Here is a 288358-nt window from a genome sequence, read left to right on the forward strand (position 1 = left end):
ATGCGCGAGGGGCCCCGGTAAGGGTTGCTAGTACTCACTGACCCCCGGCGCACTCCGGACCAAACTTCGGCAGTCAAGTCCACTTCGGTTGTAGGTTTCAATGCGGCAATTGTGCGGCTCTGCGTCTTTCAGCTGCAAAGCTACAGTGTTGATTCCCTGATGGGACAGTGGCGATTTCTCTGCTCCTGGTGGATGTATCAAGCTAGACTCACTGTAGCAGGCTTCAGGGCACAGAGGGGCACCGCAGCAAGGTACCTTCAAAGTTTGTCACCACGGCTGGGCGACACAGTAACCGCGTGTACTCCGGTTCGGATGCTCTCTTTACTTCACACCTGGGAATGCCAAGTGTACGAAATTCAGTGTGAGAGTGCCGTGAACACAGAGCTTGCGATGTACCAGGTTTCAAGGGTCTCCTCGAAATGACAGCGGTGACAGAGCAAAGGTCCTGCGCAAGCTGGTCAGCCCACTGGTTGGCCCAGGGACACTCCCGAAGAGGCTTACTTGAGGGTTTGATGAAGGTGCCGAGAATAACTATCTCTTTGGGGAGGGAGACATCATGATACAAAAAACATGATGATTAATCAAACTTCAGTAGAGGGATATCAGATAATGTCACAAGCGGCTACACAGAAAGCCATGGGCAGACCCAGTGGAGGAGACAAAAAAATGGGGTCTTGGACGTGCTTTTTTTTACAACATTTGGAATCCCGTGTGTTCGGAGCTTAGGCTTTTTTTGGATGCTGTAGCACTATCATTGGGGCAAAATTAGAAATTTGTATACAGGAGCAGAAATATTGGGAGGGGATCTGAATTCCCAATGTATACATTTGGCAAAAGACCAAACAAAACGTTCTGAGCGCAGAGTTACAGAAAGTTGACGTTTATGGGTGGAGTTCCTACATGATTGGGGATTAAAAATGGCTAACGGAACACTTCCGGGGGATATCCCATCAAGACCAACCAGAATTCAGGGTAATTCACTCTGAACCCTGGATTATCTGTTCCTATCTAATATTCTATTTGAACAAAAGGCGACGTTAAACGTTCGTGAGGAGGAGGTAGTGACCATCTATGAATTGAGCTCCTTTTCCCTGATATATTACTGGACCGACAGGAAAGAGACAATGAAGTAATTGGTTGTAGGAAAGGTAGAGCTTGTCTACTGAAATACAAATTTGAAGGGAAAAAAGTGCTTGATAGGTTAGTGGCTCTACCAGAACATGTACAATGTAACAACTGTTCCCCAGGAGGGTTTATAAGTTTGTCTGGTCCATCTACCCTCCGAGTGGGAATGGAGGGGGCCCCAGACAAAGTCATCGACATGCTTTCGATGAAGAAACCATGATCAGGAAAAGAGAATTAAACAAGAACTTAAGAGCCATTAAAAAAATTAATGGAAATAGAGAGCTAAGGAAGGAGGAGGAAAGGTCCTTGATTAGGAGCTACAAAACATGGTTGGTTTCTAGGAAAATAGAAAGGCTTCATCAGGATGGGGAACGAATGCTGGAGTTAATTGAGAAAAAGGACTCAAGAGTTCTGGTCAGTTCTCCACCAACTAGAAGGAAAAATGGGAAATCATCTTCGTAACCTAGTGTTGGAAAGGGACTGGATTAGTCATCTCCAATCGGTTTCCGGGAAACCACCCAAATCCACATTTCATCACAATAAACATGTTGCCTGGAGTTTAGTGTTTGATGAGGATTATATTGAAGACCTAATTATGAAGAGCTTAGTCTCAAAAGCGGCAGGACCAAACGGGCTCACCTACCAGGTATTGAAGAGCAATTCTGCCCTATGGGCAAAATTGCTAAACTGGCGGTTCAAAGAGATTTTGATAAAAAGACAACTACCTCCCTCCTGGAGATCGGCCACTTTTATTCCCCTGTTCAAGGGGGGAGATAGGATGTTGGCAGTGAACTACCGTCCTATCGCCCTCTTGGACATAGACAGTAACATTGTTATGAAGATATTGTTGGGGGAATTGGAAAACTGGGTAAGAGAGGTGAAGTTCCTATCTAAATGCCAAACTGGCTTCAGGAGGGGTTTGTCCACTGATGTAAAGGGCATGGTGTTAAACTTGCTAAGTGAGAATACAAACAAAAGCGGGGCCAGCAACTGTATGGGGCTTGGGTCGACTTCTCCAAGGCCTTCGATATGGTGGACAGGGAAAGGCTTTGGCCGAAGTTGAGGGTAAAAGGAATCCCGGAGGGAATCCTAGGGATGCTTATGGAATTTCACAAAGAGAACTCCATTAGAGAGCGCTTGGATGGGGAAGGTCATCTGTCTGAACCAGTCAGAGTGAATTGGGGAGTTCGACAAGGGTGCCTAGGGGCGCCAATGTTCTTTAATCTTTACACAGCAGATATGGGCAAATACCTAGCTCCACTTGCGTTGGCGAGCCCAGTGTTGAATGGAGCAAAACTCCATTGGCTTGCATTCGCAGATGACGTTGTAGTCTTGGATAAAACAGCTATGGGACTGCAAGGTCTCTTGAATGGCCTACACTGCTATGCAACTGAAAATGGTATTGCCATTAACCCAACTAAATCAAAAATTCTGGTTTTCAGACAGAAAAACAAAAAAGTGGCATTCCAACAATGGGTAATGGGAGCTGAAGAAATGCCAAAGGTGGAAGAGCTAGTTTATCTTGGATATAAAATCAATGCCCTCCCAGCAGCATGTAAAGTTGAGCAAGATATGGCAATGAAAATTAACTCCTTATCTGCCCAGATGAAGAAAATTTTGATGAGATATGGTAGATTCTCTATAATTGCGGTTCTAAAATGTTACCAGGCGAAAGTAATCCTAGTGTTACTCTATGGCCTCGAAGCCAAACCACAACTATGGAAAACCACATGGCAAAAGTGGGAGGGTCTCTTGTGGAAACACGTTTTAGGGTTACCAATGAGTCTCTCAATGGTTAACATCAGGTATGAATTGGGTCTAAGATTCCTGAAAGCCCATGTAGGTTGGAAATTGATATCATTGTTTCAACAGAGAAGTACAACACAGGATGACTCTCTATATGCCGACATAAAAGTACACTTGGAGACAAATAAATCGAAAATGCTTTCAACTCTAAGCGTGCAGGTGGAAAAACTATTATGTGATGCTGACATAGAGAGAAAAATGGTAAAAGAGAACCCTGTGAAGGCGAAAAAGAAATGGGATGAAAGGGATTGGATCCGTACAATTGCGAGTGTTCGCTCAGGGGCTCATCCTAACCCACTGCAAACAGCAGATAGGAAATTGGGTTTCCTGAGTAAATACCTGATAAAGTTCCCCGATTGGAGAATTAGAAACAAATTTCTAAGATTAAGGCTAAATGTCATCCATACGGGCGAAGTACTGGCAAAAAGAGGGCAGGGGCAAACGGCCCTAAAATTATGTCAAATTTGTAAACATCCGGAAGCCCAGTCTACTAAACATCTGCTAATGTTCTGTGATGGTACAAGGAATGCCAGGCTGTTTTTTTTAACATGTTTTCCCCGAATCAACTATTGTTTGCAAGAATCATTCTGGGAAAGCATGATTGAAGGTTACTAGCAGCATAAAACAATAGCAGTGATCCAAATGCTAGAGTAATGTGAGATTGTGCTGTAATTGTTGAGGCGGGGAGTCACAGCTAATATTGGAAGCTCTCATCCCTGGCCTGTCCCCTCTATATTTTGATTAGAACTATATGAGGGAGGGAAGTCGGAAGAATTAGGACAAGGCAGGCCTGTGTTTCGGGTATTTGAAGGTAATGAGGAAGTGTTGCTGGGCAGGTTGTTTAAATATTTTAGGAAAGGGGTCACGGAATTGTGTTTAATAATTCATGATTAATTGTTAGTAATAATGATATTTATGTTTTGGTAAGTGTATTGATCTAATGAATTGTGTCGTGATTTTTGATGATGTGTTATATTTAATTGGAATAATCTGTAATATTGTAAAAGGTTAAGTTAACCAAATAAAATCAAAGAAAAAAAGAAGGTGCCGAGAATAGTTGGTCCCACTATTCTAATGGATCAAAGCATCTTTGCAGACTTTCTAGTTCGATCAGATACAGAGGGGTCCAGTGGGACGACAGTGGACTCAGGGTGCCCAACCTTCCGCCGGATCACCAGCGGTTCCTGGACTCGGCTTCTTAGTTTCACGATACTTGGATCCTATCTTTCGTTCAGTGAGAACTTAAGAGATCGACCTGGTATGGGTGTTGGGAGCCTTCTCTTATCTAGAATCTCCTTCGTGCCAAAACAAAGAGGACCCAATGGGAGATCTGCTCACATACATGCACACCAGACATGGACCAATCACAGACCACGGTGGCCCCAGTCATTCACAGTACACCAGACTCTCTGGCACCCAGGATGTGTATTGGAACTAGACAGTCCAGCCCACATCCTGGGGGAACACACACAAGGCATGCAGAAGCCCGCAAAAGCTTGGCATTTCACAGGAGAATGCATGCTCAAATAAGGACTGACCCGGGTTGGCTCGACCTGGGGAAGGTGAAGGGGCAAGGAGGCCAAAGAACAGGACAAAAACTCGTGGCATGGCCATTTTGGAGCCAGGCCAGCTGTCTGTGTCAACAGCGGTAAACGCGGTTTGCATGGCAAGAAAGGGTTAAAAATCCATGAAAAGATAAGCTGCCACCAGCCCTGTCTGAGGCACATCTGCACTTCTCCTAAAAAATCCTTCAAGGGTGTCTAAGGCTTTTGGAAATGACAGGAAGACCCAAGCGCACTGTACGGTAAGGTACATTGTGCACTTGTAACATGTTGCAGAAAAGTTGCAACGTTGCAAAGGACTAAGGGAAACAAAGTGCGCCAGTACTGACTGTCTTTAAGGGCATGTCAGTTTCCCCATAATAAAGTGAGTGAAAAAGCCCATTGGGGTGCAGCTGAAGGCTGTGCTCCACTGATAAAGTCAGACTATGGTGTTCAAACAGCAGAAGAAAGATGGGGGCACACAACTGGAGGGAAAATTACACATAAATGGGAAACTTTCCTAACAGATGTATAGATCCTGAAGAGACTAATGACAAAGTAAAGAATCAAGTGAACTTTTAAATACGAAACAAAGAAGATTACAGGTGCACGAAGTGCTGCAGAAAATCAACTGTTTAATAATTGTACAGATGCTGAAATGCAAGGTAGACTAAGTCATCATAGACGCTGGCTATACGTAGTGAATAAGACGCAGGCTAAGCCGCCATTGTATAGAAGCTGGACATCGGTATCATGAATTTAGCAAGCCAAGACCCATGAAGTGGTAAGGGAAAAACAGTGTTGCAGCAAGAATAAGCAGAATCGGGGAGCTGCATGGCAAGGTTGTTCGGCTTGGAGTCAAGACTGAAGCAGCCAAGGTCAGCTATCTATTCTGGAAAGGAGCGAACATGCGAAGGATGAATCATCCCTTGTTAAGGTGCAAAGAAAGAACACAAAGAGTGCCAAGTTTAATTCATTTAAAACCTGCAAAATGGACCAAATTGTGGTCTCCTGTCACGTGGGCCGAAGGATGAAAATAGAGTTCGAACTTGGAGGCCCAGAACACTATAGTGAGTGCCCAAGGAAACTTTGCAAGGCCAAGTTCAAAGGCAATCTTCATGGCAGAAGGCATGGGTGATGAGAGATGCTCGGCTAATTGGGTGGGGAGGTAGTTTCATGCCCCAACTCCTTGCACCTGGGTCGGGGCTTACGTTCTGCTAAGTGAACAGAATGTTCCAGTCCTGGCACTAGCATGCCAACCAATTGTATTGGTACGTATAAAGAAGGACCTTATAGTTTTAAAACCAATAAGAAACTGTATCTAATGTTTCTGAAGATTACATGTTTTAGAGGTAGGCATATGTTGTACACCTGACAGTAGGCAGCCAATCACAATCCTAGTTCCTATAGAAAATACATCTAGATGTTCTCCTTAAGCCACTCCCGAGGTTTTTCATTATTAACACGTAGTATGAGGTCACCTCTGACATATTTTTGATATAAAAGCAATGATTTATGTGAAGATCGCTGAGAGAACCTGAGCGTACGACGGTTGATGTTTGTAGTAAACTCCCTGTTTTAGATAATTGTTAATAAAACAGTACTTTTCTATCTTCCTGAGTTGGTTCGGTTATTTGGACTTGACCTCTGTGACTCAGACTTTCCTTAGTTTCTTTAGGTAGGGAAATCCCACCTTAGCATAGGGCAAGTTAGGCCTTTTTCCATCCTGACATTTAAGTTAATAAAAGTGTGTATTTTGATTTCTGAATCTGTTGTCTGCGTCTTGCTTCATGATGCCTTCACATAGGGCCCTTCAATAGATGTGTACTGGGTGCCCGGAGCCCCCCCCACCCCCAACCCCTAAGACCTGGCTCCTGATGGGGGCCTTTGATAGATATGTACTAGGTGTTCAGATCCCCTCCTCCCCAGCTCCTGATAGAACCCTGTAATATGGATGTGTACAGGGTGCTCAGATTCCCCTCAATCTCAGCCCCTGATAGGGCCCTTTAATAGAGGTGTACGGGGTGCACAGATCCTCCTCAGTCCCAGCTCCTGATGGGGGCCTTTAATAGATGTGTACAGGGTGCTCAGATCCCCCTCAGTCCCAGCTCCTGATAGGGCCCTTTAATAGATGTGTACAGGGTACTCAGATCCCCCTCAGTCCCAGCCCCTGATAGGGCCCTTTAATAGATAATTACAGGGTACACAGATCCCCCTCAGTCCCAGCTCCTGATAGGGCCCTTCAATAGATGTGTACAGGGTACTCAGACCGCCCTCAGTCCCAGCTCCTGGTAGGGCCCTTTAATAGATGTGTACAGGGTACTCAGATCCCCCTCAGTCCCAGCCCCTGATAGGGCCCTTTAATAGATAATTACAGGGTACACAGATCCCCCTCAGTCCCAGCCCCTGATAGGGCCCTTTAACAGATATGTACAGGGTACTCAGATCCCCCTCAGTCCCAGCCCCTGATAGGGCCCTTTAATACAGGTGTACAGGGTACTCAGACCCCCCACAGTCCCAGCCCCTAAAAGGGCCCTTTAATGGATGTGTACAGGGTGCTCAGATCCCCCTCAGTCCCAGCTCCTGATGGGGCCCTGTAATATGGATGTGTACAGGGTGCTCAGGTCCCCCTCAGTCCCAGCCCCTTATAATGCTCTTTAATAGATGTGTACAGGGTACTCAGATCCCCCTCAGTCCCAGCTCCTGATGGGGCCCTGTAATATGGATGTGTACAGGGTGATCAGATCTCCCTCAGTCCCAGACCCTGATAGGGCCCTTTAATAGATGTGTACAGGGTACTCAGACCCCCCTCAATACCAGCCCCTGATAGGGCCCTTTAATAGAGGTGTACAGGGTGATCAGACCCCCCTCCACCCCAGCCCCTGATAGAGCCCTTGGACAGAGGTTTATAGGATGCTTAGACCCACCACGGCCCCAGCCTCTCAGTGGGCCCTTTAATAGATGTGTACAGGGTGCTCAGATCCCCCTCAGTCCCAGCTCCTGATAGGGCCCTTTAATAGATGTATACAGGGTGTTCAGATCCCCCTCAGTCCCAGCCCCTGATAGGGTCCTTTAATAGAGGTATACACGTCGCTCAGATACCCCTTAGTCCCAGCTCCTGATAGGGTCCCTTAATAGAGGTGTACAGGGTGCTCAGATCCTCCTTAGTCCCAGCTCCCGATAGGGCCCTTTAATAGAGCTGTACAGGGCGCTCAGATCACCCTCAGTCCCAGCTCTTGATAAGGCCCTTTAATAGAGCTGTACAGGGTGCTCAGATCCCTCTCAGTCCCAGCACCCGATAGGGCCCTTTAATAGAGGTGTACAGGGTACTCAGATCCCCCTCACTCCCAGCTCCTGATAAGACCCTTTAATGGATGTGTACAGGGCACTCAGATCCCCCTCACTCCCAGCTCCTGATAAGACCCTTTAATGAATGTGTACAGGGTGCTCAGATCCCCTCCCTCCCAGCTCCTGATAGGGCACTTTTATAGATGTGTACAAGGTGCTTAGGTCCCCCTCAGTTCCAGCCCGATAGGGCCCTTTAACCGAGGTTTACAGGGTGCTCAGATCCCCCTCAGTCCCAGCTCTTGATAGTGCCCTTTAATAGAGGTGTACAGGGTGCTCAGATCCCCCTCAGTCCCAGCTCCTGATAGGGCCCTTTAATAGATGTGTACAGAGTGCTCAGATCCCCCTCAGTCCCAGCTCCTGGTACGGCCCTTTAATAGAGGTGTACAGGGTGCTCGTGTCCCCCTCAGTCCTAGTTCCTGATAGGGCCCTTTAATAGATGTGTACAGGGTGCTCAGACCCCCCTCAGTCCCAGCTCCTGATAGGGCCCTTTAATAGATGTGTACAGGGTGCTCAGACCCCCCTCAGTCCCAGCTCCTGATAGGGCCCTTTAATAGAGGTGTACAGGGTGCTCAGACCCCCCCTCAGTCCCAGCTCCTGATAGGTCACTTTAATAGAGGTGTACAGGGTGCTCAGATCCCCCTCAGTCCCAGCTCTTGATAGGGCCCTTTAATAGAGGTTTACAGTGTGCTCAGATCACCCTCAGTCCCAGCTCCTGATAGGGCCCTTTAATAGTGGTTTACAGGGTACTCAGATCCCCCTCACTCCCAGCCCCTGATAGGGCCCTTTAATAGATATGTACAGGGTATTCAGATCCCCCTCAGTCCCAGCCCCTCATAGGGCCCTTTAATAGATATGTAGAGGGTACTCAGATCCCCCTCAGTCCCAGCCTCTGATAGGGCCCTTTAATAGATATGTACAGGGTACTCAGATCCCCCTCAGTCCCAGCTCCTGATAGGGCCCTTTAATAGAGGTTTACAGTGTGCTCAGATCCCCCTCAGTCCCAGCTCCTGATAGGGCCCTTTAATAGTGGTTTACAGGGTACTCAGATCCCCCTCAGTCCCAGCCCCTGATAGGGCCCTTTAATAGATATGTACAGGGTATTCAGATCCCCCTCAGTCCCAGCCCCTGATAGGGCCCTTTAATAGATATGTACAGGGTGCTCAGATCCCCCTCAGTCCCAGCTCCTGATAGGGCCCTTTTATAGAGGTGTATAAGGTGCTCAGGTCCCCCTCAGTTCCAGTCCCTGATAGGGCCCTTTAACAGAGGTTTACAGGGTGCTCGGATCGCCCTCAGCCCCAGCTCCTGATAGGGCCCTTAATAGGTGTACAGGATGCTCAGATCTCCCTCAGTCGCAGCCCCTGATAGGGCCCTTTAATAGAGGTGTACACGGTGCTCATATCCCCCTCAGTCCCAGCTCCTGATAGGTCCCTTTAATAGAGGTGTACAGGGTGCTCAGATCCCCCTCAGTCCCAGCTCCTGATAGGAACCTTTAATAGAGGTGTACAGGGTGCTCCGATCCCCCTCAGTCCCAGTTCCTGATAGGGCCCTTTAATAGATGTGTACAGGGTGCTCAGACCCCCCTCAGTCCCAGCCCCTGATAGGGTCCTTTAATAGAGGTGTACAGGGTGCTCATATCCCCCTCAGTCCCAGCTCCTGATAGGTCCCATTAATAGAGGTGTACAGGGTGGTCAGACCACCCTCAGTCCCAGCCCCTGATAGGGTCCTTTAATAGAGGTGTACAGGGTGCTCAGACCCCCCTCAGTCCCAGCCCCTGATAGGGCCCTTTAATAGAGGTGTAAAGGGTGCTCCGATCCCCCTCAGTCCCAGCTCCTGATAGGGCCCTTTAATAGATGTGTACAGGATGCTCAGACCCCCCTCAGTCCCAGCCCCTGATAGGGTCGTTTAATAGAGGTGTACAGGGTGCTCATATCCCCCTCAGTCCCAGCTCCTGATAGGTCCCTTTAATAGAGGTGTACAGGGTGCTCAGACCCCCCTCAGTCCCAGCCCCTGATAGGGTCCTTTAATAGAGGTGTACAGGGTGCTCAGACCCCCCTCAGTCCCAGCTCCTGATAGGGCCCTTTAATAGAGGTGTACAGGGTGCTCAGACCTCCCTCAGTCCCAGCTCCTGATAGGGCCCTTTAATAGAGGTGTACAGGGTGCTCAGACCCCCCTCAGTCCCAGCTCCTGATAGGTCCCTTTAATAGAGGTGTACAGGGTGCTCAGATCCCCCTCAGTCCCAGCTCTTGATAGGGCCCTTTAATAGAGGTGTACAGGGTGCTCGTGTCCCCCTCAGTCCCAGCTCCTGATAGGGCCCTTTAACATACTTGCCAACATTCTGCAACCAAAAGGATGTAGGATTTTTCAAGTTTCAAAAATAATAATTCCCATAACAATGACGGTGTTCAGTCATAATGTCGACTGCAAAAAAGTCGAAAACAAAAATGTCAGAAAAAAAAATGTCGAAAAAAAAAATGTAAAAAAAAAAATAGAATGTGTTTTTTTTTATTTGGATATTTTTTGGGTTTGGGTAGTAAAAATTAACAGGGGGCTAGGGGGGAAACCCCCCATTAAAAAAACAAAGAAAACTCATTCGAATTTTTTTTTTTCGACCTTTTTGTATTCTACTTTTTTGAATTAGACATTATCACTATGAACCAACAATGACATCACAGGAAAATACAAAACATACATTGTTGGCACAATTGAAGCATTCTAAAATACACAACCCATCAAACAGCACAACATGGAAAGATGCTCAAATGTTAAAAATGTATAATTCTGAATGGTAACTTAACACCAAATTCAATTACCGAACTTCACAGAAGATAATCACACAGAGCTGGTGGGCAACGTTTGCCACTGCTCTGTACCAGCAGCCTGGGCAGTAGATATGTATTGCAAGTTGAACACTGAATGCCATTGCGACTGATACCCCTGCAGTCTGATGGGCAGATGCTGTGTGATGGTCTTACTCTCTGCTACTTGCCTTCACTGGTGGTTCACCTAAGGGTTGTCCCGGCAAGAGTGCAGGACAGAGTCAAGTAGCTGTCAGGTCAGTGGTTGGTCTGAGTCCAATCAGAGTAATCCCCTACCAGCCCACTGCACAGACAGGCTAATTAATGTGTTGAATGCTTTGTCCTGCAGCCTGCCTTAGAGTCACATAAATTACCTGCCACTGTAAAAAGCAGTAGGATCTGTCACCCAAATCTGTAGGCGGTGGGACTGCTTAAAAAGCAGTAGCCTACTGCCTAAATCTGTAGAGTTGGCAAGTATGCTTTAATAGAGGTGTACAGGGTGCTCAGATCCCCCTCAGTCCCAGCCCCTGATAGGGCCCCTCAGTCCCAGCCCCTGATAGGGCCCTTTAATGGATGTGTACAGGGTGCTCAGATCCCCCTCAGTCCCAGCTCTTGATAGGGCCCTTTAATGGATGTGTACAGGGTGCTCAGATCCCCCTCAGTCCCAGACCCTGATAGGGCCCTTTAATGGATGTGTACAGGGTGCTCAGATCCCCCTCAGTCCCAGCTCCTGATAGGGCCCTTTAATGGATGTGTACAGGGTATTCAGATCCCCCTCAGTCCCAGCCCCTGATAGGGCCCTTTAATGGATGTGTACAGGGTGCTCAGATCCCCCTCAGTCCCAGCCCCTGATAGGGCCCTTTAATGGATGTGTACAGGGTGCTCAGACCCCCCTCAGTCCCAGCCCATGATAGGGCCCTTTAATGGATGTGTACAGGGTGCTCAGACCCCCCTCAGTCCCAGCTCCTGATAGGGCCCTTTAATGGATGTGTACAGGGTGCTCAGATCCCCCTCACTCCCAGCTCCTGATAGGGCCCTTTAATGGATGTATACAGGGTACTCAGATCCCCCTCACTCCCAGCTCCTCATGGGGCCCTTGAGTGCAAAGGCTGAATAATGTCATTAAGAGGAGCAAGGACCGCTCGTACCTTAACAGACAAGAGCGAGGGGACCACTCCGGTTATTTATACCGTGCACTAACTTAAGATTGACGTGGCTGTCTTAGAAGAGACCCACCTGGATAGGCACGGCTTACTGGGGGTGGGAGGAGGTGGTGGTTGCCACTGCGTTCTCCACTTATGCAAGGGGGGGTGCTTAAGGTTTTGCAAACTGTGGTTGATGAGGAAGGCAGACATGTGGGCATTGTGGGGGAGCTCCTGGGTATGCCAGTGTTTTTGATGGGTACGCACGCCCCTAATGCAGCTCAAGCTGAGTCTTTTCATGAAATGCAGGACATATTGGCACATCCTAGGGATCGGTGGACCCTCTGGGTTGGGGATTGCAATTGTGTGCTGGATGGCATGTTGGAGGTGACTAGTGCCACATGTAGGCCCCGGTGGGTGCTGCAACAAGAGCCTTGGCACGCGTGGTGGGGGCCTCTGTCTCAAAGATGCTTGGAGGGTGATGCATGGCAACGAGTGCAGCTACTCTTTTTTTCTGTGGTAATGGCTCCTTTTCACGGATTGATTACGCATTTTTAGAAGAGGAGACATTTGATTGGGTGTCAAGCGTGGAATATCTCGATAGGCCATTATTGGACCACTCACCTATTCTGATGGATTTGCTTCGCAGAGACATGCGTCCACTTGTACCCAAGTGGAAATTTGACAATCGGATGTTAGCAGATGTTGGGTTTAGGGCAATATTAGGAGACAACATTTGCCAATTTCTTGAGGATAATTGGGGCACCACAATGCATAGATCGACTGAGTGGGAGGCATTGAAGGTGTTTATAAGAGGGCTATGCATATGTGCGAGTGTGGGGGTCTCTAGGGTCCTCAATCGGGAGGTTAGGAATCTCGAACTGAAGGTGGCACAACTGAACCTGGAACTGGTAGGGGCGGTGCACGGTGATGCATTAAGCACAGCAGGGGGAGCTGAATGACGCAAGGGAACACTTGGATAACCACAATTATGCTGGCTATGTGTCACGTCAATCCTCGCAGGGAGATAAGGCAGGTAAAATGCTGGCTTGATTGGTTAGAAGGGAAGGGGGTTTGTGTCGCTGTGAGGGAATTTGTGTCCCAGAGGAATCAATTACTACAGGTGGGGAGGGGATCTGTGCTGCGTTTCAAGAATTTTATGCCACATTATACTGGGAAATGGAAGGAACTGACGCGCACCAGGCACGTCAGTGGATAGAGGAGGTCGATTTAGCTATTCTAGTTGAGTATCAGGGTGAGCAGTTGGGGAAGGAGCTTGACGAGCAAGAGGTGGTGGGGGCTATAACACAGCCTTTCCTGGGGTATACCACCGGGGGAAGATGGGATCCTGGTGGAAGTGTATAGGGAGTATGTGGATATCCTTTCTCCTAAATTGGTGGAGGTTTTCCTGGAAGCTAAGGTGTGTGGAGGTTTCCCAGAACCCATGTTGGAAGGTCTGGTAATACCCCTGCCCAAGAAGGGGAGGGATCCTGCCGAATGTGTGCCATACTGCCCCTTATCTATGGTAAATGTGGACGCTAAAATGATGTGCAAAGTGCTGGCGAGCCGGATAACCCCGTTTATGCAGTCCCTGGTCCACCCAGATCAGACTGGATTTATCCCAGAGAGATCCACAATGGATAACCTGCAGTGATTAATCTTCTGGATAAGTATAGACAAACGGAGGAGGGGCTGGCGGCGATTAGCTTAGACTCATACAAGGCCTTTGACTCGGTCTCGTGGGAATTTCGAGCTATAGATACGATTGAAAAGTTTGCTGAGCTGTCTGATTTGGTCGTTAATAGGTCTAACTCTGCCATCTATACATTGCTGTCCAGTATTAATGGGAACCTAGCACATTTTGGGATGGAGTTTTCGACCGCAGGATGCAAATGCCTGCGAATAAGGGTTAGTGCAGATTGGGAGTGAATGTATCATCAGAACGTAGGGAGGTTGACTAAGGAGTTTGTGAACCGTAATGATTTTGGATTAAATTCCCTGTCGCTCTAATGGAATGAATGGTCTTGGTTAAGGTGATCTTGTTAGCCAGGTTGTTGCATGTTTTTGAGGTTATGCCATGGTTCTGAAGGCTGCCTGTTTTTGGTCTTTGCATGGCACCTTAACTTGGTTGCTAGTGGGACACCAAGGATTGCTTTGAGTACCTTGCAGTTGCCAGCAGGTAAAGGAGGGATTGGGCGGCTGATTCTAAGGCATAATATTGGCAGCAACCCTACAGCGTATGGTGGACTGGTTGCCTACAGCATATGGTGGACCGGTTCGTCCAGCCACACAAGGATCGCAATGCGGTCTGAAGGAATCTGAGCCACACAACAGAGTACTGGAAATGCTTGGGGATGGGAGAGGGAACTTGGGTATCTCCTTATGTCTGTGAGTACCATCATTCGGGTGTGGTGGAAGGCCATGGTGCTGTCAGGACCAAGGTTTCCCTTCCTGCAGATTGTGCCTCTGGCGTGTCGCAGATTGAGATGAGTGACAGCTGGGGAGAAGGGGCATGCGATTGGCCGACTGGGGCGAGGCGGGGTCGTTGAAGACTTGTATGTTGGGGGCAGGGCCATTACGTACACAGAATTTAAGGACGCCCATCTGGCAGTTCGGTTGAACCTTTTGGAGTTTGCCACGCTAATGGCTGGAGTACAGGAGGCCTGGGAGGGATTCCCTGAGAAAACACGTACTCATGGGATGAATATGACTCTCTTGCCATTGGTTGAGATGGGGGGGGTTCAGAACTGTACGTGGCGCACAGCAGCGAACGTGATCATACAGCGGTAGAGATTCTGCTTAAATGGGAAACGGATATGGGTGACCCATTTATGGATGGGGAGTGGGCTAGAGTGCCTGAACACGCGAAGTGGGTTTCTAGAAATGCTACATTCCAATGGATACAATATAAAATAGTGAGACAGGCATATATTACACTGGTGATGGTAGCGAAAATGGCGATTGGTGCGGATCGTCTTGTTCGAGATGTCGGAGTGAGACTGGAACCTTCTTACACATGTGGTGGGGATGTGATCGAGTGGTGGGGCTTTGGGAGCAGAGGCGTAGCCAGGATTGTCTAACAAATGAGGCCTGAGCTCATGTAGTTGGGCCCACCACAGTGGCATTAACCCCTGTAAATGCCCACACAGCCATAGTGAGTGGGGATTTACAGATTTTGGGTGGGCCTTGCCCGCTCAGGCCCTACCCTGCCTACGCCTCTGTTTGGGAGGCTGTCTGCTCTGAAGTGTATGAATTATTCGCAGTGAGGGTTCAACCCCCAATCGAGCATTGCTTGTTAGGCTTCCTGCCTCGGGGGAAGGGCAGACGAGGGAGGGATGTGGCAACTGCCCTGGCGCTGTGATTACTACTGGCTAGACGGGCAATAGCTGTGGCGTGGAAGGCACAAGGGGGACCTAAGATGAGGGATTGGCACAGGGCATTGCGCAAATGATGAGGGCCGAAAGGGATTTGAAAGATCAGAAGTGCCTAAGTGAAGGGACTGAGTTGCGATATCCGTGTGGCATGAGGTCTGGGATAAGATGGAGAGAACCTGGATTCACGACTGCCCTAAGGGGAGGGCTGGAAGGAATGTCCTTATCGATCATGAAGCTAAGGGGGTGGGGAGAGGACTGGCTGGGGAGATGGCTAACTGCTCACAGTTGCGGCAGTTATGGACCCATTGATACGACATGCTATGTGTATGCACCCAGCTGTTGTTTTTGTGTAATGTGTTTAGTATGAAAACCTAAACAAAATGTTTTTTTTTAAATTAAGCATTATTTTAAATACATGTTTGCACGCCTCACTTATTTCTCTTTATTTCATTCAACATCTCATCCTTATTTCATGCACACAATCCAGAAAATAACAGATCGACAAAAAAGCATAAACTCCACGTACGGAAGAATGTCGCATCTGCAAAACCAGCGCTGCGGAAAGTGCCAGGCTTCACAAATGCAAAGTGCTAGATTGCAACCAGCAAAGTGGATACTGCAATGTAGAGCTGCCTTTGCGAATCTCGCACATTACAGTCGCTTGATAGGTGCAAGGGAGCTCACGTGGAAAGTGGATTTCACACATTCCTTCCAGCTCACACAATAAGATATAAATGCAGGGCACAAGGCAAGGGTTCCCGTGAGTTAAGTGGGCTCCATCTCCCCACTATTGTTAACTTGGGGATACCCTCTGCATGTGACAAACATGGGAGAGGACTCTGGCAGAGAGGCTGACAGGGTGCGACAGGGGTAATCCCATGTAGGAACGCCTCACCTGTGGCTAAATCTGGCCAATGCCTCCATCCCACAACACCAGCAGATGCAGGGATAGCAGTCGCTTTCTCTCCTGTCAACTTGCTCCTGTTTCAGTTAGGGACTAAGAATGGCTCCTCCCGCTCCCTCCTGGTGCCCCACCCTGGTGCCCCAGGTGTCTGGGCTTACTGGTGCGGTTCTCCCTCCTCTCCCAGGTTCCTCTCTCCAGCTCGGGCCACACGTTCGGACGACCAGAGGTCATCTGTGTGTTGATCCTTCGCCTCAAGTCTGATCCCGGCGTCTCTCGCGCCGTCTCCACTCCTTTTCCCCAGCTCAGGGGCATGACTCTGTAGCTGGAGGCGTGTGGTGTGCTTCTATGGCTTTTCTTGCCGGTCTGAAGCGTCTCTGCTTTCCCATCCCGCTTCAGCTTCTCTCTCACCAATGTGAAAGGGCCTCCACTCCACGCTGCTGCCTCCTCCTCTCTCTGTGCTTTGGGCTTACTGCACATAGCGGGGAGATCCCCATTGGACACCCCCACCTCCTTAGGTCAGAATAATAGTACATTGAAATGAATACACAGACAACTTTTTTAAAGTTCTTTGGAAAACACAAGGTCACAGTTTATTTGGAGCAAGACAACTTGGGACGGTCCCAGCCACATCACAAAAAACAGTCAGATACGGGTGAACCATGTCACCTCTTTAGCCACTGGCCAAACAGTCAGATACGGGTGAACCATGTCACCTCTTTAGCCACTGGCCAAACTGACAAAAACTGCTGGTTATTCCAGCTACACTGGTACTACCAGCAGGACACTCAGGGGCACTGACCAGGAGATTGTTGGCCTAAAGGCCTAAGTAAGGGAGTCAGTGCCCGTCGAGGGATCGGCTCGAGCCCGGCCAATCCCGAGCCGCTGCAGCTGCAGCGTGAAGTCCCTCATTGGCTAGGACCGCCCCGATACTCCGCCTGTAACAAGAGAAGAGAATTAGGAACAACTCATACAACACACTAAACTTATCTTATCACTAATTAACTCTGTTCACCTTATTACTCCTATTGATGATGCGAAAGCCTCACCCTGATCCTACTCTACTACCGGTCTGCACGTATTAACTCCCAGTTACTACCAGTAGGACACTGTCCCATATATGCCACTGGCACAAGCTGACAATGCTTCTGGTTACTACCAGGAGAACACTGATTACTACCAGTAGGACACTGTCCCATATATGCCACTGGCACAAGCTGACAGCGCTTTTGGTTACACTCCAAATCTTACCGACCTTCAACTTGTTTGCCCCAACACTTTAATATCAGGTGTGGGTGGGTGGGGATTAACACCAGACGGGAGCTGCAGGGCAAAAGACTGATGGCCTGCCGCTCCCGCCCTCATAAGGGTCCCCGGGGAGATCTGACCGGAAGCCAGGTCCCCGGGGACACCTCTTCCGCCTCGCTGAGGTGGGAGGAAGAGGAGAGGCATGCCCAGCAACCGGAAGGGGGTGGCCAGAGGGGACAGCCCGCTATGTAGGCTGTCCCTCTAGCGCCCCCTGCGGGGGCCGGTCAGCCTCTAAACACCCAGACTCGCTTGTAGCAGAAAAGGTCGCTTTAATGTAACAGGCCAAAGCTCACAAATAAACGCTAACCTGGCCCCTGGCCTTACAGACTAACAAATCTGCTGTTTTTTAACAACTTGCCAAACAAATTAATAATTAAACATTTCAATTCCCCAAACAATTAAATAAATAAATCAGTTTAAATTCCTCCCTACCTATCCCTTGCTCCCTACCGTCTCCTTACCATCTTCTCCACCCTTCCTTCCCACTTTCTCCCATCTTCTCCCCGGGGCCATGCCCCTCCATCTTCAATACCTGTTCCCCCTCTTTGCACCCCCGGGGTAGCCTGTTCTTGCAAACAGCACCACCCCCATCCTTTCCCGCGCTATTCCCCCATTGTGCTTCCCTCCCCCACCATCAAACTCTCTCCTGAGGTGTTCTTTCTGCCCCACCTATCCTAACTTACCTCTACTTCCAATTTGTGTTATGACTACCCGTTAAACTCCCTCCTAGACCTACCCGCTGGCCCTTCAAATACCATCCCCCTGCAACCCTCCTCGGTGACAACTTTGCCCAACCACCTTAGCTTGAGCCCCACTCCAGAAAACCAGCTGGGTCCCCTGTTGTTTCTATAGCAAACCTACTAATCATTAATTTACTAAGCCATACCTCCTGCGTGTACTATAAATGCCTCCGAAACCCCATGACATTCCTTTCCTACCGCCAACATGGGCAGCAAATAGACCCCTCTAAGCCCCTTATCTAATAAAACACAGTTAGGACTGAGTCCTCAGTTGTGTCCAAACAATCCGATCTCTCTCTCCCCATATTCCCCGCCCCAATAACCCTTCGCTGGCCGCAATTCCACGTCTACGGCAACTCACCTCTCCTTCAAGCCCCCATCTGCAAAACAAAATAGTTATGAGTCTCTCTTCGCCATTGCCAAACCCCCCCCCCTATTCCTGCCCTCGTTCCCAATCTGCCCCCAATTCCAGGAAATCTCAACTTATATCCCCTGAACTTCCCCCCTTGTTCCCCCTTCTCCGCTAGTCCCTCTCCAACTACCTTGCCAATGCCTTGCACCAACCTCCTTCAGGCAACATTCCCCACCTCTGCTCACTCCCCCACTTCCTCCAAGCCCTCCTCCTGACCCCTAATACATGTGCTGCCAGCACTGCCGACCCTAACTTAACTCCTAAAAAACACCCTTATTTTACCCCCTTCTATCTCCCCCAAGACAACCCATCCTCACCTGACCAACTCCTTACTCCCACTCTGGAAACACCCCCGGCCCTTCCCTTCCTGGCCCGCCTTAATTCGTACCTTCAACCCCCTTCTTCTAACCAATGCACCTACCCCCACTTAGATCTCCTGCCTCCGCTATCCTATTACCCTCCTGTTCACACTTGCCCCCACCCTCCATCACCTTACTACTATTGCACCATGTTACCCACCCTGCCCAGGGGCCCACGTGCACCCCCGTCCGTGCAGGCCCATCTCCTCATTGCTCCTCTGCACCACTGCACCAGGGGCCAAACCTGCGCCCCAGTCCATGCAGTCCAATCCATATAACTTTCTCTTCCAGCACCTTGCGTCCATTACACCATGTTTCCCAACTGCACCAGGGGCCCTTGTGCACCCGCGTCCATGCACTCACCTCTCATCACTTCCCCCCACTGCACCTGGGGCGCTCCCGCACCCCCGTCCATGCAGTCACTCTCCTCATTCCCCCCACTGCACTAAGGGCCTAACCAACACCCCCATCCATGCAGTCCAACCTGCCCCTTCATGTAGCTTCTCGGCGCCCTTACACCTCTTGAGTTCCTCTGTCCTACTGCTCCTCCTTGAACACCAACTCTGATATAATCCCTTTTTTTCTTTTTATTTATTTTCCTTCCCAGCCAATACTGCCACTAAACCAAGCCGAACTTGCAACTCCCTTGACCTCACCTGCCAAGTTCCTCCAGTGATGAGCGTATTGAATTCCTGCCCTAGCGCGTGCCCTGTCTCCTGCCTCTCATGCGAGCAGAGGCTACTACCATACGCTCGAAATTGCGATATCTGCTTAACCTCTGTGAGTCTCTCCGAATAGATTCTGTGCCACTATAACCCTCTCAATTCCCCCCAAAGCTTGCTCACCTTGTCGTGCAGCAAGCGTGAGGGCTTCACCACCATCTTCCACGCCCTCCCAATGACCCAATGACGGCCACCACCTCCTATCATTTTTTTAGTTACTTCCCCCCGCAGCCCTCCCCCGCCCTACCTAAACATCTGCTTCCTCACCCACCTCCTAGTCCCTTGGGATCGCCCCCAAACCTCACCCCAACCTTCACGCCCCTGCACCCTTTCCGATAAACTGAGGCCCCCCTACAGAAACCCCAACTTTAACTGGCATACAGTCCTTCAACCCCCACCTCCTTGCCCCGCTGCTCGCCCTTTCCCACTGTCCCCTGCCTGAAAACAATGCGTGATCGGATGCCGACCCGTGCATCTGCTGCACTCATGTTTAAATTTGCACATTGTCTTCGTGCAGCCTTCTTTATTGAAGGCCCAACATGCTGCTGAGGGCTGACCTCTGCCTCCTCCCCCCGGTCCCTCATGGGCGGGGTGACCAAGAAAGGGCCGGTAAGGCACTGGTAAGCCGCTCGCTGTGTGTAACATTGGAACTGGCCTCATTGGCGCCATCCACTGCAGCCAGAGATCCATGTCGATCTCACCCCAAACCACCTGGCTGTCCTCTGCCATCCTCGCCCTGAATTCCTCATCATAACGCACCCACGCGAAGCTCCCAAAACTCGTGAATGCCTTTCTAATCACATCCATGTACTTCAACAGTGCTACACATCTCTCTGGGAATTTCTCACAATAGACATTCGCACAGATAATAAAATCCGACGTCCAATTCTCAATCGTCACCAGCACCTTTGGACGCAATGCCAACTCCCTCTCCTTCTCCTTAGCTCTCACCTCCCTCTGTAGAAGCTTGAAAACGTCCACAAATTCCCCTGCCCATATTTTATCCTTTGTTGATGTCATCAAATGTGCTCCCAACGTTTTCGTAATGCCCATGTATGGCAACTTCTTCTCCTTTCCCTTTCCCTCTGCATCCTTCTCTTTTGGAACCTGTATCTCGGGTGCCAAGGACTCAATCGCCCTGTCCGTCTGCACCTCCACCGAAGAAACCTTCTTTTCCACAACCAAGGCCCCCATAGCATGCAAACCAAACTCTCTCCTTGCCCCTTTCACCCCTGCCCCTTCCCTTCTTGCCCCCAACCTCGTGTCCCCCCTATGCCATGCTGCTGACCATTCCTCTTCCTGCTCACCTCTTTCTGCCCTGCCGTCGCCCGTCTGCAGCCTGGCCTCCACTCCAACGCTCATCTCCTTCCTCACTGGGCTCCTGCTGTGGGGACAAAACATGTCAACAGTCTCACCCAGCCAGTTTCCCCCCGACCTCTTGCCCCCCAGCCCCCTTGCTCCTGGCTTTCCCCTTCCCTTCTTAAACCCCTTCTCGTGCTATCCCTGCTCCTTACAACACTGTACCCTTCATCCTCCCACCACCCCACGTATTCCTCCACCCCTTCATCATCCCCCATATAATACCATGGCTGTTGCGAGCACATGCTCGGGCCGGGCAGATCCTCCTCTTGTGAGCCCGGGGCGTCCGCCCCACCACTCCTTTGGCGTCTTCTAGGCTGGGCCGTGGAAACCCCTTCCTGGTCCTCTTCTCTCGGGCGAGGGGTCTTCTCCTCCACCCTTCAGTCCTCAGTGCTAGGGGCCATGCTACACCCTCTAGTCTGTCCTCGTGACTCCTGCGGAGGGGCCGTTTTTAAACCCTCTCCCGACTCCACCTCTGGAACAGCAGAGGCCGTATTAAGCCCTCCACCCGAAATCCTCCCAGCCGGGGAGGCCGTTCCGCTCCTCTCCCTTTCCTCACCACTCAAAGGGGATCGCTCTCTCCTCCTCCCTCCTGCACTCTTCTGCAGGTACGTTCCTCCTTTTCCCCTATGCACCCCTAACCCCTCCCAGTCTGACCTGCCCCCTTACGCAATCTCCTATCAAACGCATCCTCCGCCGGGTCTTTGTCCCCCAAACCCTTCCCTGACCCCTCTCCCATCCCTCCTGCCCCCTTTTCCGATCTGCTGGGGATCTCCCTCCTACTTCTCCTCGCCCCATTATCCCAAACCTCCCCTCTTCCAGCAGCAGGGCTGCAAGCTAGTACTGCAGCAAGAGCCCCATCCACTGCAGCTCTCCGCTGTGGCCTCCCCCCACCGTCCTCCTTCTCCCCCGTAACTTCCCCCACCGCCCCGTCAAGCTGGGCTTTGATTGCCCTGCTAATAATTTGCAAGGCTACTCTCAGCGCCTTGGCATCCACCAGTGCCTTCTTTTTAGACCCCTGCCCCACCATGGTGCACAAGTCATACTCTGGCTGGGTGCAAAAAATGCCCCCCGGTACTAAACCCTCAATGCCTAGCCCTGAGCCAAATCCCACCCCGTGGGAACTGCTCTGCTGTGAGGGGGGTACTAGGGTCCTGGTGACCCCCAAACACTTTCCCCCCAATCGCCTCCACTAAAACCTGAAATTATATGTATATTCCTCCTGTAGACAAATAATTAAATTTATCCCGTTTTATTTTATTATTATTTTTTTTATTTGAACCCTAATGTGCCCAAGACAATGCACGCGATTGCGCTACCCCGTCGCCACAGGCCCACCCCTTGTGACCGTGAGTCCCCTAAGGGATCTGCTGGTGACTGACAGGGGAGAAGGGAAAAAAAAAGCGCTGCCCCTTTAAGGGCTCTGCCCTGCCCTCTGGTGGCCCGCTCAGGACACTGCACCGCTTAGCGTTCTTGGAAGCGGGCACTAAAACCAGGGCTTCTCGGCACAAACGCCCGACCTCCCTCTTACTGAAAAATCCCCCCACCCCAACTGCTGGAAGGAGCGTGTTAGGCACTCTGATGTCCTCCCCACACCTTGATGAGTGCGCAGCTCCAGTAATGACTGCACTGCTAGATAAACCCTGTACTGCTGGATGGCCACCCACGCGCAGAGCAAGTGCAGCTCCCCGGGCCCAAAATGGATCCCCAAGGTACATGGGGGTACTTTATCTACAGTACCCCCTACAATAAAATGATATATATATATATATATATGAACCACACACATGCGCTCCCTACCTGCCCACCTACAGAAAACTCAAACCTATTCTCGCTAAGCCCTACTTCCAGCTATCGTTCTAAGAACAGGCCCAAGCAGGCGACCTGGACAAACGCTCGTCCTAAACCGTTGCCTGCTCTCGAACCTTCCCTGCCCCCTTAAATAGCCCCCGAGTCGTTCTATGCGCAGGCCAGCTCGCTGCCCTGTGCAGTGCCCAAAACAACCCCAGGGGGAAACGCTTTGCGTTCACCCCGGGGCCCCCTTCTCCTTTGCCATGCACGCCAGCTTCTGGATTCTCTCACGTCTCCTTGGCTTCTCCGGCAGCACTTAGCCGGTTGAATCTCTCTGTATTTCTCGCTGGTTCCATTTTTAAACCCCCGCACTACTGAAGGGAGTTATTTGGAACCAATCGGACTTCCCCAGCAGCTAGGCTGCTCACTTTGGTTCAACTGAGCAATCTTCACCCTCGCTGCTCTCTTCCTCGTGTCAGTGTTTGGAACAGCTGTGACTACATGATGTTTAGAAATGTTATGACTAAGTGTTGGAGAATATTGTGGGTCACTGTCACAATATGCCACGAGGGCCTGAGGTATTGAGGGTGCATGCTTAAAAGGGAAGAGGGGAAACCATGTATCACCCAATGATGTTTGCCCCTTCCCCTGAGGGTTGCCTCCCCCCATGTGGTCCTCCCTCAAATAGCCGCCCCCAGGGTCAGGATCGGGTAGCGCTGTCGTCCCCTGGCCACATGAGGAGAGGTTACCCCTGGGAGAGATGTGATGACATCATCAGATTCATCACACTTCCCAGGACACTTCAGAAGTGGTAACGCATCAGAAGCAGCCTGCGTTGCGCACAGTTCCATAAGTGGCAGATGACATTTTAGCGTGTACACAGCTCACAAGAAACACAGCTGTAGGACCAGTGTGCAAGCAGGACACTGCCCATTTACAGATCTGTCCAGGCTCTCAAGGGTAAACGACATGCAAAGCTAATTTACATATGTATTCACACCTGCAGAAGCAAGTTCACAGAAAAGGGCATTCCAAGGAGCATTATCAACCTTTGATACTTGGGGGCACCATTACAAGAAGCTGCCATCAGTGCATTGAGAGACAAATAACTCTGGTGTGAAATGCATGAATAGTCACTACTATTATATATATATATATATGAAGCACCTCTACAGTCAAGTAAACCACGAGTGCGGCTTTTTATAATAGCATGTAATACCATAAACCATGAACTGGATCACCTGCAGGGACTCCAGATAAGACAGTGAGAATAAATACACACACTCATTAAGTGGCGAAACAAGGATCTAGGCAATCTAAGCACATGACCACACATTTTCCCATGTTTAGTTCATATAAATATTTACTAACGTTTGGGTTTCATGTGCTTAAATAATACTTGGTTCTTCACAATGCCTTGAAAAGAACACATGTTACATAATACACTAGCCTTTCATAGAAAACTAACCTTGCACTATACATTGTCATTTTATTTATTTATTTATTTCTATAGTGCTGAACCCAGAGGCATCAGGGCGCATTACATAAAGACAAGTATAACAGAAAAGTGACGGGACAGCAAAGCAAGGTTACTGGTATTACTGGTATGAGTAGATTACATTACATGGACATTAGTATTTAAGCAGGTCCTTTATTTGAACAACAGTGTCTTCAGTTTCTTCCTAAAAGATAGGTAGTTAGATTCCAGCCTTAGGCTGTTTGGGAGCTCATTCCACTTGGATGCCGCTTTGGTAGGGAAAGCTCCCCCAAGTCCATTGGCTTTTTTGGAGTGAGTTACTTTCACGAACCCTTGCGTCTTGGATCTTAAGGTGTGGCAAGGTTCCTATGTGGTTATTTGGTTTTTTAGGTAAAAAGGGGCAGATCCAAATATACAGTGATGGACAATGGTCATTGCTTTAAAGGTGATCCGGTCTTCCAGGGCTAACCAATGAAGAGACTTTCTGTCTTCTGTAATATGATCCCCCCCTTTTTTTCCTGGTAATTGTCCTCACGGCATTGTTTGATGCATTTTTTGTTAGCCCCCATAATCAGTGCATTCCCGTAGTCCAGTCTAGATATGATTGTATCTCTGGCGATAAGGGTGCGGTTTTGTTTACTCTGTACTGGCCTGATGCGACTGAGCAGCTTTTGGTGGTATCGGGAATTGTTTTTCAGATATGTTACGTGGGCTTCCGCTCCCAAGGATGCTTGCAGGTAGACACCTAGTGTCTTTACCTTGTCAGAGACTCCTACATTTGTGTCTTTGATCTTAAAGGTGGTGTAATCTGTGTCTAGTTTAGGTCGTGCCTAGGGTGATCCAAAGATCATGAGCTCAGTCTTACTTCCGTTGAGGCAAAGCCAATTTGTCATCATCCAGGCTTTGATGGTGCTTTAGATGTAAGCAAGCTTATTATTGTCAGTGGTGTGACAGGCGGTCATTTCGATGACTAATTGTGTATCGTTGGCGAAATTTGTAAAAAAGGACCCCTAAATTGGTTAATTGGGTACATAGACACAGCAGATAGAGATTAAACAAAAGGGGAGATAGGCTGGCACCCTGGGGTACGCCACAATTTATAAGTCGTGGTATGGAGAAATGATCACCCCAGTGGATCTTGGAGCTCCGATCTTCAAGGATGGATGTTCCACAGTCTATAGCTCCTCGAGAACAATTGCCTGATTTGTCTAGAGCCTTGTGGAGTTTTTGATGGTCGAGCAAATCAAATGCTGCTGCAGGATATAATAATATCAGTATCCCTGCTTTAACCTCATGTAAGATACTAAGCATTTTGGTCTGAAGGTCGAGCAGGGCCGTCTCCGTACCATGTGCTCCTCTAAAGCCCGATTGTTGGGTGTGTAGGAGGCTGTTCCTGTCCACATAATCTTGGAGTTGGATTGTAGCAACTTTGTCCAAGATTTTTAGGAGAAAGTTACAGTTCGTTATTGGACGGAGATTGGAAGGGTCATGTTGATCCAATCTGGGTTTTTTGATTACAGGTGTAACAGTAACTGTTTTGTTTGCAGTACAGACCTTGTTGTCTCTAAACGAGGCATTCAACATTCTATGAAGGTAAGGGGCAAAAATCTCGGCATTGTCCAGTATAAGCTTGGGAGGTAGTATATTTTCAGAGCAGGCTGTGCATATGATGGTAGAAAGTACAGAGTTCATGTCGTCCAGGAAGATAGGGGAGATCTTGAATTTACTCCTCTCTTAGGGGGTATGCTCTAAGTTATCCAGGAGTTGGTGTGGGTGGACGTCCAACTTGCAGGGATTTATGACTTCGAGCTTATTGAATTTTATTGTAAAAGGCTGTTTGGACCTTCTCACAGTCTTCCTGTGATGGCGGAAATGGAGGGGACAGTGTTTGAGGTTTTTCTACCAGATTTCAGAATCTGGAACAATTTGCCAGTCGAGCTGGAAGCTGCAGTGAACTGTTCATTGTAATAGTTTTTCTTTGCTTCTGTCAGTTTTTCTCTATATAGTCTATCCAGTTCTTTCCATTTCTCTTTGTTGTTGTCTGTGGGATTTTTTTGCCACTTCCTCTCCCATTTCCTCAAAAAAAAGCATTGTTTTAGCTTTATTTTTCCCAGAAGGCCACAGTAGCCACATGCAAAGTAATGTGAGTTCAAGCAAATCTCCCTCGGGTGTTAAAACCGTATTCATTATTTCACACAGCTTGCAGCATTATGCACTCTCCCCATTACTCACCACCCCATTCACATTTCTTAAGGGACAAATATCTCTGCTAATTGTTCACCTCCCGCCCATTAATGTCGAATTGGTCCTATGATAATGCTCATTTCGACACAGAGGAACGGATGCTTCACAGACAAATGCTTTTTCGAATGAGCCACACCTCCCATCACCTGCGGTGGTGCCTCACGGCTTGGCACATGACTCTTGGTCGGCCTCATTAAATCTTTTTGGGGTTTCTTCTATGTCTATGCTGATGATACCAGGTTGATTTTCCACGTAGGATATCCAGTTGGGTCTCAGGCTGCTTGTCTTGGATGACTACAAATTCTCTAAAGAGTCAAATCCGAAAAAACTAAATTCTGCTCTGTGCCATCTCCCCTCAGGTTGTCGAGAAATCGTTCACATCATATTCCATCACAGAAAGTTGGGGTTCTGGCTAGACCCTCTGCTCTCTCTCGATCATCATATTCCAACACTCTCCAGGGTGTGCTTTTTCATTTACGTTCCCTAAAAAGAGTCTTGAAGTATTTCGCTTCACCTCATGAAATCCAGCTGCAAAGCACTTTTGTATACAGCAGACTGGACTCTTGTAATGCAATTTATTTGGGTTTGCCCAAACCTGCCATACCCAAATTACAAATGGTCCAGAACGCTGCTGCCAGACTTATCTCCTACCTTGGGCGCAGGTGCGATGTGTCCTCGGTTCTTCAGACACTGCATTGGCAGCCGGCGGAACAAAGATTGAAGTTTAAGGTCTTGTGTCTTGAGCACAAATCCTACTGTAACCTAGCTACCTCCTCTTTCAGGAGTAGGTTCTGCCACTACTTACTCCCACGTGCACTGCGCTCAACCTGAGCCGAGCTTCTCGCCGTTCCTAAATTGAGATATGTTAGATGATGTGGACGTTCATTCTCGGTACAGGCATCCAGGCTCTGGAATTCTATAGCTGTCGCCTCTGCCTCATTGGAAATCACCTGGAATGTAGGCATTGCCTAAAGATTTTCTTGTTTCAGTATCTGTCAGATGTTGTTTAGCGCCTAGAAGCCTTTTCAAGTGATGGTCTGTGCTGTGTGAGAAACCTGGGGGCATTCTCCCATGTAGACTCCCAGAATCCTCTATTCAGGTAGCCAGGGGAGGGCCATCGCTTTTGGATCCCAACCCTGGGGGTGGACGAGCGAGGGAGGATCACTTGGGTAGGGGAGTCCGGGGTTGCGCCCATAGGAAGACCCCAGGTGAGACGTGGTACCGCAATGGGACGATAGGCGAGGAGGAAGAAGTCCCTGAAGCCTCCATGGGATATGCAGGTCCCGCTGTCCCTGATCCAAGAAGGAGGTGGAAATATCATACCAGAGCAGAAGCAGGTAGGGAGGAGGGTCAGATGAGACAAAATAATGGCTTTGACTTAACACCTATTTATCTTCCCCCATTTCAGACCATAGGGGGGTACTGTCAAGACTGGTACCGTCATGGCAGGGTACCAGGGGTAGGGAGTAACCTAACAAAGGGGGAATCACCCCACTTGCATAGAAACAGGGCCAGGGGATTCCCCCGCTTTCCTCTGTCAATCACCCTATGATTATTCAGCCTATAAATGTCAGTTTCCGTCTTGTCCTGTTTCCCCTTCCCATTTCCAGCATGTACTGGGACGAGGCAACTGGAAGTTATAAAGATCACCCATAGGAAGAGTACTGTGCAGAGGAACATGACAGGAGAGCACTACACCACTAGGCTGTCCCTTTAATAGAGTCAGGCAGGGTCGGGTATTTTACACTAACCATACACACCTGACTCCAATTGACTCTCAGTTAAGGTTTAAAAGGTGGAGTTCTGCCAGAGTAAATGAGCGAGTCTGGGTTGCTGGACGGATTGTGGGAGCTAGGGAACAGGAGGCTGCAGCATGAGGAGCCAGGAGGATCCGGAGGAAAACGGGACTCCAGGGCGATGACCCAGTGTGTCAGAGGGGTTGCAGCGTGGCGAGGGAGCCATGTATCCATGGAGCCGTATTGAGGAAAGCTGTGACCTGTTGGCCGTATCCAGAAAAGTTCTCATTCCTCTGGGACATGTGCAGGTGCAGGTCCCAGGGATGTCTGAGGGGCAAGTGGTGAGACCCCGACCTCGACACACACATCCCGAGGAAACTGCCCGCCAGCGCTGCGCTATTCGGTGAGTTTCAAGGAAAGGGAGAAACACAGTAGCGTGTGGGAGGCTGCAGTGGGAGTGTTAGAAGAGAAAAGTGCAAGCGGCACAACAGTGACAGAGCGAGCAAGAGAGAGAAAAAGATATAAAGGTGCGCAAGCGGCACGAAAGAATAGGAAAAGGAAACCATGTGAATTGTAAAGAAAAGGAAGAAACAAGAGGGTGCGAGCAGCCTGGAAAAAAGTGAAGTAAGTTTTAAAGGTACGAAGGGAACGAAACAAAAAGGAAAAGAAAGAAAAGCATGCAAGCAGCACGAGCAGAGAAAGACAGGTAGAAGTGTGCAAGTGGCACGGAAAGGCAGAAGGTGCCAGAAGAAAGCAAGATAAAGAGTCCAAGGAAAGGGGCTATGGATCAGAGTGGTCGCGCATGGGGAGGAGTAAAAGCTCTGCGTTCTGGAAAGTCTCTGATATTGCCCCAGTGTTAAAAAGAGGTCTACAGTGCCACTTGAGTGAAGTGGGAGCAAAATCCCCCAAAGTGAAAGAAAAGCTGTTACAACTCCACAAGAAGAAACTGTGCTTTGAGAGGTGAATATTGACAAGATTAACTTTTGTGTTTTGTGAACTTTGAAATTAATCTTTTGAGACCTGAGGGGCCTAGGCTTGGGGAAGGGAACCCCGAGAGGCCCAAAGGAAACAATGACCGACATTGTTGAAAAGAGAGACCTAGACTTGGGGAAGGGAACCCCAAGAGACCCACACATTGTAAACTGTATTGTGCTGCAAGAACCCTACATGGAAGTTCCCAAGGGCACCCCTTTTCTGTTGAACTGTTTTTAAACTGGCAGAACTAAACCTAAGGCTACCTGAAACCCATATCCATGCATTTCACAGAATCCATTTTCACCTAATATGAAATCTTCGAAAAGAAAATGTCTTCAAATTTGGTTGGGTAAGTGGGTACATTTTAAAACATAGATTGGGGGTGTAAGGGGATAGGATAATGTAGGGGGAAGTGGAGGGGCGTCTCCCGCCACGTAATAAAAAATAAATTTATAGAAAAACAAATTCGAATATTTCACCTTTAGGTGAAGTAAATTCGGTGAAATCACATACAGCCCCTGAACCCAGCCTTGGTTTGCATTTCTTTTTTAACCACATTTTTATTTTAGAAGACCTATCATCACATATGTTTTAAGAGTGAGGGCAAGCATAGGTTTTGTCAGACAGACAGACGTTGGCTTTGGACTTACGGACATCGTCGGCCCTGGAGAAGGTCCCGAAGCTGGTTAGAAGAGGCCCAGAATCGACAGGAAAGAACATATAACAGTGAAGCTCGATTGGATAACTTTCAAGGAGGAGACCAGGGGATGGTCCTACTACCCACTACTCGCAGCAAGCTGCTAGTGAGCCGGATCAGGCCTCTTGTCATTACAGACGTCTCGTCTCAGCTGACCTACGAGGTACAGCAAGCAGGCCATAGGAAACCCTTCCAGCAAGCTGAACAGTTGGAGGGGGAACAGCAGCAGGCATCTATTCTGGCTGTACATCATCAACAACCTACCAATCAAAGTAGGAGTAACCATCCCCATTGGGTTAACAACCACCCAACATCAGAGTTGACTCAATTGATGGAGGGATATGCAGACATATTTTTCCCAAAACCAGGGATGGTGTATCAGATACACACCACTCCCAGGAGAGGGATATGTCTAAACTATACAGGTTTACAAACGCCCAGAAGAGGTTCATTCACAAAGAACTCAAAATAAATGCTCGACTCAGGAGTGCCTGAGCGGTCTTACAGCGAGTGGTCCTCACCAGTTGCCCTAGTTCCAAAACTCGACAACTCCTGGCGTTTCTTTATAGACTTCAGAAGGCTGAATGAAATATCTCAATTTGAAGCCTATCGCATGCCCAGAATTGACAAACTGGTGGAGGGATTGTGTCAGGCAAAATTCGTCTGCACACTGTATCCAACTAAAGGATAGTAGCAAGTTCCCTTACACGAAGAGGCTAAGCCAAAAACCACCTTCTCTCTCCCTGGGGGGTTGTTCTAGTTTACCCTTTGGGACTGCATGGGGCATCTGCCACATTCCATAGGTTAATGGATCACATTATGGCCCCTTACCAAGCTTTGGCTGGATAATATTTAGATGGTATAGTCGTCTGTAGTTATGATATGATAGTTTATTTAAATAGCGCCTATACACAATGTGTTTCAAAGCGCTTCAAGGCAAGGGAGGGAACAAGGGAAAAAACAATGACATTCTTACAGCTATGAACAGTAAGGATGTGAAATTACCTATCGTACTCGGCCTGACGACATTACAGATAGTGCAAAAGCTAAGACATAGATAAGGAAGGGAGAGGGAGAGTGGGAAGGAAATGGAAACAGACAGGCGACTACCGTACTAGGCCTGACGACATTTCAGATAGTGCTGGAGGGGGCGTAGGGAGGAAAAAACCAGTAAGGGGACGGAGGAGGAGACAGACGAGGTTGCTATCATACTAGGTCCAGGGACAATTCTGATAGAGTAATTGCATAGCAGAAAGTAAGCGGAGGAGATAGGAAAAGGGAGAAGGGAAAGGAGGAGAGTTAGCAGTCAAAAGAGTGGAGAAGCAAGAGTGGAGAGTGAATACAATTGCAGAAGTCAGTAGTAACTCATAATGTTCTATGTGGGAGGAAGATTTACAGCAACCTATGGCCATTTGTGGCCAGCTAAGGAAAGCAGACTTTACCGCCAACCCTGCCAAATGCCATCTCGCCCAGAACAGCTTCAAGTACATGGTGTTTCAAGTAGGCAACGGAACGGTCCTTCCTGGGAGGGTGAAGATCGACCCCGTACAAAGAGTACCTCCATTTATTGCAGACAAGTACATTCATTCAGACTTTTCTGGGCCTACTCGGCTACTACTGTCGATTTATCCCTAAGTTCTCAGAAAAAGCAAACCCTCTAACGGACAACCCCACATCCCTGCTCCCCTTAAATGGTGTAATGGGGTACACCTTTAATGGGTCAAACCACAGCATTTTTGCTGCGATTATTTGTTCAGGTGACATTTTTGCAGTGATTTTATCACTGCATACCATCCCAACATCATCAAATGGGACAGTCTTCCCGAAAACGACATGGAACAGCTAAAGATTGCATTGTGTGAGACCCCATACTTATCATGCTAGACTTTTCAAAAGAAGTCATTCCCCAGGCCAACGCTTACAGGGTGTTATTGTCACAAATGGAAAATGGGGAAGAAAAAAAACACATGTACATTAGCTGCAAGTTCTTCTAGAGTGAGAAAAACGACCCCATTATTGAATTTGAATGTTTGCTATCCAACGGACCGTCTATCCTTTACAATATTACCTGAAGGCTGGCTCGATAGTCAGTGTGAGAAACCAGAGGGTGTCTCACCGTCTAATCCCCGGGAAGTTTGTCACCACAGCTGGGCGACACAGCGACCACGTATGCTCGGTTCAGGTGTACTCTCCTAATTCCAGACCTAGGAATGCTAGGTGTATGAAACTCAGGAGAGTGCCTTATACCTAGAGCTTACATTCATCAAATGCTGAAGTGTCAACTCGAGACAGTGGCGGTTTTAGGGCAAAGGTCCTGTGCAAGCTGGTCAGTTCACTGGTTGGCCCAGGAACACTTCCGAGAAAGCTTACTTACAGGTTAAGGTGGGGGTGCCGAGAATAGTTAGTCCCACTATTCCAATGGGTCGAAGCGTCTTTGCAGACCTTCTTGTTGTATCAGAAACAGGGGGTCCAACGAGACGACAGCGGGCGCAGGGTGCCAAACCTTCCAGCGGGTCACCAGTGGTTCTTCAGCTCTGCTTCTTGGTTTCAGGATACTTGGCTCCTAACCTAAGTTCGGTGAGAACTCAAGAGATCGACCGGGAATGAGTGTAAGATGCCTTCTCTTATCCAGAATCTCCTTCGCGCCAAAACAAAGAGGACCCAATGAGAATTCTGCTCACATACAGCCATCCCAGACGTGGACCAATCACTGACCACAGTGGTCCCAGCATTCCCAGCACACCAGACATCCTGGCACCCAGGATTTGTATTGGAACTAGACAGTCCAGCCCATATCCTGGAGGCACACACACAAGGCATGCAGAAGCCCGCGAAAGCTTCGGTTTGCGCGGGGGTCTGCATGACCAAATAAGGATTTTCCCAGGTTTGCTCGACCTGGAGAAGGCAAAGGGACAAGATGGCCAAAGGACAGAACAAAAGACCTAGTGGAATGGCCATTTTGGGGCCAGGCCACTGTCTAGGGCCAAATATATACATTTGTACATCTACCGACTAATCCTTTGAGGGTGTCTAGGGCCTTAAAAATGAAAGGAAGACCCCAGGGCACTGTACAGTAAGGTACTTTGTGCACTGATAAAATGTTGCTAAGAACTAGCAACAAAGTGAAAGACTAAGGGAAACAAAGTCTCCCAGGACTGACTGTCATTAAGGGCATGTCAGTTTCCCCATAACAAAGTGAGCGAAAACCCAGTGGAGTACAGCAGAAGGCTGGGCTCTACTGGCAAAAGTCAGGCTAGGATGGTCAGACAACAGAAAAAGTTTGGGGGGTTCACAACTGGAGGGAAAATTTCACATACATGAAATCTTTCCTAACACACGCTTGCCTGGCAACTTTTGTGCTCAGCTTTATCGGTTCTTCGTTCTGAGGTCAGGGACTCACCGGCTGCCCCTGCCCCCCCCAGACACTCCCGTGCTGCCTCACTAGCCATGGGGAACAAGCAATTTGTTCTGTTTACTTCCCAAGGGATCAGCACGCCGCCTTCCAGTTCTCTCTCCCGGACTCTCCTGGCTCCTTGGAGACACAGCTCCCTCACCTTACAGTAATTCTCTGCTTCAACTTGCAGACATTTAGTGTCTCAGCGTCCCGTTCGCCTTCTGCCGGTCGTAGCTGGTTCTGGCGCTTTCGCTCTCCTCCTAACTCACTCTCTTTGCTGTTTCAAGGTGCGGTTTTTATACTTCCAGCAAGAGTTGATAGGCTGCAGGTGATGGTAGTCAGCTTCAAGTGCCTGACTCTGCCTGACCTTATTAGTGGGACACATGTATTGAGAGTATAGGTGTGCCTCTGCTTGCATCTTCCTCTTCCCAGTGTCGTAGTGGTGTTCCCCATAGGAAGCCTGCATAACTACTGGCTCCCTCGTCTTCGTCCCAGTACTTGAATGGTACATTGGGGAAAGGGCATCTTGGGATTTATAATACCCCATGAAGGATGAGGGGATGTCGGGTAGGTGGATTTTCCTCCTTCTCATTTTAATGTTAGGAATGGGGATCTGTTGGGACCTAGTAGGGTACAGAGGTAATGTGTGCCATCTTTTCTTATTTATGTTATTGCCAAGGTTTGAAAAAGGGGTTGGTCTCTCTAGGGGCCCAGGATGTTTTACCTTCCTTCCTTTTTAGGGAATATCCTGGGGTAGGATGAAACGTGGGCGACAGTAACCCATGAAGATGGAGGGAGGGTAGGATGTATTGGAGCAAGGAACGGGGGAATACCATCTCTCGCCTTCGGGCGATCTCCTCACAGTCTCCAAGGACCCCCTGCCCAGGTGATGCTCCATCGCTCGTCCGCCCCCAGGGTTGGGATTCAAGAGCAATGGCCCTTCCCTGGACACCTGAACAATGGCTCCTCTGGGACTACTGATGAGAACGCCCTCAGGTTTCTCAGACAGCTCACAACATATCTAAACGTTACCCCGAATAGAGCCGCTTCTTCAGATCTGCACACATCAACATTATAGCAAAGCAATCTTGCCTTGTTCCCCTGCTACTGCATTAGCATCCTACCCCACTGCTTGCAGACCCCGAAGCTCCTAGAAAGTGAGAAAATAGCAGCAGTTGTACTATAAAGGATGCAATAAAATAGCACAACAGGACATAGCAATGTGTTTCCCCTCATTCTCCTGTGGGGAAGTACTCTGCATGGCCCAAGTACTTCTGTGACTGGCAACAACAGGGGAGAACATTAATGTTAGCTCTGCCCGAGTTAGTGTACCAAAGATTCTAGTGTAGCGACCCGACTGGCTGCTGAGACTATATATTTGCCTATCAAATCAAGGGATCGAGGACTGAGGGAGGGCCAGTGTACGAATAATGACATGCTAAGTGACGGCTTTGTGGGTCCACTAACAGAGGAGCACGAGTGTACACTATTTTCTTACCATTCATTAAATCTATCCCATTGCAATGGTATAATTTTTTCAAATAGTGTCATTAAGTTCCAAGGCATAAAATAACCAGTGTTGCATAGCAATTTGCTATGCAATTCGGTAGATTTGCTAATTAAATAAAAAACTTCTGTAGCAAAAATAGCTATTTAAGTTACCCTGTTCAATGAAAACACAGCTCACGCTGCATTCATCTCTTGCCCTCAGGGCTCTCTCTCCACCCTCTTTTCTCTGTGCAAGTTCAAAGGGGCTAATGGAGGGAGAGACTGCAGCAATAATCATCTCCTCCACTTAAATGGCAAAGGCCTGTGTGGGAGTACTAGGCAAGATTTTCTTTTCTTTTTCAAATAATTGCAAACCAGTAGTACATTTAGAGGCTACTTTTACTAAGCTAACTATATCATATCTGCCAAAGACCAGGGGGTGTTAACTTTATTTTCCTTTAAAGACAGTCATGCAATTGAATTTCTAAAAATGTAACCTGTTACATAATGCTTAATTATAGTATTGCTACTGTAAAACACAGCATTGCCTCCATGCTTTACAGTAAAGTTAGTGTATCTAAATCTCATAGTGTCAACTATACTTCATTTTGTTGGAGAAGATGCATCATATCTGCTCCCTGGACACTGATTGCTCTGTGTGTTATGCACATTGTTTTGAAAGTGATACGTTGTTTGATTGGAAGACAATGTTGCATTTTTAGCACTGGTGTGATGGGATCTCTTCTATATAGTTTGAGGAGTTTAGCCACTGTGTTTTGGATGTGTTGGAGTTTCTTCAGTAGGTGTTCTGGCATTCCGAGGTAGAGGCTGTTGAGGCTGTTGGCGCAGTCAATTCTTGACATGAGTGCGACGATTGTCAGTGTTTTGTGGGCGAAGGACAGGAACGGTAAGATTCTTTTGTTGAGTGAAGGAGGAAGAAGCATTTCTTAATTATTGCGTTTACTTGTGGTTCTGATGTTAGTGTGTTACCCATTAGGGCTCCCAGGTTTTTGACAACGTTTGATGGTGTGGGTGCGGTTCCCAATTCTATCAGCCTCGGTATGTAGGTGTTGTTCTCTTGATTTTTGGACAATCATGATTTCTGTCTTTCCTGGGCTGATTTTAGGTTGTTGGCGTTCATCCAGTCATAGATTTCTTTGAGATATTCTCCTAGAATTGAGTGTTCTTCTTGTGCAACTTCGGTTTTGTAGATGATTTGAGTGCCGTCTGCGTAGTTGTAGTACGTAAGATTGTATTTTTTGAAGATCTTCATTAGCAGAGTCTAATAGATGTTGAAGTACAGTGGTGACAGTGAGGATCCTTGTAGTACTCTGCAGTCGTTAACTCACGGAGCAGATTTGAAGGGCTTTATCCAGACAGTTTGTGCTCTGTTTGCTAGGAATAATTTCATCCAGAGTAGTGCTAAGTCGGTTATTTATTTATTTATTTGTATTGTGCCGACTGCCCGCAGGCATCGGGGTGCAGACAGAAAGACAAGGACAAACAGAAAGCAGACAGTGATCACAGGACAGTTACATGTACCAGTTATTTGGGAATTTCAAGGCCAGAGAGGAGATTCTTCCATTAAGATTTACTTGAAGAGAAAGGTTTTGAGCTTCTTCTGAAAGGAAGAGAGGTTGGTGTCTAGCCTGAGGCCGGTCGGGAATTTGTTCCAGCTAGCTGCTGCCCGGTTGGGGAATGATCTACCCATGCCATTTTCTTTTTTGTGCTTCATGCCAGTTATGAAACCCTTGGCTTCTGATCTTAGCGCCCTAGACGGGTTGTGAGGTATGATTTTGGATTTCAGATAGGCTGGAGCTTTGCCATACAAGCATTTCTGAGTCAGGCAAAGTAACTTGAATAGAGTACGATCTTCCATTTTCAGCCAGTGCAGATCACGTCTGACTTCACTGATGTGTTTAGTTCTGTTTTTTTGTTTGATTGTTCTGATCGTGTTATTTTGGATCAATTGGAATTTATGCAAACTTTGTTTACTGGCGCCTACCAGGAGCGCATTTCCATAGTCCAAACGCGACAGTATGGTAGCTCTAGCTATTGTGGTGCAGTTTTTCTCACTGAGCAAAGGTCTGATTGCTTTGAGCAGTCTTATGTAGTATGTGCAGTTTTTACTGAGGTACATGGCTTGGGCATCGGCATTCAGTGATGCCTCCAGGGTCATACCTAGTGTTTTAACTTTGCCTGAAACCTCGATACAGGATTCTTTGATTTTAAATGCTTGGTATTCAGAAGATACCTATCTCTTCTAAACTCTTGATGAGGGTGTCATGGTTTACTGTGTCGAATGCTGCCAAGAGGTCAAGCAGAATCAGGGGTGAGGGTGTGTTGGAGTGGGCGTTTGTCTTTAGGTCATCCCATATGGATAGGAGGGCCGATTCTGTTCCTCTTGCGGGTCTGAAGCCGACTTGTGCTTGATCCAACAACTGATCTTTTTCTACGTGTTCTTGAATTAGTTTGTATACGTATGTTTCTATGAGTTTTGCAGGGTAGGGGATGTTTGAAATAGGTATATAGTTGGAGAGGTCTTCCACGTCGCCACTTGTGTTCTTAAGTAGTGGTTTAATATACGCCGATTTGAAGGATCGTGGTACTTTCCCTGGCGCAAGCGACAGATTCAAGAGATTTCTGTAATATTCTGATGGCTTTCTTGTGTGAGAATTGATTTGTAGAGATCTGGGGGGGGGGCAGGGATCCATGGGAAAGCCTGCTTTCTTGCTATGTTTTACCAGCTTGATGAATGTCTCTACTGATATTTGCGGGAAGTTTTGGAGTTTGTGCTCTGGCTCCTTGTTGGATCTGATTGGGTGTGTGTAAGGATTGGTCGGTCTGTTTTGTATGATTTGTCCGATGTTGTTGACTTTATTTTTTAAATGGTCTGCTAGGTTGTTCCATAGTTTCTGTGACAGTATTGCAGTGTTGTTGCAACCTGGTGGGTTTCTCATTTCGTTTATGATGTTGAGCATTTCTTTTTGTGTGTTGGTGGCTTTGGTGATACTGTCATCATAGTGCCTTTTCTTTGCCTTTTGAATTTCCTTCTTATACGATCGGATTTGTCTCTGGAACTGAGTTTTCTTAGCTTGGTCATATTCTTTCCTCCATTCTAGTTCCAGCTTCTTGTTGTTCTTTTTCATGGTGCTTAGTAGTGTGGTGAACCATTTTGTCAATGCTCTTTTTCTTGGGGGGGGGTAAACATTTTTTCCGGGGCAATGTTTTCGATTGTATCAGCAATCCATTTATGTAGCAGGTCTGTTTTTTCCATATAGGTCTGCCTTCTCCAGTTCGGTCGCGGATGGTTTTGTCAGCTCCAGTTGTTCTATTAGGTTGCTTGCTTTGACGGTTTTCCAGTTTTTTTTGTGGTGGTTGGGAGTTTAAGGGGCTGATTGGTAGCTTTAGTTGGTAGAGTGATCACAAAATGGATGATGAGATGGTCGCTCCAAAGTATCTGTATTGGCGGTGCAGTGGTGTAAGTTTTTTGTTGGCAAAAATTGCATCAAGTGTGTGCCCTGCCGAGTGTGTTGCTCCTTTGACCAGCTGTTGTAGTTGCTAGTTGCCTGATTAGTGAGCTTTGTGAGCTAGCGTGTTTTTCTTCGAACCATGTGTTGAAGTCCCCTAGGATGATCAGATGCTCATGTTGGATGGCTATGTTGGTGATGGCTTCTATGAAGTTGTTGACAAAGGTTGCATCGTATGTCAGTGGTCTATAAACCAGTATGAATTTAATGTTTGTTTTTGGATTCGCTGATAAGTGTATGACCATGGATTCGCAGTTCTCGGTGTTTAGAGGTTCGTCTGTTTTTATTTTCAGGTGTTCTTTGAATGCTATTGAGACACCTCCTTCTTTTTGTTTCTTTCTTGTTTAACTGTAGCCATTTGAAGTTGATGTGGAGGCAGCTTTGAAGTGTGATTTTGTAGTTGTCGTCCAGCTATGTTTCAGTGATGAATAGGATGTCAATACCGTTGTCGCAGAGCAGGTCGAAGATCTCTGTTGAGTGTTTTGACATTGATCTTGCGTTGATTAGGTTGCAGTGAATTTTGATGGTATAATTTGGTTTGTGCTTTATTATCAGTGTTGTCTTCTGATTGGTGTTTTGGTTTTCTTCCATGTAGATCTCCGGTTGTGGTGGTGGTACAGTTATGTTTATGTCGTTGTCGAATATGTCTTCTAAGTTGAGTCTTAGGTTTTTGTTTTCTTCAGGTTCCCTTCTAAATTTTGGGGCTGTTGAAGGGTGGGTCCTCGTGTTCTGGTGATATATGGGGTTAGGGCGTCAATCGTGTTCTTGTTTCATCTGGCTTTGTCCGTTCTTCTGTGTGGTTGTATTCTGTTGTCGGTCTTTCTTGATTTGTTTGTTGGGTTGGTTCGTTCTGGTGAGTGGTTGTTTGGGAGATATGGTGTTATGTATAAGGACTTTTCCCTTCCATCGGCAGTGGTTCTGTTTCCGATTTTGTCGATGGGGGTGTGTTCCATAGTTGAGATCTGTGGTAGGTTGTGGGGCTGATGTCGGAGTGTTTCTCCCTTTTGGTTTTTGTTTGGGTTGTCGGGGTCGGGTTCCTTGTAAATTATTTGGATTATGTTTCCTTTGAGTTTCCTTCGGGGTTGAGGTTGCGGTAGCCCACGTGCAGTGTCTTGCCGGTTGGCTTGGATTTTTGTTTATGATTGTATGTGCTTTTCCTGATTGGTTTTGTTTGGTTCTTTGCTTCCTTGCATGTATGATTGTGGGCGTGGTGCGTTCGTTGTGCACAGTCAGTCTTTCGTGCTTAGTCTGGCTTTCTCACAGGGTTAGTCTGTGGTGTGTTGGGTTTGTCCGAAGCAAGCTTGCGGGTTGCCTGGTGGTGTGGCTTGCTAGATAACGTGCGTCTGGTTCAATATGTGGCTATGGTGAAACAAACTATGTGTAGTTCGTGGCTGTGGGAATGATCTAATCGGGGGTTATATAGGTAGGGCAACTCTCTAGCTATTGATTGGGTTCTATCAGAGTTCTATCTCAGCGTGGTGCTGGCTAGTATTCACAGTTCTGTCTTAATGTGGCCAGGCTAATGGTCACAGTTTTCTCTGGATGTAACTCAAGGCTGCATTCCCAATTCTATTCTTAATGTGGCTGAGGCTGATGGTCAATGTCCTCACTAGATGTGACTCAAGGCAATATTCACAGTTCTCTCTAAGTGCGACGCCAGTCAATAATTCACAGTTCCATCTGTGAGGTACAGGCTGGTATTCACAGTTCTATCCTGATGTGGCAGAGGCCAGTGGTCACAGTTTTCTCTGGATGTGACTCAAAGCAACATTAAACCATTTTTTCTGAGTGTGATGCAGGTTAATATTCGCAGTTCTATCTCAATGTGGCACGTGCTAATATTCACAGTCCTATCACAATGTGGCAATCTTGACACTTAATCAAACCTTCACACAATCCTATCCCTAAGAGCACCTTAGCATTAACTGGGTCACTTATCAACACCAGATCCATGGTAGCCCATGCTACCGAAATTTCTGACATCCTAAGCAATGGCAGCCTGGACCTACTTGCTATCACAGAGACTTGGCTCCACGAGGCGGCAGGACCCACCCGGATGTTAGCTGTACCTGACAGCTATCATAGCCTCAGAGCAGACAGACCTAATGCTAAAGGCGGTGGCCTAGCCATCATCTCCAAAACTACCTTGCCTATTAGGCTTGCCACCTCACCTCCTTGTTCATCATGTGAAATACTCACGGCTAAACTGCAGTTATCCAATAACCGCACGTTGACCATCCACTTGATTTACAGGCCCCCAGGGCCATTAGGAACCTTCGAAGATGACCTTACCAGCCTTACATCAAATAATACGCAAAAGCACTCTGAAACCTTGCTGACGGGGGATTTAAACATCGGTTTCAATGACCCAGACAGCAAGCATGCCTACTCAATAACAGCTTTACTCAACGACCATGGGCTCACCCAAAAAATCCGCTCACCTACCCACATCAAAGGCAGAACCCTTGACTGGGTAGCTGAACTTAATTGTAATATTGCCATAACTGACATCATCCCACAACCTTGGACGGACCACTATTTAGTTAACTTTACCGCCACACTCGATCTCCTCACCCCCAAAACTATCAGTATGATACCCCCCCATACCCACTAGAAGTAAAAAAGATATCACTGCTGAAAAACGTATCCCCCTCCTCCTCCCCGCTATCAATGGCCTGGAGAACAACACCGACCCAGACACCCTGGTGGACACTTTCAACAAAGCCATGACCCCGGCACTAGACACCATTGCTCCAACTAAACTGCGCAAAGGTAAACAAGAGGCACACTTAATTGCCTGGTCCAAACCCCAACTTAATGATCTAAGAAAGCAGAAAAGAAAGCTGCAAGCTATCTGGCGCAACTCGCCTACCGACAACAACAAAGCCAAACTAGCCCAACTATCCAAACATTATAAGAAAGAAATCATCAACACAAAAAAAAAACGTATTTGACGACAGAATCATAAAAGCCAAGTCAAACACAAAGGAACTCTTTTCCATCCTCCGGGAAATGGAATCCCCCTACAACCAGCAGACACTGTCCCAAAGGATAAGACATGGTGTACTAACATACAAAATGCCCTATCGAACAAAATCTCCTCCCTCCAACTTAAAATTAAAAAAAAGACTCTCTGCCTCTCTCTGATCAACAAATACCACCGCCCTCTGAGCACAATACCATTCCACCTTTCAGTTTCAAAACCATCTCAATCATTGATACTGAAAAGGTCATTCTCTCCTTAAAACCCTCCAATTGCAACGGCGACAGTTGCGCACCGCAAATAATAAAGGATGCAGCCAGAGACTTAGCCCCTTTCATCTAGAAGCTTATTAACTCTTCCTTTAAATCAAACATAGTACCTACCAACCTGAAAGAATCCTGGGTCCTCCCCTTACTCAAAAAACAAACCCTCGATCCCTCCATCCCCACTAACTATAGAGCCATACCTACCGTATCTTTTCTACTCAAAATGATTGACAGAGTAGCCTACTTACAAATTCAAGATTACCTGGAAGCTAATCATCTGCTAGGCTCTCGGCAATCAGGATTCCGCCCTCTCCACGGTACCGAAACAGCCTTGCTAGATCTTAAGACAAAAATTGAGGAGTTAAAGGATAGTGGCAAAACAGCTCTGCTACTCCTACTGGACTTGTCAGCAGCCTTTGACTTAGTGGACCATGCAGTTTTATGCAACCACCTCAGGCTCGCTGCCAACTTCACAGGAGATGCCATAGCCTGGGTCCAATCCTTTCTAGCCAACCGATCTATGAGAGTTTTCTCTACTTCCACCTGCGCTGATCCTATCCAAATAACATGCAGAGTCCCACAAGGTTCCTGTGTCTCAACCACCATGTATAACATTTTCACTAAGCCACTATTCGACAAGTTGGACAGACTGGGCGTCACCTACACTAATTATGTAGATGACACCCAGATCCTCATACCCCTTTCGGGCAACTATGAAGTGGACCTGGCCTTGGTGAACAAGATATACACCCTCATTCAGGCATGGATGGCGATCCATGGCCTCTGCCTGAACGACGATAAAATTGAGATTCTGCTCCTCGGATCTGACCCCACCCTAAAAAAACGAACCTCAAACTACACATCCTTCAACATTGACAACAATGTCATTAAGGTTATGCCGGAGGTAAAAACTCTAGGATTCTATCTGGACTCCTCCCTCACCCTGAAAAAGCAAGTTAACTCTCTCTCCTCTACAACAGCCTACACCTGTAAATCCGAGCTGCTAGACCATTCCTCTCTAGTGCCAGCTGTATCACCCTGGCCAATGCTCTTATCATGTCTAGACTAGACTATTGCAACGCCCTGTATTCAGGAGCTAACAAGTATATCACGGATAAACTCCAAAGATTGCAAAACAACGCCTTAAGAGCAGCGCTGAACATCCCACACAGAGAGCACACCTCTAAATTCCGGAAAGAGGCCCATTGGCTAAAAGTAAAGGACAGAATCCTCCTTAAAACCATATCCATTACGTATATCCATTACATATCCACAACCCGACCTTTGAGATCCGCCAAAAAAATGTCTTGCTCGATGTCCCTAGATTTAAACTTACCACGGCTGGAGGAACCAGCTTCCCTGTCAAAGCTGCACAAGCATGGAATACACTCCCAACAGAACTTCGACGTCCTCTACCCTACGTCAGATTCAGAACCAATGCTCTCAAATGGCTTCGCTCTAATGACCCTTAACTACTGCACCCTGACAACCACTGCACCTGACAATACTACTGCAACTTACACGTCGGCCCTGCCTGTCCATAACTACAGCCGTAGGTGCTCATTAACTTATGCAATGTTAAGACGGACCAGCGTCTTGTATCTAACTATATCGCTCCATGCTCCATGAATGGTATGTTTATACTACGTCATCTACACTATTCATATTGTAATCACTTGTATCCACGTATGACAAATGTCTGTACTGTTTCATCTACTGTACTACACAGTGTATCTACATGTATGCACAAGCCTGCGACAGGCAATGTAACTAAGCTTTGAGAATCCTTGTACTGCTGCACCCAGCTGCCCAAGGGCTTGGTGCGCATTATCAAATTAATATACAAACAAACAATCTCTAGACGTGAATCAAGGCAGCATTAGCAATTCTCTCTGAGTGCGACGCAGGCTAATATTCACAGTTATATCGTAACGTGGGTCAGGCCAATCTTCACAGTTCTAACCCAACGTGGCCCAGCCTAACATTCTTGGGTTCTATCCCAGTGTGGAACAGGCCAACACTCACAGTCCTATCTCAGTGTGGCACAGGCTAGCACCATCAGTTCTATCCTAATGCGGCAGAGGCCAATGGTCACAGTCCCCCTCCCAAACGTGACTCAAAGTAACATTGACACTTCTCTAGGAGTGCGACGCAGGCTAATGTTCAGTCTTATCTCAATGTGGCCCTCTCTTGATGTGACTCAGGCACAGGTTTGTATTCACAGTCCTATCTCAATGTGGCACTCTCTAGATGTGACTCCGGTAATATTAATTCTCTCGGAGTGTGGCACAGGTTTGTATTCACAGTCCTATCTCAATGTGGAACTCTCTAGATGTGACTCAGGCAATATTAATTCTCTCGGAGTGTGGCACAGGTTTGTATTCACAGTGCTCTCTCAATGTGCCACTCTCTAGATGTGACTCAGGCGCAGGTTTGTATTCACAGTCCTATCTCAATGTGGCACTCTCTAGATGTGACTCAGGCGCAGGTTTGTATTCACAGTCCTATCTCAATGTGGCACTCTCTAGATGTGACTCAGGCACAGGTTTGTATTCACATTCCTATCTCAATGTGCACTCTCTAGATGTGACTCAGGCAATATTAACAATTTTCTCAAAGTGCTACGCAGGCTAATATTCACAGTTCTATCTCAATGTGGCCCCGGCTGATGATATGATATGGCATTTATAATGCGCCTATACACAAGTGTTTCAAGGTCACAGTCCCCGGAAAATGTGACTCAAGGCAGCATTAGAAATTCTCTAAGAGTGCGACAGAGGCTAATATTTACAGTCTTGTCTCAATGTGGCACTCTAGATGTGAATCAAGGCAGCATTAACAATTCCCTCTGAGTGTGACACAGGCTAATATTCACAGTTCCATCTCAATGTGGCACAGGCTAATATTCACTGTTCTATCTCAGTGTGCCACAGGCTAATATTCACAGTTCTCTCCGGGTACGACGCAAGCTAATATTCACAGTTCTATCTCAGTGTGGTGCAGGCTAATATTCACAGTTCTTTCCGGGTGCGAGGCAAGCCAATATTCATAGTTCTATTTCAGTGTGGTGCAGGTTAATATTCACAATTCTCTCTGGGTGTGATGCAAGCCAATATTCACAGTTCTATCTCAGTGTGGCACAGGCTAATATTAACAGTTCTCTCCGGGTGCGATGCAAGCCAATATTCACAGTTCTATCTAGCTGTTAAACTGGTTAGTATTAACAGCCTAGCGTGTTACGTTCTTAGGGTAGGTAGAGTGGCAGGGTTTCCGGAGTACAGTGATTGCTCTACTCCCCACCCAGGCTACACCTACCTTGGTGGCAGCTGCTGGTTGACTGCTTGCTGCTGGCGTCCCCTGCCGACACCTGCAGACACAGACTGGAGACGCCTCTGTAGGAGCCACCCTTTGCCTTGACGCCCTTAGCCGCAGGGGCTGCATGGGCAGACGGCTGCCCTGTGGGTTTGTGCTACGAAGGTGAAAGATGGACCAATTGGAGCGGGGGAGCAGGCCGAGAGTAGGAGGGGGAGAAGCTACAGGTGCGCATGGTGCGCGATGCAATTTAAAAATAAATATGAATAATTTAAATTAAAATGATTGCAAGGAACGGGCCCCCATTAATATATCATGCAGTGTGGAGCACCACTGGTGCAGTTGCACACACAGGATGAGATGGTCTATGATTGCTCGTGTGTCTGGATACAGGGAGAGTGTCTAGCGCTTCAACGGGCACGCTTATGCAATGGCAGATTCTCCGGTACAGAACATATTTAGCTGGCTGCTTCAAACACCTGGATGGCAGATGTGGAGGACCAGGGCTGGCATTAGCGGCAGCAGCGGCCGGGCGGTTTAAGAAACATTTAAGACCGGCCCTGTGGAGGACACTGAGTGAGGGAAGCCAGCAGCGCCCACACGCAGTGTGGGTGTGCAGAGGTGATGGGTGACTGCAGGGCAGAAGCTATGCTGCAATGTGGAGGGCCATGTGTTTCCTGACCGAGACGTGGCACATACCCTTGCACGAGTCTGTGGGCACTGAAGCCGAAGGGCCAGAAATATCAGTTTCTCTCATCGCCTTTTCCAGGGTGCATCATCATCTTTATTTTTCTGGTGGTACATCTCCCCTCCCCCATCTCCTCACCAAACTTCCATTTTCTTCAAGCGGTTAGAGGCAGCCCTTTGAGGAGACCACACATTGGGAGGGCAATTCAACGAACCCATGTCCACCTATAAAAGATAAAAATACTGCAGAAATGTTCCTGTAAAGTGGCATTAACTATATATATTAGATGTGCACCCCCTCTTTATTTCACTAACAGGTGCCACGCCTGTGAATTTAGACACTTCCAGCTCCTGCCCAAAGTGAACACAATGAGCCCTGTGCCCTGCACTGCGGGGGCAACCTGAAGAGAGCGGTGCCAACCCAAGGCACGGCGACTGGCACCAGATCAACACAGCACCAACACAATGGGAATAAGTGGCACACACACAACACAGGACACCCGAGCAATGACCACAACACGCATTGAATCATATATATATATATATATATCTCACACGGCCCGCAGTAGCGTCCGTGTAGTTATGTTTAAGTTGCTAAACCCATAGGAAGACCACTTTTTGGGCAGCTTATAACTTTGCTCCCACTGGAGGAATCCTCATCAACCTTTGCAAAAAGAGTATATGGCCCGCTCTGAATTTTACCGGCAAGTTTGGTGAGGTCTCATGCAGAGGGGGAACATTTATAGGGAGGGTCCCAAACTTTTTTTGTCCATAGACTGAATGGGCAAAAACGTTGCGCACGGCTACAGCCCAAACGGCTGGACGGATTTTCACCAAATTTACATCAGGATTGGGGGGGGCTGGTCTTGGTTCCGAAAGCGTGCTTTTGGGTGTTTGGTGGAAATCCGACCAGTGGTTTTTGTTGCAAAGAACTGAAATGTACGTCTCAAAAATGTGTGATATCTGGGTCTGCTCTGCGGAGCCATTTCCCTGTTTGCTCCGCGGACATAAGTCTCATTGGCTTGCAGTACGCCGTGATGTCAGCAAATATTGGGCGCGGCCGGTGGTTGGCTGGAGGGAAGCGTGTTGTGCGTCAAAGTTTTTGGGAAACGCCGCCCTGGTGTATTGGAGGATAGTGTTTTGGTGTGTGTGCCAAGCCCCTAAGGCATTGTGTGCATGGCTGGGGCTCTTGTACGTAACAGGGTGCCCACTAAAATGTGTCATATCTGGCTTTGCTCCGGCATCCCATTTCCCGGTTTGCTGTGTGGTCAAAAGTTTGATTGCACTGCAGTGTGCGGTGACGTGATGTGCGTCATAAGTTTTCAATAATGCCGGTATGTTGTATCCGAGGACAATGTGGCAGCGAATGGGTCTGGAAAACATACTTTACGGCATCTGGTGGTGGGAAGAAGGGATGGAAAGGATGGGGGAGTGAGAAGTGGTTAATCTGATATATCTCATTAGAAGAAGATGGTGGTGTGCCAGCGGTATCTGTGCATACTACGCCAATTCGCAGTTACCTCAACAGGCAACAGCCTTGTGTGGTGGTTGCAGGCAGCCTTTGTTATGGCATGACAGCTCCAGCAGCGATCTCTTTCTGTGATGAGTGGTGGCAGTCTAAATTGCAGAAGGGGAGCGCATTCCACATGACATGTGACATGAAAATGTAAACATAGCGTGTACTATGGTGTGTTGTGTGTGGTAAGTCTGTTGCCCCTTCGATGGATGGCTGGAGCCCTTGCATGGAAAAGTATGTCCACTGGCTGAAAAGGTATGTCCAGTGGTTGCACGTAGATTTGGCATTGTTGCTTTGTGTGTGTGGTTTGGCTGCATTGCATACATTGTTGGTTCCATGGGTGTGGTGTTTGTTAGAACATCTTACAGTTGTCAGTGCATGGCAGGAGATGCTGCAGTGAGCAGTCCTGCAGCGTGTCCACTGGGTGCAATGTTGGAATACTGTCCGTATAGACGAGGGTACTGTTGAACTGGATGTTATATGTGCCTGGGTAGTCTGCATTGCGCAGAATAGTAAGTGTTGTAGTGCACTATGCAGTATTGGTTCTATGCACTTACTAGAGTGTTGGGAGCAGGACCAATGTTGTCAAGATTTTGTTGTTTGGTTGCCAGTAATAGAATGCTTTGTGAATGGAAGTGGGTAGCGGTGCTAAACACTGTGGTATGTTTGTGGATTATGGTAACTGGGACATGTCTGCTCGCATCCCTGTATTATGGTGTGGCGGTTGGGTAGAAGTGCCTATGTTGCCTTTGTGAATTCTGGTACATGGCTACATGTTCGCCTGCATAGCTGTTATGTTGTGGTGGGTGTGGGCAAGGCCTAGTCTGTTGGGTACATGGCCAAAGGCTGTAGGCCATGCACCCAAGAGCCTAGGCCTTCACCACAACCACAACATAATGCAGCCATGCAGTTGTAACTCTGCATGTCTTCGAAGGTGGGGACCATTACACAATGGTTGTGGAGGACCTTGTACACTTGGTAGAACAGCAGAAGTGAGCTGCTATGCGTACATTAGCATATGGTGTAGGTAATTGCACATGTTGCACATTAGGGAGTCCCATGTGACCATTTCCATTTGCTAGGGATTGCCCTTTATAATACCCTTCCTATGTTGCATTGGATGCATGGCTGAAGCCCTTGCCCCGACAAGTATGTCCACTGGTTTCAGGTAGGCTTGACATTGTTGGTTAGTGTGTGTGGTTTGGCTGCATTGCATACATTGTTGGCTCCATGGGTGTGGTGATTGTTAGAACATCTTACAGTTGTCGGTGCATGGCTCGAGATGCTGCAGTGAGCAGTCCTGCAGCATGTCCACTGGGTGCAGTGTTGGAATACTGTACGTATAGCAGAGGGTACGGTTGAAGTGGATTTGATATGTGCTTGGGTAGTCTGCAATGCGCAGATTAGTAAGTGTTGTACGGCACTTTGCAGTATTGCTTGTATGCAGTTACTAGAGTGTTGGCAGCAGGACCAATGTTGGGAAGATTTTGTGGTTTGGTTGGCAGTAATGATATATGGCATTTATAAACACGCCTATACACAAGTAATACAATGCTATGTGAACATCAGTGGGTAGGAGTGCCAAACAGTGTGGTATGTTTGTGGATTATGGTAACTGGAACATGTTTGCATGCATCGCTGTATTATGGGGCGGCGGTTGGGTAGAAGTGCCGGTGACTATGTTGCCTTTGTGAATTCCGGAATCTGGCTACATGTTTGCCTGCATTGCTCTGTTATGTTGTGGTGGGTGTGGGCAAGGCCTAGACTGTTGGGTGCATGGCCAATCCCCTTGGATGTAGGCCATGCACCCAAGAGCCTAGGCCTTCACCACAGCCTCCACAACATAATGCAGGCATGCAGTTGTAACTCTGCATGTATTTGAAGTTGGTGACTTTTACACAATGGTTGTGCAGCACATTGTAGACTTGGTAGAACAGCAGAAGTGAGCTGCTATGCGTACATTAGCGTATGGTGTAGATTATTGCACCCGTTGCACAAGAGGGAGCCACATGTGAGCATTTGCATTTGCTATGGTTAGGCCCTTATAAGACCCTTGCTTTAGGAAGTGCTTTAAGATATTGCATCATGAAAGGAAGTGCTCAGCATCACACATGTAAAATATGGACAATGTACACAGCCACCTACATACTGTTCAGCACACCCAACGCAATGTTATGCAGCCATGCATGCAAATATGTGGCCAGGGTGAAAGCTGCAGGCTCAATTGCAGATGGGGAGTGCATTGCATGTGACAGGAGCATTTAAACATAGGGTGTACTATGGTGTGTTGTGTGTGGTGAGGGTCTAGCGCCTTTGATGCCTCACTGGAGTGGAAAGGGAAGGAGGACTGGTCCTGCTTTACTGGGTCGCGGCCCTCGCTGTAGCTGGGAAAGCGCACGTGCCACATCCTGCCCTTTTAAGCATGGTGGCCATGGAAATTGAACTGTGGGAACTAACCAATCAGGTGTCGAGGGTGTGCCTCACAGGAAGGGCTGGTACTATTTTTCCCCATTAGTCTGTGTAGTGAGGGTGGCAGGCAGAGATGGAGAGAGGCAGAGATGGAGAGACACAGAGTGCTAATAGTGGATGATACCTTTTGTGCAAAATCTGTACATGTATGCCGCGCAAAGAGGCATGGCTGCTAATTTTGCGTCGGAAGGAGTGGAGGCTTTCTGGGGCGCTGTCTATGAGGGCAGTTTCGGTGGTATGGTTGACCTTTGCAGATGTGTGGCCTCTGTTGGTACTGTTGATGTTGTCGTGCTGCATTATGGAGCTCTGCATTTGGGGTACATTGATGGAAGTGATGCAGATTTTTCCCACTGCCAAGGTGGTTTTCTCAAGCATACCACCAAGAGGCACATGGGACCATGCCGGTGTAATTTGTACCCAGCCAGAGGTCGGAAGGTGTTTCATTAACAGATGCATGTGTCAATTTATGTCCCCTGATGGGATGTTCTCCACCGACGATGCCATCATTAATGAGCAACATTTTCACTGGTTCCATGCAAATGGCATTTATTTGACCAACATTGGCAATGCTGTTTTGTTTTACACTGTGCAACAAGTGTTGAAGACAATCCTGTAGCAATGAAAGGAGGCAAACAAAAAAACTCAGATAGAGCAAAAACAAAAAAGGTTCTTTGTAAGCACGAAAAAAAAACATCTTTTCCGTGAGACCACTAACAACCCAATCACCTAACCTGTTTCACACTTCTCCCCCGCCCCCTTCCTAGCACGATAACTCTGCGGATTCCGTGGTAGTTTCTGGATTACACTTGCCACATCCAGCCCTTTTCAGGATGGTAGCCCTGGAAATGGGACTGTGGAGGCTAAGGGATTGCTCAATAAGGTTTTTGGTTGTGGTGTGTATGGAAAAACTGTGGTAGAAGTTCTCTTTGTACAGAGAAATGCAGAAGGCTATGGTGGAAGTGTGCAAGGTAAGGGGCAGGCATCCTCTTTGAATGCATGCACTGTATGTACTTGTTTGAAGTTGCTAACATACTCTTAGTGTTGCTTTTGTGCGATAATTTTTCATACGTTTTTAGTAAGTAGGGTGCTGTGGAAAAAAATTCTGTGAAGTGTACAAGGTAAGTAGCAGGCATCCCGTTATGAATACAATGTGTGTATGATATGATGTGATATTGTATGATATGCCATTTATAGTGCGCATATACACAAGTTTTTGAAGGCGCAATGAGGCAAGGGAGGGGAAGAGAGGGATAACAGAGACAATGAACCTACTAGGCCAGGTGACACTCAGATCGCCCAAGTGCATGGGGAGGGGGAGGAGAAAGTGCAGTACGTGGGAAGAAGAAAACATTACAATAAGTAAAAATACAGCCCGATGGTAACACGTGCAAGGTTAAGTGCAGACATCAGGTGGTGGTGGAACTGTTAGGGATACAGAAAACAGTCACCAAGTGCAGGGTTTGCCAGAAAGCCAGTGCAGGGGAGCGACTGGTGGGGGAGGTGGCCTGGGGCTGAGATCAGAGGGTGGCCAGGTAACCAGTTCAGAATCAGTTTCAGCCAGGAAGTCAGCAGGGGAGATGAGGAGAAAAAGCAGAGACAAAGAGAAAGGTTTTGAGGTGCATCCGGAACTGGCGATGGTTCTCCTCAAGTTTCAGGGAGGCTGTTGCAGAGGGAGACCCCAGCCGAAGAAAGAGATCTACCACAAACTGGTTGCTTGCAGAAGCGAGTGACCCTGAGGGAGTTGGAGGCAGATGAGGGAAGAACTTGAGCACAGAGATATTTAGGAAGTGAGAGTTGCAGGTATTGCAGCCCCAGGGCTCAGAAGGCCTTGTGCATAATGCAGAGGGTTTTGACCTTATTCCTCGCAATTACTGGGAGCCAGTGCAGACATTTCAGTCCCGGAGAGATACGATCCCTGGGCTTGAGGCCAAGGACAAGGTGTGCAGTCCTCTTCTGGAAGAGATGCAGAGGGTGCAGAGTAGAAGCAGGCAGATTTAGAATGAGGCTGTTGCAATAGTCCAGCCTAGAGAGAACCACAGCTGTAGATACAGTGAGCTTTTCGGACCTTGCTTTAGGTTGGTAGCATACATTCAGTGCTGGTTTTGGTGCCATCATTTTACAATTTATGTAGGAGATGGGTTAGTGGGGAAAAGAATTCATAGTATTGTCGAAAGGAAAGAAGAGAGTTCCTGTTTCGATATTACAATGGGTGATATGGGTAAATGGAAATGTTGCAAGCATATACAATTGAAGTGCCACTTGATGGTAGTGGATGGGAGAAAAAAACAGTATGCTTTTTAAGAACATAATGGACGCTCAGTGGCAGATACCGTACGCACAGGCACTTATAACGGAGCTGTAAACATACTGCAGAAAAAGTATTCATACCTCCACTTTATGGTGATGGGTGCTCATGTGGATGAATGTTGATGCACAAATCTTGAATTCTTTTACTGAACTTTCTATTGGACGTGCTTTCCAATGACACAACACTTGGAGGCTGAACGTGTAACGGTACATATGAAGTGTTGTACAGAAGTGAGAGTTAGATGCTAACGTCTTGGATGCCAATGGTGGATGCGTGTGTGACTATTTAACAGACCCAATGAGGTAGTGATGCACAGAAAAATAGTGGAAAGGGAAGAAGGACTGCTCCTGCTTTACCGGGGCACGGCCCTTGCAGTACTTGGGGAAGCGCACGTGCCACATTCCGCGCTTCTCACCATGCTGGCCAAAGGAAATGGGACTGTGGGGATTGTACAATCAGGTGCTCAGGGTGTGCGTCACAGGAAAGGGCAGCAATATTTGTTTTCATTACTCTGTGTAGTGAGGCAGGCAGAGATGGAGAGACGCACAGTTTTCATTGTGGGTGATGACTTTGTGCTAGATCTGCTCCAGTACGCCATTGAAAGAGGCTTTTTTGGCCATTTCGATTTGGAGGGAGTGGAGGCTTTGTGGTGCAGTGTCGATGTCTGCAGTTTCGGCGTTGTGCTTGCAGAATGTCGACGAGCGGCCACTTTCGCTACTGCACATGTTATGGTCGTGCACTATGGAGCCTTGCATTTGGGTTCCATGGCTTGTTCATGTGTGTACCGCCAACTGAAGAAGTTGATAAAAGCAGTGAAGCGCATTTTTCCCACTGCAAAGGTGCTTTTCTCATGTATACCACCAAGAATAGTATGAGACTATTCCAATTAATGTTGTCGCCAGCCAGAGGTCAGAAGGGGTCTTATCAACAGAAGCATGTGTGACTTCTTGAGTGCTGCTGGGATGTTCTCCTGTGAGAATGACAACATTGGGTCTCGATATGTGCACCTTTTGAATGAAAATGGCATTTCTTTGATGACCAGTGGCAATGCTATTTTGTTTTACAATCTACAGGCTGCACTGAAGACGCTATTGTAAGAATGTGAGGCGAACTACAAAAAACAAACACTTATAAAAACCGTAAAAGAGGTGTTTCTATGAAGCACATTTATTTTTAAAAAAGGCTCTTTTCAGAGCCACCACTACAAACAAAATCCCCTACCCTGGTTGAAATGTATTCCCCCACGCGCACAGCACGATAAGTCAGCGGACATTGCGATAGTTGCAGGGTTGTGCGGGTCACATCCGGGCCTTTTGCAGATGGCCGCCATAGACATGGCACTGTGGAGGCTACGGTCAAAAAGGTTTCTGGGTGTGGTTTGTACGCACTGACTGTGGTACACGGTGTATTTGTCAACAAAGATGCAGAAGGTGCGGTTATTGCTGTGTGTTTCACGAGCCACAGCGTACGGTTTTTGTTGAGTTCTGAATGCATTGATTGAAAGTGAATGGAAAAGACTGTGCAGTGGCTGCTTATTTTGGATTCTATCATGTGGATTTGTACTGGTATGGAGTGTCATGATGCCTACCTCTAAGGAGCCAGGCCGGGCCCAGCAACCCCAGAGGCAGACATCATTTTCCCCAGGGAAGTCTCAGCGGGCCCAAGTCGGGGCCCTTTGGACTCAGTCCTGGCGCCTTAGGCGCCAGGCTCATAGCGGACCCCAGTCCTGGCGCCTTAGGCGCCAGGCTCATAGAAGAGGATATGTGTTTAAGTGCTTGGGTGCACACTTACCTGATGCAGACCTTGCTGCTTCATCCAGGCCCTCTTGAGGCCTGAATGGGACTACTTAACCTGTAGGACTACTTCACCACCCGGGTGTGGTCGGGGAAGGATACATACCTGATTGGTGGAAGGCTACATACCAGGAACTTCTTCCAAGGCTATTTAAACCCCACCCGAACAGCCACACATGCTTCGCGTTGTTCTGCACCTAGCAGCTGGACGCTCACCGTGTCAGCTCCAGCATCCTGACTTCAGCCACGCCTGCCAGCACCCTGGAACACCTGCAAGGGGAGAAAGGAAGAGAATAGGAAAAGAAAAGCCCTTACCTGCTAAATCTGCATCCCGGAGTCATTTCTCCAACGGCCCTGAAAAGGAAGACATCATTTTAAAGGCATTTCGTTTCGATCGCTGCAGCGCTGCATTTTACTCACGTTTGCAAGGCGCTTCCATCTTCAGCAGCGATCTTCCGGATTCAGCTACGCCCCGGCGCCTAGAGGAAAAAAGACAAGAACAAAGGTGAGAGGGAGAAAAGGAATAAGGAAAGCTCAGTTTCCTTTTAAGTCTTACCTGTTGGATTATTCCCACTGCATTTCGGGTCCTGCCGCTTCCTGGCATCTCCGGACCCCGGCCCCTATGGGGAAAAAAGACAAAGACATTGAATGAGCGAATGCAAAGACATTACCTGAGCGCTCATCCAGAACTGTTTCACTTCGGGTCGGCGCCATATCTCCGGCACTCCGAACCCCGGCCCCTAAGGGGAAAAAGACATAAGCATTAGCGCTTGCTGCAATTAGACAACAAACATTATTATTAAGCTTGAACTTTTGAACAGAACTTTTACAGCGCCTTACCTGAACAGTCAAGCTTACCTGAACTCCCATCAATCCTCAATCCAGTGAAGTAACTGGGTTTCAACGCGCCCCTGCATCAGAAGCAGGATGGAGAGCTCATCCTTCCAAACCCTAAGGTGAGGCTTCACGGGGAATCGTGGAGGAGGTATCGTGGAGGGTTGGAAGGGAGTGGGAGGCTTGAGCATTGTTCCACAGTTGGTAATACTCCCTTTTCACGCACAGGAGGGTATCCAACGAGCCAGGGAAGCCAGAATAGAGGGGCCCTTCCTGTCCATCTTCAGAGTTCTGCGCCTTCGACGCCGCGCCTCCGTGGGAACCAGGTGAGCGTTACAGAACGCAAAGCCTTACCACAATTTCCCACCTGGGCGCTATGGAGACTTCCGAGACAGATCAGCTGGCCCATCTTTTAGGGGAATTACGGGCAGAAGTGCACTGAGCCCGCCAGGAGACTAATGCTCTCAGAAGGGAACTAATCCTATCCAAGGAAAGAACTGATGATCTGGCCAAAAGGTTATTGCAGGGCCAGGCAGAGCACACTCCTTTACCTGTTTTCGGAGATATTTCTACAACAATGGGTTCGAATAACCCGGTACAAATCAATCTACCTGGACACATGCCTTTGGCCCCGCCGGAACGTTTTGCGGGGGATCCCAAGAAATATGCCGTTTTTATGAACCAATGCCGTTTACACTTTTTATGCAGGCCCGGGGCCTTCCCCAACGACCAGACCAAAGTAGCCTTTGTACTATCTTACCTCAGTGGCTGTGCTGCCGATTGGTCTATTCCATTGGTAAATCAGGATGATCCCATTCTCCGGGATTTCCAGGGCTTCCAGGCCAGCATGGAAAGATTGTTCGCTCGACACTCGCAGGGACAGGCCCTTGACAACGAACTGCTATCCTTACGACAAGGTAATCAGGATCTTTTGTCCTATATCGCCACCTTTAATAGACTAGTTGTGGAAACCGGATGGCCTGAAAATAAAAGGATCACATTGTTTCATCGAGGCCTGCGCGGAGAGCTTAAAGATGTTATAGCTCAGATAGTAGATCCACCCCAGGCCTGCGCAGACTACATAGACTTAGTGGTTCAACTTGATCACAGACTTCAAAATAGAAAAGCAGATCGGCTCAAGTATGAAACCAGAGTACCTATCAAGACCAACGTTAACTCCAAGAGTACTGACGTTTCCGGACCTATGCAAATTGGCAGTCTTAAAGGACCATTAACGCAGAAGGAACGAGAGAGAAGGCGACAAATGCAACTTTGTCTGTATTGCGGAACTTCCGGTCACTTTCTTCAAAGTTGTCCAGTTAAACCACCCAAGAAGGTGGTTGGAGCCACTGATAACGAGTTATTGACACTTGGTTTGGGAAACGACCTAGCCCGACAAGCGTAGGGGTCCGCTTGCCGAGCTTGAAAACAAACTCTTTGACCTTGCATTTTGTCATGCCAATGGTGCTTGTGAACCCAAAACAGCCTCAGCAGTTGCATGCTATAAAAGCATACATAGACAGTGGAGCTATTGGAAATTACATAGACCATGAATTGGCTTCCATGAATTGGCTTCCAGGATCAAGCTTCCTCTCCGCCCGAAAGTAACCCAAGATGTAATTACTACAGTTGATGGAACCGAAATAGCCTCAGGGCCTGTAACGCATTCCACAGTTGAAATCACTCTGGTGGGTCAGGACGGACATCGGGAAGCAATCGTGTTTGATGTGATCAAGGCCCCACAATTTCAAGTACTTCTTGGAATCCCTTGGTTAGAAACACATAATCCGAGAATAGACTGGCGAGCAAAGAAGATAACTTTTCCTGATTGTGAACCAACCTGTTACCCAAGGAATCCAGCTATGGGTCTAGCCTCTGTAACTTCCACCCCTGTACAGCTACCATCTGAATACCAAGAATTCCAAGACGTTTTTCAGAAAGAGTAGGCTAACACCTTACCTCCCCATCGATCTTACGATTGCCAAATCGACTTGGTACCCAATGCACAACTACCTTGTAGTAGGATTTATGCTCTTACTGAACCTGAGAACCTGCATTTGCGCCAGTATTTGGATCAATACCTGGCCAATGGTTTCATTCGCCCATCAAAGTCACCAGTCTCTTCAGCTTTGTTCTTCTTACCTAAAAAGGAAGGAGACCTTAGGGCCTGTATTGACTACCGCGCCCTAAATCAGATAACAATTAAGAATCGTTACCCTTTGCCCCTGATACCTGAGCTTATCGACCAAGTAAAAGATGCTCGTGTGTACACCAAGCTAGATCTCCGAGGAGCTTACCACCTGGTACGTATAAAAGAGGGCGACGAGTGGAAGACTGCATTCCGCACCAAATTTGGGCTCTTCAAATATCAAGTAATGCCCTTCGGTTTGTGCAACGCACCTGCCGCCTTTCAGTACTTCATGAATGATGTTCTTCGGGAACTTATCGATGTTTGTGTCATCGTTTATATTGACGACATCCTGGTGTATTCCTCCTCAGAATCTGATCACAGAAACCATGTTAGGGCAGTTCTTGAGAAATTGCGCCAGCACAAATTATTTGCCAAGCTCGAAAAATGCGTTTTTCATACCACAGAAGTGGAGTTTCTCGGATTCTTCCTGACACCTCAAGGAATCCGAATGGACTCGCGGAAAGTGGACGCCATTCTCAAATGGCCATCTCCTAGCTCTGTGAAGGGAGTGCAAAGCATGCTTGGCTTTGCCAATTTCTATCGAAGGTTCATCCCGGAATTTTCTCAAACTGTTCAACCCATCACAGCTCTCCTAAAGAAAAATAAACGCTTTGAATGGACTCTTGAGGCTGAACAAGCCTTTCAGGACCTGAAAACCAAATTCACCTCTGCACCTGTATTGAAGCACCCGCGCCCAGATCTCCCTTATATCGTGGAAACCGATGCATCCAGTTCGGCCATGGGAGCTGTCCTGTCGCAAAGAGACCCAGAAACTAACCAACTACACCCTGTAGCCTTTTGGTCCAGAAAATTCTTTCCACCTGAACTCAATTACGCAATTACCGACAAAGAACTACTGGCTATTAAATCAGCTTTCAAGGCTTGGCGTCACTATCTTCTCGGTGCAAGACACACCATCACCGTAATTACGGACCACAGAAATTTGCAGTATTTAAAGACGGCCAAAGCTCAATCTTCGCGACAACTCCGATGGGCTTTATTCTTTGCGGAATTTGATTTTGTAATTACCTATCGCCCTGGCTGCAAGAATGGTAAGGCAGATGCCTTATCCCGGATAGGCATGGAAGAACCCAATTCGAGTTTAGAACCTGTGCCAATCATACCGGAACAAAGAATTCTGGGCTTGACTTCATTGCAAACCATTGAGGACATCCAAGCTCAAGTAAAACAGCTTTTTGACTCTTCTGCCTTACTGGAATGGAGTCAAAAGGGTCCTCACTACACCGTTAAGGATGATTTACCCTACTTCCAAGAGCGGTTATTTCTGTCAAGTAAAGAATTGCAGGAACTTGTCATTACCCGTCATCATGAATCATTAATGGAAGGACACCCCGGTATCGCGAAAACAGAAGAAAAGATCAAACGCCACTTCTGGTGGCCTTCTTGGAGAAAAGACAAAGTCATTTGTGTTGTCTTGCGGAATCTGTGCCCAAAATAAGAGTCAAAAGAAAAGGCCAGCCGGCCTACTTCAACCTTTGGACATTCCACCAGCACCTTGGCACACCTTGTCAATGGACTTTATAACTGACCTGCCTCCTTGTGGTGGTTACAACACGATTCTCGTAATAGTGGATCTATTCTCCAAAATGGCCCATTTTATCCCTTTAAAAGGATTGCCGTCAGCTTCCACCTTGGCCAAGGAATTTATGGAAAATATAGTGCGGTTACATGGTTTCCCTTCCATATTAGTCTCAGACCGTGGAAGTCAATTTATCTCCCACTTTTGGAAGAAATGTTGCCAACTAGCACAAATAGACGTGCGGTTATCCACCAGCCACCACCCCCAGACCGACGGACAAACCGAGAGAACCAATCAGACTCTCGAGCAATATCTGCGGTGCATGTTACACCAATCCGAGTTGAATTGGAAGGACATCCTTTGGATTGCAGAATATGCATACAACAATTCAGTGCATTCTGGAACCGGACAGACTCCTTTTTATACCCTGTATGGTCACCATCCTCGGACCTCTGACCTAGATCCACCTCTGACCCTGGAGATGCCTGCAGTAAATCACCTACATTCCACAATAACCCAAGCCTTCAAAGAAGCTACAACCCACTTACAGCAAGCCAAGAAAAAGTATAAAGAAAACGCTGATTTGCACCGAAGTAAAACTCCTCCTTACCAAGTAGGAGATCAGGTATGGCTAGCAACTAAACATCTACCCCTCAAGGGTCAGCGAACTTTTAATCCCAGATTCATTGGGCCTTACCCCATCAAAGCTATTATCAACCCAGTGGCCTTTAAACTCGATTTACCATCCAACATGCAGATTCATCCCGTTTTTCACGCATCTCTTCTAAAACCAGTACAACCTGGAACCAGACTGTCTGAGCCCCCAGGCCCTGTCCAAATTGATGGAGAATTAGAATTCGAAGTGAAAGACATTTTAGATTCCAAGATAGTTAAGTCGAAACTCTTCTATCTTGTTGATTGGAAAGGATATGGACCTCAGGAAAGATCTTGGGAACCCAGTAACTATGTTCACGCACCACGATTAATTCAAAGATTCCATCGAAGATTCCCGCACAAACCAAAACCCCCCGAGGAAAAGACCTTGGGAGGGGCCTTGAGGGGGGGGTACTGTCATGATGCCTACCTCTAAGGAGGCAGGCCGGGCCCAGCAACCCCAGAGGTAGACATCATTTTCCCCAGGGAAGTCTCAGCGGGCCCAAGTCGGGGCCCTTTGGACTCAGTCCTGGCGCCTTAGGCGCCAGGCTCATAGCGGGCGCCAGGCTCATAGAAGAGGATATGTGTTTAAGTGCTTGGGTGCACACTTACCTGATGCAGACCTTGCTGCTTCATCCAGGCCCTCTTGAGGCCTGAATGGGACTACTTAACCTGTAGGACTACTTCACCACCCGGGTGTGGTCGGGGAAGGATACATACCTGATTGGTGGAAGGATACATACCAGGAACTTCTTCCAAGGCTATTTAAACCCCACCCGAACAGCCACACATGCTTCGCGTTGTTCTGCACCTAGCAGCTGGACGCTCACCGTGTCAGCTCCAGCATCCTGACTTCAGCCACGCCTGCCAGCACCCTGGAACACCGGCAAGGGGAGAAAGGAAGAGAATAGGAGAAGAAAAGCCCTTACCTGCTAAATCTGCATCCCGGAGTCATTTCTCCAACGGCCCTGAAAAGGAAGACATCATTTTAAAGGCATTTCGTTTCGATCGCTGCAGTGCTGCATTTTACTCACCTTTGCAAGGCGCTTCCATCTTCAGCAGCGATCTTCCGGATTCAGCTACGCCCCGGCGCCTAGAGGAAAAAAGACAAGAACAAAGGTGAGAGGGAGAAAAGGAATAAGGAAAGCTCAGTTTCCTTTTAAGTCTTACCTGTTGGATTATTCCCACTGCATTTCGGGTCCTGCCGCTTCCTGGCATCTCCGGACCCCGGCCCCTATGGGGAAAAAAGACAAAGACATTGAATGAGCGAATGCAAAGACATTACCTGAGCGCTCATCCAGAACTGTTTCACTTCGGGTCGGCGCCACATCTCCGGCACTCCGAACCCCGGCCCCTAAGGGGAAAAAGACATAAGCATTAGCGCTTGCTGCAATTAGACAACGAACATTATTATTAAGCTTGAACTTTTGAACAGAACTTTTACAGCGCCTTACCTGAACAGTCAAGCTTACCTGAACTCCCATCAATCCTCAATCCAGTGAAGTAACTGGGTTTCAACGCGCCCCTGCATCAGAAGCAGGATGGAGAGCTCATCCTTCCAAACCCTAAGGTGAGGCTTCACGGGGAATCGTGGAGGAGGTATCGTGGAGGGTGTCATGCCTGCGCCATGGGCACATCCATTTATGCTCCATTTGGACTTTGCTACTTAATGATTATTGTCAACTAACTACGCATACCATAATGCACCTGGCCGCAAGCATTGTTTCCTGGCCGTTCCTATTGGGTTTCTATGGAACTACACCCCCCAGAAGCCTTAGAGTCTGGTCCTGCTTCCACCAGCCCAGGAACAGAAAGGGAGGTGGCCGATTGCCTGCAGGTGTGATTCGCCAGGTGAAACCAATTGGCCTGCCTCTGTGCCTGGCTAGGCAGTATAAAGGCGGCTGCCTGCAGTGGCTCGGTCTCTTGCATCTGAGAGTCCTTCCTCCACCTTTCGCGTCTGTCTTCGGATCCTTATATGCTGTTACCCTCACTCCTGCTTGGACCCTGCCTTGCAGCTTGTTACACCCCGCTGCCTACAGCCCTAGCCTGTTGGGCTCCCTGCCTTGTTGCTTGCTCCACCCTGCTGCCTCCAGCCATAGCCTTCCAGGCTCCCTGCCTCTCAGCCCTGCTCCTCTGGGCTCTCCACACTGCAGCTGATCACGCTCAGCTGCCTTCCAGTCTCCGCCCTTGCCCTGCCGGGCTCTGCACATTGCAGCGGATCACGCTCTGCTGCCTTCCAGCCTTCGCCCTTGTCCTACCGGGCTCTCCACCTTGCAGCGGATCACGCTCTGCTGCCTTCCAGCCTTCGCCCTTGTCCTACCGGGCTCTTCACATTGCAGCGGATCACGCTCTGCTGCCTTCCAGCCTTCGCCCTTGTCCTACCGGGCTCTCCACCTTGCAGCGGATCACGCTCTGCTGTCTTCCAGTCTCCGCCCTTGTCCTACCGGGCTCTCCACCTTACAGCGGATCACGCTCTGCTGCCCCTTCCAGTCTCTGCCCTTGCCCTGCCGGGCTCTCCACCTTGCAGCGGATCACGCTCTGCTGCCTTCCAGCCTTCGCCCTTGTCCTACCGGGCTCTTCACATTGCAGCGGATCACGCTCTGCTGCCTTCCAGCCTTCGCCCTTGTCCTACCGGGCTCTCCACCTTGCAGCGGATCACGCTCTGCTGTCTTCCAGTCTCCGCCCTTGTCCTACCGGGCTCTCCACCTTACAGCGGATCACGCTCTGCTGCCCCTTCCAGTCTCTGCCCTTGCCCTGCCGGGCTCTCCACCTTGCAGCGGATCACGCTCTGCTGCCTTCCAGTCTCCGCCCTTGCCCTGCCGGGCTCTGCACATTGCAGCGGATCTCGCTCTGCTGCTTTCCAGCCTCAGCCCTTGTCCTCTGGGCTCCCTGCTCTACAGCCTACCTCTCTCCGGCTGCCCTAAACCCTTTTCCTCTGGCTTTCTACCTTATCGTCCTACTCCTGTGGACTTACTCACTACTTCCCTGCTCCTCGGAGCTCTCTACCTTGTACCTTACTGTCCTCTGCTATCCTTTCCTGTTACTCGACTTTCCCTTCTATACCTTCTGCTAGTTTGCTATCTCCTCCTTTCCTGGATTTGTCTGTAGTAACATCTCTTGTACTGTTTGTTGACCCTTTTGTTCAGAGCTTGTCTGTTGGTTCCCATCAGTCAACCTCTGCCCCTTCCTTTGTCTTGTTTCTACATTACAGACACCCATAGCTGCTGTTCCAAGTCATGAGCAAACAGCGGGGGACTCTGTTATAGCAAACTGTGCAGAAGGCTAGAGTATTTCCAAGGTTCGTGGAATACTCTTTTCCTATTCTGCATACACCCCAAGAGGGTATTCACTCTGTACCTTTTCCCTTGCTACTCTTCCCTACTCTTCGTTCCCTTTCCTTTCTGCAGTGTGTGTACTTGTCTGTCCACTTTATTTCAGCACCCAACACTTCTGGGTGTCTTGTGCCACTCTTATTAGAGTGCCATCCTTGACAGAATGCAAGAGCCAAAAATTTCTTATTTCATTGGCCGGAAAGGCACACACAGACCTAAGATGCTTTCCTTTCGAGTTAAGAAACCTTTGCATAAACCTATGGTTTCCCTAAAGACAGCAGACAAGAAACCTAGTCTAAAGGACAGACTCGCCTTAGTAAACAAAGATTTACAAGCACGATACTATACTCTCTGGCTAGCTGACCCTTCTTCCATGTACAATTATTATGACATTTGCGACTATGATCCGCAGTCCTTATCTGTTGCAGAGCTACAGAAGGATAATGAATTCTTACAGATCTTGTTAGACCAAACAGTGGAAAACTCTCCTGCGTCTTCTGATAAGCCTTCTAACACCGCAACAGCTAAGGACATATCACTCATTGTGAGAGAATCTAAACCAGAATACGCCGTTGCCAGTGTAAGATGCGCAAGTTCAGCTTGGCAAGCTCCCCAGAATGCTGGAACAGGACAAGGCAGTCATTACCCTGAGGTTTGTGCATCTGGTTCTGGGTACAAAAGACCTATACTAACCATCGGTTGTCTTAATACTTCCACAGTATCTGCTAACCACCATAACCCTAAGGTCAGTCTTCCCATTGTTACAACCGAATTTACTGCCACACCAGCTTCTGAAGTTTTAGATCAAACTAATGATACTTACCTGTTACACGAACAACTCCTACGCCTTAAAAGAAAGACCGAAGACCTCTATGACGACTTTGTTTCTTTGTATTATAAGAATCTTATGAAGGGACACAAGTCACCAGACCTTCTGACAATATGTCCAACACCTGACATCTTATCTCTAGAGATCGACATGATAAGGCCTGGAGTTGCCATACAGAAAAGTATACTGACATTTACCAAGCAGATGGAAGACCTAAATATATCATATGTATCCCTTCTAGAGATTGACACAGCTCTTTCACCTTCCAGCCGCAGAAGCTCAGGTTGTTGTACTGATAGAAAAGAATTAACTCCTCCGGTGGGTCATATCATGCACACAGTCATTACACCGCAAGACAAGGGTGGTCCACTGATTGAAAATCCCTCTGAGTCAAAGGATGATTCCGCCCTCACCCTTGCCTATCGTCCAGTACCCACACCTACAACCTCCTCTGCAATGACAATGGCAGCTGAAGAGACTGGCACAGTTCACACCGAGCATGCTGAAGTGGCAAGCGGGGCTTGCCAAAGTGTGGCTGTGCTATCAGACATCACTCTCGAGCAATTAACATCTTCTGTTTCTTCGATACCCCCTGAATCGCCAGTGGTTGTGGTACCCGATCTACCAGTAGTTGCAACACCTGATTTGTCTGTAGCTGCTATAGCACTTGAACTTCCAACTGCTATTCATGATCTGCCTACTGCTGTGGTTCCTAAACCGCCGGACACATTTGAGACTCCTGAAGTCCCTGCTACAGATCTTGAGGTCGCTATAGCTATTGTGAATCCTGAAACTACTACTCCAGTTGTTCCTGCTGGTATATCTATAGCACTAAGACTGCCAGACTTTACTCTACCAGTCTCAGGTGTTTTCCAGCCCGCTGGCTCTCTCATGGCTCCCTCACACCTAGTTGTTACAGCCTCGATACCCCCTACAGCCATCCAAGATCTCACCGCTGCTGTATCCTCTGAACTCTCTATGGCTAACCTTAATGTTGTCATTACTACTTCGGATGTCTTGGAAAACCTTCCTAAAGATACCAACTCTGCTGTACCTATGGCTCCACTTTCCAGCATCATACTGTTGCCCATCAAGGAAAAATCTATCTTGGAGCCTGCAGCAGTTTTTCGCAGTTCCTCTCTTCATGCACACACAGTTGGGGTCTGTGTTCCAAAGACTTCATCTTTTCTGAATTCTACATCCAAGGTTCAGAACATTGGTACCGGCTCCGTCATTCAAGACTCTCACCTTACAACTCGTTTCTGGTGCCTCATGATGTGTCTTTTTGGAGTAAGACTCTTGTACTGTGGAACAGACACTCTTCCTACAGGTCGGTCTTCAGGGAGCCTGGAGAGGGGCCTGGAGAGGGGCATACTGTCATGCCTGCGCCATGGGCACATCCATTTATGCTCCATTTGGACTTTGCTACTTAATGATTATTGTCAACTAACTACGCATACCATAATGCACCTGGCCGCAAGCATTGTTTCCTGGCCGTTCCTATTGGGTTTCTATGGAACTACACCCCCCAGAAGCCTTAGAGTCTGGTCCTGCTTCCACCAGCCCAGGAACAGAAAGGGAGGTGGCCGATTGCCTGCAGGTGTGATTCGCCAGGTGAAACCAATTGGCCTGCCTCTGTGCCTGGCTAGGCAGTATAAAGGCGGCTGCCTGCAGTGGCTCGGTCTCTTGCATCTGAGAGTCCTTCCTCCACCTTTCGCGTCTGTCTTCGGATCCTTATATGCTGTTACCCTCACTCCTGCTTGGACCCTGCCTTGCAGCTTGTTACACCCCGCTGCCTACAGCCCTAGCCTGTTGGGCTCCCTGCCTTGTTGCTTGCTCCACCCTGCTGCCTCCAGCCATAGCCTTCCAGGCTCCCTGCCTCTCAGCCCTGCTCCTCTGGGCTCTCCACACTGCAGCTGATCACGCTCAGCTGCCTTCCAGTCTCCGCCCTTGCCCTGCCGGGCTCTGCACATTGCAGCGGATCACGCTCTGCTGCCTTCCAGCCTTCGCCCTTGTCCTACCGGGCTCTCCACCTTACAGCGGATCACGCTCTGCTGCCCCTTCCAGTCTCTGCCCTTGCCCTGCCGGGCTCTCCACCTTGCAGCGGATCACGCTCTGCTGCCTTCCAGCCTTCGCCCTTGTCCTACCGGGCTCTTCACATTGCAGCGGATCACGCTCTGCTGCCTTCCAGCCTTCGCCCTTGTCCTACCGGGCTCTCCACCTTGCAGCGGATCACGCTCTGCTGTCTTCCAGTCTCCGCCCTTGTCCTACCGGGCTCTCCACCTTACAGCGGATCACGCTCTGCTGCCCCTTCCAGTCTCTGCCCTTGCCCTGCCGGGCTCTCCACCTTGCAGCGGATCACGCTCTGCTGCCTTCCAGTCTCCGCCCTTGCCCTGCCGGGCTCTGCACATTGCAGCGGATCTCGCTCTGCTGCTTTCCAGCCTCAGCCCTTGTCCTCTGGGCTCCCTGCTCTACAGCCTACCTCTCTCCGGCTACCCTAAACCCTTTTCCTCTGGCTTTCTACCTTATCGTCCTACTCCTGTGGACTTACTCACTACTTCCCTGCTCCTCGGAGCTCTCTACCTTGTACCTTACTGTCCTCTGCTATCCTTTCCTGTTACTCGACTTTCCCTTCTATACCTTCTGCTAGTTTGCTATCTCCTCCTTTCCTGGATTTGTCTGTAGTAACATCTCTTGTACTGTTTGTTGACCCTTTTGTTCAGAGCTTGTCTGTTGGTTCCCATCAGTCAACCTCTGCCCCTTCCTTTGTCTTGTTTCTACATTACAGACACCCATAGCTGCTGTTCCAAGTCATGAGCAAACAGCGTGGGACTCTGTTATAGCAAACTGTGCAGAAGGCTAGAGTATTTCCAAGGTTCGTGGAATACTCTTTTCCTATTCTGCATACACCCCAAGAGGGTATTCACTCTGTACCTTTTCCCTTGCTACTCTTCCCTACTCTTCGTTCCCTTTCCTTTCTGCAGTGTGTGTACTTGTCTGTCCACTTTATTTCAGCACCCAACACTTCTGGGTGTCTTGTGCCACTCTTATTAGAGTGCCATCCTTGACAGAGGGTTGGAAGGGAGTGGGAGGCTTGAGCATTGTTCCACAGTTGGTAATACTCCCTTTTCACACACAGGAGGGTATCCAATGAGCCAGGGAAGCCAGAATAGAGGGGCCCTTCCTGTCCATCTTCAGAGTTCTGCGCCTTCGACGCCGCGCCTCCGTGGGAACCAGGTGAGCGTTACAGAACGCAAAGCCTTACCACAATTTCCCACCTGGGCGCTATGGAGACTTCCGAGACAGATCAGCTGGCCCATCTTTTAGGGGAATTACGGGCAGAAGTGTACTCAGCCCGCCAGGAGACTAATGCTCTCAGAAGGGAACTAATCCTATCCAAGGAAAGAACTGATGATCTGGCCAAAAGGTTATTGCAGGGCCAGGCAGAGCACACTCCTTTACCTGTTTTCGGAGATATTTCTACAACAATGGGTTCGAATAACCCGGTACAAATCAATCTACCTGGACACATGCCTTTGGCCCCGCCGGAACGTTTTGCGGGGGATCCCAAGAAATATGCCGTTTTTATGAACCAATGCCGTTTACACTTTTTATGCAGGCCCGGGGCCTTCCCCAACGACCAGACCAAAGTAGCCTTTGTACTATCTTACCTCAGTGGCTGTGCTGCCGATTGGTCTATTCCATTGGTAAATCAGGATGATCCCATTCTCCGGGATTTCCAGGGCTTCCAGGCCAGCATGGAAAGATTGTTCGCTCGACACTCGCAGGGACAGGCCCTTGACAACGAACTGCTATCCTTACGACAAGGTAATCAGGATCTTTTGTCCTATATCGCCACCTTTAATAGACTAGTTGTGGAAACCGGATGGCCTGAAAATAAAAGGATCACATTGTTTCATCGAGGCCTGCGCGGAGAGCTTAAAGATGTTATAGCTCAGATAGTAGATCCACCCCAGGCCTGCCCAGACTACATAGACTTAGTGGTTCAACTTGATCACAGACTTCAAAATAGAAAAGCAGATCGGCTCAAGTATGAAACCAGAGTACCTATCAAGACCCACGTTAACTCCAAGAGTGCTGACGTTTCCGGACCTATGCAAATTGGCAGTCTTAAAGGACCATTAACGCAGAAGGAACGAGAGAGAAGGCGACAAATGCAACTTTGTCTGTATTGCGGAACTTCCGGTCACTTTCTTCAAAGTTGTCCAGTTAAACTACCCAAGAAGGTGGTTGGAGCCACTGATAACGAGTTATTGACACCTGGTTTTGGAAACGACCTAGCCCGACAAGCGTAGGGGTCCGCTTGCCGAGCTTGAAAACAAACTCTTTGACCTCGCATTTTGTCATGCCAATGGTGCTTGTGAACCCAAAACAGCCTCAGCAGTTGCATGCTATAAAAGCATACATAGACAGTGGAGCTATTGGAAATTACATAGACCATGAATTGGCTTCCAGGATTAAGCTTCCTCTCCGCCCGAAAGTAACCCAAGATGTAATTACTACAGTTGATGGAACCGAAATAGCCTCAGGGCCTGTAACGCATTCCACAGTTGAAATCACTCTGGTGGGTCAGGACGGACATCGGGAAGCAATCGTGTTTGATGTGATCAAGGCCCCACAATTTCAAGTACTTCTTGGAATCCCTTGGTTAGAAACACATAATCCGAGAATAGACTGGCGAGCAAAGAAGATAACTTTTCCTGATTGTGAACCAACCTGTTACCCAAGGAATCCAGCTATGGGTCTAGCCTCTGTAACTTCCACCCCTGTACAGCTACCATCTGAATACCAAGAATTCCAAGACGTTTTTCAGAAAGAGCAGGCTAACACCTTACCTCCCCATCGATCTTACGATTGCCAAATCGACTTGGTACCGAATGCACAACTACCTTGTAGTAGGATTTATGCTCTTACTGAACCTGAGAACCTGCATTTGCGCCAGTATTTGGATCAATACCTGGCCAATGGTTTCATTCGCCCATCAAAGTCACCAGTCTCTTCAGCTTTGTTCTTCGTACCTAAAAAGGAAGGAGACCTTAGGGCCTGTATTGACTACCGCGCCCTAAATCAGATAACAATTAAGAATCGTTACCCTTTGCCCCTGATACCTGAGCTTATCGACCAAGTAAAAGATGCTCGTGTGTACACCAAGGTAGATCTCCGAGGAGCTTACCACCTGGTACGTATAAAAGAGGGCGACGAGTGGAAGACTGCATTCCGCACCAAATTTGGGCTCTTCGAATATCAAGTAATGCCCTTCGGTTTGTGCAACGCACCTGCCGCCTTTCAGTACTTCATGAATGATGTTCTTCGGGAACTTATCGATGTTTGTGTCATCGTTTATATTGACGACATCCTGGTGTATTCCTCCTCAGAATCTGATCACAGAAACCATGTTAGGGCAGTTCTTGAGAAATTGCGCCAGCACAAATTATTTGCCAAGCTCAAAAAATGCGTTTTTCATACCACAGAAGTGGAGTTTTTCGGATTCATCCTGACACCTCAAGGAATCCGAATGGACTCGCGGAAAGTGGACGCCATTCTCAAATGGCCATCTCCTAGCTCTGTGAAGGGAGTGCAAAGCATGCTTGGCTTTGCCAATTTCTATCGAAGGTTCATCCCGGAATTTTCTCGAACTGTTCAACCCATCACAGCTCTCCTAAAGAAAAATAAACGCTTTGAATGGACTCTTGAGGCTGAACAAGCCTTTCAGGACCTGAAAACCAAATTCACCTCTGCACCTGTATTGAAGCACCCGCGCCCAGATCTCCCTTACATCGTGGAAACCGATGCATCCAGTTCGGCCATGGGAGCTGTCCTGTCGCAAAGAGACCCAGAAACTAACCAACTACACCCTGTAGCCTTTTGGTCCAGAAAATTCTCTCCACCTGAACTCAATTACGCAATTACCGACAAAGAACTACTGGCTATTAAATCAGCTTTCAAGGCTTGGCGTCACTATCTTCTCGGTGCAAGACACACCATCACCGTAATTACGGACCACAGAAATTTGCAGTATTTAAAGACGGCCAAAGCTCAATCTTCGCGACAACTCCGATGGGCTTTATTCTTTGCGGAATTTGATTTTGTAATTACCTATCGCCCTGGCTGCAAGAATGGTAAGGCAGATGCCTTATCCCGGATAGGCATGGAAGAACCCAATTCGAGTTTAGAACCTGTGCCAATCATACCAGAACAAAGAATTCTGGGCTTGACTTCATTGCAAACCATTGAGGACATCCAAGCTCAAGTAAAACAGCTTTTTGACTCTTCTGCCTTACTGGAATGGAGTCAAAAGGGTCCTCACTACACCGTTAAGGATGATTTACCCTACTTCCAAGAGCGGTTATTTCTGCCAAGTAAAGAATTTCAGGAACTTGTCATTACCCGTCATCATGAATCATTAATGGAAGGACACCCCGGTATCGCGAAAACAGAAGAAACGATCAAACGCCACTTCTGGTGGCCTTCTTGGAGAAAAGACATAAAGTCATTTGTGTTGTCTTGCGGAATCTGTGCCCAAAATAAGAGTCAAAAGAAAAGGCCAGCCGGCCTACTTCAACCTTTGGACATTCCACCAGCACCTTGGCACACCTTGTCAATGGACTTTATAACTGACCTGCCTCCTTGTGGTGGTTACAACACGATTCTCGTAATAGTGGATCTATTCTCCAAAATGGCCCATTTTATCCCTTTAAAAGGATTGCCGTCAGCTTCCACCTTGGCCAAGGAATTTATGGAAAATATAGTGCGGTTACATGGTTTCCCTTCCATATTAGTCTCAGACCGTGGAAGTCAATTTATCTCCCACTTTTGGAAGAAATGTTGCCAACTAGCACAAATAGACGTGCGGTTATCCACCAGCCACCACCCCCAGACCGACGGACAAACCGAGAGAACCAATCAGACTCTCGAGCAATATCTGCGGTGCATGTTACACCAATCCGAGTTGAATTGGAAGGACATCCTTTGGATTGCAGAATATGCATACAACAATTCAGTGCATTCTGGAACCGGACAGACTCCTTTTTATACCCTGTATGGTCACCATCCTCGGACATCTGACCTAGATCCACCTCTGACCCTGGAGATGCCTGCAGTAAATCACCTACATTCCACAATAACCCAAGCCTTCAAAGAAGCTACAACCCACTTACAGCAAGCCAAGAAAAAGTATAAAGAAAACGCTGATTTGCACCGAAGTAAAACTCCTCCTTACCAAGTAGGAGATCAGGTATGGCTAGCAACTAAACATCTACCCCTCAAGGGTCAGCGAACTTTTAATCCCAGATTCATTGGGCCTTACCCCATCAAAGCTATTATCAACCCAGTGGCCTTTAAACTCGATTTACCATCCAACATGCAGATTCATCCCGTTTTTCACGCATCTTTTCTAAAACCAGTACAACCTGGAACCAGACTGTCTGAGCCCCCAGGCCCTGTCCAAATTGATGGAGAATTAGAATTCGAAGTGAAAGACATTTTAGATTCCAAGATAGTTAAGTCGAAACTCTTCTATTTTGTTGATTGGAAAGGATATGGACCTCAGGAAAGATCTTGGGAACCCAGTAACTATGTTCACGCACCACGATTAATTCAAAGATTCCATCGAAGATTCCCGCACAAACCAAAACCCCCCGAGGAAAAGACCTTGGGAGGGGCCTTGAGGGGGGGCGGTACTGTCATGATGCCTACCTCTAAGGAGGCAGGCCGGGCCCAGCAACCCCAGAGGTAGACATCATTTTCCCCAGGGAAGTCTCAGCGGGCCCAAGTCGGGGCCCTTCGGACTCAGTCCTGGCGCCTTAGGCGCCAGGCAATAGCGGACCCCAGTCCTGGCGCCTTAGGCGCCAGGCTCATAGAAGAGGATATGTGTTTAAGTGCTTGGGTGCACACTTACCTGATGCAGACCTTGCTGCTTCATCCAGGCCCTCTTGAGGCCTGAATGGGACTACTTAACCTGTAGGACTACTTCACCACCCGGGTGTGGTCGGGGAAGGATACATACCTGATTGGTGGAACGATACAAACCAGGAACTTCTTCCAAGGCTATTTAAACCCCACCCGAACAGCCACACATGCTTCGCGTTGTTCTGCACCTAGCAGCTGGACGCTCACCGTGTCAGCTCCAGCATACTGACTTCAGCCACGCCTGCCAGCACCCTGGAATACCGGCAAGGGGAGAAAGGAAGAGAATAGGAGAAGAAAAGCCCTTACCTGCTAAATCTGCATCCCGGAGTCATTTCTCCAACGGCCCTGAAAAGGAAGACATCATTTTAAAGGCATTTCGTTTCGATCGCTGCAGCGCTGCATTTTACTCACCTTTGCAAGGCGCTTCCATCTTCAGCAGCGATCTTCCGGATTCAGCTACGCCCCGGCTCCTAGAGGAAAAAAGACAAGAACAAAGGTGAGAGGGAGAAAAGGAATAAGGAAAGCTCAGTTTCCTTTTAAGTCTTACCTGTTGGATTATTCCCACTGCATTTCGGGTCCTGCCGCTTCCTGGCATCTCCGGACCCCGGCCCCTATGGGGAAAAAAGACAAAGACATTGAATGAGCGAATGCAAAGACATTCCCTGAGCGCTCATCCAGAACTGTTTCACTTCGGGTCGGCGCCATATCTCCGGCACTCCGAACCCCGGCCCCTAAGGGGAAAAAGACATAAGCATTAGCGCTTGCTGCAATTAGACAACGAACATTATTATTAAGCTTGAACTTTTGAACAGAACTTTTACAGCGCCTTACCTGAACAGTCAAGCTTACCTGAACTCCCATCAATCCTCAATCCAGTGAAGTAACTGGGTTTCAACGCGCCCCTGCATCAGAAGCAGGATGGAGAGCTCATCCTTCCAAACCCTAAGGTGAGGCTTCACGGGGAATCGTGGAGGAGGTATCGTGGAGGGTTGGAAGGGAGTGGGAGGCTTGAGCATTGTTCCACAGTTGGTAATACTCCCTTTTCACGCACAGGAGGGTATCCAACGAGCCAGGGAAGCCAGAATAGAGGGGCCCTTCCTGTCCATCTTCAGAGTTCTGCGCCTTCGACGCCGCGCCTCCGTGGGAACCAGGTGAGCGTTACATGGAGTACCTGCAATGAAGTGACTGATTTTGGTTTGTCTTTGTGAGACTTTGGTGACGCGCGATCATGCCGACATTATTGTTCTTCATTGTGGAGGGAAAACTTCACAACATGTTACCAGACTTACAGTGCCGTTTGCAATGAAGGAGGCACTTGCCCAGGTTATGCGTATGTTTCCGATCTCCTTCATAATTTATCACATTACGCTGACACAGATGTGGCTGCGTTATTTTTCATTTGGCCCGAAATGGAGAAAGTACGGTACATTGTGAAGAAGTCTATTTGTGCCTTTTTACGGCATGTGACAATGTTGTACTTCCAAAATGGGAATATTACGTTTCACAGCACAAGTTTTTCCCACAAATAGCGTTCATCTTACTATTCCTGCCATTCTGATTTTCTCACAACATATCCAAAATGCCTTGCTGCCCTTCTTGGAAGTACAGGAAGAATTTTTGTAGTTGGTGTTGCGCACTTAAACGCTTCAAAACATACAGCAACACAGAAAAAAACTCTTTACACCCAGCCCTTTCGAGGGGATTGGGTCATCCGAGGTATTCCATAACTATGACAATAATCACCACAGCTGTGCTGCTTCGGAAACTTTTTTCGGCGTCTGCATCCTGCGTTGACGTCGATGCGCCGTCCCAGAGGACCTCCTCCGAAGGCCGACGTCACCCAATGTGATAAGTAGGACGCACGACGCCTGTAGCCTCAGTTCCGTTTTTTCCGCAAACGTGTTCGCTTCGTGAATCTCGGTACGCCTCGACTCTTTGGAGTCATCTTCTCGGTTCTTTGAACTTGTTCATTTTTTGTGAATAACGCCTGTTCGACGATGTCTACCTCGTCCTCAACCCCGCGTCCGGGCTTCAAGAAATGCGGGGACTGCAGGTCCAAGATGTCGGTCACGGACTCGCACGACACCTGCCTCTGTTGCCTCGGGGAGGCCCATGATACGGACTGCTGTGTCGACTGTCAGTCGCTCATGGCCAAGGCCCTGCGGGAACACAAGAAGAAGCTGTTGGTAGGTCGGGTGTCTAAGCCCCGGAAGTCGAGGTCTGCAGGGCCTTCGTCGTCGTCGGAAGTCCGGTGGGTCTCCTTCCAGGAGTCGGTCTCACCACTCCTCTGCCTGTTCGAGGCATTCCAGGAAGCGCTGGTATCGGTCGCCTTCCCTGTGCTCTTCCGAGGACTCCGCCCGTCGGCGGGTCACTTACCCCTCCATGCAAGCGACACCGGAGGAATGGGCTTCCTTCGGGAAGAAAAGGCTAGCGGTTCTTGAGTCGTAGGGCCTCGGTACGCCCGCGCCTCCGAGTGGGGTCAAGTGGCACCGGTCGAGAGACACCACTCGCTCGCCTTTGGGCTCGAGTGGTGGGCACGGCTCGCGGGAGAGGTCCCGCTCGGACAAGGGTAGCCGTTCTCACCCTGGCCATGCCAGGTCCCGGTTCTCAACGCGCTCGAGACTGCGTGATCCTGTGCCGTCTTCGAGGAAGACGTTGACGCCTGTGGCGCCGAGGTCATAGACGACCTCTCTCGAGGCTCCGGCTTCGAGGGGGCCGTCGACGCTGTCGGCGCCTAGGTCATCGAGACACGCTCGGTGCGCCGGCGTCGAGGCCTGTGTCGACGCCGTCGTTATTGGCGGCGCTGCAGTTGACGTCGACGCTGATTCGCTCGACGTCAACGCCGATTTTGTCGACGCCTTTCGAGTCGGAGGGACCCCGTGGCACGGGGGATGTCCCTAGAAAGGCTTTAGCCAAGGTCAGGCATGGCTTGGTTCCTCGGATGCCTTCCTCTCATCGCCTGGAATATATTTCAGAGGTGGATGAGGGCTCTGATGAGGGCCTGGTCCCGGATACGGTACCAGATGAGATCCTCTCGGGCCATAGCCAGTTTGAAGACCTGAGGCAGTCACTGCATGATGCCAGTGGACTGGACACCTCTCCAGAGGTGGAGTTTTGTAGGCCTGAGCCTGGCACTCATGCCGACTCTTCGTACCGGCGCCTTATGTTTCGGGTTGGGCTGGTCTGCTCCCCCAGGGGAGTTTGTTCTTGAGAAGGGTGGCAGCGGCTTGGACTGCTCCGGAGAGTCTCCCGGCAGTGGGCCAGTCTGTGTCGCGAAAATATCATCCAGCCTGTAGCGACCCTGGCTACTTGTCCAAGCACCCCACTCCGGAGCGTTTGGTGGTGCAGGCGGCTACGGCCCCGGCAAAACAGGCGTCGTATCCTACCATCCCTCCGGATAGGGACGACAAACGTTTTGATGGCTGGGCGAAGAAAGTGTTTTCTTCAGGGGTTATGGTGCTTCAGGTGGCCAACTCCGTATGTGCCTTGTCTCGTTTCACGCACACTCTGTGGAACTGCATTGCATTAGTGGCTAAACATATTCCCGAAGGGGAGGAACGGGATGGTTTCCTTGCTATGGTCCAGGATGGCAAGGACGCCATGTGTGAGTCCGTTCAGTCGGGTTTGGACATGGCAGATTGCATCACCCGGTCCATGGCGGCGAGCACCGTAATACGCAGGTTTGCGTGGTTACGGAAGTCGGGGTTTGCTCCTGATGTGCAGGCCCGGCTCCTCAACATGCCCTTTGACGGCGAACACCTTTTTGGCAACAAGGCTGACGAGAGCCTTGAGAGGTTGCAGACCTCCAAAGCTGCAGCGAAGTCGTTGAGCGCTGCAGTTCGCCAACCTCCGCCCTTTCGTCCTAGGGGACAGCAATGGAGGGGAGGTTCCTTTCGTTATTACTCATCTGTTGGTAGAGCGAGAGGAGCCGTCAGTCAAAGCGGCCACCGTAGGAGTGCCAGAGGTGGAAAGCAAAGCACTCGAGGTGCCAGGGCAACTCGGGCAGTTGCCTCTTTGCCCTCAGGCAACGCCGCAGCCGCTACCACTCAGTCATGAGGCCATGTCCCATGGTTCGCTGGTTGGGGGAAGGCTGGCGCAGCATCCTGTAGAGTGGCGCGCCATTACTTCAGATGTGTGGGTTCTGGAGATCATAACCCACGGCTACAGTCTTCCCTTTCGGCAGAGGCCTCACGACAATCCACCAGGGAACCTCTCTTTGAAGGGTCCGGATCCGCTCCTTGCGCAGGAAATTCCAGCCCTGCTGGAGAAAGGCTCCATAGAACTGGTACCTGTAGCCGAGAGGATCAAGGGATGGTATTCCCCTTATTTTTTGATTTCCAAGAAAGACGGGGGATTGAGACCCATCACAGACTTGCGCGGTTTGAACAAGCTCCTCAGGAAGGACAAGTTCAAGATGGTTACTCTCTCTCAAGTCCTCCAGGCCCTCCAACTCCAGGACTGGTTGGTGTCTCCCGACCTCAAGGATGCTTACTTCCATGTGCCGATCCATCCCAAGCACAAGAAGTACCTGAGGTTCGCGGTTGGCGACTCGCACTTTCAGTTTCGGGTCCTGCCGTTCGGATTGACCTCCGCCCTGAGGGTTTTCACCAAGCTCATGGTGGTGGTGGCAGCGCATCTCAGGAAAGGGGGGATTCACGTCTACCCCTACCTGGACGACTGGTTGATCAGGGCGCGCTCTCCCGAGCAAGTCCTGGATCATCTGTCCATCACCTGCCACTCCCTTCACAGGCTGGACTTCTCCCTCAATTTAAAGAAGTCCCATTTGACACCAACACAGCGGCTCCAGTACATCGGAGCAGTGCTCGACACATCTCTGGGGCAGTGTTTTCCTCCCCAGGTGAGGGCTCTTCACATTCAGTAGATGGTGCACAAGTTTCAGCTTGCCCAGACGCTCCCGGCGTTTCGAGTGAGGTTGCTCAGCCTCATGGCATCCTGCATTCCTCTGGTGCCAGAGGCTCGTCTGCGAATGAGATCTTTGCAGTGGGTACTCAAGCTCCAGTGGTCTCAGTCCTCTGGCAGGTTGTCGGACCCTGTTCAGGTGCCGCCCTCGGTCGGCCAGGACCTTCTGTGGTGGGCCTTGGAAGGCAATTTGATGAAGGGGGCTCCTTTTTGGCTACCCTGGTCGGAGATGACGATCGTGACGGACGCATCCCTCACGGGATGGGGAGCTCATGCCAACGAGTTGACAGTCAGCGGTCGTTGGTCTCCGTCGGAGTCCAGACTCCATATCAATCTGTTGGAGCTGAGAGCCATCAGGCTAGCCCTGAAGGCTTTTCTGCCAACTGTGCGAGGAAAGTGTCCTGGTTCTGACAGACAACATGGTGGCCATGCACTACCTCAACAAAAAGGGGGGGGGGGCGGGTCACTTCCTCTGTGCAGGGAGGCGATGCAGCTCGAGTTCTGGGCCATCCAGCAGGAAGTTTCGATCTCGGCTGTTCATCTGGCCGGAGACGAAAACGAGACAGCGGACGCTCTGAGCAGGCAGAGCACGATCTCTCACGAGTGGGAGCTGGCTCAGGAGATTCTCCTGGAGATCTTCACCCTTTGGGGGACCCCTCAGGTGGATCTCTTCGCCTCCAGTTTCAACCGGAAGTGCGAGAGGTTCTGCTCGCGGGAATTTCCTCCAAAAGGAGCCTTAGGAGACGCATTTGTGGTGGAGTGGTCATTCCCACTGCTGTACACGTTTCCTCCAGTCCCCGTCATCCCGCAAGTACTGCAGAGGTTACGGAGGTTCGGTTCCCGGATGATCCTCATTGCTCCAGCGTGGGCCCAGAGGACGTGGTACCCGGACCTTCTCGACTTGTCCATCTGCCCTCCACGTCGTCTTCCCTATCGAGACGATCTGCTCTCACGGGAGGGGGGGTCAGGTTCTCCATCCAGAGGTCAGATCCCTCAACCTTCACGCTTGGCTTCTGAAAGGTTGAGGTATAAGGATTGGGACCACCCTGAAGACGTGATGGAGGTGTTGCTCTCGGCCAGGCGGCCCGCAACAAAGTCTCTGTACCGTTGCCGTAAGTTCTGAGACTGGTGCAGAGTCCAGAATGTGGATCCTTTTGCATGTGACATTCCCATGGTTCTGTCTTTTTTGCTTTCTTTGGCCCACAGGGGCTTACAAGTGGGTACCATTAAAGGTTACCTGCCGGCGCTGTCCATCTTTAAGCGCTCGTCTGAAGAGAGTTCCTACTCCTCCGTCACCTTTTCTGGTGCCCGGTTGGGATTTGAACCTTGTTCTTAAGTTTCTTATGGGTGCTCCGTTTGAGCCTTTGCATTCCTGCCCTTTGAGACTGTTAACTCTTAAAACTGTATTTTTAGTTGCTGTTACTTCCGCTCACAGAGTGAGTGAGCTACAGGCACTTTCAGTTAAGCCACCCTTCACTGTGTTTCATAAGGACGGGGTTGTCCTTCGAGTTCGTCCTTCTTTTCTTCCGAAGGTGGTTTCGGAGTTTCATTTAGGCCAGAAGGTTGTTCTTCCGGCGTTCTATCCTCCTCCACATCCTGGTAAGGAAGAGGAGAGGCTCGATAGGCTTGATCCTAGGAGAGCTTTGAGCTTTTATGTTTCACGCATGTCCCGGGTCAGAGTGGACGATCAACTCTTCATTGGTTACGCTGGAAAGCGTTTGGGACAAGCTGTGACGAAACAGACTGTCTCGGATTATTTTAGCTATCTCCGAGTGTTACCGCTTGGCGGGTAAGGACCCTCCGGCTGGCTTGCGGGCCCATTCTACCAGGGATATGGCTGCATCTACTGCCCTACAGAGGGGTGTTCCTATTCGTAACATCTGTGATGCAGCCACCTGGGCTTCAGTACATACTCTGCAATTTAATTGGGTATTCTAAATTTGGTTTTCTAAATTCTTTTCCCACCTCCTTGCTTTGGTACTGCTTTGGGAGTCTGTCATAGATATGTAATACGTCAGAAGACCCAATCCCCTTGAAGAACAAGTTACTCTCTTACCTTGTAACGTTCTTTCGATGGGATGGTCCGACGACTTATTCCATATCGCTCCCTCCCAACCTTCCCCGCTGCAGAATTTCTTTGCGATTGCAGCTTACGTTACCGCAAGGCCTTGTGTGTCTGGCTGGCAAATGATCGGTGTCACACATTCTGGGGGAAAAAAAACTACAACTGAGGCTACAGGCATCGTGAGTCCTACTTATCACATCGGGGGCTGTCGGAGGAGGTCCTCGGGGACAGCGCATCGACGTCATCGACGCAGGACGCAGACGCCGAAAAAAGTTTTCGAAGCAGCACTGCTGTGGTGATTATTGTCATAGATATGGAATACGACGTCAGACCATCCCATCGAAAGAACGTTACAAGGAAGAGAGTAACTTGTTCTTCTACCCAATTCCACTACAGTGTTTTCCACAGAGCCAGCCTCCCTTTATTTAGCACACATTCTGTGGAGCGTATATGGTGCACGGCGCCCTGCAGCCATTCATTGGCAATTCCATTTTTCAACTCTGAAAGGAGCTTTTTTCATTGAACTTTTTACCTTTTCCAGTTGGTTTCTATTTATGTTGGTCTTGTCAACAGACACAGAAGGAAAGGAAGGCAACGGCCGGTACAGAAGTGGCACCATCTACAGGGATAACATAGGGCACGTGCAGAGAGAGGTTGTCCCTCACTTAAAAAGGCGGCAGTTATTGTCATGCTGCCGGACCGAACCTTCCCAAGCACTTCCAAGTAGCTTCCCTCTGTAGAGTAGCGCATCGCAGTACATGCACAATACAATGCCCTTGGCCAGGTAAGGGTCTGCAGCGCAGCATATGGTCTGCAAGTATGTTGTGTCCCTGTTGGCAGGAGCAGATGTGGAGAATGCTGTACATGAAATTAACCTACTGCATTGTTGGAAGGGCAGTACCCTGCCCACTGGTGCCTTGAGTTTCGATTTCAGTTCTCATCACAAGCAGTACGGACACTTCATGGCACGGCATTAGTCGTAGGACCAGCATTCACGGAAATGAATACATTTTGAAATACAAGAATGCTTACAACAAAGAGAAACGCAGATTCATTACGTGGAGCAGGAAGATAATAATTCAGCACTCCCCATGCGGCTACAGTACTTTGAAAACCACCACTGATATTCTTTGCGATCCGAAGTATCTGCTGTTTGCTTACTTTTCTTTACATGCACTTGTATGTGAGTGACCAAGCCGCACCAGCTTTGTCATTTTGCAGATTCACTACAGACTGTCACACCTGCAGTTAAATGTTTTCTTCAACTCTACGACCAGCAGGCGAACCCTTGACACTTTCCGTCACGGTGCTCACTACAGAGACGGTGTGTCCATTTCACGGGTCATAGAAAGGCAAGCAGCACATCAATCAAATTAATGCGACATTTAACACGCCCAGCATACACTGGAGGTTGCTGTTTTTTGTTTCCAGTGGGCCTCATACAGCCAGGCATGCTGCAGCCATAAATTGGTAGGTTTGCACAGCAACCCACGTAATCGCCAGGACTGCTTGAAATGCGGTAGCTTACCGTACGAATCCGTAGGGCTGGCGACAGGGGCGGTGTTACTAGCATGCAGAGGATGCCCTACGCATGCGCATAGCTGTGGAACGGACAGACGTGCGCTCCCACAACTAATTAAAAGTGCATTAGAAGATGCAGCCATGTGGCCAGTACTGGATTCCTACGGATACCTGCATTGTGATTGCACATACGCTGACCAAGTGCAGTCTCCTTAGAAAACCTCCATATTGCTTACCTGCAGCCATCTCGCACAGTAATGTGCGCCACAGACTCACCATGCAATGTTAACACAAAAGCAAAAACCACTCACACACTCACCAACACTTAACATGTACTCCTTTAATTTCTAAGATATACAGACACTATTAGGAAAGTGAAGGGATAGCACAAATGGATACATACACAGGAATTTGGGTTTTCAACAAGTTCGTCATGAGGGCAGCCAAGGATTCTGTGAAAAAACGTTAACGGGATGTTATGGTTCAGTTGTGCTACCAAAAACCGATCACCTCTACAGAAAACACTATGCTAAAGCAACGTTCTGGTTACAGTGCCCTACTAAAAACCTATGAAATTCACTAACAAAAAACATTGTAAAACGGATGTTATGGATAGGTTGCGCTACTAAAAACCTATCCCCTTTACTGAAAAAACTATGCTAAAGGAAGGTTCTGGTTACAGTGCACTACTAAAAACCTATCAAATTCACTGACCAAAAACATTGTTACAGGGACGTTCTGGTTCAGTTGCCCTAAGAAAAACCTATCCAATTCAGTGCAGCAAGTACATGAAAGGAACATTATACTTACTTTTCACTAATAAACTATCCATATTATGGTTACAAGTAAAACCGAAAAACCCCAGAAATTCACCAGTTATGGTAAGCTAAGCAACCATAACTCGCACCACCTCGGTGCACTGCTAAGACGAAGACCCATGACATGAAAGATGACATCACAAATGTCATTGAATTGGATAAGTTTTTCTTAGGGCAACAGAACAATAACGTCCCTGTAACAACGTTTTATGTCAGTGAATTTGATAGGTTTTTAGTAGGGCACTGTAACCAGAACCTTCCTTTAGCATAGTTTTATCTCGAAATGTCAGGTGCTTCAGCGCCGGCGCTTTGAGTGACAAGCCGGTCTTGCACCGGTCCCGCCGGCCTTTCTCATAAAAGGCTCACCTCAGTGTACTCTGAACCAAGGGTTGACTGAGGTGGGTGGTTCTTCTTAGCTCGGGGCTCATTGGGTGACTGCTTTGTTGAACTGCGCTCTGTTACCAAGGCTACCGCTGCGAATAACACTAACCCATAGTTGACAATTGTTTACTCTCTCTGCATTGGAAACTGCTCAGAGACACGTGCTGTGATAATATAAAGCAGCACGTGTCTCCTCGAAATACTTGTATGGAGAATTGTTCTTACTGTCTGGTGAATACTGCTTGTTACAAGTGTTAGGGTGCATTGTCTCTATATGTGTCACACTTAGTGCAGCAAAGGATCTATCACAGCCTACTTAGGCTACTGTAACACCTGGTAGGACTACAAGTCCCAAAAGCACCGGCTCCCTTTCTCTCGAAACGTCCGGCGCTTCAGCGCCAGCACTTTGTGACAAGCCGGTCTTGCGCCGGTCCTCTGCGTCGGCCTAGATGCCTGGTATTTTTTCTTCAGCTCTACCCACAATTACACAGTGAGAAGGGGCATTGAAGCAATGGGCAACCTATGGTTAGAACTATATGACATGCAGCGCCTGGAAGCAATCCAACTACACGCAATGCAGGTTATGGAACGGGCAAGGATACAACCTCAGAATGCCTTACACTGCTCGCTACTGAAATGCGAACCTCCCCAGAAACAGGCATATAAACTTAAGACAAGGGGGGGCGTGGCCGACCGCCATGTGAGAAAGCCGCGCTTCGTAACAGCTCCGTTGATGCGCTCATCATTTTGTCCACAACCTGCATCCACCTTGAATGAAACTACACCTGCGACCCGAAGATCGCTTCGGTACAGTCGGCTGACCTTCCGACGGTGTTTTGGGGCCGGTGCGTGGCCTCACTGAGGAGAAACGCTGTGGTGTAGGGGGAAAGCGCACGACTCAAAATGGCGACCGCTTGCTGACCGCGGAAGAGACGAGCGCCGGATCGCGCCCAACACAGAGCGAAAAAGGAGGCTCGCCTCGGACTCCGGCTACCAGGGGGAATTGCTGGCCCAGTCGACCGACGGCAGGAGACTGCATCTGCCCCGTGCGCCTCCCCGGCGCAGGATCCGCGGCGCCTGCGGTAGAGGCGCACATCGGAGGGCCCAGACCCGGTAATAGCGCTACGAGGTACGGAGTGGGAACAGGGCTGGGGGGACATTCGGCTCGTCGACCGAACCTGCTGCATCATCCCTGAGAGAGGTTGCACTCTACCACCGGCCCTATTGGAGGCCGGGCGCTCCGGAGGCAAGGGTCTGCCGAGATCATAATCCTCGCCCCCCAGCACCCCAACCCTCCGGCGCCCCCCATTCCAAGCCCGCCCGCACAAGAGATGTCTGTAAAAGGCGCCAGGAACAAGCACAAGCAGACAACCATGGAGGCGTTCGCAGCCACTGGCACCCTCAAACCAGATGCCGCCTCGACGACCTTGGAGGAAGGACCCTCTGAACCCACGAACTCGCAACTACTGGAAGCCATTATGGCGCTCCAAAAAACCATGGAGGGCAAGATAGATGCCGTGGCCATCGACTTAAACCTACTCAGACAAGATGTGCGCTCCATTGCGGGCAGAACGGAGGCATTGGAGTCCCAGGTTAAAGAAAATACTGACGCCAAAACTCGCCTCGTAAGTGAGGTAGATGCCCTAGCCCAGAAAGTCAAGAACCTCGAAGACAGGGCGGACGAGGCGGAAGGACGGGCACGCCGCAATAACATAAGAATTATCGGATTGCCGGAGGGGACGGAAGGGAATGACCCCACGAACTTCGTCGAGAATCTGCTGCTGCAAGAGGTCGGTGCCGGCAAATTGTCTCAGGGGTTCACCATCGAGAGGGCGCACAGATCTCTCACTAAGCGCCCACCACCGGGGAACCCGCCAAGGCCGATAATAGCTAAAGTCCTCAATTACAAAGACAGAGAGACTATCCTGGCTCACTCACGGAATGGGGGCCACATTGAGTCTGGCTCCGCCAAAATCGCAATCTACCCGGACTATACCCTCCAGGTCCAAAGGAGCAGAGCTCAATTCGCCCACATCAAGGCTAGATTGAAAAATGCGGGCTTGCGATACATGCTACTATACCCGGCCAGACTTAAGATCATCCATAACAATCGAACGCACCTCTTCGAATCTCCGACAGATATAAATGAATGGATGGACAGGGAGCAGATCCCTGACATAGAAGGAAGGCAACGAAAAACAAGAGAAAACGGCACCCCCAGGGAAGCCTAATGAAACCACCTTATCGGGACGTATGGGAAGTAATCTCACCTTGCAGATTGTGGCACCATCGAGTGCCTTGGAGCTGACCGAATGGCACCGCGTGGTATCGGACACTACCAAGGAGATTGGCCCGCACCCCCGAATCTCTTTGGGTAACTAACCCGCCCGTAGGGCACCAGAGGACCGTAGGTCTAATGGAGCAGAAACGGGGATGTCAGGATGGGGGGAACCCCGTTAGACTAGTTCTGTTAATGGCTAACGCCAAGTTCACTGTTCGTAGGGTCGGGAAATCGCCCGTTAGCATCCCGTCCCAGTTAGTTAATGGGAAAGTCCGGAACCACCTTGACCACCACACATCACCACTTCAAACTAGTATTGTTAAGTGCCTCCGCCAGAGCAGGCCACTGAACCACACACTGATAGGCCGGGGGGCGACGCCACAGGACAGCCCACCCACGTCCTCACGCTCACGCTACACCCATGACTAACGTTGTTAAAGTCATGTCATGGAACGTTAGGGGCCTGAACAGCTACATCAAACAACACAGGGTCCACACCTTCCTCAAACGCCACAAGATAGGAATCGCCCTATTGCAGGAAACCCACCTGAATGCACAGAAACTAGCGGCACTGGCTAAGAGATGGAGAGGAACCCTGATAGGCACCACGTACTCTAACTATGCACGGGGAGTCCTGATATGGATTGCCCCCTCCATTCCCGTCAACCTCACATGCACCCACATCGATGACGAAGGTAGGATGGCCTTGCTCAGAGGCACCATAGACGGCAGAGAATTCTGCCTAGTAAACACCTATGCCCCCAACCATGATGCGACGGTCTTCTTCCGCTCCTTATACACCCGGCTTAGCCCGGACAGAGACGGCACGTTCATATGGGGTGGCGATCATAACTGCACCCTTGACCCGCGTATGGATAGATCGGATAGCAAACATACCCGCCCCTCCCCTCCCGCTAAAATACTGAAAGCCCTCTTACATCGATACGCCCTGCTAGACCTCTGGAGGACTCAGCACCCTGAAGACAGAGGCTACTCCTTTTACTCACCCCCTCACGCGGTCTACACTAGAATCGACAGCCTACTGGTGAGCGAGGAACACTTAGACACATTTGAAGACACGCAATACCTCGCTAGAGTGCTGTCTGATCACTCCCCCATAGTAACCTCCTGGACATTTACGGCACCGCGACCCCCCATACCCACATGGAGACTCAGAGGCGAAGCACTGTTAGACAAGGCTTTCCAAGAACAGATTAGGCAATGCACGGCGAACTATTGGCTGACAAATAAGGACAGCGTCCAACATGTCAGCACGGCATGGGAAGCTTACAAAGTAGTGATTAGGGGGGAGGCGATAGCCATCATAGGGGGGGCCCAAAAGTCTATCACAGCGAAGTTGGCTAGTGCTGAAAACGAGCTGCAGCAACTGGAATCTTTGGCCTCCTCAGACCCAGCCCACGTACATAGCATAATCGAACTAAAGAAGGCCTGTCTACAACATTGGGAGGCCCTCGGGAAACTCAGCTACACAAAATACATCGAAAGAAACCACGCCCTCGGTGACAAACCGGGCAAGCTACTAGCGTGGCTTTGCAAGCGGGAAACCCCCAGAATACCCATCTGCCACATACGCGATGATGAAGGCGTAGACACGTACTCACAAGCAGCCATAAACCATATATTCACGAGGTACTACCAGGCCCTCTACACCGACCCCTCACAGCCAACAGACACTGAAATAGAAGATGTATTGGACATCATTGATTTACCACACCTCGAGGAACACGCGGCTGAATCCCTGGAAGGGCCAATAACCCCCGACGAGGTCGCAGTGGTCATTGGAACGCTCCCCGCAGGGAAAACCCCAGGCCCGGATGGGCTCCCGGGCGAGTTCTATAAGGCCTATGAAGACGAACTAGCCCCACTACTTACCCAAGTCTTCAACGAGGCATACGATACAGGCCGACTACCCAGCACCATGAGGGAGGCAACCATCATACCCCTCTTGAAACCGGATAAAGATGGCGCAGAGTGCGGCTCGTACAGGCCGCTATCCTTACTGAACACAGATAGCAAGATTCTTGCGGCAATCCTGGCCATGAGGTTACGCAGAGTCATCCCGTCTCTGATCCACCAAGACCAGACAGCATATGTGCCCGGTAGAACCATTACGGAAAACCTACGCAGACTGCACCATGTCATCCACAGCACTGAAGGCAGACGGACACAATGTGCAGTAGCATCCCTTGACGCCTCTAAAGCATTTGACTCAGTGCGCTGGAGATGGCTCCTGGCCACCATGTCTAAGATGGGAATAGGGCTCAGCTACATAAAATGGGTCACACTCCTTTACACCAATCCAGAGGCCAGAGTACGCACCAACAGCACCTTCTCACACAAATGGGAGCTTTCTCGAGGAACTAGGCAGGGATGCCCCCTGTCACCCATGCTGTATATTATAGCTATAGAACCCGTGGCAGCATATGTGAGACAGGAATACGGGGATGGGGGCATACTAATAGACGGGGTGAACCATGTGATTTCCATGTACGCTGACGATATGCTCCTCTATCTAACAAACCCCACACACATACTGCCCTACATACTGGAAACCTTAGATAGATTTCACAGATACACGGGGATCCAGATCAACCGGGACAAATCTTGCCTGTTCCCCCTCGCCGCCTTGAGCGGGAAAATGGCCGGTCAGCTCCCCGATCTTGTCCTAAACTGGGAACCCTCCTCCTTCAAATACCTGGGCATTAGGGTGCACAGAGACCCCAAGACTGAGCACGTGCTGAACACAGTGAGGGCAAAGGAAGGCCTGGCAAGATCAATGGAGTTCTGGAGCAGGCTGCCGCTATCGGTAGCGGGCAGGGTGGGCCTACTGAAAATGGTGGCTCTTCCCAGACTACTATATTTCTTCACCAACATACCACACAACATACCACGACAATTTTTCAACGAACTAAACAGACTGTGCAGAACATTCTTGTGGCAGGATGGCAGGCGTAGGGTCGCCCTCGAAACGATGCAGAGACCGTATGACAAGGGGGGCCTCAGAGTGCCCAACTTCGAACTGTATTACCTGGCCGGACAATTGAAGCACGTGATACAATGGATGGCCGACGAGGCCACTACGGACACTCGCTTGCTACAGCCGCAAGTCCCGCAATTGCTCCTCAGGGACCTGCTATGGTCTGAACCCAAGTCTAAACAACCTCACTCATACCGGATTCTCTTGGGGGTCCAAATCTGGCGGAGGGCCTGTAAGGCTGCACTGATCCCTGACCCCTACTCTCCTCAGATCCCTATAGCCGCCATCATGGCCAACAGCCCGGGAAGCCATAGGATAATAAGAGACACTTGGGAACCTTGCGGCGTAGCCACCCTGGGCGACCTGGCGGACGATCAAGGAATTTTAACCTTCGCGGACTTACAAAAAGTCTCTGGTATCCACACGGGACAGTTCTTACTCCACAATGCAGTGGTTAGGAAACTGGTGACCCGCTGGCCATCGACGGATCCGTTAAACACTGGTCACGAACACATTGAGGGCCTGCTCGGGACGGCCGAGGGTGGCCATGAGACCTCAAGAATATATGACACACTGCTAGACAGCGTCACCCAACGAAACCTCCAGTGTAAGGCAGCGTGGGAACAGGAACTAGGATCACAATTCGAAGACAATGAATGGGAGGCCATAATGGTATACCACAGGAAGGTATCCAGGAACGCCAGGTTCCAACTCATCCAATTCTACATTACGAACAGAGTGTATCTCACGCCAGACGTCATCTCCAGATTTAGCGGAGCTGAGACCACGGGGTGCCCCAAATGCAGCGAAGCCCACGCGGCGATGATACATATGTTTTGGGGATGCCCCGCCATTCAGTCTTTCTGGGCCCAGGTCAAAGCCAGGGTGGCCGAGGCGAACATCACCCTAGAAGTTCATACGCCAAAAGCATGCATCCTCGGCAGATACCCCAGAAGCAAGAAGAACAGACCACTCAATAAACTAAAAGACCTAATGTATATACTGGCGAAGATGCGCATTGCAATGAACTGGAAGCGCCCGCGGGCCCCCTGCTTGCTGACTTGGTGGCAAGACCTCCGCAAATGGACGAATGCAGAGACAGCGGTCTGGGAGATGGCGCAGTGCCAACAAAGACAGGACACCTCAGACGACCTACTACAATGGGTGGAGCTAACTGTTACGCTGTTCAGCCCCAATAAGGGAAGCTCCTCTGGCGAAGACACAGATGACTCACAACAATCACGTGGATGAACTGGTGGTGTAACACGTTTGGGCCCGGACAAGTTGGGACAGGGAGGGGGGAGGGTGGGATGGGTGTGATTGCACTTTGTTTTTTGTGTATATTCACGTTGATGACACAATGAAAATAATAAAACAGATTTAAAAAAAAAAATAAAAAAAATAAAAAAAAAAAATAAACTTAAGACAAACAAGACTAATATAACCCCAATCGAAACAATGCCAAATATGAATCTAAAAGGTATGTTTGTTAAATACATGCTCCTTAAATCAACATGCTCAAAGCATACATGATTTTATACAGGAGGAAAACCTTGACATCATGTGTCTCACCGAAACATGGTTACATGACCCGATTGGTCCAACCTGCAACATTACGGTCCCAACAGGTTACACCATACACCACACTAACAGAGATACAGGTAAAGGGGGTGGGGTAGCAATGATAATTCGGGACTCACTCCTAATGTTTCCATCTACCTCGACTTGCCACGTCTGCGAAACACAACATCTGAAACACTGCCCTACTGACACAAACTGCTTGAACATTGTTCTTATTTATAGACCCCCATCTCTTACGTCCGAGTCTAATGAGGAACTCACCGAACTACTCAAAAGCCCTAATTCTTCTACGCTGGTTCTAGGTGACTTCAACCGTTGGCGTGGCGAACCCAAAGACAAAAAGGCGATAAGCCTAGAGAAGGCTCTAAATGATCTTGACTTCCAAGTTAGGAACTCCGAACCCACAATCGATAATGGACACCAGCTAGACTGGATCATTACAAACAATCTAGCAACTAACAACTATGTGACCACTCCTTGTATCTGGTCCGATCATTATAAAATATCCTTTACACTGACCATGCCCACTCCAGTCAAGAAAAGTCCCAATGAACCCAAGAAAACGTCATGTCGGAATTTCAAGATAATAGAAAGGCAACACTTAGTTCCCTGTATAAACAACATTCTAGCAGACCTTAATGACGATGACACTTGTGAGAAAATCATATTCAAATATGAACAACACACCTCATCTCTTATTGATCAGATAGCCCCCACCTCTGCCCTAAACTAGTTGGACCTAATATTAACCATCAGAAATGGTACACCTTAGACCTAGCTGCTCAAAAAAAGGAAAAAAAGACAGCTTTAAGCTAGATGGTTGAAGAAACCAACAATTAGTAACAAGGATAGCTGGAAGGAACTCGAGAGGTCCTATAAAAGGAAGCTTGTGGAGGCAAAAAAGACTATTTCAACACTCAAATTCAGAAAGCCTCAAATGCCCCGGCCAAACTGTTTGAGATTCTCAAATATACTGAGAAACCTGACTCGCTGACTCCGGCCTTTGTCCCGTCCCAAGCTGAATGTGAAAACACCCAAGCTGCCATTAGCAATAATATCATTAAAGCAAGAGAATTAATAGCTAATGCCCAACTCACAAAATATGAACAACCACACATCAATAAGCCAATAGATCATCTGGATAGATTCCAATTTCAAGAGATTACGACTGCGGACATGCTCAAAACTCTGGCATCGATGAAGCCGTCGTCATGCGCAGAAAACATACTCCACCCGAAAATCATACTTGAAAATGCCGCCATTTTCGCACCACTGTTACGAGAATGGTTAATACTTCATTCCGAGACCAAATGGTACCCAAGAATATCAAAAAGGTGACTATCACCCCATTGGTCAAAAAACCTAATCTAGATCAACGAGAGCCAGGGAATTTAAGACCCATAACCAATTGTAACTTCATACTAAAAGTAATGGACAAAATTGCAACTGCAAGCATATGTAGAGACCAATGAAATACTACATTACCAACAATCGGGTTTCCGTGCTGCTCACAAAACGGAAAAGGTGATGCTGGACCTGCAGACGAAAATGCTGAGTATCACTGACAGGGGCAATAATGGTCTGCTAATCCTGCTAGACCTAAGTGCTGCATTTGACTTACTAGACCACAAGCTATTACAAGAAGCACTGGAGAAAATTGCAAACTTCTCTAAGGAAGCCATAGGTTGGCTAGCATCATTTTTAGCAGACAGAATCTCTAGAGTATATTGGGATGATAAATTCTCTATATAGTCAAACATCTTCTGTGGTGTTCTCCATGGAGCTAGTCTTTCGCCACTTCTCTTCAATCTATATCTACGCCTCCTGTGTGAGGCACTAGATAACATCAACACCTTTTTCACTAACTACGCTGATGACACTCAGCTGGTAGTGGAATTGAGTAGGGGCTACATGAAAGACAACAAAATGGTAAATTAACTTTATAACATCATTAAACAGTGGATGGATCATAACTGGATGTGTTTGAACGGGAAAAAAAACGAGCTGATGGTCTTAGGGTCCAAGCAAGCCAGGGCAAAATTACCATCAAGTTATGAGTCTTTCACGATAAAAGAGTATCATATCCAGGTAATGACTGGCGTCAAAACCTTGGCCATGACTCTGGGAGCTTCCTTGAGCTCAGATGCTCAAGCATCTTATGTTACTAAAAACTGCTCTTACTAGCTAAGATTGCTAAAAGCTTTCAGACCTGTACTTAATGAATCAAATTGCGCTACCATAGCCAGAGCGACTATACTCTAGACTGGACTATGGCAATGCCCTTTTATTGGGCACCAGTAAACAATGCTTGACAAAATACCAGCATATTCAGAATCATGCTGTACAAATAATCAAGCATAAGGCAAAATCTGATCATATCAGTGAAGCAAGGAGGGAACTACACTGTCTAAGGGTCGAAGAACGTGTGATGTTCAAATCGACACTCACACACACATGTGCTTATATGGAAACGCTCCGGCCTACCTTAAATCCAAAATTGTGGCCCACATTCCAACCCGCACTCTAAGATCTGAGGCTCAAGGGCTTATTACAACTAACCTCCACAGGAAAGCAAACAGTCTAGCTAGAGCCTTCCCAAATCGGTCTGCCTGCCACTGGAACAAACTGCCACTAAACCAGAGAAATGAATCTAACCTCCTAAGGCTCCAAAAGCAATATTCAAATGAACTAAGCATTCCAGAGTAGTACCTGTTTCCTTTCTGGTTCTTGGCATGCCAAGCGTCTTGTGCCTTTGTACCAGCTAGTCTTTGTGTTTTGTGTGAGTCACTGTCTTCATGTGGCGCCACGATGCTTGCGGGCTTTCGGCGCCTTATAAACAAATAAATAACACAATGTGTGTAGGAGAACAGTCAATGGGATTGATGCCCTTGGAGTTGCACCAGATAATAAAGCGTTTCCATTTACTGGAGTAGCAATATCGGGTGTTAGGTTTCCTCGCCTCCCTAAGTATGTCCATGCATCTCTGAGGGAGTTGTAAGTTCTATGACCTCAGGAGCCAGGCCGCTAAATTCAGGGTTTGCAGGCATGGGTGAAGTGTTTCTCCCCTGTCTTGAGATAACATGTTGTACGGGCAAGGTAGTTTGACTGGAGAAGATGGAGACATCTCCATCAGATGAGATGAATCAGGGTTGGCGGGCGCACATGGGGGCCACCACAATCATGGTGACTGGTTCCTGGTGCATCTTGTGTACGATCTTGTTGAGTAGGGGAGCCGGGGGGAAAAAACGTAAACAAATTTCCCTGACCATGTTATCCAGAGACCGTTCCCCTTGGATCAGTTCTGGGGGTACATGGAGGCGTAATCTTGGCATTGAGCGTTCTCCAGAGTTGCAAACAAGTCAATCTCGGGATGCCCCATAGCGCAAAAATGTTGGCGACGATGTCTTCGAGTAGTCGCCATTCGTACTCTACGGGCAGTGGGAAGTCTCGGCTGAGCACGTCCACCAGAAGATTGAGTTTCCCTGGAACGTGTTGGGACAAAAGGAACATCCTGTGTTTAAGAGCCCATTTCCAAATGTTCTAGTCCTGGAGAGTGTATGCCCCCTTGCTCATTCAGGTAGTACATGGCCGTGGTGCTGTCTGTCAGGATCAGGTATGTCTTCCCCTGCAACTGTGTCTGAAAGGCTTTCAGTACTTTGAATACAGCTAATAGCTCCAACAGATCTATTTGGTTGGATGCTACTTCTGGGGACCACACGCCATGCGCCGTCTGCTGAAGCAGGTGAGCCCCCCCCCCCCGACCCCTTGAGAGATGCGTCTGTCATGAGTGGCTTCTACTGCGGGGGTGGTGAAGGTTTTCCCCTTCAAGAGGTTTTCCCTCGACCACCACTGAGAGAGAACGAGGGCTGGCGGGACAACTACCAGATCTTCCCATTGTCCGCTGGCCTAACACCACTGGCTGTTGAGCCACTCTTGCATGGGACGCATGCGCAGAAGCACGTGAGGAACCAAGTAAATGCAGGATGCCATCATCCCTAACAGCCGCATGGCCTTGCGTACAGTCACCTCTTGACCGGCTACATACTGAGGGATCTGAAACAGCATGTTCTGGAACCCTCTCGTTGGAGGGGAAGACGAGGCCATCTTCTGTCTGAATTAGAGCCCCTAGAAACTGTTTGACTTGACTGGGGTCTAAGTTGGATTTCTTCTCGTTGATGGAGAATCCCAGGTTGAACAAGAGGTCTATCGTCTTTTGCGTGTACAACAGGCATGTTCCGTAGGACTCCCCTGTTATGAGCCAGTCGTTGAGGTAAGGGTAAACCGGGACGGATTATCTGCGCAGGTGCGCTGCTGCCACTACCTTCGTAAACACCCCTGGCACCGAGGCGATGCCGAAGGGGAGTACTTTGAACTGATAGTGCTCGTCTTCTATCATGAACCTCAGGTATTTTCTGTGCGCCGGCAACATTAAAATATGAAAGTATGCATCTTTCATGTCCAATGTTGCCATGTAATCCCCCTGTTACAGCAGAGGGATTACTTCCTGCAACGTAACCATACAAAATGTTTGAGGTTTGACAAATTTGTTTGCTGGGCACAAGTCTAGCACAGGGTGCATGGTGAGATCCTTTTTGGGTTCAAGGAAGTACACTGAATAAATACTCTTGTTTACCTGTAGAAGAGGGACGACTTCTTTGGCACCTTTTTCCTGCAGGATCTCAACCTCTTGCAGCAGGACGTGTAGGTGTTCCGGTGTCAGGCGTCTTGATTTTGGCGGTCTGAATTGAGGTGGTCGTCAACATTCTATGCAGTACCGGTGGGCACCAGTTTTGAGTATCCACTGGTCTGTCGTTATCCCCTCCCATGCATGAAGGAAAATAAACGCCCCCCCCAACTGGGTTGGAATGGGAGGGGACTCGGATCTGAGGGTCATTTCTGACCTGTGGCCGGAGAGCCTCTGGGAGTGGAGCTCCGGCCTCTACCATTTCCACGCTGCTGTCCTCTAGGTGGATAGTTGGTGATAGTGTTAGATCCTTGACCAGAATAGTTGTTTCCCGAACCTTACTGGTTCTGAGGTGAGCAAGATTGCCCACGAAAGGACCGATGAGAGCCGCCCCCTCCCTGTTGTGAAGGCTTCTGGGTAATCTGTTGAGTCTCATGTTCTTTCTTGGTTGTCTCGAGTGCTTCGTCCACAGCCTTGCCGAACAAGTTGGTTTCTTCAACAGGTTTGTTTATTAGGGCTGCCTGCGTTTCAGGTTCAAAACCAGATTTCCGTAACCAGACATATCAATTCAGTGAGGTACCCTGGGCCAGGGTTCTACCCACCGTCTCAGTGGCGTCTAAAGTGTTCTTAAGAACATTATTATTCACTTGTTTGCCTTCTGGGCCAAATGCGAGCAACTTAGCCCATTGGTTCAGGTACCTCCTGAAGACCTTCTTGCAACAGGTTCTACTGGACGTCTGCATAGCTAGGCAATAGAGTGGCGTTATTGGCTATTCGGGTGGAGAATGCAGCAGCAGCCGCCGTGACCCTCTTCCCCAGAGCATACAACCTCTTAGATTCTTTATCAGGCGGTGCTTCACCTGTAGACAGGGGTACACCTTCTCTTTTCCTAGTGGTAGTAATTACTAGTGAATCCAGATTGGCATAGCCCTTGATGTAAGCGGGGTCGGTAGGAGAAGGGCGAAACAACTTCTCTACCCTGGGATTACCTGCTCTGGTCTGAGCTGGTGTCAACAATGAAGGCACCAGTCTCCTCTTGATAGATTTCAGCAAAGGAATGGCCTGGCTGGCAGGAGGCTTTTCCTTCAGTATATTTTCTACAAAGTCTGAATCCGGTAAAGCCTCCTGTGTGGCGATCTGAAAATGCTCAGCCGCCTTCTTCAAGATGGTGTTAAACACCATTTGATCATCCACAGGTGAGGCTTGAGGGACTTAAGTGGAGGGGGAGGGGTGAATCCATACCCAGGGCGTCAGGGTCTCGGGTAGGAGGAGGGGACGCCCAAGGTTGACAATCAACCTTATGGCTGTCTTTCCAATTCTCCATTGGATCCGCAGGGTCATCAATATTGTCCCCGAAGGGAGCATCATCTTGTACATAGGTGTCCACAGGGACTTCGTCATTTGTAAGGTCATAAGTATATTCATCCTGAGGATTGTCAAAGGTCCTCTGAAGCTTGGCCATAGGAGTAACAGGAAGGACCTCACAAGGCCTTTTGGGAGCAAATCTCTCAGAAAAAGAGACATTTCTCTAGTCTGTCCATACACCCCTCAAACTTCTCCATGAAGATGAACCAGAGGAGTCCAGGGAAGGAAAGGGGTCATTTCGACTCAATGGTTCTGTAGAGCGTCGATATTTGGCTCCTACAGCATTGGATAGAGGTACAGGGCTCTCAGAATAGTCCTTGCGATGTTCTGGCCTTTGTGACGTGTCTCTCGGTGTGTCTCTAGGCCGTTCCTTCTGTTTCGACATCTCCTCTGCCAGTTCCTTATTTCTCATCGCCGAAGCGATCCTTGCGATACTATCGCCGATGCTCGGTAGTAGGGAGGAGCGTCGGGTGGGCCGGTAGCTGCACAGTGGATTTCAGCGCCACTCGGGCCATAAGTGTGGTCAGCGCTTTCTCCTGCAGCGTCTCTACGGCCGCGTTTGTTTTTGTGCTAGCGCTCTTTACTTTGGATTGCCCAGTCGCATGCCGCTGCTGCGGTTGCAGGGATGGCTGCCGATCATAAAGATCAGCGGATCCCGTCAAAGTATCCAACGGGTCCGTCAGCGCTTTGGAGCGCTTTGACTGTGCCGCTGAAGCCGAACCTTGGGTTGTGTTTTTAGTGTGGGAACTTTGTGCGTCCCTGTCGCCGGGTTCCTTCCCCATAGCATGGCTCGCGTCGTGCCTATCGGGGTCGGGGACGGACGCTGCAGATCGAAAACTCTGCCATTAGGTCAATGGCCGCCGAAACACAGCATTGGTCATCGCTAGCCCATCAGCGGCTCTGGCGGCGGGAGAAGTACTTTCGGCCTGCGACATACCATTGGCCGCCCACCACTTCAGACGGCGCTCCTTAATATTTTTTGGACACAGGAGTTTACAGGCCGTACAGGCCGCCTCGTCGTGGCTGAGGGGCAGACAATTATTGCACCTACGGTGCTTGTATTTCCACGGATATCTTGCCTTACACGAAGGACAAAATCTAAAATGAGTCTTGTCCATAGCGAAAGATAGATATAGCGATGACAAAACCCAGGGAACAAAGAGAAAGAAAGAGGAAAGGCATACTTGAAAAGAATATGACCACCCCAACCCCACTCTCCCTACTGTACAGGCCGGCCAGAAGGACCGGCCACGTGGTCGGCAGCGCTGGCCGGATCAACAGGCGTCGAAATTCCACAGCAGTCTTCGGCGGTGCACAGGATTCAACCGTCGAAGTGACTTAACGGGAATAAAAGACCAAACGTCGATAAATACAACAATAACGCAATCTCTTATGAAGAGCTCCGCATTAGGGCGACCAGATAACTGGGTGGAAAAAAACAATCTGAGGGCCCTCGACACGTGAGGGATTTTGGTTACACAACACATCAGGGATAGTGCGACAGGCACACCCATGTCGACGCCCCCTTTCGATCCCCGAAAGACAAGCTGCAATACTCCGCGGTTACCACTGGATATCGGACTATATGCACAGCATGTGATTCTAAGCAGATTAACAAGCTTCAGAAATATATTTTAAAAATGTATTTAGTGCATGTAGTTAATACAAAACCTTTAAATTTTATTCTGTAATTAATCAAATATACAAACAACATTCCAACAATATAACATTTTAAAAATACTCATATAAACTAAACCTTTACTACGGACTTCAGTTAAGTTAAAATTAGAACATTTAAAAAAGGAAGAAGAAATGGCACATCTTGGTACAGTCCAAGCTCTAGCAGAGTGGAGTAAGCACTGCAGCAGGAGACCCATTCATACCATAAACACCCAATCCCACGTGCCAGACGTGAGGAGCATTTGCACTAACTAAGCATGTTCATTTGATAAAACGTTACCACAAGGCCTTTAATTCAGCTCTGGGTGGATTGGGCTCTGTAAACCTCTAATACTGGTGTAACAGCCCACACAGAACATGGTCAAGAAAACTCAACCACCTCCTTTCTGGGCAGGTGTAACAGTGCTTTTTGTATTGGGGGGGACCCAGCTAGCTTCGAAAAGCTCCTCTTTTATTAACAAGTCTATTCATCTCGGGAGGATAGCTCAGGGGCAACGTGCTCGCCTTGGAAGCAAGACGATACGGAGCAACACAGGTTCGATCCCCGGGTTCGCGCGTAGAAACTCTGGGTATTAAGCACATTATAAATAACATATCATTGCGATGTAAGACTACGGGGCCTATGTGGGTTTAAAGGTCACATTTGGCAATTTATATGCGGTTTTCTCCGGCTGCATTATTCATTGAAGCAGAAGGAGGCAGGTGCACCCATTAAGCTTCAGGCCAAATACTGCAGCATTTTGACTTGCTGTAGATTCTACCAGAGGAATCTGCTTTCAACAAGAGGAGTCGCTGTGAGGAGAAAGTAGCACAATCATTAGAAGACCAGTTGTGCCCTAGAAGACACATCTTGGCTGCATTTACACCGACCAGTCCCCATCACAGAAAAACACAAACTACTGGTCCCTCCCCACACAGCGTGGCTAATGGGGTTTAAGAAGCAGCACGCGCTGCGTGTCCATTGGGTCTCAACAGCCTTCACATTAAACCCACAGACGAAACTCAGATCCCCTGTGATTGGAGGCCCCATTAGACACAATCCACCTATTTCTCCCTTCTGGATCATTTCTCTCCAATAAGATCGGAGCAGTTTCTTGGTGATCAGATTTCTCTCCTGTGGATAAACATGTGGGTGGATAGTCTTGGACCACAGCAGTGTCACCGTTTTGCTGCAGGTGCTGGTGTAGCGGCTCTGGTGATTGTCCAGCCTCCTCCTCACTTGATCCTCTGCAGGGCTGCAGTTCAAGGGATTGGTGCTGTCGATGCTTCTTATTCACCCAAATGACCACTGCTGCTGCTATGGCCACCACCAACACTGCCAACACTGCCACCACAACACCACGGTGGCGAGTTTGCTTTTCATCTGAAATGACAACAGGAAGAGGATGACTCCTTTGGCGCGAGCTCTACAGAAGAGCAACATTCATGCGGCAATGCCCTGCAGGCAAGATGGTGTCACACATGGAGCACAGGAAGATAACTCACCCATCAGTACAAGCACAGAGCCAGGGACCCAGCCAGGGACCCCAACAGCCACTCAAGCTAGCCAGGGACCCCAACAGCCACTCAAGCCAGCGAAGGACCCCAACAGCCACTCAAGCCAGCCAGGGTCCCCAACAGCCACTCAAGCCAGCTCTAAGGAAAGCAATTCCCCAACAGTCTGGGTGACAGGACATCCAGAGTCCACACAGGCTAGGAGGGAACAGGACACGCAACGTGCAGCCTCGTGTAAGTTTCAGCTGTCTTCACACCACTATATCCCCCCCAAAGGTAAAGTGTAGGCAGGTCACTAGTGAAGGTAGAGAGGATGCGCAAGTGTGCTTGAGAAATCACTCACCTGTAACACTTTCTAACAGTCCCCTTTCACACACACACTTCCTTTGAACATCGGAGATGAGGCAAAGACCCCAGACACTGAACTTAGCAGCGGTACCAGCTTTAGAAGCTTATTACGGTCATGTCACAGATGCTAAAAAAGCCCTCCCCATCCCAGATTACTTGTAGCACAGTAGGATCAAAGTGTAGGAATTGTGAAAGACCTGAGGGTTTTTCACTTCCCACTTCCGGGGGATCTTCCAAACAGGTGGCCAGATGAGGGCCATCGCTTTTGCATCCCGACCCTGGGAGCAGACAAGCGAGGGAGGATCACCTGGACAGAGGGTACCCTGGGATTGGGGAGGGATTACCTAAGAGAGAGAGAGACATGGTATCCCCCAACCCCACTACCCGACATCCCCTCAGCCTACTGTCAGCCAGACCCCTGGTTTTCCCTGAACTCTCCTTGTTTAAACCTTCACAATGTTACACCGACAGAACAGCTACATTCAGAGGGACTCTACTATTCTCATGACGGTCCATTAACGAAGTCAGGCACTGAATGAACATTGTAGCCACCTGAAGCCTGTTAATGCTCCTCAGGTGAATAAAAGGAGTAACCACATGAGACGGAGAATGAGCCAGAGAAGGAACCAGAGTTGGAGACTGAGCTAAGAGGCTGTGGAGAAGGCCTTAGCACCCTGAGGGAGGATGGCAGAGAACAGAGTGGCGAGACATGGAGAGGCCGTGGTTGAGAGGGCCCAAGAGAGCATGGCCAGGGAGCCAGAAGGGGATGGCATAGGAAGCTGCTCTCTAAAGACCAAATCCTTGGAGGTGTTCGTTACCCTTGGCCACAGAGGCTGCCCAGGAGTGTCGGAGGGGGGAGCCAGGAGTCCCTGACCCCGACACGGTTGTTAGGGAGAATTCTCTTATAAGGTTAATTTCCCAAACCTAGTGAGTCCCCCAGCAGCTTTGCTGGATTTTTGGGGTTTGTTTTTTTCTCCTGCTAAGAGTGAGACTCTTTTCCTCCCACTCAGACATGATTTGAGGTACTCCTTTGACTTTTTGTGTGCTTATGGGCTATGGGGTATTTTTTCTCCATAGGGTATCATTGGTTTTGTATGTGTGTTACACAGCACCCTCAGTGCAGTAACACAGGGGTGTCATAGTGACCCCCAAACATAGACTCCATACCCTGGGACTGACTACTGTCTCCCAGGGCATGTAAAGTCACCATTGGCTTTACTAGTCCAAAATTGTGAACAGAACCAGTACAAACCATCATAGTGTGGAAGTACTGAAGGGGTTAATTAGATTGCCCCTGGACGTTTGTGTCCGTCTCTGTAACTCTGACCAAGGTCGAGCCCTTTGTTCCACTATTTTGGCGGGCTTCTCCACAGAAGCCCTCCAAATGGTGTCACTCTGTCTGGGTTCCACAGGAAGGGTGGAGGGGGGAATAGGCACCCTGGACTGCGTTGCCTCGGCAGTCCAAGTAGCACTCTACTCTGATTGGCCCAGTGGGGAGCCGCCCGGCTCACCACTTAGCATGTGTGAGTGACAGCTAGGCTGTTTGAATGGGGGTTTTCAAAGCAGGGCCTTTGGGACTGGAACTTCAGAAGTCGCCACAGGACCTAAGAATCCGAAGAGGGAAGAAGCTGAGCCATCTGCAACGACGACAACACCGGTGAAGCCCTGCTGCAACAAACTCACCACTTTCCCAACGACAAGAGAAGATCTTCTGCTGGAGAGTCTTTTTCCTTTGAGCTGGTAGGATCAACCAGTTCGCCTCTTTTCCCTTCCAAAGACGTCTCTTGATCGAATCGCCCGTGCCAAGCCCCCCGGCGGCCGGATAGTCAAGTTTCACCACTTTTACCGCGAATAAAAGGGCCGCACCTTTTAACCGGAGAACTCCGCGGCTGGTTTCATCCCTGTGCAGTGCATCGACTCCAAAGTTCCCCCTCGACGAGATCCTCTCTTCCCCTGGTCGGAACCACGTGCCAGGAACAACTGCCCCCGCTGGAGCTTCCTTCCCATTTAAGGTACTGTGTCCTGCCTGGCCTCCCTTTCTGCAGATTGCTAAAGGTGACCCTTAAATCCTTGGCTTTCTAACTGGGTTGGCTCCAGACCTTTTAACTTCTTCTTGAACCACCCCAACCTCCTTTTGAACATTTTTTGTAAAGACTTTTAGTGCAACTAAACTGTGTGAACTTGGGCACATTTTGCCTTGCTCCATTTAAAGTGGGCCTGGCCTATGAACTTTGGCTCTACAGTGTATACTGCGTTTATTCCCTTGCTCTGAACTTCTAAAAGTGTTGGGACCGGTATGATTTTTATGCTCTGCCTTTTCTCTCCCTTTTAACTTAACTATTGGAGTGCCATCTAGGTTACACGCTCACCTCTGTCTTAACAAATAGTGGTGCTTTAACCCTGACTTGTCTAGTAGTTATCAAGGGAGGTGTTTATACTTTACCTGACTGTGTTTTAACTTGCTTTTGATTAAGAGTGCTAGTATATTGCCTAAAGTGTGTTTTAAATAAATAATTATATACTTTCTATACAAAGCTCTGGTCAGTGTTTGTTTACTCTACTGTGTTTTTGGCCCTATTGTCTATACTCTACATACTGCTTAACTCTTCTTGAGGGAAGTCTGACTGCTCAGCCACAGCTACCAGGTAAATCTGGGTGGTGCAGACTGCTACCAATTGAATTTACCACCAACACCTGTAGTCTTAATCTTCTTGCAGTGGTCCCTAAGGGAACTGCACAGGATTCTGCCTAACAACGGTAGGCTATGCTGATCACAACTGGTGAGTTCAAACTCAGAGGAGAACCCAGTTGGTGAAAGACGCGTATCGCGAGAGATGAAAAGTTGCTAGTAGAAGGACACGCGAGAGATGAAAGCCGTATTGAAGAGAAAGCTTCAATTGTCCATTGTGAACTGTAAATATTGTATGAGAGATAATGAAACAAAGTAATGAAAGAGTAGCGTGTATGTCTACAAGTTATGGAGAGATTCAGTCGAACGTAAAAGATATCTCTCCGAAGTGCAGGGGACGGGGGCAAAGCCCGAAGTGAGCTATAGGGTCAGGAAAATGGTGGGGGCCTGCTGCAGGCGTCCCATTAGAACCAACAGGCTCTGGCATTTCCCCCCATATTCCTCCTCTTTGGTTGCAGAATCTCTGTAGTAACTGAATGCCCAACGTGTCGCAACAGAAACTAGCTGAACTGCTGGTGCCCAACGTGGCACAACCTCTTGCCTCTGCTCTACGCACCTGCCTGATTCGTGTTCAGATCTTCAGTAGCCAGCAAGCTTACCCTATGCACCTGAAGAGGACATACCTGGTACAGACACTCATTAAGACGCAGGGTGGGCAATCGCAAAGAGTCGCCTTTGCGAGCCTTCTTTGCCAGCCTTGCTGTTTGCGCTTCTGTGTTGGTCTATCGCTTGGCTTAGCTCACGCTTGCCCTCTCTAGACTCTTAGCGATTGCGTGGGTGGGATAATACTTTGCCTCTGTGTCTTTAATAAAATTATGACTTTCCTAAACGTTAGTATGGAAAATATGAATTCTATGTCAAGACTTGGAGACTCGTATTCATGCTTGTTTAAAGCTTACTTACCACCAACGAGGATACCCGATTGATAGGTTTAAAATAAAGTGCCTTGAACGTGGATTCATTCGACCAATCCACGGCTTTCATGAGGTCTTGTAGCCTGGCACCGCTAGAAAATGCCTTGGAGGTCACGGCACCCCGCGCAAAGTGTGCCCCAAAATGCTCTAGGTCGATGCCGGTTTGGAGCATGACCCGCTTGACCCAAAGGGCCAGGGTGGCCACAGACACCGCCTTCAAAGGCTTGCAGAGCGTAATAAACAGTCTGCTCTCCCCTGCGGGCCTAAGGGGTGCAGTCCTTGCTTCATACTCCTTAAGGCATCTGACCGGACACAGCCTTGGTTGCTCCGTAAAGGAGGGAAAGGATACCGAGCCGATAGCGGTCTTGGTCCTTCTCCTCACATGAAAGGTGACCCCTTCTGGCAAAAAGGACTTAATGTCCATCTCCAGCGTTCCTATGTTGGACACTCACCACTAGGTAAAATAGCATTGCTAGCTTAGCCAAGAGCTCCTTCCTGGATAGATCTGCACTGTCCGGTCATCTTTTAAAAAAACTGAGGACCACGTTCACGTCCCACAGACGTGAGTTTTTCGGGTTGGGCAGCTGAATGGCTTTCACTCCTCCGAGCAGCCTAGATATCGGAGCGTGTTCACTTATAGGAGCTCCCAGGACCTGCTTGTGCCTGTCGAGATAGCCAACCTGTAGGTGCTCACTGTTCTATATGCTTTACCTTGGGCTGCCAGGGCTGCTAGAAAATTGACGATATGGATGACATCTGCAGAAGCGGGGTGTATGCTCCTCTCCAGACCCCAACTGCACCACTTGGTCCAAGCTGCCCTGTAAGATCTAGCTGTCTTTGGCGCCCAGGATTCTCTGATAAGCTGGTCAGCATCTCCTGAAAGGCCTGGCTTTCTCCAAGTACTCCTGAATACACCCAAGCTATTAGTCTGAGTGTTCCCAGAAGGACTAACGGGTGTGAGAGCCCTGGAAGATCCAGTAGTATCTGACCAGTTGGACAGCAGAACCGGACTGTCGCAGGAGAGGTCCAAAAGATCAGGGAACCAGACCTGACTCTTTCAAGCTGGCGTTACCCTGCTAACCCTGCCCAGAGGAATGCTGGTTGTAGAAAGAGGAATGCTGGATGTAGAAAAGCGCTAACCCTGCCCAGAGGAATGCTGGATGTAAAAAAGCGCTAGCCCTGCCCAGAGGAATGCTGGATGTAGAAAAGTGCTAAGCCCCCCCCAGAGGAATGCCAGATGTAGAAAAGCACTAACCCTGCCCAGAGGAATGCTGGATGTAGAAAAGTGCTAACCCTGCCCAGAGGAATGCCGGATGTAGAAAAGTGCCAACCCTGCCCAGAGGAATGCTGGATGTAGAAAAGCGCTACCCTTGCCCAGAGGAATGTCGGATATAGAAAAGCACCAACCTGCCCAGAGGAATGCCGGATGTAGAAAAGAACTAACCCTGCCCAAAGGAATGCCAGATGTAGAAAAGCAGCAACCCTGCCCAGAGGAATGCCGGATGTAGAAAAGCGCTAACCCTGCCCAGAGGAATGCCGGATGTAGAAAAGCGCTAACCCTGCCCAGAGGAATGCCGGATGTAGAAAAGCGCTAACCCTGCCCAGGGGAATGTCGGATGTAGAAAAGCGCTAACCCTGCCCAGGGGAATGCCGGATGTAGAAAAGCGCTAACCCTGCCCAGGGGAATGCCGGATGTAGAAAAGCGCTAACCCTGCCCAGGGGAATGCCAGATGTCGAAAAGCGCCAAGCCTGCCCATAGGAATGCCGGATGTAGAAAAGCACTAACCCTGCCCATAGGAATGCCGGACGTAGAAAAGCGCTAACCCTGCCCAGAGGAATGGCGGATGTAGAAAAGCACTAACCCTGCCCATAGGAATGCCGGATGTAGAAAAGCACTAACCCTGCCCATAGGAATGCCGGACGTAGAAAAGCGCTAACCCTGCCCAGAGGAATGGCGGATGTAGAAAAGCACTAACCCTGCCCATAGGAATGCCGGACGTAGAAAAGCGCTAACCCTGCCCAGAGGAATGGCGGATGTAGAAAAGCACTAACCCTGCCCAGAGGAATGCCGAAAAGCGCCAAGCCTGCCCAGAGGAATGCCGGATGTAGAAAAGCACCAACCCTGCCCAGAGGAATGCCGGATGTAGAAAAGCACTAACCCAGCCCATAGGACTGCCGGATGTAGAAAAGCACTAACCCTGCCCATAGGAACGCCGGATGTAGAAAAGCACTAACCCTGCCCACAGGAATGCCGGACGTAGAAAAGCGCTAACCCTGCCCAGAGGAATGGCGGATGTAGAAAAGCGCTAACCCTGCCCAGAGGAATGCCGGATGTAGAAAAGCACTAACCCTGCCCAGAGGAATGCCGAAAAGCGCCAAGCCTGCCCAGAGGAATGCCGGATGTAGAAAAGCACCAACCCTGCCCAGAGGAATGCCGGATGTAGAAAAGCACTAACCCAGCCCATAGGACTGCCGGATGTAGAAAAGCACTAACCCAGCCCATAGGACTGCCGGACGTAGAAAAGCGCTAACCCTGCCCAGAGGAATGCCGGATGCAGAAAAGCACTAACCCTGCCCAGAGGAATGCCAGATGTTGAAAAGCACTAACCCTGCCCAGAGGAATGCCGGATGTAGAAAAGCAACAATCCTCAGAGTAATTGTAAATGACTGGAAACAAACATTAAGAAATGGGACAACCAGCATTAAAATGAATTGAACACGTTTGGGTACAAGACAAAAATCCCTGGTGAATCTTAGTGCTGACGCCGCGGACATCACAGAAGTCACAGGGAGAAAGACCCTCAAACAGATTCTAAAGCGCTCATAAATATTATTTTATTTATTTATTGTATTTGTTGGTAGCGCCCAGACCCGGAGTTATCACGGCGCTAAGAGAACAGTACATAATGGGTTACACATGATGGCTGGAACAGTATGGTCATTACATTCTTTCATAAAGATGAATAGGCAGGTTCATCTTGGATAGACAGGCAGTTCTAGGTCTGGCATGGGTTACACAGATTTGTTGAACAGGGTTGTTTTTACTTTCTTGCGTAAGAGCGAGTAGGCAGGTTCCTCTTGGATCTGCTGGGGGAGGGCCTTCCAGAGGGCAGGAGCGATGGTAGTAAAACAGGAGCCACCAGCTCTCTTTCTGGCTAATCTGGGTGTGACCAAGGCCGATGTGGAGGAGGAACGGAGAATGCGAGTGTTGCGTTTCTTGGTGATACTGTTCGTGAGGTGGGGGGGGGGGCAGTGTTGTGTGGGCACCGGTAGGAGTTTGAATTCGATACGTGCTGTGATGGGGAGGCAATGTACCTCCCGTCGGATTTGTGAGATGTGATTGGAGCGTTTCAGGCCCCAGATCGCGTTATTTTGTAGCAGTTGGAGTTTGTTGATGTTTTTGGTTGCAGTCCCTGCTAGGATGGCATTACAATAATCCAGTTTCCTGCCTATAACGGCCCTAGCTAGGGTGAGACAGTTGTTCGGGGTAAGGAATTTTCTGGAGAGGTTGATAAGTTTGGTGAATAGGCTGCAGAGGAAGCAATAGCTTTGACATGTTTCTGCATGTTTAGTTCTGCGTCAAGGTAAACGCCTAGCATTTTGACGTGGGCGGATACAGGGATGGTGTTTAAGTCGATGCAGAAGGAGGTGAAGGCAGGACTGAGGTGTTTGAGGCGGTGTGTGGAGCCCACGATAAGGAGCTCTGTTTTTTCATCATTCAGACAAAGATGATGGGTGGCCATCCATGCCTGTATGATGCTGAAGAAGCGGTTAATGTTGGTAGAGTCTAGCTCATAGTTACCGCTGATTTTGAGGAGTACCTGCGTATCATCGGCAAAGTTGGTGCATGGTATGTTGAGGCTGTCCAGGTGGTTTAAGAGGGGCTTGGTGTACGTGTTGTAGAGGGTGGGGGAGAGGCAGGAGCCTTGCGGGATGCCGTGGGAGATGGGGTCAGCTGATCCGGAGCCCGCAAAGACCCTATTGGATCGGCCAGATATAATGGATTGGATCCATAAGGTGGCTTCCGGTGCAAGATTGAAGGTGGTGGTGAGTTGTTGGCAGAGAATTTCCTGATTAATATTGAATATAACTACTTTAGGGGTACTGTAAAAGGACCCACGTGAAGAAGCCTGAACTCAGACTCCCCACCCCAATGCTTCAGAAATGCACCCACTGAAAATATTTCTGAAGCGTTGCAGGAGACCCCCTTTTTTTCTGGAAGATAGGTGGTGGTTAGACCTGTGCTGCAAGACTTAATTTCCCTCATTCTGAAATCTACAATTCAGAAAATACTGTTACTAAGGTGATTCACACCTGCGACTGACGTTCATGGTAATTCAGGCCCTCTCAGACCGTTCTCTCCCCCCTTTCCAACTGGTTGGCAACTGCCTGCACCAAAGTCAGGCCCGGAAAAGCATCTAAAAAAGGTGTTGCTTTGGAATGGAGCTGCCGCATCACGCCCGCCTCACCCCTGCACCCGAGCATCAGGAACTGCACCGCCTTCTTGCACAGTTCATTTGCCCCTAAATAGCTTAATGCCCAGGGAGGGTGTGGCAAAATGGATTATGTTATAAAGCTTTACTATTTCCCCCTAAATAGCTTAATGCCCAGGGAGGTTGTGGCAGAATGTATTATGTTAAAAACCTTTTCTACTGTGCCAATCACCACCACGGTCTTGCAGCGCTGGTAACCAGTCTAAGAACATGTTTAGGTGCTGTGAGAGCAGTGTGATAGCCAAGAAGGAACAGGCAAGAACACTCGTCCTGTACACCAGGCTGAGGATTCATCTGGTGAGAAGACTGGTTCAGCAACACGTGCAGAGCATGCAGGAGAAACAGAAACCTATCAGTGACCGACAGGGCGACTTGCAAAGGTTGCAGGTGGAGGGCCTGCACCAGCTATTATTGCCCACTTCAGAAAATGGCTTGGGCCTTATAACGCACCGGGGTCTTGAGGGACATGCTATCTGGTGCTGCGGGATGCTCAGTGAAAGACTACCACAGAAGTGCATTTACTAGCAAAGAGAGACACCTTATGAAACTACTTACAGTGGCCATCAAGCCTTTGTGAAAGAGACATCAACAAGACTTCCCATCAGCTTTGTGCGTCGAGACGTGGTTCACGGCCAGATCTGTCACGAGTTTTGACACTCTCCTTCCGGATGTCTATAAGATCCTCTCTGCTCCCAAAACCAACCGTCCCGGTGAGGGTGTTGCCTCGATCTTCGCGGAGTGGATCCCTGCTTCTATCATTCCTATGCAGGACTACTCCTTTGAATGCCTGGTCTACAGGCTCTCTCTCTCCTGGCCTTTCTCTCACTTTGGCCACTATCTACCGGCCAGGTAACCTCCTTCCTCTCTGAGTGGGCGGATCTCTTCTCCTCCCTCCTCACCTCTTCTCCTCCTTAGAGACCTTAGCATCCACCTGGATGCTTTCTAGGTCCTTCTGGAGTCTTTCGCAACCTCTGTGACTCTCTCTCTATTCTTCCCTCTAGCCCAACTCATTCTGCAAGGATCATCTTGGATGTTCTGAGATCGATCCCTCTCCCTCTCTCTCTCTCTCTTTCTCCCCCCCCCACCCCCCCCCCCCCAGGCCAAGCCTACTCCAGCTGTGCCACCCACCTTCTCGGCCATCTGACCCATGAAGCGTGTGTCAGTTGAGGCTTTTGCCGCTTATTTCTCTCCTCCTCCTGCACCTTTGGCTGACTCACACCCTCAGCCCTTTCCAAACTTCACTGCTCTATGTGAGAAACCTGAGGGTATTCTCCCAGGTCAACCTTGGGAAACCCTTATTCCGGTGGCCAGGGGAGGGCTGGCACTCTCAGATCCCAACCCTGGGGGTTGAGGGAGGATCACCTGGGTGAGGGGCCCCAGGGTTATGTTCAGGGGAATGCCCCAGGTGAGACGCGGTATTATGCCAAAGAAGGAGAGGCGTATGAGATCACCAAGGCTTTCATAGGCTACACTACATCTGCATCACCTCCACCACCCAAACCCACTAAAACCTCCATGCAAACCGATCCCCTAGGAACTCAAACCCTGTCAGGTTCAGAAACCGTCTCGCCCATAAACCCGTCATCTGGTTGACTATCCTAATACTCCCAAGCATTCTTCTTCCTATTCCTTTGATCATTCTTTTAACTAATCCACACTTGCTCAGGTAACATACTACAGTTCCCATAAACCCCCTGGTCTATTTCACGATCTCAGTTATTCTCGTCCCTCTGATCATCATTTTCTGAAATCCCAATCTACTGTGACAGAATACTCTAATTTCTACAATCCCCTATGTTCTGTTCTACACCCTGGTCAATTTCGTCCATTTCACAAACTCTATCCACTCTGCTCTTTTCAGTCTACCAATCAATTCCTTTTTTACAATAGCACTGTTTTTTCTTCCTATCCCGTAGGATAATTTGGTATGAACTCTGTTTTGCGGAATTGTAATGCCGCTGTTTACCTGACATGTCCCAACAGAAGGGTCAGGCAAAGTCAGGCAATTATCTTGAACCAGACACACCTGACTGCCCTTCCTTTTCCCCACAGGGATAAAAGGTGGAGCAGGCGAGCACAGGAGGAGCAAGGCGGAAAAGGCGAGCATGAAAGACTGCACAGCGAGATGGCTACTAAGCGGCAGGTCAAGCAGAAAGGGGGCGGGAAGCGAAAGGGAGTCGAGGAGAAAAGTGACCTTGCCCTTTTCGTCCCAGGCCCGCAGAACCTTCGTGGAGGAAACCGCAAACAATAGCATGAGTGTCCTGCAGCAGATGCGAGCGGTACACGGGACAAGCTTCTGTTGATAAGCAGGAGCGAGGGAAGCTCCCGCGCCTGTGGCACCGGCCAGGACTCCACAGAAGCCAAAAGCCAAGCGGTTCATCACAGCCGGTGTGTCAAAGGGGAAAGCTGATAAGCAGCGGGCTGTGTTGAGTGAGGATCGCAAAGTGGCAAGTTTTGAACCAAAGCTAAGGAACTGTTAAGTGTGAGGGGGAGACCAGCTACAGAGGGAAAGCGGCACCACGTGGGTGCTAACTCGAGAGACTCTGGTTGAGCCCCATATTGAGAAACTACAGAAACCAGAAGGCCATAGGTAAGCTGCCAAAGGAAGCAAAGTGGTCATATGAGAGGGTCGAGTAAAAGCCCCATACATTCGAAAGACTTTGATCCACAAGTTGGCTAAAAGTGAGGGAAGCGAATCCCACCTGGTGAATGAAAGATGAGAGAACATTTAAAGTAAAGAGGGGTCAGCCCAGAAGAGGGGGACCCAGGGGCGAGCCATTATCACCCTGCTCGAGACCCATAGTAAATCCAGTGAAGGAAGGCTAAGGACTGCGAGGAGTCAGAGCCCGGTTGGGGGGGGAACCAAGGTTGAAAGTCAGAGCCCCAATGCAGAAGTTAAGAGACGGCAAGAGTGAACCTGAAGGAGGGATGCCAGATATGAAGCTATCACCCAAGTACTAGCAGTCAAGAGGGATCCGAGCCCGGCAGAGGGAGATCCAGGGGCAAAGCTTTCCTTAAGACTTTCATCGAGACTTTTATTGACAAGGGTCATCCCAGAAGAGGGGGACCCTGAAGTGAAACCATGATCCTAATTGAAGTTTGGATTACAATTGAGAAGGGTCAGCCCAGAAGAGGGGGACGACCAAGGGGTGAACCCATTAACCAGCGAATATTGGGAACAAACGTATTTGTTAAAGGAACTTTTGTTTTGTTGGTCATCTGAATACCTCAGGCCTGAAGGCAAGAGACTTTGAGGAAACAAGAATTGGCCATCAACGGTCCTGAGAACTGTCGTCTCGTGCTGGAGTAGTCAGAAACTGTATGTTCTTGGAACCGACGTCGGGTGCTGTAGAAGCCTGATACTGTACTGTGCTCCACCAGCTCTCATCCTACCCTGTGCTAAAACATGGGGAAGGGAGACCCAAACCACTGCATCCTGACTTATTATTTGAGAACACTTCTTTCTTTGCTTGAGAACTATCCCACACCCTATAATAGCTGTAAGGTTTGCCAATAGGTTTCTTAGTATAGGTCTTTTTATTTTGACACAACGCCAGTAGGACTGCCTTATTTTTCATTTGATGGTGGACACATGTCCCCATCTTAGATTTAGGTTTAGATTAGGCGTTTCTCCAACCCGCATACCATTTTCATTGTTCAATCAACACCCTTGAACTGTGATCAGTTGGGTCCGTCTTACTAGTGTCACCATGAGTTTCTCACATCTATCTCTCACACCCTTGATGTACTTGCCGCTGTCATGAGGATCTGCCTGAAGTCCAAATCCAAGTGCAACTCTTGGTACGACTCAGACCTCGTCACCCTTAAACGCAAGTGCAGGGTGGCTGAGAGGAAGTGGAGGGCAACAGGTACACCCTCTAACAAACTGGCATGCCGCCTTCTCCAAAGGCAATACAGACATCTCTGTCCACGCTAAGAAGAGACTGCACATCAAAGCCTGCGTCCCAGCAGCATATAACAACTTGGCCAAACTCTTTAAAATCTGCAAGGAGCTGGCCAGTCCTGCCACAGTCTCCACTTCTCCTGTCCCTTCCCAGGCCCTGTGCACGGCCCTGGCTTCTCATTTCATCACTAAAACTCAGGACATCTTGTCCACCCTCTCTGCCGCCTCTCCTGGCCCTCCTGCGGCCACCCCTCCTGCTTTCCTTTGTTTACCCCTGATGACTTTTCTAGATAAGTCTGATCTATGAAAGTCTCGTCAAAACAGGCTCTTGCCTGTTCGTCCAAAACCATCAAGGACCACATTGACACCCTCGCGCCAGCCTTGGCCAATTTCTGCAAGCACTCTTTCGCCACTGGAACCTTCCCCTCCCCTCTGAAGCACCCCCTTGTGCACCCCCCCCCCCTTCTTAAGAAACCTTCTGCTGATCCCTCCTGTCCGGCCAACTATTGCCCGATCTCCATTACTCCTTACCTGGGCAAACTCCTGAAAAGCTGGACATCTCCCAGCTTAACCTTCACACTGAATATGTTGGTTGTCTCCATGACCATCAAAGCACAAAACTGCTCTCCTGAACATCCGTGAAGACCTGCACTCTAACCTTGATTCTAATCTCCCCTCATCTTACTCGATCTCTCTTCTGCCTTTGACACGGTCAATAATGCCATCCTGCTCAATCGTCTCCACGATGACCTGGGCATCACCGATCGGACCCTGGCCTGGCTGACTTCGTTCCTCTCTGATCGACCTTCCCAGGTCCAACTTGGGTCCTTCCTTTCCTCTATCTCACTCTCTACCTTTGGTGTTCCCCAGGGGTCTAACCTGGCTCCTCAACCAATACCTGGCACCTCTCGCCCACCGCATTGCCGCTCTATGCTCCAGCTTTCAGTCCTATGTGGATGACACAGGCTCCCCTCTGCCACCTCTTCTTCTCTCATCTCTGTCTGCAATCCAGGACTGGTGTGCCGCCAACAATCTCTGCCTTAATGCCAGTAAGACAGATTCTCCTCATTGGCACAACTGTACCTTCCTTTCCTCTCACTCTCTGCCGCCCACCCTCGGCCCTCTTCCTGCTCCTACCTATGAGGCCAAGAACCTCGGGGTGATCTTCGACTCCACACTCTCCTCACATCTCTGATGTCTCTAAGAAGTCAAACTACCAGCTGCACCTCCTCAGAGGTATTCTTCCTTTCCTCTCCATCCCCCAGAAGCTCAATGTCTCCAGAACTCTGGTTCTCTCTAGGCTGGACTACTGCAACAGCCTCTTTCTAAATCTGCCTGCTTCTACTCTCCGCCCTCTACAACTCATCCAGAACAGGACTGCGAGACTTGTCCTTGGCCTCAAGTGCAGATATCGTATCTCTCCAGCGTTGAAATCCCATCACTGGCTCCCAGTGGCAGCAAGGGTCAAGTTCAAGATCCTTTGGTTTGTCCACAAGGCTTTCTGGGGCCTGGGACCATATTACCTCCAACTCTTAGGAAATATCTGCCTTCTCGAATTCTCTGCTCTTCCACCTCCACCTTTCTGAGGGTCAGTCGCTTTTCCAAGCATCAAGTTGGGGGCAGATCTTTCTTCGGTAGGGGTCTCCCTCTGGAACAGCCTCCCTGCCTCTCTGAAACTTGAGCAGAACCATCTCTGGTTCCGGAAGCAACTCAAGACCTTTCTCTTTGCTTCCGTCGTCTCTCTTCCTCTCCCTTAGTGATCACCTGCCTGTTCCATGCATTGGTAACCCTCTGACTTCGGGCCCAGGTCCCCGGCTGTCCAGCTGCAATCCCGCACTGCCTCTTGGCTCCCCTTGTGGTCTGTATCTGTAACACTACAGCGCCCTCCCTTGCACTCATTTGCCACCTGCTGACTGCACTTATGATTACCCGCACTTGCCACCCTTTGGCTGCACTCTTGTTTTTCTTCTTTGTCCCGCACTTCTCCATCCTTCCCCTACCCTCAGTACTTCTCCCCTGCTCATGCGCGTTCTGAATGACAAGGCCTAGTAAGATTGTTGTTTGTCCTCCTTTTGTTTCCCCCTCCTGGTCTTGTTGAGCCTAGAAACATCTGTGTACATGCGCGTTATAAATGCCATATCATGTAACTGGTAATAGCAGCCGCTCTCGTCCACAGGTGCAGCACCATAGCATATCCCACTCACCACCTACGGATGCCCAGAAAGGAATAGGGGTTACACCAAGAGATCACATGACCGGATCCCCTACATCACCCATCACCGAAGTCACTGATCAAAGAATCCCAAAGCAGTGTTTCAACATAGGCTCAATGATGAGGTCCAAGATGCATTAACACAGGTACATCCGCCACCTTCTACACTGGAGGAGCCTTCAGGATGGTAAGGGCAATCACTGAAAGCTTGAAACAACCTGGGTCTTTACGCCAAACCAGGAAGATGGTTACACTCCAACCAAGACCACAGAATCAGGACGATTCGACTACCGAGGTGTAAGAAGGCAGTTAACCATTGAAGAAAGGCAAGGAAGATGACAGCACCATCTCAGCATGTATTGCGGCAACAAAGGCCCTTATGTACGCTATTGTCCCCCACTCCTGATCAGGAAACGGAAGATGAAAGGGAGGTTTCCAGAATTGGTTGTAATCACTGAGGTTCTTATAGTGATAGAATCCTCTGTCACCCCTCACGTGCATTTGCCTGTGACATTCCTGGGCACAGAACCACCTTTGCAGGTCACAGCAATGGTGGAATCCAGAGCTCTTGGGGACTACAAACAGTAATACCTGTGTTCCTCATAGCCATTCCAGAACCAGTGCATTCCCTGGACTGTTCTCTATCCAAGTCGGGCGCTGTTACACACATTGCTGGGACATTACAGAAAGATACAGGAACGTGAAGTAAATACCAGAAAAGCTGCCACTACATCGAACTTATGACTGCCCGATTGATCTGGGGCAAGTCAAGTCAATCGATTCATCATATAATGGAGGAAGAGGGAATTCTTAAGGACTAGCTGGAAAATGCCCTTAGAAAAGGCGACTGTCTAGGAGGGAAGAATTTTGCCCCGATTGAAGGAATGTACCATTGATTTGATAAGGTTAAGATGGATTTGATATAGTTGCCTATGCAGTGATGTATAGCAAATTGATTATATTGCTCAAAGAGTTCACTGCTGTATTCTTTTACTTGTTTAACTTGAAAGTATGAAATAAAGAGGTTAAAAAATAAAAGGTTCATACGGATCACGCGCCACTTGCGCAGGAATTTTCTCTGTATAAAGAAAACCTGTCTTATTTTGGCTGAGGTTATGCTATACTCCAGACCTGTGCGGTTATCATGATGCGCTGGTTAACCTGTTGAGCCTGGAAGGAGGCAGGAGCCTGCCCTGCATTGTTTATGTAAAGAACTTGTTGGTAGAAGTGGGTGAAATAATTAAGCTCTGGGAAGACATCACCAAGGCTACTTCATACCGAGTTAAGAGGAAGAATACGGAGGACGCCTGCTTTGGGCTAAAGACAGGTCCAGGCTATATAAGGTGTAAACAAGAGTTTGGATACCAATGTTACCTGGACCTCGTTAGTCCTCCTTAGTTTCAGGCGAGGTATACCTAGGCTGGCCATCTGTACAAAGGCCTGGGGTGTTTCTGGGCCGGGCATTTGTCCCCTCTGCTCTGGAGGAGGAGACCATTACACACTTTCTCTTTTTTTGCCCTAGTCTTGGAGCACTGAGGGGGCTCTACTTGAAACCGCTGTTAAGATCAGCTGGTGTTAGTACTATGGCAGGGGCATTAGCATTTAAACGTACGTACGGATGATCTGCAGATAGTTTGTCGGATTGTTAAATGTATCCATTGAGCTTGGCTTCTCAGACCAAGGGAGCAGTGAGAGTACAAGGTAAACAGTGGGCCATTAATCATTCATAAGGGTGGCTGCGCATATTCTGTCCTCCCAGGATTTAACTACCACATTATGTTTAAGATTATTGTATTAACTCTTAATGAATTAAATGTTACATTGTAACATTTCATGCCAGATGGCGGTTGAGGGACACACATACCCAAAAAAACAAAAAAATAAATAAAAACTGCACCACACTAGAAGGGCACATTCCAACAGGTCTGCTTGAGTGTGGTGCTCCATTTCACACCTTGCAAATCCAGTGAAACACCCAAACCAACCTACAAAGTCAACGCAAGAGATGAAGCAGAGGTTCCCCAGTGATTGGCTTGGGCAATGCTGGATGCTTTTGTGCTGAAGCCCTCTGGGACTTCAGCGCTCGTCTCCTCATCTTCGGATTATTGGCTCCAGTGGGGGACCTTCAGAAAGACTCCAGATACTCGTACACAGTCTAGGTTGGGGTTACCACAGCCCCCAAAGGGAAGAACTTGCACCATTCAAACTGGCCGTGGCTGTCCATTCATGGGCAACCAGAAGCCCCACATCTGCTCGGCAACAGACATCCACTGGGAGAAATGTGGATTAAGATCAGACGATTCCGGTCACACAAAGCAGTGACGGAAGTCCCCAGGCTGCCAGCAAAGCAATATTGTCAAAGGAAAGGCTATAAAACACACATGGCATTCATATTGAATATATGGCACTCAAAGGGAATTGTGATAAAAAGATGGTGCCCCTACAAAAATGTTAAGATGGATTTCCAATCAACCTGGGGTGGATTCTGGGAGGCCACCCTATTACGGTGAACAGGGAAGACACTGAAGTCTAGCCAAATCGAGTCAAGGTAAGCAGCAGAGCGGCAATGCTTAGACTCAGGAAGGCTGTGTGGAGGATCAGAAACAGGACGCAGACACTGAACTACAGCCAACCCAATCAAGGTAAGTAGCAGAGCGGCAATGCTTAGATTCAGGAAGGCTGTGTGGAGGATCAGAAGGAGGACGCAGACACTGAAGTACAGCCAACCCAATCAAGGTAAGTAGCAGAGCGGCAATGCTTAGATTCAGGAAGGCTGTGTGGAGGATCAGAAGGAGGACGCAGACACTGAAGTACAGCCAACCCAATCAAGGTAAGTAGCAGAGCGGCAATGCTTAGATTCAGGAAGGCTGTGTGGAGGATCAGAAGGAGGACGCAGACACTGAAGTATAGCCAACCCAATCAAGGTAAGTAGCAGAGCGGCAAGGCTTAGACTCAGGAAGGCTGTGTGGAGGATCAGAAGGAGGACGCAGACACTGAAGTATAGCCAACCCAATCAAGGTAAGTAGCAGAGCGGCAATGCTTAGACTCAGGAAGGCTGTGTGGAGGATCAGAAGGAGGACGCAGACACTGAAGTACAGCCAACACAATCAAGGTAAGTAGCAGAGCGGCAATGCTTGGACTCAGGAAGGCTGTGTGGAGGATCAGAAGGAGGACGCAGACACTGAAGTACAGCCAACCCAATCAAGGTAAGTAGCAGAGCGGCAATGCTTAGATTCAGGAAGGCTGTGTGGAGGATCAGAAGGAGGACGCAGACACTGAAGTACAGCCAACCCAATCAAGGTAAGTGGCAGAGCGGCAATGCTTAGACTCAGGAAGGCTGTGTGGAGGATCAGAAGGAGGACGCAGACACTGAAGTACAGCCAACCCAATCAAGGTAAGTAGCAGAGCGGCAAGGCTTAGACTCAGGAAGGCTCTGTGGAGGATCAGAAGGAGGACGCAGACACTGAAGTCTAGCCAACCCAATCAAGGTAAGTAGCAGAGCGGCAATGCTTAGACTCAGGAAGGCTGTGTGGAGGATCAGAAGGAGGACGCAGACACTGAAGTACAGCCAACCCAATCAAGGTAAGTAGCAGAGCGGCAATGCTTAGACTCAGGAAGGCTGTGTGGAGGATCAGAAACAGGACGCAGACACTGAAGTACAGCCAACCCAATCAAGGTAAGTGGCAGAGCGGCAAGGCTTAGACTCAGGAAGGCTGTGTGGAGGATCAGAAGGAGGACGCAGACACTGAAGTCTAGCCAACCCAATCAAGGTAAGTAGCAGAGCGGCAATGCTTAGACTCAGGAAGGCTGTGTGGAGGATCAGAAGGAGGACGCAGACACTGAAGTCTAGCCAACCCAATCAAGGTAAGTAGCAGAGCGGCAATGCTTAGACTCAGGAAGGCTGTGTGGAGGATCAGAAGGAGGACGCAGACACTGAAGTACAGCCAACACAATCAAGGTAAGTAGCAGAGCGGCAATGCTTAGATTCAGGAAGGCTGTGTGGAGGATCAGAAGGAGGACGCAGACACTGAAGTCTAGCCAACCCAATCAAGGTAAGTAGCAGAGCGGCAATGCTTAGACTCAGGAAGGCTGTGTGGAGAATCAGAAGGAGGACGCAGACACTGAAGTACAGCCAACACAATCAAGGTAAGTAGCAGAGCGGCAATGCTTGGACTCAGGAAGGCTGTGTGGAGGATCAGAAGGAGGACGCAGACACTGAAGTACAGCCAACCCAATCAAGGTAAGTAGCAGAGCGGCAAGGCTTGGACTCAGGAAGGCTCTGTGGAGGATCAGAAGGAGGACGCAGACACTGAAGTCTAGCCAACCCAATCAAGGTAAGTAGCAGAGCGGCAATGCTTAGACTCAGGAAGGCTGTGTGGAGGATCAGAAGGAGGACACTTTTACCATATAGTTTATTTAAAGTAAAATAAGGCCTGTCTTTCCCTATGGCTACGTGGTGTTCCCCCCCATCTATTTTAATATCCTTTGAACTAAGTTCTGCAGTTTTTAGGCGACTGGTAGCTTCCTTGTCCTCTTTCTTAGAGATTATCCTTGTTCTGCTCAAGTTCCTTCTCTCTCTCTTGTAGGACCCCAGACCGCCTTGTACATGGTTCTCCTCTCGGGAATGTTGGTTGCTCAACTCCCAATTATAGTTCCTCTTCCTGGGGTGCTCTTTCACTTATGATACTTCTCTTCCTGACCTCACGGCTTGTGAACCCCCAAAAATATCTTTGGTTTCTGCTCCTTCTCATCTTTGGGATATGGATTGACCTTTCCTTTTTCCCAAGGCAATAAGGTTCCAACTCTATATCTCTCTCTCTCTGCCATTTGTGCTTTTCTCGTTATCTCATTAATATAGTTTGTATTCATTTGCTTATCTCAATTCTTTTCCCATTGGTACTGGGAAGAGTTTCGTTTTACCTTATACAGTCACTTACCTTTCTAGCATTCTCGTCCCCCCTCCCCCATTACATATGCGTCCTGCTCTCGCCTTGTAGATAGCACGGTTGCCGGGACTCAGTTCGGGAGTTGTTTCCTCCTGCTGGTGGTGTTGGCTTTGTTGTGTGGGCCAGCTGCCCACCAAGATTGCTACATGTTCACGCCACCACCGAACACTTGCTTACAACTTGTTTGAATTTTGGCCATTCCCGCACACCAGCCTCTGAGTTTCTTGCTTCGTGTTGGCACTGCTCTGGCTTACCTGGGCTCTGCATTCTGCAACAGCTGTGCCTCCTTCTGCTCTGTTACATACCGGGGGCTTCCCCTGGTCTTCTCGGCTTTTTGCCCTCTGTCGGCTTTCAGCCGCTTCTTTCGGCTTCTTTGGCTTGTCATCCCTTTTCAGCATCCGCAGCACAGTTCAATGGAGACTCTGAATTAAAAGGATATCCCCAGTTTCTTGCGGTTGATAACATAGGTTCACTTTGTCTTCATGAAATTGATAACGTTCTGGGGTATTAGGCAAGTCCAAATAAGCCATCCCTTGGAGGGTATCAGGGAGTTCCTCACAGGAATGGAAGTCCTTGCCCCTAAAGGGGGTGTCTCTCCCAGTGAGATCCAACTGGCCTCAACCCCTAGGGAGGGTGTTGCAGAGTAGGTTCACCTATCTAGCCTCATCACACTTACAATGAAACCGATAAATACATTCAACCTTAGAAGAAGAAAGAAAGCATATTATTCAACTAAGCAATAGAACTAGAGAGGGGGTGGGGGGGCATTACTGGTCGGTTAATGCCTCTGGGGTGATAGTTAGAAGCCTGAGCGAAGCGGGTCTTTAACGCAGCCCCGGGGGCATTACCCAACCAACAATGCCCCCCTCTGAGGGTTCTATTGCTATTAGTACCCCGGCATGTTGTACCTTGGTACTAATATCAATTTTTGAACTTGAGAAAAAAATGAAAATAATGGCCACCAGGGATCAGGGACTGCACTTAGTCCCTTCTCCCTTTCCATGGCAGCCATTAAAAAGATAGTAAAGTAAACAAGCAACATGCCCACCATGGAACGGGGAGAATGGCTGCCAGGGAAGAAAAGAAAAGAACTCCGAGGGACTCCCGCTCCCAGCGGAGTGCAGCAGGTAATTCTTTCCTGGCCGGGTAACGACCTGGCGAGGGCCATTCAGATTAATTGTTACAATCTGATTGACCCTTGACGGGCACTAATAATCAGTGCAACACAGGTGAGTAATCAGATGCACGAAATACAGCAAAGTCACTTTATAATAACTAGAAAGCAGTTACACTAGCACTTGGTAAGTCCAGCCCTGAAATGGTATGGGGCCTTGTGCCCTACAGTCCCCAGTTCCAAAGTTATACTTTTCAGGTAGGTTTACTAAGAGATTGGCAATGCCAAGGGTCATGATTCAAGAGAGTCAAAAGTTAAGTAAAGTTCAGGTAAGTAAACTCACTCAATCCCAGACACTAGGATAGGCATAGGAACAGATCCTTGACCAGCCCTCCACCAACCAAAGTCATGAAAGAGTGACTTAGGGACAGGACTTTACACCCAGGTAACCTCATGGAGAACAGGGTGGGGACAGGTTAATTTATGCACTGCCCCGACTCCGATTTCTCCAGAGACCACTGCCGAGGTTCCAGATTTCGTTGGGGACAGTCTTCGTGCTGGGTCTCGCTGAGGGAGGCACAGGGGTCACGGGTGCAGAGGTCATTTTATGACGCATGATGCAGTTGGTCGGTCACAGCGCAGGAGTTCGGTTCCAGACACTTTCCAGCAGAACACCCAAATGTAGAAAAGATGAAAACCTCTGCGGAGCTGATCACCTCAGGATACCTCCAGGGAGCAATGAAGACGAGATGCAACGGGAGTCACCACGATCAGGCAGCGACAGGCGATCTTCAATGGACGAACAAAGGAGCAGGTCCAGCACAGCTTCTGTTGATGCAAGAAGAATGAAAAGGCAGGAGCCTACCTCTTGTAGGACAAGCTGAAGATAAGTTGCAAGGATGCACTAGGAAAGGCGATGGCTGCAGTGAGGTAGCACAGGAGCGAGCTGGTCATTCCGCCGGTTGGTCCGGGGTCACTTGCAAACACTCAGAAGGCACGGATCTTTGAGCAGGGGTGGAGACTGGCTGTTCCCACCGGTACAGGGGTCAAACCACTGACGAGGGCCTTCTTGAGATCAGGACAGAGAAGCCGGGTTTCACCGGGACAGCACTGGAGTGATGTTGGGCAGCTGCTGAGGTCCTTTTCTGGTCGTCAGTGGGGTGCACTTCTTTGTAGGGGTCTTGGCATAAACCATGATCTGTCAAACAGCTGCAGGAGGCCGCCTTTTATCCAACTTTCATGCGGGGAGCTCTCCCAAGCCCACGAGTGGCAGGGATCTGCACCATTTAAACTGGCAATGGCTATCCAGTGATGGATAGCCACTGGTAACAACATATACCCAACAAAGCAAATTCAGGCACCAGGATGTGAACCAAGACCAGACACTCCAAGCCCCCACAGCCAGGCCCCCACAGCCAGGCCCCCACAGCCAGGCCCCCACATCCAGGCCCCCACACAAACCCGCTCTTAACCCCGGAAAGTAGCAGCTTTCCCTGGAAAGGGCAATTTCTGACCCGAGACGGCAGGAAGGGGGCCAAAGAACAATATAACCAAAGGACGAACAGAAACCTTGCAGCACGACCATCTCAGGGTGCTAGCCACCTTTACTAGCCCTGTGCAGTAAATGCAAAATTGCACGAGTAAAACATAAAACATGGTAGAAAAATACCTATTTCCCCAGCTCATCATAGGCACATTTTAAACGCAACCAAAACGCCAGGATATAAAAAGACACAAGGATAAAAGTGTCATAACTGCACTTCACTGTTAGATGATGTGTGCAATTCTAACATTACAAGAAATTCACATAGTCTCTCAGTACGGATAGTCATAGGACTGGTCAGTTTCCCCATAGGAAAGTCTCTCCGTACTGATAGTCATAGGACTGGACAGTTTCCCCATAAGAAAGTCTCTCAGTACCGATAGTCATATGACTGGCCAGTCTCCCCATAAGAAAGTCTCTCAGTACTGATAGTCATATGACTGGTCAGTTTCCCCATAAGAAAGTCTCTCAGTACTGATAGTCATAGGACTGGTCAGTTTCCCCATAAGAAGGAACAAGTTACTTACCTGTAACTGTTGTTCTCCAGCATGGGTCTGGCATGGATTCACATGCTCATGAATATTCCCCGTCGTCAGGCCGGGAATCCTCGGTAAAGAAAAAATCAGTATCAGTTTCGTTTCTGATCTGTCTTTCGTAGTAGTAACCAATCACTGGTCTCTGGGTCATACTGACCACAGCCAATGACTGCCCTCTCCCTAAACCCCGCCGCTGGCAGCCATCCTCACATTTGGTAGCATGTGAAGTGGCAGTATGACCAAGTGAAGAGCCGCAGAGGGGTAGGCGGGAGGGTTCGCATGTGAATCCATGCTGGAGAACAACAGTTACAGGTAAGTAACCTGTTCCTTCTCCAGCATGGGGTCTGGCATGGATTCACATGCTCATGAATAAAGAATACCTAGCAGTACACACATGCATAACCACGGGAGGTGGCAAAAGGCTCAATATCAAGCAATACAGTAACTCAATATTAAGCAACTCTTACCTCCTCACCAGGCTCACCTTAGGCGAACAGGTTGCGCAGCACTGCCTGGCCGACTCTGGACTCCTCCCTGGAATCCCGGTCGACGCAGTAGAATCTCGTGAAGGTGTGCGTCGACCTCCACGTAGCAGCCCTGCAGATGTCGAGCAGGGGCACACCAGACAGGAACGGCGTGGTAGCAGCGATCGCTCTGGTCGAATGGGAACTCGGACGGCCTGGCAACGGTCGGTTTGCCAACCGATGACAGTGCATGATGCAGCCGGTGAGCCATCTGGAAATGGAAGTCTTCGAGAGAGCCTTCCCTTGATTCACAGGTCCAAAGTTCACAAACAGCTGTGATGTCTTCCGAAAACTTTTTGTGCGGTCCACGTAGAACTTCAGCACTCTAGCTACATCTAGCGAGTGCAGAGTCCTCTCAGCCAGCGACTAAGGCGACGGGAAGAAAACTGGCAACACCAAGGGCTCGTTGAGGTGGAAGTCCGATGGCACCTTGGGCATGAAGGAGGGGTGCGTCCTCAGCACCACCCTTGTGTCGTGAAAAGACAAGTATGGAGGCTTGCAAGATAGGGCCCGGATCTCTCCCACTCGTCGTGCAGAGGTGATGGCCACGAGGAATGCTGTCTTCCATGACAAACTTCAACGGCACTGAATGCATAGGCTCGAATGGGGCCCCCATGAGCCTAGTCAGCACCACGTTGAGCTCCCACGCCGGGGCAGGGGCCTTCACCGGCGGGAACGATCGGAACAGTCCTTTCATAAATTCCTTCACCAGCCGATGAGACCACAAGGACGCCCGTCCTGTAGTTCTGGTGTAACGTGAGACGGCAGCCAGATGCACCTTGATGGAAGCATGAGATAGGCCAGCCTTGGCCAAGGACAGTAGGTACGGCAATACTTGAGGGGCCGTAAATCCGCAGAGGGTTAATCTTCTGTGCACGGCACCAGACAGAGAACTCTTCCATTTATGTCCGTAGCACTTGAGAATTGAGGATGCCCTGGCCTTTGCAAGAACCTCCCTGCAGTCGGCCGGGATGTCGTATCCTCCAAACTCTAGTGCTGCAGGAGCCAGGCCTGCAAGTTCAGCGACCCTGGTTCGTGATGAAGAATGGCGCCTCCTTCTCTGGAGAGAAGATCCGCGTCCGTCGGCAGCTTGACTGGTGTGGACGCTGACAAGTCCAGAAGGTTCGGGAACCAGATCTGTCTCGGCCATGCCGGTGCGACGAGGATCATCCTGCACCGGGACCTCTTGAGCTGGTTGACGAGCCGGAGTAGCAACAGCAACGGCAGGAATGCATAAAGGAATAGGTCGTCCCAGGGGAACGAGAAAGCATCGCCCATGCTCCTCGGCTTGGGAAACCTGCTGGCGAACCGGAGTTCGCCGCCGTCGCGAAGAGATCGATCTGGGGTTCTCCCCATCGTCGGAAGAGTCGATCCACTTGATCCTGGCGCAGTTCCCACTTGTGGCACGAGTGCAGCTCTCTGCTGAGATTGTTGGCAATGGCGTTTTTAATCCCTGCCAGATGAAAGGTACCATAAACATCCCTTGGGCGACGGCCCAATGCCACAGATCCTGGGCTTCTTTGTATAGGGCAGGGGATCTGGTTCCGCCCTGCTTCCGAATGTAAAACATTGTGGTGGTGCTGTCGGTGAAGATCCTCACCACCTTGCCCTTGAGGGACGGGAGGAAAGACCTCAGGGCCCGGAACACTGCACGGAGCTCCAAGATGTTGATGTGGAGTGTCTTCTTCTCCGGGAGCCAAAGGCCTCTCGCGTGGAGATCCACGTTGTGCGCTCCCCAACCTTCCAGGGAGGCATCCGTCGTCACGTCACCTGGTGGGCCGGGGCTAGGAAACCTGTTCCCGCCGTCAGATGAGAGCGGGAACCCCACCATCGTATCGCCTGACGGAATGCTTCGTCGAGCGGGATCCTGTCCTCGAAGCTGCCCGTCGACTGGATCCAGTGGGCGTCGAGGAATTCTTGCAAGGGCCGCATCCGAAGTCTGCGGTGGCGCACGAGATAAATGCAGGAGGACATCATTCCGAGGAGGGACTTGATAGACCTCACTCTGGCCACGTCCGTGGCCAGCAGACGTTGCACCTTTCCCAGGATGGTCCTGATCCTTTCCTCCGACGTAGAGGCCAGTCGCGCCACTGTGTCAAGCTGTGCTCCCAGAAACAGGGCGACTTGCGACGGGACCAGGCGGGATTTTGGAAAGTTGATGGAGAATCCCAGGCCCGTGAGCAGCTGGACGGTCTTCGCAGTATGTTCTACGGCGAGCTCCCTTGTCCTTGCTCGTATGAGCCAGTCGTCCAGGTAGGGGTAGACGTGGATCCCCTGTAGGCGCAGCCGCGCCGCCACCGGTGCTAGGCACTTGGTGAACACCCTGGGCGCCGATTTTAATCCGAACGGGAGGGCCTTGAACTGGTAGTGCAGCCCTTGGACCACGAACCTGAGGAACTTTCGGTGTCTCTTTAGAATAGGGATGTGAAAGTACGCCTCCTCCAAGTCCAACGACGACAGGAAATCGCCCTCCAGCTGTCCCAGCACGTGCTGGAGGGTGACCATCCGGAACTTCTGTGCCTTGATGTACCTGTTCAGTCGCCGCAGGTCCAGGATGGGACGCCATCCTCCTGTCTTCTTCTTTACGAGGAAGTACCTTGAGTAAACTCCGGAGCCCCGAAGCCTCTTTGGAACGAGCTCTATGGCACCTTTTCTGAGCATCGCCCTTACTTCTAACTGCAGTTGAGGGACGTGGTTTTACTTCCTGGCCACGGGAGGAATGCGGGGGCACTTCTTCTGGAACTCAAGGGCGTGCCCCAGAGCCAAGGCGTCCAGCACCCAACGGTCGGTGAAGATGGACTCCCACACGCCGACGAACTTCGTCAGCCGGCCTCCCATCGGGGTGCTTCGGCGGGGGCCCGACCCGACGGTCGGTTCAATCTTGCTTGGAGGCCGCCTTGCCTCCTTGACCACCTTGGCGACGACGGCGGGATCCACCCGACTTGCCGCGTTCCCTGTAGGCCACCTGCGATGAAGATCTTGCCGCTTGACGGTACGTAGAGGAGCTACTGCCGGCTCCCTTGGAGGCACCCTGTCTGCCTCCGGAGCTCCGAAAGGACGGTCGTCGCTGTTGGAGCACACCCAGTGCACGGGCCGTCTCCGTCTTGATCGCCTGAAGGGACTCATCAACCGCCTTGCCAAACAGGTTGTTTCCATCGAAGGGCATGTCCAAAACCTTGGTCTGTACGTCCTGGACAAAATCCGTCGCCTTGAGCCATCCTCGTCGTCTCAGGCAAACGCTGTTGCTCAACTGACGATAACCGGTGTCGGCGATGTCCGTAGCCACCGTAATGGTGTGGTCCGAAGCAATCTCACCTTCCTGTAAGATTTCCAGGGCCTCAGCCCTCTTAGCGTCTGGAAGGAAGTCCAACAGAGGGGTGATCTTGAACCACAACTCCCTGTCGTAGCGGGCTACGATGGCCAGGGCCTTGGTCGCCTTGATGGTCGTCGCTACAGATGAGATGACCCGTCGTCCCATCGCATCCAGCTTCCTACCCTCGCCGTCCGGCGGGGAGGTTGAAGCAGAGGCCGATGCCCCCCCCCCGCTTTCTTTTTGGCCACCACGGAAACGACCGAATCCGGGGTAGGTTGCACCCTAAGGCACAAGGGGGTAGCGTCGGGGACCCGGTACTTCTTCTCGTAACGGTCCCTCTTTGTATGCGCCGTGGCAGGGTTCTTGAGGAGGGCGAGCCCCTCATCCCAGATGTCATCAAGAAGCAGTACGGCGTGGACCGTCTTCCTTTTAGCCTCGTGCTGTTGGTAAAGGAACCCTTCCTTCTTTTCTACGGGGCAGAGCTGGAAGAGCTCGGATGCCCTGGAAATCATGGCATGGAAGGATCCAATCTCGTCGGGCGGGGACGCCCGGGCAGGGGGGCGACGGGGGACACGTCCCGTCGTCGCCTCCGTCGTCATCCGTACCTGTCGAAGTCGTGTCCATGCCTGTATCATCCCCGTGGGTAGTAGACCGGGGGGAAGGCAGAGAAGGCCGCAGAGGCGGGAGAGGTGGCCTAGGATGCGTCCTCCTCCTCTTAAGCGGTGGACTCTCCGAAGGTCCTGGCTCTTGGTTCCCCCATCGGGTCTGACTTAGGTACCTCCGTCGGGGGAAGGGGCAACCTAGTCCTTATCTCCGAGCATAAGGACTGAATGGCTGACAAAATGGCCACCGAGGTGTCCTGCAGTGCCGGAAATGACAGGAGCGAGGTTTCTTGAGGAGCCTTGTCTGCAACACCGTTGCTCTCGTCGTCGCCCTCGTCGGGATCCCTCCCGATGGGCTGGGCCTCTTCCACGACTTGGATGAGCTCCTCTTCAGAGGTCGTGTCCGTATCCACGATGGCCACCAGTCCCTCCCCCACCCTTTCCAACGAGGACTTTGTGGGGGTCTTCTCGATGGGCGTGAAAGACGACTCCCTCCGCGGTGGCAGGGAGACTCTGGTTCCTGAGGGCGCCTCCACTGGTGTAGCCTCCAGAGGCTGAGCCAGGGCCGCAGCGACATCCTCAACGAGGTCATAGCAGGGTGAATTAAGGCCAGCATCACCTTCTGTACACCTGGGGCTTTCACCTTGGGGGGAGGGTCCGAGCCTCGCTCCCCCTTTGCTGGAATCTTCAAGATCGACCGGGGCCTCTCCAGAAGCTTCGCCGGGTTCTCGGACTTCCTCTTACCCGAGCCAGAGCGTTGGCTCATGGTCTATGGCGCCGGGGAGGATGCGCCCTGCCTGGCAGCCAAGGAGCCCGACCGTTCGGCGCTCCCGGTGCCCGCGGACTCGCGGTGCTTAGCCTTTTGTTGGGCCCCTGTCGCCAGGGCACCCTCACAGGACTTAGAAGACCACTCAGACTTCTTTTTCTTCTCGCCTGGCGGGCTCTTACCTTCCAGCCAGTTGGCGAGACGGAAGTGGCGATCCTTCATGGTCCGCTCCGACATGTTCCCACAAAACACGCAGTCCTTCTCCTTGTGCGTCTTGTCCTCATGGAGCCAGTAGAGGCATAACGAATGCTCGTCCTCCTTGAAAACGTTCTGAAGCTGGCATCCAGGGCAGGTCCTGAACAGCTTCCCGGGCGTCGAGCTTCCTTTCTCCTGGGCCATGACCGGGGTAGGCCTCGGAACTTCTGGAATCCTCCAAAAGCATAACTTGACGGAATCTTCGCCCTTGAGGGGCGTAGAAACTCCGAAACAGATCCCCGTTGATCGGATGTAGACATGGTGGAGCTTGAGGCTCTATTTAACCGGAAAAAGAGAAAATTTCCTGAAAAAAGCGCAAAAACGCAGCAAAAGCTCGAGAGCTACAGCATGAGGACTCCCAACACTTGAACGTGTGGTAAAAATCTGAGGATGGCTGCCAGGGGCAGGGCTTAGGGAGAGGGCAGTCATTGGCTGGGGGCAGTATGACCCAGAGACCAGTGATTGGTTACTACTAAGAAAGACAGATCAGAAACGAAACTGATACTGATTTTTTTCTATACTGAGGATTCCCGGCCTGACGACGGGGAATAGTCATGAGCATGTGAATCCATGCCAGACCCCATGCTGGAGAAAGTCTCTCAGTACTGATAGTCAAATGACTGGTCAGTTTCCCCATAAGAAAGTCTCTCATTGCTGATAGTCATATGACTGGTCAGTTTCCCCATAAGTCTCTCAGTACTGATAGTTATATGGGTTGGTCAGTTTCCCCATAAGAAAGTCTCTTAGTACTGATAGTCATAGGACTGGTCAGTTTCCCAATAAGAAAGTCTCTCAGTACTGATAGTTATATGGGCTGGTCGGTTTCCCCATAAGAAAGTCTCTCAGTAGTGATAGTCATAGGACTGGTCAGTTTCCCCATAAGAAAGCCTCTCAGTACTGATAGTCATATGACTGGTCAGTTTCCCCATAAGAAAGTCTCTCAGTACTGATAGTCATATGGACTGGTCAGTTTCCCCATAAGAAAGTCTCTCATTGCTGATAGACATATGACTGGTCAGTTTCGCCATAAGTCTCTCAGTACTGATAGTTATATGGGTTGGTCAGTTTCCCCATAAGAAAGTCTCTTAGTACTGATAGTCATAGGACTGGTCAGTTTCCCCATAAGAAAGCCTCGCAGTACTGATAGTCATATGACTGGTCAGTTTCCCCATAATAAAGTCTCTCAGTACTGATAGTCAAATGACTGGTCAGTTTCCCCATAAGAAAGTCTCTCATTGCTGATAGTCATATGACTGGTCAGTTTCCCCATAAGTCTCTCAGTACAGATAGTTATATGGGCTGGTCGGTTTCCCCATAAGAAAGTCTCTCAGTACTGATAGTCATAGGACTGGTCAGTTTCCCCATAAGAAAGCCTCTCAGTACTGATAGTCATATGACTGGTCAGTTTCCCCATAAGAAAGTCTCTCAGTACTGATAGTCATATGGACTGGTCAGTTTCCCCATAAGTCTCTCAGTACTGATAGTTATAGGACTGGTCAGTTTCCCCATAAGAAAGTCTCTTAGTACTGATAGTCCTATGGACTGGTCAGTTTCCCCATAAATCTCTCAGTACTGATAGTTATAGGACTGGTCAGTTTCCCCATAAGAATGTCTCTTAGTACTGATAGTCATAGGACTGGTCAGTTTCCCGATAAGAAAGTCTCTCAGTACTGATAGTCCTATGGACTGGTCAGTTTCCCCAGAAGTCTCTCAGTACTGATAGATATAGGACTGGTCAGTTTCCCCATAAGAAAGTCTCCTAGTACTGATAGTTATATGGGCCGATCAGTTTCCCCATAAGAAAGTCTCTCAGTACTGATAGTTATATGGGCTGGTCAGTTTCCCCATAAGTTTCTCAGTACTGATAGTTATATGGACTGGGCAGTTTCCCCATAAGAAAGTCTCTCAGTACTGATAGTCATATGACTGGCCAGTTTCCCCATAAGAATGTCTCTTAGTACTGATAGTCATAGGACTGGTCAGTTTCCCGATAAGAAAGTCTCTCAGTACTGATAGTCCTATGGACTGGTCAGTTTCCCCAGAAGTCTCTCAGTACTGATAGATATAGGACTGGTCAGTTTCCCCATAAGAAAGTCTCCTAGTACTGATAGTTATATGGGCCGATCAGTTTCCCCATAAGAAAGTCTCTCAGTACTGATAGTCATATGACTGGTCAGTATCCCCATATGAAAGTCTCTCAGTACTGATAGTTATATGGGCTGGTCAGTTTCCCCATAAGTTTCTCAGTACTGATAGTTATATGGACTGGGCAGTTTCCCCATAAGAAAGTCTCTCAGTACTGATAGTCATATGACTGGCCAGTTTCCCCATAAGAAAGTCTCTCAGTACTGATAGTCATAGGACTGGTAGTTTCCCCATAAGAAAGTCTCTCAGTACCGATAGTTATATGGGCTGGTCAGTTTCCCCACAAGTCTCTCAGTACTGATAGTCATAGAACTGGTCAGTTTCCCTATAAGAAAGTCTCTCAGTACTGATAGTCATATGACTGGTCAGTTTCCCCATAAGTATCTTAGTACGGATAGTCCTATGGACTGGGCAGTTTCCCCATAAGAAAGTCTCTCAGTACTGATAGTCATAGGACTGGTCAGTTTCCCCATAAGAAAGTCTCAGTACTGATAGTCATAGGACTGGTCAGTTTCCCCATAAGAAAGTCTCTCAGTACTGATAGTCATATGACTGGTCAGTTTCCCCATAAGTATCTTAGTACGGATAGTCCTATGGACTGGGCAGTTTCCCCATAAGAAAGTCTCTCAGTACTGATAGTCATAGGACTGGTCAGTTTCCCCATGAGAAAGTCTCCCAGTACTGATAGTCATAGGACTGGTCAGTTTCCCCATAAGAAAGTCTCAGTACTGATAGTCATATGGACTGGGCAGTTTCCCCATAAGAAAGTCTCAGTACTGATAGTCCTATGGACTGGTCAGTTTCCCCATATGAAAGTCTCTCAGTACTGATAGTTATATGGGCTGGTCAGTTTCCCCATAAGAAAGTCTCTCAGTACTGATAGTCATATGACTGGTCAGTTTCCCCATAAGAAAGTCTCTCAGTACTGATAGTCATAGGACTGGTCAGTTTCCCCATAAGAAAGTCTCTCAGTACTGATAGTCATAGGACTGGTCAGTTTCCCCATAAGTCTCTCAGTACTGATAGTTATATGGGCTGGTCAGTTTCCCCATAAGTCTCTCACTACTGGTAGTCCTATGGACTGGTCAGTTTCCCCATAAGAAAGTCTCTCAGTACTGATAGTCATATGGACTGGGCAGTTTCCCCATAAGAAAGTCTCTCAGTACTGATAGTCATATGGACTGGGCAGTTTCCCCATATGAAAGTCTCTCAGTACTGATAGTCATAGGACTGGTCAGTTTCCCCATAAGAAATGGCCCACCTGGGTGCCCGGTGGGGCCTTCCTTCTGGCCTATGGACATACGCAACGGCCCTTGAAGCGACTCAATTTCCTGGAGCAGAGATGGGAGACGATCCCCCCAACGGTTGGCGGCGGGAGCCCTCAGCAGGAGCCCCTTAAGAGATTTAAGGTAGGCCTAGCCCGCATGCTCTTCTCCCTGAGCCCTTCCTGAGCCCTTCCTGGGGCGCCCCGGCCCACGGCCCTGCTGCCCGCGGATAAGGCCTACATCCCGCATGGGCAGCGCTTCTTAGCTTCTGGGGGCCCGTGAGCAGCTCCCATAGCAATTCTTCTTCACCGCTACATCGCTCCCGGCGGCCATTGTCCCGCCGCTGACAACCAGCGCGATGACCAAGCAACAAAAGACCACGTCTTCGGACATAGCAACTCTGCTGACCGCTTCCGACAAAGATTCCTGCCCCTCTATCTCACTGGAATCCCTAGATAACAAGGGACCTTTGGCGACCAAAGAAGATATACGTGAATTCATGGTGGATATCAAATCAGAATTCCGCTCTTGTATGGCGGAACTCACAACTAAACTGGAAAGCACAGATAAAAAAGTCTCGGAGGTTGAACAAAGAGTGGGAGTTTTTGAGGATCCTATCCAAGATCATTCCTCCGCGCTAACTGAGGTCCAACGCTCAATCGGACTATTGTAGGACAAGTACGACATCCTGAAATACAAGCAAGAGGACCTCGAAAATAGGCGCAACAGCCTCCGTATTCGGGGGGTTCCCACTTCGATCCCAGACAAGGGGTTGGCTGAATATGTGGGCCTCTTTTTCCAATCCCTCCTCCCTGACCTCGAAGATTCACAGCTTCTCCTAGATCGCACCCACAGGCTGAACCCCCGATGCAGAGTGGAATCGGATCCTCCACCCCCCCACCGCACCCCCCCGGACATCACCACTAGGGTGCACTTCTTTACCATGAAGGAAGCCATCCCGGCGATAAGCCGCTCCAAAGACGAAATTACATTCCAAGGGACCTCCCTCCAGATCTTTCAGGACCTTTCTCTTCTTACTCTTCAAAAGAGGCGAGCCCTTCGTCCTCGAACCACCCTTCTTCAGGCTCAAAAAATCTGCTACAGATGGCTCTTTCCCACAGCTTTGCAATTTTCCTACAAGGGCTCACTCAGGAAAATTAGCCACCTGGAAGATGCTACCGACATCCTGCGCCCAGATGCTTCCAAACCCTCGTCTTTCCTGCCCTCCGAAGGAACGTCTGACTCAAACCTGGTGGCGTCCCCTAATCCCACACAAGATTCTTGGTCGAAGGTTCCCAGATTCCGGAAGAGGAAATAGCCGGATGCGACCCCATGATGGAGCTTCCACCTCGATCCCAGCTCGCAGCCCGGCACCATGATCCGATTAGCACCCTCAGGAACACAGATAAGCTTCATCCTTAAAGCAGCAGGCATAATTCCACGGTCCAGGCCCGGTTCCAAGGCACAGTCCATCTATGAGTCCTTGGAACAAACCACTAAGATTACCTGTAAGGTTAGCCATGTTGGCTACACACTGTTCTATGGCCCCGTTGGCCAAGGGAGGCATTAGACCCGCAAAAGGTCAGCCACCCTCAGTTAAAACTCGGCCCTCCCGTTGGCGGCCAGAGACAAAACCCCACAGGCAGGTTGGGGAATGGCCACGCACTCCGCGACGTGATGGCTGATCCCTCTACATCTCCCCCGCTCCACCACGACTCGTCAACCTCCCTGGAACTGGCCCCAGAACAACGAACTCTGAGGTTCGTCTCCCTGAATGTCAAGGGTTTAAATTCACCCGCCGAATGCAAGTCCATCCTACAGAAGCTTCAGAACGATGGTGCAGCAGTGACTATGCTACAAGAAACCCATCTGCTGCCGGCAGACCATAGCCGCCTACGCTCCCGAAACTTTCCGAAGCAACTTTTCGCATCTGGGAACTCAAGAGGGGTGGCACAGCTATCCTATTTGGGATGGGACTGAACACTCAAATTCTGGACTTTAAGCTGCCCGGAGGGGCGGTACATGGCGGTGAAATGCCTACTACTAGGACAACTCTATTCTATAATTTTCGTATACGCACCCAACTCAGGCCAGGCGCTGTTCTATGAATCCCTGAGTACAACTCTCTCCTGTTTCTGGAAGGCCAGATAGTGATTGGAGGGGACTTCAATGGGGTCCCGGACCCCACGAAAGACAAGTCACACCCATCCAGTGCCGGAGACCTCACCATAGCCCTGGCTCTCCTACAACTATTTAGAACTTTGGGGGTGGTGGATTCATGGAGAGTACTCCACCCATCCGAAAGAGACTTTTCCTTTTATTCTCATGTCCACAGAACCTTCTCCAGGATAGATCTTCTAGTGTCTCCACAAATCTTCACATTCACCAACAATGTGAAAATTGGCTCCAGAATCTTGTCTAATCACGCTCCGGTGACCCTGGAAATTCGAGTGCAGGAACCAGCTAACCCCCAACAGCGCAGATGGACTCCATATGATCCGATTCTCAACGACATGCCACTCAGAGACGCGATCGCAACCACGATCGCCAACTTCTTTAAGGAGAACCCCAGTGAGGACACCTCTACCGCCAATACTTGGGACAGAATGAAAGCAGTAGTGCGGGGTGAACTGATTGCGCAAGGAGCGGCCTATCAGACACAAACGTCAAACTCGCCAGGGCCTTGAGGAAGACCTTAGAAATGTAGAAAGGACCCATAAGGAGAAGGGCTGGACCCCTAAAACTCAGCAGGCCATCCGGATAGCACAAACAAAGATCAAGGCCCACTATGCCGAACACACTGCCCACCAAAAGGCAAATGCAAAACAGTTTTATTATGCTAAAAACAACAAAGCAAATAAGCTACTAGTGGCCAAACTTGCCAAGGCGAAGAGGAACAATACAATCGTGGGCCTGCGGGACCAACGAGGCAAGGTCCATTACGCTGACCAGGACAAACTGCAGCTCGCTGCGACCCACCTGACTCAGGCGATGACCGCTCCAGTGCGGGACATGGAGGAACAGAAGGAATACCTACGGGGTGCAGCGCTTCCCCGGCTAAAAAGAACAGCCTGTGACTCTCTGGAGGCGCCGATTACTGACGAAGAAGTGGACGAGGCAATAAAAGCCCTTAAATCCCGAGCCCCGGGCCCTGATGGGTATACAACCGGTTTTACAAGAATTTCAAACCCCAACTATTAGCACCTTTGGTACAGTTGTTTAACTCGTTCAGGACCACGGGCACTGTAACCCCGTCCATGCAGGAGTCAATTACGGTCTTATTGCCTAAACCTGGAGGCGATCCGAAGAACCCTGCATCATATAGACCCATCGCCCTGCTCAACATAGATGCTAATATTTACTCTAAAATCCAGGCATCACGTCGGTCTCAGTTCTTGCCGGAGATAATCAGTGCGGATCAGAGTGGCTTCCTGAGACACCGCTCCACGGCCAACATCATTTGAAGAGCCTTGGATCTGGTGGAACTTGCCTCCCGGGATTCCCGGGAATTGGTGCTTCTGGCCCTGGACGCGACCAAGGCGTTCGACAAAGTGGATTGGACTTTCATGAGGCTCACCCTTGAGGCTTTTGGATTTGGCCAGGAGTTCTGCACTATGACGCTGGCAAATTACAAAGCTCCCAAAACCCTTCTCAGAGTTAATGGCACCCTCTCCTCCCCCATCAACCTAACTGGTGGAACCCGACAGGGATGCCCGCTGTCGCCACTTCTCTTCGCTCTAATTATGGAACCGTTTGCCCAGCGGATCAGGTTGAACCCTGCAGTCGAAGGCTTTCAATCAGGCCCGGCACACCACAAGCTGGCCCTCTATGCAGACGATGTCCTCCTGACTATCACAAAACCCTGCTCCTCCCTCCCTCAAGCCCTGGCTGAGATAACGAGCTATGGCAAGGTCACAGGCTTCACCGTCAACTACCGGAAATCAGCCGCCATGGGAGTGGGTTTGACCCGAGAAGACCGGGAAGCCCTAGTTCCGCTGTGCCCAATACAATGGACGACCAAAGGAATTAGCTACTTGGGAGTTCAGATCCCGGCCAACCCAAGCGAGACCTATCGGGCTAATTTTCCCCCCATTATTTACAAACTTGGAGGCAGATTTGAGACGCTGGGCACACAAGAGATATCGCTGATGGGCCGTATTACAGCCTGTAAAATGAACTTACTACCAAGATTTCTGTATGCGTGCTCCACACTCCCGGTGCCGGTTCTGACGCCAGCCCTTCAACGCCTACAGAAGAAAATGCTGCAGTTTATTTGGAGGGGGAAAAAGCCCAGGATCCCTAAATCCACGATGCTGGGCAACGCGAAACTGGGTGGCCTCGGGGTCCCTGACCTGCAGAAATACCAAATGGCGGCTCAACTGTCCTGTATCCAATAATGGCAAGTCCTCACCAACCGCCCTAGATGGGTGGACCTCGAACAAGCGCAGTTACCTCTCCCGCTATGCTTTCTGCCACATGTCCCCCCTCCGGAACGGCGACAGTGGCGGAATCTTCGGGCATCCACCAAACACACCATTTCGGTGTGGGACAAGGCGTTGAAACAGAAGAGGATCCCGACGGGGCTCAGCCCCCTCTCCCCGGTGTTTATGAACCTGACCTTCTCTCCTGGTCTGTCTCCCCGGAATTTTAAGGCCTGGATTGCAGGAGGCCTAGAGACCCTGGGTCAACTTTTTGAAGGGGGCCAACCCTGCACCTTTGAGCGATGCAAGAACTCTTTAGGATCCAGGAACAAGATAGATTCACATATACCCAGCTATGCCACTGGTGTACCCACCCACAGACTCGCCAGGCGGCTACTCGTCCCCCCACAGCCATCGAATTGACCCTTAATGAGCTCCCGCCTGAGGAAGAATCTCCACTCTATACAAGCGCCTCCAAATGGATTTCCTAACCTCCAAGACCCGGTATATGGCCCTATTGGAGGCGGACCTGGGCCATCCGATTGAAGACCAACAGTGGGTTGACATCTGGTCCCGGGCTCACACCTCCTCATCATGCATCACAAATAGAGAGTGCGCCTACAAGATCCTCCTCCGGTGGTACTACCCTCCCCTAAGACTTCGCCACATGAACTCCACACTCAACCCTCAATGCTGGAGGCAATGCGGCCAAATAGGCTCCTTCTTCCACATGTGGTGGTCCTGCCCCAAGGCTCAAGCCTTTTGGAAACAATGCCTAGCGAAGATAGCGGACATCACTCAGGTGCGACTGCCCTTGGCCCCCGAACCTATCCTCCTTGGAGCACCGATCCCCGGTATTTACAAAGGTCTGGTCCCAAGGCCAAACTATTATCGCAATGCCTACTTGCAGGCAGGAACGTGATAGCCCACATCTGGAAAACGACAGAAGGCCCTCTCATGCCTTTCTGGGGGATGAAAGTCTGGGACATCCTGATCGCCGAGAAGGTGGCGGCTGCCGGGGCAGGCACTTTACATCGCTTTCGCAACATCTGGGGTCGGGTACTGGATTTTGACCAAAGGTTCCCGGCCCTGACTTTCAAGCCCCAACTGGCCAGGAGAACTATTCAGGATGGAGATCCCCTGCGGGGACGTGAAGACGGAACTTGAGACCGAAGGGTGGGGTGGGAGGAGCGTCAAATGGTATTACTGTATGCAACATGTCACAAGTGATTACGCTTTGTATTGCCATAACTTGCCTGTTTAAAAGAAACACGTTTAAAAAAAAAATAAAGTCTCTCAGTACTGATAGTCATAGGACTGGTCAGTTTCCCCATAAGAAAGTCTCTCAGTACTGATAGACATAGGACTGGTCAGTTTCCCCATAAGAAAGTCTCTCAGTACTGATAGTCATAGGACTGGTCAGTTTCCCCATAAGAAAGTCTCTCAGTACTGATAGTCATAGGACTGGTCAGTTTCCCCATAGGAAAGTCTCTCAGTACTGATAGTCATAGGACTGGTCAGTTTCCCCATAGGAAAGTCTCTCAGTACTGATAGTCAACTTGACTGATCAGTTTCCCCATAAGAAAGTCTCTCAGTACTGATAGTCATACGTACTGACTGGGCAGTTTCCCCATAAGAAAGTCTCTCAGTACTGATAGTCATACGGACTGACTGGTCAGTTTCCCCATAAGTCTCTCATTACTGATAGTTATATGGACTGGTCAGTTTCCCCATAAGAAAGCCTCCAAGTACTGATAGTCAAATGGACTGGTCAGTTTCCCCAAAAGAAAGTCTCTCAGTACTGGTAGTCCTATGGACTGGTCAGTTTCCCCATAAGAAAGTCTCTCAGTACTGATAGTCATACGGACTGACTGGTCAGTTTCCCCATAAATCTCTCAGTACTGATAGTCATATGGACTGACAGGTCAGTTTCCCCATAAGAAAGTCTCTCAGTACTGATAGTCATATGGACTGGTCAGTTTCCCCAAAAGAAAGAGCAAACAGGCAAGGGAAGTATCGCAGAAGGCTTTACTGGCCCCCAAAGTCAGGTCAAGGACAAAGTAAAAAGAAAGGATGTCCCGTAGAAATCTATGGAGGGAAAAGTGCAAAAAGAAAATCCTTCCCAACAAGAATGTTGCAAAACAAAAGTGAAGAGGGCCCACAAACTACTCCTGCAGCACTCCCATATAAGGTGGTGTGTGCTGCACTAAAACACAACAGAAAGCATGACAGAGTGAAACAGGTCCCCTGCACACTTAGCCTTGGGGGCCCACTAGGGCCCCCAAATTAAAGGACCTGCGCAGGTAAGTGAAGAGCCAGGACTCTGCAACAGATCTGCTGGGGGTCCCAAGTAACTCAAACATGGAACAGCTGCAAAAATGAAACACTTCCTTCCAACATACGCGTTTGAAAATCCTCTTCAAAGCATCTATAAAAAGCATCTGATTGTCTCTCCTCGGATCAATGAAGTGAAATCTGTAAACCTGAGGTCAGCATCTCCAGATCTCGTCCTTTGAGGAGATCTGCTATTGAGGCGAGGGTCTTCTCCAATGTTTGCACGGTCTGCAGGTGTCCTGGACCTTCAATAATGCGAGTACTGGGCCCCGCCTCTACTAGAGCAGGTGCATAAGAAGGTAACGCAGGCATGTGATCGTTATAAGGTTCCTTTTTATTTCTTTTTCAACAGCCCTGAGAACACATCGAGGCCTGAAACATGTATTTGCAGGATTTTATGCGATCGCAGGATCATTTGCAGCATTTACTTTCTAAAAAAGCTGGTAATTTCTCTAATAAATAATCCACAAACAAATTAAATGGGTTAGGTTCCTAAATGATAAATGCCTGATATTGTTTTTTACAACTTGTTGTCATTTGCTAAACTGTTCACCGAACGTTACATGATCCTATTAGTAAACAAGCATTACCTCAGTCCAGGCAACACTTATGATGGCCCAGTCACCCCTCTGCCAAACGTGATCATCTGGAAAAGAGCAGATGCAAGAACAAAGAAAGTGTTATCAGTGTTCCTCATGTAGGACCATGCCTAGGACACAACTGTGACAAATGTAGAGGTGAAAATCATTTTCCGTCGTTGTGTAAAAATGTAAAATATTTCCAGAAATCTCATACTCGAGGGGAGCAAAGCAGGAGACGAGAAGACACCTGTTCCAGACAGTGGAGGTCTCCCACTAGCCGAAAAGGTTGGTCTACCAGCACAAAGCGAGAATCTCCCCACAAATATAGGCAAGAAAGAGATAGGAGGGACGACACCCATCGAAGACTTTCGCCGGATGACTCTAGGAGGCGATCAACTCGCCACAAAGACGGCATAATCACTCAGATTCATCATCGTCCACTGTTGATCGAATAGAGGGCTACGTGCACGCCATAGGCAACAAGATTGCAACTGAATACAGCCTGACTCTACTGCTGCAAATAAATGGAAGCCCTCGCAAATTCCTAATGGACACAGGAGCCACAGTAAATGTGGTAAGCGAAGAAACTTACTAAGGACTAAAAATAAGAGGACACTACAGCCACCTGACATCTACCCTTATGGCACACAAACGCCACGAAACTGCAAGGGCATGTTTAAGGCCACTGGCACATGAAAGGACAAAACGGCAAAGGTGACGATATATGTACTCAAGTCCCCTATACAGATGGGACTAGTGCACATCATGTCTACACACACTGCAAATCCAAAGGACATGATGGTGAAAATGTTCCCATCAATATTGAAAGGCCTAGGCAAGCTGAAAGGCAAACAGATTAAATTACATATGAACCCGGAGATCAAACCGGTGGCTCAACATTACAGAGGCATCCCATTGAACATCCAAGTAGAAAATGAGATACAATCACTCCTCAACCAAGACATCATAGAACATGCAACTGGACCCACGCTATGGGTATCACCCATCGTTCCAGTTGGCAAGAAAGAAAATAACACCATTTGCATCTGTGTGGATATGAGGGCACCAAACAGCCATTGAAAGAGAAACACACGTAGCGCAGAGAATGACTGATATGATGCACCTGTTGCACGGAGCAAAACATTTCTCTAATTAGACCTCAACAAGGGATAACATCAACTTGAATTACATCTGGAGTCCCGCTATATAACTACATTCTCAACTCATCTAGGACTATATCTCTACATGTGACTTCGCTTCTGCGTGTCTTCTACGGCGGAAATGTTTCAAAATGAATTCACTAAGTTATCAAACATATTCCCCAATGTCTGAACTATAGCAATGACATCCTAGTATTCAGAGGGACACAAGCAGCTCATGATGATGCACTACGGCGAGTATGCATGGCGCTAGAAGAGGCTAATCTGACCCTCAATGCCTCAAAATGTAAACTAAGCAAAACTACAAATTATTTGGGTATATTTTCGCAGAAGATGGAATGCAACCCGATCCAGACAAAGTTCGAGCATTGGTCGAGGCGCCCACGCCTATGTCTACATCGGCAGTCAGATCATTGTTAGGCATAGTGAGCTATTGTACCAGGTACATTCAAGATTTCGCATCTATAAGCACTCCTCTGCCTCTCCTCACGGGTAAGGAGCAGGACTTTATGTGGTCCACAGATCGTGAAGATGCATTCCAGGAAATCAAGAAAAGCATCGCATCTGCATCCTGCATGGCATAGTATGACCCTGACCTAGAAACGGAAGTCACCGTCAACGCAAGCCCTGTAGGGCCAGAGGCCATTCTTGCTCAAGTGAAACGAAATTCAGCGTTGTCCGCTTCCACACCCGCTCACTACATTGAAAGCCTATGCAAGCCATAGTTTCTCCCCTACTGAGTGTGCCTACTTGCAGCCCGAAAAAAGTCTTGCAGTGGTCTGGGCTTGTGAGCATTTTATTTTATTCTATTTCCATATGGGCGAAGATTCACCATTGTCACCGACCATCAGGCACTCACCACCATTTATGGCAAGCCTCCAGCCAAGATGCCACCTCGCATTGCGCGATGGGGGTTACGACTACAAGAGTATTCATTGAAGATTGTACATCGTCCAGGGAAGGACAATAATCCGGCCGATGTCCCATCAAGACATCCAATGCCTGTGCAAGAAGAGGCGCAATCTGCCAAAGCGGATCTATATATCACATACATTGTCAGTAACGTGCTGACCAAATCACTCACCGTACCGGAGCTACTGCAAAGCATGCAACAAGATCCGGTACTCATGACAGTGTAAGACAGCGTGTCCTCATGGAGGTGGCATGATTGGCAGAAAAGAGGAATGCCCTTCTCCGAGACGGAACAAACTCGGCTTTAAAAACATTCCACCTACTGAAGCAATCTCTATCCATATCCTCAGTAGGTCTGATGCTGAAAAAAGATGGAATTGTCATCGCAGTGGGATTGCAGGAAAGAGTCATTGCCATGGCACACACGGGACACAGGGGAATTGTGTCCACCAAGAAGCAACTTGGGACCAAAGTGTGGTTTTCACAAGTGGACATGAAAATTGAAAAGATACTTGGAAACTGCATGCCCTGTAAAGCGGTCACACCACGCACATTCCCAAAACTGCTCAAAATGACTTCAATGCCACTACATGTATGGGACGAAGCTGCTGTTGACATGTTTGGACCCATGCCAAATGGCAAGTATGTTCTAGTCATCATTGATGAAATGCCGAGATTCCCAGAAGTGCACTGGATACATTCAACAGCAGCACACGCAGTCATCCCGGCTTTGGACAAAATATTTGCAGACTATGGCATCCTTGGCATTGTAAAAATTGGACAATGGCCCACCATTCAGTGGGCATGATTTTGCAATGTTTGCCGAGCATTTGCGTTTTCAACACACGAAAGTCACCCCGTTATGGCCCTTAGGCAAATGGCACTGCTGAGAGGCTTTTGGCCAATGTAAAGCGCACACTACAAATAAGCTCCATCACAAAGGGGTCGTTCATGAAAGTGATCTGCACCCATATCAGAGACTATCACAACACGCATCACAGTTCCACAGGGGTGTGCCCATCAGAACTGATGTTTGGCAGAGTAATAAAAACCACCCTCCCTCAAACCACCGATAAGGAAGTGGTGATGGCTGCAAATGCAAGAGCAAGAGACAAAGACAAAGAAAGCAAGGAGAAAATGAAGAGATACGCCGATGCCAGGAGAAGATAAAAGACACCGAGATCCACATAGGGGACCAAGTGTTGGCACGACAGTCGCAAGGATCCAAAGAGGTGCCGGCATTCAGCCCTGAAACTCTGACCGTGACACACGTCAAAGGATCCATGGTGACAGCAGCAAGCCCAATTGGGCCCGTCACCAGAAATTCATCTTTTTTCGAACAGATTGACAGTGCTGCAGCTCAAAGAAATGAGACTGCGTCAGAGAAGTCACAGAGACTCCTCTGACAGTTGTTCAGATTTTGCAGATGGAGATGTAGACACTGATGAGCATGACCGTGATAGAGAAAACGACACCCCAATAGTGCGAAGTCCATCCAGAGAACCATTTGCAAACCCTCCAGATGGATTGAAGAGATGGAGTGAAAAAGGACCTTTTTGGTTTAAGCGGAGGGAGACGGGGGGAGGGGGGAATGTAATGTCCTCGGTCTATGTCAGCCAGGGACAAGCAACCGACAGTCAGCTTCCTTTGTTCTAGAGGTGAAGGGGCGGGGCCACCAGAAGGCGGGGTTACTGCCAAGTGTGGAACGGAAAGAGGCAGTCGAATAAAGATGTTTGGTACAACATCGCGTCTGTCATTATCATTGTTGTTATATAAACATTGCCCGTCAAACCACGACAGCAAGGTCGTTCAAATCTACCCTCCCACAAAATGCCACCGGAGGTTATCACACCAGCGAAGCAGTACCAGGAGCCTGCTTGACTGTCCAGGTGACTAAGAACATGTCCAGCGGCAGCTGCACGTCAGGCCGCCCACTTCAGCGACGGGTGACACAGGCAGCCTAGAAGCTTCAGGAGAGCGGAGGTGGTGATCCAACTGGCCACGCCGGATCAAGGGCCGGGAGCACCACAGTGAATCGCCTAAGGTCAGGCTTTGAAAGGTTCTGAGGACACTGGTGCAGAGCTTTGATCATCATTCTTCCTGGTCCCAGTGTGTGGATTCGGTCGAAAAGAAGCAACGCTGTCCCAGTACCTGGTCAGAACCATGTGTATGATATGATATACAATTGGTTATTTATAAACGCGCTTAATACCCAGAGGTTTCTAAGCGCGGGCCCGGGGATCGAACCGGTGTTTCTCCGTGTCGTCTTGCTTCCAAGGCGGGCACATTGCTGCTGAGCTATCCTCCCGAGACAACCCCCATCCTTCAATTAGACACACCTACACCAAGGTACATTTATTGGTCAGCCAAGCAAATCTGGTTGCTCCATTAATGGGTTCCAGTGCTCTTTTTCAGGCACGTTCGGGGAAGTGGAAGAGTGTGGGAGCCCCTCTATTGGGAAACTTGGGATGTGGATTTCAGGGGCGTCTTGACACCCCAGTCAGAACTATCAAGAGCCCCTTTGTGGGCTCCTGGCTGGAGAGCACGTCTGCAATGATTCTGCTGGCCGTACCACGTACCTGCTCTTAAAACTGTCTTATGTTGGTTGTCCTTAATCTATGTATGTTCACCCATGTATTGACTGTTCCATTAACTCCCCTCCACACCCTGGTCAGAATTTCCCTCAAACTCCCCCCATTGTAAGAATCTCCCTGCTTCCTGTCAAACCTGATTTCTTATCTATTGTACATTCTTTTGTGATCAAAACAGCATTATTCTTCCCTGCGTATAGATAGGCTGCAGTCATGAAGTGAGGGAGCACTGCTTCCCTTCAGAGTCTGAGTACAGCGTCCAGGCAAAGTGCTTTTTAGCCTCAGTGACCTGCCGAAGGCCAGGTTGGGACCCAATGCCCCTACGGTTACCAATGGAGGGCAAGCTGACCGCATTTCTATCCCACATGTCCTTCTTGTATAGCAGCACAAGCCACCTTAAACCTCTACTGCCTGCAACCAGGTACTTTTAGTTAAGGGGTCAGGATTTCTTTAAAGTATTGGCAAAGCCAATAGATAAGTCAATTGTTCCACAGAAGCAAAAACAAAAGTAAATCTTTAAAAGTAGGGGTCCTCGCCCAATCCAGCACACTAGGGGAAGCTCAGAGGGGGTGGGATGACAGTGGTGTGCACTGGCAGGAACTCCACCAATCACGGCCTGGTGAAGGAGATGAAGGGTCAGGACTTAGTAGCCCTGCAACAGGAGGGGGGGGGGTAGAAACGGGTATGCAAGATCACCCCCGTACACAGATTCTACTAGAAACCACCACTAGGGTCCCAAGATCCACAGGACCCACTTACTTAGATTGCTGGTTGCCGGGGGTCGAAGGGCCGCAGGTGCAGAGGTCATTTTCGGGATTGGGTCTGGCTAGACGGCTGTTCCAAACTCCAGCGAGACAACACCTATGACTCGTAAACTAGACGACCCAGGCACCCCTAGATGCACTAATAGTCCCACAATGTTAGGAAACCCCCAGGACATGATGGAAGCAGGTAGCAGCAAAGATCACTGTTCTCAAGTGGCGGCAAACGACTCACGTGGTGAGCTCAGAGAATTCACGTCAGGCTCATGAGTTGCCTCAGCTGTGCAAGAAACCATAGAGAGGGCGAGTGGCTCGCTCACCGACTCTCACGTCTAGACTGTTTTCCAACAGCTATAAGATGGGTGAGGAACGGGGCTCTTGTGAACGGCGGGAGACCTCTAAGGGATGCAACAAGAGTGAGCAGGTCATTCAGGCTACGGGGCCCTTGTGAGAATTACCCGATTAGCAAACTCGAGTATCAGGAAAAGGATCACCACCCAAGAGTAATGAAGGGGCAACAGGAAAGGGATCGGGGGGAGGTGGAACGCCAACACTGACCAATTAGAGGACCCGGGGCCTGGGCAGTCCTAGCCAATCACAAGATTTATTGGGCGACTTAAGAAATTAAGACAGTATAAAATGAGACAGGCATTAACAGTATAAAAGGAGACAGGCATCAACAGTATAAAAGGAGACATGCATTGTGGAAGGTAGGATATGATATGGCATTTATAACGCGCCTATACACAGGAGGCCGTGAGCTTCTGGGGGAAGGAGAGGAAAGGAAGAATACCTCTGAGGAGGTGCAGCTGGTAGTGTCACTTCTTAGAGACGTCAGATTTGAGGAGAGAAGGAGAGAGTGGAGTTGAAGATGACCAAGGTTTTTAACCTCACAAGTGGTAGAAGGAAGAGGGCCAAGGGAGGCAGGCCAGAGAGCGACAGGAAAAGAGGGAGCAGGTGTGCCGATGAGGAGAATCTCAGTTTTACTGGCATTAAGGCAGAGGTCATTGGTGGCACACCATTCCTGGATAGCGGACAGTCAGAGATGAGAGAAGGAGAAGAGATGGCAGAAGGAGCCTGAAAATGAGCTAAGTGTCGCCCGCATGGCACTGAAAGTTGGGGCAGAGAGCTGAAATGCGGTAAGCGAAGGGTACCAGGTATTGGTTGAACAGCAAGGGAGCGAGATTAGACCCCTGGGGAACACCACAGGTAGAGAGTGAGATAGAAGAAAGGAAGGACCCAAGTTGGACCTGGGAGAGTCGATCAGAGAGGAAAAGGTCAGCCAAGCCAGGGCCTGATCAGTGATACCCAGGTTATCACAGAGACAGTTGAGCAGGATGGCATGGTTGACCATGTCAAAGGCAGAAGAGAGATTAAGTAAGATGAGGACACAGGGGGTATTGGAGTCAAGGTTGAAGAGCAGGTCTTCACGGATGTTCAGGAGAGCAGTTTCCGTGCTTCTGGCAGCTCTGAAGCCAGACTGATGGTCATGGAGACAACCAACCAATTCAGTGTGAAGATTAAGCTGGGAGATGGCCAGCTTTTCCAGGTGTTTGCCCAAAAAAGGAGTGATGGAGATTGGGCGGTAGTTAGCAGGACAGGAGGGGTCGGCTGAGGGCTTCTTAAGAAGAGGGTGCACAAGGGAGTGCTTCAGGGGGCAATGGAAGACTTCAGTGGCAAAGGAGTGGCTGCAGAAGTCAGCCAAAGCAGGAGCCTGGGTGTCAATGTGGTCTTTGATGGTTTTAGAGGAACAGGGGAGAGCTTGAGAGCTCCAAGACAGTATAAAAGGAGACAGGCATTGGGGAAGTTGGGATGGAGAGCTTGAGAGGTCTAAGACAGTATAAAAGGAGACAGGCATTGGGGAAGTTGGGATGGAGAGCTTGAGAGCTGGTGCAAGACGATATCAAATCTCCTGCACTATGCAGTAATCTCCTAAGAGCCAATTGGGAGCAAGAATCCAGGTCCTGGCAAGTGACAGCCCCCACTGCCCCCCCCCCCAAACAAAGTGAAACCGCTGGCTCTAGGAGCAGGGCACTGCACTCATGAGAGTAGAGGCGATAGAGACTGTAGTGGGCTCTTGACTAGGTGTGTTATAAGGGCCGTCTGAATAGTACCTGGCCAGGGGGAGGGTAAGGAGGATGGGGGTCACAGGGTCCTACTGGTTCTACTGGTGTAACAACTGAGCCTGGACATTTCCGCGAAGAATCAAAGTGTGACGCCCGGAACTGTGTTTTTGAAGCCATGCATTTGGACCAAGGAAGCAGGTCCTTCTAGTTTGGACCCTTACGCCTTACTCTATTATCACTCCATCTAAGCAGAGGTGAACAGCCGTGCACCTACGTGTACCTCGAGCCCAGGGGACAGATGCACATTTAGGGTATGCAAATGAGCTGCAATGAGGTCGGATCAAGGGTGGTTTCAAGGCTTTGGCAAATATTCCTAGCAGCCATATGTGTGTTCCCCTCACCTCCTGTACAGGGGTTCATGGGGCAACCAAGACAGCCATCTTGTGCTCAATTGTCCTACCCCCTTGGGTGCTCATGCCACCCTCCACAACGAGTAATAAAGGTGCTGACCTTGTTCCCTGGTTTCATGAGTGCTCTGTTCTGCATCGCGACTCTACGTTGTGCCATGCTGTGCCAGCTGTGCAATTCAATGCCCTGCCCTTCTAAAAGCGGAATGTTTGGGACAGTATTTCATGTGTGGTGTGACTCATTTGCAATGCCTGAGACATCACTTTCTCTTACCCTCATATGTGGACACTCAGGTGCCCCAGGCTACCCGAGCACCTGGGAATATCACTCAGAACCACAGAGCGCACCCAACGCTTCAGAGGTCAATGCTAAGCAGTAGCAGAGCTGCCACCATCACCACTCCAGTGTATACACATCCAATGAGCCAACACGCCCAGAGCATGGATTAGTGTCTCCTGTCTGCTTCGCCACACAACTTTCCTCCATTCCTGAAATCCCACCAACTCTGCCCTTCTCTTACAGGAGAACCTATAAACCACAGGGAGAGGAGGAGAAGCCATTTAGTGGTTCTTGCAAGTGTGAGGTAGAAAGGAGCCCAGAACTACTGGTGCTACGATACAGCATTTCCACTCTGACACCCAGCATCCAGCCAGCACGCTCACAAACCCTCTCCTGAGGAGGGGGGAAGGGGAAATAGCTTACTGTTGTGGGTTGTGTTGTTCAACGCTGGCTCTGTCGTAGCTGCCACAGGATGAGGCTCTAGGAAGGAAGCAGTGAAGAGAGTTCATTAAGAGGAAACAGCAGGAGAAATGAGTTCATACTTCACAGCTTAAGAAATGTAAACCCCCCTGCCGGCCACCCGTCAATGAGCTGTCTGATTCCCCCCCCCTTCAATGAGCTGGTCTGATCTCCCCCCCCCCCCCAGCAACCCTTTCAATGGGCTGGTCTGATCTCCCAGCACAGACCCTCATTACAGCCTGGCTGATGATCAGTCCCGGGGGTGCAGTAGAAATACGCTACAAATACCCATTCAGATGCACACCTGGGGGGACAAGTCACTCAACTTCTGCAGGAAGAACATTCCAGATTTCTCGGGTTCTGAAATAGCCCGAGATGCAAAATTAATGTAGAAACGTACAACCACAGCAGGGGTGCAGCTGCACACCAGCTCAGTGAAGGTGGTTCTACCCGTTTCATAGTCAGATGCTTAATGAATGCAAATACCCCCCACCCCACCCCCAACAGGCCATCCCAGCATTAGGGTTAAGTAAATGGCAAACATCACCTTTCAGGATGTCCTGTGTTCTTCTTATGTCACACATTTCACCTTCGAGTGGGTGCTACAGGGGCAGAGTTGGGACCCCTTTTTCTTTGTTTTCTGTAACATGCTTTTTGATGTGCCCAAGAGAGGCTGGTGGCAGTGAACAGTTTCTTATTTTTCCGGTACACTTCTGTGCACCTTTTTTTAACTGCACAATATTTCGTGTAATATACACCTAAAGTGGCTGTGCCACGTGGTTTGTGAACTGTCATTGGCCATCTTCCTGCCCTTGATTGTCTGGAAATGCCATCTCTTCCCAGGGTCCTGGGAGCTTTGCCAGGCAGTACTTTATGTATCTGCACTGTGGCAAGCAGGGGTTTGGACTACCTACCCCCAATCAGCATTCCAGCCATGTGGCTCATGTTGCTGTAAAGGGGTTTGTGGGTATTCATGACTCACAGCCTTTACCCGTTTGAGTATGTTATATGTAATCAAAAGGGACATATCCCCTTTAAGAGCAGAGAGAGGGAGAAGCGGGAAGAGGGCGGAAAGGGAGGGGCCAAGGGGGAGAAACGGCAGTTATGTCAAGGGAGTGAATAAAAGCAGTTCACAGCAGAGCTGGCTCCGCCTCATGACTACGTGCGAATGTGAGTGAGTGTGTAGCGCCCAACACTTGGCGACGAAGTCGACACGGACCCCGTGCGCCGGCAGCTGATTAGGAGGGCCCGTGTGCCCAGCAGGATAAGGGGGCCTGTGTCCCCACAGCGGAGCAGAGGCCCGTGAGCCCTGCAGCAGCGCAGAGGCTCGAGTGCCCTGCAGTGACTGGAGGCCCGTGTGTCTGCAGATCAAGAGAGGCCCGTGTGCCCGGCGTTAACTTTAAGGCCTGTGCACCTTAGGAGGGAGAGGCCTGTAAGAGGCCAGTGTGCCTGTGAGTGGAGAAGGGCCCGTGTGCCTGCCGTCGACCTCGAGGCCTGTGTGCCTCTAGAAGGAAGACCAGCGGGAGGCCCGTGTGCCTCCGGAAAGAAGTTCCAGCGACCGCACTGCCGCCGAAGACCAGCGGGAGGCCCGTGAGTCTCCGGAAAGAAGATCCTGCAACCGCGGCAGCCACACACCAAGTAAGGTACTCCACCGGGGCCCGGGAAGGGAACGATCGCAATCAGGGAAACCCTATGTCTCCCGCTTGTGACATCCTATCAACGATAAAGCCTATACAAAGAAGGGAATCCCCGTGTCTCCCCACGTGTGACATTCAAATACAATAGAGCCACGCTACGGCCAATAAGAGAAACCATGTGTCTCCCACCTAGTGACACCCAAACAGTAAGAAGAATAGAGGAGCACGATAAAGAGTGGCACAACACCGGCAAGAAAGGCCAAACCCAGAGTCCATTGGCCCCACATAAGTACAGTAAAAGGCCATCACGAACTTTACAGCTAACCCACCCTACAGGGCCAGTAATTTTGAGCGCCAGACAGCAGGGCCACACCCTGGCACACGACAAGCGGCCACAGTGCCCCGAGAGATTACCCAGACCAGCGCTCACGTGCCACCTGAACCATTAAAACAAACCCAGTGGTGCCTTCATGTCGGCCCCGGACGCAGCAGATCCCAACGCCCAACCACCAGTCCCAGGAGCACCCTCCTCCCACGCCAGCTTAATGAGGAGACCTGCTCCATTCACACTGAACCCGCACCATGATCAGGGTCAACGATGGGAAGAGTGGGTGGAAGAATGCGAGGACTTCGTAGGTGCCATTGGCACACAGGAACCACCCAACATACTAAGCATCTTTGCCAATGTCGCAGGGAGAGAAATTAAAAATATCATACGCATGATCCCTCTACAGGACCGCACCACGTATGCAAAACTCCTACAAGCCATCAATGAGAAGAATGTTATTCACCCAACCGCGACTATGAGAGATACACCTTCAATCAATGCGGTCAACTCGCCCATGAATCGATAGGAGAATTTGTCATCCGCCTCCAGAGGAAAATAACAAAGTGCGACTTCGCCAACTTTAATGACAACAAAGCCATCAGACTGCGCATAATTGAAGGATGCATATCCTCGATGTTCTGGAAGCACCTCCTAAAGAAGCCCCTCTCCCTAAAGGAGGTATTGGACTTGGCCAGAGAGTATGAAAGAGTGGACATCCAGACCGCAGCCATTGAGAACCCCAAGAAGGGCGACGTCATTGCAGCTGTAAGCCCCTACGCCCAATACCCAGCCTCACAAACCAGAGCAAACCCGAGATACCCAACGCAACGGACACAAAGTGACCGCCAATGCTACCGCTGTGGATTGGAGTACCCACACAGAGGCCAAGTGCCCCGCCATCGGCCAACGCAGCTTGAGATGTGGAATGGAAAACCACTTCCAAGTGATGTGCAAGGAACAACTACCAGAAGGAAGTTCAACACGCCCGCGGCCTGCCAACCGCACAATAGAGACATATACGGAACAGCATCGCTCTGCAGATAGAAACGCTCCAATTCCCATAAACGCCTACCAACGCCCGAACACTGTAAGGGCCCTTGAAGGACTCCAGATCGAACCAGACAGAAAGGAACATGAGCTATAGGACATCCGCCAACGTGATTTCATGCAAATCCCAGACCAAGGGGCGACGTACATGAGGGAAACCCTGCCCCCCCCTCCCGAACAGGACGTGGACCCGTATCTCAACTCCCCACCAAAATATCAGTCAAGGGAAAACAAACATGCTGAATACCTACAAGATGGCTACGACAGGGAGTACGTCCGCCTCCTCAGTATTGACGTGGAAGACACTTCAGCTCCCAGAGTAACGATTCAACTAGGGAACACCAGAAACAGGTTTGTCATCGACACAGGAGCGACGGTAAACGTCATGAAGGAAGACCTATACCGTGAAATCGCCCTTTCATACCCCCTACGAGAATCCAAGACACACATCTTTCGATGGGGAGCGGCCCTACCCATGACCTCCAGAGGGCAATTCCAATGTGGCCTACGACATCGTGACATCACGGTGACCTCCACAATACATGTCGTAAGGATCCCGTCTGTCGGCCGCTGCATCCTCAGTTACCGAACAGTCAGTGCCCTGGTTCTGATTGACCTACGTTACGACCAGTCGTAAATCAGAGGGACACCCACCGACACGTGAATCCATCATGGCGATAACAGACCGTCCCCTCATGAAAGGAGACCTCAAACGCCAATTCCCCAAATTATTTGAGGGAGTGGGAATGCTCAAGAATTCACCCATCAAGCTACACATCAACGACAACATCACGCCAGTACCACAGCACCCGCGCAAGGTGGGCGTCCACCTTCAGGAACAAGTGTCGAAGGAGATTCAGCTCCTCCTCCTCAACAACATCATAGAAAAAGCAGAAGGACCAACGCCATGGGTATCCCCAATAGTGATCGTGCCCAAAGACAATGGACGCTTCCGTATATGTGAAGATATGCGCATCCCAAACACCGCCATCCAGAGAGAGAGAGACACCCAGGCCCGAGCCTGGAAGACATGTTGATCAAGCTTAATCACGCGAAATTCTTCTCGAAACTAGACCTCAATCAGGGCTACCACCAGCTTGTCCTGGACCCAGAATCGAGACCCATCACCACCTTTGCAACCTACGACGGACTCTTAGATACAAAAGGCTAAATTTTGGCATATCATCCGCTGCAGAGATGTTTCAGGAGACGATCAGACGCCTGATAGCATCCGAAATGAACGCACTAAACTACAGTGATGACATTTTAATATTTGGGAAGGACCAAGAACAGCACGACAAGGCCCTAACAGCTATCTGAAACATCCTCCAAAAAGCAGGGTTGACGCTAAACAAACCCAAATGTGACATAAATAAGACCAGCCTCAAATTCTTCGGGCACATATTTTCCAATAAAGGAATAACAGCCGACCCGGACAAGATAAAGGCCATTACTGAACTCCAGGCCCCCACATCGACCGCTAACACCGCTTCTTAGGAATGGCAGGATACTGCACACGCTACCTTCCGAACTATGCCACAATAACTGACCTACTCCGCACCCTCCTGAAGAAGGACCAACCTTTTGTCTGGGACGCACCCTGCCAAGCAGCATTCATAACCATAAAAGAAAGCCTCACCAACAACCGTCAGCTGGCATACTTCCATCCAGAATGGCACACCATCATTACGGTTGATGCCAGTCCGGTAGGACTCGGAGCAATCCTTGCCCAGACCGACACCAAAGACAACACCCACCATGCAGTGGTGGCATACGCCAGCCGCGCACCATCACACACAGAAAGGGCCTACTCACAAGCGGAGAGAGAAAGCCTCGCTGCGGTGTGGGCCTGTGACAAATACCACCACTTTATCATAGGACGGAAGTTCACCCTATTGAAAGATCACCAAGCACTTCTTTCAATATTTGGCAACCCCAAGACCAAGATGCCACCTCGGATAGAGCGATGGGGAATAAGGCTGCAAGAGTACCACTACACAATCATTCACAAACCGGGAGGGGATGCCAACCCAGCGGACTACCTGGCCAGACACCCCATGATGAATAAGGATGACACCCTAGCCCACGAGGCCACGGACTACATCTTGTACCTGTCCTCAAATGCCATGCCACCAACGATTTCAACTGCAACTTTCGAGGAAAGGAGTAAAGCTGACCCAATGATCAGAGCCGCTGTCTCTCTCACCCGCTCTAACAAATGGAGAGAGCGCCAGAAAAGAGATAACGAGGGGGGGGATGCAGATAAGAAAGAACTTGATCGGCTAGCCAAAGTACACGATGAACTCATAGCCACAGACCAAGGAATATTGCTACGTGGGAAGAGACTAGTAGCCCAGAGAGACCTAAGGAAAACCCTGGTAACACTGGCACATGAAGGCCACAGGGGAATTGACAACATGAAACGCATTCTCAGGAACTATGTCTGGTTTCCATACATGGACGTGATAGTCGACAACATGCTCAGGCACTGATGACCCTGCCAACTGGCAGCAAAGGGGCCAAACCCAAACCCCCTCCAAATAACCACACTTCCAACAAGACCTGGGCAAAAAAATCGCAATGGACTTCTATGGAGCCTGAGAAGAAGGAGGATACCTGCGAGTAATAATAGATGAATACTCAAGGTTCCCCTTCATCAAGCAAATACCTTCAACATCATTCACAGACACAGCACCCATCGTAGACGAACTATTCAGTGAGTGGGGCATCCCCAACGTTGTCAAAATAGACAACGGATCCCCGTTCCAAGGTCGAAATTTTGCAAAGCTTGCGAGCCACCTAGGATTCCACCATCAGAAGATCACACCACTCTGGCCCCAAGCCAACGGGATGGTGGAACAGTTCATGGCCACCATCAAATTGACCAGACAGAAAGCAGTAGCAGAGCAGACACCTCACCCGCAAGCCATCTGCAGTATGCTCAGAAGCTACCGAAACACCCAACACGACGCAACGGGAAAGCCACCAGCCGAACTCATGGTGAGATACCAACCCCGAACATGCATTCCGATGGGAAGACTACACACCAGAAGAGGACACGGCCATCAGAGAACGCAATGCTATAAAGAAGAGGAAGGCCAAACAGTGGGCCGACAAGAAGAGGAGAGCGAAAGAGCACCAACTAGAAATAGGACAAACCGTCCTAGTGCGACAAAACCAACGCAAGAAAACAGACACAAGCTACAGCCCAGAGCCTCGGATCATCACGGCCATCAAAGGACCCATGATCACGGTGACCGGAGAGCCAGGAGATCTCACTCGAAACTCCTCATTCTTCAAAAGACTATCTCGAAGAACCAGAGGAACAAGAGGCTGCAGAGGAAAGTCCAAGCGAGGAAGAAGAAACAGAGCCACCGGTGGAAACGACCGGCGAAAGCAGAGAATCCCCAGGGAGACCTCCCAGGACAATAAAGAAACCAGTGAGGTGCATCGAACAGATGTAACTGGACTTGTGTTAAGCACGGGGGAGGTGTTATACGTAATCAAAAGGGACATAGCCCCTTTAAGAGCAGAGACAGAGGGAGAAGCGGGAAGAGGCCGGAAAGGGAGGGGCCAAGGGGGAGAAACAGCAGTTATGTCAAGGGAGTGAATAAAAGCAGTTCACAGCAGAGCCGCTCCGCCTCATGACTAGGTGCGAATGTGAGTGAGTGTGTAGCGCCCAACAGAGTAGTGCACATACTTGCCATGTGTGGGCTGGGGCCACCGCCAGCCCTAATTTTGAACAAGAGGAGCCTTGCGTCTGGTCCATCGGTCATCCAGTGGAGCCAAGAACCTGAAGAGAAGGAGCCTATACGGAAAACCCAGAAGACTCCCGCTACTGACAAACAGCATTGTCAAACAATCTCCCATTGAAGCCCTGCTGCGAACACAACAGACCCTTGTCAGTGTGTCGACCCCCTGTGCCGCTGATCTGAATGGGTTCTGCACCGGAAGCCTGCAAAGTGTCCTCAGACCATCCCGAGGGCTGCCCATCGGCTGCCAAGGTGCCTCTCCTGCACCAGTTATCGTCCAGAGCTGGAGCCTGGGACTCTGCAGGTCGACTCATGGCCTCAGATAACCTCTGCTCTAGTTCATCATGAAGCAGAGTCTTCCTGGAGACCGAGCTTTACCGCTGCTACAAATCTCACCTGCGGATCCCCGACTGGGGTTACTTTGTAGCTGCACTTCATATGATAAGTAATTTATAACTCACCTGTACACAAGTGTTTCTAGGTGCGACAAACCAAGGGAGGGGGGGGGAGACAGAGGGAGGACAAAACAAAATCTTATTTTGTGTCATTCAGATCGTACAAATGCCATACGCAAAGTCCAGGAGGGGGAAGAGCAATCAGGGCAGCAATGCTCTGAGTGCAGCGCGGCTCTGGGTAAGTGCAAGGAGGCAGGGGATTGTATGGTTACAGAATACAGCCATTAAGTGTGCAGTGGGCCTGGAGGCAGTGCAGGGGCTACTTGTTGTGCATGAGCCTGGTACCCAGCGAGACTCTGAGGGTAACCAAGCAACCAGTCAGCGCAGCTGGCAGGTACGTCAGCAGGGCAGAGAGAGAAAGCAAAAGCAAAAAGAAAGTTCTTGAGCCGCTTCAGGAACTTCAGGTGGTCCGGCTTTAGTTTGAGAGGGGCAGGGAGGCATCTGCAGAGGAGAGAGACCTATCCCCCCACTCTCTACCTGGAGAAGTGTCCGGCCCTTTGATAGTTGGAGGTGGCTGAGCAAAGGGCTCGAGAAGGAAGGTGTTTAGGAAGAGAGAGTTGGATGTAGTGAGGGTCCTGGCCTCAAAAAGCCTTGTGGGTCTTGAACTTGATCCTTGCAGCCGCCCGGAGCCAGTGGAGAGATTTTAGGGCTGGAGAGATACAGTGCCTGGGCTTGAGGCCAAGGATAAGTCTTGCAGTGGGCAGAGGCAGGCATATTGAGAAAGAGGCTGTTGCAGTTGTCCAGCCTAGAGAGAACCAGGGCTTTGTAGACAGTGAACTCTGATGTGAGGAGAGAAGGAGAGAGTGGAGTCGAAGATGACACCAAGTTTCTTTGCCACAAGGCAGGTGAAGGAAGAGAGCAGAAGGAGGGAGGCCAGAGTGAAAGGAAAAGCGGGAGCAGGGGTCCCACTGAGAAGGATCTCAGTCTTACTGGCAATAAGACGGAGATCACTGGAGGCCCACCACTCATCGCGGATAGACATTCAGGAATGAGTGAGAGAGGAGAGGAGGCTGAGGGGAGCCTGAAGGAGAGCGGTGCGTCATAGAGAAGGTAGAGATAAGGTGGGTCAAAGGGGCCAAGTAGACATTGAAGAGCCAGGGTGAGAGGTTAGAGCCCTGGGGAACACCACATATAGAGAGGGATGTGGTGGAGAGAAAGGACACAAGTTGGACCTGGGAAGGTTGGTCCAGAAGGAACGAGGTCAACCAAACCAGGGCCTGATCCGTGATGCCCAGGTTGTCACAGAGACAACTGATCAGGATGGCAAGAATGGTAGAGGAAGAGGAGAGAGGACAGGATGTCCCGAGTTTTATTGTTGAAGTGAGAAGCCAAAGCTGTACAGAGGGTCTGGGAGGGACCAGGAGAGGTGGAGACTGCAGAAGGACTGGCCAGCATCTTGCAGATTTGAAAGAGTTTGGCTGTGTTTGAGGCTGCAGAGACGTAGGCTTGTACGTGGGCTCTCTTCTTGGACAGGACAGAGAGCCTATTGCCTTTGGAGCAGGCAACAGGCTAGTTGGTATGCACCTGATGCCCTCCACTTCTTCTCATACCAAAAGTTGCACTTGGAGGTAGGATTCAGACGGATTGTCATGACAGGGGCAAGGACGTCCAGAGTGTTGGAGATAGAAAGATGCAGGTTAGAGAGGGCTGTGTCAGAGTGCGGGTCAGCTGCCGGGGTAGGAGGAGCAGAAAAGTAGAGGCAAAGGCTTCAACCGACACATGCTTTATAGGCCGAATGACCGAGAAGGTAGGTGGCAGTGCTGCGGTTGGCTTCGCCTGGGCGTCAGCGAGCTTCAGGTGAGAGGAGAGCAGAAAGTAGTTAGTCCACTAGAGTTTTTCTGCCTTGGCCCTGCTCCACTTTAGTCAGCGGTTTCTTCTGGCACATGCAGCCGTCCAGAGCATACACCTTCTTTCTGTTCTGGCAAGCCCTGCTCCAGATGGGCACTCCCAATTCCTGTAGTCTGCTTTTATTAAAAGCTCAGTCTCTAGCATGCGTCTGGCACTTAAGCCACCATAGGTGCTTGTAGGAGTGTACACGGAGATCAGGGATGCAACGTAAACTCGCTGTTCTCTGCTGTCTGTTTGACCTACTGACCCTAACCCTATGTTGGCCTTTGTTTCTCAGCTCCCCCATTTCTATGTCCTCTTCCATAATGGGCAAAAGTCCATCCCAAGACCCGAATAGCCTTTCAGCTTGGAGCTGAATCTGCTCTCCTGTTAGTGGTGCTACCTGGCGGAACCACCCTCCTTAATAGGTGCTGGTTTACAAGGACCCCCCCCCCAAATCCTGGGACAGAAAGAGGGCTTAGCCGTCTACCAGCGGCCCTTTCTGAATGGTGGCTCATGTTTTCACAGCCCAGCCCGACACGTTCCATTCTACTCGGGACTTCCCAGCACCTGCCCTGGCTCCATTCCCTCTGGGTCTTCCAATCAACTGCGAGGGGATGTTTTTCCATTCTCCGGTTTCGGCCCTCATGGGCTTCCCTTCTCAGTTCTGGAGGTGTGATTCTGATGGGGGGGTTTGCATTGCCTTAGCATCGACTCACGTGCAAAGTCTAGAGAGTGTGTTTCCGAAGACAAAGGCAGTTTCTATTTCAAATGCATCGGGGCAAACTGTGGACGGAAAACGCGGCCACAATCTCTAATCCACTTTGGCTACATGTAGAAAAGTCTTATAGATGCCTGTTGCCTTGTTCCTCACCGTGAGGTTTTGATCTCAGTCCAAACCGACTCAGTAAAGTACAAGGGGAGCCCATAATGACGCCACAATGGAAGACGGCCATTACATACGTCTTCTTTATTTGCCATCTGCCCCGCAGTGGAGGATGAAAAACCCAGCTGCACATTGCCTCACTCCACCAGCGATCGTTCCAGGAAATCAGAGGCATCTTTAAAGTTGAGCGCTGCTGAAATACCCATCTGCGCTGGAGAGCCACTTCAACTGTATGGGCCTATCGGGGCCAGGAAGGCATTTAGCATTGGCGTTCAACAAGGTATGTGCCTTGTCGGCCAGCTGCGCCCAAACTACACTGACGTATGTGTGATAATTGACTCAGCCCCAAGGACGCCCATGGCAAGGCCTTGCCCCCAGTACCTTGAAGATACGGGACACAGGACATGACTGTTCGGGCTCCAGACGTGCACTCTCGTGTGGCGAGAACGCCCCTTTTGTGCATATCAGCACGCGCAACAGCAGAAGGTTGCGCCACGTGACACTGGCACTCCTTTTTCATAACAAAAATCAAATACAGTTTATTAGCAACAAACCGTGTCAACATGACAAACTTTTACATGGTAACGTACCAAACAGTATGCCCAACATTGGCACCAGTGGGGGACTCAGACCTTTCAGGTCTGGTTGCCCAATATGTAGTCTTGAGTCTCCCTGGGCACTTCCGGCTTTCTCTATGGGGTACCTCTCTCAAATTGGTGCCTACCTGGTCACTGTTTCCACCTCCCCTGGTACGGGCTCAGCCTCTCCCGCACTCTCCCCCAGAGCTTGCTCACTGCTGGCAGTCCGGGGCGGAGAAGCTTCCAGCTGTCAATCTCTCAGCTTCTCTCCCTCTCCCATCTTTTAAAATAAACTGGAGTTCCTAGTCACAGTTCCTCTTTGGTCAGCGGCAGTCACCATTGAGCCCTTAACCTGGACAACTCTCATGGGAGAGGGCTCGTACGTGAGGGACAGCTTCCCTTCAAGGTGACGGTTTCGTACCAGGACAGTGATACCCACCTCTATGTCCGGTGGTTTAAGATGTCGTCCGGTGGTTTCACCCTCATTGTGAGCCCTTTGGTCCTCCGACGTCTTGCCGTCGTTAATGATTCCAGAGGCCGACCCTCCGCCTCTGGGAGAAGACCTCTTGGACATCTCCTGAAGAGAGCATCAGCCGGTGCCCCCCCCCCATAGATTGGTGAGGGGTGGTCCTATACTCCCTTAGAAACTGGTAAAGAGTTCTCCTCAGCTCATTCCCTTAGCCTTGGCTACGCAAAACACTTGTTAGTGTCCTCATGAAAAGCTCCGCCTCTCCATTGGCCTCAGGCCATCCTGGTGTCACCCTCCGGTGTGTAATGCCAGTCTGCCATGAATTCTGCAAAGTTTCTGCCATGAAATAACGGGCCATTGTCCGAGCAGATGATTCTGGGGAAGCCGTGCATGGCAAATACATTCTCCATTACTTGTATGATCTGCTCACATGAGGTAGACTCCACCAGCTCGACCTCTGGGTACCTGGTCCACTGGTCTATCATTACATGGAAATACATCCCTCTTCCTGTTGACCCGAAGTCAACGTGGACAACTACCCATGGCTCATCACTCCTGAGCATGGATTCAATTCTTGGCTCTCTGTTGACTGGGGTGGTTGCCTGGCACCAGACACACTTACCCACATGGCCATCTACCTTTGCTTCCAGGCCTGGGAACCAGACCTTCGGTTGCAGTCTCGCCTTGGTTTTTGCTGTTCCCTGGTGACCACAGTGTGCCAACTCCAGCACCCTTTCTACTAGTACATGCGGAATTACAATCTGTTGGCATCGTAGTAGCAAGCCGTCTGTCGCTGACAGCTCATGCCGGACTGGGCACAGCCCTTCCAAATCGTGTTGCATATGTCAGTTTCTGTGAGCGGTATTGGATAGTACAGTTTTCCACTCACTACTGACCATGGCCTCCTGGATTACTTGAAAACACTCATCCTCTTTCGAGGCCTCTGCCACTTCAAGGGTGAGAGCCACGGCTTTGCTGCTTCCACCACCAGACGAACGTGCTCCTCGATGTCCACGGGTGTTGGTTCTTCTTGTCCCCGCCGTACCTTGGGTGCCGTGACAAGTAGTGCGCAGGATTGTGGGCTCTCGGTCTGAAGGTCAGTACAACTCGATACTCAATCAGGGCCAGCATCCACCGTTCAATCCTGGGGGTGGTTTTGACGAGGACCCCGCCAGGATAGGGAATAGAGGTTTGTGATCAGTTATCACTGTTACGGGCATTCCTAGAATGTACATGCTAAAGTGCTGGCATCCCCATAATACCGCCAGCGCCTCTCTCTCTATCTGTGAGCATCATTGTTCCGTGCTGGTGAGTGTCTTGCTGCGAGTACTGTCCCTAGGCCGACCGGACTGGCGTCAACAATAGTTTCCAGACTCTTTCCTCAGTTCGAAGGCGGCCATCATTTCTCCCCTGTGAATGCGTTTTTGATGGTATCAAAGGCTCTTTGTTCATTGTCAGACGACACCCAGGCCGTGTCTTTCCTAGTCAGCATCTGGAGGGGTTCCAAGAGGGTCGCCAAATTGGGTATAAACCTACCGCAATAGGTCACCATTGCAAAAGCTTCTCACCTAAGACACGTTTTCTGGTGGTTTCACCTCCTGGATGTCGCTGACTATTTGCGGGTCTGGGGAAATTCTGTTGGCGTGAAAGACAAAACCAAAGAACTCAATACTGTCCTTTAGTAATTCACACTTTTCACGGTGCAGAGTGAGTCCTAGGTTCTGGATTCTTTCCAGCTTTTTTTCCAGGTGACCCATATGTTCAGTTTCTGACGTGGCATAGACCAAGATGTCTTCGCTCAGGTTTATTACTCCTTCATGCCCCGCCAAGGCCACCCATATGACATTTTGAAAACTTTGGCCGCTGAGGAGACTCCGAAGCGGAGACGTTTGTACTGGTACAACCCGTGTTGGGTTGTAAAGGTTGTGATGTAGCGAGAATCCGGGTTTTCAACTCCTTTTCCACCTGTTGTCTCAGGTGGAACGATATTCACTGGTGCTTCAGTGCTGTTGGGTACACGGTCTCATCAATGTGCAGTTTAATGGGTTCGCCCTCGAGTTTCCCGACGCCTTGAAAAACTGTGGCAAACCTCTCCAGAGTCTCATTGATGTCTTCAGCGTACACTGTGAGGGCAAAGTGAGCAATACCCAGGGCCTCTGCTGCTGCGCAGCTTAGCAAGGAGTGTGTGCTTATGTCCGTGACAAAGAATTTTGCTCTGATTTCTTTCCCTTTGTGAGCAACTTTGGTCACAAATGCACCTCGAAGGGGCAGTGGCCGAGTCCCTCCAAACGAGAATATTTGGGCAGGTGCCTTTGCTAGTGTCGAGGGCCCTGGTAGTGCCTCGTAGTGGCAGGTCGCTAGCACGCACACCGATGTGCCGTGTCCACAAGTACAGATGTCATTGTTCCACCTATTGCCACCGTGCACATAGGTTGTCTCCTCTTTTTGAGAGAGTCAACGCTCGAGATAAAGAAACACTCTTCCTCCGCTTCGTCTGTCAGATCCAGACTTGTCATTTCTTGTTCCACGACTGGCACCTGTCTTTGTCGCCGCGGCATGACACTAGGCATCCTACTGGGCCCTCTGGGAATGGTGGCTGGGGTGGGTGCTCTGCACATCCTAGCGGAAAGTCCCGCTGCTCCACAGCATCCACACACTCTGCCCTTCGTCGGGCACTCCGCAGTGTGAGGGAGGTTGTAGCCACACTTGGGGCACGGTTGCTGAGCCTCGGATTTCCTTAGGGGCTATCTAGGCCTCGATGGGCCAGTATTTGGCGGTCGCCCTATCGCACATGCGTCCTCCACTTTCAGAGATCTGATCGCAGCGTCCATTTTGGTGGCACGGCTGTCTGCCAACTCATGTGTCCTCCCCATCTCTAGAATGCAAGTCAACGTTAAACCAGGCTCCCGGAGGACCTGTCGGTGCAGTTTACCTGAGCTGCACCCCTGTATCAGCTGGTTACTTACCATACCGTCCTCTTTTCCCCAGCTACACGTGCTTGCCAGGTGACGAAGCCTGCAGTAGAATTGGTCGAGAGATTCTTCCTCCCTCTGTTTCTCACTACACATGACAAACCTCTCTAAGTCTTGGTTCCCCTTTGGCAGCCTGGTATGAGTCATTGGCGGGAGCGAGGGATTTGAATATCCTGTGTATCTCCGATCCTGCGGTGTAGATGAGAGTAGCCACTTTGGCCTCGTCATCTGACTCACCAGTTGCTTTGAAGTACATATCGAGCTTCTCGATCCAGAGCAGCCACTTTGACCCCAGCTTCGAGGGATTACCCGAGGTGTCGAATTCAGGCATCGTGGCCAGTGTACCATGTTGGCGGGGTACTTTCCTAGCTTGCTGGGCTCCTGCGGATTATGAACTTTAATTCCAATTGCATCTGACTATATCTTCCAGCCTATTGTTGCACAGCCCTCTCGACCCACTTATCCATTGCTAGCACCGCTGAAGTAGCCTCGAACCGTGTGGGAGTGGCTTTACCAGTAGGTGCCTTGTTTCTGTTACTCCATTGCACGCTATTTTCCTGAAACAGACAGAGTATGTACCCTCGAATGATCAATGTCCTGCAACCAGTTGTACCCCGACTTCATGCCCATGCTGCTTAAATGAGGTTTGCTAATTTGCCCAAAACATTCCTGCACGTCTTTCTGCCTCTTGGTACAATGGCCCTCATTACGGGTCTGGCGGCAGCCGTTCCGGTAACTCCGGCAGGCTGCCACCAGACCCGTAAACAGTTACCAGCTCCTGGCTTGCCGGTAAGTCAGGAGCCGGTAACTGTTGTTCCCCATTCCCATAGAGCCCCATAGGACTCTATGGGAGTGGGGACCACTGAAACACCGGCACCGTTAACGGTGCCGGTGTTTCAGTGAAAGTCTGTGGGCGGGTGCCGGCGGAACGGCAACCCGCCTGCAGACTTGTAGTTAGCCGTTCTGGAAACAACGGTGCCGGTAAGCTTATGGGCACCGTTGTTTCCGGACCGGCTAACTCTGAATGAGGGCCAATGTATCTTCATGCCCACAACCTACCTGTTTGGCCTCTATTGCATCCATACACGTTATCCTTGAAAGGCTAGCAATTGTGGGACTGTCCCAACTTGCAGTCTTGCACTGTATATGTAACTTATCTTGTCTGCCTGGATAGCTGATGTAGCACCCCCGCACCATGAGGTGAGGCTTTGCCAGACTGTGCACCCATTGCAATGTTGCTTTTACCCACCTGTATTGATCTTGTCTTGTTTGCCACCCCCTCCCCCTCCCCCACCCCCATCAATGAGTGAAGGTGTTGCCAGACTGTGCATTCATGATCTCTATGATCCCTGCCCTCATGTTGTAACTGTTGTGATCGGTCCTACACACTGCGGCTGTATTAGTGCACTTCTAGGGTTGTGTGCTGCAATAAATGTAAAAATATATAAATATAAATTGTTTTCTTACTGACCACACCCCTTTGGTTTAGATGCTATACTTTTTAGGAAACAGGAAAAGTCATTAAAGTGGGACGCTCTACAAAAAAATGTTTTCAAAAGCAAGGCCATGTCTGGTAAATTGGCAAAATGCACCACCATCATTCTGCTGATTTATTGAGAGCGCTGGCCAACCTGTTGCAATCGCAGTCAGTGGAGTTGGTCCCACTGACAATAGGTTGCATCGTTTTGGTGAGGCCAGAGTGAGCGCTCCCTACCGGCGGGTGGCTGCCTGGTGATTGTGCGCCCGCTCCCTGCGGCCTGCCAGGCGAGTGTGCGTCCTTTGAGTCCCTTGCTGGCTGCGTGCCCCGCTGCCGGCAGCCTGGACTGTTTGGAAGCCGGCAGATGCCAAGCCCATCTCGCTACTCAGTGAACCGGGTTGCCGCTCCCACCTCAGAGCGGAGTGTGCGCAGGCCTTTCATTTGGAGTTAGGAGGCACTCACCGGCGATTACCATTAGCCGTAAGGCTGCCAGTATCACGTTGTTCGAATCATTCAGTACCTCGTAGGTGCCGGCATCGCCAAGGCTGATGTTGGTGATCACGATGTAGCTGTCGTAGCAGCTCTGCTGCACCCGGCCCTGGAGCCGGGAGGTGTAGGCCGTAGGGTGACCAACTGTCCCGTATTTTGCGGGATCGTCCCGTTTTTGGGGACTCTGTCCGCAGTTTGCAGAGGGGCAATACGGGACGGAGGTTGTCCCGACTTGCTTTGTTCCCTGGAGTGTGACTCTCGGGAGACAGCAAGTCGGGACGTCCAGCACAGCCACTCTGCAAACTGAAGTGGCCATCTACACACCACAGAGCTGCCGTCTTCTTCCTCTGGGTGGCTCCGCGGCCCGGCTGCTTTTTTGTGCCTGCAGGTCGAGCTGTTAACGCTCCGACATCTGTCCTCATTTCCATGGTAAAGCTTTGTTCCAGGGGTCATGATGGTCATGTTTCCAATTAAAATACGTGACCATCACCTCCCAAGGAGAAACCATTTGCATTGCAATAAAGCCAGATGTTAAGCGCCATTAACAAATTTAAATTACAAATGGGGCGGGCCAAAGGTGAATGACGATGTGACGTCATCACTGCCTTGTTGGCAAGTGTCCTGGAAAAGGATCTCTTATCAAAGAGAAGGTTGGCCACCCTAGTAGGCCGTGACCCTCCCCATCAGCGCACCGATGACCCGGCGCCCCCTGTGGCAGATCAGGAGGCCCGGGCAATGGCTGGGGCCGGGAGGAGGAACTACGTGACCTCCGGGAGGGGCAGAGGGACTACCTCTGCACCTTCAAAGAGAGAAGGCTTGTTCACTTGGATGCAGGCACTGCAGCCCCCACCCCTCTGCTGATACCCCTACGAACACCTCCCCCCGCCCGCCTTTTATGGACTATTCCATGTGTTAACAGTAACTTATCACAGCGATTAGAGGCAGAAGAAAGAAGTTCTTTAGCACTACAGAAGAGCACGCTTTTACAGTAGACACGTCCCCCCTGCTCTCCACTAACCAAGTCCCCCTCCCCCGCGTTCTCTCCCCACCCCTACAGATCCGCCACGGCTCCCCCAGGGTTGCTCACCTGACCCGCATATTTCGCAGAGACACGCGAAGGAAAGGGCGAGGAGTAGGGGCACCCACATCCAGACTCGTGGGACTGTGTGTGCGTGTACAGTGCACTGACCGCTCTTGCTGGACTTTCTCCAGCTTATGCGCAGCATGACTGCAGCCCCACCCCTTGACATACCCGTGTGCGGGTAGGTAGAAGTACAAGGAAAATGTAGTCCAAGTAGCTTTGCCATTAAGCCATACCTACCTACATTGGAAAATCAAAAACCCTGAGATTTAAGTCCTGCCCATATCCACACAAGACTCTGCCCAATTGTACAAGGCTCCGCCCACATGTCAAAAAGGTGAACTCAGTGGTTGTAGCTGCCATAGAAACATGTTTGCAGTATTAGAAACCCTATTTCTATTATAATCTATGCACCACACAGCTGCCTCCCCAAAAGAAAGTTATTTGCCTATTTTGCACTAAATTCATTTTTTTCAGTACCTTAAACTATATTGATTGTGTGATCGACTATGTGAACAAAACTGCACTAAATGAAACTGTGGCCTCAAAAAACGCATTTAGCATTTTTGGAGTGCCCTTTCATGATATGATATGATATGGCATTTATAACGCGCCTATACACAAGTGTTTCAAGGCGGGGGAACAGAGGGAAAACAGAGACAACGATCTTACTAGGCTGGGTGACATTGAGATCGCGCAGGGGAGAGGGAAGGGGGGAGAGGGGAAAGTGCCACGGGGAAAAGGCAGGGGCCAGGGCAGTACATAGGATAACAATAAAATAAATAAACAATAAGTACAATAAATAAGAAGTGCAGCCAAGTGGCGGCGAGTGCAGGGCAGGCATCAGGTGCTGGTAGGGGGCTGTAGGGATACAGAAACAGCCCCCGAGTGCAGGGGAGGGGACCTGGGCCCGAGAACAGAGGGTATCCAGGTGACCGGTGCAATTTCAGTTTCAGCCAGGAATTCAGCAGGGGAGAGGAGGGGAGAAAGCAGAAGCAAAGAGGAAGGTCTTGAGATGCTTCCGGAACCGGAGATGGTTCTCCCCAAGTTTCAGAAACGCTGTTCCAGAGGGAGGTCTGAGCCGAAGAAAGATCTACCACCAACTCGTTGCTTGGAAAAGCGACTGACCCTGAGGGAGTTAGAGGTGGATGAGTGAAGGGCTCGAGAAGGAAGGTATTTGGGAAGACAGAGTTGAAGGTATTGAGGCCCCAGGCCACAGAAGCCCTTGTGGACAATGCAGAGGGTTTTGAACTTAATCCTTGCAGCCACTGGGAGCCAATGCAGGGATTTCAGTCCTGGAGAGATACAATCCCGGGCCTTGAGGCAAAGGACAAGTCTCGCAGTCCTGTTTTGGATGAGTTGCAGAGGGCGAAGAGTAGAGGCAGGCAGATTTAGAAAGAGGCTGTTGCAGTAGTCCAGCCTAGAAAGAACCAGAGCTCTGGAGACAGTGAGCTTCTGGGGGAAGGAGAGGAAAGGAAGAATACCTCAAAGGAGGTGCAGCTGGTAGTGTGACTTCTTAGAGATGTTAGAGATATGAGGAGAAAAGGAGTGTGTGGAGTCAAAGAGGACCCCAAGATTTTTAGATTTCCAGGTGGGAGAAGAAAGAGGGCCAAGAGAGGCCGGCCAGAGAGTGATAGGAAAGGAGGGAGCAGGTGTGCCAATGAGGAGAATCACAATCTTACTGGCATTAAGGCAGAGATCATTGGCAGCACACCACTCCTGGATAGCAGACAGACAGTCAGAGATGAGAGAAGGAGAAGAGGTGGCGGAAGGGAGCCTGAAAATGAACTGAGTGTCATCCGCATAGCACTGAAAGTTGGGGCAGAGAGCGGCAATGTGGTGGGCAAGAAGTGGCAGGTATTGGTTGAACGGGGAGAGGTTAGACCCCTGGGGAACACCACAGGTAGAAATAGAGGCGAGGAAGGACCCAAGTTGGACCAGGGAGGGTCAATCGGAGAGGAAAGAGGTCAGCCAAGCCAGGGCCTGATCAGTGATACCCAGGTTATCACAAAGACGGTTGAGCAGGATGGCATGGTTGACCATGTCAAAGGCAGACAAGAGATCAAGTAAGATGAGAACACAGGGGGTGTTGGATTCAAGGTTGGAGAGAAGGTCATCACGTATGTTCAAGAGAGCAGTTTCCGTGCTTCTGGCAGCTCTGAGGCCAGACAGATGGTCATGGAGACAACCAATAGATTCAGTGGGGAGATTAAGCTGCGAGATGACCAGCTTTTCCAAGAGTTTGTCCAGGAAAGGAATGATGGAGATTGGGCGATCGCTAGCCTGGCAGGAAGAGTCTGCAGAGGGTTTCTTAAGAAGAGGGTACACAAGGGAGTGCTTCAAGTGGGGGGGGGAGACTCCAGTGGCAAAGGAGTGGTTGCAGAAGTGAGCCAAAGCAGGAGCCAGGGTGTCAATGTGGTCCTTGATGGTTTTAGAGGAACAGGGGAGAACCTGTTTTGACAAGGCTTTCATAGATCGGAATTGTCTAGAAACCTTGTCTGGGGAGAACAGGGGAAAGGCAGAGAAGGGGGAGGCCAAATAAGGGCCAGGAGGAGGAGAGGGGAGTAGAGGGAGGAGGAGGATAGGAAGAGAGGCCAGGATGTCCTAAGTTTTAGAGATGAGATGAAATCAGAAGCCAGGGCTGTGCAGAGGGCCTAGGATGGGACAGGAGAGGTAGAGACTGCAGCAGGATTGTCCTGCTCCTTGCAGATTTTAAATAGTTTGGCCGAGTTGTTGGATGCCGCAGAGACGCAGGCTTGGATGAGGGCTCTCTTCTTGGTGCGGACAGAGAGCTGGTATTGCCTTTGGAGCAGGCCAGTTTGTCAGAGGACGTACAGGAAGCACACCATTTCCTCTCAGCCACCCTGAAATTGTGTGAGGGTGGTGAGGTCTGAGTCGTACCAGGAGTTCCTCTTGGCTTTGGGCTTCAAGCGGATCCTCATGAAAGCGGCAAGAACAGAGTGGCTTGGCCTGAGGGGTAGAGAGGGTGAGCTGGGAGGAAAGGAGAAAGTGATCACTCCAGGAGAGAGGTGTGGTGAGAGGGATTGAAATGGGAAGGTCTGAGGAGATCAGAACATCCAAAGCATCCAGGTGGATGTTGAAGTCTCAAGAAAGTGGGGGGAGAGAGAGAGAGAGAGAGAGAGAGAGAGAGAGAGAGAGAGAGAGAGAGAGAGAGAGAGAGACACAGACACACTAGGCATTCGGAAGATGAGTAGGCCTGCGTAGGAAGGACAGGGGGAGGAATTCACTCAGATCAGGGATACACCCCCTCCAGAATGGTTGGATTTGGGCACAGAGAGGATCTTGTAGCCATCAGATAGAAGAGTGTCAAAGCTCATGACAGAGCTGGCCGTGAACCATGTCTCTGTGAGACCGTGGACATCGAGGTCAAGTTCCTGAAGGTGCCGGCAGATGTCAGAGGAGTGTTTGACAGCTGAGCAAGAGTTTAGAGTGGCAATATGGAGAAGGTTGCCGTCCGTGAAAGACTTCCGGGGAGGGGTACAAATCAGAGTTATGCCCTGCGGAGGTTTGGAAGAAGCCCGAGGGGGGAGCAGAAAAGGAAGGAGGAGAGGGCAAGGTAGCCAAGGAGTAGACAGCAGGGGGACAAGGAAGCCGTGGAGGGAAGAGAGGGGACAGCAGGACAAGAAAGGAAATTGATGAGGTGCAGGAAGCGTCTATCAAAGAGAAGATTGGCCTGAGGGCCTTGGACCAAGACGGTGCCATTCAAGTAAACATTAATGATGACCTTAGAGGAATGGAAGGAGGCCAGGAGGGCATCCCACCGTGTGCCACCACTAATGGGAGAGGAAGAGAAGGGAGAGAGCACAGAGACCATATGTAGAGTCCATAGACCTGGCGAGGGAAGGACAAAGCGGATGTCGGTGAAAGTTTGCCTGGAGGAGGCACTGGTATAGGTGTCAGCGATAGTGAGGCCTGGGATGGAGATCAGGATGTCCTTTTTAATCTTCCTACAAGATTTAGTGAGGAGAGCAGTATAGTCAATAGAGAAGCAGTTAGAAAAAAGATAGGAGAGATAGAGCACCATAGAGTAGGTAGGGAGAGGATAGAAGAGGAAGGGGGGGGTTGAAGATGGGGTAGGGGCGGGGAGAACACTACGGAAGGACACAGGGAGGACACTAGGGAAGGACACAGGGAGGAGCGCAAGCAGACGAGACAAGTAGACAGTTGGACAAGACGACAGGAGCTTAGATAATGGTAGGTTTGCTAGATGAATGCTTTGCTAGGAGGCAAGACCATAGGATGACACTGTAGAGGAGGTCCCAGAAATGGCCTGCAATCCTGACCCCCGTCTTGAGGTACCAGGAACGTACTCGCCAAGGTACGTGACGTATGAGGAGCAGATGAACCAACAGAGAGCTGCACTGAGACTCTGCCCAGTGTACATCGGAAGAGCCATACCGGTTGAAGCGCCCATAACCAGACAACCCTGGGCAGCACGGTACCCGATTAGACAACCATACCAGCAGCTGATACGAAATGAAGAGTACCTACAGACTGTCCACGAGGAGACCCAAAGAGCCCTGATGGAAGGCAAGTGGTAATGACACGAGGGCCCTGACAGACTCACGAATGAACGAAAACCAAAACCAAAGAGAACACGCCTGTGCAAGCAGCTGTGACAATGGATCTAATGTACGCAGAAGAGGAGATGATACTGAAACGTAAAGGAAACCTTGCTGTGAAACAAGATGGAAGTATCCAACCAGCTACCACGTGTAAATAGGCTTGAACGCAAGAAGATAAAAAAACGATACTGCTTGCAATGCTTAGTAGAAAGATAGAGCGGCAAGCGCCAACCATATATCTACCTCAATAAAGCACACTATACAAGTGCGACTCCATTTTGTGAAGCAGAAGTATGCCCAGGCGGCCAGAGGCCTACCAGGCCAGGTTTCATATCCCAGCCAAAGCCAGGAGAAAGAGCGGAATCGAAACTCAACAAAGAAGCAGCTCATGCCTGGGAAGTCGAGGTCAACCTGAGAAAGGGAGGAGGGCAGCAACTCTGAGGAATCGAAACTTCAGACCATACCAGCCTGCCCCGCGAAGGTCAAGATAAGGAGGCCCAGGCAGGTGGCGAGGCCGAAGGAGAATTAAATACACTAAAAGCTGGATTCTGAAGCAGATTCATGGTGAACTAACACGTGACCAGCCAGGCGCGAAGAGGTACCACCGCCTGATGTCATCCAGAACCCGAGGATGCTATAACTTTTCCTGATAAGAAGTTGCAGTTTCGAGGCCATCCTCAGCCAACTAATTGACACATAGCCCTAAAGGTACTGATTGATGGAAGGGAGGCAGGGTGAATCGTGGGGCACTCCGCATCTGGGTGTCCATTCTGCATGCTGCTAATTAAAGTAGAGATTTATGTCTAGGGGTGTAACCTACCCAATCGCAATGGACCAACTAATCTAGGGTCCTATAGATACTAGAACCAATAGGACGTCATACTTGTAGTGACGTCTATCACGTGTGATGTAGAGGGATGGGCCTAGAAGCCCACCAGATAAGAGGTATCCAATCTGCTTGCTCTATTACCATATATAGATATAGCCCCTATACTTAAGTTACCATTTCCAACCAATTATATTGCATGACAAACTTGTAGAGTTAGACGTCAATGATGACAAGTTTTGGGTATAAATGTTACTGTTTGCATGAAGTTCGAGAAGTTGAAGCGAGACAGGTGATCGCAACGCTGCTGATTCCCATTTGTTTCCCCGTTTGATGTACTTGTCATTAAACAGACATCCCTTTGCCAAACTATTGAGTTGTCCTTATTGATTGTGTTGAAGTAAATGAATCCTGCACCCCCATTCCTCACGGGGTGCAGCTATCTTGTTTTACAGGTACTAGAGGGTGAGCTCTGACGTATGGGCCCGTCAGAGGACGCTCCGCCTCTCCAGTACAACACTACTTTTACAATGCAATTTAAATATCAGAGAAAACACACCAAAGTCTGAGAGTCCTGTATAGTGGGGAAAAAGGCCTAGGTTACAAAATGCAATTTTAAATACTTTTGCATTTGGAAACCTTACACTACTACACACATGCAAAAGCAGAACACAAGACAAAGTTGGGGCCAGGCATTTGCTCTCCAAGGCATATCTAGTTTGTTATATTTCTGGAACCACTGACTGCTGAGGCAAAGCGACTGGTGTAATGTGAATAGACACTGCAAAAGGCCTCCCTGGGTTCCTGTATCTTAATTGTGTCTCCCCGAAGTGAATTACATGTGTATATTTGGCACGTAAAATGACCAATACATTTTTTTTAAATGGGTGTGTGCTATTTGCCACTGCACTTGCAGCATTTCACTGCTATTTGCAATGCACTTGTTCTCTTTTTGGTTTGTTGAGTCCTTTCACTCAATGTGGTTCAAGCTGGATAGTTTAGTTAACTGCATGGAGTCACGTCTCGGTCTCTTTGCTGTGTCCGTCGCTGGCACCCGTTTTCCATGTGAATGGACAGATCACCACAGGGCATTGTGTCTGGCAGCTGCTTTTAATCACAGGAGCCCCAGCTGGCAATGAACGTGAAATGCCTGCAGATGTGTAAACGCTGGATCTGTGGTGGAAAACCCAGAGACTCCATGCTCTTCCCTGGAGACCCGGAGAAGAGCGTGAAAACCCGGAGTCTCCGGGATGAAGCCGGAGGTTCGGCAGGTATGCACTAAACTCTGCTGTCTGGTCGCTGTATGCACGGGTGAGCTAGAGAGACCGCAAGCCATAAAGGGCTCCAGGGGCTTAGGCCTTTACCATGAACTAATAATCGAGGTGCAACAGCACTCCCCACCCTCCCCCCACCCAAAGCAAAAAATGTGTTACAATCGCAGGGGCACAAGTACTAGTTCGACAAAAGCTCCTCCTACTAACGGTGATCTGTTCATGGAGCACATTTGGACATCCATGTGGGGGCCCCCTCCCGGTACACTAGAGCGGGTCTCACCAGACACCGGGTTCACCCAGTGTAACAATGTGGCTGCGGGCACGCAGCACACCAGTGGCAGGGAGATCACCGGTCTGGGAGACAGCTGCTAGGGGCACCCAGCACGTGGCTTCCTTAGCCCGGAGGACACCCAGTGGGAGGCGGAGACACCAGACCGCAGTCGACACCAAGGACCGCACGGACACGAGTTGCCACTTCCTGGGGCTCTGCTGCACTGCTCAAGCCCAGCCATGACTCATTCCCTTAAAGGGGCCATACACCACAACCCCTAGTAATACAGCCTTAAAGACTTCGATTAAGGGGGGGGGGGAGATGGGGAATAGTCCATTCTTTCCCATTTCACTAGATAATCAGCATCAACCCGCACTACAGAACCTATGATAAATATGGCTATTAAAGTAGGAACAGCTGAACCGACCAGCATAAGCATGCGACACCCATGGCAACAACTCCCTGTTGCAAATGTGGATTGAATTAAAGAGGGAGTCAAATGCCGGGATGATTACGGATCCGACGATCGTGTTCCAAACCGATCTGCATAGCTCTGAGGAGGTTAATCCATCTACCTTTTGCCTCCCCCTTCACTCCCTAATGCTGCCTCTTTGCCCCTGCTCTTGTGGGGAGGCAGTCCAATGGTGCTCACTTTCTACCCATCATCTAACCCAACCATCAGTGCAACCTATTACAGGTTCTGGATAGGCTGTGTCCCATAAAGGCCTGTTTATTAACCTGTTCAAATGTACTGAAGCTCTCTCCTTATCCCCTCTTGCACTCCCACCCCCCCACCCCACCCCCTTTGTTTTCAGCACTTGCACGACCCCAATCGCCTTACGGCCTAGTAAGATCGTTTTTGTTTGTTTTCATCGCCTCCTCCTCTTCCCCTCCTCCCCCAGCTTTCCTCCTATAGCACTATATTTTACACCTCCTCATCCCTGCTCTCTCCCCCTTGTCTTTGTGCGCCTACAAACACAATTCCTGCTCTATACTGCGCATTACAAATAACCAATAAATAAAAAATAAATGGCCTTATCTCAGGGTAAAAAGGTGTTATAAGAACCTGCACATACATGAACTCCAGCATTTGTAACTATCTAGAAATAAATGCACCACATGTAACGTGTAATCAATGCAAACCTGACAGACATAAATAAAATCAGTATCATTGCAAAATATACTGCAGTGCCGAATATCATTCAGAATATAGGACAAATGTACACAAAAATAACAGCAATCCTTCTGAACAGGAAGATTAGGCAATTCTCCCAACCTCCCCCCCCCCCCATTTAATACAAGCATTTAGAAGGAGCACATTCAAACGAACCATCAAAACAAATTATCCGGCATTCTGGGGTTTAAAGTTTGCATACCCCCACCCCCCCCCACCTCCACAACAGTCTTAGTGACTCCAGTGTACTTTCTCCATAAAAGAACCATCTCCGGTTCCGGAAGCACCTCAAGACCTTCCTCTCTGCTTCTGCCTTCTCCCCCCTCTCCCCTGCTGATTCTACTCCCCCTCGGCACCATGCACCTGGCCTACCCTCGGTCTTCCGGGCCCAGGTACCGGCTCACATTGCCACCGGGCCACCCCCTGCCCTAGGGTCTGTATCTGTAACCATACAGCCCCCCCCTTTTTCCTCTACACTTATTAGACCTACACAGTCTGCGGTCTTAAACCCAGCACTTGCCACTTGCTGGCTGCACTACCACCGTTTGTTGCCTTTTATTAATTATTTGTATTATTTATCTGTTTTTCCTTTGCTCTGCACTTTCCCCCTCCCCCTTACACTTGCGCGTTCTCAATGTTTTGTTCTCCCTGTTCCCCTCCCTTGCCTTGTCGCGCTCTGAAACACTTGTGTACGAGCGCGATAGAAATAAAATATCAATATCAAAGTAGATTTTGTATTCTATCGGCCCCATCTGTACCCCCCTAACCCCAGATTAGCTCTCGTCCGTCTAGCCATAGGTTCCATGGAGAGGGGAAACGGGAGATGGAGGTGGGGGGGGGGGGGTAGGGTTCTGCCTTGTCCATCTAGCAAACTACCCTATTAATCGCAATTGTGCCGGTAGTTCTTCAGTCGATAGCCAGGATCCTTTCTGCGCAGGGAAGGCCAATCACCCCGGTCTGACGCTTTACTTGCATCCAACAAAACCACCCCTAGGACCAATCCTCATCCTTCTGCTAGGTCAGTTAAGTTCACTCTCCTCCTGACATTCTCAAACGTAGCCCTATGGGACATACACAAGCTCCAGAAACACAAAACATAAATGCCATTTAGAACTATCAAAATCATTTCATAAAGTGCAGGTAAGTGAGAGTAACAAAAATCCACCTATTAAGCCCATGTTTACCTGCACTAAGCAGAGTTAAAGTGGCCGGCCGCATGAACAGAAAACACGTGAATGGAATTTTCCAAAACAGCTAAATTAAGGTTCTTCTGATTTGTGAATAAAAGTGAAATGCGCGACTGCCTAATTGTGCGATGAAGCACCTACAATCCAAGAAGCTTCCCTTAACAGAGGCAGAAGATGCAATGTACATCTGGAGTAACACTGCGGTCTAGAGCATGCAGTCCCAATAGAAGCATTTACCTGGAACGCGCCATGCTAGTTTACTGGGTTTATATGTAGCGCTCTGCTGCCACCTGCATGGTCTCTGGGAACACTCTGGCAGAGGGGGATGGTTGCGTTTATGTGTGCAGACTGGAAGCCCCCTAAGCTCTGCACACACGTCTGTTGCTAGGCATTTTGTTTCAAGAGCATTGAGGCCTGGGGGTCCAGAGTGGGGCATACTGTACCCCTGGGGCTAGGATGCATTGTCCACGACTGGGACATGTAGCTTTAGCGCTAAGGCTTTAGCCTTAATACAAAAATGTTGAATAAAACTGCTTACATGTTTTTGCTAAACTATATGAAGAGTGTATTTCCATACCCTATGCCGTGTGGCTAATCCTTTGCAGGATGCACCCGTGTGCTACCCTGTACCCCACTCCGGAGACTATAGCCTTGACTACTCTGCTGTGTTTAACCCCCTGGGGAGTTATAACAAATACAGAGACCCCTTTACCGGAGGTTTGAGTCATCTCCTTGAATCCTTAACTGAGGGTCTAGGAAAACCTGTCAAACAAGGAACACTGGGTTCTAGACCACCTAGAATTTACAGCCCTACAAAGCTGCAAGACGGACAGTCCACATCCTAATAGGAGAGTATTAGGAAAGGGTCACTCACCGGCCACAGTTAGCAGGATGGTTCGTACAGGTGTGCTGGAAGACTCCGCACACACCACGTAAAACCCTGCATCCTCTGGCCGTAGACTGTGGATCACAATGCTTCCATTGGACAGGCGCTCATCAACTCGGCCCAGGAGCTGAGATGTGTAGGGTCGGGCCACTTCCTGCATTACGCTTATGATGCTTAGTCCTGTGCAGCCGGGTGGGGAGGTTTGGTTCCAATAGACGGCTCCAGGGGATACACCCATGGCTTGGATGTAGAAGGAAGACCCAGTCTGGAGGCTCAGAAATTCCACTTCTGGAGCTTTTCAGGAGGAAAGAAATAGCAGGTTCAAACCATGTGCAGTGCTTATGCTTCACAGATTATCAACAGGTGAGGAGAGAATCATTAATAATTGCCCCAGTCAAGAAAGGGTTAATCTCTTTACAGCACTGAGATGGCAATTAGCGGACTCATGGATTTGCATCTACCCAGGATACCGTGTTCTCCAAGTGTTGCAATTGAGACCAATTGTATCCTGTGCCACTTGTACGAGAGTATCCTTTCATCCACTGCTGGCCCATGGAAACAGTTGCCCTAGGATTTGTGGGGGACTGAGCGCAAATGATTTTATTTCCCGCCACCTAATATGTATTTTGTCTCCCCCCCCCCCCCTCGCCCCGCCCAGGTGGGCATGGCATCCCAAAACAGCACAAAATAACCGAATTGTATGCAAAATAGCCCAGTGAGCCAAATCACTACACAGCTGGGAAGTGGAAAGCCGGGCCGCATTGCTTTTTACAAAGCTGTTGAATGCAGCAAATCTTGTTAGGGAGCTCCTCATTGGGTAGTACGGCAGAGGAGTTATAACAAAAGAAAGAGCGAGTTGGCCATTTCATGCCGTGGCATTGCTGGTCGCTATGCCAGCCTGATATAGTTCTGAACCCCCATTCCTCGCTCGCTCTAAAGGTTTTGCAATTTTGTGGCACATGCAACCAAAAAGCGACATTTTAAGTGGAGAATATGCCGAATTTCCCAGAAAAGAAACTGTCTCATGAACATTCCTAAAGGAAATTTGACTGTGCGCCATTTCGGCAGATGTCTGCATTATTAATGTGTTTCTAACATTGGCACAAGTTCTTTCTTCCAAGAAATCAGAGCATCTCTTCACTATCCATTAGGCACTAACTATATATTTTATATATTTAGCTGCAGAACATTTAAAAGTTCCCTAATGGGGAACTCCCGTCCTCCGCACAGTCTCTTTAGGGCCAAATACGAAGCCCAACTTTTTAGGAAATCAGTTCTTAAGAGAGCAACTAATCATACAATCTTTGTGTACTTCCATTAGAAACAACTGGCCTTTTACATGGTGTGAGGGACAGGATGTACATTTGTAGATCAATTTCTATGATGAAGGTAAAAAACGAGTAAAGCTTTGCTCACCTAAGGAAGGTATGCGCTAAAGAGCGCTGACTCTTGTAGTAAAAGAGTGCCGAACGAGGACCACGTTCTATTCATATCTGTGCATCGAATAGTTTTAGGGTCTACCCCCAATTATATATCAGACCGAATTGCCCATTTTGGAGAATTCCACTTACCTAGAGGTTCTGTCTTTTCGGGGTAGGTCAGAGTAATCCTCTGTCCCAATACACGACTCGCACTTTGCCGCTAAATGGTCGCAAGAAGTAGCAACGTGGTAACGTCCTAATGACGCATGACATTTGTGACATCACATTTGCCAACAAACCGCCCTAGTAACAGTTTACAGCCTTTTTGTTGGTATCACTGCTCACATAAAGTTAGTGCCACATGTTAATACGGTTACAGATTTTCATGATGAGGATATTGAAACATTTAGTTCAAATATGCATAGAATTCGCTCTGGATCCTATATGGTGAAAATTAAGGATGCTTCCTAGGGCCTTGTACACATTACATTGGGATTTGCCAATAGTATAGTGACGGGGATGCCCATCATCCGTGTATAGAACTGTGTTGGATACCCTCTGCCTATTGTAGGAACCTACACAAAGGTATAGTTACCCCAGCTGTCTCAAAGGGAGCTCACATTCTAAAAGTGACTGACAATCTGAATTTTAAGTTTAGATATTTGTGGAGCGCTGAAAATGAAGGATACTCCTATTGTTCTGTGTCTTATGTTGTCAAATGTGAGGACACAAACGGCATACGTCATTACGATGTTGACGTTGCCACATTGCTACTTCTAGCAGACATTTTGCGGCAAAGTGCGAGTCGTGTATTGGGACAGAGGATTACTCTGACCTACCCCGAAAAGACAGAACCTCTGGGTAAGTGGATTTCTCCAAAATGGGCAATTCAGGCTGATAAAACATTTTAGGTCTACTCCCAATTATATATTCGGTGCACAGATACGAATAGAACGCGAGCCTCGTTCGGCACTCTTTTTTACTACAAGACTCAGCGCTTTTTAGTGCATAAAGTTCTACTAGTTTTTTACCTTTATCATAGAAATGGATTTACAAATGTACATCTTGTCCCTCACACAATGGAAAGGGAAATAGGATTCTCTTGGTACTAAAGATGAAGACGGTCACAATAACCACCGACTTTGGTGTTTGGTCGACCTGCTTCAAGGTTAGCAATTATTTATTTCTATGACTTTTTACTATGTTACAAGTGAGAGATTGATGAGTTTAGAACAATTCTTTTCTCATATGTCACCACAAGTCTTATGAGCAATATTACAGAGTGGGATACCTACAGATCTAGAACTAATGGATTTTAGTCATAATTAACAATAGTCACAGGAAATCTATTGCTGGAAGGAACCGGGGCCTCTAGGGTCGATATGAACTGTAACCTTTGATATTTCTAAGTCTGGATTCATTGTGGAAAAATAATGTGCATGGAAATTGACACGAATAAAATAAATTTCGATTTACTAAAAATATACTATTTGAAATGTTTGCTATGAACCAAATAAATGAACTGATGTAGAATGGGTGAAGTGGGTGGAAACAGTAAAGTAGGTGAAACGGATGAAGTGGATAGAACATGTGAAATGGGTAGAACCAGTTAAGTGGACGGAATGTGTGAAGATGACATATGGAGAAAGGATAATGTGGAGGTAGAACGAATAAAAGCAGCAGTGCATAAAATGGTTGAAGTCCTTGGAACGGATTGGAGTGCTTGGAAAGAAGTGGAGTGCATGGAACGATGCAAGTACACGGAACAGTTGCGAGGGCATGAAACAGATTGGAGTGCATAGAATGGCATGACTTACATGCAATGGTTTGGAAGAGCATTGAAACGAACAGCTTTGAGTGCTTGACATGGTCGTAATGCATGGACAGTTGTAATACATGGAACGGATGGGGTACATGGAATTATTGGAGTAGACTCGGTCTGAAGCAACCAAGGTAAACCACCATATCCACATCTCCATGCTTACTCTCTTATTTACACCACCAGTCAAATAGAACACAGCGATACTATGACACCATTTGGTATAGCTGTTCTCATACCAACATCTGCCTCAAACTCCCCATCACCCGAAATTAACAGTGCCGGTCATTAACCCCCCAGCCTAGGTGTTCTCCTCAGGCCTAACACATAATCGGTCTGGATAACAATTTGTCAGAAACGAACACATATTCCTGATCTCTCAGTCTTCAAACTTACAGCTAAGAAGCAGCTATCACACAATTGCCACAGCAGCTGCACACCTATCCGGTGCTTACATACACCTTTTGAGGGTGTCAGTTCTCTGTACTGACCTGAACTTTGGTTCCCGAGGGTGTTGAACCTACCAGCGCCTTGAGACTATATTAATGGTATACAAGGTGCTATATAAATGCAAACAGAAATGCGAAATATGGCCCCAATGAAGAGAAACAATATTTCGAAACACGTTGGGTTTAAAGAATAAATACAAAATTGTTGATGAATTCTAATTGAAGTACACAGAGATTGTATGATTATTTGCTCTCCAAGAACGGATTTCCTAAAGTTTGGCTTCGTATTTGGGTCTAAAGATAGTGTATGGAGGACGGGAACTTTTACCTGTTCTGTATCAGTTTTTCTACTCATATGCCAGGGCTGACTTTTTTTTTTTATCTCCTCTGCACCTCAAACTAGTTTATCTCATTATAAACACATCACTACTAAGGTGTGCAGGGTGCAACTGTTTGGAATATATAGATGAGCGCGCGGGCACAACCCCCCCCCCCCCCGCGCACCTTTTGGAGAAAATGAATGTATGCAGAGCTGATAAAGGACTATAAAGATCGGTAATGTTCCCTTCCATCCAGCTACTGGGCCATGTCCGCCGCGGTGTAGCCACAGGCGCAGCTTCTCGTCTTCTCCTCGCTGTGTTCAGCTCCTGAGTGACACCATTGGGTACATAGTGGCCACCAGTGAAGTTTATGGACTTGCTGCTAGCACAGCCGCTACGAGCCATACATGCTGACCCACACTCGATCCTCTGCCTGCGTGATGCCCATTCCATACATACCCCTCTCCCACCTTAGGTCCAAAACTCCGGCCACCCTCTCCCCACTCTCCTGCACTCGCCCCTGCCTGCTCTCCTTTGCTCCGATGCCACCCACCTGCACTGGCGGGGGGGGGGGGGGTCCTGCCAGGAGGACGAGGAGCAGCAGGGGGGCTGCGCGGAGCATGCCGAGGAGAAGGTGCTGGCGGCAGCTCCCGGCGCCAGGTGCTGCAGTGTACCGCTGGAGGTGGCTCTTGGCTGCGGAATGGGGGTGACTTGGGCGATGGTTGCGCCGCCTCCTAGCTGACTCCCCGCCCCGTCCCCCTCCGCCCAAAAGTGAAACGGGGGCGCGCACAGTGCTATTACAGGAGGGGGTTAACCCCACATTGCAGGTCCCCGGGGCTTCAAGCGCCTCCGAGCAACACTGAAAAAAAGGGGGTGCCACCAGCAGAGCATCCAGACTTCACCCCTGTAAAGTAAGACACGAGTGTAGCATTACATTTCCCTCACCTTTTCATGTAGCGCGGGGGCTGCGGGGGCTGCGGGGGCGCCGGGGGCCGGGGGCGCCGCGCTCTACTCGCCATCTTCCAGCCGCTGCGAGGGAGATCCTGCTCCAAATGATGACGTCACTGCAGCGCGTCCAGATGCGACAGGAGTGGGGCGAGGCTCTTTCTCAGACACAGACACAGACATGAGTTATTTTCGGCGTGAGACCGTGAAAACAAGCAACGTTTTTCTCGCGCCTGCAGCCCCTCCCCATGAGGAGGGAGTGAGGAGCCGGAGGCAGCAGATAACAAAACCAGTGGAATTGCTTTGCTGAGGCTGGGGAGTGGAAGGGGCGCGACATGAGAGCATTGGGATCGATAGGGTGTGTAAGGTGGTGAGTGAGGTGTGTGGGAAAGATAAACATGGTGGAGACGGTGAAAGGCGTGGATGTGGTGGTTCTCCCGAAAACTGAGTTCATGTGCTTTGTGGTGAGTGTTCTGGAACTGGTTCAGGGGAATTTGTCTGTCAGTATGTCAGATCTAACGAAACGTGTGGTGGAAGCGGGGAGGAGGTTTTTTAGTGGTGTGGATGTGCAGGAAGAGGATGTGTTCAGGATGTTTGCTAAAGTGCGGAAGCAGAGTGGACTGTCGGTTTGAGGATTTTTCAGTGGAACGCGAGGAGTTTGTTGAGGAATGGACAGGAGCTGAAAGCGGTGGTGTGTGGGGAATTGAGTGTTGATGTGGTTTGTATTCAGGAGACATGGTTGAGGGGTGATCTGAGGTTTGTGATTCCGGGTTTTGAGTTGTTTCGTAAGGATAGGCTGGTGGGGAGAGGGAGGGGTTTAGCTTTGGCAGTGCGGAAGGGGTTGGTAGCGAGGGAGATTGTGGTGGATGGAGCGGTGGAGGCAATCAGGGCAGGGATTCGGACAGGGGGGTCGGAAGTGTTGGTGTTGAATTATTATAATCCATGTGAGGTGGTGGAGGTGGACGTGTTATCTGGAGTGATTGGGGGACATGTGGGCCCTTGCGTTTTGTGTAGTGATTTCAACAGTGCCAATACGTTGTGGGGTAGTGAACGGACGGATGCGAATGGGGAACTGTTGGAGGGTATGGCGGATGAGTTGTGTCTGTTTCTGCTGAACGATGGGTCGGGTACGCGGTTGGATGTGAGGACTGGGAAGTTGTCGTGTTTGGATCTGACCTGGGTGTCTGCATCGATTGCAGGTGAATGTGAGTGGGAGGTGAGTGTGGATGGAGATATGGGGAGCGATCATTCTGGCATTTTGGTGACTGTGAGCGGTGAGGTAGGGGTCAGAACCCGGATGGTTGGCAGTCGGTTGAATTTTAGGAATGCTAATTGGGAGTTATATAAGGAGTTGTGTCGAGAATTGATTGTTCCTCGAGGTAGGGGAGGGGGGGGGGTGGATGTATGGAATGAGCATCTGGTGCGGTTGGATAAGGTGCAGGCGAGGGCATTGAGGGTGTGCTCGGGTGTGATGAGGTCCTCTCCAGTGAATGCGGTTCAGGTGCTTGTGGGGAGATGCCGTTGCGGTGGAGGAGGAATGTGTTGAATATGAGGTGGTGGGTGAAGTGTAGTGTGAAGAGTGTGGCTCGTCCGGTACGTGAATGTTTGCAGTATAATTGGAGGTTTGATTATTATAGGGACCGGTGGAGGAAGAAGGGGGGCACTTTAGGGTTTCACATGTGGGAAAAGGGGGTGCAGTGGGGTGTGAGCGAGTTGTTGGTTGTGACGGGTACAGATTTGGTGAGATTGCCGATGTGGATGTTGAGGTCTCCGAAGGTATGTTTGGAGTTGGCGAGTGTGGTGTCGAAGAAGCGGGGTATGCGGGGTGAGATTAAGGCTTTGGGTCAGGCATATGTGGAAGGGAAGGAGGGATGTAAAGTGTTCACGGACGGTTCAAAGGATCCTGTGTCTGGGAGAGTGGGTATGGCGTTTTTTATGGAAGGCACTGGGGAGTATAAGGTGGGGCGTCTGACGAATGATGTGTCGATTTGTACGGCTGAGTTGGTGGCGATTGCGTTGGCGATTGATAGGGTGTGCGAGTTGGGGTTTGGGAAGGTGGTGGTGTTTTCGGATTCATTGAGTGGGTTGCAGGCGATTGTGGCAGGGGATGGTGATAGGAAGGATGTGATTTTGGACATCAGGAGGAAGATTGATCGGTGTGTGCGTGGGGGGATGGATTTGGAGTTGGCGTGGGTCCCCAGTCACAGTGGCATTTTGGGTAATGAGTTGGTGGATCTCGCGGCGGTGCGGGTATGAGGAGGGGAGAGGTTGATGTGCGGTTGCCTTTGAGTGTGGATGAGGTGAAGGCTGTGGTGGTGAGGCGGGTTATGGATGAGTCGCAGGGGAGGTGGGTGAGTGGGGTGAAGGGCAGGTGGATGTTTGGTGTCCGTGGGAAAGTGTCAGTGAAGGTGGATGCGGGGAGTCTGGAATGGAGGAGGGGGGAGGAGGTGATGCTGAATCGGTTCAGGATAGGGCATGCGGGGCTGAATGACTGTCTGTTTCGAGTGGGGAGGCGTGTGTCGAGGTACTGTGCGGTGTGTGGGGTGCCTGAGACTGTGGGACATTTTCTGCTTACGTGTGAGAGGCATGTTGAGGAGAGAGAGTTGATGAGGGTTCGGTTGTCTGCGCTGGGTGTGGCTGAGCTGAGTGGGAAGGCTTTGCTGGGAGGTGGCGGGGTGAGAGGCAGGGAGAGGAGCTGTGTGCTGCTGGATTTTGTGAGGCAGACGGGGCGATGGGAGGAGTTGTGAGAATATGAAGGATGTGTGTTGATTGGTGGGTTAGGTGCACATCATCCTTTTTCGGATGGAGAAGCGCCTGCGTGGGTCCGCCCATGCATTCGATAATAAGAAGAAGAAGAAGCAGCGGCACTCTAGATACAGCCACAGGCACCGCCGCTTCGAGTGGCACCAGAGGTTGCCACGCCCCCTCACCCATTCCTGCCTCAGCCTCCGGCCCGCTCCATCACCGCTCCAGACGCCTCCGCATGGGGGGCGGACACTGCGCTGCTGACTCTGGGCGCTCTCCACCAGCGCACGCCCCCTTCTCAGATGATTGACACTCACGAGGAGAAAGAGGGGCGGAGACTGCGTTCAAAGCACCGCGAAAAAAACTTTCTGTCCAGACTGCCTCTCTCACAGCACATGCGCAGCGCCATTCCTGCCTCAGCCTCCGGCCCGCCGTCTCCACAGACACCAGAGGCAGGCTCCACGCACCCTTCCTCGGGTGGCTCACGCATGCGCACCGCCATTCTTGCCTCACCCTCCGGCCTGCTTGGTCTCTGCTTCTGCCATCTCCACAGGCACCAGAGGCAGGCTCCACGCCCCCTTCCTAGGGTGGCTCGCGCATGCGCACCACCATTCTTGCCTCACCCTCCGGCCTGCTCAGTCTCCGCTTCGCCGTCTCCACAGGCACCAGAGGCAAGCTCCACGCCCCCTTCCTCGGGTGGCTCATGCATGCGCACCGCCATTCTTGCCTCACCCTCCAGCCTGCTCAGTCTCCGCTTCGCCGTCTCCACAGACACCAGAGGCAGGCTCCACGCACCCTTCCTCGGTAACTCACGCACACGCACCGCCATTCTTGCCTCACCCTCTGGCCTTCACTGCTCTATTTGAGAAACCTGAGGGTATTTTCCCAGGAAAACCTTGGGAAACCCTTATTCAGATGGCCAGGGGAGGGCTGGCGATCGAAGATCCCAACCCTGGGGGTGGACGAGCGAGCAAGTATCACCTGGGTGAGCAGCCCCAGGGTTATTTTCAAGGGAATACCCCAGGTGAGACGCAGTATTATGCCAAGGAAGGAGAGGCGTATGAGATCCCCAAGGTTTTTATAGGCTACACTACATCTGCCTCACCTCCTGCCAGTAAATCCCTCCTACCCAAGCCCACTAAAACCTCCAGGCAAACCGATCCCCTAGGAACTCAAAGCCTGTCAGGTTCAGAAAACGTCTCTCCCACAAACACCGTCATCCGGTTCACTATCCTAATACTCCCAAGCATTCGTCTTCCTATTCCCTTGATCATTCTTTTCCCCAATCCACAGCTGCTCAGGTAACATACTACAGTTCCCATAATCCCCCTGGTCTATTTTATGATCTCAGTTATTCTCGTCCCTCAGATTATCATTTTCTAAAATCCCAATCTACTGTGACGGGATACTCTAATTTCTACAATTCCCTATGTTCTGTTCTACACCCCGGTCATTTTCGTCCATTTCACAAACCCTATCCACTCTGCTCTTTTCAGTCTACCAATCAATCCCCTTTTTACAATAGCACTGTTTTTCCTTCCTATCCCATAGGACAATTTGGTATGAACTCTGTTTTATGGAATTGTAATGATGCTGTTTACCCGACATGTCCCGACAGAAGGGTCAGGCAAAGTTAGGCAATTAACTTGAACCACACACACCTGACGGCTCTTCCTATTCCCCAAAGGGATAAAAGGTGGAGATGGGGAGCAAACGAGGAGCAAAGCGGAAAAGGCGAGCACGAAAGCCTGCACGGCGAGACAGCTACCAAGAGGCAGTTCAAGAGAAGGAGAAAGCTGGCGGGAAGTGAGAGGGAGGCGAGGAGAAAAGGGACCTTGCCCTTTTCGTCCCAGGCCCACAGAACTTTCGTAGAGGAAACCGCGAACAATAGCATGAGTGTCCTGCAGCAGATGTGAGCGGTACACGGGGCAAGCTTATGTTGATAAGCAGGAGCGAGGGAAGCTCCCCTGCCCGTGATACCGGCCATGACTCCAGAGAAGCCAAAAGCCAAGCGGTTCATCACAGCCGGTGAGTCGAAGGGGAAAGCCGATAAGCAACGGTTTGTGTTGAGGGAGGATCGCAAAGTGGAAAGTTTTGAACCAAAACTAAAGAACTTTAAAGGAACTGTTAAAAGTGTGAGGGGGAAACCAGCTAGAGGGGGAAAGCGGCACCACGTGGGTGCTAACTCGAGAGAATCGGTCAATCCTTATATTGAGAAACTCCAGAAGGCCATAGGAAGGCCCCCAAAGGAAGCAAAGTGGTCACACGAGAGGGTGGATTAAAAAGCCCTGTACATTCGAAAGACTTTGATCCACAAGTTGGGTAAAAGTAAGGGAAGTGAATCCCACCTGGTGAATGAAAGATAAGAGAGATTATTTAAAGTAAAGAGGGGTCAGCCAAGAAGAGGGGGACCCAGGGGCGAGCCATTATCACCCTTGCTCGAGAGCCATAGTAAATCCGGTGAAGGAAGGCTAAGAATTGAGAGAGGTCGGAGCCTGGCGTAGGGGGATCCAAGGGTGAAAAGTTGTCACCCCAAAGCAGAAGTTAAGAGACAGTAAGAGTGAACCCGAAGGAGGGATGCCAGAGATGAAGCTATCACCCAAGTACTAGCAGTCAAGAGAGATCCGAGCCCGGCAGAGGGAGATCCAGGGGTGAAATCGTCACGCGAGTACTGACGCTCAAGTGAGGTCCGAGCCTGGCCGAGGGAGATCCAAGGGTGAAGTTTTCCTCAAGACTGTAGGATTACAATTGACAAGGGTCAGCCCAGAAGAGGGGGACCCGGAGGTGAAACCATCACCCTAATTGAACTTTGGATTACAATTGGGAAGGGTCAGCCCAGAAGAGGGAGACCGGGGATGAAGCCATCACCCTATCAGAATTGTGAAATATGATTGACAAGGGTCAGCCCACACGAGGGGGGCCCAGGGTGAACCCATCACCCAGCGCATATTAGGAACAAACTTTAATTGGTTAAAAGAACTTTTGTTTTGTTGGTCATCTGAATACCTCAGGCCCGAAGGCAATAGACTTTGAGGAAACAAGACTTGACCATCAACGGTCCTGAGAACTGCCATTGGAACTGTCATCTCGTGCTGGAGAAGCCCGAGACTGTATGTCCTTGGAACTGTAAGAGGATTCAATTCAACACTACAGCTAAGTCAACGCCTAGTCTATAATACTGAATGAAAACCCTTATTGATATATCTTTATGTCCAGTTCATGCGTTCTGGATGACTACCCCTATATAACACCCCTCTCTTGGAATCCCCCTGACCCCACTGAGCCAAGAAGTAGTTCTGTTTTGCAAGTTAAAAGGTTTATTTGATAATTTAAACAATAGATATATATATGTCACACCTTATAATAAATTAATAATTGAATATCACACTTAATCTGATATGATAAAGATTAACAACGGAGAATCTGGCACTAACACGCTTCTCTATAATCAATAAGGAGTTGACATGAAATGGATAAGATAGCACACTGGTAAATAGGAACAAAAGAAGAATAATGTGATAGAGAATGCTTTATAGAGTTCAAATAGATGGAATGTTGAATGAATGAAATGCAGTATAGAAAATACTCACTATGATTTCAACAAAACAATGTAATCACTCTTCTCTGGCAATCCCCTCCCCCCCTTGATGCAATGCAAGGAAATGGAAGGAAGCACACAGTTCTCAGAAATGCAATCAACTGTAATTCAGTTCACCCCAGCAAGCTTAGACTACAGAAGTTTGAAAACACAGGCAAAATGCTTTGATATGTGCTAGCAATGGAGTGAAAATATGTTAAAATGCTTTTAATTCATTCTAGGAGGTTCAGGGTGAGTGAAATCAAGTTAATATTAGCTCAGGCTCACTCTTGCAATGATTCAGGGATAGTTTTTATGAGGCAAACGATTTTCTGGCAAATGGAAGGCAAGCAGCAGCTGATTTTACATGTGGAGAAATTTGCAAATCGCGGTAAAATTCGCGGATGCGTGTTCCGCGATTGCGGTAAAACTATAGGGGGTAGGAATGCGGTTCTAGGTTCGTAGGAAAGCCACGATTCTAACCTTTCAGATGAAAGTTATTGCAAGTCTCTAGCACAAACGGTTGCGGAGATATGAGCGATTGAATAAAGGTCGTTTTTCAGATTTGAAATTTTAAAAGCTCAAAAAGACAAGTGCAGCTTGCAACTAGAAAATGACAAGTGACAGCTTTACAAATGACAGGTGACAGTTAGGAGACAGTTCTACTTAGATTAAGCTAGATTGAATTATATTATTTTAACTAGGAGATTGGTTCTGCACAGTTCTACTATGTACTCACACTATATTCTTGAATTAAATGGGCCTCGCCACGGATCTGGTCAGGTTTTAAACTCGCCTCTGGTCTCTGCACTTCACAGTGATCTGGGTCAGCTCTCTCTGGTTCTCTGGTCTGGGTCTCTAGTTCTGGATAGATTGAAGTCTCTAGTTTGGCTCTCTGGAGGTTTGATGGAGGTAAAGTATGGATTTTTCCGGCAGAGCTTCCAGCGGCAGATGGAATTGAAGGTCCCTATCTGTCCTGTCTGCTTTTATGTGTTTAGAATATGGGTGTGTTCTAGCATCACTGACCCTACCTCTCTCTCAGCTTCTAATTGGTCAAACTTCCATTTCTCACTTGATTGGGGAAGGAACTGTGAGTCAGAGTGATGTCATCCATTTATGATCTCTTGAAAAACCTCCCCTGTCATCTGTGCACCCAAATCTATATATGATCAAAATCCATATTTCACAGTTACACAGTTGTTTGAAATTACATATACATGGTGTGGCTGAATTTAGCCATGTCTCTGTCCAAATCTGCTGTTTCTAAGAGCTTGCATTCAGAAATGGCAGATAATTGACTTTTTAACTGATTTTTCAATTTCTGACATTGACCCAACTTTACATACATATGCGCAGGGAGTATGGACATTAACTGATGAAGTTTCAGATTTTTAACATGCATACATTTAGAGTAATATCCACTTTTCCGCTAACACCCCCCTGAACATACCACCGGTTCTAAAAACCTCTTAAACTGTGGGCAGAAAAATCACAAGAATTATGGTATCATTTATAAAATTTTCACATGTCCGCTCTATGAATGATCCATCTTTTTAAAGTTATGTTCTGGCTCCAAAGGGGTGTGGTTTACCCTCAGCACAAGGTTGAATTTCTGGTTTTTCCAGTTCTGCCAAGCCAGCTTGCTCTCACAGGCAGTGCCCCTCCCAGCTTCTGCCAAGAGGAAGCTACATTTTACGACCGCTGTAATAAAACCTTTGCCTGAGTCAAGACAGGCTTTGTTCAGAGCTCCTGTAGAGCACAGGTAATTCAATTATCAGATAGATGGCATATCCTTAGTGTGGCCAGCAAAAGGCAGATTGGCCTGGGAACACAGCTGTGACTCAAGTTTCACTCCTGATGGGGGTAGTTGCCAGGCAGAATCAAGTTCCTTAAGCCAGACTTTCAGCTAACTGTCATGTTTTTTTGTTGCTTTTTAAATTAACTTGCAATTTTACACATGCAGCTAGAATGCTGATTCTAAGTTTAAACTATGACATTTAAACAGTTACAAAGGCATGTGACACCAAACATAGGTCACTCATTTAATCTAAACATTTTCGATTTTAGTGTCTTTAAATCCAGTGCAACTTAAACTGCTGACTCCATAGCAGTTTTGTTATAAGCATTGTTTTGGGCTCTTCATTTCCCAGATTTTGTAGGCACACAAAACTCCATTCTGCCAAATGTCTGCTGGTGTTCAGTGAATATTTTGCACATGTTGCAATGTTTGAAAATAGGCATTTTGAGCCTGCCTTCAGAGAAACACAGGGTGGTTTTAAAACGCCGGCTTTTGGATAGTGGTGAGTACTGGTACTGCACCCATTTTTGGGATTTAACAAATGAATTCCCCACAATTCTAAGTTGCATTTGGCAATCAGCATTGCCATTCCCAATGGTTTCAGACTACTGTGCGGGTAGTCCAATGGTGGTTTTAAAGCGCTTTGAAGCTAACCGGCGCTACTGTTTTTCCTTTGGCAACCCATTTCCCTCATGGCAACCCGGCCTTTCATTCTCGCACTGGTGGGTGGCAAGTGAGGCAACCATTTTGGTGGGCGCACAAACTGCGCAGCTTTCCTGGATTTCGGCGCACATGTGGGTTTTCCGCCATCTTGACTTTCTAAGCCCACAGCACCAAATGTTGTAGCATGATAGCTTAAACGTGGGTCAGGACACCCAACAAGCCCCCCCACGCGACTGCACTTTGAATTTGAGTCGATGGGGAGTCGCGTGCCCAAGGGTTTTGACCCACGCACCGGTCTGTCCGCATAATCTTCTTCCTACTCTGTAGATGGCACAGTTCAGCATCTTCTTCTCCATCCGGTACTGATCGATCGGTCCTCCTCGCCGGTCCTGATGGGAATATTGGGCGGTCCACTGGGCCCATTGGATCTTCGTTCCCGGTCTCCGGATCGTCCTCCTTGGCCCGTCTTCAGGTTTTCTTTCTCCTAGGACGACAAAGGAAGAGCGGCAATACCTACTCATAGACGTTTTTCCACCACTGTTGAGATAGTGGGGCAGCATATGCATTTCATCATAATGAAACATTACATTCTTATTTTGATAAAAAACAGTATAACTAAGAGACAGTTTCATGCAAATCACAATATTTTAGAGACTATATGTGGTATGTTTTATGATTGGAACTGAATTAGTCTGAGACAGTACCCGCTAGGATTCCAGAGGATTCCTCCAGTTGTTGCAGAGTGTGCCTGGGATGGCAACATTTCAACTGGTTTATGTGGACCCACTTGTCTTCCCCCGCTGCCAAAGGACCTTTGGGGATGTGGATTTTGTAGGCCACAGGGGAGATCTTGTCGATGATCTCAAAGGGTCCTTTCCATGTAGGCAAAAATTTGCGCTGCTTTGCCTGGTTTCTTTGGAAGTTGTATAGATAGACCCGGTCTCCCACCTGATATTCCTTCCTGGAAGTTTTCAGGTCATAATGGGTCTTCATGCTATCAGCTGATCTTTCTAGATTCCGCTGAGCATAAGCAAAAGCATGTTGGAGGTGTTTCCTTAAATTCTCCACATACTCATGAGTAGTGGAGGCATTTATCAGTGTCTGCTCTTGGGTCCTGTAGAGCAAATGCTGTGGAAGCACCATCTTGCGCCCAGTCATCAACTCAAATGGTGACATTTTGGTTGCAGATGAAGGGGTAGATCTGATGGCCATTAGGACCAGAGGTAATCGGATATCCCAACTTGGCCCAGAATCTGCCACAAACTTCTTTAATATGCTCACAATTGTCCGGTTATATCTCTCTATGGCCCCAGAAGAAGCTGGTCTATAAGCAATATGCAGCTTTCTCTTGACCCCCAGTATCTCCCACATCTTTGTCATTACTTCACTGGTGAAGTGGCTACCTCTGTCTGACTCAATCCTATGAGGTAGACCAAAACGGGAAAAGATGTGGTTAATCATCAAGGCAGCTGCAGTTTCTGCCTTGCAATTTGGGGCTGGGAGACATTCCACCCACTTGGTAAACAAGCATGTCACAGTCAACATGTACTTATTCCCCCTAGCAGAGCGAATCACGGGGCCTACAAAGTCGATTTGTAAATCTGACCATGGCAGTGTCATCCCCCTCTTTTGGAGAGGCGCACGGTGCGTGAGGGATGATGGCTGAAATTGTGCACACACAAGACACCCCTTCAAGTATTGGCCGAGGTCCTGCCCCATGTGTGGCCAGTATGCAACCTCTCTTAAGATTTCCAGTGTTGTGTGAAACCCCCTATGACCGGCAGTGGCCGCATCATGGGCGTGACTTAACATCAGGCTTCGGAATGAGGTAGGAACCACCCACTGATCGTGGCCAGCTTTGGATTTCCTTACCAACAAACCGTCTTGGATCCGGAACATTTTTGGACATTTCATCAACACTCTTAGGTCCTCTTTCCCAATGTAATCGGTATCCGTCAGGGGAAAGTTCTCAGGGTCCTCAAGGTGCTGGTAAAATTTACCAATAATTGGATCCCCCTTCTGAGCTGTAATCAAATCAGCATCAGGGGTCTCCTTACTCCATTGTGCAATTGAAAGGTCGTTGTGAGCATTTGTCTGGGACCTAGTGATAGCAGTGACCTGGATTTCCCCCAACAGGGACTCAATCTCAATTAGATCCCCTTGGATGGCCCCGGTTTTGGCCAGCTGATCAGCTAAGTCGTTTCCAGTTTTGTCTGGTCCCTCTACTTTGGAATGACCCTTGATCTTTTTCCAATAGATGGTCATCTCATTCGAGGTGACCAGATCATCAATGTTTTGGATCAACTTCCCATGTTTCAAGGGTTTGTTGTTAGCACATAACATGCCTCTGGTTTTCCAATTAACCAGGTGCTCCACGAACCCGTTCCGTACATAATCCGAATCTGTGATTATGACCAGTTCGTGGAGTTGATGCTGGACAGCAGTGAGGATGGCCTGATGCACAGCCATCAATTCTGCCACCTGACTACTTCGGGGACCAATTTTGTATCCAGCGGAGGGTTCTGGGGACTCATTCACCCATGCATTCCCTACGCCGGCCACCAGTTCTTTCTCCCCGTTGTTGTCAACATGGTAAGAGCATCCATCCACATAGACAGTGGGCATTCCCTCACACTTGTCCTCTTCAAAGACTTTGTGTGGGGAATTAAGGTATGCCTCCGTGTTGTCCTTTATTTTTAGACTCTCGCCCTCGAGACAGTTTTCTCTGGCACAATCATGCAAGTCAGCCAGACCTTGCGCGAGGGGACTCTTCTTGTTTTGGCCATATCGGACCTCCACAGGAAAGCCTTGCATTGACAGAATACAGGAAGTAATTCGGGAATTACTCACATTTCCGGCCCGGATTCGGTCACTTTGGAGATATTGCAGAGGCTGGTGAGGAGTCTCCACTATGATGTGTTCCCCCTGGATAAACGGGCGGTAATTCTTCAATGCCCACACCGTTGCCAGGAGTGCCTTCTCACAATCGTTGAATTTTTCCTCCACAGAGGATAAAGTTTTGCTCGCATAGGAGATTACTTTATTGACCTTGTCATGCTTTTGGTATAATACTGCCGTCAAGCACGTATTAGAGAACCCCGTCTCCAGGAAGAACTCCTTGTTTCTGACAGGGTAAGCTAGGCAAGGCGCTTGTGAGAGGCTTCTTTTGAGTTGTCTTACTGCCTCGGCTTGTTCTGGACCCCATTCCCACTTGACCCCCCCCTTCAGGAGATGAATCAGGGGTCTGGTGATCTCTGCGTAGCCCTCAATGAACTTTCTGCTGTAATTAGTCAGTCCAAGGAGGCTCCTTAGTTCCCGCAGAGTTGTGGGGTCTTTCAGTTTCTTAAGTGCTTCCACTTTCTTTTCCTGGGGACAGAGACCCTGAGGAGTAATCTCATGCCCCAAGAAATTAACACGGGTTCTACACCACTGTGCTTTCTGAAAGGAAAGTTTTGCTCCGGCGGCCCTCAACTGGGTCAGAACATAACGGATCTCCGCTATGTGTTCCTCCACAGATGAACTTTTAATGAGGACATCATCTACATAAGCCAGGTTACCCCTTGCACCCAGGTCGGGCATGGCCTTATGTAGGAAAATATTGAACTCATTACCGGAGTTAAGGTATCCGAAGGGAGTCCGGGTCCATGTGTACTGCTGGCCCCCAAAGGTAAAAGCCAGTTTGTATTGGTCCTCCCTGCTGACAGGCACGGTCCAGTATCCATTGGTCAGGTCTATTGCAGTGAATACCTGTGACCCCTGGATCTGGGCCAGCCCTTGGTCAATGTAGGGCAGAGGCCATCGGGAAGTATGGACCCGTTTGTTGAGCTCCCTGAGGTCAGCACAGAGTCTCCACTGGCCGTTTGGCTTCAATATTCCCAGCACCGGATTATTGAAGGTGCTGTGGACTGGACGGATTATTCCCCTGGACTCAAGGTTCTTAATTATTTCAGTAAGGGACTCCATTGATGCGAGAGGCAAGCGATATTGCTTCACAAACACAGGAGTCATGCCAGGGTCCGTGGGGATTGTGGTTGTGTGGATGTCAGTGCGACCACAGTCATATGAGTCTACCGCAAAGAGATCTTGGAAATCCAAGAAAACTTGTTTCAACTTTTGCTTTTGTTCCAGAGTCACACAGGCATCAGCTAGGTTGACTCTCTCTTCCACCATCTGCCTGAAGCCTGGGAAGACTTCTGGTTTGGCTATCTCCGCGGCCTCCTCCAGCTGGGTGGAGAAGTCCCTGGTCAGAGTGCTGATTTGGACCGGAGGCTTCAGGTGGGAAAGGCAGCCCTCATGGACCTGGAAAATCACCTCATCCCTCCTGAAGTCACAAGTCACATCTTCCTTACCATAAGGGCAAGAAGTGTACACCAGGAAGTTCCCCCCATGCCGGGTAAAAATCCTGTCTGGTGTTGTATTGTCCTCACTGTCACTGTCAAAACAGTCCTTGGGGATTGGTCCTAACAGTTCATTTTTAAGATCAATGGAGAAATGTCGGTCATCAACCGCCATTCCAATAATGGTGCCTGCGGCTAGAGTAATACTCTTTAAGTCGCTGTTATCCACCTCTATTGGAATGGTGTCATGTTCTATGTTGACTAATGGTGTTGGGTTTACCCCCAACCCTTGCTGTTGGAGAGAAGCATTTAGATGTATGTAAGCATCAGGGTTTTGCAAATATTGTCCTCTTTTAGCTTTCACTTCCAGGGAGAATTGTCGGGTCCTTTCTGGGATGGTGACTTCCTCTTTAACCTGAATTTCAACTGCATAAGGTAGCAATTGAGCTGACCTAAATGCTTTTTCTGGATCATCAAAGCTCATGGGATTATCCGCTAATCGGGACCAAGCTTTGAAGTTTATTAGGTCCAAACTAATGGCAAAGCGATTGAGAATGTCACTGCCTAAGTAAAAGGCGGCAGTGACGTCTCGCACGACCCAACAATTATGGACTATGCTCTTGTTGCCAATGGAGATTTTGAGCATGCACCTGCTTGGCAGGAGATGTTTGGAATTAGGTGCTTCCAGGTCCATTTCCCATTTGTCTATCAGTTTGAAGGTGTGAATGGCTGGATCTTTTGGGAGTTGGCGGAACATGGCTTCGCTGATGAAGCTCTTACCGTTGTTCACACACACTCGAGCGAGAACAGAGTCCTTCCCATCATTTAACTGAACAGGGATGAACAACTGCTCTCCAATTTGCTGAATATCAGCCAGGCTCTGAGCTGATTTCACATCTTTCTGGACTATTGGAGTGGGAGTTTCTGATTGTGGATTAGTATAGAATCTCAGAGTGTTTCCTTCCAGCGTGGAGTACCACTTTAGACTGGAAGGAAGGTTGATTTTCAGAAATAGAGAGGACCCCCCATCACCAGTCTGTTGTCCTACTGCTATGACTGTCACGTCTGGAATTTGGTTGTTCTGGAAGTGAAATTCTACTTGGTCTGATTTTTGTTCAACCATGTGGCAGGTGCCGTTTAAACTAACATGGTTGACACTCTGTTTTAATTTTATTGGTCGGCTAGTCTGGGTCCAGAGGACCTTGTTTACGCAATCTATTAGGGGTGACAACCTTCTCAGGAGGTCATTCCCTAGTAAACAAGGGGTGCCCTCTGGGGTCACAACTATGACCGGGTGTTTCAACTTATGTCGCCCAATTTTAATGTCCAAGTCTGCCGTCCCCTCAACGGGAATTTCCTTCCCGTCAAAGTTCTGGAGTTGTCCAGGAAGAGAGGTGAGAGGAATTTGGTAATTCTCTCCCCTTCCTGCATTCAGTTCGTCAAAGGCCCTTCTGGACAGAAGGGTAGCTTGAGATCCAGTGTCCACCAGTGCCGAGATTGTACCCTGCCTCTGTACTTGTACCGGGGCATAATATCTTCCCTCCTTCTCCTCAAGGGGGCACAGGTAATGTACATTTTTGGACAACTGGTGGGCTAACTTTCTGGTTTTGGACATTGCTAGCGAAGAGATTTGGGCAGAATTCTGTGGAGAGCCTTGGGAATCTGAAAGAAAAAGTTGGCAACTGGAGATCAGGCCATTGTGGGTTCCCCTGGCTCCGGTTCTGGGCCGCCCCCCCCTTTTTGGAGGCAGTCACCAGGATGGGTTTGAACCAGGGGATTTTCTTGCGGTTGGTTCTGGGATGAGATGGTGGGCGGCGGTAGCTCAGTCTCCACATCTCCCCAGTCTGGATTTGCATCCCTAGGGACCCATTTTTCTTTGGGAGGAGTTCCCCCCTCTCTGAAGGAGAAGATCCTTTCCCCAGGATCCTCTGAGGATCCCTCTCCCTCAAATTGGAAGACCTGTACCTCCTCCTCAAACTGAGTCTGTTTGGGTCTTTTGTTTCTCCTACCCCCCCTCTGCTCCTTAGGAGGCAGACTTTCAGGGGCAAGAGATTTTGTTTCCGGTTCCTGGGTTTCCAGGGGCTGTTTACAAGTGAGGAAGGAAGCTTCCTCCAAGGCTTTACACCCCCCTTCCCTTTGTGCCTCCTCCCTGGGAACCGGTGAGTTATCGGGGTGCTGCCCCCGTCATTGTTCTGGAGCACCAGGTCCAGAGTTGGGTGCGTTCTGCGCCGGCACGCCCATCTGAGGGTTCTGCTGAGCCCTCAGTATGTGACCCAGATCCCGCGCCATGTTTTGAACCTGGCGCTCTAACTGGGAAACCCGCTCAGGCTGATACGGGGCCCTGTTTTCTCCCCTGGGCTGATCCCGGGAAGGGTAGCTGTCCCTCCTCTGGTAATACCCCGGGTTGGGAAGATTTGGGTACCCCTCCACCCTTGGCCTCCCCTCTCCCGAATTCAGTGGTCTGGTCTCAGGGAATTGGGGAAAGAAGGATGGATGGTTTTGGGGCTGAAAGTCGGGTGGATATCTGGGGAAAAAGTTCTGCCCAGGGTTTGGTAAATTTCTGCCCTCCTGTGGGAAGTTTGGAGGGAAGTTCCCTGGGTTAGGTGCTTGGCTGGATCCCCCCCCTTGGGCTGGAGGAGTCCACACATAACCCAGGATGGGTCGATTTCCCTTGTAACGGGGACTTACATAATCAGGAGAGCGAGGGACCCCATTTGTGGGGCTGCCTCCTTGGCTCCCTGTCTGTGACTGACCCGAGGACCTTCTGGGCCTAGCATTATTAGGTGCAGGTAGGTTTTTAGGCCCCCCCATCTCCAAATCCAAAACGGGGGTAACCTTTACCTCTGCCACCTTGGCAGCAGCAGGGGTGCTGTTGGCTTTGGGGTTTTTCTGGGCATTACTTTTGCTATCTACCGGTTTCTGCACCTCATAGATCCGGGTAGCCTGTTCAATGACCCAGTCTAAAGATCTTTTCTCGTGAAAATCCCTCACGAGCTGGGTCATGATATATTTGGGCAAGGCATGGAAAAACGTATTAATGAACTCTCTACTATCTGTGCGCACCCTTCTGGTGGTTTGCGCAAAAGCACGCTTTAACTCCTGCACAAATTCTTGTGGGGCCTGATCCTCCCCACATTGCAAATTGTAGGCCGCCTTGCGATCCTCTTGAGGATTTCTGTGAACAGAAAAATGTTTCAAGATGGCCGCCTTATAGGTGGACCATCTTAAATGATTTTGGTCCTCCAGCCCCGCAAAGAAACTGGAGTATTCCGGGGAGAAGGTCCACTTTACATATTGAATACAGCTTTGGCTGTCCTTCAAATGGAAAGTCTCCATCATTTGTTCAAACAACTCTAAGTGCTCCCAAACAGAATACTTAGCGTTCTTATGGTAAGGCGTGATGACGCTCCTGATCGCCTTAATCTGCTTTAAGGGGTCCTTCAGCAAGGCCCTTTTTGCCTTATTGGCCTTTTTGGTTCGGGTAACCCTTGTCCATTCGTCCTCGGACTCAGAGGCACTGCTCCCAGAGGTTCCCGTCTGTTCTTCCAGGTTTTCCCGGATTCTGCGAGCCTGGGAATGGCTGGCAGATTGTGGGGACCTGGTCTCCTGTGTCCTGCGCAGTTCAGAGGAGTCTTCAGATTCCTCCTTGCTGCCAGGATTTGATGGGTACCCCCTCCACTGACCTAACTGGGCAGAGGTTTTCAGGATGCCCTTAATGGGCCTACTCTCCTGGGGTTCCCCACTGAACTGTACTGTACTTGGGTGCCCATACCCAGATGCCCACCCCTCCATTCCTGAGTGGTACTGGCCTATGAGCCCCATACTCTTAGCTGGATAGTAATCTGCCATCCCTGTGGCCCTGTGCTCATGTGCGCCAGGGGACATGGGGGTGGTAGAGTCCAGGGACTGGGGGAGATGAAGGCCCCTGGTGTTAGGGCTCCTGCGGTTATGGTCAGGAGTCTCTCTTTCCCAGCGGACCTCATCTCTATCCGCCCCTGCTCCCTGTTGCAATGCAAGAGCCCGCATTTGTGCTTTCAGTTCCTCTGTTAAGGCCTTACTCGACTCTATCAGTTTCTCCTGCATCGCTACCTGTTGCTGGAGCCTCTCATTGTGCTGGCAGAGAGCCTCATTTTCCCTCTGTACTTCCTGGTTGGTCCTGGAGAACTGGGCCAGTCTTTGCTGCAGGAGGGTTACCTCCTGAGCTGTGTCCCTATTGGCCTGCTCCTTTCTTGCTAGAGCATCCTCCACCCTCCTGGTGTGCTCTAGCAAGTTCTGGTGTTCTTTTTGGAGGTCACCCAGTCCCTGGTGGGCCAGGTGATTTTCTTCCATTTTTCTTTCTAAATGGCATACTTCCTGGCCTAAGGTATCCCTTTCCTGACTAAGAGCCTGCATCTGTGCCGCCAGGTCGTCCCTTTGCCTTTGGAAGGCACCAGCATTCTGGCGCTCCTGATCAAACTCTGCCTGGGTATCCAGGTCTTTCAGAATTAGTTTGTTGCTCTCTGCCTTCACTCTATCTAGGTGGCCTTGCAGGGTGACTACCTGCTCAGCACATACCCTGTTGAAGTCCAGTTGCTGCTCCAGCTTTTTCTGGTTTTGCAGTAGGGAGTCCAAACCTTCTTGGTATTCCTTCTGCAAGGCCAGAAATCTGGTATCCTGTTCTACCTTTTCCTGTTGCAGCACATCCATATCCTTCTTTATTTTAATGATGTGCTGCCTACTATCATCTTCTGACTCCTGGCTCCTCTGCAGCCTCTGCTCAGAAGAGACCAGGTCAGATTGGACCTTCTCTAACGCCATCTGTTGCCTATTTGCCAGATTTTGGCTTTCAGCACATCTATCCTGCATGTCTCCCATATATAGGTACAGGTATGCCGCTATCCTAACAATCTTGTTGTGTTCATCTTTGGCCTTAGGAGCCATATATAGTTCACTCAGGGCCACATGTAATGGACCCTGATCTCTCCATAAGTCTGACCCTGTTTCAGTGACCTGTCGCGTGATGGCCTGCAACCAGGCATCCTGGCCCTGTTCGGTCCATTCACCTCTCACAAATAGCTTATGCAAGAGGTGCTCTCTGGCTATTTTCATATCTACCAAGGTCGTCATTCTAGAGATTGGTCTCTGTCCTGACTTACAGAAGTTAGTATTTTATTTTTGCAGAACAGAACTTTTCTTGGAGTGTCCCTTTTGAGGAATGCTTCACAGCGTAATGCAGCGTGGTGATCCGACCGGATGTATGTATCCCGTCAGTTAGCACACTGTATTAAGCTGCACAAGTGGTATTCTAACCCAAACATCCCGGACGAGCCCCCATTTTGTAAGAGGATTCAATTCAACACTACAGCTAAGTCAACGCCTAGTCTATAATACTGAATGAAAACCCTTATTGATATATCTTTATGTCCAGTTCATGCGTTCTGGATGACTACCCCTATATAACACCCCTCTCTTGGAATCCCCCTGACCCCACTGAGCCAAGAAGTAGTTCTGTTTTGCAAGTTAAAAGGTTTATTTGATAATTTAAACAATAGATATATATATGTCACACCTTATAATAAATTAATAATTGAATATCACACTTAATCTGATATGATAAAGATTAACAACGGAGAATCTGGCACTAACACGCTTCTCTATAATCAATAAGGAGTTGACATGAAATGGATAAGATAGCACACTGGTAAATAGGAACAAAAGAAGAATAATGTGATAGAGAATGCTTTATAGAGTTCAAATAGATGGAATGTTGAATGAATGAAATGCAGTATAGAAAATACTCACTATGATTTCAACAAAACAATGTAATCACTCTTCTCTGGCAATCCCCTCCCCCCCTTGATGCAATGCAAGGAAATGGAAGGAAGCACACAGTTCTCAGAAATGCAATCAACTGTAATTCAGTTCACCCCAGCAAGCTTAGGGACACCCAACAGAACCAACGTCTCGTGCTGTAGAAGCCAGAGACTGTATTGTGCTCCACCAGCTCCCATCCTACCCCGTGCTAAAACATGAGGAAGGGAGACCCAAACCACTGCATCCTGACTTAATATTTGAGAACACTTCTTTATTTTCTTGAGAACTATCCTACACCCCTTTTTGTAATAGCTGTAAGGTTTGGCAATAGGTTTTAGTATAGGCCTTTTCATTTTGACACAACGCCACTAGGACTGCCTTATTTTTAATTTGATGGTCGACGCATGTCCCCATCTTAGATTTAGGTTTAGATTTTTCCAACCCGCATACCATTTTCATTGTTCAATAAACACCCTTGAACTGTGATCACTTGCGTCACCATGCGTTTCTCACATCTATCTCGAACACTCTTGAGGTACTTGCCCCTGGCATGAGGATCCGCCTGAAGCCCAAATCCAAGTGCAACCCTTGGTAGGACTCAGACCTCGTCACCATTAAACGCAAGTGTAGGGTGGCAGAGAGGAATTGGAGGGCAACAGGTAAACCCTCTGACAAACTGGCCTGCCACCTTCTACAAAGGCAATACAGACTCTCTGTCCTTGCTAAGAAGAGAGTGCACATCCAAGCCTGCGTCTCTGCAGCATTTAACAACTCGGCCGAACTCTTTCATATCTGCACAGAGCTGGCCAGTCCTGCTGCATTCTCTACTGCTCCTGTCCCCTCCCAGGCCCTCTGCACGGCCCTGGCTTTTCATTTCATCACTAAAATTCAGGAAATCCTGTCCGCGCTCTCCTCCTCTCCTGGCCCTCCTGCGGCCACCCCTCCTCCTCCCGTCTCCTCCTTTCCTTTGTTTGCCATCAGATCCACCAACATTCCCGTTCTCACCGCTCTCGCCCTAGCCTTCTTCCGTGCCGCCACTGCTCTTGAACATTCCACCAACCACCATGGAACCTCGATCTTCCCACCCTTCCCCTTCTCAATCTCCGGAATTGCTGCCACAGACGCTGCTCTCATTCCCTGCACCAGATGCTCATTCCATTCATCCACCCCCCCCCATCTCTTCCCCATGGAACAATCAAATCCCGACACACTCCCTTATACACCTCCCAATCAGCCTTCCTAAAATTCAACTGACTCCCAAACATACGTGGCCTGATCCCTACCTCACCCCTCACAGTCACCAAAATAGCAGAATGATCGCTCCCCATGTCCCCATCCTCACGCACCTCCCAATCACATTCACCCGCAATTGCAGCAGTCACCCAGGTCAAATCCAAGCGCGACAACTTCCCAGTCCTCACATCCAACCGCGTACCCGAGCCATCATTCAGCAAAACCAGACTCAATTCATCCGCCATGTCCTACAACAGTTCCCCATTCGTATCTGTTCGATCACTACCCCACAACGTGTTGGCACTGTTAAAATTGCCACACAAAACACAACGTCCCACATGTCCCCTTATCACTCCAGACAGCACATCCACCACCTCACACGGATTATAATAATTCAGCACCAATACTTCCGATCCTCCTACCCGAATCCCCGCCCCAATCGCCTCTACTGCTCCATCCACCACAATCTCCCTTGCAACCAACCCCTTTAGAACTGCTAGAGTCACACCCCCTCCTCTTCCCTCCATCCTATCTTTACGAAACAACTCAAAACCCAGAATCACAAACCTCAAATCACCCCTTAACCACGTCTCTGAATAGAAACCACGTCAACATTCAATTCCCCACACAACACAGCTTTCAACTCCTGTCCATTCCTCAACAAACGCCTCGCGTTCCACTGCAAAATCCTCATACCGGCACCCCACTCTGCTTCCGCACTTTAACAACCATCCTAAACACTTCCTGTTCCACCACATCCACAACACTCAAAAACCTCCTCCCCGCTTCCACCACTCCTTTCGTAAGATCCGATACACTGATAGACACATTCCCCTGGACCAGCTCCAACACCCTCACTATGAAGCACATAAACTCAGTTTTCGGGACAATCACCATTTCTACGCCTTTCACCTCACCCACCACTTTCTTCCTTCCCACAGCCTCATCCACCACCGGCTCTTTCGCACTCACCTCACTCACTACCCGTGCCGGTTTCACCTTTGCCACAGCCTCCGCATAAGACAAACCTTCCGCTGCCCTCACCTGCACTACCTCTCTCGCCACCCTGTGACTCTCACACCCCCTATACGCGGTAGAATGCCCCCCCCACAATTCACACACTTCGCCGGGGTCTCCACCTTGCATTCCTTAATATCATGATCTCCACCACACCTCCCACAGTGTCTCTCATTCCTGCATACTCTCGCCACATGTCCAAACTGTTGACATTTATAACATCTCAAAGGCAACGCTACATAAACTTTCACACGGAACCTCTGATATCCCAACTCCACCACTTCCGGACACACCGTCTTCGCAAACCTCACTGCCACAGTCGTAGACACCACATCCCCATGTACATCTCTCCTCCCCAACCTCCATGCTTCCACCACCCCCACATCCGCAAATTCCTTTTCCACCTCAGACATATTCACAGACACTGGCACTCCATACAGCTCCCCCTTACATGACACACCACTTTGATCAATCACTCGCACTGCATGCCTACCCAGACAACGCACCTCCAGAATCTTAGCCTTGCTACCAGCATCCGTCCCCTCCACCAACAATGGTCCCCCAGCCACCACTAACACCCGAGTAACATCCCCCACAGCCGCCTCCACCCATTTAGCAATTTCCAACGGATTCACCCCCAGAAACGTCTTCTCTCGACTCTCAGGCTTCAACACCACCTTCCACACACTGTCACACTGCATCTGCTCTTCCCCAGATCCACCGTTCCCTAAAGCCCCCAGCCCTTCCAAAACGCACTTTTCCTGGATTACCGACCCAGTGTTGTTCCGGGCCAGCCCCCCTTCATCATCCCTCGGGGATCTGCTGCGATCCTGTCCCACACTCTCCTACTTCCCTCCTTCCACAGATGTAGATTTTATAATCATCGTCCTCCCCCTCTTCGCCCCCTCCTCCACCTCCTTTTTCTTTCCTTTCTCCTTACCCATCCTTACCTCCTCCTTTGAGCACATTCAGCCCCAGCCTTGAGAGTCCACTCCACCTCCTCGAGCCCAGCACCCTCCACCCAGTCACTGCTCTGCCCTGCCTGAGTCCGGCCACTGTTCTCATCTGCAGCCTGACTCTGTTCGCATGATGATGATACAGAGAGAGAAGAGCGTGTGGGTGAGGTCAGTGGGTGTGGAGGTGGATGCTACAGAGAGTGAATGGTGTTCGGGTGAGGTCAGTGGGTGTGGAGAGGTGGATGCTACAGAGAGTGAAGGGTGTTCGGGTGAGGTCAGTGGGTGTGGAGAGGTGGATGCTACAGAGAGTGAAGGGTGTTCGGTGAGGTCAGTGGGTGTGGAGAGGTGGATGCTACAGAGAGTGAAGGGTGTTCGGTGAGGTCAGTGCCTGTGCAGGTGGATGCTACAGAGAGTGAAGGGAGCGTTGGGGTGAGGTCAGTGGGTGTGGAGAGGTGGATGCTATAGAGAGTGAAGGGCGTTGGGGTGAGGTCAGTGGGTGTGGAGAGGTGGATGCTACAGAGAGTGAAGGGTGTTGGGGTGAGGGCAGTAGGTGTGGCGGTGGATGCTACAGTGAGTGAAGGGCGTTGGAGTGAGGTCAGTGGGTGTGGAGGTGGATGCTACAGAGAGTGGAGGGCGTTGGGGTGAGGTCGGTGGAGGTGGATGCTACAGAGAGTGGAGCGCGTTGGGGTGAGGTCAGTGGAGGTGGATGCTACAGAGAGTGGAGCGCGTTGGGGTGAGTTCAATGCATGTGGAGATGGATGCTACAGACAGTGAAGGGAGTTGGGGTGAGGTCAGTGGGTGTGGAGGTGGATGCTACAGAGAGTGAAGGACATTCGGGTGAGGTCAGTGGGTGTGGAGGTGGATGCTACAGAGAGTGAAGGACATTCGGGTGAGGTCAGTGGGTGTGGAGGTGGATGCTACAGAGAGTGAAGGACATTCGGGTGAGGTCAGTGGGTGTGGAGGTGGATGCTACAGAGAGTGAAAGGTATTCGGATGAGGTCAGTGGGTGTGGAGGTGGATGCTACAGAGAGTGAAGGGCTTGGGGTGAGGTCAGTGGCTGTCGAGGTGGATGCTGCAGAGAGTGAAGGGCGTGTGGGTGAGGTCAGTGGGTGTGGAGGTGGATGCTACAGAGAGTGAAGGGTGTTGGGGTGAGGTAGGTGGGTGTGGAGGTGGATGCTGCAGAGAGTGAAGGGCGTGTGGGTGAGGTCAGTGGGTGTGGAGGTGGATGCTACAGAGAGTGAAGGGTGTTGGGGTGAGGTCAGTGGGTGTGGAGGTGGATGCTACAGAGAGTGAAAGGTATTCGGATGAGGTCAGTGGGTGTGGAGGTGGATGCTACAGAGAGTGAAGGGCTTGGGGTGAGGTCAGTGGCTGTCGAGGTGGATGCTGCAGAGAGTGAAGGGCGTGTGGGTGAGGTCAGTGGGTGTGGAGGTGGATGCTACAGAGAGTGAAGGGTGTTGGGGTGAGGTCAGTGGGTGTGGAGGTGGATGCTGCAGAGAGTGAAGGGCGTGTGGGTGAGGTCAGTGGGTGTGGAGGTGGATGCTACAGAGAGTGAAGGGTGTTGGGGTGAGGTCAGTGGGTGTCGAGGTAGATGCTACAGAGAGTGAAGGGCTTGGGGTGAGGTCAGTGGCTGTCGAGGTGGATGCTGCAGAGAGTGAAGGGCGTGTGGGTGAGGTCAGTGGGTGTGGAGGTGGATGCTACAGAGAGTGAAGGGTGTTGGGGTGAGGTCAGTGGGTGTGGAGGTGGATGCTGCAGAGAGTGAAGGGCGTGTGGGTGAGGTCAGTGGGTGTGGAGGTGGATGCTACAGAGAGTGAAGGGTGTTGGGGTGAGGTCAGTGGGTGTGGAGGTGGATGCTACAGAGAGTGAAGGGTGTTTGGGTGAGGTCAGTGGGTGTTGAGGTGGATGCGTCAGAGAGTGAAGGGTGTTGGGGTGAGGTCAGTGGGTGCGGAGAGGTGGATGCTATAGAGAGTGAAGGGCATTGAGGTGAGGTCAGTGGGGCTGGATGTGGATGCTACAGAGAGTGAAGGGTGTTTGGGTGAGGTCAGTGGGTGTGGAGGTGGATGCTACAGAGAGTGAAGGGTGTTCGGGTGAGGTCAGTGGGTGTGCAGGTGGATGCTACAGAGAGTGAAGGGTGTTCGGTGAGGTCAGTGGGTGTGGAGGTGGATGCTACAGAGAGTAAAGGGCGTTGGGGTGAGGTCAGTGGGTGTGGAGGTGGATGGGCGTTGGGGTGAGGTCAGTGGGTGTGGAGGTGGATGCTACAGAGAGAGAAGGGTGTGTGGATGAGGTCAGTGGGTGTGGAGGTGGATGCTACAGAGAGAGAAGGGCGTGTGGGCGAGGTCAGTGGGTGTGGAGGTGGATGCTGCAGAGAGTGAAGGGCGTTGGGGTGAGGTCAGTGGGGCTGGAGGTGGATGCTACAGAGAGTGAAGGGCGTTGGGGTGAGGTCAGTAGGTGTGGCGGTGGATGCTACAGACAGTGAAGGGTGTGTGGGTGAGGTCAGTGGGTGGGGAGGTGGATGCTGCAGAGAGTGGAGGGTGTTGGGGTGAAGTCTGTGGGTGTGGAGGTGGTTGCTACAGAGTGTGAAGGGCATTGGGGTGAGGTCAGTGGGTGTCGAGGTGGATGCTACAGAGAGTGAAGGGCTTGGGGTGAGGTCAGTGGGTGTGGAGGTGGATGCTACAGAGAGTGAAGGGTGTGTGGGTGAGGTCAGTGGGTGTGGAGGTGGATGCGTCAGAGAGTGAAGGGCGTTGGGGTGAGGTCAGTGGGTGTGGAGGTGGATGCTACAGGGAGTGAAGGGTGTGTGGGGGAGGACAGTGGGTGTGGAGGTGGATGCTACAGAGAGTGAAGGGCATTGGGTGAGGTCAGTGGGTGGGGAGGTGGATGCTGCAGAGAGTGGAGGGTGTTGGGGTGAGGTCTGTGGGTGTGGAGGTGGTTGCTACAGAGTGTGAAGGGCATTGGGGTGAGGTCAGTGGGTGTCGAGGTGGATGCTACAGAGAGTGAAGGGCTTGGGGTGAGGTCAGTGGGTGTGGAGGTGGATGCTACAGAGAGTGAAGGGTGTGTGGGTGAGGTCAGTGGGTGTGGAGGTGGATGCGTCAGAGAGTGAAGGGCGTTGGGGTGAGGTCAGTGGGTGTGGAGGTGGATGCTGCAGAGAGTGAAGGGCGTGTGGGTGAGGTCAGTGGGTGTGGAGGTGGATGCTACAGAGAGTGAAGGGTGTTGGGGTGAGGTCAGTGGGTGTGGAGGTGGATGCTACAGAGAGTGAAGGGCGTGTGGGTGAGGTCAGTGGGTGTGGAGGTGGATGCTACAGAGAGTGAAGGGCGTGTGGGTGAGGTCAGTGGGTGTGGAGGTGGATGCTGCAGAGAGTAAAGGGCGTTGGGGTGAGGTCAGTGGGTGTGGAGGTGGATGCTACAGTGATAAAAGGGTGTGTGGGTGAGGTCAGTGGGTGTGGATGCTACAGAGTGAAGGGTGTTTGGGTGAGGTCAGTGGGTGTGTAGGTGGATGCTACAGAGAGTGAAGGGCGTGTGGGTGAGGTCAGTGGGTGTGGAGGCTACAGAGAGTGAAGGGCGTGTGGGTGAAGTCAGTGGGTGTGGAGGTGGATGCTACAGAGAGTGAAGGGCGTGTGGGTGAGCTCAGTGGGTGTGGAGGTGGATGCTACAGAGAGTGAAGGGTGTGTGGGTGAGGTCATTGGGTGTGGAGGTGGATGCTACAGAGAGTGAAGGGCGTGTGGGTGAGGTCAGTGGGTGTGGAGGTGGATGCTACAGAGAGTGAAGGGCGTGTGGGTGAAGTCAGTGGGTGTGGAGGTGGATGCTACAGAGAGAGAAGGGCATGTGGGTGAGGTCAGTGGGTGGGGAGGTGGGTGCTACAGAGAGTGAAGGGTGCTGGGGTGAGGTCAGTGGGTGTGGAGGTGGATGCTACAGAGAGTGAAGGGCGTGTGGGTGAGGTCAGTGGGTGTGGAGGTGGATGCTACAGAGAGTGAAGGGCGTGTGGGTGAGGTCAGTGGGTGTGGAGGTGGATGCTACAGAGAGTGAAGGGCGTAGGGGTGAGGCCAGTGGGTGTGGAGGTGGATGCTACAGAGAGTGAAGGGTGTTGGGGTGAGGTCAGTGGGTGTGGTGGTGGATGCTACAGAGAGTGAAGGGCGTGTGGGTGAAGTCAGTGGTTGTGGAGGTGGTTGCTGCAGAGAGTGAAGGGCGTGTGGGTGAGGTCAGTGGGTGTGGAGGTGGATGCTACAGAGAATGAAGGGCGTAGGGGTGAGGTCAGTGGGTGTGGAGGTGGATGCTACAGAGAGTGAAGGGTGTTGGGGTGAGGTCAGTGGGTATGGAGGTGGATGCTACATAGTGAAGGGCGTGTGGGTGAGGTCAGTGGGCGTGGAGGTGGATGCTACAGAGAGTGAAGGGCGTGTGGGTGAGGTCAGTGGGTGTGGAGGTGGATGCTACAGAGAGTGAAGGGCGTGTGGGTGAGGTCAGTGGGTGTGGAGGTGGATGCTACAGAGAGTGAAGGGCGTGTGGGTGAGGTCAGTGGGTGTGGAGGTGGATGCTTCAGAGAGAGAAGGGCGTGTGGGTGAGGTCAGTGGGTGTGGAGGTGGATGCTACAGAGAGAGAAGGGCGTGTTGGTGAGGTCAGTGGGTGTGGAGGTGGATGCTGCAGAGAGTAAAGGGCGTTGGGGTGAGGTCAGTGGGTGTGGAGGTGGATGGGCGTTGGGGTGAGGTCAGGGGAGGGAGAGTTCTGTGGTACTGAAGGATTAATAGTAATCACAATGCACGGAATAGCACCAAAGGTGAGGGACAGCTGTGTAGTACTGACGGATTAATAGCAATCACATTGCACGGAATAGTCCCACATGTGCACGGAATAGCCCCACAGGCGAGTGGCAGCTGTGTAGTACTGAAGGATTAATATCAATCACAATGCACGGAATAGCCCCACATGTGCACGGAATAGCCCCACATGTGCACGGAATGGCCCCACAGGCGAGTGGCAGCTGTGTAGTACTGAAGGATTAATAGCAATCACAATGCACGGAATAGCCCCACATGTGCACGGAATAGCCCCACATGTGCACGGAATGGCGCCACAGGCGAGTGGCAGCTGTGTAGTACTGAAGGATTAATAGCAATCACAATGCACGGAATAACCCCACATGTGCACGGAGTAGTCCCACATGTGCACGGAATAGCCCCACAGGCCAGTGGCAGCTGTGTAGTACTGACGGATTAATAGCAATCACAATGCACGGAATAGTCCCACATGTGCACAGAATAGTCCCACATGTGCACGGAATAGCCCCACAGGCCAGTGGCAGCTGTGTAGTACTGACGGATTAATAGCAATCACAATGCACGGAATAGTCCACATGTGCACAGAATAGTCCCACATGTGCACGGAATAGCCCCACAGGCGAGTGGCAGCTGTGTAGTACTGAAGGATTAATAGCAATCACAATGCATGGAATAGCCCCAGAGGCGAGTGGCAGCTGTGTAATACTGAAGGATTAATAGCAATCACAATGCACGGAATAGTCCCACATGTGCACGGAATAGCCCCAGAGGCGAGTGGCAGCTCTGTAGTACTGAAGGATTAATAGCAATCACAATGCACGGAATAGCCCCACAGGCGAGTGGCAGCTGTGTGGTACTGAAGGATTAATAGTAATCACAATGCACGGAATAGCCCCACATGGGAGGGACAGCTCTGAGGTACTGAAGGATTAATAGTAATCACAATGCACAAAATAGCCCCACAGGGGAGGGAGAGTTGTGTGGTACTGAAGGATTAATAGTAATCACGATGCACGGAATAGCCCCACACCCCACAAGGGAGGGAGAGTTGTGTGGTACTGAAGGATTAGTAGTAATCACGATGCACGGATTAGCCCCACAGGGGAGGGGCAGCTGTGTGGTACTGAAGGATTAATAGTAATCATGATGCACGGAATAGCCCCAGAGGGGAGGGGCAGCTGTGTGGTACTGAAGGATTAATAGTAATCACGATGCACGGAATAGCCCCACAGGGGAAGGAGAGTTGTGTGGTACTGAAGCATTAATAGTAATCATGATGCACGGAATAGCCCCACAGGGGAGGCAGAGTTGTGTGGTACTGAAGGATTAATAGTAATCACGATGCACGGAATAGCCCCACAGGGGAGGGGCAGCTGTGTGGTATTGAAGGATTAATAGTAATCACGATGCACGGAATAGCCTCACAGGGGAGGGGCAGCTGTGTGGTACTGAAGGATTAATAGTAATGACGGTGCACGGAATAGCCCCACATAGGAGTGACAGCTGTGAAGTACTGAAGGATTAATAGTAATCACGATGCACGGAATAGCCCCACATAGGAGTGACAGCTGTGAGGTACTGAAGGATTAATAGTAATCACGATGCACGGAATAGCCCCACAGGTGAGGGACAGCTGTGAGGTACTGAAGGATTAATAGTAATCACGATGCGCGGAATAGCCCCACATAGGAGTGACAGCTGTGAGGTACTGAAGGATTAATAGTAATCACGATGCACGGAATAGCCCCAAAGGGGAGGGAGAGTTGTGTGGTACTGAAGGATTAATAGTAATCACGCTGCACGGAATAGCCCCACAGGGGAGGGGCAGCTGTGTGGTACTGAAGGATTAATAGTAATCACGATGCACGGAATAGCCCCACAGGTGAGGGACAGCTGTGAGGTACTGAAGGATTAATAGTAATCACGATGCGCGGAATAGCCCCACATAGGAGTGACAGCTGTGAAGTACTGAAGGATTAATAGTAATCACGATGCACGGAATAGCCCCACATAGGAGTGACAGCTGTGAGGTACTGAAGGATTAATAGTAATCACGATGCACGGAATAGCCCCACAGGTGAGGGACAGCTGTGTGGTACTGAAGGATTAATAGTAATGACGATGCACGGAATAGCCCCACATAGGAGTGACAGCTGTGAAGTACTGAAGGATTAATAGTAATCACGATGCACGGAATAGCCCCACATAGGAGTGACAGCTGTGAGGTACTGAAGGATTAATAGTAATCACGATGCACGGAATAGCCCCACAGGTGAGGGACAGCTGTGAGGTACTGAAGGATTAATAGTAATCACGATGCGTGGAATAGCCCCACATAGGAGTGACAGCTGTGAGGTACTGAAGGATTAATAGTAATCATGATGCACGGAATAGCCCCAAAGGGGAGGGAGAGTTGTTTGGTACTGAAGGATTAATAGTAATCACGATGCGCGGAATAGCCCCACATAGGAGTGACAGCTGTGAGGTACTGAAGGATTAATAGTAATCACGATGCACGGAATAGCCCCAGAGGAGAGGGGCAGCTCTATGGTACTGAAGGATTAATAGTAATCACGATGCACGGAATAGCCCCACAGGGGAGGGAGAGTTGTGTGGTACTGAAGGATTAATAGTAATCACGATGCGCGGAATAGCCCCACGTAGGAGTGACAGCTGTGAGGTACTGAAGGATTAATAGTAATCACGATGCACGGAATAGCCCCAGAGGGGAGGGGCAGCTGTGTGGTACTGAAGGATTAATAGTAATCACGATGCGCGGAATAGCCCCACATAGGAGTGACAGCTGTGAGGTACTGAAGGATTAATAGTAATCACGATGCACGGAATAGCCCCAGAGGGGAGGGGCAGCTGTGTGGTACTGAATGATTAATAGTAATCACGATGCACGGAATAGCCCCACAGGGGATGGGCAGCTGTGTGGTACTGAAGAATTAATAGTAATCACGATGCACGGAATAGCCCCACAGGGGAGGGAGAGTTGTGTGGTACTGAAGGATTAATAGTAATCACGATGCACGGAATAGCCCCACAGGGGAGGGGCAGCTGTGTGGTATTGAAGGATTAATAGTAATTACGATGCACGGAATAGCCCCAGAGGGGAGGGGCAGCTGTGTGGGGCTGAAGGATTAATAGTAATCACGATGCGCGGAATAGCCCCACATAGGAGTGACAGCTGTGAGGTACTGAAGGATTAATAGTAATCACGATGCACGGAATAGCCCCAGAGGGGAGGGGCAGCTGTGTGGTACTGAAGGATTAATAGTAATTACGATGCACGGAATAGCCCCACAGGGGATGGGCAGCTGTGTGGTACTGAAGGATTAATAGTAATCACGATGCACGGAATAGCCCCACAGGGGAGGGTGAGTTGTGTGGTACTGAAGGATTAATAGTAATCACGATGCACGGAATAGCCCCACAGGGGAGGGGCAGCTGTGTGGTATTGAAGGATTAATAGTAATGACGATGCACGGAATAGCCCCACAGGGGAGGGGCAGCTGTGTGGTACTGAAGGATTAATAGTAATCACGATGCACGGAATAGCCCCTCAGGGGAAGGAGAGTTGTGTGGTACTGAAGGATTAATAGTAATCATGATGCACGGAATAGCCCCACAGGGGAGGCAGAGTTGTGTGGTACTGAAGGATTAATAGTAATCACGATGCACGGAATAGGCCCACAGGGGAGGGAGAGTTGTGTGGTACTGAAGGATTAATAGTAATCACGATGCACGGAATAGCCCCACAGGGGAGGGGCAGCTGTGTGGTATTGAAGGATTAATAGTAATCACGATGCACGGAATAGCCCCACAGGTGAGGGACAGCTGTGAGGTACTGAAGGATTAATAGTAATCATGATGCGCGGAATAGCCCCAGAGGGGAGGGGCAGCTGTGTGGTACTGAAGGATTAATAGTAATCACGATGCACGGAATAGCCCCACAGGGGAGGGAGAGGTGTGTGGTACTGAAGGATTAATAGTAATCACGATGCACGGAATAGCCCCACAGCAGAGGGGCAGCTGTGTGGTACTGAAGGATTAATAGTAATCACGATGCGCGGAATAGCCCCACGTAGGAGTGACAGCTGTGAGGTACTGAAGGATTAATAGTAATCACGATGCACGGAATAGGGTGTGTGATATGAGTGGTATATCATCTCAATATTGAATCTAATCTAAGATCAGCATTTCAATCGCGTTCTGCATACTGGGCCGAGACTAAGGTGTGCGTCACCTGGTTGAAATTCTTAACAGGGGGAAGGTCGAAACAATTTTTCTACTCTAGGATTTACTGCTCTAGTTAAGGCGGGCTTCAATAATGAAGGGGCCAACCGCTTCTTGATCAAATTTAATAGAGAAATAGCCTGGCTGGCCGGTGGCTTCTCTTTTAAGAGGTCCTCGACAAAATCAGCCTCTGGTACAGCTTCCTGGGTAGCAATCTGGAAATGTTCTGCTGCCTTTCTTAATATGGTGTTGAACGCAATTTGGTCGTCAACTGGGGAGGCCTGTCGAGTGGGTGTAGTTGGGGGAGAATCCAAGCAGAAGGCATCAGGTTCCGGTGTTGGATTAGGTGACTGCCAAGACTGGGGATCACCCAGGTCGGGGTTGTCCCCCCAACCCTGCGTGGGGTCAGTGTGAACATCCTCAGGGTCAGTGAAAGGATATTCACTTAAAGAGGGTTGGGTGGATTACGCAACAACAGGAAATGTTCCAAGAAGAGGTATCGATAAGAGTTTATACTTTTTCAGTTGGAATAGAGGTACGGAAGCATGGGCTTGTGCAGCATGAATGAGGGCTCACCTGCTTAGTAATCGATGCAGCTTAGGTTAAGTTTGGCAGTAAGAATAATGCTCTTAGGGCTGCATTGAACATCCTGAGCCCCCAGAAGAAGTGCGCACTGGCTTCCAATTCGAGAGTGCATTATCTTCAAAACACTAGCCATCACCCACAAATGCCCATCGAACAGTGCCCCCAGGTACCTCTCGCAAAAGCTCATAAAAGTGCAGTCAGCAAGACCTACCCGCACCTCCAATACTCACTGCTTTATCACCCCAAGATTTAGTCTAACGAGATAGGGGGGCTTAGTTTCCCGGTCATTGCTACCAAGAATTGAAACGCCCTACCACTGGATCGAAGATCGGAACAGTCATATTGGACCTTCCGTAAACACCTTAAGACTCTTCTGTTAGCAGAGGATGCATCCTATGTAGGACTCATATCCTAGAGAACCTGTTCTTTTCGTTTCACTGTTTCGCCTGTTGCTTAACCTATGCAAGTAACAAGTGCCTTGATGCCTCCGGGATTAGAACGCTTTATAAAGGAAGAAAAGAAATAATCAGAAATAAAGCATTTACCTGGATCTGGGGAGGGGCATGTTATGCTACGGTTAATTATACAGCACTCAGCTGCCAAAGGCATAGCCTCTAGGCGTCTGGCCAGATCTGACCGGCGAGGGTGGGCTAGGTTAGTGGGCTGAGAGGGGAAAATGCAAGAAAGCTATTGTGGTTGTGTTCACGTCCGCACACCCATGTACCCTGGGCTCTGCTTGCAGGTCGGTTTCTAGGCATTGTGTATCAAGAGCACTGAGGCTTAGGTGTCCAGAGTGGAGCCTGGTGGAGTGCTAGGATGCATCGTCCAGGACAGGCATGTACGTTTAGCTCCAAGACCTTATCCTAAAAAGCAGCTCACTTGTATTATACTGCATAAATATTTCTGCTAAGACCACACAAACAGCATCCTTTCATAACCTATCATGTGTGGACAATGCCTTCCTGTATGTGGATATCTTTCCTCCACTGTTCTTGAGAGTATACCCTAACTGTTCTGGTGCGCATAATGCGACAATCAGGCGTCCGCCCTGGCCACGGCACTGAGTCAGCTCTGTTGGACCTGAAAAACCAAATCGATGTAATCAGAGACCAAGGCAAGCCTGCCCTACTTCTCCTTCTCCTTCTAGACCTTTCTCTTGCCTTCGATCTGGTCAACCATAGGATCTTCTGCAAGCACCTCACTTCCTCTGCATTCTTCTCAAACAAAGCCGCCTCCTTGGTTGCCTCCTTCCTAGAAGGCAGGGTCATGAAAGTTTTGCTGAAAATGCCAACGCCTCACCCTCCTCCATCAGCTGTGGAGTCCCACAAGGCGCCTGTGTCTCGCCATCACTATGCAACATATTCACTGAGCCCCTATTCGACCACCTCGACTCGCTCGGCATAGCCTCCCTCCCGGACACCTATGCCACCATCCAAGCCTGGATGGCAACCCACGGCCTCTGTCTAAATGATGAAAAAAATAGAATTACTCATCACTGGGACTCAGTCAGCTCTATAAAACCTCGACCCACAATACAAAGCCTTCAACATTGAGGGCTCTGTGATCCTAGTCTCCCCCTTCGTAGAAACGCTGAGAGTCTACATTGATGCCACTGTGTCCCTAAACAGACAGGTCAATGCTATCTCCTCGAGCGCAGCCTCCTCAACAAAATTGCTCAACACAGACAGACCCTACCTCACACGAGACAACTGTATCGCCTGCGCTGTGGTGGGCTCTAGGCTCGATTTCTGCAATGTCCAGTTCGCAGGCACCTCAGCCCAAAACATAAAAAAACTCCAAACGATCCAAAATATCGCCTTACAAGCCGCACTCAACATCCCAAGATCAGAACACATCTCTGCTGCCCGCAAAGCACCCCACTGGCTACCCGTCAACAAGCAAATCATGTTCAAAACGCTCTCTATCACACACAAATGCCTCTCTAACACAGCCCTGCAATACCTTGTCAAACAAATCACCAGGGTCAACTCGAATAGGTCCACCAGAACCCCATACACTCACAGGTTGGCCCTACCCAAATTCAATCGCACCAAAGTAGGAGGCTCCAGCTTCCCTGGCCTCGCCACAAAATACTGGAACACCCTACCCCCCTCACTGAGAGCTGAACAATCCTACTGGACCTTCCGCAAAGCCCTAAAAACTCAATTGTTGGCCTACTCTCCACTCTACTATTCCGCCGCATTTTCGTTTTTTAATGTATGTATTTATAACCGCTTTGTACCTATGCCTGAAGGATGCCAACCCATGATGAAACTAAGCCTGGCCTCCCCACAGGCCCCTGTAACTGGATCAGTGCCCTGATGCCTCTGGGCTTGTGTGCACTTTACAAATATAAAACATAAATAGATGAAAATAAAATAACCCCAGAAGAGTCAGATCAACTACAGGGACCTTCCCCCCCACACATAACAGAGGTGCAAGTTAGTTTCCTTGAATCCTAAACTGAAGGTCTGGGAAAAACCTGTATACAAGGACCACTGCACAGCAAGACCTGTATTTTCCAGTGCATCGAGACTGATGGTCAGCATCCCATCAAGAATAGGAGAGAATATTAGTAAAGGGTCACTCACCTCTCACAGTTAGCAGGAAGATCCGTGCAGCTTTGCTGGTAGTTTGGTCACACAGCACGTAAAAGCCCCCATCCTCTGGCCGTAGACTGCGGATCACAATGCTTCCATTGGACACACGCTCATTAACTCGGCCCTGGAGCTTGGATGTGAAGGGCCAGGGCACTCCCTTCATTACACTAATGATGTATGATCCTCTGCAGCCAGGGGTGGAGGTGGGATGCCAATAGACGGCTGAAGGCGATAATCCCATGGCCGGGATGTAGAAGGAAGACCCGGTCTGGAGGCTCATAGGTTCCACTTCTGGAGCTTTTCAGGAGGAAAGAAATGACAGGTTAAAACCACAAGCTATGCTTAACCTCTATAGACTTGATTCTCTCCCTAGTGAACAGCAAGAAGGGGTTAGATGTCTTTACAATGATGATATGAAGCTTGGTTTATCCAGGGGCTTACAAGGCAAACACAATATCATTGGTATATATGTTGCATTTCAGACTTCATCCAATGCCCCATTTTGGTGAGCTTCCACTGGTGCAAGAACACAACCGCTACACTCAGACAGCACAACGCAATCCACATGTGACCCCTACAGTAGAACCCCAGATGTGGGCCAACATTCTACTTTCAAACTCACTAAAGTGCCACCTCGAGTCATTCCCTCGGCAGCCACTCCACCAACAGACTGCCCCGACCAAAGTTCCCTATTTTTTTTCTCTAGTGCAGAAGTGTTGGTTTTCATGCGCACATTGGTTTCCATGAGCGCAACGGACCCACGTAGTTAGTGAGCCATCACCTCTGAAGAGTTTGGATGGGAGTGTGACCCTCCCCAACCTCATTATTTACAAATCATTGAAAAGGGTACATTTTACAGCACTTTTTCCAAAGATAATGTATTGTATTTTGTGATTTATATAGCGCTCTTTCCCCACTTGGTAGTCGATGTCGTTAGAGAGTTCTAGGGGGGTTAGTTTAGGAGATGCGTGTGTGCATGTTGCCATTCTAGGACTTGGGTGGCTGGCAAGGCCCGACTAAGCAGCCCGAGAGAGGTCAGACACATGGGTGGGTGCTGCTGAGGGTTAGCGATAGATTGCTATTGTTTAGAGAGTTTATGTGGGTCAGCTATACCAAGTTCCTTTTGGGTGGTGGTCGCCGCGTGCTAGTGATAGAGGTGTTGAGGTACGTCAGGTGTTTGTCTGGACTGCTATGTGTGCAGTAGATATAGTAAAAAAAGGTTTGTGATTATAAAGAGATCCATCAACCAGTCCAAGACTTCACGATCTGCCACTGTACCTAGCAAAAGCATTCCTGTGCACAAGAAAAAACATTCTATGCTCAGTGTAAACAATAGTTTTAGTTATGGCTAATAATTTGTCGACACTGCTTAGAGAGAATACAGAATGGGCCTCATTATAAGTTTGCCGGTCCGGTAACAACGGTACCGGTAAGCTTGCCGGTACTGTTGTTACCTGACCGGCAAACCACGAGTTCTGCTCGCGGGTGCCTTCCCGTCTGCCACTTCTGACCTGGCGGGCGTACCGGCATCCGCGAGCAGAGCATGTTGCATGCACCGGCACCATTCACGAGTGGTGCCGGTGTATCCGACCTCCCTATTCCCATTGAGGCCTATGGGGCAACGATAACTGCTACCGAATAACTACACCACAGAGTACGATGACCAGACTTCCTGTGCCACAGTTTACCATCAACATTACACTGCGCTGGGAACCGAGCAGTACCACTGTTACTCAAATCCAGCTCTACAGGTAAGAGGCATATTAACCACCAAGTGTTACTCCCTGAAAACACGAGAATTTGCCAACCACAAAATAGGAGCACAAATAATCCCACCAATAAATGTGTAATGAACAATTCGGAGCATAGCCCCTACTTCTACACGCAAAGTCCCACTGATATTTTCTAACCGTGACCAGTTAAACAGTAGTCTAATACTATAAGGTGAAAGAACATCTTTTAATATGCTCTTTGGTAAAGCTAATTATTTCTTTAATCTCTAAAAGATAATTTGATTACAAATTAATGAATACATTTTGTATTATGCACTTAACATGGGAGACCAGTATAAGCGCGGGACCTGGATTCAAACCTGTTTTCCTCTGCGTTGTCTTGCTTCCAAGACAAATGCATTACCCTCCAACCCCCGCTCCCAAGCTATCCTCCAGGTTCTAAGTAGGGAGTAAAATCTGATCAGATCCCTACTTGTAACCCTTACATAGGAAGTGAAATAGCTGGGCACATAATACAGCCTTTAGTTGTTTTCCCCAACCCTTCCTCGCCCCAGCCCAGACGAAATTCAATAAGAGCCTAAATGTGCAGCAATGCTCAGATGTACAACAGATTGCGTGCCTGCTCCTGTAACTAGGGGCCCCTCTTGTGCAATATGTGAGAAACCCGACAGTATCTCCCTGGCTAATTTCTGGGGATCTGTCATCCAGGTGGCCATGACACGGCCATCGCTACTGGATCCAGTTCCTGGGGATGGACCAGTTAGGGAGGATCACCTAGATGAGGGGTCCTTGAGGAGTGGGACACTGACTTTCCCCAACCTACCACGTAGGATATTCCAAAACACTACCCTCCCCCCTTTCTGCACACGAACACTCGCACAACATGGAAGACAACGGACTAACACCAGAACCGTTTACCTGACATGTCCAAATACAAGGGTCAGGTAAAGTCAGGATATTGACCAGAATCACACACCCGACAGCCCTTCCCCACAGGGATAAAAGATGGAGCACAAGAGCACAGTATGAGCAAGGCAGACCGCATGATGTAAGAGCTAACTCAGCACAGTAGTTCAAGAGGAGGAGGCAGACGGCGCACACCGAGAGGGTGATAAGGAGAGAATCGGCTTTGCCCTTTCCGACCAAGGCCTGTGGAACCTCCATTAACAATAGCCAGCGTGTTTTGCAACAGATGTCAATAGTACGCGGGACCCTCCTCCGCTGATAACCAAGCCGGGGAGAGACACTGGTGTCCGTGGTACCAACCTTGCCTCGCAGGATAAAGAAAACAAAGTGGTTCATCACAGTCGGTGAGTGGAGGGGAGTATCGATAAGAAGCCGAACTGTGTTAAACGAAATGTAGCCAATGGCTAATTTGAACATTGAAAGGCAAAAAGGACACTGTTGAAAAAGAGGGGGAAAACCAGCTTCAGACAAGTCCGGCACCACGTGGGTGCTCATTTAAAAATTGCTGGCGCTTACCCAGTTCTTGAAACTACGATAACCAGAAGGCCTTGGAAGAAGGCAAAAAGAGGGTCAAAGTGGTCATACAGGTGTCTTGCAAAATCCTCTGTACTGTCAAAAGTCTTTGACCGACAGATGATTGTGAAGCGAAAGGAAAATGAATCCTGCTTGGTGAAGTGAACACATGAACTGTGTATCGTAAAGTTGGCAAGAGTGAACCCGGTGGCGAGATGCTAATGAGAAGGGACCAAGTCTAAAGTCCCATAGTGAACTGTGTATTGTAAAGGTTGGCGAGAGTGAACCGGCAGAGGGATGCTGACAAACACAGGTGAAAGTGGAAGAGCGGTTTAAAAAGACATTAAGATTCATGAAACAAGAAGTATTGCAAGACAGGAGAAGTGGACTGCCCTCCTTGTCAATTGGGGTCCGAGCCCGGCCGAGGGAGATCCAGGGGTGAAAAGTTATCACCCAAAGCTCATTAAGAAAGGAACTGTGTAGTTGATTAATTGAATGCAACTTGTGAGGGGTCTGCGCCCAGAAGAGGGAGACCCAGGGGTGAAGCCACAACACCCAAAGCATTCGTGTAAGAGAACTTTGTGTTTGTTTGTTGAGAGCCTCAGGCACTCAAAGGCAAGAGACTTTTCTTAAAAGAGACTTAACCATCGAAGAACCGGATAGCTGGTGTGGAACTGTCGGCTCGTGCTGGGAAAGCTCGCCTGTGTGCTGTGCGCAGGAGACCCACCTTGCCCCGTGCTGAAAACGTGGGCAAGGGAGACCCCTGGCAATCACATCCTGACTTATTATTTGGGAACACTTCTTTCTTTATTGAAACCCCATCCCACACGCTTTTTGTAATTAGCTGTAAGGAATTGGCAATAGTTTTATTTTTAGTATAGGCCTTTTACTTTAACAAGACGCCACAAGGATTGCCTTATTTTCATTTGATGGTCGACGCTTGCTCCCATCTTAGATTTAGGTTTAGCTGCACCCTTGAACTGTGATGACTTGCATCTGTCTTTACTGTTGCCACCATGTGTTCCTTACAAATACACTTGGAACTCTGAACCTGGAAAACATGCAGGTTGTGTGAAAGGTAATGTAGCTGTTTGAATATTCAACGCCCTAATGCTATATGTATGAGTAGTGGCAGGCATATTTCATACCCATAATCCCTTGTAGACCAAGCAGATGATATTGCAATGTTGCTCTCACCTTACAGGGTAACACTATCAATGCTAAAGCAGAAGAGGATATGGGTTGTTTGACCTAAAAAGCTTGACCTACTGGCCATTTGACCTAATTATTTTACTAATTTATTTTGACCTACTGCAGAGGGAGTCCTCCTGCAACCCCTGTAATGTGGGGGGAGGCCCTCGCACCTCCCTGACTTCACCCCACCCTACAACTTTTTTTTTAATTAAAGTGTACCATTTGACCTACCGAATTAGGTCAAAAAGATGCTGTCAAATTGGACAATACCGAGGAGGCTACACGCCGAGTCAAAATCCTTAGAGGAGAAAAGCACACTGTGAAATGACGCCTCTCTTGTCATTAGGATAACAGGTCTGAATACCAAACTCAAATTGTACTTGTTTCATTGCCTCAAAAGCAAATCGAAGGCAGAGGCAAAACCTGCAGGACTTAAACCCGATAACTACAAGTCAAAAACAGAGGCCTCCAGTGAGTATATTAACCCACTGAGCTACTGCATAAGGATTCCCAACTGCAAGTTAAACTGTACAAATAGCAACCCAGACAACAAGATTGCTCAGCGAGTCAAGTGCTTGCTGCCAGACATCTGTACGTGACTTTCAGGTCACACCTTTGAACTTAAGCAGTGTACACTCATCCTTTCATCCTTCTGAGATATCGAATTTAAGTACTATTAAATTGTGTGTAGTAACAGCAATCATTGTCAGGGCTAGGAAACTGCACAACTTCTTAGGAACTGGACACTTGGGACTGCTTCACCCCTAGTATCGGACTCTGACTGTGCTGGATTCTTGTGTCAACTTGCCCTCCAGGAGCTGCTGGTAGAATTACTGAAGAGGATTACTTTCCTGGGTTATGGAGCTGGCTGCACCATTGCCAATGAAGGTGGACTAATGGGAGTAAAGATTGCCAGAGATTTCTATTAATTGCTGGGTGTACAACTGTTGGCTGTTAGCATAAGGATACATTGTGCAAGCTGTGAGAGCCACGTCACCCCATGTAGTAGCCAGTGTTGTGCAAACCAAGGAGGTCACTATTCTAGCTCCCCCACCCTTCCAACCCACCACGGAGGAGCCCAGGATAGTCTGGCAACAGTGGAAGAAACTTTTTGATACATTTGATTGCAAAAAGGGGGAAGGCATTTGATAAGAGGAAACAAGCTGTTTTGTTAAACAATCTTGGCGTGGAGGGGAGCAGGATTTTTTAAACTCCCTCCAGTCACTGTACCAGATGGCGATGGTGACACAGAGGATGTTTATCTGGCGACAGACCAAGCCCTTTTGGAGCTGTCTGGGCCCTGCGTTAATGTGGTCATGGAACACCATCGCTTTTTCCTCGCCAGTGAGAATATGGTGAGATGGAGTTCATATGTAGCAGTGCTTTGGGCAATCTTACAGACAGTCTCATTAGAGACCAGGTTGTGCGCTGTAACACGGCTAAGAGGTTGCAGGAAAGACTACTGAGGATTAGAGAACTGACCCTAGAGCGAGGAGTAATGGCAAAGCTTGCTGAGCTGTCTGCAGCCTACTATGCAACCCGGGCTGGCACACATAAAACAGACGCAAAACAAAAGAGTTGATGGCTGGAAGGTTTAGAATAAATCTGGACCTCTGGCGTTGCTCTGGGCAACCCTCCAGACCATCGTTCTTCTCCTGCCAAGCCATTACAAAAGCGGAAAAACTAACGCTCACCTGACTCCCACGGAGGCGCTGGCCAGGTTCGCGCTGCTGTGACCTCTTCTAAGGTGATGCGCAGGGTTCGGAAGACAGACTGGACCGGGCCCCCAAATCTGGCTTGTCTGGCTCGCAGAAGTATCCTTCTGTAGGTGAAAATAGGGGACTAACTGTCTGCGGGGTAATGCAATCGGCCTCCCACTTTCCCCCTCTCACCCTCCTCGAAACCCTTCTGTGATTCCTCGTAGCGTCTCACCTTAGGGTCTGGAAGGACGAGCTCTCCATCCTGCTTCTGATGCAGGGGCGCGTTGGTATCCAGTTACTTCACTGGATTTTCGGATTGGTGAGAACCAAACTTGCTTGGCTTCCAGGTAAGTTTTTTGATAAGAGGTTCCCCTTGTGTCCATGCATTAATGTACTAATGCTAGTGTCTTTTTCCCCATAGGGGCCGGGGTACGGAATGCCGGGGAACAGGCACCGACCCGAGATGAGAGGTGAAATCCTTGTAGAAATCAGGTAAGTCTTTAATGAGCGTTTTTTGGTAATGTCTTTTCATTTGCTCATTAACGCTGATGTCTCTTTTTCCCCTTAGGGGCCGGGGTCCGGAAATGCCAGGATGCGGCGCGGACCCGAAATGAAGAGGGAATGAATCAACAGGTAAGTCTTAACATGGAGATTTATCTTTCCTTATTCCCTTCTCTCTCTCACCTTTTGTTCTGGTCTTTTTCTCCCTAGGCGCTGGGGCGTGACTGCGAATCCGGATGATCGCTGCTGAACATGGAGGCGCCCTGTAAAGGTGAGTGGAATGCGGCGCTGCAGCCATCGAGGCGATGAGCTTTTAAATAAAAGTCTTGCTTTTCAGGATTGTCGGCGAGATGTCTCCGGGGTGCGGATTTAGCAGGTAAGGGCTTTTCCTTCTTCTGTTCTCTTCTTCTCTTCCTTTGCAGGTGATCCAGGATGCTGGCAGGCGTGGCAGAAGTCAGGATGCAGGAGCAGACACGGTGAGCATCCAGCTGCTAGATGCAGAACAACGCGAAGCACGTGTGGCTGTTCGGGTGGGGTTTAAATAGCCTTGGAAGAAGTTCCAGGTATGTATCCTTCCTCCAATCAGGTATGTATCCTTCCCCGACCACGCCCGGATGGTAAATTAGTCCCACAGGTAAAGTAGTTCCTTTCAGGCCTCAAGGAGGCCGGGATCCTGCAGCATGGTCTGCATCAGGTAAGTGCACCCAAGCACTCCCATAATAAGCCTGGCGCCGATGGCGCCAGGACTGATGTCTTTTATGAGCCTGGCGACATAGGCACTAGGACACTGTCCAAAGGGCCCCTATATGGGGTTGCTGGGTCTTTCCTTGGGGACTGGATGTCCGCTTTTGGGGACGCAGGGCTTGAACCGGCTCCCCGGGAGCGGGCATCATGACAAAAACCATATGCAAATCAGGCTTGGTCCCACCCCCAAAGGGGTAGTCCAGCCCGAACTGCTAGGTCACATCCCTTTTGCACGAGACCACAAGCATCCCCAGACATGTTTCAGCCTTGTTAGGCATCATCAGTGAGGAGTAGCTTGGGTCTCTAGGCCCAGCAGGCACGGGACCCACGTCTGGGCATACCCTTCCCACTCGGGGTGACAATAGCAAAACAAAAGAGTTGATGGCTGGAAGGTTTAGAATAAATCTTGACCTCTGGCATTGCTCTGGGCAACCCTCCAGACCATCGTTCTTCTCCTGCCAAGCCATTACAAAAGCGGAAAAACCACATGCAAATCAGGCTTGGTCCCACCCCCAAAGGGGTAGTCCAGCCCGAACTGCTAGGTCACATCCCTTTTGCACGAGACCACAAGCATCCCCAGACATGTTTCAGCCTTGTTAGGCATCATCAGTGAGGAGTAGCTTGGGTCTCTATGCCCAGCAGGCAAGGGACCCACGTCTGGGCATACCCTACCCACTCGGGGTGACAATAGCAAAACAAAAGAGTTGATGGCTGGAAGGTTTAGACACAGGGAACCAGGCTGCACCTCACTGAGGAGGTCCAACAAGGCCGAAACATGTCTGGGGTTGCTTGGTTTTCTGTGCAGAGGGGACCTGGCCTAGCAGTTCGGGCTGGGCTGCTACCTTCGGTGGCGGCAGCTGCTGACTGATTTGCACATGGCTGGTCCCCTTTTGCAATGGCGCAGACGGGCTAAAAAACAGTGGTGTGGAAGATTGCGCAGAGCAATTGCCAGTTGTTTAGGTTCATTTGAAACCTTCCACCCATCACTTTTGTGGTCAGAACACATAAAACAGACGTCCACATGGTAGATTTGAAGAATCTCGTGTCCTTCCTCAATCTCTACCTGTGGTGTTCTCCACAGGTCAAACCTCTCTCCCTGGCTTTTTAAAAAAAGGTAGCAGGCGCCCCTCTCTAGAAAGAACATGACATGATAACCTGTTCTGTGGTTTTTTCCCACTTTGAGAGTCCGCAGCCATCGCTTTTTGCTCACTGTACCTTTCACAGATGGGAAATACCCGTTAGCATTTCGGTTCTGGACTGCCCATGTGGGCGGGACAAAGACTGATATTCAATGGCAATTCCCTTCTGAACAAGAGTACCTACAGCAACCCCATACACGTGTTTCAGCCTTGTTGGGCCACATCAGTGAGGTGGAGCTGTGCCTGTCTATTCAAACAATACCTGGCATTCTTGCCCACCGCGTTGCCGCTCTCTGCCCCAACTTTCAGTGCTATTCAGACGACACTCGGCTCATTTTCAGGCTCCCTTCCGCCACCTCTTCTCCTTTTCTCTTCGGCGACTGTCTGTTCGCTATCCAGGAGTGGTGTGCCGCCAACGATCTCTGCCTTAGTGCCAGTAGGACTGAGATTCTCCTCATCGGAACACATGCTCCCTCCTTTTCTGTCGCTTTCTGGCTGGCCTCTCTTGGCCCTCTTCCTTCTCCCACCTGTGAGGCTAAAACCTCGGGGTAATCTTCGACTCCACACTCTCCTTCTCTCCTCACATCTCCGATGTCTCTAAGAAGTCACACTACCAGCTGCACCTCCTCAGAGGTATTCTTCCTTTCCTCTCCTTCCCCCAGAAGCTCACTGTCTCCAGAGCTCTAGTTCTCTCTAGGCTGGACTACTGCAACAGCCTCTTTCTAAATCTGCCTGCTTCTACTCTCCGCCCTCTGCAACTCATCCAGAACAGGACTGCGAGACTTGTCCTTGGCCTCAAGCCCAGGGATCGTATCTCTACAGGACTGAAAGCTCTGCACTGGCACCCAGTGGCTGTGAGGATTAAGTTCAAAACCCTCTGCATTGTCCACATGGCCTTCTGGGGGCTGGGGTCTCAATACCTTCAACTCTCTTTTCCTAAATATCTTCCTTCTCGAGCTCTTCACTCATCCGCCTCAAACTCCCTCAGGGTCAGTCGCTTCTCCAAGCAACGAGTTGGTGGTAGATCTCTTTCTTCGGCTGGGGCCTCCCTCTGGAACAGCTTACCTGCCTCCCTGAAACTTGAGGAGAACCATTTCCGGTTCCGGAAGCAACTCAAGACCTTCCTCTTTGTTTCTGCTTTCTCTCCTCCTCTCCCCTGCTGAACTTCTGACTGAAACTGCACTGACCACCTGGCTACCCTCCGATCTCGGGCCCAGGTACCATCCCCCACCAGCTGCACACCTGCACTGCCTCCCAAGCAACCCCTGCATTTGGGGGCTGTTTCTGTATCCCAACAGTCCCCGCCAGCTCTTGACACTTGATGTTTGCACTTACCCTGTACTTGCCACAAGCTGACCACAACTTGTACCTATTGATTTATTTATTCTATTATTTTTCACTGTTGATCCTATGTATTGCACTGCCCCGCCTCCCCGTACTTTCCCTCCACCCCTCCCCTGCACTTGCACGATCTCAATGTCACCTGGCCTTGTAAGATCGTTATCGCTGTCTTTGTCTTCCCTCTGTTCCCCCTCCCTTGCCTCATCACGCCTTGAAACACTTGTGTATAGGCGCATTATAAATGCCATATCATATCATATCAAGAACCCAAAGACCAGCAGAGAAGGCGCGAACTCTGAAGTATGGTGGAAAACTCAGAAATAACCATTTCTGAACAAATAGAAATTGCACAAAATTGAGTATTTTGCATGTGGCAAAATTGGGCAAATCTCCACAAGCAGTTGTCCTCTCAGACATGTTATAGGCAGTAAATGCAAGAAACGAGGCAATGTAGCAAAAATGTGCAGAGGTGACCGGTTTATCAATGATGTGCGGTGTGTGGATAACATGCAATTTCTGCAAGAAGTGAGTTATGTTTTAATTGCTACCGTGGATTAACACGATGTGTCAGCACCTTGGTGCACTATTCAGATTGATGGTCATAATTTGTGCATGATGGCTGATTCAGGTTCAAAGTTCACAGTGGTCAGTGTAAATACATTTGAGAATTTAGGGTTGACGAGGTCGGAGCTTCAAGCCTCAGATAAAACCCAAGAGGAAATGGGGGTGTACCAATAAGAATCTTGGGCTCGAAGACTGAAAATTAGATACAAGGGAAACAATGCTCTTGTATGTGGCAGACAAGGGGGTGTCCCTGTTGAGTTGGAGGTACCAGAAAGCTTTGAAAATTGTACTTGACACAAATGCAAGGGAACCAGTGATGCTTGTAGATGGGAGATTTGTGTCGTGAGTTTAAGGAGGTCTCTAGTGACAAAATTTGAAGGGGTTTCAGCACAAGATTGTTTTGAAAAAAAGCAGTTAAAACTGAGGGCTGTAACCCGAATGCTAAAAGACAAACTCAAAGCCGAATTAGATAAGTTGTGCCGGGTGAATGTGATTGAGCCCATTGAGGCAGGATTTTTCCCCCTGTACTGATAGCTAAAAAAACAGACGGTGCGATTCGCTTGTGTGTCGACTTTCGCTCCCTAAACAATATATGGGTTGATCGGCACCGGCTCCAGAGGGTGCAAGAGATGATCATTGTGGCATGGAGCGAGGTAATTCACAACTATAGATCTATCTGGAACATATCACCAGATAGAATTGCACCCAGAGTCAAGGGCTCCAAATCAGTTGTGACCCCATTGGGAGCCTACAGATTTAGGAGGATGCCTTTCAATCTTGCCTCTGTGAGCGCTGCGTTTCAGCGTATGATGGAATATATGTTTGGAGGAATGGAAAATGTGAGACGTTTCAAAGGTAACATCCTGCTTTTCACATTTGATACAGATCAGCATGATGAGTGGGTACGGAAGGTATGGTCTGCTCTTCAGAAGGTGGCGTTGACAGTTAAAGAGAAATGTAAGTTTAAGTTGAAGGAAGTATCCGATTTAGGTAATGTCATCAATGAGCAGGGCAGCAGCCCAGAGACCCATCTGGAAAAAGCTTTAGTAAAGGTTCCTGCGCCTCATGACAAAGACGCTGAGGGCATTTTTAGGGTTAGCCGAATACTATTCAAAGATTGTGGAGAAATTTGCCACATGGAGTGCTCCGTTGAGAGAATGAATGAGAAAAAAATGTAGCTTTTCCATGGGCCGAGTGTCATGATAAAGCTTTTACGAGGTCAAAGAAGGGTGTTCTCGATGCACTGATTCGAAAGATATTTGATCCTTGCAGGAAAACTGTGTTGACCACAGATGCAAGTGCAGTAGGATTGGGAGCTGTGCTTACACAGATATGGGCAGGAGATTGTGATTGAATTTTCCTCAAGAGCACTTCAAGGCTCAGAAAAGAACGTCTCTACGGTTGAGCGTGCGGCATTGGCCTGCTATTGGAGAGTGAACCATTTTACATTTCTTCTGTGGGGCATGCATTTTTTGTTGAAAACAGACCACAAGCCCTTGGTGGGGCACAACACAGGTGTTTCCCCCAGCATTAATCTATGGGCCCTTGCCCTGCAGGAAGATAATTTCACAATGGTAAATACACCTGGACTGACCGATATAGTTGCAGATTGTCTGTCGAGGTTGCCAGTGGAGGAGGTACATGGGTTGCCAGTGGAGGAGGTACACAGGTTGCCAGTAGAGCACGAGGCAGTACATATAACCCAAGGTACAGTTGTAGAACCAACAAAATGGTGAGAAGAGAATACAGTGAACGAAGAATGGACATGGGTCTGTAGGTTATTAGAGGAAGGGTGGCTGAAACAGTCTTCAGGAGTGAGAGTTCAGTTCCATCAGGTGCAGAGCGAGTTATGGGTAGAAGGCAACCTATTGTATAGGGGGGGGGAGAAGATTGTGCCTCCCAAAGGGACGAGACCTGTAATTCTTGAGGGGGCTCATAGGGGCCATCTGCGTCATAACATGACTAAGAAGAGAGTAAGGGAAACATATTGGTGGCCAGGCATGCATCTAGATGTTGCGCCTATGGTAGTGAATTATTTCCCTTGCACGGCCAGTGACAAATCACATGGAAGAGCGGATCCGCCCTCGAAACCAATCCAGATGCTGACAAGCCCCTGGGAGAAGGTGGCACTGAAGATCATTGGGCCACTACCCAAGTGTTACCAAATCAAAAGGTTTGTGTTAACGTTAATGGATTACCACAGCAAATGGCCAGGTGTAGGTGGGGCTAATGAGATTACAGCCACAGCTGTGCTGGAGTTTTTGGATGCTGTATTCGCAGAGAGGGTTTTCAATCATTGGTGCCGACAGACACTGGTGTACACTTTCAATTCAATGCATTTGCGAGCTATCCGAGTAGTGCCGGTGAAAGGCATGAGACCACTGCTCTGTATTGCCCCAGGCAGAATGGGTTGGTGGAGACATGTAATCGGGTGGTTAAGGGGACATTGCAGCTAGCTTTCATGTCCCGGCTGGATATGATGATGACGGTGAAGGACATGGTGTGGGCATACAGAACCACACTCATTCTTCAACTGGGGTATCGCCATTTGTGTCCCTGAGGGCAAGGAGGCCCATCTGTGAGTTGGCATCGGTTGGGCATGTCGAGCCCACTAAAAGTAAAAAGGTAGGAGCTTATTCGGAAAGCAGAGGAGTGTCAGGAGTGATACAAGAGATGGTTTGAAGCTAGACACTTATATACTTGGAGCTGTTTCAGGTAGGAGACAAGTGAGAGTAAGGAATCCCAGGATTAGGGGGAAAAGTGTTCTGTACCTCTGAAATCCTAAAAGAATCTAGAAAGTACTAGGCACTGTGGTGGTGTTAGAAGATGGAACAAAATGCAGCATGAGGCATCTTGTCAAGTACCATGAAGCAGCGAGCAGTGTGTGGCAGGAGAATTGCAAATGATGCGTGGAGTGATCGAGTCTGGTGAAGGAAATACAGAAGGGGTGGATCAGGGTGTTGAAGGACTTCAGGGAGGCAATTCCATGGACAGTAGAGATTTTAGACGGGAAGAGAGACCAGAGGCTTTGGGAACTGATGCGTCTGGTGCCGAAGTTGGATCTGCCGTTTTAGGAGGAAATGTGGAACCAATGACTGTAATGCAAGGTTCATTAGACAAGAGAGTCTGCATCGTGGAGGGTTCAAGGTGTCAAGAACAAAGTGGACTCTTGCAAATAAGAGAAGGATGCACCTTGGAAACGTTCTAGGGTGAGAAGTATCCCTAACAAGTTGAGGGATTATGTGTTAAATTTGTTATCTTAGGGGGGAGGTATGTTGTGGACTGTAAGTGCAGCGCAGCGTCAGTTTTGGCAGCACGCCCTGCATTCAACAAGTTGCTTGGTTACCCACGTGTGCATTGTTTGAACCAGGGTCGGACTCGGACAAGAAATAGGCCCGTCAGTCTAGAAATCTAATTTGAGACCGAAAATGCATTTTGGTGGCCGTGGGCCAACCGTCTCATGCACGATACGACAGAATATAGGTTTTCGAGTTTTCCAATGAACGGCCATTTTGATGTAACAAGAATCGCCATTTTGTTTTCTAACCATTGCTCATTGCTTTCTGCTCCTATTGCTTTGCAGTATATTTTCCGCTTAGACTGCTCGACTGTGGAACATTGTTGTCTGTATATGAAAAGGACAAGGCCACAGGGCCGAGAGGATAACAAGAGTTCGCTGAAACACAAACGTAGGCAGCGCCAGGAAGAATGCCCGGCTCCCTCCTTTATGTAGCCTTGAAGCAGAGCCGCAGGGCATTTAATAATTTCACAGCTGCCAGCCAGTCTCGTTATATGGTAGAATATGTTAGAATAATACCGCTAAAGGCTTGAATTATGCTTTTCTAACGGCCCCCCTTTGCTGAGCCCACTAAGAGCATGTCGGCTCCCAGGACACGAATAGCACCTGATAGATAGCAAGGTTTGGAATGCAACACCCTCTGCATGTAGTTCGCTTCCAAGAACAGAAGCGCCATGTTCTATTCAATAACTGAAAGATGCCTACGCACACACAAATTGCAAATTGTTACTAGAATAGATGTTTGAAGGTGTCATAGTGGTCGGAGATGTCCATCATCACACCAAGTTCAAAGAAACCCAATGAAGAGGGGTGTTATACATGTCATAGCTGATTGTTTGATATGCATTTTGTATATATGTAACTGATGTACGTAATTCACTCTCTTGCGTCCCTCGAGGTCTAGAGATACAAGTCGCGGGGCGTGAGACAGAGTTGGCCAACTGAGACTTTTGCTTTGCAATAAAACCCTAGCTTTGGGAATACAACCTTGTGTCTGGCGTCTCTATCGTGTGTGGTGACCCGCCTTGTTTCCATAGACATCAGGGTCCCCTAGGGGCCCCTTTCAGCCCCAGACATGCAAAAATACGTGGTCCACCCCTCGCCTCACGACCCTTGACCTCTGATGACATCACCGGAAGTGATGTCATTTGACCCCACCCCAAAGTGACATCCCGGGAAGCGATGAAACACAACCTTTCACCCCTTGACAAAACAGGAAGTGGCATCAAATAGCATCATTCCTAAGTACACTATTTATTAATTACATTTGTTACACGCCCAGACCCTGGGGTATCACGGTGTGGTTACAGACAGTTTAGGCATTAATAGTCACGTAATTACAGTTAGACGGACAGGACAGTAAGGCAAGGAATTACAGAGAGAATTAATAGCATGGGAAGAAAACAGTGCAAGCATCATTATTTACAATTTCTGAAGCTGAGCATTTGTTAAAATTGGTTGAATAACCAAGTTTTTAGCAGTTTTTTAAAACCCTGGAAGGATTCCTCCTTTTTGATACTAATAGGGAGGGAGTTCCAGTGTTTAGGGGCCAGGACTTGGAAGCAGCTACCCCCGGCTCTGGTGTTTTGAACAGGTTATCATTGGATCTCAGTGATCAAGTGGATTCTTTTTTAGTTATGGTGTTGTTCAGGTAGATGGGTGTTGTTTTGTAGAGGCATTTGTATGAAATGCATAGCGTTTAGAAGATAATTCTGGCTTTGATGGGCAACCAGTGGGAATCCCTCCTAATCTTGGAGATATGATCAGATTTTTGTATTCCTAATGCGGCCCGTAATGCTTTATTTTCTATTTGTTGTAGTTTATTGAGGTTGGTCTTGGAGGTCCCTAGTAATAACACATTACAATAATTAACTTTGATAAAATCAGGGCCCTAGCTGGGGTGATGCAGTTGGTCGGTGTAAGGAATTGGCGGCTTAAGGCAATTGGTTTCGCAGTATAAGAGGTGGATGAGGAGAGTGCACTTATATGTTTAGCCATTTTGAGGTTAGCGTCTAGGTAGACACCTAGGGTTTTTACTTGCTTAAGTACTGGGATCAGCGGGCCGTCAACGTTAATAGCTGAATAGTCCGGGTGGAGGGCACTTATTTTAGTTTGGGATCCCACAATGAGAATCTCTGTCTTCTCATTGTTAAGGCAGAGGCTATTTAACGCCATCCAGTTTTGGATTATGGCATACATTTTGTTGATGATTAGTGTGTCCTGGTTGTAGTTCCCCGAATTTGGTATGAGGATCTGGGTGTCATCTGTGAAGTTGGTGTAGATGACACCCATGTCATCTAATGCTAAGAAGAGAAGCTTTGTGTATGCATTATAGAGGGTTGGTGAGAGGCACGAGCCTTGGGGTACCCCAATAGGGACAGGGATGGGATCTGCAGCTTCTTTCCTACAGAAACTCTAGATGTGCGTTTGGCTAGAAAGGATTTCACCCACATAATGGCATCTTTAGAGAAGTTGAAATCATTAGCTACAGTAGTGCACAGTTTGTCGTGATCCACAAGGTCAAACGCTGCAGATAGGTCCAACAGCAGGAGTATGCAAAGTTTTCTTGTGTTCCCGATAGTATCCATCTGGATTTTCAGGTCGAGTGCCGTTTTCGTACTGTGGTTCGGCCTAAAGCCAGATTCTCTAGTTCCAAGGAGCTAGTTTTGTTCCAGGTGGGCTTGTACTTGAGTATAGGCTATTTTATCTAAGATTTTGAGCAAGAACAGGACTGTGGTTATTGGGCGGTATTTCATGGGCACAGTTGGGTCCAAAGTTGTGTTTTTTTAGAAGGGGGGTGAACCAGGCTTCTTTAATGCCGGCTGGGACCAAGTTGGTGTTAAAGGAGGCGTTGACAAAGTTGGTTATAATGGGTGTGAGGGTGTGTGCACATGATTTAACTACTTGCGCTGGGACATTGTCACCTTTACAATTTGAGGCTTTGAGCTTGGTGATAGTGTCAAGCATGAGTTCTTGAGTGACTGGGGTGAAGTGGAATAGCAGGTTGGAATTCTCATTAGATTTCGTGAGGGAGTTATTGGAGATGTTTTTATTAGTTAATATTTGCCTTTTGGTTATTATTTTGTTTTGTAAAAGAGCAATCTTAGCGGCTAAGACATCTTGAATGATGGCACACCACTCTTTACTGGAGTTAGCAGAGGCCGTGGCTGGGGTGGGGTTTTCCAATTCTCTCAGGATAGAGAAGAGTTCTTTAGAGTCCGACGATGCATTGCTAATTCGAGTATTGTAGGAATTAGCTTTGTGGGTGATAATTGTTGCTTTGCAAGTTTTATTAGTGGCCTGGAAGGCGTTAGCAGGTTCAGTAGCCAGATGTTTTTTGTGAGCATGTTCAAGGGCGCGTTTGGTTCTCATTAGCAATACTAACTGTAAGATAAACCAATAGCAGGTTCTTTTGTCAGCTTGTCGCGTTTTAAGGTGCTACAGCATTGATAGTGGTGGTGAGGCATTTGTGGTAGGAATCTGCAAGGACGCAAGGATTGTCACTGGAGACCGAGATAGTTTCTAGCGCTCTGCTAAGTGTTGGGGCAAAGCTATGAGGTGTGAGCTTACTAATGTTTCTAGCTTCGTAGGTGTCCATTGCATTGGTCCAAGGGGGGCGCGATTCATTACACATAAGATTGAACTTTATACTATGGTGGTCCGTCCAGTCGAGGGTTGAGATAGACTCAATAACTATAGCAGTGTTAAGTGAAGAATCCAATCTAATGTTCTCCCCTTAATATGGGTAGGTCATTCACCAATTGTGTGAAATTCATATCCTTAAGTGCAGAGTGTAGGGCTTCTGCTTTGAGGTCTTGGTTGTCATTGAATCCTAGATTCAAATCTCCAAGGATAATGCATTTGGTGTTGGGTTTGATACGTAGAGGTAGTAGCAATGGTATGTCTACTTCTGGATGACTATTGGTGTTAGGTGTTCCGTAGACCACCACGAGGATGATCGTGGTTTTTTTATTTATAGCGAGTTTGACTAGTAGAAGTTCATAGCCTGCAATGTCTTCGATAGGACAGGATCTTAATTGTAGATTGGTCTTGCCTATGATGGCTACACGCCACCTTGTGAATGGAATCTGTCGGCTCCGAGGATGGTGTAGTCCGGTGGGATGGCGAGTGCTAGTAGAGGTCCAGATGCGTGGTGAAGCCAGGATTCTGTGACTACTAAGATATCTAGTTGTTGTTCAGTGATTAGATCATGTATCTCAATGGCGTGGGCTCCTAGAGATCGGGCATTAATGAGAGCACCTTTAAGACTAGTTGGCGGCTCCCGCTCAGAAGCAACTGCAGACGTGGGTGTCCGTGAGTGTGGGGTACTGGGCATTTGTTTGGTGGTCAGGGCTGTGGGCGTTTTAGGCTGGTTATTGTGCAGGTAAGCTGTTTACATATCTTAGTGACTGGCGTGTGGCAGTAAAGGCGTGTTCTGGTGCGTGATCTCATGCAATAGAGTCTAGTATTGTCCAGAATGGGATGGGTGCAATACTCTGCTGAAGTATTTTATGTGAAGGGGGAGGTAGGCTCGGAGCAAGGAGTGCTGTTATTAGAACTAGTGATGTGGGCAAGATCTAGGATGGGCGGAAATGGTGGCATAGAAGGTAGGAAAGGTGTGGGGCAGGGAATGGGGCGATGCCTGTAACAGGCCGGTTTGGAGAGGCCATTTTTATAACTAATGAATTGACTACCCGTACTATGAAAAATATGGTTCTGATTTCACTAATGTGATAAATATACATTTCATACAAGAATGGATCACCATATGTATCATTAATATCTGTGTGTATAGGTCCATATTGTTAAGTTACTGTGAATGCAAGCAGACGTCCAAGTCCAGATTATGTTATTGCAAAGCACTTAAGCTCTTTTTTATAGAACAAATCTGCATACAATATCACCCAACCTGTGTTGGTACTCATTTATCGACCTCAGAAGGATGAAAGGCTGAGATGGCCTTGTTGGGATTCAAACCTGCAGATCACACACACATTGCAGCAGCGAGCGCTCAACACACTGAGCTATCATATCGGCTATAGTAAAAGCTTAGAAGTATGCAAATTTGTGTGTAAATATTAGTGTCTGTAAATATGCAAATCTTTGTAAGAAAATATTCAAAATTTTGTACGAAAATGTTGTAAATTGTAAAAGGTTTATATAAACCAAACAAGAAAAGAATAATAATATAGTAAAATGAGCATTTCTTCTGTAGTGGATACCATTAAACTGGTAACTGAGATTTATCAGCAGACCAGTTAAGTTCATCTACAGATCTGATGCAAAGTTGGCCGCATGTCAAGCCTGCATGCATCTACTTTCAGGCTTCAGAGGTTGGCAAAATAGGGAAAGCAGTGCACTCACAGGATATCCCATACTCTGAGCACTCGTTACCTCATACATGCAAACAAACATCCTGAACAGCATGCCAGGGAAATGGGAAAGATAGACACATTACAACAAAGCATTCATTGTGGCACAATGAAGTCAAGGGCCACTTGATGTGCTATGGCCAAACGTTTCTACACTGTACAGAAGCTTTTAGGCACAAGGATTTTGTCAAGTGACCGAGGACACCGAGATGGAATGTCTTGTGATGATCATAACAGAGACAACGGTAGAAAAAAAACATGCTATATCTGCAACTTGCGAAGGGCAAAATACATAGTCCGAAATGGATGCTTATTGTACTCTAAAATTGGTACTTTATCACTAATACATATTTATCACTAATCCAACAGCACAGCCACTCCAGGGGGCACCGTACCTCCTGGAGTGGCGGCACGGTCACAGCCACCACCAGCCCCTCAACTTTGCATGCTGCAGCAGCATGTGAATGATGCATGCATTATAAATTATGCCGTTGCAGATGGTTTTTTTTCAAAACCTTTTTTTTCCCATTTTTTTTCCCTTCAAACCCGGCCCAGGAGTGGGCAGAAACCGGCCCCCACACCCGAGGGACAATTTCGGCCTGTCGACGGGCCGAGAGGCTGAGGGACCAATCCGACCCTGGTTTGAGTTAGCACACGTGGCTGACAGAGCAGCGAGGCATTGCAGCATTGCAGCAAGCTCTGAGCGGCTGCTGAGGCGCGGCTCCTATGCTGCATACTTACCTGTCCCGATAATGCATGTCGTCTCCTCTTCATTCGTCGCCTGCCTGGAACATAACAGTTTACATAAAGAACGACATGCTTTTAGCATTCCTTTTGCAGGATTCACCTTATGAACACACTGAGGTTGTCACTCTGCCAGATCGATCCGCACAGGATAGCAGAGGCCTGCAAGTTTCCAACTGGATATCAATAAAGCTGCTTCTGTGGGGTAAGTAAGCTACATGTTCCCGGTTCTGATGAAAACACCACATTTCTAGACAAGCATTGGCATAGCCAACAGTTTGTGCTTTTGTGTAGGCATGGGACAGGCACTTGCCAGGCGCTGCCGTAATGGGATAAACTGGCCATTAATGGCAGCAGCTGCAACACGGTGCATGTACATGAGCATATAATAGCAGTGCCTGGCAAATTAATACTTACACACAAGCCAAAACTGATGGGTTTGCCAAGGTTTGATTTTACCGGGACATCAGTGGATGACACGTATAGTGCTTATAAATCAAGGTGATGATTTTTGGGTAAGACATTTTCTATTACACCTGCAGCGGGTTTACAGCTCCAAATGAGCAATTACCAGAACGCAGGCACAGCAAGTACAGTTTGATGTTGCTGCTTGATAAAGCTAGCTCAAAGAGATCCTTGGAGCATGCGCTTTGGGGAGGCGGAAGGTACTAAGCGGGAATGGCCACAGGGATTAGCATAGTCAAGGGGTGGGTAAATAACCAAACACCTACAAGCTTGCTGTCCCTCCTCATGTTCCTCATAGCTATACTCCAAAACAGTAGTTTTAGCTTATGTTCCACTTAGTAGCCAAAACTAAAAAGCCTGCTGTAGGGCTGGGTGTTGCCCCTGCATAAGAGCTGTAAACTCATCACTGCCTTGAACCTTTTTCTTCTTACACCCAATGCAGAGTGTAGCAGCTTTTGAACATGGGTACCTGTGTGCCCGTCCGCAGAGCAGGCGATTAGAAAGAGAATGGCCCCAGGTATGCAGAGTCCTGGCCTCATCTTGTCATGTGCAGCAAGTCTTCGCTTGGTGGGTCACTTCAGCGCCAATGGAGGATTGCCAGGGGGAAGGAGAGGGGACAGCAGCTAGCAGCAGCGGCGGAGGCAGGCTGCATGCACCAGAGGTCAGCAGAGCAGGCAATGCAAATCTGCAGGATCGATTCCAAAACACAACATGAAATCGGTGAAAGGAGCATTACAAAAAAACTGAAAAGGGTAGCACATTTCAGGAAGGTATTTATAGGTGATCATATCGTGTGCCATCAAGCCTTGCAAAATCTACCCACCCGCTAGCATTGGCTAGTACTTTTAGGGGGTGGGTTGAGGACCCTTTTTATGGTACTCAACCTTGCTTGCTGAGTAGCAGAACTAGAAGGTTGTGTTTCCCATCTGGGGGTAAAGTGTTTCCTCTGTAGTTATTATCAGATATAAGTATCTAGCGCAGCTCAATCGTGCATTCATATCTAAGCGCTGTCAGGCGTGGTGTGTTGCACAGTTATATAGGCAGTCCTCCAACGTAAGCCGTCACACCACACAATATCAGCCGACATTTGAAAATCAAAAACCCTGAGATGTATACCCCGCCCATAGCCACACAAGACTCTGCCCATTTACACATGGCTCCATCCACACGCCGCGCCCAAGTGTCAAAAAGGTGAACTCGATTGGTGTAGCTGTCATTAGAAACACGTTTGCAGTTTGCACTTTACAGTGCAATGCAGTACGTTTCCAACCTTTTGCGCACCATATGTTTTGGGTCCACAACCCCTACCAGACCTAGCCCCAATAGAAAGTGGTGAAGGTTTGAGAGTTGCAGTCCAAATCAACCGGAAAGCCACAGGTTGCAAAGTCCCTTCCCTGGGTTGAAAACCTTTGCAAATAATGGCCCAAAAAAACAGCCAACCAATGGACAAGTAAGTGGGGGAAAATGAATAGCAAACAAAATATACAGCTCTACAGTGCTGCTGTATGCCCCCTTCCTGCAAGAGGGAATGGGCTTTCAGTAGAATTGTAAAGGAACACATGTGTGGTTTTCAATAATGTCAGGCAAACATTTCCCTATCACCCACTGTGCGATGTTCTGTGCTCCTATAGGTGGGGACTAGGGTTGGACTGGGCTATCGGTCATTCAGCCCATGGCCGTATGGCTTTGAGAACCTGGGGGCCAGTTCTATGAAGAAGCCACCCAGGGCAGCTTTTTAGGTGGATATTGTGTTTGTAACTTACTTTACTTTACTTTACTTTACTTTCCTGCTGCCTGTGGCCTGTTCAGCCAGCTCACAGCGGATTGATGCATTCATCAAAGTAAGGTAACACACACACACACACACACACTTACTTTAAGTGCCTCAGTGCGGCCGGCCTGGCTGGCATCCGCGGGTGACAGCATTGCTGGTGCCAGTCAGGCCGCTCCTGTGAATTGTAACACCTCAGTCGTGCACACTGCACGCACATAGTCACTGTCCATTTGGAAGTTGCTTGAGTGCCTGGGCTGGGGCTGGGGCCGGGGAAATTGCCAGGCAGCAGCGAGCCAATTAGGACTCTGCCTGCAGCAAGAGGCTGAGGAGGAAGAAAGAGGTCAGGTCAATTCGTCTCGAGGATATTGGCTGGGCCTGGGCATTTTGGGCACACGTGGAGGCAGCAGACTGCAGTACAGTGAGGCAGTGCAGCACCCAGCCCGCCACCACCTAAGTTCTTGGGCACCCGGTCCTCGTGGCTCAGCTCAGCTGCCCTCAGCAGGAGGCAGCGCAGCAGCAGAGGAGAGAGGAGCCGTTGTGTCGCCACCACTTTGGCTTGTTTGCTTGCGTTGGCCTGGGCCTGGCTCATCATTTAGATTGGACAGGTAAGAACTAACCAGCAGCCTCTCTCTCATACGCACCTTCACAACATACACTGACACACACATTCCTAGGTGGTGCTTGTCACCCTGCGGTCGAGCTTGGGTTCCTCTTGGCAGCAGGTGGTGATAACAGCATATTTTGGTGAGGCAGGCATTAGGTGCTCCCTTATCCTCTCCCTGTTTCTGAATTAGGCCAGGGGTGGGGACAGACACCATTCTGACCCAACCCTAGCATAAGACAGACAGGTAGACATAGTTGTTCCCATTGACGCTTGTACACACAGAATAAACAGGACAGCGTTAACATGATAAGAAATGTTTCTGTGCAGTTGGCCAGAGCGACGACACTGGTAGGGGCGTCACAGCAAAACATAGATAAGACAAAAATGCATTACACTCGTGCATCAACAGGGGAATTAGTGCGCCTCACGCATTTGCCTTTGCAGTTAGCGCTAATTAGCCCATTCAACAAATAAACAAAGCTGTACTTCGCTTTCCCAATTGGTCCATTTAATCTTGCTACCAATTGCCCCATTGGCCCGGTCACCTGAAACATCCTCAATGAATGAACCTGTAAAACAGGGCCATAGTCAGAGCCATTTCCTCTTTCCTCATAGCCCCCCCACTCCCATGTAGTCTTTGAGTACACCACACAAGTGCACTACAAAAACTAACTCTTTCAGCTGCTCACAATCATACCGACTCTCCTCTGTGCGTATCTGCTAAGAAGTGGGAGTTAGAAACAGTGTTTATGGGGGGTGAAGCCCAGCACGTGTGCCCAAGGTGTGCGCCCGCTCAGGTCAGTGCCTCGAGAGCAAGCAGTGCATGGGCGGGGGGGGGGGGGGGGGGGGGGGGGGGGGGGGGGGGTGTGTGTGTGTGTGTGTGTGTGTGTGTGTGTGTGTGTGTGTGTGTGTGTGTGTGTGTGTGTGTGTGTGTGTGTGTGTGTGTGTGTGTGTGTGTGTGTGTGTGTGTGTGTGTGTGTGTGTGTGTGTGTGTGTGTGTGTGTGTGTGTGTGTGTGTGTGTGTGTGTGTGTGTGTGTGTGTGTGTGTGTGTGTGTGTGTGTGTGTGTGTGTGTGTGTGTGTGTGCGTGCGTGCGTGCGTGCGTGCGTGCGTGCGTGCGTGCGTGCGCATTGCCAAGAGACGCTGTCATGCTATAGTCCTGCTGCCGAGCCTTACTGTGAAACAGCTCCCACCTGATATTTGGGTCCGTGCAGCTAATGCCTGCCTTCTGGGCAGAACCTACACGTGGCATGCCCTGTAAGAGGAGTCGTGGATTGTTTTCTTGCAGCCCCCCCAGGCTGAGTGTGGTTACACCTTGCCCAAACTTGCCCCCTCCCACTGGAAGGGCGAGGTCCTGATTTTTGGGAATGGTTTGTATGAAAGGTCCACAGGAGCTGGTGTTTTCTGTGGGTCTCTAAGATCTTCTTTTGGGCCACACCCCCACGAACTCTGAAGTATCAAAGACGCCCATCACGCATGGGTGAATTTGGGATATTTTGAACTTCGGATTGCGGATATCCTTGGACTAAAATTCACGGTGGTTTTTGTTTCCGTATTGAGGGAGGGACTGGCTTCACTGATGCCACTTGCAACACTGTGCATTTTCACATGGGATGGGAGTTGAGGACGTGCTGACTGGATGTATTAGTGCTGCCGAGGCAGCGTGTGGTAGAGACATTGAATGTGGTAGAGGGAGTGTGATAGTGAGAAAGAGTGGTAGAGGGAGGTGTGGTAAAGAGGATGAGTGCAATAGAGAGGGCGAATGTAGTAAGAGGTGGAGTGTGCTAGAGAGAGGGGAGCCTGATACAGAGAAGGAATGTAGCGAGAGAAGCAGCATGGTAGAGAAAAGGTGGTAGAGCGAGAATAGGTGCGGCAGAGGACGAGGAGTTTGGTAGCGGAATAAAAAGAGTGTGGTAGAGAGAGGCAGTGCAATAGATCGGGAGTGTGGTAGAGCGTAAGAGTGGTAGAAAGGGAATGGGTGTTGTAGAGAGACAGCTGTGGTAGGGAGGGAGGTAGAGAGGGATAGGTTGCAGTAAAGAGAGGGGTGTGTTAGAGAGAGGCATGCAGTACCGAAAGGGAGTTTGTTAGTGATGGAAAGAGTGGTATAGAGGGAGTATAGAAGGGCAGGGTGTCTGGTAGGGAGAGAGAGCGAGTGTGGTAGAGACAGGGAGCTTGAGAGAAAGGTAGGGAGAGAGAACATGGAATTAAGCGATTGCAGAAGAAAATGGGAGTGTGTAGATGGTTTACAGTAGTGTGGTAGTAAGAAAGAGGGATTGTGTTTTTGAGAGAGAGGCTGTGTAGAGAAAATCGGGTGTGGTAGGGAGAGGGGGAGTGTGGTAGAAAGAGAGGTAGAGAGTGGGGAGCATGGTAGACAAAAAGAATGTGGTAGTGAAAGAAGTGGAGTGGAAATGTAGCAAGAGAGCGAGCGTGATAGAGTGAAAATGCCAGAGAGAGGAGTGTGGTGTAGAGAGCTGCGGTGTGGCAGCCAGAGATGTAGAGTAATAGAGGAGGGCGTATGGTAGAATGTGAGAGAGTATAGTAGAGTGAGTGGGAGTATGGTAGAGCAAGAGGGAGTATGGTAGAGAGAGAGAGAGAGAAAGTGTGATTGTGAGGGAGTGCAGTACAGGGAGTGAGGTGGTGTGGTAGGTAGGCGGTGTCAGAGAGAGACTAGGTGTGGTATGAGAAGAGAGGGGGGTGGTAGAAGGAGAAAAGGAGTGCGGTAGAGAGACTGCAGGGGAAGAGTAGACAGGGGTGGTAGAAACAGATTGTGGCAGACAGATTGAGTGTGATAGAGGGATGGTGTGTGGTAGAGCTAGCGGGTGTATCGTACAGTGAGAGGCGTGTGGTAGAGAGAGTGGTAGAGATAATGAGCGCAGTAGAGAGGGGTGTGGTAGAGAGTGGGGGGTTGGTAGAGAGAGGGTGTGGTAGAGAAGGGGAGAAAGGTAGCGAGTAAGCATGGTAAGAGGGAGTGGCCATCACTCAGTGGCAGTCTGTGCCTAATGGAGCGGCACCGCTCGAATGCCCACTTTCCATGTACCGCTAGTGGTGCAGAGAGACAGGCCTGGGGGTCAGTGGTCAGGGGGGGGGTGGAGGTAGGTGGTGGACAGTGGTCACGATGAAATGGATGTCTGGTGTTAATGAGAGTGCATGAGAGTAAGGAGTGGGGGCGGGTGTTGTTTGCCCCCGGAAAGGCGGGCTACGGAGTGCCTTTGGGGTAGTGGTGGAGGGCAGGGAAGGAACCCCTGGTGGGGGCCTCATTGGGCGATGCAGTGTGAATAAGGGAGTGGGTGGAAGTAGAAGGGGAGAACTAGTTAGGGGAGGGTGAGCCGTCTCCGATGTCAAGATGGGGCGGGGGCTCTGAGTATTCTTTGAAGGTCAGAAAGAAGAGCACGTGATGTACGGTTACAAGGGAGGAGGATTGGAGTGCGGGTGGGTAAAGGGATAATGTGAGAGGGGATTGCAGGTGTGGAGTCAGGAGGGTAGGGGGTAGGGGGGTAGCGGGGTAGGAGAAGGTGCAGGGTGGTGAATGGGGTCACTGCGGGGGGTTATTGATGAAAGAGGTTTGGAAGAAAGGAAGAGTGTAAGGTCTTGCATGAAGCTGGCTTGCTGATTTCCAGGGGATTGTCGAGAGGCCTGAAGGGGGATTGCTGAGGGAGTTGAAGTAAGTGTTGAAGATGGATTTCAATGGGTTGGGAGAGGTGGCGGAAGACGTAATGGTGTAGGTGAGGGGTGCATGCAGGGAACAGAGAGAGCGATAGGGAAATGTGTGCAGAGAGGAGAGGGTCCGGGTGTTTCAAATTCTGTGTTTGAGGGGGTTCTTTGGTGCCTGTGGCGTGTGTGTGAAGGTCAGCGGGCGGCCCAGGAAGGGGTGTTTGTAAGGGAAGCATGAGCGGCGCTAAGGGATGCAAAGACTGAGGAGTGAAGGGGTCGGGGGAGGGTGGTCGCAAGGGTGTTAGAGGGCAGTGTGGGGAGGTTAGGGCTAAGGCTTGTGAGGGGGCAGAGGGCGGAGTCTGAGCGGAGCAGTTCTTCCCCAGGTGCTGGATGTGTGGAGGGTGCGGTGGGAGGGGTCCGCAGAGCAGTTGGCCATATTTTTGGTGCGCCAAAGTGCCTATGTGATCTGGGAGTTGGTTTTCATGGTGGATAGCATGTTGGGTCTGCTCTTGCGGCTAGAAAGGCTAACAGGAGGGCGCTGCCCCACTATCAGTGTACTCCACGGAGGCTAGATTAGGTGTTGTGTACGTGGTACACGAAGCGCGCATGCGCGGCCCAGCGGGCCGGCGCATGCGCGCTAGTTAATAAAGGCGGTGCCCGGGCAGTTCGCGCCGGAGCACCGGAACGAGCAGACGTCTCCGGCGTGTGTTCTTGCGCGCCGCCTACGCGCGCTGGTGTCCCGACCCAGGGAGGCCCGCACACCACCACAGAGCTCCCCCAGGGCACAACACTGGCGACAACCTTTCTCGCAACCCAGGCACGGGGAACGCCCAGAGTCCCGTAGAGATAACAGACGCTGGGGACGCAGTGCATCTCGTCATTGAATCAGCCCTGCCAGTAGCCTTGTCGAGAGAGGACATTGCGGACGACTCGAACTCCGACGAGGCGTTCCTAAGAGTGAAAAGGGCGGTGGCCAAGGAGAGTGGCGGGACATTCTTCTAAACAATGCCAGGAGGAACCCAGAGGTACAAAGGGACCTACAACTGCTGTGGAAAGTTCGACACGAGCTCTCGGTGTCCACGGACGGCCTGTTGCTGCGAGGGAACCAGATCGTGATCCCCAGGTCGTTGGTCATGAGAGTCCTCCAGTTGGCCCACACAGGGCACCAAGGCATGGCCAGGATGAAGGCGCGCCTCAGGCTGAAGGTCTGGTTCCCCGATCTGGAGCACAGGGTAGCCGAGTTTGTGAGGACCTGCATCCCCTGCCAGGCCACGAGTCCTGTGGAGAGGGGTCCACCCATTCAGGCCATGGAACGGAGCGACGTGACATGGGGAACGGTGCACGCAGATTTCGGCTCGACCGGAAGAGGCCTATATTTCCTGGTGGTCACAGACCAGTGGTCGAGGTACCCGGAAGTGGAACTCGTGGAATCCACCGCCAGCGATCACACCATCCTGGCAATGGACAAAATCTTCGCCACCCATGGGTTCCCATTTGAGATCTGCTCAGATAATGGAGCGCCGTTCCAAGGGCAGCGGTTTGCCAGATACTGCGCGGAACAAGGCATCAAGCACCGGAAGGTGACCCCGCTGTGGCCAAGGGCCAATGGAGAGGTTGAGCGTTTCATGCGGACGCTTAACAAACTTTTTCGCATTTCTGACAATGGAGGGGAGGACCTGCGACACAACCTAATCGACTTTCTCCGTGAGTACCGGTCCACCCCACATCGATCCACCGGAATCGCACCCGCCGAGGCGCTGTTCAGGCGAATACCCAGAGGGCTGATACCAGAAGCGGGAGACCGACGCCCAGGAGTGATCGATAGCGCACGGGTGACAGCAGACAGAGCAGCGAGAAACGAGAGCGAAACAACAAGGCGGAGGCTGCCGGAAAAAGAGATAGCAGTAGGAGACACCGTCCTAGTCCGGAACAGGAAACCGGAAGGAAAACTCTCGATGACTTACGAAACCCAACCAATGGGAGTAACTTATGTCAAAGGTTCAATGGTCACAGCTGCGAACGCGCGAGGAACGGTAACCAGAAACGTGTCCTTCTCCAAGCGCATAGGACCCGTGGCAGCGGAGGAAGAAACCAATCCTGCCCAAGGACAAGCAGCAGAGGCGCCGCAGGAAGGCGGTGAACCGCCCGAGGACCCTGGGGGACCAGAGAACCTCGAGAGAGGCTCGCCCAGGTACCCGCGCAGGGAAGGGCGCCGCCCACCGCAAAGGTTCCAAGATTTCATCATGGACTCGGCAGCCTGAGTAACGAAGTCTGTTAAGTACAGTTTGATTTGAGCCATGTTGGCTCCCCTGTTTAATGTGTTTGTTGTTTGAGGGGGAAAAGGAGGGATGTTGTGTACGTGGTACACGAAGCGCGCATGCGCGGGCCAGCGGGCCGGCGCATGCGCGCTAGTTAATAAAGGCAGTGCCCGGGCAGTTCGAGCCGGAGGTCTCCGGCGTGTGTTCTTGCGCGCCGCCTACGCGCGCTGGTGTCCCGACCCAGGGAGGCCCGCACACCACCACAGGGCTCCCCCAAGGCACAACATCAGGGAAGGAGGCAAAGCTTGAAGCGCTGCTGTAATCGAGTTTATGGCTACAGGGAGGTTCAATGCAAGGGCTATTCTCAGAATGCAACTAGATTTAACACAGTAGTGAACTCCGAAGCGCTGCTAGCGTGGGAGCGCTGGAGAAGTTCAAGCACAGCTAGAGTTAAACAGTGACTGCACTCAGAATGCAGCTAGGTTCATTGCTGCTCAGTGGCAATTAGGTTCAACACAGTGCCGCGGTTCAAGCACCGCTACAAATAAAGCAGATGCTACCCTCAAATTACAGCTAGCATCAGTGCAGGGGCTATACACAAAGAGAACTAGCAATAACACAGTGGCAGATTCAAAGTGCAGCTGAATTCAATGCAGCTATGTTCAAAACAGTGGCTATACTAAAAAATAAAAGTTACGTTTTGTTATACAGTGGCGTAAGGGTGCAGAAGTAGACTCGGGACACAAAGGTGGCATGCTTGTTGGTATAGACTTATATTGGACTGAAAATGAGCAAGAACCCTACCTGTCCCTATGACTAAGAGGGTTTTCCCTGCCTCAACCAAAACTAAGGATGATGTCAGAATGCCCGTCACAAGTATAAAGTCCACTGTCCTGTGTCCTAAACCTATTTCCGTCCCTTACACTTTAACAGAAAACCTATAACTAAACTACACCCTGCTTAGAGCAGGATGACTCCCTTCTTTGGGGTGTTTCCCTTGCCCAAGCATTCCCCAGCTTCTCTTTATCAATAGTCTCTTTATCACAGTTCTGCCTTCTGCCAAAGGATAGGACTCCCTTCCTCTGGTCTTCACGCGACTCAGCTTCTCTTTATCAATAGTCTCTTGATCACAGTTCTCTCTTCTGCCAAAGGATAGGACTCCCTTCCTCTGGTCTTCACGCGACTCAGCTTCTCTTTATCAATAGTCTCTTGATCACAGTTCTCTCTTCTGCCACAGGACATGACTCCTTTCCTCTGGTCTTCTCGTGACTCATCGTCTCTTTATCAATAGTCTCTGTATCACAGTTCTCTCTTCTTTTTTTTTTTTTTTTCCAACACTTTATTAGTTTTCTCATAAACAACAATAATATGAGAAACAATGTTTCACAGACAGTATAAGCATGAAATATACAAACTGACAAAAGTATCTTAAACAGTTAATTTCAAGCTGAAAACCAACCATAGTGAAACAACCATCAAAAAGAACCACAACCACACCAGACAAGACAAGACAAAAAAAAAAATAAAAAAAAAAAAGGAGGAACCCCACTCTCTACACCTCGAATACCATTACCGCCAAACCATGCCATCTCCCCATCAGCCATACAAGGCCATAAAAGGACCCCACAATCTCAAATAATCTTCATCCTTATCTTTATTATGGAATGAAACCTTGTCATACTGCGCCAACACATGTAATTCTGTCAGCCACTCATCAACATTAGGTTTCTTCCTTGATTTCCAAACCCTGAGAATCAACTTAATAGCCACCATAATGGCCCTATCAATCCAGCAAGAATGTCTCGCAATTCGACCACTCCTATCTTTACGGGAAAGTAAGCTGACATTCACTGCCGACCTCCGCAAAATCACATCAAAAATCAGATCAATTCTATCAATCACTGCCGTCCAAAAGTCCAGCACTCTCGGGCAATCCCACAGTAAATGCACTAAAGTACCTCTATCCCTGTTACAACTCCAACACAAATCATCCGGTCGCAGCCCCAATCTAAACATCCTAACAGGTGTCCAGTACACCTTCCCAATAACCGTAAGCCCATATCAGGACCCAAATGCAAATTAACCTTTAGAATGTATTTCCAATCCAACTCAGAAATCTCATCCAGGACATCATCAGACCAAGTATTTCTCAATCTAGACCATGCCTCCCGAAGTTTCTCATTAATAGGCATACATTGCATATAAGTACGCACTCCATATTCCGGACCTTCCAATAAGGTAGCAATCTCCGGTTTATTTCCAATAGACCCATCAGCCAAAACCAATCTACAAGTTATCAAATTTTCAAAAGCCAAGTTTCTATTCAATTCACTTCACCTCAAACCATACCTGTTCACTAATCCCTCAAAACTCAATAACCTATCCCCATCCAATACATCTGCCAATTTCAGGATACCCTTATTAATCCAACTAGGCCAACTCAAACATTTATTATCAATCTGCAAAGCAGCATTGTACCATATAGAAGCATCTCTACTGAATCCATAACTCATATCATTATCCCAAAACCACTCCCCAATTACTTGTCTAGTAGCCACAACCGGGCGCAACTTCAATCTCTTAATCGGCAATTTATCCATACTATATATGGATCTCAAGTCAAAGGGAGCACAAACACCCCTTTCCATACGCAACCAAATTGGTTCATTCACCGCTCTATCCCTAAAGTAATATGAGCTTTTTTTAAGTACAGATGCTTTATAGTATTTCATCAAGTCAGGGAATCCAAAACCTCCATCTTCAACTTTTTGCACTAGCATGTATTTCGGAATCCGAGGCCTTTTACCAGAACCCCACAAGAAAGAAGAAAATAGTTTCTCAATCTTAAGTAACTGCTTCTTATACAACAACAACGGGATGGATTGAATAACATACAAGATTTTTGGCAAAAGAACCATCTTAATTGCATTGATCTTTGCCCACAGGTTCAGAGTCAATTTCTCCCATCTCCTAATTAACAATGACATTTGCGCATGCACCAAATTCTGATTATATTGCTGTAATTTCTTCAAGTCCCCAATAATATGAATTCCTAGATATTTAACCCCCTCTGGAGACCATTTACAATTCCATGTGTTCAAAACCGTATTCACACGCCGACCAGACAAAGGAAAAACCTCAGTCTTGTCCCAATTCACCTTGTGTCCTGACAATTCACCCACTTCTTGAAACATTGATTTAATTACATCTCCACACACTTCCGGATTCGATAACATAAGGAGCATATCATCAGCATACGATAGAACTTTCACTTCAACCTTCCCAACATTAATACCCTTAATAATCTCACATTGTCTGAGATAAGTAACAAGAGGTTCCAACGCCAAATCAAACAAAAAAGGTGACAACGGACAGCCTTGCCTCGTGCCCCTTAACAACTGAAATGGATCTGAAACCACCCCATTAACCAACACCCGGGCCTTAACATCATTATGAATACAATCTACCATCCTCATAAAAATCGGGCCAAAACCCATTTTCAGTAAAGTGAATTCTAGAAATTTCCAGTTTACCCTATCAAAGGCTTTTTCAGCATCAAAAAAACCTATGACTTCATTTGTGTCCTTCCCAAATCGGTCATCAACCACATTTAACACTGTTCGAATATTGTCATAACCATATCTCCCTGGAATAAAACCCACCTGTGACCCATCAACCAGATCTCTCATACAAAAACCCAATCTGTTAGCCCAAATTTTTGTGAAAATTTTAAGGTCCACAATTAGCATTGAGATTGGCCTATAATTCCCACATCTAGTGTGATCTTTATTAGGTTTTGGGATCACCACAATCATTGCCTCTTTCATGGAATCACACATCATACCCGATACCACAAAATCATTATAAAGGTCACACAACACAGGTGCCAACTGAACATCAAATTTTTTATAAAATTCTGAGACAATACCATCTGAACCTGGCGATTTTCCATCATTCATTTGCGATATAGCCAAACTAACCTTAGCAACCTCGATTGCAGCATCAAGAGAGGCACGTTGTTCCTGAGTCAGGCTAGAGAGTAAAATTTTCTCAAAAAATGTGTCCAGTCTATCAGAAGTCGGGTCACAATCTTCTCCATACAATGCCTCATAATAACCCTTGAAGTAACTACAAATATCGCCATTTCTATTTAAAGTAACTCCCCCATCAGTTTGGATAGAAGAGACACATGAATCAGACACCATCTCCCTAAGCTTATACGCCAATAGTTTGCCATTACGATCACCCGATTCCCAGGACTTCTGTTTCGAATAAAACAAACTCTTACTTGCCAAGTTTTGAATGTGGGTCTCCAATTCCGCCTCCAACTTACGCAATTTCAGTTTGGATTGTCCTGAACCGTTAGTAGCACAGACTCTCTGCAAATTTTTAATCTCTTCCTCCAAATCACCAATCAAACGTTGTTTTTTTTTCTTCACATGGGCAGCTCTACTAATCAATTCACCCCTCAAAACCGCCTTAAAACAGTCCCAAACAGACTTAATACTGGCCGAGTCTAAATTTTCATTAAAGTAATGACCAATGAAAGCCTCCAAGCCCTCTACAACCAAATTATCTTTCAGCATTTCAGCTTGCATCTTCCACCTCCTCGTCTTAGTACTCTTACTATCCAAAATCAACTGGAGGTCCAACAGAGCATGATCTGAGATACCTCTCTCTAGTATGTTTGTTGAGATTGTTTGATCACTCAAAGCCATACTAATAAAGAAGTAATCAATTCTGGAGAAAGAATCATGAACAGGCGTATGAAAGGAAAACTCTTCTTCACCACGATGAAGTTCCCTCCATATATCAATAAGATTGTATTTGAACACAAATGTCCTGAGTTCCTCACTAATCCTCTCACTATAATACCTACACTCTGATCTACGATCTATTTTACTATCCATCACTAGATTAAAGTCACCACCCAACACTAATGAATCACCCTCCATACCATCCAACAAAAGGCTCAATTGATCAAGAAAAGATACAGCTGGCGAGCATGGCGCATACACAGATCCAAATGTAATTTTTTTCCCATCAAGGAGCACATCAAGTAACAGGATTCTATCTTCCCCATCCATAACTGTCTTTTCAATCTTAAACCACAAGCCTTTCCTAAACAAAATACTTACCCCTCTAGATTTAGAATCATAACAATTCGAGACCGCTCTAGAATATTTCGAGTTGGCCAAGTATTTTTCAGTTTGTTCGTCCAGATGAATCTCTTGAAGAAAGACTACATCAGCACCACTCCTCCACAATCTTGCTAGAACCTTGCGTCTTTTCACAACATTCCCAATCCCCTTAACATTCCAAGAAACAAAAGTTAACGCAACCATAACTCCCAAATTAGAACAGTATCATAGGAGCAGTAACCATCAAGATCAGAGGCAGAGTTCCAAAAAATAAAAACAAAGTGTATAGACACAACAACAAAACATTTAAACGAACAAACAGATAGAAAGTACAAGCTTTGCACAAAAAAACCAGTCCGATAAGCAGCGGACCTAACACATGTCATATTATATACATCGAGTAAACCATTCTGAACCATACCCACCAGAGACGAATCTCCAACCCAAACCTTATATAAAGTAATTCACAATAATATTCCACCCCCCGAAATCAATCCAGCTCATGTGAATTCCCTTTTTACCACCCACCCCCCCCCCCCACATCCTGGACAGGTAAAAAACACATTCTCAGAATATTCCCAGAATTAAATACTGCAAGCCCATCATGACCCCACAACCCAAAACACTAATCCCTATCAACTAATCCTCACTCACAAACACCTAAGAGATCTAATCCGAACACCGCCTCCCCAAAAAAAAAAAAAAAAAACCCCCCAAAAAAAACCTCAGTACACCATATATATACAATTCCCCAACCGCAAAACTCAGAGCCCATACAAAGGCAACTACTAATACCCCATAAACCCACTAAACCATTCCCCATTTAAACCCCACAATCAACATGAGTCAAGTGGTCAATGAAATCAATATGTCAGCCTGCAAAAATCTCAGTACCATACCCCCATCCCCCTAGGAGACCGGACATGAGGGTGTGAAAAGAGATCAGTTTCCAAGTAGACCCAGAGAACACATAAAGCATTCAACCCATATTTAATTTGACTCAAGGATCCTCCATAACAGTTTCCGGGCTCCAAAAAAAATCAGACTATTCCCCCCCCCCTATTAACGGAACAAAATATAGAAAGAGAGGGAAGAGGGAATTAGTGTAAGCAGCAGGAAGTCATAGGAACACCTCCATAAAACCATAAAAAGAACCATAGAGCGCTGAAGATGTATGCCTCCAAGAACCTCTCGTATTCAAATGAAAGTTATGTGCTACCCCTTTCCTGAAAATATCTGCAACCATATAACTCATCCCTCAGGGGTACTGCAGTAGCAATAATGTCTATAAGGGATGACATACCAACATTCCCCCACCCCCTTCAAAAGATCAACAACCCACATGTACCCCATATACAGCAGCATCCCAGAAATAGACCAGCTGGGAATATCACAACTGTGGAATTTTCGTGAAATGTATAGTGCAACTAGTCATAACCACTTAAAGAAATAACTCTGGGTCCTTGAACATTCTTGTTAAAAAAAAAAAAATATATATATTTTTTTTCCCTTTCTCTCCTTTCCCTTTCCCTTCCTTTTCATATATGCAAACCAGAAAAACCAGAAAAACAACCAGATGCTATCATCAGTCCCATATCCAGTCTCCCAGCCGCAGTTCCAGTGCACAGCTCCAAAGTCCCATAACCCAGAACATTCCTCAAATCCAACACGTTCGTATTGGGTGGTGCGTTACAGCTCTGCCTAAATGCTAGTTAAATTCCTCCATACCACCTTAAGTCTTGTGAGAGTCTCCCTCCTTCCGATGTGACCCCGGTCCCTGCAATGATGTTCAGCAGAAGTCAGGCGTGTGCAATCCTTTCCAGTGAAAGGTGATCCAATGAATCTCCATCAGATTCTTGTTCCATTATACCCCAGCTCAGCCAAAATAAGACCACATAATAAAGCACTTCCATGAAGCGAGGGCAACGAATGAAGAGAATACAGGTAGTTGATGACAGCATATGTGCACATGCACGCCATGAAGGGGGCTCTCAGGAGATTGCGGTGCATCCATTGTCATTATAGGCAAGTTACTCAGCACGATTAATGCAGCAAAAGCATTTGAGGGAGACGTACGCTCTCAAGTTATGCTATGAGCATGAAGCACAAGTTCGTTCATTTGGGAGACAGCCACGGAATGTATGAGCCGACGCAACCCCCCGTAACAAAGTTATGGAAAAGTCACAGGCTTACCAAGTTGCGGAGAGGAAAAACGGGGGCTCCACATAACGCGAGCCGGAACGAGGTTGCGCAAACTGAAGCACACTGGGAGGATCCATGTGAGTGGCTGAAGCACTGATCATGACGGGCTATAGGCCGCAGGGTGATCCAGCCGAGTTCCGCTCCCATTGCACCATCCCGATCATGATCGACTGAACCAGGAAGTACAATCCATGTCAGCCACGTTACGTCGTACGTAACGAAAATAGAACAAGGTGCCTTACTCTAAATTCACCATCCGGGAAGGCAAACTCCACTCTTATTCCGGGAAAAGGTATAAGTAAATAACATTCGAAACCGTTGTAAATAACGGAATACAGGCGGCGGCCATTTTTATCCATTAAAAAACAACAGCAAAGTAATAAAACTAGAGAAATATTTAAAAAAAAAAAAAAAAAAAAGGGGAAATACGTGCAGTTAAGCATCTGTCATCACCACAGACTAATGTGTGTCAGATCGACCCTTTCTCCTCCTCAGTCTCTCCCTGGTCCCCAGATCAGATGAAGTGCCTTCCATTGGGTCTAAATCTAAGCCAGTTAGGAAATTCTCAGCCAGTTTGCTCTCATTAAATGAGTGCAGTCGACCATCTACCACAATCTTCAGGATTGCTGGATAAACCATGTAGTATTTTAGGTTCTTCTCACGTGCTTCAATCTTAGCCCCAATAAAAGTTTTCCGTTTATCCATGATATCCTTACTCAGGTCTATGAACACCATTATTTTGTTTCCACCCCAGGCAAGATCCTTCAGTTCCCGGGCTTTCCTCAGTACCAACTCTCTCACAGGGAATCTCAGAAATTTAACAATAATATGTCTTGGCCGCTCACCCAGTGCTGGTTTAGGTCCCAGAGACCGGTGGGCCCTCTCCAACTCCAATGAAACAGCTGTATCAATATTTAGCAATTTGGGTAAGGTCTTATTTAGAAAATCAATGATGTTATTTCCTTCTGCTTTTTCTGGAAAACCGGCAAAACGAAGATTATTCCTCCGTTAAAAATTTTCTTGCTCTGAGAGCTTCTGAGTAATCCTCTTATTGTCCATCTCCAATTCCCTTATCTGGTCCATCAGTTTTAAAGTTTTTTCATCAACCACATTCAAGTGATCTTCAACTGAATCCACTCTTTTGGCCACTGTGGAAAACTTCTCTTCAGACTTTAAAAGGGCCGTCTTTATTTCTCCAATGTCCAGTGTCATTTTGCTCAGCATCTCAAAGAGTTTGTCCTCTCTTGTCTCACCAGAAGTATTCTTCTCATCACCTTTCTGCCGTTTAGCATCCGGAGTAGCAGGGGTTGACATCCTTTCTCGAGTTATTATTATAGTAATCACAGTATAATATCAGGGAGCATGAAAAAGGTTAGGTACAGGAGCACAGCAATCAAGCTGCCATCCCTGGAGCTGACAGTTCTCTCTTCTGCCAAAGGATAGGACTCCCTTCCTCTGGTCTTCACGTTCCTCATTTTCTCTTTATCAATAGTCTCTTTATCACAGTTCTGTCTTCTGCCACAGGACATGACTCCCTTCCTCTGGTCTTCACGCGACTCAGCTTCTCTTTATCAATAGTCTCTGTATCACAGTTCTCTCTTCTGCCAAAGGATAGGACTCCCTTCCTCTGGTCTTCACGTTCCTCAGCTTCTCTTTATCAATAGTCTCTTTATCACAGTTCTGTCTTCTGCCACAGGACATGACTCCCTTCCTCTGGTCTGCTCGTGGCTCATCTTCTCTTTATCAATAGTCTCTTTATCACAGTTCTGTCTTTTGCCAAAGGATATGACTCCCTTCCTCTTCTCGTGACACAGCTTCTCTTTATCAATAGTCTCTTTATCACAGTTCTGTCTTCTGCCGAAGGACATGACTGCCTTCCTCCGGTCTTCTCGTGATTTGTGCCAAAGGGGTCTTTCTTTCCCCCTTGGGCTTTCCGTGACTTTTGCTAAAGAGTCTCTCCCCTTGGGCTTCTCTCAACTTGCACCAAAGGTTTTCTTCATCTGGACTTCTTGTGCTTTATGCCAAAGGTTTTCTTCATCTGGACTTCTTGTGCTTTATGCCAAAGGTTTTCTTCATCTGGACTTCTCATGCTTCATGCCAGGTTTTCTTCATCTGGACTTCTCGTGCTTCATGCCAAAGGGTTTCTTCATCTGGACTTCTCGTGCTTCATGCCAAAGGTTTTCTTCATCTGGACTTCTCGTGCTTTATGCCAAAGGTTTTCTTCATCTGGACTTCTTGTGCTTTATGCCAAAGGTTTTCTTCATCTGGACTTCTCGTGCTTCATGCCAGGTTTTCTTCATCTGGACTTCTCGTGCTTCATGCCAAAGGTTTTCTTCATCTGGACTTCTCATGCTTCATGCCAAAGGTTTTCTTCATCTGGACTTCTCGTGCTTCATGCCAGGTTTTCTTCATCTGGACTTCTCGTGCTTCATGCCAAAGGTTTTCTTCATCTGGACTTCTCGTGCTTCATGCCAAAGGTTTTCTTCATCTGGACTTCTCGTGCTTCATGCCTAAGGTTTTCTTCATCTGGACTTCTTGTGCTTTATGTCAAAGGTTCTCTTCCCCTGGCCTTCTCATCTCATTTTGTGGGTCCCAGAACCCTTTTTCAACTCTAATGCATCTCAACTAGGCCCGGTTCACTAACCTGCCAATCCTCCTTTTCAGTCTCTCTGGGGTGCTCGTTCACCCCATCCCTTCTCAACTTGGCTCTGTTGATGTTTGGGTCCTTGATGCCTCTTTCAGCTTTGCAATCTCTTAACTGGGCCCTCTTCACTATCCCGGAAGGCCTCTCTTTCAGTCTCTTTGGGGCACTCTTGCACCCCCTCCGTTCTCAACTTGTGTCTCTCTTCTGTCCCACTGAGACGAGCAATATGACTCTGCACTTCCTCTCAACCACAGCCTCTGGGGTATCCGCGTGCCTGCCCGGTCCCCCTCCGCATACCTTTGTACTTGGTCTGCAAGGGTTCTGTTCCTCTGCAACACCAGACAGCTTCCCCTGGGCTCTCGCAGTCTTCGTTCAGTGTTCGGCAGCTGTATCACGCTGGTTTCTATCCCTGCTTCGGGTCTTGCCTGACCACTTGGTAGACTTTGCTTCTGCCACCGGACCCCCAGATCCCACAACCATGGAAGTCATGTTGCTTCGCCGCCTTGCTGTCCTCCGCCTCTCATTCCATGCAGCCGGGTCTGCCAAGGGAAATCTCCTCGACATTCGGCTCCCCGGCGGGAAGCTGCTCTGGGGCAGGACAGACCCCATGGGGGACGCTTGTGAGTGTTTATTTCCCGACAGCTAGCATGCTCGTATCGGATCTGCTTAGAGCTCTGCATCACCATGCTCTTCCCTGTGACAGTACTTTTGAAGTTATCCATATTCACTCTTCCCGCACTCTTCCTAGTCATAGTGTTATTTGCCTGATAAACATAATGGCTATGCATAAGGAAATTAGTGGGAGCAAGAGAAGAAAGAGAGGATGGGGGTATCTGAGTGCTACATATAGAGCTGGTTACCTCATGTCTAACAGCATGATGGTGTGGATACCACATTCTCCCTCGACAGTCTCCACTCCTCCCAGAGACGGGGTCCCCACCCATGGGATCCTCCCACTGAGTACCACCCCCAGGGGGACTATCAGGTAGCAGCCTCACCTCCCTGGCCCCATGGGACGGGTCCCCCTCCCGGAGAGAAGTGACGACATCGAGGGATTCATCACACCATACTCAGAGATGCAGGTAAATTTAGTGGCTATACTAAAAAATACAGCTGAAATGTATACAGTGGCTATATGACATGTATACAGTGTCTGCCGTGGTAGCACAGTAGATTGCAGCCATCGACCTGCTGCGACTGATCAGGTAAGTCAAATCTGGGTGTGTTGTATTGTGCTGTGCTCAAAAACCTGCCTTTTTCCCCTTCTGGGGAAGTCAAATCTGGGTGTTAAGCATTCCGGTAACTGTGACATTGTTGCTGGTTCTCTCTAGGCTCCCACCTAGATCCCCCGCAGAAGGCGTGCTGTTCATTGTTGTGAGTTACTTGTTCCCCTCCTGTGTCTTCCTTTGTTGTGACTCCGGCCCCCCTCCTTTTCCCCTGCGCATTCTGAGTTGTGTGCCCCAGGGCTGTGCGTCTCTCTCTCTTCTCTCAACCCCTTCCCCTCCACCTACCTCCTTCACACCCCCTATGGTGCTCTCGGTCCCTCCCATCTTCTCCAACTGCTTCCTCTATCTCTCACCCTATCCCTCTCACTAAGTCTGGAAGGAAGAAGTTCAGTAGGGACATCCTGGTCTCCAACCCAGGCCTCCCTACCGCTAATACCTACACCAGTGCTTCCTTCAGCCAGGCTCAGTGACGTCCTCTTTGTCGTCCCCTCTACAGACCTATGGACCAATCATATGTGCTCTGTTATCTCTTCTTTCTCCTCCTGTCCCATTAATGGTAGCAATCGGTGGGATGTCCTCTTGGCCCCCTTCCACTCCTCCAAGACCATCGTTAAGGTCTATCTGAACGGCACGTCTTGGTTCAGGGCTCTCAACCCAATCGCCACCATTTTGATAGGCATTTCCCGCTTCTTATCAACTTCTTCCCTTCTCCTGCTTCTCCTTCCACCACTTCTCTGCCACCCTCATCATCCTCCTCTGAAACTCTCTATCCCTCAGGCAAAGCGCCCCGCAGCACTGCCACCTACCTTCAGACATTTGGCCCATGAAGCGTGTGTCAGTGGATACCTTTGCCTCTACTTTCTCTGATCCTCCTACTCCTGCGGCTGACTCACACCCTGACACAGCCCTTTCTAATCTGCATCTTTCTATTTCCAACACCCTGGACATCCTTGCCCCTGTCATGAGAATCCAGCTGAAGCCTACCTCCAAGTGCAACTCTTGGTATGATTTCGACCTCACCACCTGGAAATGCAAGGGAAGGGTGGCCGAGAGGAAGTGGAGGGCTTCGGGCGCATCCTCTGACAAACTGGCATGCAGCCTGCTCCAAAGGCAATACAGACTCTCTGTCCTGACCAAGAAGAGAGCACACATTCAAGCCTGTGTCTCTGCGGCCTCTAACGACACAGACAAACTCTTTCAAATCTGCTAGGAACTGGCCAGTCCTGTTGCAGCCTCAACCTCTCCCGTTTCCTCCCGGCTCTGGTCTCTCACTTCTCTGCTAAAACTCAGGACATCCTGCCCTCTACCTCCTCTTCCTCTCCCTCTTCCTCTCTCGGCCCCCCTATGGCCATCTCTCCCTCTCCTCCTCCTTTCTCCTCTTTCTCCCGGACAATACCGGACGATGGTTCTAGACAAGTCTGATCAATGAAAGTGTCGTCCAAACAGGTGCTCCGCTGCTCCTCCAGAACCATGAAGGACCATATTGACACCCTTGCTCCAGCCTTGGCAGATTTCTGTAATCACTCTTTCACCACTGGAACGTTCCCCTCTCCCCTTAAGCACTCCTTTGTGCACCCCCTCAAGAAGCCGTCTGCCGATCCTACCTGCCCGGCAAACTATCGCCCATTCTCCATCACCCCTTTCCTGGGCAAACTCTTGGAAAAGCTGGCCATCTCCCAGCTTACTCTCCACCCTGAATCTGTTGGTTGTCTCCATTACCATCTGTCTGGCTTCAGAGCTGCCAGAGGCATGGACTGCCAGAGGCATGGAAACTGCTCTCCTGAACACCCGTGAAGATCTGCTCTCTAACCTTGATTGCAGTAGTCCTTCTGTCCTAATCCTCCTTGCTCTTTCCTCTGCTTTCGACACGGTCAACCACGCCATCCTGATCAATCGACTCAGTAAGAAACTGGGCGTCACGGAACAGGCTCTGGAGTGGCTGACCTCCTTCCTCTTGGACCGCCCCTCCCAGGTCCAACTTGGTCCCTTTCTCTCCACCACCTCTCTCTCTACCTGTGGCATTCCCCAGGGCTCTATCCTCATTCCCTGGTTTTTCAACCTCTACTTGGCCCTTTGGCCCACCTGATCTCTACCTTCTCCTCTAACGTTCAGTGTTATGGGGATGACACTCAGCTTTCTTTCAGGCTCCCCTCAGCCTCCACTCCGCTCTCGCTCATTCCTGACTGTCTATCCGTGATTCAGGATTGGCGCACCTCCAACAATCTCTGCCTTAATGCCAGTAAGACAGAGACCCTTCTCATTGGGACCACTGCCCCTGCTTTCCCCCTCTCACTCTGGCTGCCTGGCTTGGGCCCTCTTCCTTTGCCTTCCTGCGAGGCAAAAAACCTTGGTGTCATCTTCGACTCCACTCTCTCTTTCTCTCCTCACATAGTGGGCATCAGCAACAAGTCTCACTACCAGCTGCACCTTCTCAAAGAGACTCTTCCCTTTCTCACTTTCCCCCAGAAGCTCACTGTCTCAAGAGCTCTGGTTCTCTCAATGCTGCACTACTGCAACAGTCTCTTTCTCAATCTGCCATACTCCACTCTCTGCAACTAATCCAGAACAGGACTGCAAGAATTATCCTTGGCCTCAAGCACAGGGAAGGTATCTCTCCAGCCATGAAATCTCTCCACTGGCACCTGGTGGCTGCAAAGATCAAGTACAAGACCTTTTGCATTGTCCACAAGGCTTTCTGGGGCCGGGGCCCACACTACATCAAATGCTCTCTTTCAAGATACCTTCCTTCTCGATCCCTTCGCTGAGCTACCTCCAACTCTCTAAGGGTTAGACGCTTCTCCAGGCACAGAGTGGGGGGTAGATCCCTCTCCTCTGCAGGTGCCTCCCTCTGGATTGGCCTCCTGCCCCTCTCAAACCTGAGCCGTACCACCTGAAGTTCCGGAAGCAGCCTAAAACAAAACCTTCCTCTTTTCCTCTGCTTTCTCTCACTCCCTCTCCTGCTGACCTACCTGTCTGCTGTACCGATTGGTTGCTTGGCTACCCTCAGCGTCTCACTGGATACCAGGCTCTTTCTTGATCAGTCACCCTTGCACTGCCTCCAGACCTACCATGCACTTAGGGGCTGTAACTGTAACCCTACAGTCCCTTGTCCTCCTTGCACTACCCAGAGCTGCGCTGCCCTGGCTGCAATTACTCAGAGCATTGCTGCCCTGTTTTCCCCTCCCCTCTCCCTTGCACTCCCCCCCCCCATTTCCCCTTGTACTTGTCATTCTCGCACTTGCACGATCTGAATGACACAAAGTCTAGTAAGGTTGTTTGTCTTGTCCTCCCTCTGTCTTCGCTCCTTTGTCTTGTCACGCCTAGAAACACTTGTGTACAACACTTTATAAATTACTTATATCAAATCTTACCATACTCAGAAATGCAGCTATATTCAGTACAGTGGCTAGACCCCAAAAATCAGTTAAAATTGTAAACAGTGGCTATAGGTCCTGAGCAGTGGCTATACTAAAAAATGCAGCTCAATTCAGCCTTGAGGCTATACTGAGAAATGCAGCGAAATTCAAAGCAGTGTGCATACTCAAAAAAATGCCGCTAAGTTCAACACAGTGGCTATACTCAAAAAATGAAGTTACATTTGATACAATGGAAAAATCATAAGTGCAGCAGGGGTTAAGGAAATTACTGTGGTAATATAATGGGTTTGGTAGATACAAGACAGTAAAAATGCTGCACTGGCTATGCAACCAAAATATTCCTTTCTTACATGGAGGGGCCTGGCTAGGGCGCCCAGGGCGAACAGACAAATGGGTGATGAGGTGCCCCACGGAGGCGCCCTTTGCCATTGTCCTGAGCTGGCTTCCCTGGCAAGGCTGCCCTGGGGAATTCTCTGAAGTCAGGCTGTTCCGGTCATGTGGGTAGTGTACTGGACAATCCACACCACTGTGAGAAGGAAGGGGTAGAGGGTCAATTGGGAAGAGAAGGGTCATAGGAAGGAGCTGTGTGCTGGGCGCACCAAGCTAAAATGTAGGGGGAAGCCGAAACAAGTTACCAGCAATGGAGCATACCTTTTGGAAGATGCAGCGCCAGCAGGAGCAGTGAACAAATGGGCCAAATAGAGTCTGCTGCAAGGAGAGGGGATTTCCATTACTATAAGTGTTCCGGTCATGTGGGTAGTGCACCGACCAATCCGGAGTACATAACGTATTATGTGCATTATGCTTTTCGTTTCATTAGCACCCTGGAAGGGGGTGCTGACCAATCAGAAAGCTCAGAATGCAAGCTCTATTCTCTGGTTCAAGCCTGGGTTCCGAGCAGCCAGTGTACTGCTAGCCAGCAACACTTCCATTCTCCGCTCCTCCCTTCCTTCCCCGCCCCTCACCTCTTATTTCACCTGTAGTTTCCTACGCGGGTGCGAAGAGTGTGTAATAAAAAAAAAGAAATTTATCTTGCTGCGTGGCCCGTGCTGCACAGTAATTTCGCAAATTTGTTTCATTGTTGATGACGTCACAGCTGATGAGAATGAGGGCAGTGATAGCAGTCATCTAAGACACAGCAGCAGTAAGCGCACTGGAAGGACAACTGACTAGAAGAGTAAATGAAGCAGATACAAAATGTCCTAAAACCAAATGTAATTTTATTGTGGGGCAAAAATACAGGGGCTTCATTTTATACATATGTGGATTTTTTTCATGTATGCAGGAGCTGGTATTTCTTGATTTACAGCCATTGGCAGTTCCATGTGTGGTATGTGTGTGACTTGGTGGACCTCACTAAAAGAGAGAGGATTGCCATGGGAGCATTGAGCATCTGTAGAGCAAGAATGACATCCGACCAGACCATGTAAATACATGGCTTTCGACTCCAATCCGGCTCACCTACATATAGAGCAGTAGACCGTATTCCAAGAGTAAATACATGGCTTTCGACTCCAATCCGGCTCACCTACATAGAGAGCTGTTCCAAGAGACTATCAAGTTCAAGTCTCTGGATGTGAAATCGGGATTAGAGTTCACTGGCTGGGTTGAAATTAAATGAAACACAACCATTGAGATGGACAAAATAGAACTGGGAGCTCAACATTATGGGATTCAATATATGGTCGAGCAGTTTTGTAGCATGGACCGGTCTAGGTTGCATTTTCTAAAAAGAGTTTTGCATAAAGTTTAGTTATTAGTGTTTAAATTAAAATGAGACCATGCACAGGGCTGCAAATGTGCTTTAGTGAGTGCACTAGGGGACACACAGGACTGGTCTGGGGGCTTAATATGGGACTGTGTGACAGATTATCATTTGGCAAGTGTGTAAAAGCTCTTCCTTTTTAGATTTGTATTACTTAATAAAATGCAGGTAATTCAATCTGCTGTTGAGATTGCCCTTCCATGAGTTCAAGACTGAAAGCACTGTGTGTATCTGTGCCTTGCTGCATCAGTATCTTGATCTGCAGCGCTTGCTCTACCAGTAGGAGTGAGCAGGTTCAGCTCTGCAGGCAGCCAAGTATATGCAGCACAGGGGATGAATTTAAGATATGCACCCCTGCACAAAACTATGATGATAAAAGTAGCCCAGGCTGGGGCCACGGTAAACTCTGAAGATCAGCTATGCATGGGTTAAGGCATGCTACTACTCCTGATCATTGCAGCCACATTCAATTTGATATCAGATGTGTGTCAGCTCCTGTGAGCCAACTCAACTGTGAAAGGTGATATGTATTCTGGCCAGACAGGTTGAGCCTACCAACTGACAGGACAGGAACCTGAATGACCATGACTCTTCTTTGATCTCCTGTTGTGGATAGGAAACAACCTTACCTAGAGATAGATGCACCACAGTCAGGCATGCTGGACCCAGGTATCAAAGGGTGAATACCAGGTTGCTTCCTTTCTAAAGGTCTATTCATCCTAGTGAAAACGAAGAGGGTGGAGTTAGAGTAGACATTGGGGCTGTGTACAGTGGAGAAAGACTTCTGCCATCTTGTTTTTCTCTCCCTCTATCTCTCTCCTTCCTGTCCCCTCCTCTTCTTCTAGAGCAAAGCACTTTGGGTTTGATGTCAGAAGGGCAACATCAACTGATTTCACAAACAGTTATTGGACCACTAAGGCAGGCTAGTTTTAGTCTGATCACCTGCAGACATTTACCTTTAAGAGAAGGGGTTTCCCACCACGTATTTGATTCTCTCTTGAATATAAACCTGAGGAACAATTCATTTGACCTCTTTTCGGAGAGTTGATGTCTCCAAAGTCCTCTGCCAGTGAGGTGAAGATTAAGCATTCAATGCAGGGGTGAACGCTGCGTTCAAACCATAAAAAAGAACCATTAGGGATGACATGCTGCTGAGATAAGACCTGCCTCTCTTCCAGCCAAGACAATACCCATGACCTCACCGCATTGTAGGACTCCTGAGGATTTTGACAACCATCCCTAGTGCTTGAAAAAGGTCAAAATCCTATCCTTGTGCCATAGACTCACAGCAACTGGAGGAGCAAAACAGCCAGGAAACCTGCGTTCATAACTTGGAACCAATTAGAGCTGAAACCCACACGACCCATTAAGCTGCTGTTGGCACTCTACGTGAATGAACCACTGTCCTGCATGTTTCAATCTGTTCATCGCCACAACGCATTAGTCATCGTAACTTGCCAGTCCGGAAACAACGGTACCAGCAAGCTTACCGGTACCGTTGTTTCCGGACCGGCAAGGTCGTAATGACCCCCAATCAATTTATACATATGTAAAACAGAATAAAAGATGTTAAAAATATATATACACAAATTCGTAATAATGTCATTACCTTAAAATAAGCTCATTGAATCAATCACGATACTTTTTACAAAATTCATCAGAATAATAACCAATTGATCGGTGGGCTCTGAAAGAAAATTCCACCACAGCATTTCCCATGTAATCAGTGGTGTGGTCTTAAAGTATACAAGTAAGAGAAACTTCCTACTGTGTGCGCTTATCTAGCACAGATATAACAACTAGTATAGTGCTTATATAATTTAAATTTTTAATGAATGTTTGAATATTCTAATTGAATGTTCACCTTCACCGACACGTGTTTCGACCCTAGGTCATTTTCAAGGCGTGGCACAGCTATATATTTAAGGTCAATCTTCATAGTGCAGATGCAATTGGTAATCCCTACGTTCATTCTGTCGCAGTAACAATGTGGCAAAATACGTTCTTTGGTGTAGTTTTTCTATGTCTCAGGAGGATAGCTCAGTGGCAACGTGCTCGCCTTGGAAGCAAGACGACACGGAGCAACACAGGTTCAATCCCCAGGTCCGCGCTTAGAAACCTCTGGGTATTAAGCGCGTTATAAATAATCTATCATATCATATCGATGTATTATCAGCATCACAATAACTTGGTATTCTCCCTCTCCGGTGTAGTCCTGGAAGGGCCGGCAGCGTTCCGCGTGGCATTAAAGTATAGTTCAGACATTTCACTCAGCTGATTACCAAGTGCTGGGCATTCAATAATGATGTGCTTTACAGTTTCTTTACATTTCATACAAAGGCGACACGCCCATTTGTTCCTTTGGCAGTCTATTCCTTGCACCTAAGACATCATCGGTTAGCAGCAAGTTTAACTTTACACGTAATCAAAACTCCCTTAATTGTATCTTTGCATACATTTCTGTATACGATTATATGGTTTGATGTCCAAGGAGAAATGGTCAAACATTTTATAAAGCTCGAAGCTTCGTCTGTTTGCAATCCAAGCATTTTCAAATAATTTCTTCTTAACCATGTATGATCTATGCTATACATTCTCCAACAATACACCATGTTCCTCCAGAGTAGATAACACACCTTTGATCCCGGCCTTCAAAGGAGCGCAGGCGCTGTTCCTCCAGAGTAGATAACACACCTTTGATCCCGGCCTTCAAAGGAGCGGAGGCGCTGTTCCTCCAGAGTAGATAACACACCTTTCATCCCGGCCTTCAAAGGAGCGCAGGCGCTGTTCCTCCAGAGTAGATAACACACCTTTCATCCCAGCCTTCAAAGGAGCGCAGGCGCTGTTCCTCCAGAGTAGATAACACACCTTTGATCCCGGCCTTCAAAGGAGCGGAGGCGCTGTTCCTCCAGAGTAGATAACACACCTTTCATCCCGGCCTTCAAAGGAGCGCAGGCGCTGTTCCTCCAGAGTAGATAACACACCTTTCATCCCAGCCTTCAAAGGAGCGCAGGCGCTGTTCCTCCAGAGTAGATAACACACCTTTCATCCCGGCCTTCAAAGGAGCGCAGGTGCTGTTCCTCCACAGTAGATAGCACACCTTTCATCCAGGCCTTCAAAGGAGCGCAGGCGCTGTTCCTCCAGAGTAGATAACACACCTTTCATCCCGGCCTTCAAAGGAGCGCAGGCGCTGTTCCTCCAGAGTAGATAACACACCTTTCATCCCGGCCTTCAAAGGAGCGCAGGCGCTGTTCCTCCAGAGTAGATAACACACCTTTCATCCCGGCCTTCAAAGGAGCGCAGGCGCTGTTCCTCCAGAGTAGATAACACACCTTTCATCCCGGCCTTCAAAGGAGCGCAGGCGCCCTGTTTAAAAAGAGCATTAAGCTGCCCAAAAAAGGAAAAGGCTGGAGGAAACAAGATACTTCTCACAAATAAAATTCTCTGCTAAGTAACTGTTATCTCCAGTGGAACAAGTCCCAAAATATGGTGTAGGGCTGCAATAGGAGAACCCATGGGATGTGCTAACACTTGCTTCCAGATGAACAACTCAAGCCTAAGCCAGGACATACCCTCTTCTCGCACCCCCCCCCCATAAGTCAATTTTGGGACCAACATTTGCTTATACATTTTCACAACAGGTAGAAGGGGAAAATTGCCCATATTTCCTATCCAATACCCCTAATTGGGTAACTGCCAGAATTGCTTCAAGCTTAAGAGACTGATTCACCAGCCCAAGAACCTTTTTGCTTTACACCAAGGTATCTAAATTCAGTAACCTCCTCCATTCTGGTTCTATTTATACACCGCATGAAATTAGGCCTACCTGAAAGAATCCTACGTCGATTCATAGCGAGGATCTTTGACTTGGGCACATTTATGTCCAAGCCCAAGTCCCTGAAGTAATCAGCTACAGTATTTAATGACCTTTGGAGGCCCACTGCAGTACAATCCATAAGGACGAGATTGTCCGCATATAGAAGATAATGCAGCTTCAGGGAGCCCAGTCTAGGGGGATTAACCACAATACGAGCTAGAGCTGCCCCTGTGCCGAGGATAGAAAGATTACATAAAAATGGGGCTAACACATATCCCTGTCGTAAGCCCTGCTCGACAAAGATCCAGCCCAAGAACGATCCCCCTTGATCCAGCCTGACTTTGAGTCTAATGTCTGAATGTTCCAGAACATTAACCAAGGGTTCCGGACAGCCCCACTCCCTCATCATCTCCCACAACCTAGAGCGATCTACACAGTCGAAAGCCTTTGAAATGTCCAAGAAAGCCAAGTACAGACTATGTTTGGTTTGCACTGCCTGGTTTGACAAAAGCTTTATCAACAAGCAATTCAAAGAAGTGCCTGTGCCCTTGCGGAAGCCTGACTGGTTTAGGTCATATCTGCCAGATTCCTCAGCCCAACGTTCAAGGGGCTGCAAACTAAAGTATGAGAAGACATTGTAGGAGGCATCAAGAATGGAGATAGGTCTCCCATATTGAAGATCACAACAACTATCTCCTCCTTCCATGTCTTGGGGAACTGATGAGTAGCCAGGATCTTCTGAAATAGCATCAATAAAACTGAGTAAAGTCATGAAAGCTTTTGTTCAAAATGTCATTTTTGAATATGTTAATTAGTGATGATATATATGGGCAATATTAGGGATGATCCCAAACCTTTATTAACGAAGGTGGGGTTTTAGAGCGCCTAATTGTAGATCAGGTTGATTCGGCAATCTGTGTTCCTGCTGTCGCCAGTTGTTTCCTCTATAGGGCCTCTAGCAGCCTCAGCGGCTGGTGAGTCAGCCCCTAATTCTGTCAGCCATTTTTCAGGTGCTTGGTGTACTTCGCCATGAATGTATACATACAGGGGTCCATCTCCAGAGTGTCCGCTACTTTATCCAGCAGACAAGGTCGGGGACGTTCTGCCTTTAATTCGCTCCTTGCCTCATTATTTAGAGAAGTGTGTAGGTTCTTGCTCAAGTACCTTGCGACCTTTGCCGGTGCTCCCACAACAAGGATCTTGGGTGGAGTAGCAGGTTTGGATCGAAGGGGGTCGTCCGAGGAAATCTCTTCATTTCTTTTTTTTATTTTTTTTTTATTTGCCATCTCTGCATTTCTTAACGCTCTTATTGTGCCTTTTGCACGTTCTTCTTCCTGAGGAGTGGCCGAGCTGACAGAAAGGTGAGAACTCTCAGTGCTGCTGGAATCCCATTCAGTGCCATCTTGGTCTTCCTCTGGACTAGAGGGTATGTCACCTTGTCCCAATGTTGGGAAGGGAGCGAATCCATCCCACCCCCCTAGTCGCTTTAGGGTGAGGCAAGCCCCATTGGAAGAATTATAATAGACCAGGGGGCGTTCTAAAGGTCCCCACACAATCATAATGTGTACGCAATTTAGACGTTTAGACATAGTGCGCATATATAAGTAGATGTCATTTTGCAGATATTAATTAGCCATAGTCGAAGCATGGGCCCTGCATGTTCATGCAGTATTTAGTGCGTTAGACACAGGCCACAAGCCTGAAGAGTAAATCTGAATAGGCCCAAGCGCTGACAAGCGAGGCCCATGCTGCTAACCTTTACAGAAGCTCTTCTTTGTTCTAAAACTATTGCCAATATGTGTGTTCTAGAAAGAATGTGCCCTGCAAGGCCACGAGACAGAACTGGGCGCCTTGGTGTATATGTCTTATCACACACAGGTCAAAGCAGGCCTCTGACCCCCACCCATCCAACCACGAGTTATAGCCCCTACAACTGCCCTAGCCCCAAGACCTCTGAATTCTAAGATACCAGGTGACCCCAGCCAGAGGACCATAAACCAGTCAACCATAAAAGTTCTAAGAGCATGGCCGTCCCACCTTTATTTCATAGTGACATGATTTGTAATGTGACGTACAGGGAGGGATATATTATAGATCAAAAGTGAGGGTGGAAGACTTGAAAGCAGAGAGACGCGATCGGGATGAGTGAAGGATGTGTGCGTTAGTGTGACCTCGAGACTCCCCCCTCTGCCAGTCTTTGAGCATGGCAGGTGCATTGAATAATGATAGAGTAGCACTGTTCGCAAATGTAAGTAATTGCTTACTTGGCCTTGGTTCCCTGGAGACGATGAGCCCAGCAGATCCCATGTTATGGAAGACGGACGGACTGGGCTGCAACCAATGGCCTGGCATACCCTATGGAGTAGGCCGACCATGTATAGGGTCACACCAACCAGCCACGTGGGTTTCCACTGTATACAAATTATTTAATCTATGATGCTGTGTCCCCTTTTCAGCTTCTGCTTGTACCCTTTTTGGCCAAAACATTCCAAGGCAGCAGAGTTCTTTGCTGATGCACCAAATAAAACTTGTTATCCTTGCAAGATGTTCCTGAGCCTCCAGGAAACCATTGAAACATGCTGGCAACACCACATGTCCTACCTTTCCATGTTCCCACAGGTGTCCCAACAAAAACGGTACCTCACATCTGTGGGTGCACTTACCTGGGTTGCAAAGGCTAAAGGCTAAACCACTGGTACACCAAACAGCATGGGAAGACCACGTTAGTACTGTATTCGGTCTTGTGGACAACCCATAGATTTGGGCCTGGGGTGTCGCAGTCACTGAGAAAAACAGGGAACCCAATGCATTTCTGAAAAGAAGACACCCGTGGGAATCCAAAGAGGTCTGACTTTCGCCAAATCGCCCTAGAATACCCACAAGGGCCTGCAAACTCCAAAAAATGGAGAAAAAACACAATGTTCAGACATTTGCCACCAGGAAACCACTGAAACACGGTGGCAACAACACATGTCCTACCTTCCCACATTCCCACAGGTGTCCTGACAAAAACGGTACGTCACATGTATCGGTGCACTAACCTGGGCGCAAAGTGAAAAGGCTAAACCATTGGAACACCAATGGGCCTAGGTAGAGGAAATTCTTATGGTATTTGGTGTTGTGGACAACCCACAGATTTGGGACTGGGGTGTCGGAGCCAATATGGAAAACGGGGAAACCCATACATTTCTGAAAGGAAGACACCCGTGGGAATCCAAAGAGGTCTGACTTTAGCCAATCGCCCTAGAATGTATTACCCACAAGGGCTGGCAAAGTCTAAAATGTAGGGAAAAAAACTAAATATTCAGACATTTGCCACCAGGAAACCACCGAAACATGCCAGCAACAGCACATGTCCTACCTTCCCACGTTCCACTCGTGTCCTGACGAAAACGGTACCTCACAGGGTCTGCATCCCTCACTGAAGGGAAAAGCTGTAACTGAGCCCAGCCAGAGGTCCAGGACGGCTGGGGGTGCAGCCCCTGGCCTTGGGCGTCTGTCTCCCATGTGGGTTGATCGTCCCCAAGCCCAGCGGTGGTCCCAGAGAGCCCCGGTAAGGTCCACATCCCTCCCCGGAGGGAATAGCTGTAAGGCAGCGCAGCCAGAGCTCCAGGACAGTCTGGGGTGATATTCCCAGTCATGGACGCCCGTCTACCATGAGGGTTGATCATCCTCAAGTCCAGCGGCAGTCCCAGGGAGCCGCGGCAGGGTCACTGTCCCTTCACGGAGGGAAAATCTGTAATGGGCAAGGGACAGGGAATCCACCAGGGCTCCACAAAAAGGATGTAAATTGAATTAATTCTATTTGTTTTGTATTAAACATTTTGATACTTTTATAATTACAAACAATGTATGCAGTACGGAAATCATTTTTAATAGAAGTCATTGTAATCTTATCAACATTCAAAATTATCTATTTAAACATAATGCACAAATCTGTGCAATTGCCATAATTTCTTTTACATAATTAGGAGTATTTTTCCACTTACTTGAGTTTTGGAAGGAATTATTTTTCAAAACATATGTAAATACTGTATCTGAATGTACTGCTAATGTTAGTTTCACAGCCAAAACGTCATAACTACAGTGGAAAGTCGAAATCAGATGTATTGGAACTTATTTACAAAAGTGTTCTTCAATGGTAAAATCCCACTAAGTAGTGCTTTCTAAATCAGGCTTTATATAAGCACCAATGTATAAAGATAGCTAGAAATCTATCTTTATTTCTTAGTATGTGAACAATTTTTTGCTACGTTGTTGTTCACATTTGTCTCTGTTTTCAGCACCACATGATAGAAACATTTCATTATGTTTAGTGTTGGAGAGAATGCCATGCTGGAAAACCAGTAAAAGGAAACATACCATGTCTAATGGTCGGTGAAAGACCAAATATACAACCTGTAATGGATACGATAGCATGAAGGTATCCCGTTAGCACAAATAAGTTTAAATGTAGATAGTACTAATTAAACTGCATATGTTATGTTCCTTGATTAGTTAAGTAAATTACTGTCGCCATGGTTTTCTCTCCTTGACACCACCCGGGAAGTGTCACTTAAGACCCTTATATACCATACTGGCGAGCCTTGGGATTGTTGCACAGCTTGCTCTAATACTAGCGAGCCTTGGGATTGTTGCACAGCTTGGTCTAATACTGGCAAGCCTTGGGATTGTTGCACAGCTTGCTCTAATACTGGCAAGCCTTGGGCTTGCTGCACAGCTTGCTCTAATACTGGCGAGCCTTGGGATTGTTGCACAGCTTGCTCTAATACTGGCGAGCCTTGGGCTTGCTGCACAGCTTGTTCTACCATGCACCTTTGACCCTTAAGAAAGACACACAGCTAAGTACACGACAAGATAATTAGGCTACAAAATTAGGAGGTTGCAGTTTACAGACTGAGATCAAGGCATAAACCAAGGGGGTTGCAGAAATCTCAGCTCCTCTCATAAACGAAATATTTTATATATTGTCATCGTTGCTCACTGGGTGATAGTCTGAACGCCTTCTTATCATGAATGAGGCCTCGCCCTCAGGGACGCAGCAGGAGGAAGCAGCAGCACACCGATCATGAATGAGGCCTCGCCCTCACGGGACGCAGCAGGAGGAAGCAGCAGCACACCGATCATGAATGAGGCCTCGCCCTCACGGGACGCAGCAGGAGGAAGCAGCAGCACACCGATCATGAATGAGGCCTCACCCTCACGGGACGCAGCAGGAGGAAGCAGCAGCACACCGATCATGAATGATGCCTCCCACTCACAAGACGCAGCAGGAGGAAGCAACACACTGATCGCAGTGCATCAGTGTTCACCACTTTATTAACACTGTTTTTTAAAGTAATGGTCCATTTAACAACCTTTGTTGTGGACAAGAGCTTGAAAAGGCGCTTTTTTTTAAATTTAATTAGCTGATGTAAATCTACTTTACAATATATAAAAACAATCATTTTAAAACATACGACTTAAACTCATTAATACAAAACGAAAGTAAAAATAAAAATATCTAAACAAATTAATAAAGCTAACACTATATCATAATTCATCAGGCACCGATTAACTTAAATTAAGATGCATCAGTCAATTTGAGTTCATGTAGAAACCTAATAGCTCTAAGTCTGATTTGAGTGAGAAAACCAGAGCGATTCATCTGCCAGAGAAACTCGGGTGAGACCACTCGATATGCATCTGTTGCTGTTTTGAAATGTTTTTTGCGGTGATCAGTCAGCATGATGCATTCAAGAAATGGATGTCTCAGTGTCTCCTTCTGATTAGGTTGCTGACAGAAGTGGCAAAAGTGCTCAGATTGGTTAATTTTATTCCGTCGAGCTAGAACATCCTTGACGTGCCATAGATTGAATCTTTGTCTCATGAAATCCCTTATATGTGACTGAGAAGGTGATTTCAGTACGTATTGCTCTGCATTGCTATATTCTTTAATTGCAGATGGATGTTCTTTGAAGTCTCAATATGATTCGCATTTGGCTCTGGTTGTCGCCCAGTCTTTTTGAAAAAGTTTAGTTTTTACTCGCATCAGGTTCGCTAGAAGAAGCATCAGCGAGACATCAGCCAGAGCCAATGCGTGAATAACAAGCCTCCGCCATTTTGATATAAATGCATCTTTAGAGGAAAAAACATAACTCGACAACACCCCTAAAACAGAATTAGCTTTAAGTGCTAAAATTCACTTCCTAAATAGGGCCACTAATTGCCACAGGTAACGAGCGTAAAGTGAGATCAAACCAAGCTCATTCGAAATCCATGAGACTATGCGGGGAGGTGCAAAACACCTCGCCAATAGAGCCCCTCAAGTTTTATTTGTATTTTGTTTATTTATAACGCGCAAATCATCAGGCCCGGGGGCATCAGGGCGCAAAACCCATTATTTCTCACCCATAATTACTTTTGCTTCAGAAGCTTACATAAGAATCAGAATAACCTTCTGCAAAAAATAGGTGATAGCAGGAGCAAGAGTAAATTTGCCATATCTACAAATCAATCCTCGCACAAAGAACACCAGCAGAATACTACAGAAACCTTCAAAATCTATCACTAGCAACAGGAACTGTAGTGAGGATCTTCAAATCAGTTTACATCAAACCACTTCTGAAAACACAAGCGGCGACGTCGATGACCTCTCCAACTACAGACCAATCTCTAACATCCCCAACCCGGCAAAACTTCTAGAAACCTACGTATACAAACTAACCCAAGAATACGTTAAAAAACACCACCTGCTGGACCAAGCTCAAATCGGTTTCAGACCCGCAAGAGGAATGTAAACAGCACTACTATCCATCTGGGATGACCTCAAAACTAACGCAGACTCAAACACTACCTCAGCCCTTATTCTGCTCGACCTCTCTGCAGCCTTTGACACAGTTAGCCACGATACCCTGACCAAAAGACTAGAAGACATAGGCATAACATACACAGCACTACTCTGGACTAAATCATTCCTAGCAGACAGAACAGAAACCGTATGGATCAAACCTTTCAAATCCACTCCACGAGTTAACGACTGTGGAGTGCCACAAGGATCCTCACTATCTCCACTATATTTCAACATCTATCAGACTCCGGTCATCAGAATCTTAAAAAAATACAACATTACATGCTACAACTACGCAGATGACACTCAGATCATCTACAAAATCAAAGACACCGATGCCGACCATTCAACCCTAACCGACTGTCTAAAAGAAGTCTTCAACTGGATGGATGCCAACAACCTGAAAATCAACTCAGGAAAGACAGAAATCATGATAATATCCAAAGACCAAGAGAACGAAACCACCATCGCGTGGCCTACGGAAATGGGAACTGCACCAACACCATTTAAGGTAGTAAAAATTCTGGGGGTCCTGATGGACAACCCCCTAACCTTAGAACCACAAATAAATGCAACAGTCAAGAAATGTTTCTTCCTCCTCCACACGGCAAGAAGAATCCTACCTTTCCTCTCCTTCACGCACAAAACACTCACTATCGTCACCCTCATCATGTCAAGAATCGACTATGCAAACAGCCTCTACCTCGGAATACCAGAATTCCTCCTGAAGAAACTACAACAGATCCAAAATACAGCAGCCAGACTACTCCTCAAACTATCCAGAAGAGACCACATCACCCCTGCCCTAAAAACACTACACTGACTCCCAGTAAAACATTGCATCACCTTCAAAACAATGTGCATAACGCACAGGGCAATCAGTGGACAAGGAGCAGAATTCCTACAAAAGAAAATAACAATCTACAAGCCTCGTTTATATCCACTGCTGATTGTCTGCTTGCCCATGCTCCCTCGCCACAGATCCACTATTTAGGCTACCTGTACATCACGTTACTAACAGTAATCACAGTAGCAGTATTCAGCCTTACCTAATTATTTCTCTGGTCGCTCATACATGTCTGCATTAACTGCAATCGCAGTTTCTTTGACCTGATTGTCCATAGCTTGCTGAGCTGTACACTAGTATTCTTAGCCGGCGCCTTTCTAACTGTGCCCATCTGTTCTTGGCCGCGGGTATTCCACCTGCACCAACTTTACTTCTAACTGATATTATCTGTGCCCAACTGTTCTGTGGTTGCTTGTACCCGTTGGTCTAACAGCACTATTAGCCAATCAGACTTGAATGTGCCTAATGAGCTGGGCTGTTTACCATGCCCACCAAACTGTAATAATCGGCCCAGTTGCCCTATAAAAAATAGTACTTTACATGTACATAATACTGTGAATATACTACATTCTATTATGTAAAACTATTTTTAGTTAAATATACTGTCTAGCAGATTGCTTAACAACGCACTGGGTGCCCACACATAATTGTGCCATATTTATCGCTCATCATGCTCCTATGCAACCTAGTGCACCCCTCGCAAATGTTATTCTTACTCCTCCTAACCTTCACACTTGGGGTGCTTATCTATGCAACCCATCCACAAATCACTAGCTCATCTTCAGCTATTACTCCAGCAGTATTGATGATTGATCCTACCTATAGACCCACAGCGAACCAACCACCCAAACAGATCTTGAAATTACATAGCTATGCTATGGGGCACCCCGTGCTATGTGATAACCTGCCGTATAATAGCACTGGATCCACCAACCTATACCTTAATGCCCCTGCCTTATGGTTAGAACACTTCACTAAGAAACCCACACCGAACCAACCTTGCTCACTACACATCAGAAAAAAGAGACCAGGAACTATATTCTCGCTCTCGAGTGGTCACACCAAGAATCATCGCTCATGGTCCAAACTTCCTAAGCCTAGCCCTATTCACCAGGTGCCCTCTACACCTACTCCCAAGACTAATCATATTAGCTCTGCTCTACCAGGCAAAGATACACAGATTAAGGGTGCTATTGTCAACGCCAGATCCCTCTCAGCTCACGCATTAGACATTGCTGACCTTATCAAGACACAAGAGCTTGACTTTATTGCAATTTCTGAGACTTGGCTACACACAGCCTCCGGACCTTCACTCTCTCTGGCGATACCTATTGATTACTCCATTACTAGATGTGACCGTAACACCAGAGGGGGTGGAGTTACCTTTATCCACAAAAACTCTCTTGGCCTGAGAGCCATACCTAATGTAAACATTGAATCTGCTGAGCTACTTATCTCGGTCAAACTACCACTATCTCCTAACCAAACGGCCACTTTACATCTAATCTACAGACCACCTGGCCCTGCGACATCCTTTGTGGACGATATTACATCTTTATTACTTGACAAAGCCAAAACTAAATCGCAAATCATCCTTCTTGGGGACCACAACTTGGGCCATCAAGATCCAAATGACCCTGCTGCAATAGACCTCGTTGATACCTTAACTGATTTAGGATTCACCCATCAAATCCAAGAAACTACCCGCATCAAAGGGAGGTCACTTGACTGGTTAGCCGATGGTAACTGTAATATTAGCCTACAATCTAATTCTCCTTGCGCATGGTCGGATCACCATATTATTACCTTCAACATTGAAGCAGCCCACCGCTTCCAACCATCTATTGCGCCTGCCATCCCTACCAGAAACAAAAGGGACATAACAAAAGACAAGTTACTCCCTCTCATTCTTCCCACCCTTAATAAAATCACAGACTCCTGCTCAATCCCTCGACTTTAGCGGAAACCTATAATCATGCCGTGCTTACAATCTTAAATTCTATCTCCCCTACTAAACTCACGAAACCAAAACCACATGCGCATCTCAATTCGTGGTTCATACCACAGTTAAGAGTGCTCCGCGAAGCTAGACGTAGTGCTGAAACCCGCTGGAAAAGTCATCCTTCCGATGCCCACAAGGATGGTCTCGTCCTAGCCTCCCTCAACTATAAAGAAGCCATCTTCCAGAGTCCTATAATAATTGCATTACGCAAGCACACTCAAATACCAAAGAATTATTCAAGATTCTAAAGGAACTTGAGACACCAGTCTTGCCCCCAGATAACTGCACTAAAGACAGCAAATGGTGTGGTAATATACAGACAGCTCTACTGGACAAAATTGCATCCCTCCAATCTAAAATTAAAGGCAAACAAAATTCTCTACAGACTGATAAACTTCAGACCACTCCTCTGAGTGCCACCTTCCAGGCCATCGCTAACATCAAACCTTTCTCCTTCTCTCCACTCTCCATTGCTGAAGTAGAAGGAATTATTAACAAACTTAAACCATCTAATTGTCAAGGTGATTCATGCCCTGCTACTATTATCAAGGAAGCCTCTCATGACCTAGCCCTTTCATCACGGCCTTCATAAACTCATCTTTCAAAACAGGTATAGTCCCGGACAATCTCAAGGACGCTTGGGTCATCCCTTTGCTTAAAAAACTGTCTCTTGACCCAAATATACCAACTAACTACACAGACCTATTACTACTGTCCATTTTATGCTCAAAATATTAGATTGCACAGCTTACCTTCAGATCCAGGACTATCTCGAAGCTAACAATCTCCTCGGTCTGAGACAATCGTCCTTCCGCCCCAGGCATGGGACTGAAATGGCCCTGATCGATCTCAAAACACAAATTGAGGTTTTAAAAGATAATGGAAAATTAGCTTTGCTATTACTACTTGATCTTTCCGCCGCATTTGATTTGGTCAATCACCAAATCCTTTGCCAGCACGTCATATCTGCCGCCCACTTCTCTGACTGGCACTGCGTGGATCAGTTCCTTTCTAAGCAATAGATCCATGCAGGTCTTCTCCCCTTCAGCCTCTGCGGACCCTGCTCCTATCCATTGTGGCGTCCCTCAAGGTTCTTGTGTGTCACCTACACTTTACAATGTGTTCACCAAACCTCTCTTTGATGTTCTTGACTATCTGGGTGTCTCTTACACTAACTATGCTGATGACACCCAGATACTCATCCCCATCACGGGAGATTATACAGCTGACACCAAATCTTTGAATGACGTCTGCCTGGTCATTCAGGCCTGGATGGCCCAACATGAACTTTCCCTCAATGATGACAAGATGGAGCTCCTAATACTAGCCTCAACTCAACGTCTTAATAAACTAGAGCACTCCTTTAAATCTTTCATCATTGATGGCAATGTCATCAAGGTCTCCAAGGACACTAAAACACTTGGTATCTATCTTGACTCTTCTCTATCACTGAACAGACAAACTAATGCAGTGAGGTCAGCGTTGGCCTACACCTGCAAACTCATTACAGCCTGCAGGCCATTTCTAAATACTCCCAACTGTATCACCCTGGCTAGAACTCTCATCATGTCTAAGATTGGAGGGGGCGTGGCCAGCGCGCATGCAGTGAAGTCGGCTTTTCGAGGAGCTCCTGCCCATGATACTGAAACATAAGTAATTGCGGCTAAATACTAAGGCTCCGGAGCTGAAACTAAACAGAGCCACAGAAGAACCTTTTGTTACGCCTCGGCATGCCAAGAGGAGGATTATTGCCCTTCGTAAGGGTATACGTCACATTGCAAACCCATTCTACGCCCACTGGTAACTGCCCTGGAAAATAGTGGCTTCGGCTCACTCCGCAGCACTCTGCGGCAACTTGGACTACGATTCCCAGCCTTCCGCCTCCCGCTGTCAGCGGAGAGGCGATGATGCGTGAACCTCGGTTTCGTCCGGTTCCGCCTTTCTCCTTCCCGATTTAAACCTCAGAACCGGGCGAAACGCTGCTTCTGATTAAAGTTGCATCCCGGTGTTTAGAAGTTCCGTCTTCCATCCTACCTTACTTACCTGTGTAGCAGACCTGTTTCCTCCTTCACGGACTGCTTTTGCCTGCCGCTTTTTGGAAAACTACTTACCCGTGTACCAGACCTGTTTCCTCCTTCACGGACTGCTTTTGCCTGCCGCTTTTGGAAAACTACTTACCCGTGTACCAGACCTGTTTCCTCCTTCACGGACTGCTTTTGCCTGCCGCTTTTGGAAAACTACTTACCCGTGTACCAGACCTGTTTCCTCCTTCACGGACTGCTTATACCTGCCGCCTTTTGGAAACTTGTGATCACGGCATCGGTAAGACTCTTCACCACTTGCTAACAAGCATTTCTTGTACTCACTGTACCTTGCCGCCGAACTCCATCACCTGCAATACTCCAACTGAATTGTGCCTCTTATTGTTGCTGTTACCATCCTCTCCACAATCAGACTTCCATTGGACATTTTTCAGTAGTGCACAGGGACGCCTTGCAGATAGTGCACCTAACCGACTCTAGCGCGGCCCTCATTCCGTCCGGGTTCAGTTCCCTAACTAACCTACCTGTTTGTTATTTTGTACCTCCGTTTAATGAACTCTTTGGGACAACACAGACTCAACAGCACATCAGTGGTAAGGGTTTTCTATTTATATGATTCCATATTCCGTAGCTAATCGACCACTATAGTGAGTATAGGTTACATTCTCCTCTCTTGCTTGTAGGTGGTTCCGGTTGCCTTAAAACAAGGGGAGGGCATAGCTCAGGTACTACTAGAAAGAAGTATCGAGGGAAAGGGATCTTTCTTAAATTTCCAATTGCTCACCTCTTGTTTTTCCTTTACAGCTGGGTTCTTGGCAGCGTGTCCTCCCCGCCCTTTTGAGCGATCAGTCCCTCTGCCTGGTCCTACCCAGCTGAGGGTCATATCGTTAAAAAGGTCTTGTGCCCTCACAGAGAGGAGGCTAGGTTGGAGGCCCCAACCTAGCTCTTCAATCAATAGTCCAGTCCTGTGTCTTCCGGCCACCGATTTGGTTTACTTCCCGTCCGGTGAGTAACACCTTTTAGGCACACTCGACCAAAACCGGGAGAAAAATCGGCGCCGGCAACGCCAGAAACGAGGCGCCCTAAAAGGTGTTACTCACCTAAAACACCCCCCTGCGGCATCCAATATGGCGGCCAAACCAAGTGGCCGTAGCGGGGAAACCCACTGAGAGCTGCGGGGCCAGAGCGAGGACAACAGACCTCCGCAGATTGCCGCAGAGACTCGTCTCCGCCGTGGACAAGAAAGACACCCCCATCGGGCTCCCGCTGATCCGTCCTTAGGCGAGAAAGAAGGGAAATACTTGCGACGACCTGAGAGCAGCAGTCGGCAGCGGGACCCAGAGGGCCCCGGACGAAGAAGCCGCGCAACACAGGCCAAACTGCTGATCGCTATCCCTGCCAGCCCTTCCGGAGCGGGCATCGGCTCCCCGAGGCGGCTCTCTCTGGCACGGCTGAGGGACCACGCTGGAGACTCGCGAGCCCCACTGTAGTCCGCTCGAGGAAGATTTCTCCTGGCACATGATACGCAGGGGACCGGCCTGAGGACCGAAGAGGAGGATTCACACACGTGGGCCGTTCCGAGCGGCCGGGGACCCACGCAGAGGTGGGGACAGCACCCACAAAGCATACGCACCTGGGAACTCGAACCAGACAATACCCGTGGGCCCACCTGATCTAAAACGAAGTAAGTGGCTAGCCCCCACATAGGAGCACACTGCTCCACTTTAACATCCACGGGACAGGGGAGGCCAACCGCCTTGCGCAACCCACGGACAGGGAACTGGGCACTGCGCCATTAACTACACCACAGCTACGCCTGACCACCATATACGGTCAGCCGTAGAGAAAACGGATCAAAGCAGGATCCGGTCCCACAGCCGCAGTGACCCCCAGAAGCGGGCTCCCCAAAACTAACTAAAGCTACAGACCGCAAAAACTAGAGCTAGCATCACGCTGCACGGAAACTGGAACCCCTGTGTGGTGCAATGTCTCCCCCCAAAAATAGGTCCAGAACAGTAACGATGGACTCATTCACCACAACCCGGCCAAAGCCACAGACACCAAAGGAAGAGAACAGCATGCTCGAGCCACCAACCCCGGCGGTTGACCCTCGTGACTCCCAGATCCTTCAGGCGATTGCAGCACTGAGAACATCTGTTGAGGATATGAGAGGAGAAATATCGGACATGCAACTAATAAGGCAGGATGCCCGTAACCTGGCCGAAAGAGTCACTAACACGGAAGCTACCCTACAGGAAACTACGACCACACAAGAGCTAAAGGCAAAAGTAAAGAGCTGGAAACAACAGTGGCTCGATTAGAAGCACGTTCTGAAGACGCGGAAGGCCGAGCCCGACGAAATAATGTCCAAATCCTGGGAATTCCGGAAGACATGGAGGGCGCTGACCCCACGGAGTTCATAGAAACACTGCTGTTACAAGAAATCAGAGCAGGCAATCTCACCCAGGGGTTCTCCGTTGAGTGAGCCCATAGATCCCTCCAGAAGCGACCACCCCCCGGGTCTTATCCACGACCAATGATTGCGAAAATACTGAACTTCAGAGACCGAGAGACAATACTGAGGTTCTCAAGAGAGAGGGTGGCGAAATTAAAAGAAATGATGCATCAATAGTCATGTACCCCGACTATACTCCCGTGGTGCAGCGAGCTAGAAACTCTTTTATTCCTGTAAAGGCCAGGCTGCAGAAACTTAACCTTAAATATATGCTGCTGTATCCAGCAAGACTCAAAATAATCTATAAGGGAAAGGCCATTTTCCTAGAGACCCCGGTTGCAGCAAACCTATGGCTCGAACACAATAACCTCGCGGAAGACACTGAGGAATTGGCGTAAAGCAGCAGGTGATAATTATGTGAACAGGTACCGCATGTGCAATTAAATATCGCGACCGAATCCAATGCCGCATCAAAGAAACAACACGACTGGGCAGGAATTGGAAGCCCAATCACAGACTGCCGATGACCCCCCTAACCGAAATGGTGTAGGCAATACACATACACATCGCCCGAACCGAAAGACCTGGAGAGGACTGGAAGGCTTGGGAGCACCCGAGCGTTGTGAGTTTGAAACGTTAAAAAAGTTATTAAGTCCCCAAACTGTAAAATGCAACCGGAGGGCTGGTGGGCTAGAACGAGGGTTGAGATGAGTTGGAATCCACGAGTTAGAGATAACCTTGGGGCCCTACACGTGATCACAAACGCTTCTCGGAGAAGCAAATGTCTCCCGAAACTATCCCGAAACCAAGATGGCTATGCACATTAAGGTAATAACTTGGAATGTGAGATATGATATGATATGATATGATATGGTATTTGTAACGCGCCTATACACAGGTGTTTCAAGGCGCGACGAGGCAGGGAGGGGAGGAACAAGGGGAGACAAAACAAACGATCCTACTAGGCCAGGTGTCATTCAGATCGCGCAAGTGCAGGGGTGGGGGAGGGGGGAAAAGTGCAAGGGGAAGGGGAGGGGTGGAAGTGCAGTAAAGGTAAGTGGCGTAAGTAATAAATAAAAAAGGGCCAGCTAGTGGCAAGTGCAAGGTAAGTGCAGAGCAAGTGCTGGGGAAGGGGGGACCAGGACCGAAGGCAGTTTAGAGTGGTCAAGTTGCAGGATCAGTGCAGTTTAGTGAAGAATTTAATTAGCTGTTCAGCAGGGGAGAGGGAGAGAGAAAGCAGAAGCAAAGAGGAAGGTTTTGAGGTGCTTCCGGAACCGGAGGTGGTTCTCCTCAAGTCAAGAGGCTCTCCTCAAGTCAAGAGGCCTGGGCACCTACCTCCGCAGGAACAGGATTAAATCCTACTTACGCAGGAAAAAAGTGGACATTGCCCTATTACAGGAGACACACTGCACCATAGAAGCAAACGCAAAACTGGATGAACACTGGGTGGGGCAGGGCTTCGGAGCACCCTATTCCAAATACGCAAGAGGGGTTTACACCTGGTTCAACCCCCAAGTACCCTTCCACTTCAATAAAATGGAAAAGGACCCAGAGGGCAGATACCTAATAATATGGGGCACTTTCGAACAAAGAGAGATTTGCATAGTTAATTCATATTTCCCCAACAACAATATTCCCGCCCACCTGAAAGCACTGGGCGCCAAAATGGTGCAAATCAGAGATAGCTTTTTCTTGTGGGGCGGAGATTTTAACTGCGTACACAACCCAGAGTTGGACAGATCCTGGCCTTCGACGAGAGGTCCCTCAGCTGCCACCACGTCCCTAGCCACCCTGGTCAAGGAACTAGACCTAACAGATGCATGGCGGGAACTACACCCGGACGTGAGAGCCTATTCGTATTACTCATCCCCCCATAAACTCCACACGAGGCTAGATTATTTCTTCATTAGTAGGGAACACTTGCTCCAAATAGGAGGCATGCAATATCTAGGGAGGACTATGTCCGACCATGCCCCACTTCTGGTGGACTGCCACCACAACAGCCCCAGACCACCCATCCCCATGTGGAGGATGCCTGCCGAGGCCCTGAAAGACCCAGCCTTTAAGGAGGAATTGCAAGAATCCATAGAGAACTATATAACAGAAAATTCTGGTAGCGTTGAACATGTTAGCACGATATGGGAGGCTCTAAAAGTAGTTACGCGAGGAGAAGTCATTGCGAAAGCAGGGGGCATCAGGAAAATACTTAGAGCAGAGCTCGACCAGAAAGAATGTGAGATCCTAAAGCTAGAGGCCGCCCCGGTAGACACCCCAAAGAGGGAGGACGACCTTAGAGCTCTCAGAGAGGACTGCTCCGGTGCGTGGAATAGACTAGCCAAATTCGATTTTAGTGCCAGAACAGATAGAACACACGCAGAAGCCGATAAACCCGGCCGGTTACTGGCCTGGCTATGTAAAAGAGAGCACCCTAAACACATAACCACATAATTACGGGATGAACAAGGTACAGAGCACAGAACCCAACAGAGCATCAACGACACGTTTAAACACTACTATGCACAACTTTACTCTCATACAGACAAAATCCCACTTGAACAAATCACAGACACCCTAGAGGAAATAGGTCTACCCAATCTATCGCCAGCACAGTCTGACATGTTGGACTCTGACATCACACCGAAAGATATAACAGAAGCTATCCGATCCCTGGCCACGTGTAAAACTCCGGGAAGTGACGGGCTCCCCCCCTGAGTTCTACAAAGTATTCGAATCCTCCCTGACGCCCTTACTGCAACAAGTTTTCTCAGAGACATATGAAAGAGGTATCCTACCAGGCAGCATGAGAGAAACCCTAGTGATCCCAATGCTAAAGCCCGATAAACCTCCCGACAAATGCGACTCCTATCGCCCACTAGCCATGCTTAACTACGACGTTAAAATACTGACGACAATTCTAGCAAAACGACTATCCAGAGTGATAGGAGATGTAGTACATGCGGACCAGAATGGGTTTATACCCGGCCGCAACACGTCCCTAAATTTGCGCAGGCTTCAACATATTATAGCCCAAACCGACACATGCGACGAACGGCTTGCACTACTATCCTTAGACGCCATTAAAGCTTTTGACTCCATATACTGGGAATGGCTGATAGCGGTATTGGAGGGATTTGGAGTCGGCCAGGGCTTCATCAGATGGGTCAAGATTCTCTACAATAAACCGAGGGCCAGACTGAAATCTGGGAAGTATGTGTCAGAGGCATGGGACATTCAGAGAGGTACTAGGCAGGGCTGTCCGCTCTCTCCTATGTCCATGTTTTAGGATTGGAACCCATAGCAATTTATTTTAGGCAGCAGTTTTTTGATGCAGGGATCAGATTAGCAGGAATTGATCATATCATTTCACTATATGCAGATGACGTTCTAATATATGTTAACAACCCCCATCTTAATGTGCCGACAATACTGGAAGTCCTCGACAACTACTCCAAGGTCTCTGGCATTAAATTTAGCAAAACTAAATCCTGCTTGTTCCCTCTGGCAGGACTAAAAAACAGAGGCACTAAAGAACTCCCCCTGATGGACGTCAAGTGGCAGACGTCCTCCTTCCGTTACCTCGGGATCCAAGTAATGCACACCCCGGAGTTGATGCATGAACATAATACGAAGGCCGCAGTACCCACACTACGCAAATCCATAAGATTCTGGGCAAAGCTTCCACTGTCCATGCTAGGAAGGGCTTCAATAGCCAAGATGATTATTCTTCCCCGATTTCTGTATGGATTCCAAAATGTGCACTTCTACATCACAAAACCCTTTTTCCAACTCCTCGATACAATAATCAAAGAATTCATATGGGGAAACGGCAGACACCGTGTGGCCCTGTCCACCCTAGTCTTACCATACAATCAAGGCGGGATCCAACTACCAAGCCTAGAAAAGTACTATCTGGCAGCCCAACTAAGCCATGTGTCCAAGTGGCTAGCAGATGAGGCCACCTCGGAGACCCCCCTGCTACAGGCCATGGTTGCCCCAATTCGACTGAAAGAATTAATCTGGGCCCCTCAGAAACTGATGCACAGACCACCATTTTTGGCAACCCTGGGCAAGAAAATATGGCACAGAACCACGATGCTCCTGCGCCTGAAACAGCCATACTTCCAGGAAGTGCCAATTATTTCGGGGCTCGGTTAATCAGACACCAACCTACACAACATCAGGATATGGGAAAAGAAAGGGATGTACACTTGGGGTGACTTATACTCTGATGGTATACTTAGAGAATTTGCTGAGCTGCAGGCGGAAGAAGACATTCACGCCGGACAATTTCTATGGTACCAAAAGATCCATAGCATAGCCCACACTTGATGGACTACCTGGCCAGAAGAGTCTGAGACTGACCCCTTCTTGACACTGATGTATAACCTGAACGAAGGGGGGGAAGGTGATATCTCAAATATATAGTCTCCTAAGGGACACCCCCAACCCCTGTAGTGCTGTACTAAGGACCTGGTGGGAAACGGACTTGGGACAAGGAATGTCTGATAATGAATTGCTCACAGTACTGTCGTTCCCAAAAGAAGTCTATAGAAACCAGAGATTCCGTTTAATACAGATTAATGTATTATACCGCACCTAGCTAACCCCAAGTAAAATAGCAAAGTTCAACAAAACTACTCAGGCACAATGCACTTGGTGTGGGGTGGATGGGGCAGACTTGATCCACATGCTATGGAACTGCACTAAAGCACAGACCCTCTGCTTTAAAGTGAAACAAACCTGCGAAGAAGCGGAGGTTATGAGGTACAAATGGACTCCAGCTGAATGCCTCCTAGGCAGTTACCCCAGGCTGGCCAAACACAAATATGCTGTAAAACTAATGGAGTTGCTGTGCATAACGGCCAAGAGGGCTATAGCCATGGCTTGGAAAAAGCCTGCAGGCCCGAACTATAAAGTATGGCGTAAAGAATTGGAAAGGTGGGCAAACGCAGAAACCAGAGCCTGGGAGGACAGCGTAACTAGATCCACAGAAGACTCGAGCATGGCCCTAGAGGCATGGAAAGACGCCGTGTCTAAACTGTTCCGATCCTCCGACGACAGACCCCCTTGAACAGCACACTCGATTATCCTATCGATCCACACAAGAGTACAGAAGATTAGGTAAGAGACCCCCGCAACCCCGAACTAAAACAGGAATGATTCATCCCACTCCCCCGAGGACAGAACACCCGCCCTACCCGGAAACCTGCTAATCATCACCTGCCACTTGTAAGGAGACAGTTAATGTTAATTTGTTGTATAAGCACTGTTATTTTAGTTTAAAGACAAGGCATAATTGCAGTAAATAAGTCAGATATCCTGAGCAAAGGACCTGACCAGTAAAATTGTAAACTGTTTATGATTACAAATGCCAATAAACAAATTTTAAAATAAATAAATCATGTCTAAGATTGACTATTGTAGTGCCCTCTATCTGGGGACTAGCCAGATCAACCTCAACAAAATGTAAATTACCCAGAACAATGCCATCAGAGTGGCACTAAACATTCCTAGTAACCAACATATCTCCGACTTCAGAAACAATCTACATTGGCTCCCAGTTAAACACAGAATCTCACTGAAAATCCTTGTCCTGACGCACAAGTGCTTGGCCAAAAAGGCCCCTTCCTACCTATCCAACTGCCTCACTCTCCATACTTCCACCTGTCCCATGAGAGCGGCCCAAATACACAGCCTTTCCCTGCCCAGATTCAAACTACAAAAAGCTGGGGGTGTGAGCTTCCCTGTCCTGGACGGTGTGCAGTCATAATGTCGACATCAATAATGTCGACAGTCAAAATGTCGACAAATTAATGTCGAAAAACAATAATGTCGACAAACAAAAATGTCAACATTTTTCGATATTTTTTCGAAATTTAATTTAGTGTATGCATAAATAAATAAATAAATATATATATGATGTGTTGAGTATGAGGGGTGGTTGGGGGGGGTGGCAGGGGGGTGTTGGGTGAGGGGGGGTTGGGGGGTGGGGCCCCCCCCCATAGTAAATACAATTTTTATTTATTTAATTATTGAATAAATAAATAAATAAATAAATAAATAATTGGTATGTGTTGAGTATGAGGGGTGAAAGGGTGGTTGGGGGGGTGTGGGGGGGTGGCAGGGGGGTGTTGGGTGAGGGGGGGTTGGGGGGGGACCCCCCCCATAGTAAATTATCCTTTTTTAGGTTATTTATTTATTGAATAAATAAATAAATAAATAAATAATTGGTATGTGTTGAGTATGAGGGGTGAAAGGGTGGTTGGGGGGTGTGGGGGGGGGTGGCAGGGGGGTTTGGGTGAGGTGTTGATAGTTTTAAGGGTTTATAGTCATAATGTCAACAAAAAAAAATGTCGACATTTTTTTTTCGAAAAAATGACTTTTTACATTATAAGTATAGGATGTCGACATTATTATTTTCGAAATTTTTTTTTCGACATTTTTGTCTGTCGACATTTTTTTTTCGACATTATGACTATAAACCGTCCTGGACACGAAGCTCTGGAACTCTTTTCCTAACGCCAAAAGAACCGAGTTTTCCTTCCAATCTTTGAAGAATAAAGCGAAATCTTGGCTCTTCGCACAGAACATTTGATTCACTTATTATGCCTTCTTTGATGGCCTGATGTCAGTAGCCTCACTGCCGTATTGTCTTACTGTATATTATTGCCCTGTATTTCATTTATGTTGTCATAATGCGAACTTGGCTCACTTCTATATCACTCTGTAAACAGATTGAGCTAGTTCATTGCCATTTCATGTAACTGGAACTGTAACTGTGTTATGCAAGATTAAGCGCCCGGATGCCTGTGGGCCTGGCGCTTGAGAAATAAACTAAATACAAATACAAATACAATATAGACAAGACATGGCATCTCTGTGGCATCTAACCATTCGGCCGAACTCTTTAAAATCTGCAAGGAGCTGGCCAACCCTGCTGCAGTCTCCACCTCTCCTGTCCCCTCCCAGGCCCTCTGCACGGCACTGGCCTCTCACTTCATTTCAGAAACTCAGGACATCCTGTCCTCACTCTCCTCCTATCACCTCCCTCCCTCTATTCCCTGCTCTTCCTCTGGCCCTTCTGCAGCCACCCCCCTCCCTCCTTCTCTGCCTTTCCCCTTTTCTCTGCTGATGAGGTTTCCAGACAAGTCCGATCTATGAAAGTCTCGTCAAAAGTCCACCCCTGGTCCTCCAAAACTATCAAGGACCACATCGACTCCCTGGCTCCTGCCCTGGCTGACTTTTGCAACCACTCCTTTGCCTCTGGGGTCTTCCCATCCCCCCTTAAGCACTCCCTTGTGCACCCTCTTCTTAAAAAACCCTCTTCCGACCCCTCCTGCCCGGCTAACTATCGTCCAATCTGCATCACTCCCTTCCTGGGCAAGCTCCTGGAGAAACTGGCCATCTCCCAGCTTAATCTGTAAGCTGAATCTGTTGGTAGTCTTCATGACCATCAGTCTGGCTTCAGAGCTGCCAGAAGCACAGAAACTGCTCTCCTGAACATCCGTGAGGACCTGCTCTCAAACCTTGACTCTAATACCCCTTGTGTTCTCATTTTACTCAATCTCTCTTCTGCCTTTGACACTGTCAACCACACCATCTTGCTCAACCGTCTCTGTGATAACCTGGGTATCACTGGTCAGGCTCTGGCGTGGCTGACCTCCTTCCTCTACAATCGACCCCCCCAGGTCCAACTGGGGTCCTTCCTCTATGACATATTTTTTTCTACCTGTGGTGTCCCCCAAGGATCTAACCTCTCCCCCTGGCTGTTCAACCAGTACCTGGCACTTCTTGCTCACCGCATCGCCGCTCTCTGTCCCAACTTTCAGTGCTATGCGGATGATACCCAGCTCATTTTCAGGCTACCATCGGCCTCCTCCTCTCCTTCCCTCATCTCCGACTGTCTTTCTGCTATCCAGGAATGGTGTGCCGCCAATGACCTCTGCCTTAATGCCAGTAAGACTGAGATTATACTTATCGGCACACCCACTCCCTCCTTCCCCGCAGCTCTCTGGCCGGCCTCGCTTGGCCCTGTTCCTGCTCCTACCTGCAAGGCAAAAAACCTCGGGGTCATCTTTGACTCCACACTCTCTTTCTCTCCTCACATATCTAACGTCTCTAAGAAGTCACACTACCTGCTGCACCTCTTCAGAGGTATGCTTCCTTTCTTCTCCTTCCCTCAGAAGCTCACTGTCTCCAGAGCTCTGGTTCTCTCGAAGCTGGACTACTGTAACAGCCTCTATCTAAATCTACCTGCCTCTACTCTCCGCCCTCTGCAACTCATCCAGAACAGGACTGCGAGACTTGTCCTTGGCCTCAAGCCCAGGGACCGTACCTCTGAAATCGCTACACTGGCTCCCAGTGGCCGCGAGGATTAAGTTCAAAACCCTCTGCATTGTCCACAAGGCCTTCTGGGGCCTTGGACCAAAATACCTTCAACTCTCTCTTCCTAAATATCTTCCTTCTCGAGCTCTTCGCTCATCCACCTCCAACTACCTCAGGGTCAGCCGCTTCTCCAAGCAACGAGCTGGGGGTAGATCTCTCTCCGCAGCAGGGGCCTCCCTCTGGAACAGCCTTCCTGCCTCCCTGAAACTTGAGGAAAACCATCTCCGGTTCCGGAAGCACCTCAAAACCTTCCTCTTTGCCTGCGCTTTCTCTCCCTCTCTCCCCTGCTAAAATCACTGAACCTGCACTGAATCTGCAACTGGACACTCACCGATCTCGGTCCTTGGCTCTTCCCTGCACTGCCTACCTGCACTACGGGACTGTCTCTGTATCCTACAGCCCCTTCTCCCGGCACTTACCTTGCACTTGCCACCAGTGGCCCTATTATTTATCTTGTATTCTAGTAACCATGTACTGCACTCTCCTTGCACTTGTTCACTTCACCTCTACCCCTGCACTTGCGCGATATGAATGACACCTGGACTAGTAGGATCGTTGTCTGTTGTCAACTTGTTTCCCCCCCCCCCGCCTCGTCGCGCCTTGAAACACTTGTGTATAGGCGCGTTACAAATGCCATATCATATCATAGCATAACAAGAGATAATAAATGTCAGAAAAATGCAATTATAATAAAATATTGTTGGATTAACACATGTGTGTTCTGCTTATGTATATTTATGCTATTGTGTTTTGTTTCTTACTTTTGAGACCTATGCACAGCTTTCGAAATGTGCACATGTTTTTTCCTTCGGATCCGGCAGCCGCTGGGGCCGCAGCAATGCGCTTATGGAGCACCTCGTGCCCCCACAACCCCCGGACTAAGGGGCTTTCACCGGGTGCCTCAAGAAATGGGGCGAGGAGCCTCCAAAGTCCCATTGCAACTACTTTACATTTCAATCAGGAAATAAAGTCCATTTTGAGAAGCAAGAACACGTGACACGTTACAGAAGGAGCACCTTTAAGAAAAAGGAGTTGGAATTCTTCATGTTTGGTCATTTAAATAAAGAACCCGGAGCTTTCATCGCATGTGAAACACATGCAAACACTCGTGGGAGGTCTCAGGGGCGCACTTTTGTTTTCACATGTTCGGCGCAAAGTTTAAGATGCGCAAAGATGGGACCCTAGAATATGTGTACTGTGAGTTCCGGGGGGCGGGTATTTATCTCACTCCCCCCTCCCCGCCCCCCAAATACAACATGTCCCTTCAGTAGTTTAAACCTGGAAAGAGAACCCAAGCCCTTGCTCGGCCGCAGCGCTCCCGCAAAGGAGCCTGGGGCACCCTCCCACCTGAAGAAACAGCGACCCGCACTATGCCATTAAGGTGGGGGGGGGTGAATCCTTAAAACCCCCCATTGCAAATCCTTACGGTTTCTAGCGCCTCTGATTAATAAACGGAAAAAAACGGTTGGCTACTCGCCATTTGTACCCAGAAAAACAAGAAGATACCGCAGCCCCTGTTGAACAAGTAAACTTTGTGTGAGTGCAAAGCAGCCACTTTTCTTACCTTTACTGCCCCCCACATTGCAGCGTCGCCCTGTGGCAGCGACTAGTTCCTTCTTCTTCTTCTTCTTAATTATCGGAAGCGTGGGCGGACCCACGCAGGCGCTTCCCCATCCTATAGGATGATGTGCACCGTACCCACTAATTATTATTTGGCTCCATTTAAGCTCACAACTCCTCCCACCTCCCCGTCTGCCTCACAAAATCCAACATCACACTATTCCTCCTCCTGCCTCACTCCCCATCACCTCCCAGTATAATCCTCTCACTCAGCTCAGCCACACCCAACGCAGTCAACCGAATCCTCATCAATTCTCTCTCTGTAACATGTCTTTCACACCTAATCAAAAAATGTCCCACCGTTTCAGGCACCCCACACACCGCACAGTCCCTTGATTCACGCTTCCCTATTCGAAATAGACAGTCATTCAGCCCCACATGACCTATCCTCAACCGATTCAGCATCACCTCCTCCCCCCTCCTCCATTCTGATCTCCCTGCATCCACCTTCACCGACACTTTCCCACGAACACCAAACATCCACCTGCCCTTCACCCCATTCACCCACCTCTCCTGCCACTCATCCAGGACCCGTCTCATCATCACAGCCTTCACCTCATCCACACTCAAAGGCAACCTCACATCAATCGCTCCCCTCCTCATACCCTCACCCGCCGCCAGATCCACCAACTCATTTCCCAAAATGCCACTGTGACTGGGAACCCACGCCAACTCCAAATCCATACCCCCGCGCACACACCGATCAATCTTCATCCTAATGTCCAAAATCACATCCTTCCTATCACCATCCCCAGCCACAATCGCCCGTAACCCACTCAATGAATCTGAGAACACCACCACTTTCTCATACCCCAACTCATACACCCTGTCAATCACCAATGCAATCGCCACCAACTCAGCCGTACAAATAGACACATCATTCGTCAGTCGTCCTATTTTATACTCCCCAATGCTTTCTAGATAATACGCCAATCCCACTCTCCCAGACATAGGATCCTTTGAACCATCCGTAAACACCTTGTATCCTTCCTTTCCTGCCACATGCTCCTGACCCAAAGCTTTGATCTCACCCCGCATACCTCTCTTCTTCGATACCACATTCGCCAACTCCAAACACACCTTTGGAGATCTCATCATCCACCTCGGCCTTCTCTCCAAATCCGTATCTGTCACAATCATCAAATCACCCACAGCCCACTGCACTCCCTTCTCCCACATGTGAAACCCAAAAGTGCCCCCCTTCCTCCTCCACCGATCCCTGTAATAGTCAAACCTCCAATTATACTTCAAACATTCACGCACCGGATGAGCCACACTCTTCGCACTACACTTCACCCACCATCTCATATTTAACGCATCCCTCCTCAACCCCAATGGCATCTCTCCCACAAGCACCTGAACCGCATTCACTGGGGAGGACCTCATCACACCCGAACACACTCTCAATGCCCTCGCCTGTACTCTATCTAACCGCAACTTCTGACTCGACGTATAACCCACTGACACCTGACACCCAAAATCCATCACACTCAAAATCAACCCCTTATACAACATTCGTAAACACTTCTGTTGCGCACCCCATTCTTTCCCAGTCACCGCCCTCAACAAATTCAGCCTGCATTTACACTTATCCACCACACCATCCACTTGCATATTCCAATTCAACTTTCTATCCAGAATCACCCCCAAGTACCGAAACTCTTCCACGCTCTTCACCCTCACACCTTTCAAAACCAAATTCAACTCCTGCTGCACTCTTTTCCTTGAGAACACCATACTCACACTCTTATCCACAGACACCGAGAAACCCCATTTCCCACACCACTCCTCCATGCGTACAATCGCAGCTTGCAACCGTCTCTGTACCAACAACAAACACCGTCCTCTTACCCAGACCACACCATCATCCGCGAAGAAATCCACCTGACACCCAATTCCCGCCAAAGCTCGAATCAACCCATCCACATTCGCATTAAACAGCATCGCACTAATCACACTCCCCTGCGGTGTCCCATTCTCCATCTTCCAAACTTCAGACAGCACCCCCCTCACTCTCACCTGAAATGTCCTATCTGCCAAGAATGCCTTGATCCACCGAAACATTCTTCCCTTCACACCCATCTCTAATAGTCTTACAACCCTCCCTTCCACACCATATCATACGCCTTCTCCAAATCCAAAAAGAACGCTCCCACCAACTCTCCATCACATAATGCCTCCTCCACCCCAGTCACTAATCTCACTAATGGATCAGCCACCGACCGATTCCTCCTGAACCCACTCTGAAAGTCACTCAAACATCCATTCGACTTCAAATAAAACCCCAATCGCTCAACCACCATCAGTTCCATAACCTTACACAACACAACAGTCAACGCAATCGGTCTATATGACTTACACTCTGTAGGAACCTTGCCACCCTTCAAAATCGCCACTACAATCGCTCTTTTCCACATCTTCGGCAAAACTCCATTCTTCCAGATCTCATTGAACAACGCTAATACCTCCAACTTACATTCCTCAGGCAACTTCTCCAAAAATACATACATAATTCCATCCACTCCAGGGCTAGACCACTTCCCCTTCCGAATCGCTCCATTCAACTCTACCATCGAAAATGAAACCTCATATTGCTCCTCCCAAGGCCCAACATTCGCCACCACCTCTCGCGTTTCCTCCTCTACCACACCCATTCGTATCCTCACCTCTTCTGGGAAGTTCCTTGAACTGTGAACCCCCGCAAAATATTCCCCCAACAAATTCGCCTTATCCCCATCCTCACTAATCACCTCTTCTCCTTTCAACAACACAGACATACCACCCTGCGACCTCATTAATCCGGACATCCGCTTGAACTGTTTCCAAACCTCACTCACACCAGAATCACTCCCCAGGGACCCACAATAGCCCCTCCAATATCCTCTCTTTCTTTCCCTAATCACCCTCTGCGCCACCGCCTTAGCCTTCTTATATGCCACCAAATCCACCAACATTCCCGTTCTCACCGCTCTTGCTCTAGCCTTCTTTCGTGCCGCCACTGCTCTTGAACATTCCACCGACCACCAAAGAACCTCGATCTTCCCACCCTTCCCCTTCTCAACCTCCGGAATTGCTGCCACAGACGCTGCTTTCATTCCCTGCACCAGATGCTCATTCCATTCATCCAATCCCCCCTCTCTTCCCCTTGGACCAATCAAATCCCGACACACTCCTTTGTACACCTCCCAATCAGCCTTCCTAAAATTCAACCGACTCCCAGTCATACGTGACCTGGTCCCTACCTCACCCCTCACAGTTACCAAAATAGCAGAATGATCACTCCCCATGTCTCCATCCTCACGCACCTTCCAATCACATTCACCTGCAATTGCAGCAGTCACCCAGGTCAAATCCAAGCACGACAGCTTCCCAGTCCTCACATCCAACCGCGTACCCGTCCCATCATTCAGCAATACCAGACTCAATTTATCCGCCATGTCTTCCAACAATTCTCCATTCATATCTGTCCTATCACTACCCCACAACGTGTTGGCACTGTTAAAATCGCCACACAAAACACACGGTCCCACATGTCCTCTTATCACTCCAGTCAACACACCCACTTCCACCACCTCACACGGATTATAATAATTCAGCACCAATACTTCCGATCCTCCTACCCGAATCCCTGCCCCAATCGCCTCTACTGCTCCATCCACCACAATCTCCCTTGCAATCAACCCCTTTCGAACTGCTAAAGCCACACCCCCCCTCTCCCCTCCAACCTATCCTTACGAAACAACTCAAAACCTGATATCACAAATCTCAAATCACCCCTCAACCACGTCTCCTGAATACAAACCACGTCAACATTCAACTCCTCACACAACACGGCTTTCAACTCCTGTCCATTCCTCAACAAACTCCTCGCCTTCCACTGCAAAATCCTCATGCCGGCACCCCACTCAGCTTCCGCACTTTAGCAGCCTTCTTAAACACATCTTCTTCTGATACATCTACAACATTCAAAAACCTCCTCCCAGCTTCCACTACTCCTTTCGTAAGATCTGATGAACTGATAGACGTATTCCCCTGAACCAGATCCAGCACATTCACTATAAAACACAAAAACTCAGTTTTCGGAACAACCACCATTTCTACACCTTTCACTTCACCCAGCACCTTCTTTCTTCCCACAACCTCATCCACCACCAACTTTTTCTCACTCACCTCACTCACTACCCGTACTGGTTTCACCTTTTCAACAGCCTGTGCATAAGACAGACCTTCCGCCGCCCTCACCTGTACCACTTCTCTCGCCACCCTGTAACTCTCACATCCCCTAAACGCGGAAAAATGCTCCCCCCCACAATTCACACATTTTGCCGGAGTCCCCACCTTACATTCCTTTATATCATGCTCTCCACCACACCTCCCACAATGTCTCTCATTCCTGCATGCTCTCGCCACATGTCCAAATCGTTGACATTTAGAACACCTTAATGGCATTGCCACATATGCTTTCACACGATACCTCTGATAAGCCATCTCCACCACCTCCGGACACTCCGTTCTCTCAAATCTCACTGCCACAGTTGTAGACACCACATCCCCATGTGCATCCCTCCTCCCCAACCTCCACGCCTCCACCACCCCCACTCCCGCTAGTTGCTCCTCCACCTCAGACATACTCATAACCACTGGCACTCCATACAGCACCCCCTTACAAGACACTCCACTTTGATCAAACACTCTTACCGCATGCCTACCCAGACAATGCATCTCCAGAATCTTTGCTTTGCTATC

At 49.0% G+C, this 288358-nt stretch overlaps 1 protein-coding gene across 3 annotated transcripts; it reads right to left on the minus strand.

The window, feature by feature from the left end:
- Window positions 1-95149: 95149 nt before the first annotated feature.
- Window positions 95150-231528, minus strand: LOC138522106 (uncharacterized). Of its 3 annotated transcripts, none has more exons than XM_069635370.1 (4): window positions 231444-231528; window positions 171427-171732; window positions 144201-144257; window positions 95181-96564 (listed from the first exon to the last, which is right to left on the minus strand). In XM_069635370.1, the coding sequence occupies exons 1-4, from the start codon at window positions 231511-231513 to the stop codon at window positions 96185-96187; spliced, it is 813 nt and encodes a 270-aa protein (XP_069491471.1). In that variant the 5' UTR covers window positions 231514-231528; the 3' UTR covers window positions 95181-96184. The 3 variants fall into 3 exon arrangements, 2 of the variants coding, with proteins under 2 accessions (XP_069491471.1, XP_069491472.1); XM_069635371.1 differs by lacking the exon at window positions 231444-231528 and adding an exon at window positions 176393-176523; XR_011283242.1 differs by lacking the exons at window positions 171427-171732; window positions 231444-231528 and adding an exon at window positions 176393-176524 and having other exon boundaries at window positions 95150-96564.
- Window positions 231529-288358: the final 56830 nt, after the last annotated feature.

The sequence above is a fragment of the Ambystoma mexicanum genome, chromosome 13, assembly GCF_040938575.1.
Source record: "Ambystoma mexicanum isolate Mex_15411 chromosome 13, UKY_AmexF1_1, whole genome shotgun sequence".
Taxonomy (NCBI): Eukaryota; Metazoa; Chordata; class Amphibia; order Caudata; family Ambystomatidae; genus Ambystoma; species Ambystoma mexicanum.

Excerpts from the sequence above, each read along its gene's own strand:
- LOC138522106 (XM_069635370.1), bottom strand. The coding sequence starts at position 231,513 with ATGAGGCCAGGACTCTGCATACCTGGGGCCATTCTCTTTCTAATCGCC. Across the intron at positions 144,258-171,426 it reads CATCCTGCTAACTGTGGCCG|AGCCTCATCCTGTGGCAGCT; the intron begins GTGAGTGACCCT and ends CTTCCTTCCTAG. Across the intron at positions 96,565-144,200 it reads GAACAACACAACCCACAACA|ATGAAAAGCAAACTCGCCAC; the intron begins GTAAGCTATTTC and ends TTGTCATTTCAG.